A 285,946-nucleotide genomic window follows, 5' to 3' on the forward strand; every position below is an offset into this window, starting at 1 on the left:
AAAATGAAATAATTTGTCTTGTGTTTGAATTCACGAATTCAAACACTGTTTCCAATTATAATTTTGATATTATTACTGGGCAGACCTAGTATCAGCTGCCTGTGTCTCATCAAGATAAGTTTGGTACTTCAAACTTAGCTCACTTTGAGGAGGACTGAAGACACAAATGAGATTGTCAGTACCATGGGTTACAGGCTGTCCTCGAAGCTAAGATGCACTTAAAAAATTCATAGAGTATTGATCCTTACACTGGAGCAAAGTAAAATACCACATATAAAGGCAATATTGATGTATATAGTACTTGAAGTATAATGTTTAAGATACAAGTTCAGGAGACTACATATTGTAGGTACAAGAGGTCTGCTCAGGTCCTAGCTATTACTCATGTGATGCGTATTGTAGCAAACCAGGGGAAACAGGCCAGCCAATCTGGCACAGGGGGCGGGTCCATAGGCTCAGGTGTTGCAGCCACTTGGCACATGGCACTGGTCACACCTGCAGCCCATCAGGTAATCGGGGGAAGGCATTAAGAGAGTCAGCCCAAGGCCACATGGGGGAGAGTGAGGAACAAAGGACCAGAGCAGCATCACTGCTGGAGTTTGTTCTTCAGTAAGGCGATTAGCTGGAAAAAGGACTGACCTCTTGCACTGCCTGAAGGCTGACAGACCCTGGACGGGAAGAATCTTGAGTTAAAGTTTGTCCCGCTACCCTTTTCCTGACTGTTATTAAAGAACACTTTATGTTAAAGCTAACTGTCTCTGAGACTCGTATTTGTATTATCTAGCTCTCAAGTCCACTGGGTTGCTATGGTATGTCATTTTACCTTTGTGCAGCATGGCTTTTTTTAGTTGACAAAGGAAAAACAGAGGAAAGTTGAGGTATAAAGCCGAATAGAACAAAGATTTAGGAATATTGAAGTGGCTCTAGATAACAAAAAACAACTAAGCTTATTCTAAATGGGGACAGATTAGCTGTTTACAGAAATACAAACTGTGTTACTCAGATTTGTTTTCTTTGGTGTTCAAAAAATCCATCAAGCTGGTCATTTCCTTCTGTAATTTCAGGCCAGTGCTCAGCCCTGTTTAGTAATAACAACTAATCATGCAAATGGCATCAAGAGTGCCACTTCTGGTGACATTCTGTGCCCACACATCACAGGCATTTACACAAGTACACACACGCTACACAAAACCAGCACAAGCTTACACTTAAAATACACACTGCGGACAAACATGAAATTTCCATACAGTCGTCGTTAACGGCAATTCCATCATGCAGAACCTGTCGTACTACATGAGTGGTATACAATCAGTGGCAAAAGTAATCCATAAAATAGCCATACACTTGTCCAAGGTGTAATTTCCATTTCAAGATGTGATTGCATGCAGTTGCTGAATGAAGTGATTTAGAATACTGTTTAAATTTCTTTCCTCAATTGATTTTCTTATCACCAGCTGGATGCTGCATAATTTGGAATGTTTTTTCTTGCATCTTAACATATAAGATGCCAAGTTATGGACCGTTTCTATCTAGTATTTAAGGCCGTGTTTGTTTCTCAGTCTCAAAACTGACGTTATTGCTTTTTAATGGCTGAGTAATTGCATGCCTAAAATCTCAATGCTTTAGCTTTGGTCAGAGACATAAGCAACCATAAATTAAAAACAAACAAAAATAGTATATGCAAAATAGATATGAACATAGTGTAAATGCACCCTTGAAATGCTAATATTTTGCAAGTCTCAAGAGTTTCCCTGACAGATACTCAAAAGAATAGTTTGATGTTTATGTAAATCATATCTTGCTGACAGATGTAATGCTGTCTTTGGAAGTGCAAACAAAGAAAAACGGGGAAGGGGAAAGTAAGTACTGAAGAGCACGTCTATTGTTTCGACAGCTTGTGTCCCCAGCATCTGGCATCAAGCAGGAACAGCATGTCAAGATTAATGAAATGTTACTTTTATTGATCTACAGCATGCAGTATATAAATATATACTTCTTTAGAAACTGCAGGCAGTCATGTAGTACCCTGCAGCGAGTGCAAGCTCAGTTTGCAAAGTTTCTGAAGTTTTAGGGCTGAAAACTCAAAAGACAAGGTTTCAGCCATACTGTACCGCAATTTAAAAACAAATGTTCGGTGCAAGGTTTAGGGGATAGATAATCTTAATGTCTTCCTTGCTATATTCTGGAGCTTTAAATTCCAATCAATGAAGTGAAATTAAAGACCATGTGAATGACTTTCAGCGTGAGTCGACTGAGCGGACTTGTTAGTGGGAGCAGGGCACGGTGACAAGAGCGTGGCAGAGACTGCTCTCTCACTCTCCTCTCCCCATTTAATTTTCCAATCCACTTCCTCCACATAGTTAGGAGAAGTGAGTTTTGTTCTGGTTTGATACACCATCTAATGAGAGCTACTAAGAGCTGTTGAAATCATTCCCTAATAACACATTCTGAAGGCTGCGAATAAGGAATATTTTCCCTCCATCTCTCCATTCAGGGCTTAATATATTCTTTCACTCACCTCTGTTCCTTTTTCCTTCCTCCACTGTGTTTCTCCACTTTCATTAACTGTATTTCAGGGAGAAAAAAGATTTGGAACAATCATTTCAATTTGATATGATTTTAATAAGCACAGCATTTTGGTTTTACAGTATGCGGTCACTGGATACACTCCAATAAAACCTAGAAAGAAGTATCTGAAACACCACAAGACCACGGAATGAGATTTTCTACGCAGAGATTCACAGATACAAGTGTTGATGTAAGCATTACTTCTTATCTCACTACGGCCACAGGCTTTACCATGCAACCTTGATTTGATCCGAAATTGGTCACACATCTACCATGAAAATGTGTTAAAATCTTGTTTATCAGGTATACTGTTGACGCATGTGATGCTTTTTACAAATAATTAATTGTTGAACATTATACATAAACAGATGCCCTATTGAACTGTGCAGTACATGACAGCCTAACTTGTCCACAGTTAATCCATTCTACTTGCTTGGCACACTGCAGCTGTAACAAGAACAAGTGACCTGACCTGTGCTGCTATATGCCGTCTGCTTAAAACTCCTCTGTGGTTTAAATGTTATCTGTTCCAAAGATAAGGCGCCCTCCCTTCCACTTCCTTGGGCTGTGGGTATTAGTTACAGCTGAAACACTGGTTGGTATTCCGCCTTTGAATCCTGGAATTGTGTCGGCACCTTGACGTTTGATTGGATTTGCGCAAAATGCATGTATATGCAAATGTGCCAGATATCGGTTCTTGCTCAGGGTGAAATGGGAAACAGTGGTTGCATTCTGACGAGCCTCCTGCATGGACCTTCCCTCTCTTTCTCCTTAGAGAGAAGCATTTGGTGATCTATAAATTCCCAGTAAATCTCAGAGCCTGGGTGCCTTCCCTGACATTTCCCCGCTCCCACATAGCATATTTTTTAGAAGGTAAAATCCATAATCTGTGTCAATGGTATCACACGGTGTATTTGCAGGGGCCCGGTATGCACTAAACTGGCCAAGGACGCAGTGCAGAGGCTCATAGGAGGTAGAAATGTTTGTTCTTACCTCCTCTTACACTCAGGGCCTACACCATACCTCTGCAGAGACAATCCAATAATCTGCAAAAACTAAATTTTATTTATAAAATGACGCAATTACTGTATTGGTCTGCTGAATAGAAATAGTGCAATTATTAATGCCACATAATAATAACAAAGGTAAAAATATGATTTAAATATAGTCAATTATACATGACAATATTTAAAACATGGAGTAATACACTGTAATATTAAGTACATTCCTCCCTTGTCGAGTTGAAGGCACCTTTGCCCAATCCACATCCAGGTTTCAAAATCATTGCATTTCTTTATCTTCTTCTACTCCTTTTCAAAGAACAGAACATCACTAAGGGATAATGGTTTTAATCATGATATAAATCAGTGTACAGGTGTATCTGTATAACATGTCCCTATGCAATGTAACAACTATTTAGCACCTACTTGTGGTTTTTACCTACTTATATTATGCTCATGTATATTTGTTTACAGTGTCTTTGCTGAAATGTATTGTATCTGTATGTACCAAATGATGATGCATTACATCCCTCACTACACATGTACTGTATGCTCCAAAAGGAAAGTATGGTAGTGTAGATAATTTTATGAGTAATTCAGTTGATTATAAATAGAGAGCTGAAATACTTCACCACCAGTGTCCCATTATTCTGTAATGACAGCGCAAAGTCTAAACGTTCTAATCATTTGTGGTATTTGGATTTGGATGCGTTGCTACTTTGACATTCATTCTTGCAGAGAAGAACAGATAATTGTATATGATATCCACTAAAAAGCGATTACACTGCTGTGTCTGCGCATCTATGCATTCTGACAGTGGTAATGATAAGTCTTTCAGCGATCTTTGCAATGAATCGATCTTGACATGATAATTTGCGTCAGTTCTATTTGAGGTGTTTTTGTGAAGGGGGGGGGGGGGGGGTAAAAAAAAAAAAAAATGCATTCAGTGTTCCAGTCTGCCAACACGACATCAGAACAGAACAGGCCTTCCAGGTTTTGTTCATTGTGTCACCAAATTGCACCTGGCAAGTGGAGGGAAAATTGCTTGATTGATGAACAAAGTAATTCTCTACATGTAATTAATACACTACTAATGGCTATCCATTTGTCTTCCATACTGTGCAGTAAAACCAGAAGGAAGGCAGGGAAACATATGAGATGAAAGCTCCAAACTGACCGCCCTGCGATGTGAAAGACTGGGTTTCCTTCGCAAGATTTTGTTACCTAATGGCTTGTCGGGAAACCGTAGGGACAATGTAATGGAGCATGTAATGGATAAAGGACTGTGTTGATGGGCATGTGTTGACTTAACAATATTGATCTGGAGAATTTATATTGATAAATGCAAAAACCTTTTCCAGTGGAACTCTAATGCAGTTTTTGTGATTTACACTATAGAATAGTTCAAAGCTTTGGCATCAACATAAAGTAATAATCTGTGACATGTTCATAAAAACAAATGTGTCTTTTGATACCCGTTATCAGTACATAATATTAGATAACGATGTGAAAGCTTTTACATGTTTTGCTCTAAAGACAAAGGTCTATAGAAGGTGATGCTTTGCATTTCCATCAACAGAAACAACATTTGTTTGGAAGAAACGACAAGAACTGAAAAAAACTGAAGAACAAAGTTACTATAATGGGCAGATATGCCGACGGTTGAGCAGACCAAAAAAAAAGAACACCAGATACATATACTCTTATAAATGGGAAATCAAAGTAAAAAGATGCAACAGTGCCTAACACTGTTTGATTGAAAGGATATCCCCAGGGTGCTTAGTTCAGCAACACCACAACAATGAGCACTTGGCAAGTAAAACAACAAAAAACACTTTTTGGCAAAATCTTTAATTTAAACATTAAAATGCATGGGATTACTCCGTCAATTAAAAGTAGATAGATAAAATGGTCAGACAGATAGATAGATAACAGAGCACCTAATCAAACAACGTGAGCACGGTATGATGGTATAGAGGGAGAGGGAGATAGAGAGGGAGAGGGAGAAAGAAAAGAAAAAGAGGGGAGAGATTGTGATGGATGACACAACATCCAGCATAGTATCATATCTCTGTGGATTAAATGCTCTGGGAAGCTGGCCCCGGAGTGTGCTTGTGCATATCATTAAGCCCCATGAAGAGAAGGAGGGCATGTTGAAGCTGCTGCCAGGCCAAGTGCATGGATAGGCCGCATCTCACAGCTGGTGCTTGCTAGACTCCAAAGGCAACCGTTTTTAAGAAGGATTGGGTTTTATGACTTCTATATTTTTTTACACAGTATTTGAGATGATAAACATTTCATCTGGACGGAGGGAGGAAAATCAAAGCGGCCCTGCAGGACCCAGTGGTTGTGCGTGAGTGACTGAGTGTGTGCGAGGTTTTGCACATGTATGCACATCCTTGTATACCGTTCAGCTTGTGTGCACTCCAAAGTGTATTTACCTGGGTGCGTTGGTGTGTGTGCACTGTGTGCGTCATTCTTCCGGAAGGCAGTTTTAAAAACACACTATGTCAGATATTGGAAGGCTACTGTATAATTTGACGGGTCTGTGCACAGAGGCCGGCCGTGGTATGAGTCATTGATTACACATCAGCTTAGTATGCTGCAGTGCAGACCCCTACATTGGTGGAGAGGCAACCTGAAGCCCCCAATCAATAGCTGCAGGCCTGTGAAGCTTCCTTCAGGTCCGGAGTGAAGGACTCCCCACCTCTCCTCTGGGCCCAGGCCTAACCTTTTCCAAAGAGAGGTGATGAAGAAGCTCATCATTTCTGATGAGGAATTAGTGATCGGTCCAAAAGAAGTGACTATCAGCACCGCTTGAGGAGTCAGAAAGGTCTCAGAGACTGGGAAGTGCCAAACAGTATTCATTAGGGACCTGGAGATTTTCTTGATTTGCTTTGAGCGGCAGACAGCAGGGTTTAACGGCCGGGCTGTGAACCCCAATGATTAAATATATGTGATGCTGTCATTACATTTTTTATGTTGTGAATTGGGAAAGACCGAATATTGCTTTAAGATAATCCAATTGTCTCCTCTTGCAGAGGGGAGAACAAAGCAATATCAAGAATTATTGAAGGTGTTTTTTCAGAGAGACCTATATTCTAATGACAGAACTTTTAACCCAGAAGACGAACACTTGTTCTAAAATCAGAAGCAGTACAGCCTTTCTGAATTCATGTGATACATTTCATGTTTAAGAGATGAATCACTCCAATTGACAGAAACATATTCACAGCTAATTAAAAACGTAATTGCGTGCACTTTAGCCATTTAGAGGAAGATGAATGTGAAATCATTAGGCATCCTCAGAAAACCAGATGTTCATTAAATTATGTCTATACAAATGCCATTGTTCAATAGATTGCCAGAATATATGCTTACAGTGAAATGTAATGCCTTAAAGTGCGTTAATTGATTTAAGCCTGCAAAAATGCCCCACCACTGCAGCACAGCATTAAAAACCAGAACCGGCATGACAGTTAAATGTTATTTTCTCCCTTTCTTTCTGTTGTTCTACAGCTCATCTATTATTAAGGTCCATTTTAGAATTTGAAATGAATTGTGAATGAAAAGGAAGTCTGATTAATCTTAAGAGACTAATCCAGTTGCAAGCAATGTTGCTTTTTAATAAATAATGTCTGTAACCTAGTAATACTTATGAGTGTAATCTGCTTTTGACGCATGGTAATCACAGAAGAGATAAGGCGACATTCCCCTTTGCCTGGCCTCAGACAGAACCATCTCTGGAGAATGCAACAATCATGCCTCAGTCTCTCTCTCTCTCAATTAGCCCCCGCTGTGCAATTCATTGGGTTTGCTGTAACAGTCCCTTAACAATACTTAACCAGGCTAGTCATTTCTCAGTTCTACGAGATGGGGACTGCTTTCTGCATATTTGGGAGACATAATGTACAGTCTAATAGAAGTGATCTAAATCTGATGGCTCTTGTTTATGAATAAGAGATACAAATGTATCCAAATTCATCAAAACTAAAAACGATTTCATTTCTTGTTAAGCCACCTACATATTATTTAGCCCTCTTAGTTCTTGTCAAGTTAAGCTCAAATGTTGGCCACAAGAAACAAAATCTCTGTCTGGACTGCCAAATGGCAGTGACAGGCTGGAAACAAAAATCCTCACAATGTTTCACTCGTATTTCTATTGCTTTTTGATTTTCTGGCTTTTTTCGGATGTAAAAAAAAGTTGGACTAACTTAGTTTGCATAAACTGCGTATTTTTTTCTGTTGTGAGGCCATATCAAAAGGCTCTGCTTTAGTGGAGGGGTAACGGTTGTTTTACTGGTAGACAAAAAGTCTCTGACCTTTCTGATATCATTCTTCTATCCCGCTCATGTACATTTCCTTCTTTTAGATATCCAGTGAATCCCTCCTTTTTGTGTTTTGACAATTATTATGAGTCTTTGTCAGGCGCACAACTCACTGGTTTATGTATCTAATAAAAGCTGTGCTGAGTAATTTCAATTTCTCTAAAGCCACTGCCTCTGCTTTTAACATTAGATAACTCTTCCACTGGCTGTGGATTGGACTAATGGAAAGTGTACTTTTACCTTTCCTTGGAAGGATGGAGGGAGGAAGTGAAAAGTGAAAAAGGGAGGAAGAGAGAGGAAGGAAGAGAGAGTTAGCTATTGAGGATGACAGATGGGTAGACTGCATTTGTAATTGCTGTTGAAACAGCATCTTGTTTATTAAACACAGATTTCTGCATCTTTAGCTTACAGTATGATTAGTCTCAAATGGCAGACAACATATTCCACTTTATAATAGAACAGTTTTCATTACTTTTTTTGTTTTAATAATATCTAAAATGTTTCACAAAGCAGCCAAGTGAAAACTGATTCCTTAGTGATTTTTTACAAACCTGCAATTAATTTTTCTGCGTTGCCACTAGCAACAGCCTAAATGTGTCGCTATCAAAAGGGTCTGCTTTGACACCTTGCTCAAAGCAGCTGCATCTATCTATCAGTAGCTTCTCATGTGGAAACCAGAGGGGGACCTTTTAATAGCATTCACTAGGTGGCAGTCTAGTAACATAAAACCTATTGGCTGATATAAGCCTGCATGCATACATCAAGATACAGAGAGATGAGCCGATAATATGGATTAACAAGATTTGGCTGCTTTTACAGCTTTATCTGAATATATAATTTGATGTTTGGTTCTTTAAAAATAAGTTGTATGCATCAGGAGACCAACTGGCTATGGTAATCAGTTTTTAGATCACTGGGTTTGTCAATGCAATAGTGAGGGATGGAGTCTGGGATGTGGTTGGTGGATGAAGGGGGGGATTGGGTGAGGTGGTCTTTTTACTTTAAGGATCTGTAAATTGTCCAAGCTGTGTTCTTTTCTGTGATACCTACCCGCCTGAAACTGCTGTTCCTACACATCACTGAAGCAATTATAGAGAAGGACTTTGGCAGATCAATGAAATCCCCTTTAGATGAGAGAGCTGTATGGGAGTTTTGATCAATTCCAGATCAATTCCACTGTTTTGCCCAAACCTTGGCCAAATAAAAGTGGGAGTTTTGGTTGAGGAGTAGCACTCGCCGATAATGATAACAACTTCTCTGTCGATGGCTGCCTGTATCTGTTTTCTGACTTGTGTCTGGCTACAGTAAATTGTCTACACTGCTAGGCTTAGCACACACCTGCTGGTCTCCCTCTGTATGTCTCTCCATCTCCCCTCTTTTGAATGTGGAAAAGTGACAGGTGCTTGAATGCAATCTGAGTTGGCAACTCACATCAAAGCTCTCCGTAAATTCTAAAGATGATCTGAAAGTTGTCATTAAAGAGAGTCTGCATGGCTAAATCTGACAAGACTAAGTACTGAGTGTAATTGAGATTGGCGATTGAGTGATAGAATAGCTGTAAATTCTTCTGAAATGCACTCATTGCAATGCATGTCATTGTACAGTATGTTCATTGTCAAAAAATGCTTTCATATTTCTTTATGGATTGTAACGATTCATCCCATTGGTCTTGATTTATGGTCCAACATTTATGTTGTAAGATTAAAAGCTACACTCTGTAACTGTGTTTCTAGGTGGCTCCTAATTGCAGCTGTTTGAAGATGAAAACTTTATCTATTATAACTTCATCACAAAATCTGTAAGATAACATCAGTAAACTACAAACAAGATGTTTATTATTTCACTAGCTGAACTAAAAAGACACAAAAAGGAATAAAAACATCTGGTTAGTCTGTCTTTCTCTGCACAGAGGTGTGGATTCTAAGAAATATTCATAACAGCATCAGAATTTCATCTGGCCAAATATAGGCCGAATCAATGTATTTTCAATTAGCGAGGGATGGAACTGTCTTCTCTAATGCAGCCTCACTTTGTGACGAGCATGATAAAATGGGTGTCTTTTTACATTAGAAAATGCCTCCTGCAGCTTGAAAAATATCGACACCCACTGCAGGACATGTTTTGCCATCTGAAAACTGCTTTGTTAGCTGAGTCTATTTGTTGTATACTTATTTTACTATTCCCATTAGATGTATGTTTTTTCAGCCTTATATTTTAACCCTCTAGTCATGTGAATCTCTGTACTCTTAACAGAGTTAACATAACAAGTGTGAATGATGATTTCATATACTTGAAGTATAAACTCTGCTCTGATCAATGCAGCCACACTAGCTTCGTCTCTTCTCCTGTATACACGGGGAGCACAGGCAATATTTGTAGAGTCAAGCATACTCATCCTGTACTTTGCACCAGAGCAAGTCAGGAGCTGTTAATACATTTCTGTGCTGCTCCAGCTCTCCACAGCTTCATGATAATATATTTCCATCAGTTGAAAACAAGAAAAACACATCTGAGGCCTTTAATAATGTAGACAAGAGAGCCACTTTGCCACACCCGCACAATGCATCCAAAAATTTGTGTCAAATGCATGCATCTTCTGAAATAGCTTGGTAGCCCAAGCAGACTGAAAAATAAATATGTCAAATGTATTGGCGTTCTGTGTGAATAATGGATATTCTAATATATCAGCGTGTAGTATTGTATTGCAAAAGAGCCATATGAAATAAACATCATCTAATTAGACGATGTTCTCGGACGTGGTGCAGCCTCTTTTTGATCAATATGTAATAAGATCTAGTATCAATTAGTGATGGTTGAGGCTAGATTTAGCAGCAGAAAAATAGCAACTCTAAAAGTAAGTAAAATAACAGTAAAAAATTCCTGCAGCAGCAGGAATTAACAAATCACTCAATAATAAAACTACCATTTTGAAAGCAGAATATTGAAATCTTTAGATTTACTGCATCATTATGCAGTGGCTCAGCTATAACCATTCTATTGATCAAAGGAATTATGTCTGCCTGGTTTTCTACAATGCATTTAGACTTTTCCATCTGTAAGAAGACATTTCTGAAAAGTTGACAAAATGCTGGCATAGCAATGCATCCAGTTAATTAAAATAATTGGGTTTATTCACAATTACAGGGCTTTTGCATGCACAATTGTTATTCTTTATTCTATTAAACAGCAATTTCAGCATTTTTTAAAAAGTAAAACACAACACAGTGTCCCTGGATGACACTTGTCATGTGGAATTGGAACGACACTGAAGGAACAGTGTTATTGTACGGGTTATATACACAATCCATTTATTGAAGTCAATACTCTACCTTGTTACTCAAACCGGGAGATTAATCCTGAGTTATATGCACATCTATCAATCCACTCATAACTGCAAGTCAGCTCAGCACAAGGATTTCAAATAGCGAGGGATAGTAAAGGAAGATTGTGATCTGACCTGTTCTGCCGCTGGTGGTGTGGCAGGCAGCCTATCTGTAACACAGGGGCAGTGTGTGTGTGCCTTTGTACCTGTGTGTGTGTTGAGGGAAGCCACTGAAGCAAAGACAGAGCATGCACTTGAATGATTGAGGTTACCCGGGTGACCTCATAAACCAAAACCCATGGCAGTCTCCCAAGGTGAACGCTGAATTATGCCGTCATTAAAGGACAGGCCCAGTTGCCAAGGTTAGTATGTAAAGTATAATCATCTTCCTCCCCTTCTTCCAGTCACTCATTAGTCCCCCTCATGGGCCAACAGAGATTATACCTTGAACTTGCTTGACTATAGCTATCTGCCCGCTGGGAATGGTTCCGCTATGGGCCATTTATATCCCCTCCCACTATCGCCAGCTAGCTTCCTACAATTTTGCAGGTGTAGTGTCTGTATGTGCCTGAGAGAGTCTGAGTGTACTTGTGTGTGCGTCTTCTAGCCCACACTCTGCACACAGATCATTGAGTTTGTCCCATAAAAAATGAGGGGTGATTTGACTTACTGCCGCATTATGTCCCAATTTATAAAAGAACCGCTGGGAAGAAGCCCACTGGCGTTGCAACAATTTGTTAGAATTAGGACCATTTGTTTTGCTTCCCTGGGCACTTGGTGCTGATTCAAATTATTTGCTTCCAAAGTGATCTCAGTACCATTTTAAGTACAAGAGTACTAACAAACATTCCATAAATATGTGTCAAACGACACCTTACAATTGTAAAGGATTATCTGTTGAAGGTAATGGCAATCAAAATACATATTGCAATCAAGTGTGGACACTTTGGGGCGCTTCATCACATTAGTATTCATACAGGTCGGCCAAGTTTAATCACATCCTGGAGTGCAACCAAAGGTTTCGTTTTAGAGGAAATCGTGCTGCTAAAATCAACCTGACCATTCATCACATTAATTTCCTTTTGTTTACCTGACATTGACACTCAGAAACAAGTGCCATTCAAAGTCACAGCAATAGCTATGAAAGAACACTTTGATTTAAATTATTAAGTGTTGTTTTGTCTGGTGGTGACTTTTTTGAATATTCAAAGTTGTAACTATGATACAAGCTGTAATCCTGTTAAATGTTTTAGCAGAAATGTGAACAGACTGTTTATGTTTGCATAAAGTGATAGATAATGTTTATCCACTTTCCCATTTACTCTAGCCAATTGCCTGCTAATGTTGGTATCGGACGCTAAGAGAGGGTATTCATTTCAAAATTGGCAGCGACACTAAGCACACTTCAAGCTACGAGTGCTTCTGGTCGGATGTAGAGCTGCTAAAAAGTAACACATTCTGACTCAATTGATATGTCTCCTTTGAGTTAGTCGTACATTGCCATTCCATTTAGTGATCATCATTTCCGCCGCTTTGTGTGAATGGTTTTTATAACAATAGAGCTTGTGCATCAGGTAACCATTATATTGGAGGTTTATAGCATCAGAGTCTCTGACAGCACATCTCAATCCCCTTAAGAGAATAAAGAACTGCTTTGTTCCTGTAAAGTTGGGGGAGGAAAGAGCATGATCAAGATAACAGAGGTTTTTGCTGGACAATGATAGGGAACTAAAGGGAAGAGAGGGAAATGTGTGCCACACACTCTAAGAATACAAAGCTTCATTATAATAAAGTAGACTTTGTATTGGCAACTAAAGCTTTTTTAGTGTCTTTTTGAAAATACTGTCTTGTGATGTACAGTTCTTTCAAATGGATTAAAGCCAACTGACATGCCCTGTAAGGCAAAGACTAGCCTTTTTATGGTTTCAACATGCTTTGATATACCAGTGTTTGAATGTATTGCATAGTAATAGACAGTATGTGGTACTGAAGAGTGATCCTCAAAATGCAACAGATAACTTGTTCTTTTATCAGCTTTTCTACTTTTATATAATGATAGAAGTAAAACACGTTTGTACTTAAATGATCACTGGCAGGCAGTGGTGGAGGAAGTATTTAGATCCTTTACTTAAATAAAAGTACTAATACCACACTGTACACATATTATGTTATGAGCAAACGTCCTGCATTGAAAATGTCACTTAAGTAAAAGTATGAAAGTGCAATCAGGAAAATATTTCCCTCTGAAATGTGGTGGTGTAAAAGTAGAAAGTGGCATGATAAGAAAAAACTCAAGTAAAGTACTTGTACTTAAAATTTGTACTTAAAGCTGCAGTAGGTAAGATTGTGAAGATCCAGGACTTTGCCAACAAATTTGAACATCGACAACTTCTCAGTCCCTCCCCCCTTTCTGCTGAAGTCCAAACTGTCTCCTAAGCCCCTCCCACACAACGGAGTTTGACAGAACTGCATGTCAGACAACATTTTCAATAACTAAAACACTAACACAACGTTAACTTTACTCACCAACATAACTCACCAACAGTAAAACAATGCTAACTAGCAGGCTACTGTTAGCCATTTCAGCATCATATCAGACTGACCACTGTGCAAACGTTACTATTATCCTCACCAACGTAGCTTTGTGGACTTTTGACTACTAATAACCAAGTGAAAGATAAATCATTCATGGTAATTATGTTACCTGTCGAGAAGAAATGTGGCTACATCTGCATCGTTCTTCAGATCTTTAAAATCCCGGAGCTCACGCCACCTCTGAAAAGCCACTTCACCACCGGAGTTTTGGGAAACTTTTCTGCAGCCTCGTCTTGGAAGGGGAGGGGAGAACGCTCTTATATGCGTGTGCATGCCTGAGCAGTGATTGACAGGCAGATAGACACCCCCTGTGGCCCTTGATTGGAGAAAATCAACCGGGAGCGGTGGAATTTTGCCAATCGCACTACAGGCTGTAGCAGCAAATATGACAGAAAGTTACTTTTATAAGACTTACCTACTGCATCTTTAAAGGAACACGCCGACTTATTGGGAATTTAGCTTATTCACCGTAACCCCAAGAGTAAGACAAGTCGATACATACCCTTCTCATCTCTGTGCGTGCTGTAACGCTGTCTGACGGCTCCAGCTTTAGCTTAGCCCAGCACAGATCCTGTAGGTAACTGGTTCCAACTAGCCTACTGCTCGAATTGAAAAAGTGCCAAATAAGTAACGCCAACATGTTCCTATTTGAGATGTTGTTATTGGTACAAGTACAAGAAAAACGTAACATGAGACACAGCCATCTTCTATCCATAAACAAACCAGGAACTATATTCTCAGAAAGGCTTGCTGCGAGCATATCACTCCGCCCAAGTACTATATTCTTCCGCCTGAGAATATAGTTCCCAGTTTGTTTACGGTTACAAGATGGCTGTGTCTCATGTTACGTTGTTTTTTGTACACGCTGTGACTCTACAAATCACAACGTGTAAATAGGAACATGTTGGCATTATTTTGTCACTTATTCGGAGCAGTAGGATTACTGGAACCATTCACCTGCATGTTCTGTTATGGGCTGATGCTGCTGGAGCCGTCAGACAGCTTTACAGCACGCACGGAGATGAGAAGGGTATGTATCGACTTGTCTTACTCTGGGGGTTACGGTGAATAAGCTAAATTCCCAATAAGTCGGCGTGTTCCTTTAAGTACAGTATCTGTTTTTTAATTTTTTTAACCCTACCCATGATCTTTCCCTAACCCTAACTAAGGGGTTTTACCCTGCAGTCCCGACCCAGAGCTTCAAAAAGTGACAGGTTGGCCAGTGATGATCTGCCACACCTACCCTATCCTCAGCAGAAGCTGGTGGCCCTTGTTATAAACATACGAGTGGATATGGGCAGCAGTAACTCAGTCCAAGTTGGCTTGGGAACCATAGTGACACCAGTTTATGTCCTTGTAAGGACAAAGTATGTAATTTGGACTGGAGAGGTGCCCTTGCGCAAGACACTGAACTCCCCAAATGTTCCGGGGGCGCCGTAGCCTACTATGGCCGACCCTGCGGGATGACCCCTCTGAGTATCTAGTATCTAGCAGGGCTATGTGAAGAAACACGTTTCAGCTGTCTTGTGTGATTTTGCCTGTGTAAAAATGGCCTTGTGTTGATTATCCCAAAAACTTTCTTTCTTCATACAAGCTCCACTGCACTGAACAACACTTGGAGCTCGTAACAGTGCATTAGCACTGTAAGACTCGCACAGAAGTGTCTCACTCACCGCCCTGCCCAAATTTCATAGAACAGATATATCTGATGAATGGACAGAGGAATTAATCACAACTCTCCACACAGGCTGCATTGAACAAGGCTTGATGCATGAACACTTGTTGAGCAATGCACACAAACAGCTGTAGGAAGATCCCATTTTGGTATGCCATCTTCCCGGGACAAGTTATGCAACCTCTCTCTGTCACTGTCCCTGTCATCCTTACGGGTGGGAGGATGAGTGCATTGTGCTGATGCATTCGAGATAAATGTTCTCAGGCAAGAGGGATGGATTCTGTTGAGGCACCACTCTGATCTGCTTTTTTAAATATGCAGTTCAGGTTTACCGAAATGTACACAAATCACTCAATCTCTTTGTTAAGGGCTAAGCAAATAGTTACACCATCTCATTGCCAGTAACTTGAGAAATGTGCCAAATGTGCTTGAAGGGCTCTTTTAAAAGGGTGAAATGCTTCATGACAGACTGAGTTTTTTTATCCAACTCCTTGGAGAGGATCACTAATGCATACACTTTGACTTGAACTGGAATTTAAGAATTTGATTAAAATTCAAATGTATCTTCCTATAATCCTGCCACCAGAAGCTAAATAACTTGCACTGGTTCTCCGTCATAAGACAGCACACAATCAGTATAGCAACACAGTGGACTGACACCAGTTCCTGGAAACTACTTGCAGGTGTTCAACCATTTGGTGGACTATATACAGTAATACTAATAAAGAAACTAAAGCATATTAATGTATACCTTTGTATCCACCCAAAGACACCAACCTGTTATCATCATTGTCAACAACAGTTGACCTTATTGGTAAGCAATTCATGTGTGGCATTTACCTTTAATCAGAGACTGCAAATTAATTGCACATAACAATGCTGCTTACTGTTTGTGGAGAGTCAGTCAGCTAAAAAGCAGGGCCTTCATACGGAATTTAAAATGAAATTCATGTTTGGACACAAGAAACAGAGGAAGAAGTGCTACATTTTAAGGGTTACTCTAGTTGTTGTAGTTGTGTTTCCGGTGATGTCATTGTCTCCTCATCAGCAGGGCTCAGCAGACAGTGTACTGTCATAGCTCAGCTTGTGCGATGCTACTCTTTTGGGCATCGGATGCTCGACTGATGAGGTTTGGTAATGAAGACAGAGTTGTGGGATGTGCTGAACAATCCCCTTAAGCCACCTCCTGATTGGCTCAAAATTTAAGCACGCAGAGATGAGTGGATAGGTCTACCACAGCCTTGTTAGAAGGTGAGAGCAGGAGCCCATTTTACATTAATTAGGCAACCATTACAGTTTACCATGAGGCCCCCAACAAGGTCCTAAATATAAAAAAGGTGGTGATAGACCTTTCAACAATACTTTTGATACATGCAAAGCTGACGTCGACAGAGAGAGGTAATATCTTCTTTCTCTGCATTTGATCTCTCTAAAACTGCTTTCAAAGAACAGCCTCCTGCTTGCATATTTTTTTTCATTATATTTTATTTGCACATATGTTTTAATTTATTTAGTTAATACAACATATTGGTTTCAAACATGTGTTAAATTTTCTTGGCATTTATTTACAGTATATTGAATCTGCACACACTGAATCTGAGTTTTGTGACTGCTCTAGCATTTTTTGTGAGTTTGAAAACATATGCTATTCAGTTCATTTAAGTAGGATTTTAGTACTGTACTAGCTTTTTGTCTAGTACAATACATGCATTAGTCAATGTGCTGTACTGTCAGGTTGAGAGGTACAGAGGAGTCTGTCACAGACACTGACTTATCCAAACATCTAATGACAATTTGTTTATTGACTTGCATATGTTTTTAAACAATAACATTTGATTAATGACCTCATGAGCTGATTTAATTGTTATACCTTTACTCAAGTTGGGAGGTATTTTTGTTTTTGATTATTAAAGTACAGGACATAACAGATAAAAAATAAGTCAATTTGCAAATTGTTGTGTATTTATAAATGTTCTTTTTATTTGTGTATCATGATACACACATTTGTCAGCCAAACTGACACTCTCTCCATACTGCTGTGTCTCAGAGTTCAAGTATTGACCACAAAACGTATTAGAATTAAACATTTTTGCGTTGACTGTTAGCTGACTGATGGCATTATTTTATTAATGATTTAGCAGTGAACTTTGCATTGTGCTGACACCAGAGATGGGATAGCTAAGCTGTGAATTAAGCCTCAAATCCCTTCGATTCCCCCTGGCTGGCAGTCTGCTCATCACCATTACTTATTCACCAGAAATAAAAAAGGGACTTCCAGTGTGGTAGCAGCCTTCTATATACACTATATCCTCCAAGTCCTACCTACCTGTTATAATCCTGCATAATGGAAAAGTGGAATGTCACCTTGTGTGAGAGGCAGCTGATATCTCTCAGCAAGCAGGAAAAAAAAGTCATTTAGCACAAGTGCAGATCACATTTAATTAGATGAGAGGATTTAAATTGCCATGCATCAAACACTGCGGATGACCAAAACGGAAAGAACTTGGGCCATGGGCCAGATTCCATGAGCTCTTCCATAACCCATCAAAATCCCTTGAGCTACGGGGGTCAATAAGTCAGAACACAGCCGCCTTAATTAACGATGACCATAGCTGGGAGGTGCCCAGAATTTCTATGCCTGCCACCTGCATTCTGCAGAAATATGGAAGAACTTTACAAATGAGCAACTTTAGTTACAAAACTGCCATTATTGTTGTATTCAGTGCAAGGCTTAATTTTGAATGTCTGTCTAGGAATGTGCCATTAAAAATCCTCCTGCATGGGCAAGATCATCCACAGGATTATACAGCAGTTACTCATTGTGCAAGATATATATCTCCATAAGGCATCTCAGATAAAATGAGTTTGATGTTTCTAGTTCACTAATGACTCCAGACTAGGTATGGTGGGGTAATTTTTTGATACATGTTAACCTGTCACAGTGGGCGAATATTTTCACCATTTAGCTGGCACCTATTGTTGAGGAGTGATTTCACTTTCATTATGCTTCGCAGGGACATCAATAATAGCCACACAGCTGTCAGAGTCCATTAAGACACATCTACATAAGGATGGGAGCAAATATTCATAGGCATATCAGTTTTCTGGGAAGCGCTTGGTGAGATGGATTGGAATGACACAAAGATGAACCCCCTTTTGAATCCATTGTGAGATGGGAACTGCCACATTGGCTCAAGGTAAAATATCACCCACACGTGTACACACATATTGAACGGCACACACACACTTCACCACACACAGAAACATATTTATATATCTCAGTCATGCGGCTGCGGAAGCTTTGCTTCTAGAGAAGTGTTATTGTCTCAGGGCTTATCTTTCAAATGTGCAATTGTAGACAAATTTTACAGGCTGGACATATGAAGTCACTGATTCTCTGTATATTCGTTTCGATTTTAACTTAACACATTTTGGCAATATTCAAATGAAAGAATGTGAACATAAATGTTTTGCTGGTGAACTTATTCAAATGGAACTCCAAACTGACCAATATATGATTATGAAATAAATAGCATGACTAAATATAGCACCATATATAACTGAACAGTACATTGTAAAAAGTACATTGTAAAAAGTATAAAAACTCAACTGTTATTGGTTTTAAGCAGGATTAGCAACCACCAGCTAGGAAACATCTCTGGAATCATAACACCAAGGTTACTCTGAATGAACGGGCTAGTTGCGGCTGCTAGCTACACTGATATAAAAAGTATTGACAAAATAATTAAATTTACAAGCTTAGCTAGTTAGCTGTCACGATAGGTAGCATCTCCAACCTTGGTGGGCTAAATAAAACATATATTATGTCAGCAGCGGCTAGTTATTCATTTACAGCTCATTATCTACAACAAGAAGTAGGCCTAGCTAGCTAATTCTGATTTTCTTTGGCCTTGCTGCTTTAGCTATCATGTGGTTGCTAGCTAAATGTTGTTAGTGGAATACTGTCATCAAAATTCTTATAAAAGTGACTGTGACAGGGAAAAAATACTAATAGGTCTATGTTTCTGAAAAGAAAAAAAAAACTCATGCAAATGCAACTCAAGAACAAATCAATGTTTTTTCATTAGGAGCATAATGCTTTGTAGAATTAACAACATCTTGACTCATTGTTCTTGATTCACATCTGTAACATACAGAGCAAAACGGTCATACTGAGTTAGCATGACAGTGTTGCCTTGATAGCTCCATAGCCCACAGCAGTCTCTACATAACGAGAACAATGTGCTCAATCGTCTCATGATTACTGCGTATTGCTTTGCATACAGAAGTCCTCAATTGCACTGTAAGCCTTTTGTCTGAGCTCAGCTAAAAAAAAGGAAAAAACAAAAAATGAATGCCCCACTCCAGTATTGCACTGGATCAAATCCCAGATGGAGCAGTATCGTTACAATGACCGAATATCCCAGCCCACATCCAGGTGTCCCTGGAAGCACCAGTATTGACCATCACAACAGTGCCGGAGCAAGAACAAGCTTCCCTGTGGGGCCCAGATGAGTAAGGAGCTGTCAAGCTTGGCTACCCTAAGCGTTAATAGACCCCCTGCCTGCACCTATCTCCAGGTCTACATCTAGCCTCCAGCTGAGTTCTCCAAAGCTTTGGCTGTGGAAACCTAGTTCTATATTCACCTCCATTTCATTCTATCTTTTAAATGAGGAAATGGATAAAGGTACCGCACATAAAATAAGAGTGGATAGCAACATTTAAGCAGCTGAAACAGAATAATTTTATTCTTATTAGAATGGCAAGGAAGTTACACATTTTAAAATATTATGGGTAATGTATTTATTGCAGCATATGGTTGTATTGGTAACACATGTAACACCAATGATTTGGCTCATATATGTTTATAAAATACTCTTATACCTTTATAGTATGTCCACTTGTGTAGCTCTCTACTGACTGCATGAGTTATTTTACATGGTGTTATACATTCACTTGGTCTTAACTGTGTTTAGTTATTTAAAAAAATTATAATGGAGGTAAAATATGTTTGGCCTTCAGCACTGCAACAATACCGTGAACAGTTTGAAGTTGCAATAGCTGAAAACAAAGTGCCTTTCATTTTCAACAGACCCATAATAACACAAGCAAAAACTTAGCTTGAAACATAAAATGATGCCTAGAAATACAACTTGGCAAGGTCAGACAGTTCTCAAAATGTTTGTTGAATTACATACAACAATTCAAGTATTGAATTTTATTTCAAAAGATACTTAGAATAAAAGTATTTTGTGTGGAAAAAAGTATTATGTACAGTAAGCAAGCATGTTGGCCTCATGTATTATTTAGCTGAATCTTTCTCTTGGACATTGTGTGTTATGATTGGGTAAATAGTACAGTACTGTTTTTATTTTTATATAATTGTTTACTGTTCATTCCCCTAATGCTAATGCTAATGTAAACGCAGCATTTCCTAATGCTGTTGCTTAACTTTAAAAGCATTTAACGGATGTAAAATGGGTTGGCTTTTATTGTGTAGCAGTCACAGTAAAAGTGGCAGAGCAAGAGGGAGCAGCCACAGTCATCTGTTAGATCCACACATCCAACTCCTCATCAAGGTAAACAGCTTCTGTTACCTGCTGCAGGTCACTGTGACAGTAACAGGAGAACCATTTGGCAAAATCCAATAAGATAAGAAGTCCTGTTAAACCAAAGTCTACAAATTTGGTGATGGCATTGAGTAGTTTGGTCAGTTTTCGTAATTGGTACTTATTTCATATATGTAATGCTTTCTCAAAGTAGTAACCTGACACCATACAACCAGTGTGATATATTGCCTAAGGGCAGGCCACAAATCATGATATGAGCTTATTACTACAAACAATACAATTTAATCATTACATTTATCTTTCAGTTATTTAGTAGTCATGTTGCTGTTATTATTTTTACAGATTTATTTTGTGGACACTCATACACTTTTCAACTGTGAAAGTTTGCAGTTGTAATACAAGTCACGTCTAGATGGCACTACCATGTTGTAAAGCTAAAAATATATTAACCCCATCTTTTTTCTTTCTCAGAAAAATAGAGAAATGCATGCACACACGTACATAGATACTTCCAAAATTGATGGCCAATTTTCAACAAAACGATGATTCACTCAGTAATCAACAAGAAAAGCTCTGTTGAATGGGACAAAATGATAACCTTCCCTGTTAGGAGTCTTTGTGATTGAGAGTTATGTCACCATGATGTTATATTCTCAGAGGCTGTAGTTTAGCAGCTGGAAAAATAGCATGGAAAAATAGAACATCATAGAACCATCATCAAACACACAATGGATTCATTTCTCAAAAAAATTATGAATAAGAGGATCAATTAATTTCCTCATTTAATCTTTGTCTTAAAGGTACAATATGTAATATTTCTGCATTAAAATGTCTATACCTATTTCATATATTTTGATGAGTTGTGTACTTACATTATCCCAAACGTCCAACAATGTTCAAACCCAGAGAAACATGGGACGCTTTGTTTGTTTGTTTTGTCAAAACACGTGATACACCAGATGATATGTTCGAGAGTAATTGTAATTCATACTATTTCAGAATTATACTCGGTAACAGTAATAAAAAAAAATCTGCTGCACAGCATAATTTTTTCATTGATTACATGCCACTTTGCAACACAGTAATACAGCAGAAAACTTTTTTATTGATATGATATTTCAATATCGATCGATCCAGCTTAACATTACTACAATTTGCTACTTTGACAAATAGACCATGCTATTGATTGGTGGGTAAGGTTATAAGGTTACTGTTAACAGTACTCGGCTAACCCACGATTAAGTTCGCCAGGTAACGTTAGCTCTACGGTATAGATAGACGACTTATCTTATGCTAATTTAGCCAGCTAGCACACCCTGGTGTCTATATATGACTCCCTGGCACTAAGAGACTTCACTAGTACTGAGAGCTGACAACTAGCAGCCAGCCAATATTGTTACAACCTGAACCCAGCCAGCACAAACTCCAGCGCCAGGTGCTAACAGAAAGTTTATCGATCCGTCAGGCATCAGACACCATGCGCCATACGCACAACAACAGCCTACCATAATGTTATGTCCTCCTAACCTTCGGTTGTCTCCTATGCCCCGGAGATTCCACCCAGTCACCCCCACCCGCGGAGGAAGTCTCTCAGTATCGCTTTGGTAACGTTACAACAAACCCCTTTCCCCCCGGTGCTGAAAACATCCAAAAGGTTCCCCGAGTTCTCTCACACTACACCTCTCCTCCGCTCTCTTCACTGGTTACCAGTGGCTGCCTGCATCCGCTTCAAGACACTAGTACTTACATACAGGGCCATGAACGGATCAGCCCCAGCTTACATCCAGGACATGGTCAAACCATATACCCCAACCCGCCCACTTCGCTCTGCATCAGCCAAACTGCTTGCTGCCCCCCCACAGCGAGGGAGAACTAATCACTCAACCAAATCCAGACTGTTCACTGTCCTGGCTCCCAAATGGTGGAATGAGCTCCCCACCGACATCAGGATGGCTGAAAGCCTACACATCTTCCGCCGAAGGCTAAAAACACATCTCTTCCGACTACACCTCGGTTAAAAAAAAAAAAAAAAAAGAAAAAAGAAAACTCTTTAACCTGCACTTTTGTTTCTTTGTAGCTTAGCTTATTTAAAGCTAATGTACTTGCACTTACTACTTGTTGTCTAGAGTTTGGACCTTCTCAGTTGAATGCACTTAATTGTAAGTCGCTTTGGATAAAAGGGTCAGCTAAATGACATGTAATGTAATGTAATGTAAAAAGGTGACACTGACGTGAAATATATTGTGATATAGTGGTTTTAGCTGCTGGCTAATGTTAGCTTGCTTGTTCGCTAACTGGTCAGCTACCAATACAAACTGGATCAAGAAAAACATAATTATGTGGAAACTGCAGCTATTTTATTAGAATGACATGAATAAACATAACGTGAATAAAACTATAATGGGTAAACTTGTCCGTGAACAGATGCATTGGCAAAATTGCTTAACAATGTGCAAGTACTCCCGACCTGTGTAAAAATAACAAAATAGTGAAAAAATTGAATGGGAGGTTGGATGGATACCATCTCCCCCTGCCAGCTTTTATCGGTTTGGTCACTATGATCACTGCTCTAACTCCACTGATGCAAAGGAGTTTGCACCCCACGCACATGGAAAGAAATTCTAAATCCAGTGGTTTATAAACTGCAGTAGCACTCACTTTATCTATATACTAAAATGTCCCTGCGCTCTGTGTATGTCGGCTAAACAAGCTCTAAAACTGAGAATTGCAGAACATAAGACTGGTATTCGCATTAAGAATCTTGAGTATGCAATGGTACATCATGATGTGAATACAAATCATGGCTCGACCTCTACCCTGAAATTCTGGGGTATTGAAAATATTTCCTCATCCCTTAGGGATGGGGACATTGTCAACAAACTGTAACGCAGAGAAAGCTACTGGATTTATACACTGAACACAATTGAGCCATATGGATTAAATGAGGAAATTAAATTATTTTGTTTTCTATGAAGGTTCTGACAAATTAAGCCATCATGTGTTTTATGATTTTTCTATGATGTTCTCAAAGGTTTGATAGTTTCTATGATATTTTTATGGTATATATTTAAATATGCTGTTACAATATGGCATTGGCTGTGACATAAGCAACGTCCAGAACCTGTCTATATTAAGAGAGGCAGCTATTAGCTGGGCACAGGCATTTTTAATGTCTACAGTACTACTGCCTCTTATCATATTGTTGACTACAATGCCGAAATGTTAGTGGCTGCACCTTTAGGTCAGATCTCATCTTTATAGATGCATGTTCTGTTTTCTAGCTGAATGTATACTCCTTTACCACTATGCTATTGAATTTCCCTTTGAAGAAAGCTTTATTTCCCTAAGCCAAGGTCCCACGATAGCTTACTTGACGCATATCTCAGGGTTCATTAGCACCTACAACCCTGTTGTAGTGTCTCGTGGTGAATACCATCACGACTCATTGAGATGGACATGCACAAAAAACACAACTGACAATAGGAAATGTAAAGGGTAAAAAGTTTCCATGGCAACAAAGAGAAAGGCTTTGATACGTCTGGGCATGTAATGATGAAGACAGAGAAAGAGTACATGGAGTTACGTCTCAGTCCTGCACCTAGTCAATAGGGCTGCCATTAAAATGCCTGTTGTGTCATGATGAAAACTTCAAACCTATTGAATCTAAACTTTAACATTACTTGTCCCATCTCTTATATCCAAGTTTATGCTCTTGAGAATGGAGTCTTGTATGTGCTGCAAACACAATGTCTTGCTAAGGCCTTCACCATAGGCCTTATCTGTAGTGTCTGAAATCCATTACTGGACACACAGAGCCTTTGTAGTATTAGAAATAAACATAATTAAAAATACTTCTAAATGAGGTGACTTTAGTGTGTGGCAACATTTCTTTACCTTTCTATAACTTAAATTACACACCTTTTGATATGCTCTATCTTTTTCAAAAATGAATACTAGTGGGCGCCCTGGTAGCTCACCTGGTAGAGCGTGTGCCCCATGTACCAAGGCTTAGTCCTTACAGCAGGTGTCCAGGGTTCAAATCCAACCTGTGGCCCTTTGCTGCATGTCTTTTCCCTCTCTCTCCCCACTTTCCTGTCAGCTGTCCTATCCATTAAAGCAGAGATATTCAACAGGGGATCTGTGACCCCCAGGGAGTCCTCAGAGTTAGTGCAGGGGGGGGGAGCACCAAATTTTGTTAAAAACATAGTTTTTGAAAGTTAATTTTTTTTAAATGAAAATGTCTGAAAATATACATTAATATGAATCCAAAATAATAAAGATAAATTAGCCTATTTGAGAAAAAAACAAAACATTTAATTTACACATTGAAGATAAGCTTAGGCTACTATGGGTAAGGTAGCCACTATAGCCATACAGTCAAGCTTAAGGTTTCACTGTTCTACATGTATGTTTAACACTAAAACAGAATGTATGAATAATATATTAATATCCATTCATTTATATCCATCCAACCCTTAATATGCAACTGAATTTTATACAGTATATGTAGTAGGGGGAACCTACTCCGTTTCTCTTTCAGCTAAGGGGTCGCTGGCCTAAAAACATTTAAGGGCCAAAATGCCCCCCCAAAAATATTACAAAAACAAACAAAGAATAATAGCTGTGTTACCAGATAATTATTGATTTAAAATGTAAGTCATGTTATCTAAAGTAATTTAAATTGTTGATTTGTTTCTTTTTTGGAAAAAGACATGGTATGCCATGCTGAGATGTGAGTGTCTGCTCCGTTTTATAGCCAGCCTGTCAGAATACATTATTAGAAGCCTTATTGGTTCTGTGATTTTCATTTAATCTGCCTCCGAGATGCATTATCGCTCACCCTTTATGATCTCATATTGTTTTATTGAACATGCATTGTGCTTCTCTGGTAGTGCTTGCTTTTATGGCAATGCAGTATATTCCACTCTTTTAAGACGAAATCTTGAATTACTTTAAAAAGTTGGTGCTGAGCAGCACAGAGGGCACAAGTTAAATTTTGAAGATGCTGTGTGGTGAGATGTGGTTTAAGGTCGAAGCAGTATGAGACTACTGTGGTGGAGTTGGATTTATTTATCTGATAAACCAGTGTAGCTTCACAACAAGATCCAAGTGCTTTCCAAAAGCTGTCACCATGGCAGCTCAATAATGACGCTGATAACGTTAGCACTCATTGGTTGTCTTGCTCTGGCTTGAAACATCCTAAGGCAGACACATAAGAAAATTACTTTAAATGACTGATGAGGGTTGATGACATTTCACTGGATGTCATAAATAAACACATTCCAATTTCTGATGATGCCAGTTTTATAAAGAACAAAAGTTAATACGTGAGAGGGCATTCTTAACAATGATTATAGGTTTGTATTTGTAGCATGTCATGCCTACAGCATCATTAAAGTACCTATAATTATGAGTTGTATACCGAAATTAGACACCAAACTGAAAGGACAACAAGATCCAAACAGAGAGATTACCACCTCCCTGTTCCATTTAAGGGTTAGTATAGAAGAATGTAGCCACCTGAATTAATATAAATAATCTTCAGAGAAATATGTTTTTGACAAATTTGATCATTTGACTGCAATTTTCAACTCTGATTGAATATTACTGGGTATATGTTTCCAGCAATTGTTTTAGCTGTTGTAGCATGTACATTTTATTTGATTGTATTCTGGTCTCCTTTTACAACTGCATCTAATTGTCCCTGTAAGTGTCAGCCATGCATTGTGCATTCAACATTTACATTATGTGTAGACCTACAGACTAAGCGGTTTAATCATAAGCTAATTAATTTCCCAACTTCGCACTGGGTCCCACAATACCCATGACAATTTCCACTATAGCCAGCTGTCTCATAGTCATTACTACTTTATACACTTTTATTTTAAATACTGCATGTTTTTGTATCTGGCTGCATATTTGCTGTATCTATTTTTCTTTCTACTGTAACCACTTAGGCTACTCTTTGGCTTTTCCTTGCCTTAGTGTTGTACTGAAATACACGGGTGCAGCTGTAGTTGGAGATTATATGCATTTTATTAAATCAGAATGTATTATTTAATTTGCTTTCCAGTTTGAAAAAAAGGTGGTGTTATCACTAATTTGGAAATGGATCAAAAATGGAACAGCTATCACACCCAACCCTAGATACAGCAGGCAACATCAGAATGGAAATGCCCAGCAAAGGATGGCCATGCATAATTTCTATAAATATAGCGAATGCCTATTCTTCAATATATAGTTGTGTGGCCTTGATACAGTGGTTCAAAACATGTTCTAAGAGGTTTTCTTTGAAGGAGCACACATACTGTACATAATATAAAAGGGGAGCAAAAAAGATATTATTAGCAAGCTCCATGATTTCCACAAGCTTTGGCATGGCAACCAATAAAGCATGGCTAGTTGTGCTTTATGGGAATTATCAGCTCAGTTGGAGCACATCTTTGACCAAATTACTTGGCTGAAACGACACATTATACAACAGCATATTAACCCCAAACTATGAGTTTGCAAAATGTAGGATGCATTATTATCTCCTTTATTATATCAGTAGTGAAAGGTAGGCCTATAGCTTCATTTAACTGAATGTTTAGTGAGATGAGTAAAGATGCTTTGGTGCATTCAGGCAAAAGGGATATTCACCAGATTTTGGGGCATAAAACTGGGATCAATGTAATCTAAAACATCCTGGATTGCATCCATATTACACCTACAACCATATGGTTCTCAAAAAGGTAGTACTGTGAACTATTATTATGCTATATCAGAATCCTCTGTCGACCTTGATATACCTTGTCTAAATGCAAATCTAAGTAATATGCATGTTTCCATTTCAGAGCATCTAAAATACCATACCTTTCTCCGTATAAAATCATCTGTATCTTAATCACTTCTACTAAAGTCTAGAAGAACTACTGAGGTAATGCCATTTTACATCTGTTTCACAGAGACCTCCTGTTAATATTTACTCGATGTCTGTAAGACATATTCATTGCAACTATTTCTCATGCTCAGGAGCTCTAGCCCTGGTACTGCATGTAGGGGAATTCTTCCCAGTGAGAAGAATCATATGGACGTATAAATCAAAAAGTGCATTCTCAACTGATAAAGAGGAAGATAAATAGGCCCAATCCAATAGTGCCTCTGGAACGATCTGTGGGCATGAGGCATTCAAAAGTAGCCCACCCTCTTCCATAAGCCATGAGCAGATAAATGGACTGTTCTCCCATTCCAGGCTGATTGGTGCTGACAAACTATAGATCACCTGTGAGGGAGCAGCACCCTATTTCACCAGGACTTGTCTCACTTTATTCCTTATCCACTGGAATCACTCTACCCAAGACAATAGACAACTTGGGCCTTTTGTCTGACTTTGTGATTCTCTTTTTCACCCTCAGAGCCAGTTTAGTTGTAATAGAAGCCATTTCTTTGTGGAAACAGTAAACACGTATTGTGATCATGAGTTTGAAAATCTCTCCTTAGAGTTATTTCTCGGCATGCAGTTATGCTTTTCTTTGAAGACAGAACTGCAATGTAATCTTTTTTTGGTGACATTCTGCTCTCTACTTACGTCTGCACTTACTTGGAAAAGTAAATTTAGATTGCTTGTTGTTAATGCTTCTGTGTTGATATGAGTGTGCTAATTCTAGTCAATTTAATTTACAGTAATTACCCTCAAGGGACTTTAAGTTTACACTGTGTGTAGCCTTGCTTCAGGTAAAGGAAATACTTCCCCAAAAAGCTCTTTAACAGGGAAAAATGGAAAAAACCTCAAGAAGAGTAACTGAGGAGGGATCCCTCTCCCTGGACAGACATGCAATAGATGTTGGGTGTACAGAACAATACAATTCCAAAATACACAATCCAAATGACAAAAAGTGTACATGGAATGTAATCATATATGAAGAAAGGGGAGTTAAGCAGCTTCCAGGTGTCATCAAACAGCTAGAGCCTCCTCTCCACCATGTACCCTGGCTACACAAACACACAAAAAGCAAAACTGAAGCACATCATGCACACAGAACAGAGAATGTAACAAACACACACACACACACACACACACACACACACACACACACACACACACACACACACACACACACACACACACACACACACACACACACACACACACACACACACACACAGGGAGAGAGAGACAAGAGGAAAGGCTGAATGTTCTGGTGGACAAAGATCCAGATCCAACATGTGGAATGAGGCACTGAGATCCAAGAGAGAGAGTGAGAGAGAGGTCTCAGGACGGGCTCTTCTAATTGGAGAGAAGACTTGTTACACGAGTGAGAAATTCACCACTGATCTCAGCTGGTTTAGGTCTTACATTACTCTTTGTCCGCCTGGGTGATGAAAGCCCTCAGATTAAAAAAAACACCACATGCTGAGATTGTAGCCACATTATGTTCATATACAGTTTATATGAATCCTGCACGTATCATCTGTATGAGAACATATGACAAATGATGAGCCCATGCCCACTGTGACTTTTACTTTGAAAAATAGCCCATTAGCGACAGAAGAAAGTTTACTGAATGTTTCTAGTCATAACAAAGAACAGTTGGTTTAGTTATTATCAGAACAGTTTTATTTGTGAATGATGAAAATTGTCTGTGAACTACAGGCAATGCCGAACTTATCAATTGAATAAATTGCAGGATTTTTATCCTGTTAATATATCCTTCAAACTCATTTTTAATACATATTTTATCGCCTACGGCTAAACTCTGTTTCTTTGATCCTCTGCAAGTCTGTGCATAAAGGATCATAAGGAATTGTGCCATTAGGATTAGGGGAACAGCTTCTTTTATCAATTACATCAAAGTTTCAGATGGTGCCCATTAAATACATGCTCACACAGACACACAAACATACAAATGCACATGCACACCATTTAATTCTCTGGACATCCAAAAGATTGTTGGTAAAAATAAGGACCACATTTTTGTACTCGACTTGACTCAGTGTCTGCATAGTAATCAGCTTGTAAATTTGGGTTGAATCACAAGTCAATCCTCAAAGCATCATGCTTGTTAGACCCATAGGCTTGAGGCTAGGAGCTTGGAAGAAAGCCAGGGGCATTTAAACACAGTCTTCTATCCAAAGAAGGGATGAAAGCTTACTTTTAACTCCTGCTATGCTGCCAGTGTAGAAAGTGCACTGCTGACACTGTTGCTGTGTTCTGTGCAAATATGCTGAAATGTACACCGACCATAGATGACACTAATGATAGTAAGCAGCAGGGAATGTTTTGTTATTACCAAACAGTGCTGAGACTCTGTAATTAGCAACTGAGAATGCAGCTACCTTTTACTTAAAAAATAAGTTTACAACAAAAAGAGCATTTTTTCTGATCAAGACAGAAATATACTTTATTTACAGTACTCCTAGAAATAAACCAGTGGAATTAACACTTAGTTGTAGGACGTAAAAAAGCCCAACCTCTACAATGCCCTTGTGAGACGGTAAATTTTATGATGGAGCCCTCTGTGTTGGGCATTCATTGAATAAAATCCCTCATGACTTGTTATATGGCAGCTAAGAGGAGATGGATGACCCGCTCAAAGCAGATGTTGCAGCCACACACAGGGCCCTCTGAAAACAATGTGATCCTCGAGGACTCACTAAAGCACACACACAGGCAGACACAAACAAAACACGGACTAACACACACTGATCTTAATATATTGCATGGCCCTGCCCCCTGCTAGTACACTTCACAGACACACACACACACACACACACACACACACACACACACACACACACACACACTCCTTTTATATACTTTCATAGCACACAGACACACAAATACAGCCACAGATACACAATGGGATTTTGCTTGCACATAGAAACGCACATCACCAAGCTTTATTTGTTTGCGTTTTATCCTCAGAGCGGCTATAGCAGAGAGGACATCACACAGCGAAGAGCTGTCGATAAAACCCGCTCAGCATGCCCCGTGGTGTTTATTTTAGTATGAAAGGTAAGGTCATACCATGCTACAGACAGCAGGTTCCTATAGAGCAAATACATCCTGAACACTGATATCATATGCAATCGTATAGGATTTATTCTGAATTTGTATTCCATAAAGATTTAATTGATGTGTTGCACTTCAATGTTATTTGTTTTCAAATTAAAAAAAAACATTCAATTCAATTCAATTCAAAACCATGCATGCTCTAAAAACTTAAAAAAAAAACTTAAATCTCTGAGCTTCTTCCTAATAAGGAAGCAACTCATAGGGGACCATTTTTTAAATCCTTTTTTAATAACCCTTTTTCCTTTTAGAAATTCAGATGCTTGCATGTTTTGTAAAGTCACCATTATCATGGGAATAGAAATGGAGCACATGCACACACAGAGCTAAATGTCAACCTGCATCCCTTGGGTAAATGACTCATATGGTGTTAGGAGACTGAAGTAGAAAGGTGTGTAAAAGTCCCAAGTTAAAAGTTGGTGGCCTTTTAAAAAGAGAGCATTTATTTTGTCATATTTCATACATTATAAAACTATCTATCTTAACCTTGGTGTCTAAGCTGCAATTGATTTGAGATTAAGTGTTGTCAGTATAAAGAGAGATGCATGAGCACACATAATGTAAGCCTACAGAAAACTTTTATCTTGCAATCTTAGGTGAAAGTCCATCTGTCCTCAGCAGGAAGGACAATGCTACGAGCTCTATGTGCAAACTTCCCTCATTGTCTCTTTTGTGTGATCTGTAAATGAGAGACAATTTGCATTTGGTGGCATTGGGTAAGGGATTAGGGGACATGATTTATGCTCGAAAGACATTTATCGTTCAAAGCAAATGAGTTTCTTTTCTCAGCGGAACAATGGAGGGCTGCCTGACTCCTCCCTTAATCTTTGTGAACAAAAAAGGCTCACTAAACTGGAACTGAGGGTCCATGTAATTCAGACCCTGATTAAGCCACTTCTCCCTAATTTTACATTAGCCTAGCTTTCTATTCCCCTAGTTATGAGCATTAATCACGGTTACACAAGCCAATCAGAGGTCAAAACAGTCTGATGGGTTACTTTTTTATTGGTTATTGTCAAAACACAGATCCAAAGGATTAAATCAAAGGTCTTTGTTATTGTAATAGTTTCAAAATTCGGAGAAGCCAACATTTTCCCTTTTTCTCCTTGTCCAGAGAGACATTTCTAGACCGTGAGCTAAAGGTGCCTTTCATTTCTCTGAAATAGGCAGCCGCAAAAAAAAAGTACTGTTTACTACTGTCCCTTTTGAAAATGATTTGTTGGAATTGGTCCCTGACATAGCTCCAGGATATTTTGTAGTTAACATCCAAGATCTGAAAATGTTTTTGACCTCCTCCAGCACAGCAGACCTGCACCACAGATATGAAAACACACACTGTAACTCCTGTTTGAACCTCGCTCCAGAAATACCATAGTAGAGTGCTTCTTGTTTAGTGTACATTATGTGTTTTCCACAGTCATCAGAGGTTTGTCCATAATCATGATGAGCCCAAGGGGACGTCAGAGTCAAAGGAGTCAATATGATTGGCATGACTTTCAACCTAGGTGGTGAAATTGGGGGGGGTGGGGGGGTTCTTGGCTGTTAACACATGGTATGGTACTCAGCCAGGGAGATTAATGGTTCTGACTGCATCAGCCCAGTGACTGGGGATCAGAGGATGTAATTGGGTTGGGCCCAAATATGGGCATTCTAGACAGCTGCTCATAGCAGGAGCCAATCACATGCTCCCATCCCTGCCATGCTTCCCAGTTGTTTGCCACCTCAGGTAAAGATACTTCAATCTCTTATGCACTGGAGAAGCTGCTTTGATATTTTGATTACTTTGAAGAGGTTCTTACCAAAAATCAAACATCCATTAATCCAGAGACTTAACAGCTACTCAGAAAAAATAATTACTTTTTAATATCACTCTGAAAACTACTTGCAAAAATAACATATTAAACAATAGACATTGTATTATATTACATGTGTTACGTAACATTGATTTCTTCTTAAATAAGATACAATAAGATACACCTTTATTGTCTCCTATAGGAGAAATTTGTTTTGGGCAGTTAAGAGAACAAAAAACTGTTTAAAACTTCATTTTAAATACAACTACACATATTTTACTGTAACACGGCCACCTAATATCCATTACACACGCTGTATAGAAGCACATTTTTTCCCATGTATCAAAAAGCTGGTTGTCCTGGTGGTCGAGTGGTTTAGGATGCATACCATGTGACTGCAAGGCTTCTGCTCTTCTTCTCTCTCATACTGCAAAATACATGCAACATGGCTTTAAAAAAGCAGATCTGTGACGCATGATCAATTAAAAAGAAAGTAATATATTTCTCAGTTGAGAGATACAGTGTATAGGTACTGTCATGTCTACACATTGTTGATTAGAGGGTTTTTCATGTGTACAAATTTTACCTAACTGTACCTAAACGAAGTAATAATCTTTACTTCAAAACTAGCCAACTTGAAAGGAGCTGGTCCTGCTCTTTTGACATTGTCACGCTCCCCTAATTCCAGCAAAGTCCCCACTCTGATCCCAGCTGTAGCAGGGAAGAAATCATGTAAATTTATTGGTGACATTGAGATGGTTCTTTGCTATTCAAATGAGGCCTGCCTCGTCAGACGCTAAATGGTACCGCGTATTGGCTGGTAGCGGTAACCTCCCTGCAAACAGCTGTGACCCCATGCAGGAAGTCAGACATCCCACTTCCTGTGGCAAGCTGTGCCGCTGGCTCTCTTGGCCGAGGATGGCTTTCTAATTGGTGTCCTCTCACCCCTTTACTCTGAGATGCTCCTGCCTGACAGGTCTTGGCAGCGGGAGGAGATGTCCTTGGGGAGAAAAAAAGTCAGATCTGAGAAAATGCCAGAGTACAACATTTTAGAAAACGTCCCTCAAAGTCTTTTCAGAAAGTAAACTGAGGGGGAGTTTTATTAGATAGAAAGAACAATGAAAGAAATAATCCATGTGAGGCTTTCTTGAGCTACCCAATGTTGATTTATTTGAGACGCTTTGAGAACAATCAGAACTTCTTTAGTGTATTACTTTTGGAGGGTGGCTGCTAGTTTAGGAGATGGCATTCTGTCAATCAAATTGTATCTTTGTATGCGAGGCTGAATAAGTGGGTATATAATGTGAATTTTTCATTTATAAAAACTCATCCAAGGTTTTAGCAAGCTGTACTTTAAAAGAATTTACTGTGAAGTTTTTTTTTCTGGTTTTGGTTGAAAGTGCAGTATTCAGTTGTATCTAAGTAGCCTATATGTTTTTTCCAAGTAAACTCAAAGTCAAAGGTTTAAAAAGTAATTGAAGGGGTTTTATAAACTGTTAACAGGAGAAAAACATACAATATAAATATTTCTTTGATTGGTGATGATCCTATACTGTGACATTATTTCAATACTAATATTTCAAAAGATAAATCTCTGTTATAAGCAAAGGCAACTGGACTTGCTATACATTCTTAATGCCGTTTCGCCTCTCATCCAAAAGGCTTCTTCAGTTCTGACTGACTAATGGGGAGTTCCAGATATTTAACCTCTGGTGGTTGTGTCACCAGAGGATCGGTATTCTTCAAAAGATAAAAAAAAAACACAGTATAGATCTAGAAAATTATATTGAAAATGAGGATTGATGCAATAAGTTCAGAGCCATATTCCCTGCAATATAACATGCACAGTACGCTGAAAATGTTCGTTGCTCTGTAATTGGCTTTTTTTAAATGCATCTAGCCATATGCATCATCAAAGAAACAAATACTACCCACTTAAACACACAGGGGTCACTTTCCCTTATGATTCACACACTGCACTTTTGACTTCAGGTTCAGTTCTGGATCACGCACCCTCCAGCAGTTCTTTGATGATTTCGTTATAATAGGTGTCTAGTGGAGTAAGGAGAAGCATCTGCAGCTAAATGTCAGTAAGATCAAGGGTCTGCCGGTAGATTTTCGACAGAACGAAAGCTGCTGACACCTGTCATCATGCAAGGTGAAGAGGTGGAGATGGTGCAGACCTACAAGTACCGGTGCGTGCACATCAACAAAGCTGGCTAGTCTGACAAAAGAGAGACACTGTGCGAGAGAGGGCAGCGCATACTGCTCCTCTAGGAGACTTATGTGTATGCAACATACTGCTCTTCGTCTTTAATCCAGCAGCTGAGCCCAGGGCATGTGGTTTGGGTCTATACATTTAAGAGTTAGAGACAAAGGTTTAAACACAGGCTGTACTTAAGAAATTGTGAAAAAGGCTGAACATCTCCTGCTGATATTTTGCTTTTACTGCTGTATTTTAAATATTGTGGTACACTGATTCATGCAATTCACTGGAGTTTAAGCTGCTCTAGAGCTGAAACTATCTATTTTGTATCATTTGTCTGTTTACATTAATTTATTTTGCTCTATTTCTGTTAATATTCTTCCCTGAATGTATCCTGTTCTCCTATTCTCTGTTTTCTTTTGTAAGTGTGTCCCTATGCGGTGATTCAATTTCAATCTTATCTTATCTTCCCATTGACAGAACACAATATTTTCAACTCAAATGTCTGCAACCTATATAAAATCAAATTGTATGGGTATAGATACTGCGGTAAGAGTTAATAGAATAGAGGAATTCAGTGTGTGGCACATACAGCATCCCTGATTTTTGATATTGAGTGCACTAGCTCTGCTTTCAGACTTTATCTGATGATGCACAGAGGAAAGAAGCACTATCTATATTGTTAAAGCCAAAGCCTGTGGGCGTCAAACATTGACATGTCAGAATTGGGCTAAATTCAAAGGATTAATTATTTATATGGCCCCGATAAAGTAAAGGCTGTGCATGAGGTCACCAGCAGGCCTCACAAGCAAAGGAGAACTTGACAGGGAGCAGCACACAAGTAGTCTTCCAAACCCTTTTAGGAAGGGGGGGGGGTCGTCATCACTTAAGCAGCTGTTCAAGCAAGCAGGGGAAGTGACCTGCTCAGTAAACCATAAACAAGTGTGAAGTATATGTAAAAAAAAAAAAAAAGCCTTCTGCACTGTACGCTGAGTTAGAATTGGCAAGATAGCGTGCTCACCTTGGGGAGGTGATGAATTGAGATGAGAGAGGCACGCCAAGTCAAACACACTGATGTCACCGCAGATTTAAGAAAGCGTTTGATCACGCTGATGTACCCAGCATCATGACAGGAATCTTTGCCACCACCTATTAGATGACAAGAAAACAATCTTGGGTCAAATGAAACACAATGTTGTTGATTGAGTTGCACTGTGGGTGCGAACAAGTAAAAGAAATTTGTTCTTTTCTCTCAGCTTGATTTAGATAGCAATGAAGCTTAAAGGATTACAGACACATCGAGACAAAAGACTACGACAGGTAACAAACATTTGATCTTACAGTATGTCTACTGAGGAGTAACTCCAGGTAGATATGATAGCTTATGAAAGATTATTTAGGCTGATACAAAGGGGAAAGACACAGAGTTCCAGCTGTTATCCTTATTTGCTGGGACAGTTCAGTCTATATTAGACAACATTTAGATTCCTTACACAACCAGTGAGAGGACAGAAATGTTTATCTGCTCCTCCTAATCTGTAATGTTGCAGGTTGAAGGTTTAAAACTGATAGTATTGAGCTTACTTAGATTAAAAACTTGGTTCAAAAATAGCAGTTGATAAAATCAATCTCCCATTATTTGCTAAGAGGCAAAGATCAAGGCTGTCATTTCTCTGTGTAGCCAGCAGTAAAAGCGATTCCTTTCCAGCCACCGTAGACTTACACAGACGTAGCACCTTCCACTGCCTCATTCACATTACAAGATATAAGTGGGCAATATGTGATGCCATCCCTACCTTGTCTCTCTGGTGCTGCGCAACGATTCTCCCAGGTACGTCAGGCCAAGCTTCTCTAGCGACCTCTAGTGACTCTGTGCCGAGCCCCGCTGTGAGCCGCAAGACGAAAAAGACAATTGTAAATAGGTTTGGCTCACGTTGTTGTTTGTAGCGTCATATTAATAATATTTGTTTCTAGATTGTTTGCCACTGCTGTTTTGTTTTGTGTGGACAATTTCAGAAATTTTTTGGGGGACAATTTGCTTTGTATACATTGTTTGTTGTCGTTCTTTGTGTATATTTTGGTTCCTTCCAAGAGTTTAATTGGTTAGCGTGATGGTAGTTTGTGATTCTGTGGATCCTGTGAACTAAGCATTATTTTCTTTATGTGTTTTATGAGGATCACAGACCAAGTGGCGTGATCATCCGTTCTAGGAGTAGGGGTTCAGTGGTGATTAGGGCCCTTATCTGCACTTCACTGAGCCACAATTGTGTGTGTGTGGGTGTGTGTGTGTGTGTGTGGTTATTATTGCACTTTTAATAATTTCACATTTTATTTTTCAGTTTACAGTGTGTGTGTGTGTGTGTGTGTGTGTGTGTGTGTGTGTGTGGGTGAGTGATCCCTTTCTTTTTTTACCGAGTACTACTTTTCCTCCACTAACAGTCATAAACATTTTTAATGCCATTGCACCATTAAAGGAGCTGAACTCGATATTCAAAATATCAATATAGCAGTAAACAAATATTGTTATGTAAAGATAAAGTGGTTGAAGAGTGAAGTGAAGAATGAAGTCACACTGCCTCTATGTATGGTGTAATGTAAGCTCTTCTGTTCTTTGTTCTCTGTTCTTTGCTCACTCTGCATGTGCATGTGAGTACATGTGGCCTGAAAAAACGTCAGTATTTCACGTATTGGGGAACAGTTTGTGAGAGCCGTGTGGAGGCAATCCTAGCCCGCTTTTCTTTCTCCAGTATTTCAAGTACAGCCCCTTTAATATGTAGCTGATCAGCTGATGTATTTCAAATAAAGTAGGCCTATTCTTTAATAACTTGTATATTGTTTGTCTATAGTGTATTGCCTGTTTAACCCTATTTGTTTTTATATAGTAAACCTTTTACTCTTGGGCGAAACCCTTGCCTCTACCTTTTCTTGACAGCCAACTGTATAACTTATTGAATCTGTGGGGATTAGCTGGTTTGTAGTTGTTTCACTTTAATGTGAAGTTAAAGAGCCATTTTAATCCAAAGGTACTAGCTAAATTAGGCCTTTCCACAGCCTGGCCACACTCGATTAGCTAAGATTGTTTTAGAAACGTTGCCCATGTTAAAAATACTGCTTCAAATGTCACCAATCAAACCTGAGTGGAGTGTTACCATTGTATGCAGCAAAGTCTTTTTCTTAGTGTATGTGTGTTCGTTCACATACTCATACTGTAAACTGAGTTGCTCTTAAGAGAAAGGGTGTATTGAGCCAATTAATCCCTAAAGACAAAAGCAACCTCTTCCAGTCTTGCTAAATCTTTTCCTTTCAAAAACACAGATTGTTATATTTCTATTGTGCATCTCTGTGGCAGTGACAAGGAAACCAATGCTGACCTTCATTTAGACTATAGAATGACAATACCAGAGGGGAATAAGAAAGTGAGGGGGAAAAAGAAAAACGGAAAATCAATAGCTCATTTTCTGCTTTTTTGTATAGGGATTCAGATGTTTGCTGAGATAAAGGTCGACAAGCCTGAGAGATCTCTTGCACCATCTTAACTTGAACAACCCTGAAATTGCTATTGTGTCCATGGCAATTTAAAACTGAGGAATCAGTTTCTGCCCAAGACCCTTTTAATGTGTCTAATGGAAATAAGGCTAAAATGTGTGCATATTTATGTATGAAAAAATAAGGCTAAAATGTGTGCATATTTATGTATGAAAAAATAAGGCATATTATTCCTCTTGTATGTAAGAAAACTGAGCATTAATTCAGAGGCCAGTCAAGTTATACTGTTTATTAATTATCAAAAGATTTCTTTGATTTACAACAGTAATTGGAAGATAATGTGTTAACATTAAGGGTGTGACGAGACACTCAGCTCACGAGACGAGATTTTAAAGAAAACTTCATTGACGAAATATGAAATAGTTTTTTATTAAATCAAAAGTCACTAAATGAAAAACAAGCACTGTGAAAGTTTTTGCCACAAACTCAAATGACGGGCTCCTGTATAACTAACCTCGTCAGACCTAATAATTGCGGAGTGAACTTCAACTTCTAATTAAAGCTGTGTGACCTAACTGAACTAATTTATTTTTAAAATAAAAACTGTATCTGAAGTCTCTTTCCCAAAATTCAGCCATGGTGCAGAATCACAGCAACTAGAGCCAGTCCCACAATGAGCTTTACTTAGTATGTGCCATTTCTGTGTCTGTAGTTATTGAGGAGGAGAGAGAGAAGCGAGGGGGGCGGGGCAAGGTGGAGGGTGGCGGTGTGGCCTTGACCAACTGCTTGTTTGAAAGCCATGATGTCTCTCTCTCATGGGTGGGCCAAATTCTCTGGGCGGGCAAAGCAGAGAAAGGGGAGGTAACCTTGCTCCTTATGACCTCATAAGGAGAAGATTCCAGATCGGCCCATCTGAGCTTTCATTTTCTCAAAGGCAGAGCAGGATACCCAGGGCTCGGTTTACACCTATCGCCATTTCTAGCCACTGGGGGACCATAGGCAGGCTGGGGGGATGCACATTAATGTTTAAAAACCTCATGAAGTGAAATTTTCATGCCATGGGACCTTTAATGACTACATTTTTTTTTCTTTTTTCTTTTTTTTAAACCATAATCAAAGTTTTTCTTGAAGCATGATACACTGCTCAGCCTAAGATATTTATGTTATTTTTCAGGAACGTTTTCTATCGTATCGAGATCTATTCATGGAGAGATAGTTGCTTCACTCAGAGAACCATAGTTACAACGTGTGTTTTCTGGCTGTAGTTGGGACCAGTTGTTTTGTACTTGAATTTGTCATTGTACAATGGATAGAGAGAACTAAAGCTTATTTTACGATTGTTTCACAGTAATTACGTTTTGCCCAAATAATTAACTATCAAACACTCAACAGATGATATTGTGGAGATGCTCTTTCTCTTCTGCATTTCATTCATTGCAGCAGTAAACAAGGAAGTAGCTACTCTAGCATCGATTGATGATCATTTTAAGACGAGGGGAGAACATTTTTCTTGGTTTAGTCTCGCTTTGCCAGACCCTCCTCCAAAGCGCTCTGAAGGAGGGTCTGGCTACTCCACATAGCATTCGGGATGGTAGGAAAACGTGCTCTGGTTTAATGGCTTTTCTTTAAACCAATCAGAATCTTCATGTGCGGCGCTAAGCTCCACATAGAGCCGCTGCAAAATAGTCGTGTGAGAAAAAACTCAGATAGTCCAGCTAGCTGTCTCAATTTACCCTGCAGAGATCTGAGGAGCAGTTAACAATATTCCTTATAAATCCACAGAATTTATAGTTTCAACACAAAGAAAGCAGAAGGAAATGAAAAATACATGCATCCAGCGGAATTTCCTGCAGAACCGGAGCAATCGCGGAAGTGTAACGTCAAAGATATAGACTACTCTTGGTTTAATATCATTAAAAGTAAAGTTAGGCTTTGCTGTCTGCTTCCTGACTATTTTTAAAAAGCGGCACCACACTGAACTGCAGGCTGCATACGTGTGTCTGGGGCGGGGGAGAGAGGGAGAGTGGCGGTACAGGCAGTTTTTTTCCAATTGCAACTCCACTGCCGCTCTGTTAACTTGAAGTCAACTGGGCGGGGGGATCTTCTATGCAAATTTCGAGGTCAAACCCAGACTCTGTTTTGCTGGCTGCTGCTCTGTACTTGTGTACTGATATCGCGAGACAACTTTCACCTCAACGAGAAATCTTGTCACTTTTAATATCGCGTGGGACTCTCGTCACACCTCTACTTACAGTAACATAATCCAATTGTATTATGTTAACACATATGGATCACAGCAGAGAAATATGGATTCAGAGAAAAGCATCCACACAGCTGTTAAGGTGTGTCTAAGCTGTGTAGTATACATTAGATACAAGATACTTGAAGTGAAACACCAAAAACAGCTTGGATGGGAGGACCAACCAGATGTTAAATTCTGATATTATGAATTACGATTGATGAGGGGATGTCTTTGAAGCAAAGCTATTGACTAAATTGGAGCAATTAGCTTGTTTACTGAAATTGTAACAATTATACACACACACACATCTGTCCTGTGATCAGGATGAGAAGAGAATAAAGTTACATACAAGTATAAGTGCATCAGATGTCTGAGAAAGGAAAAAAAATTAAAACTGACAAAACCATAGACAGTGGTCATGTCGTGAAAAAAACTGAATACACTATTCCAAATTTTACAAAAAATTACCAAGAAGCATTCTTCTTCGTTCATCAGACAAAATTCAGTAATATGGATCATTCACTAATGTCAAAATGGATTCCTTCTTCCCAGTTCAGCAGAGCTGTATGTCCCTTACCAGATGTTCCCCGTTGTGCGTTCTGAGAATGGTGTGATTATGTCCACAGGAGACTTCCACATCCATCCTCACTTCCATCATTTCTCCAATTCAAAAGGGGACGGGTGTGAAGTTCACAGCCTCTGGTAATTATGATGTCTTTTCTCAGCAGGAAGGATGTATCGGAATGTGTCAGAAACCTTCAACTCAACCTGTGTCAGGGCTACTTTAGAAAGACAAAAAGTGGACAGTATCTTTCACATGATGACACAAGAGCCATAAACAGTAGACAGTTGAAAAAAAAGGTTCTTCATTGTGAGCTAGCCTCAGTACTAGTGAATCATAAACTTCAGTGTTTGTGATGGAGAATGAGGACCAGTGTGTTGATGTGAAAGAGCTCGTATGATCAGCCAACCCACCCTGTGTACACAAACAAATAAATAAATAAATGACATCATAAACTGCTCTGTTCGCCAGGGTGGGTATTTTAAATTAGATATGTTTGTTTCTTCAACGTTGTACCATGCAGAATTAAACATTACGCCATCAATCAACACAACCAAGAGAGTGTGTATTGAATTATGCCGTGTACTGAATTTTATATTCCATATTTTGTTTTTGTTGAGACTGTGTTGGGGAGGTGTTGATCCATTTTTAGGCCATATTTTATGTGGTTTTCATTTTCTTTAACTTGGATTTTGCAGTTATTGTATATAGTATATATATAAATATGTATTATAGTGGTGTTTATGATAGTGTCCAATTCTGTAATAGCAGGTATGCTTAAATACACCCTCATTGAATTAAATAAACATGACTTAGCGCTTAGTGCCATTTGTGGAAATTACACTTTCAAACGATGAGGCAGGGAATATTCTATATTTTGTTCCCGTCAACAATCCCCTGAAAAGACCCAAACAAACAATACATTATTCTGTCTGTGGCTTTCACCTCTAAACCAAATAATTCCTACTGAAGACATAAGTCTTTAAAAACAAATCACAAATAAATAGTTCCATCAAAAAAAAAGGCTCAGTAATCTCCTGAAGCAGCTTGGCACTGTAGTTTTTAGCCACTGCTACTCAAACAGGATTAAACAGTATATTTGTTGGGACCTATTTTCAGCTGGGTTGCTCTAGTGAGTATTTACCGCAGCAGGACGGTGTATGTAGGACTGACTTAAAGCAACACCAAAGCACTTTTCCTCTTTGGGCCCCCTACAGGTTGGAAGCGGAATTGTTTGCAATGCAATGCATTCAAACTACAGATCCACTACCCGATCTGGCAAACTTGCATAGTGCGGTTATAGCCGATAGAGGGCCGCAAAGCGAATGCAGAAGTGCCGGTCACCCTGTTACGAGTTGATGAACCACTGAAACGATGTTGGAAAAATTATTTTAAGGTAAAAAATAATCTTTGGTGTTGCTTTAAAGGTGCTGTAGGTAGGATTGTGAAGATCCAGGACTTAGCCAAAAAATTTGAACATCAACAACTTCTCAGTCCCTCCCACCTTTCCGCTAAAGCCCAAAACTGTCTCCTAAGCCCCTCCCCCCACAAGGGAGAATGAATGCGTGTGCATGAGCAGTTATTGACATGCAGTTAGACACCCTCCCTGGCCCTGATTGGTGATACTGAACAGGGAGCGGTGGATTTTTGCAAATCGCACTACAGGCTGTAGGTGGTGCCAGAGGAGCTGGATTTTTTTTTATATTACATAATTCATGTAGTTCTACTGGAACATAGGGTCAGTTTCAGCAAATATGACAGAAAATTAGTTTTATAAGACTTAGAGTACATAATGCACCTTTAAAACAAACACAGTGCCCATGTTTATTGTAATGAAGAAACCTGTCACTGCAGTGATATGTTTTTAATAGTTTGTGAACAACAGTTGAGCTCTATGGCACAGATGATTAACATATAAGCTTCGGATAGACAGACTGTTTGTTAATAGCGTCAATTCATTGTTGGTTTTGGTCTTTTTATGGGTTATGTTGGAAAAACAAATATAGAATATCTCCAGCCTTATACCTTAAAAGAGTCCATGAAATATTCTATTGTTCAAATTTCAATTGGTTTTCTATTTTTAAGGTCTTAAGTGGTGAGCGTATGATGAATTGTCATCTTCTCCTATACATCAGCCACTTGTTTGTAGACTTGTCTGTGAATAACACTTGTGGTTAAGCCATGGTCAGTGTGCCAAATCCTGTGCTCTTAAATGTGTTACAAAATGTGCTCAGCTCCAAACTGTAAAGCTGAACACTAATAAAATAATACATGTAAAAATGCATCTCATTCTCAATAATCTCCAAAACGACACCAACTTTGTTTATAAATAATGAATCAGGGATAGGGAAAGGTAATGCAGAAGGCTGGCTGTTAAAGTACCTGTAGCTGTAAAACCACCTGTTGTATGTTATTATTTGTGACATTGATGGCATAAGGAATGGAACCAAATAACAGATGCTTCCATCTAACCAGTCTGCTGGGCTACTAATGAATCACAAAGCCCTTGAATGCTAAGTGGCATTTGAGACGTCCCAGGGTATGCTTGTTTTTTTAAAGCCAGAATGGTTTTCCCAGTGCACCTGCACTATGACAGCTAGATGCCTCTCTTCCAGTGCATGATATGGGCAGCTTGTCAAGTGTTTGGTGGGGATTTTATTCTCTAATGGGGAGATTAAATTGCTAACTGGTTAGAAATGGGTCTAAGCTACAGATGTATACTGTATGTATGGCATATTTGACCAAGATGTAAGTATATTTCTGAAGAGAAAACCTGCCAGGTTGATTTCCTGTCCATAGCGGTGCCCACCTATCAGTGAGAGTGACTAGTGGGGATGCTAGAGATCTTTTATCTGAATACGCAGCATCCTTTTGCCCCCTACAATTGACTTGCACACATCAGCTGTTGTCTGCTGTGATCAATTACCTCAGATGAAAGTGACAAGGCTACTGCACCTTTATAGTGCAGCATTTCCTGCGCAAGCCTCAGCCCAAGGAATGATGGGATGTCTCTGTCAGCAAATCCATCTCTTAAAATTCAGGCCTCTCAGCTGTGACACATGCTCAAACAGCAACAGAGATGTGACTAAAGTATGGAAGAGAGGTGTCAGTTATTGAATGACCCTCATATATTGGTGGAAAAGAATGAGGTGTCAGAACAAAAGTGGTAATAGACTGGAATACATTAAATGATGTGGAGTGTCCATCGGACTGGAACCAATTCTGCCCGTTTCTTTAAAGCTCAGTTGCCCAAGAATCAGCAGCGGAGAGCGGACCTGTGTGTTGTTTAGGGGATTATGTGAGGGTGGGGAAATAGAGTTGAAAAATTGAATGTAAACAAAGCTGTGTGTGCTCAAAACCATCTTTAATTTCATATGTATTTGGGTGTCAAATTGGGAAAAAAATGTTTTGAATTTTTTTATCACAAAGTACATCTACAGCATATTTGTTTCTTATAATATCACAGTGCAGGAAATGATGAAAAAAAATACTTGTAATGATAACATAATAAATGCCTTTTAAACCACATAACTGACATCAATTAAATTAAGTACTTGCAAAATATTTACATGGTTATGTTATTTACCTTTTGAACCTAATTTTGATTAAAATAATAGATTTTTGCTTTGAATACTAATGTGTATGTCATTTGCAACAATTGATAAGCTTGACACTTTAAAGTGTAGATAGTAGGCTTTTATCCATTTGCTGAGCCTTTCAAAAGAAAAACAAATGTCACAGCTTTATTATCCTATCCATTTGCATGCTTATTGCATGTGCACTTAAGCTTCACTGCATCATCATTATGGAAACATAATGCCTCTTGTGACTCTTATTTGTCTAACATTTCAAAAGATTTCAAAGTACATCTATACCCCTCCCCATCACACACACACACACACACAAACCACAACACACACACACACACACACACACACACAACAGACACACACACACACACACACACACACACACACGCACCCTCCTCTCTAGTCTAGTAAATCTCATAGCATCGGCTGTGAAAGCTGCTGGGATCTGCTATTTTGTTCTCTTTGGGATTGCTGCCTCTTCCCACTTGATCCAAACAGTCAGCTTAGGGAGTTTGTGGCACACAGGCGTACAAGTTGCCAAGGAGCTGTCACAGAGATGTCCGCACAAAGGATTTCTGCTGCAGACTAGTGGAGTTTGATATACAGAACAGCACTTTCCCTCGGTATTTGAATGTACATAGCGGTAGGGGGTGATCCAATTGCAGCCCCAGGAAATGCTGAGTTTTATGCCACAAACCCAGTTTAGTAACAAAATGACAGCTTGAGAAATAAATGGGTGTGGATGAAGTACAAGATGCAGCTTGACAATACTGATGACAGGATTTATTTAGCAGAAAACAGTTAATATCTGATGCCATGCAAATAAGAATCAGGCAGAACTAGGAGAAAGCAGTTGGGGGTGATAACATAGTTATCATATATTTTTCAACCTGGCGCTCTAGACAGGGTGATATAAAGTATATAAACAGCAAGAAGACAACAACAGAGTAAGACAGGATTTGAAATACACAGCGAGCGTTGTGAGTCTTGAACTAAAACCAAATCTGTAGTCCTTTTTCTGATCATAACTCAAAAATAATTAGCCTTCTTTCCTTCTGATTATTACTGTAATAATAGCACAGCCCTTGATGGTTGTTGTTTATATTTTTCCTGTCAGTGTGCCCCGATGATTACTGACACACCAGTGTAACTCAGTTTGGACAGGTTTGGTTCAAGTGTTGAAAAACTCCAGAGTGAATCTTCAGCCGCTGTCCATCTAATGGCATCAGAGGCTGGAGCGAGCCCCCGACCACAGACAGCACTCAATCAGTCTGAGCCTTCAAACTGACCTTGCTCTGCAATCATCTAGCTACAGGGGATTAGACAATCACTCAAACCACCTGGAAAGGACTGTTTGTTCACATCCCACAGCCTCCATCATATTACAGATATACATCTTTTTTTTTTTTTTAAAGCCCAGGGATTCATCAATATTGCTTTGATGAGGGAGTTTTTCAATATGTCAATTGTTCGTTTATCTCTAAAATATTTTAGATTGAGGCATGCCTATGCACCCCTAATTGGACATTGTGGCTTGGTTATATTTACTATACAATCAGGATTATGAAGTGCTTTACAGGAGACATGTTGCCTCGACTGCTTTTAGCAATTACAGATACAGAATATCACATTGGCTCATTACTCTACATCTTTTTCTTCTTTAAAGTTGTTTTTTTTTATAATTGTTTGTCTTTGTAATTGCTGCAGTATTCAAAAGCAGTCTTACATTTTGACACTTATTCCCACCAGAGGGAGGGTGTCATGGAAGTGTCCCCCTCCCTGCCTCCCCCCCCAACAGCATCACCATGTTGCTTTGTGACAATTATTCCCTCTTCTCCTCCCAGTGGTTTTCATAGTTTACAGTTAGCTCTACAATTGCAAATGAGACGATCAAAGACTAACCATGACAGTAGATTGCACTGATATTGTTCTGTTTTTTTATTGCCTTTATATTTTTTGATTGGTGTCATTTTTGGCCTTATTTCAATAAATCTACTCAGAAAGTGCAGAATGTAGAGTGTTTTATATAAAAAGTCAGACAAATTATCACCCCTTCAATTTTAATTTAAACATTAATGCTATTTTTTTTTTTCTAAATGCAAATGTTATTCGGAGAGTGAAACAACATTCACGATCACGCTGTGTGTCAAAATGGACATGTGTGTTCCAGTGGAAGCACTAGTAGCGATCAGCATTAAATAAAAAGTGTAGCTGTGCTTTTAATTCAGTCCTTTAATTTGCGGGCTTGCTCACTTGATATAACATTCAGCAAGGCGTTGCTGATTAGCTGAACAGAACCGCATTAGAGCTAAGCACGAAGTGAAGGAGCATCCAGAACAACTGACACGTTTTAGCACTTTGGTATATACATGAAGGATGCAGAAAATATATTCAGCGCTTCCAAAGAAACCAAAAATTGTGTTTTGAATAGTCAGAATTTATTTACTCTAAACTTTTGTTTGTCCAGCAAAGCCATTGCATTGGAACTCTGTGCCCTTGAGAAGGTAAAGTGAACTTAAAACACAATGACAAATGTCAGTACATTATATATATTATGCATACAAATCTGATGCCAGCTGTTTAAAAGTAGCACCTGAGTACCTACTCAATGTCAAGCCTTTGCAAAAACGCAAATAAATGTGATACTCATGTCTTCATGTGGTACAAATAGAAGTTTTTTTTTTTAAATGCATTAACATGGCCATCTTCGTCTATGGTACAATTTCTGGTTTAAACCTGCTGCCCTAACTCAGTGACATCTGACCAAACAGTGAAAGGAAAATGATTATTGCATGAAGTGAGGGAGCCAGCTCAGGAGTGACTTTTCAACTCAAGACACCAAACATCGACTCGGCTCGTTCCTTGACTCACTGCTAAATGTCACTGTGTTACTACAAATGAGAGGGATTTGCTGGCGGTCATTTTCAATCACGCAGCAGCATCTCTCTCATCATCTCAGTAGTGTTCTCTATAATAAAGCCTTGTTTCAGGAGCAAAAAAAGCCCTGTCGCATCCTTGCTTTACGTGATTTTTCCTGCATCCAATTACGGGCCACATTAGGGTAATTTTCTCCCAGCGCTGCATTTGCATTCTGTACGAGACAGGCGACAGGGATGTCAGTCATTAATCATGGCCCAATGAGGGCTGTCAGAGCATTGTCATGCTTGTCAAATGTCTGCTCTCTAAACTCCCTCCAGTTATCAAATCTAGATCTCTGACCCACCTGCAAAGCTTGACAGAGCTGGAGGTGACCTTTTTGAGCAGGTAAAAGCATGGAGGAGGGGGATGTGTGTGGGTTTATCTGTCTCCATGTCCTTCTTCCTCCCGCACTTGCCCCATGTCACTCTCTCTTTGTGCGTGTGTGTGTGTGTGTGTGTGTGTGTGTGTGTGTGTGTGTGTGTGTGTGTGTGTGTGTGTGTGTGTGTATGTGTGTGTATTCTGTTGTCTGAGATCTTAATTAGCTAATCACTGTTTGTTGCTTGTGTTTTCTGGGTTTGCACAGCTGATAAAAACATAATAGCTAACTGAGTTCTAACAGAGGCTGGTGATTGTGTGCGAACATAAAGAAGAACCCAATGATTAGATAGTGCTAAGCAATGCTAATTCAGCTGTGACGATGCAGGAAAACAACAAAAAGCACTGTTTTTTAGAGCCTGGTGGTGACAATAAATCCATGCCTGAAGCGCCAGATGTGAGACAATGAAATGTTTGCACTATTTGAATTGGCTTTATGTCACCTCTTCTTTTTCGGTCACTCCAAATAACACCTTGATGTCCATTATATGCACACATAATTGCTATATTGATTTTCCCTGTTGCTTCTTTCTTTTCATCCCACCGTGCTTTCGCTTGCCATTGTTCAATAGATGTTCTTGAAAGTAAAGGTTGATTGGCTAGAATAATACTGAGTTGGAAAGGGATTAAAGTACCATACCAAAGCTTTTGCCCAATTAATAAAAATCACACATATTTTACGTTATTGCTGTCGACTTTTCAAACCACACTGTGGTATTTTAGATTTTTTTTATTCTGTCTGTTTTTTTCTGTGCATATTACCATTGCATAAACATGTGTTTGCTCAGATGTGAACTTGTTCAATCCAGCACAGTCAGTTTTGTTGTTGTTGCCACAAGTTTATTTTCACAAGTTTATGGGAAAGGAACAAAGAGCAATGGATATGTGGAAGGTAGGAAAAAGATGATAACAAATTCAAAAACACACATGCCTATAAGTTGCAAATAACAATGTAAATATACATGATATGGAATAAACAGGTTAAAATAAGCAGGTATGGGATATATAGCAGATAGACCAGATAAAGAGATAGGTAAGCAAAGTAAACATACAGTGTGGGGTATATTATTACATTCATTATCCATTTAGTAATCTAGCAACAATACAACAACAAATAAAAACCTCTAACCATGGAAATTGATTATATATTCAAACCACAAACACAACACACTCTGCATCAACACTGTTGTTTTGTTTGATCTTCCGGATTTCAAAGAGGAGGTAGAGGCGTCCTACCATCGGAGAGACTCTGACAATAAACTCCATGGAGGAAGAGCTTCAGGGACTTGCTGCCTTAACTGCAGGAAAGCTGCGTGTGTGCTGAACGAGAACAGACTTGTCAGGCACAGTGGCTGCCCTGTGATGCTGTCTTTAGATTCACACAAAGAACTCGCAGTAAAAGCACTTTCTCTGATGTACTTCCTTACTGCGATAGGGCATGGTATGAACTTAGTTTCTCTTTATTACCTATCAGGCAATCCAAAGCTATACATGTTTTATCTTAGTTTTTTACTTAGGCAGGAAAACCCTAAAGGGGAAATATCGAGAGAGTGGTAGTTTTCTTAATGAATTTAAAGTAACAAACATTTGTATACTGATACATTTTTCTTTTCTTTTCTTTTTTTTCTTTGGTGCCCCCATGATTTTTCATCTAGCACCACTATGAGGTTGACAGTGTTGGTTTTGAGTGAAAAGGTTTATCAAATATTGATGGATTGCCATGAAATTTGCTACATATATTCAAGGTTACTTTGGTGATCCTCAGACCTTTCTTGTAGTGCCACAAGTTGGTCAAAATACCAAATACCTACAAAACAAATAGCACTCAAACTATTTAATACTTGACATAAATGCATCAATTAAAACCGAACTGAATGGTTAAATGTTAATTACTCTCGCATTGCTAGACCTATGTCCTGTGGAGTAAGGTCTGGTTACACTTCAGATACATTTTGGGATAGGAGAAAAAAAATGCCCTGGGTTGTTTGCATTTCACTAAACCATTCACAGTCGTCTTGGGCAGCGCTAAGCTCAGGACGTAGAGAAGGTAGCTCTGCAAAATAGCCTGGGGAAGGAACTTGTTTTGGTGGAACATTTGCATCCCGCAAAAGAAAATGCCACATACAATAAAAGATAAAGTAATGTGAGCTATAAATTAGCTGGATACATGGTTAAATGTAATTTGCTCTCACCAGTGTATCGCTGTGTGTATTTCGTCCATAACAATCCCAATCAGTCCCATGTTCCAGTTAGATGGTAAAAATTGTTAACATATTTTTTGTAAATCTTTACAAGCATTCTCCCAAAGAACCAAGCACGCCAGCCTTGTTGCACAATTCAAATATTCTTAGCCATTTTCAGGGTGTAGCTTGCTAGATCGAAGTTTGCTGTTGTTTCCTGAAGCGAAGGGATTTTGAGAACAGCAACACACAGAGAGCACCGGATATCAGGCAATTATCCTGGAAATTTACTTCCGTTGATCCAGACTACAGATACTGTGATCACTGGGAAGGGCAGCGCAGACACATTACAGGAGTGCCTACTTACAGTAGCATCAACAATATCACTAAAATGAAAAAGAAAATATTGCAGTTCACAGTAATATCATTACAAAGTACATAATACGTAAATGGCTATGGCCTTTAGCACTTTGCAAATCTTCTCAAATCAGGCTTTCAGAAGTGTGCCATAAGCATTTTAAAAATAAAGACACACCGCTGCATTGATTTATTTTGCTGTATCGTCTACTGTCTCCTATCAGTAATTGCTGTCTAATGGCAGGGGGAGATTTTCTGGCATGGCTTCGGCTCTCTAATGTCTAAGGGGACAAGGTCAATGTTAATTACCACCAATTACCCAAAATTTTGACTAATCATTTAGGTCTTCTATGATGGCAGTGAAGAGCGCTTTCACTGACCCTCTTTCAAAACCTCCCATAAATACTCAGCTGAGATCATACTGAATGAGGCTATTCAAAGGGCCCAGCCATATGTTTTACATCATTGTCATGGTGCTCAGTCCACTGGGTGACTACTTGTGCCTCTCTAACAGAGACATTGTCAACCTGGAAGAAGTCCTTTTTTTTTTTTTCACATATCACCCAGATTTCTCATCAGGTTCATCTGGTGTTACTTGAGTTCCACATGTTGCTTTGAGGACTAGTTTCCCCGCTGTTTAAGTATTTATGTCTAACAGAGATGTGGAGAACATTTTTTTTGCAAGGCCCCAGGAGTCATTTCTCAAGGTTGAGCAGAGATGGGAAATAAACTCTTCAGGACCTCTGCCCTCTGGTTGTTGAAAGTCACCACAGGAGGATGAATCTGTTGAATGAATCTGGGTCAGTGTATCTTTTGGTCATTCGATTTTCATTTCATAAACAGGTATTAAAAAAACAAAAAACAAATAGTTGTTTGATTTTCGTTTTAAAATACATAATTTTAAATTGAAATACAAGGCGTTTTTTCCTTTTCATGGTCAAAAGGGGATGAGAGCTATTTAAAAATATGCTTTGATATTCATTTTCTATTTCATATAACAAAAAATAAAATCACTCGAAAATAGAAACAAAAAAGGCCTGTTTTTTCATATTCGAAGATCAAAAAGTCCTAAGAAATCCAAGTGGTGGAAAGTATTGAAAAATACTGAAATCAGTAATGCCAGTTTCCCATTGCAGCCTATGTCAAAGAGACACTACAAGTGAATAGGGAACATATTTCAACTAACAGATATCTCCATTAAACTTCCCCAGTTGATTATTTACATTAAGACAATAATCTCTTGTATTACAAGTACTCTGAACGTGTATGTTTAATTATGCAAATGACTGAGGCATTGTCTAATTAATATGTGCTAATTTGCATAAATAATGGTGTTTCAGTATTTTTCAACTTGGATTTGAACTTATACAGTATTGAGGAGACTTTTATGAGTAATAAACATTTGTCAGATTTTCTGTTGCAATTTGTGGGAGATTCACTCCTTTTTTTCTCACTAATTGCTTGTGCTATCTCCACCCACTGAGAGACAACTTCGCCGCGAAAAGAGTCAACCAGCTCAGGAAATAACAGACTTTCAGTTCACGGCTGTAACATTACTGTTACATTAACGTTACAGCGCCAAGGTCTGATCCCAGCAAACTTTCTGTTGAGTTTGCTGATCTGGCAGAGAGTCACAGGCGGTTCAGGATCAGATCATGGGGATCAGACCTCCGGTGGTGGGTCTAATATTAGCTGCTGCCGTTTTCTTCAAGTAGCAGCTAGCTAGCAGCTAGCCATCAGCCCGTTGTGACCATAGGTTGTGACCCGGGTCCCTGTTGCTGACTGACTCTGGTTCGTGTGCGAAGCTAGTGTGACCTGCACTAGCTAACATTAGCTGGGTATCAGATGAATCTGCTGAGCTTGTGTTTTATTCATGGGTGTATTAAGGTTTTATTTCCTTTGGCAGATAGTGATATGGTTTGATGCACTATGCCAGGGATGCTAGCTAGTTGCTTTTAGTCTGAGTATGTAAGATAACCAAACATAATTTAAATATAACGTGCAAATAGGGAAATAAATGTGTAACGTTGTATATAAAATAAAGTCCCCTGAAATGAATAAAAGTAAAACATATGTATTTAGTCCATACAGTCTATGGTCACATCAAGTATCCTCCCATTTCTTGCAGAAAATCCTCTTGCACCCCCACTTCCCTGTGATATGCGCACAGAGATTTCTGCACATGACAGGCCTTTTGTTCGCCATGTCTAAAATCACATCAGAGAAGGAATCCAAAGTCATTTTAGCCTGTGCTGAAAGCAACACTGGTACACTGGTGCTGTTGCTTTGGAAATGACAACATCCGGTCTCAGAATATAAAAAAAACACCATCACATCAAAAACACTTTTTTCATTTCTGTTTTCTAGTGATTTTATTTTTTGTTATGTGAAATAGAAAATGAAAATGAAAGCATATTTAAAATTTCTCTCAACCCTTTTAAACATGAAAATGTATGCCTTGTATTTCAATTTTCAAATCCATTTGTTTTTTGTTTTTTAATACTTGTTTATGAAAGGAAAATTGAATGACCAAAATATACACTGACCAATCTGCCACTGCTACATCTCTCTTTCTCTTTTTGTATTTCCCTTTGTCTATCTATTCTCTTTTACGTAACATTATGTATTTCGTCAACAGTTCTTCTCATGTTCTTCAAAAGATCATTTTTTTATATCAACGGGGTATCAGATATATTTTAACAAAGGTTAAATAGGACATAATATGCATTATGTTTCTGTAGGTAGTAGCAGACAGTAGATTTAAGTTGAATTTGAATATATTTTATTTTTTGTTAAATAGATAGCAGGTAGAATCACCAGGATTTTTTTGACAGACAGCAGAGTTGAGTCCACTATAAAGAAGAGTCAACTTGCACAGCAGGATAATATTGATTCTTAAGCCACCCTGTGACAAGGCCATCTTCTCTCTCCAAAATCTTTTACATTAACTTTACATGAGTCAGTCTATTTTCTGGTCGGTAACATTCTTCTTTGTGTCGGAGCAAATTTAATTTGGTCTTTCAGGGCTTATCACAACCATCTCATTTTCTCTCTCACAAAAAAAGCTACAGTTTCATCCATCTGCTGACCTCATTTTCATGGCCAGGCTGAAATCTTTGAGTAGAATTTTCTGTGTGTGTACACTCAGCCGTCCCTTAGATGTCGTTGGCATGTCTCCGAAGCAATTTTCTCAACTATGAATAATTCACTAGATATTATTCCAAAGGTCATCTTATAGTAATTAGTACCCTGCTGTTGACTAAACAACCTCAGGGTACCTGATGGCCAGTTTAATTACAATTTGAAATGAGTGTACTGTTTGACAATCTCTATATGTTCTCCTGACACTTCAACAGATGACACCTTGAGAACTAAGTAGGCTAACAATAAGTTGGCTTGTTAGCACATGGGGATGGAGGGTGTGTGTGTGTGTGTGTGTGCGTGTGTTTGTGTGTGTGTGAGGGGGGGGCGAGAAAAGAAAAAAGAAACTGAGAGGGCTGTTAGGATCACAACGTCCTTTCTGTTCAAATATGCAGTAATTACTGGAAATGCAGATTGGTGAGGTTGGGTATGCATGTATTTTGACAGTGTGGACATCCTCTGCACTGTCACTGTCTCATTATTAGCCAATTACCATGGAAAAGTAATGGTGATGGTCACAGCCGGCTCTCTTAAGGAGATTGGGGACTGAACATATGCTGAAGATGCGGCAAGATGACACAGTCCAGCAAGCCTTTGGCACGTTACAAGGTACATGACATGGTTCTTTGTGTCGCGCGACTTAGGAGTCAGTGCAGAGATATCCTGTCATGTCTTGTTGTCGTGAACATCAACCCCTGCACCATACTGTAAGGTTGAGGTTTCCTCTGTGAGGGCTTGTATGTATTCATAAGAGAACAGTGGATAAACATCTAGGAAGAAGGGCCTCAGGTAGGACACACTGCCCAGGGGCATTTTCAAAACTATTGCAGAGTTTGCCTTTGAGGCATGAAAGCTCATGGATAGATGGATGGACACATGGGTGATGGATGGGTGGGTTACATGGTTGGATGGATGAATGAATAGATACACAGTACAGGTGTATAACAAACAATGGTAAAAAAAAAAGTTTAAAAAAAACAACTAAAATGCCATGTACAGTACAAAGCTTTCTGTGTCTATAATGTATATGAGGCCAAATGGCCACAGGTGGAGTAGACAGCCTCCAGGTATTAGTGAAGATGCTGAGAGATGACGACGCACAGTAGAGTCTAAAGTAAATCAAAGTTGACATTCTGAGCAGCCACTGCGCATGAATAAATACATACTTTTTTCTACTCCTGGCATAAACTTACATTTACTGCTTGGCCCAAGAACCAAAAAGCTGAAATTAAGGTTTATTGTGTTGTATTGATTTTCCTCTCCAATTTATAGGCTACTTCCTAGAGTCTATGGCGTACACTTTTATGATAATGGCTGGACAGTCTAATGAGTGACGGGAAACTCATTGATTTGTATTGTTTGACCAAATCAAAAATGTAGGAATTGATCGATGAGTGCTCTGCCCTTCCTAAACATAAACCATCCAAGTGCCCTTTAGACTCTAAAGGTGCGACTAGCTACATTTTAAATTGTTTTCATCACATACATTTGAGGTTTATTCACATATAAAATGGAAGAATTTGGCTTCCTCTATAAATGAAAAATCAGCAGTTGAGTTTCATTCTAATTTCATGATAACTGCTACAATGTTTAAAACATTACTGAATTGTCAGGGTGAAAACACAGAGCACGCTAAAATCCCAAGCACCAAGGGTGCTATTGATACCATGGATGGTATAATACCTGTCTGCGATTAACTTAGCAAAGTTAGATGCCATGTTCACATTGTGTGGAATGGAATGTAGTGATGGAATTGATATTAAGTGGATTGCATGACTAACTAGAAAATGCATTTCCTGCAGAAAATGCTTGTGAATGCTGAAAAGGTAAATTGCTAAGGCTAAACTGGATTGCTGGCACAATTGTGTAAGAAGAAGGCGAAGTAGTGAGAATAGTTGGAAAAGTGAGAATGGTTTTAATTAGTACGAATTTATATTGAAAAGGGTCATTGTATAGCATGATGAATAAAGTGATAACAAAGTCATAGTAAAGTGTGTTAAAAAAGCCATTAAAAAGTAATTGTATGTATGGTATGTGGAAAAAAATCATAGTTTAGCATGTCGAAAAAAGTTATAAAAAAAAGTCATATGTCGAAAAAAGTGATATTATAGTATGTTGAAAAAACTCCCAGTATAGAATGTTAAAATTAAGAGTAAGCTGAAAACTCTCCTCTTTGATAAAGCTTATAGTTAGGGAGTGAGCAGTGGCAGCGTTTGCCTAGACTGTCGGGGAAGGGTGTGTAGCTGCAGTCGTGGCGCACCTCTTCCCTATCTCTGCTTCTCCTCATAGTTGTCAGATTTAACTACCAGACCTTTTTAGGCTGGCAGTTTGCCTTGGACTAGCTCTTAGTTATGTTGCTATAGGTTTAGACTGCCAGGGGACTTCCTTTGACACACTGAGCTCCTCTCTCCTCTCTCTTTCCATCTGTCCCAGTAATGCTTGTTACTAAATTAGCTCCGGGGTGTTTATTCCCTGGAGTCCTTATGTTTTCTCGCTTCAAAGTTTTCCTTGGATTGGGGCGTCACCTGGATCCTGGTTGCAGCTGCTGCCGTGGTCGTGCTCGACACCTTGCTACGCCCTGCACTGCTACTACTAATAATTCTAGTCATAGTTCTATTATATTTATTGGTACTATAATTGGCACTGTTCATCATACCAACTGCTATATTTATTATGAATCACATTTCTCCATATCTGTATATATGTCTGTGTCTCTGTATTTCAGTTTCTCTGTGTCCCAACCAGCAGTGTCAGATGGCCGCCCACCAAGAGCGGGTCTTTCCGAGGTTTCTGCCTGTAAAAAAGTTTTTCTTCGCCACTTTCGCACCAAATGCTTGCTTGTGGGAAATTGTTTGGTCTTTGTAAATTATAGTGTAGTCTAGATCTACTCTATCTGTAAGGTGTCATGAGATAACTCCTGTTATGATTTGACACTATAAATTAGATGTAATTACATTTTTTTTGAAAAAAGTCATAGTATAGTATGTTGAAAAAGTAATCGCATAATATGTTGAAGAAAGTGATAAAAAAAGTCATGGTATAGTATGGCAAGAAAGTATTAACAAAGTCATAGTATAGTATGTCAAAAAAAACATTAAAAAGTCATAGTATGGTATGTCGAAAAAAGTAATTAATAAAAGTCTATTGTGTGTTGAAAAAAATTTCATAAAAAAACTGGATCAGAGATCTACAGCAACTACTGGCTGGTTGTCTGTTGGAGCAGTGCTACCCACAGAGCCACTGCGCAACCAGTGAAAACATGCTGAAAACAGTCATAGTATGGAATGTCGAAAAAAAAAGTGATATAAGATATAAAGCGAAAAAAAGTCATAGGGCCCTATCTTGCACTCAGCGCATTTGCCTTTGTACACCGACGCATGTATCATTCCTATTTTGCACCCGACGCACAGCAGACTTTTATATATTAGAGGAGGTGTGTTCCGATGCAAACGTCCCCTGGTACTATTTTGCAGTTTCAGAAAACAATTCCGTCACTGACCAGGAAAAACCTGGTCTAAAGTCAGTGGCGCTAGTCTAAAGTCAGTAGCGCGTTATTCAGATGCTATTTTAGGAGCGCATGCTTGGCCATAATGTAGCGTGTGCACAACGCGCATACACTTCTCTCATCTAAACGGACGCAGCAGTTCCCATTTTTGCAAACCATACATAATTACAAAGAAAAATATTACTGAAAATGCGCTTCAGGTGTTTGGATAGATCAGGAGGCACTTTACAGTACAGTCCTCAAAAAGGCGTTTCATACTTGCGTTTCAGATCGTTAAAATAGGACCCATAGTATAGTATGTCAAAAAGTGATAAAAAGTCATAGGATAGCATGTCAAAAAAAGTGATTAAAAAGTCATAGTATAGTATAATCAAAAAAGGCATAAAAGGTTTAGGATAGCGTCTTGAGAAAAATCATAAAAGTCATAGTATAGTATGTTGAAAGAAATCATAAAAAAGTAAACTATAGTGTGGTCTAGATGTCTATCTGTAAGGTATCCTGAGATAACTTCTGTTGTGATTTGACACTATAAATTAAATTAAATAAAAAAAAAATTATGGTATGTATATTGAAATATGTCAAAAAAGTCAGTATGGTGTGTCGAAAAAAGTCATAAAAGGTTTACTATAGTGTGTTGAGAAAAATCATGAAAGTCATAGTATAGTGTGTTGAAAAAAGTCATAATAGTATGTTAAAAAATGTCATAAAAAAATCATAGTATAGTAAGTCAAAAAAAGTCATAATATAGTGTGTTGAAAAAAGTCATGAAAAAGTCATAGTATATTAAGTCGAAAAATTCAAAAAAAGTCATAAGTATAGTATGTGGAAAAAAGTCATAAACAGTCATAGTATAGTATGACGAAAAGTCTGTACATGCCATAAAATGCACATAAAATCTTGTTTCGATCCATAAACATGGCAATAAATAAAAAAATTAATTAAATGCTTTGTATTCCTGTAAAATAAATAAAAAATAAATGTTTTTATTGTTTCTGTTCCTGTATTTACGTAATTTTGCAGTGGTAGCAAGCAGGCTTTTAACCCAACACAGGTACCTTATGTGTCTAGAACCAACCTAATTCGCTACCAACTCTTGCCTTATTTGACTTCTTCATTTTGGGTGTGAAACCTGAAAACAAACAGACCATAATCAGGTTGAAACCCATGACCATTGGAGCCGTCTAAAGAGCATTATATCACACTGAGCCATCTTATCTGACACTCTCAGCATTATTTCGTAGCATATTTGACTTCTTCATTTTGGGTTTAGACCTTAAAATTCAATGATCCTCACTGGGTTTGAACCCACAACATTTAATATTGAGGCAGATCACCAGGTATTGAACACACTGAGCTATTTACGAAGCTTGAAATTGAGCGGTTGGATGGTGTGTTTATTGTTCAACGTTACTGAGGCTAGAAAATGAAAAAGTATAGTAGTATAGTCATAGTATAGTATGTCGAAAAACATCATAGTATAGTATATCGAAAAAAATATAAAAAAAGTCATAGTGTAGTATGTCGGAAAAAGTGATAAAAAAGTCATAGTATAGTATGTCGAAAAAAGTCATAGTATATGTAGAAAAAAGTCATAGTATAGTATGTCAAAAATATTTTTTTAAAAGTCATAGTAAAGTTTGTTGAAAAAAGTGATAAAAAGTCATAGTATAGTATGAGGAAAGAAGTCATAGTATATGTAGAAAAAAGTCATAGTATAGTATGTCGAAAAAAGTGATAAAAAAGTTTAGTATAGTATGTTGAAAAAAGTCATAGTATAGTATGTCGGCAAAAGTGATAAAAAAAGTCGTAGTGCGTTGAAAAGTCATATGTCGAAAAAACGTCATGAAAAGGGCCAACCCAAACAAAAGTAATAAAAAAGTCATAGTTAATTATGTCGAAAAAAGTCATAGTACAGTATATGTCAAAAAAAGTCATAGTATAGTATGTTGAAAAAAGTTTAAAAAGAGCCATTGTATAGTACGTAGAAAAACAAGTCATAGTATAGTATGTCCAAAAAAGTAATTAAAAGTTTTTGTGTAGTATGTTGAAAAAAGTGATAAAAAAGTTATAGTATAGTATACCAAAAAAGTATTAAAAGTAAATCATAGTATGTCTGGTATGAAAAAGTCATAGTATAGTATGCCGAAAAAGGTGATAAAAAAAGTTGTATAGTATGTCGAAAAAAGTGATAAAAAAGTCTAGTACAGTATGTTGAAAAAAGGCATAGTATAGTAATTCGAAAAAAGTGATAAAAAGTGATAGTATAGTATGTCGAAAATGTCATAGTATAGTACTTCGGAAATAGGGATGGGCGATATAGACGATATGCAATATAAACGATACAAAATTGGCCTACGATAGAGATTTTAATTATATTGCACTATCGCGATAAATCATGTTGATGACGCAATCTACCCGCGAAGTTTAGAGCCACGAGCTGCAATGCGTCATCGTCATCTTGAGTAAACATGACTAAAAGCGAAACAAGGAGCTGGTGAAAAAGACCGGTGCAACATCCATTATTTGGACTTGGTTTGGATTTAAGCCGCTACAACGGAGCTGTGGTCGAGCCGTACCATGGAGCCTTTCACCAGCCTGACCTTTCACTATATAACGGACGACTGGAATCTTGGCAGCCGGTGTTTGCAGACGTTGTACTTCCCCGCTGAACATACAGCCGTGAGTGCGTGTGTGCGTGTGTGCGTGTGTGCAGCGGCGGAGTGGGACCAAAAAATGTACGGGGACGTTTACGGCCCCTGACGTACGGGTTGAGCAGAGGCTGCACCGTTTGACCAGCAGGCAGCGACACCAGGCAGCCGGATGGGAAAGTATTTTCAGTACAGTGTCTGTTCCTTAACTAAACAGACACCAGTTTTTCCTGTTCTCTGCATCTTCTTTCAATGAAGGAATACTTTATAATTCGGATAAAACTTATGGGATAGCTACGATCATCTCATCCTTGGAAGCTGCCATTTGTCTAGACTAATCTCGTTGCGTCACACCTAAACCCGCCTCAAAACCATGCTGATTGGTCGGTCGTTTGGCGAACGGCTCCAAATTTTCTCTATCTCAAGATGCCAGACTGATCTGCGAGGAGAAAACTGGAGGTCGCGAGATTACGGCATTCTCACGAGGCTAATAGTATAGTATGTCGACAAAAGTGATAAAAAAGTCGAAGTATAGCATGTCGAAAAAAGTCATATTATAGAATGTTTAAAAAAAATATATATATATATATATATATATATATCATAATAGTGTGTTGAAAAAAGTCATATGTTGAAAAAAAGTCATGAAAAGGGCCAACCTAAACAAAAGTTATGTTGAAAAAAGTGATAAAAAAGTCATAGTATAGTATGTCCAAAAAAGTGATAATATAGTCTGTAAAAAAAAAAGTGATAAAAAAGTCATGCTATAGTATGTCGAAAGAAAATTGTATAGCATGTCGAAAAAAGTGATAAAAAAAGTCATAGTATAGTATGTCGACAAAAGTGATAAAAAATTGTAGTATACTATGTTGAAAAAAGTGATAAAAAAATCATCGTATAGTATGTCGAAAAAAGTGATAAAAAAGTCATAGTATAGTATAGAATGTCGACAAAAGTAATGTTATAGAATGTTAAAAAAATTGTAGTATAGTGTTTTGAAAAAAGTCATACTGTATGTCGAAAAAAGTTATTAAAAAGTCAAAGTCTGTCGAAAAAAGTCATAATATAGTAAGTTGAAAAAAGTAATAAAAAAATGACATAGTATAGTCTGTCGAAAAAAGTCATAATATAGTATGTCAAAAAAAGTGATAAAAAAGTCATAATATAGTATATCGAAAGAAAATTGTATAGCATGTCGAAAAAAGTGATAAAAAAGTCATAGAATATTATGTAGAAAAAAGCAATAAAAAAGTCATAGTATAGTATGTTGAAAAAAGGGATAAAAAGTCATAGTATAGTATGTCGACAAAAGTGATAAAAAGTTGTAGTATACTATGTTGAAAAAAGGGATAAAAAAGTCATAGTATAGTATGTCGACAAAAGTCATATGATAGAATGTTAAAAAAATTGTAGTATAGTGTTTTGAAAAAAGTCATACTGTATGTCGAAAAAACGTCATGAAAAGGGCCAACCCAAACAAAAGTGATTAAAAAGTCAAAGTATAGTATGTCAAAAAAAGTGATTAAAAAGTCAAAGTATAGTCTGTCGAAAAAAGTGTTTGTGGCCGAAGCTGTTTTCAGTGAAAGAGCTTAAAAAAAACTGCTGGTGAATGTAGTGGAGCACTCAGCTGCCAAAGATCCAGATATTCAGAGAAAAATTATCACTAAGGAGTTGGTGGAGACACAACTCCAAATGAATGCTATAGTCGCTGTGTCCATCAACGGACACCACCATCTTTTGAACATAGCCATACTGAGAAATACAGAGAGAGTTGTGTGCAGCTGATTAGGTTTGTAGCAACTCATTTGGCAATGGCTTGAATGCAACGGACGCTCATTAATATCAAAAAGTTACGCACTAAAGCTTTAAGTGCAACTTCCAGGAAAATTTTAGGTTTCACATTCCACCAACCTCAAGTTTAGCTGATGCCTCTATAGTGGCAGAAAAATAATTTAATGTAATCCAAAAATGATCCCAGTGCGTCATCAGATAGTAAGGAAACATGCTAACTATCTTTTCTGACAACATTGCCAGTATTTTCTCCTTTTGAAATTGCCGTTCCGTGACAGAGTTTCTGTTTTGGCCTGTGTGTTGTTATCAACTGCCAAGTTTGACAGCCAGGCCGGGTTACCAGATATACCTGTAAAAACGTATACCCAGAAGCATCCACAACAATGTTGCTAGACGCTTGTCTCACATAGCCAGACATTGCTTCACAGCACAGCACAGCACAGCACAGCGGAGTAGCTAACGTTAGATGCTGGCTACATTGACAGTCATAAAAGCCCGTGCTCACGCGGAGCTCTGTACCCAACTGACAGGCACACTTTTTCGGCTTAGAAGTACGGTAGGAACCGCTAAAAACACATCAACCCCGCTGTCCTCTCCACTCGACGGACAGACACACTTCCTCGGCTTAGAATTACGGTAGGAACCTCTAAAAACACAACAACCTCGCCGTCCTCTCCACTCGACGGACAGACACACTTCCTCGGCTTAGAAATATGCTGAGAACCGCTAAAAATAACACTACCTTGCCGTCCACTCCACCAGACTGAACACACTTTATTGTCTTAGAATTACGGCAACAATCGCTAAACACACTGCAAACTCACGGTCCTCTCTTCCCGATTTACAGCCCCCCTCTCTTGGCTTAAAATAACTCACTGTTGTCGGCTACGGCCGCTGAACAGGCTGCAAGTTGTGAAAAGCCGTGGCCCGCTTTCCTGGTCCTCCGGTAACGTTAGCTAGCAGTTAGCAGGGTTAGCATGGCAGCGTTAGCCAGGACCAGTCGGGATCACTTTACTGGCTGGTGTCTCAAGTGTTTTTGCGAGTACTCGGGTACTTTAGCTATATAATTCAAAGTAAGTACACAAATGTTGAAATTACATAAAATCCCGTCCCTTGTAGCCGTGATTAATTTGCCTGAAACTAATGCTTACCTGTTCAGGAGGAAATTAGCCAACTCTGCGTCATTTTGGGCTCTAAGCTGTCTCCATCTTTCAAATACATATCCAATATTTACACACGGTTTAGGTTGGGTAGAATCTATCTCCATTGATCCTGTTTGTTTGTTTGCTACTTTCCTGGCTGTCAATGTAGCCAGCATCTAATGTTAGCTACTCCGCTGTGCTGTGAAGTAATGTCTGGCTATGTGAGACAAGTGTCTAGCAACATTGTAGTGGATGCTGCGGTCTCAGCCTGGCAACCTCCGTGAACTTCGAGTCTGGGGAGGAGGGGATGGAGGAGACAACTCTCTCCAGTATTTTCAATTTGTATTGCAGTAACTATTTTAAACCCTAGCTGTCAGTATTACATATTGCACCTTTAAAACAGTAAGTATCTGTCAATTACTTTTATAATGTTTAAAAAATATAATAATAATATTAATATATATTAATATAAAAATAATCCAAAGCATTAACTGCCTAAAAGAGACATATCGTGCAAAAAACCTGCTCAGTCCTTTGTTGGAAGTGTGAAAGTAAAACCCATTGTTGAGCCTACTCCTTGTTATTTTTTGCAGCTCCTTACCATGTTTAATAAGGGTTACATTTTTCTTCTTCTTTTCTCTTCCTATAAATATACAGATATATGTCGTAGGTTGAGTTGTATTACTTTCCAGAAACGATGAAGGTGAAATACCATGTCCAATGTGATTGGTCTTATATCATTAGCTTGTAATTGCCATAATTAGAATACAGTGACAGTATGCTCTCATGTCACATATATCAGTGTTCAGAAAAACCTAATCATATAACAATGTAAAGGACAAACGTGATCCGTGCATACTTTGACTCAATATTTAATGGCTCAAGTAAAATTCAATGACAAGAAAAATCATTTCACCATATGGAAGGTCATTTTTTTCATAGATTTAAATGGGATATCTTACAAAGGCATGACAACACAGACTGTATAGCTTTAACTGACCAAAACAGATTTGCTGGCAAGCATTGAAGCCTTCTCTCAAAGCAAAACTTTACCTGACTCACTGATGACTAATTTACAAGCATATACTTAAGTCTTATATCATATTTTGATACAGTTTTTTTACAAGATACATTTGTGTACATAAAATATTCTGGCAAGGTGCATGCCAGTACACACATATGTGCACACACACACACACACACACACACACACACACACACACACACACACACACACACACACACACACACACACACACACACATACACACACACACACACACACACACTCATACATGCAAGGAGACACATACTCCCTCACAAGATCACCTATAAACACATTCAAACAAACTCTCATCAATATTATGCATATGTAACCATTTACATTACAAGAGAGATTGTCATCTCATCACTTCTTATGTTTTTCCTTTTCCTTTTTATCAACATAGCGAATTTCAGTATTTAGCCTGTAGCTTTTAGTCTTTACTGTATGTGTCTTTCCAGTTTGTAATCAGTATTACTAGTTCTTAGGGGTACTGCTATGTACAGTTTAAAATCCAGTTTACCTGACAGTATAGATAGTTGTGTGTACGTGGAGGCATAGGTGGTATGCACACTTCACAAAGTTTGAATGTGTACACTGTGTAACATTTGTTTTGTTCTATAAGACAGACAAACAGGTAGAGCCGTAAACATCAATACTGACACTGAATCTAATGATGGATGCATGAACTATATAGTCAAGTGTCAAAAAAATGCCTTGTGGAGGTCCAAACAGTTCATGCAAATTATGACACAAGTTGACATGGTTTTCATGACACATATTTTAAATAGAAAAAATTCAGAAAATAAAAAAAATAAACAATGTTCAGTTTTATGTATACTATATTTGCTTTTAGGGCAGAGGGAATTAGAAAAAAAGGAAACTAACAGTGGGAGCAGAATCATGCAAAGTGAAAACCTGTGATCACCCTCCACATTTTGTCTACTTCACTGTGTGTTTTGTGAAAGATGAAAACCTTTGTTGCAGAGCAACTCTATTTACTCAGGGAGCCTCATTCTCCCCAAAAACAAATGCAAATTCATATGGTATGCTCTTTGTTTGAGAAATAGATAAATATATAAAACACCACTACTTTTACTTCTATAAGGGCAAGTGGTAAAACAAAATTGGACTGCAGTAGACAAAAAAAGTCATGTTGGTATCAAAAGCAACATCCTACAGATGTACATTCATGCAGTTATTATACTTTTCCCTTGAAGTTGTCTTTCAATTAATGTAGCTGCTGCAACATTACAATACACAGGAGTTATGTAGGCAGAGTAAGTGAAAACACAGTGAGCATTACAGATAGGTAATATTGTGCTAACTGTACACATGTGATTGGATACATTAATTCAAACAATCACTTTTTTTATTACATTGTGACAGTGTATTATCCCGTAAATATTCCATGGATATTCTCTTCCTCCGTCGTATGAGGAAGGGCACAATTTCATGTGTTATATTTATAAACACTCGAACTGTCTGCACTTCTTATTGTCAATGAATGGGAAAGTTTCTTAAAAACCTAATTGTTATTTTTCAGATTTATTTTTGTTGAAAAAAGATCCAACCAGGAATTTCTTTGCCCTACTTATTCACATAAATGTAAACAGAGACTGAAAATACTTTTTTTGGCAACATTTGGATAAAAAACAAGTGTTGGATTTGCATTTGTTAGATAAAATCCCAATTTTCAGTGACACCATGATGTATGTTTTCTTTGATATGTTCTCCTTTTGATTAAATATGTATTGTTTATACCATTTGATGAAACATGTCTGTACTATAGCAATGAAATGAGATGAAAAGTGATAGAGGAAAAAGAAGTATTAGTAAATGAGCTGAAATTGGATTCCCAAACTGGGACATTTTCATCAAGGGATGTTTATAGGAGAATGTATTTAAGTTGTTTGTTTTGAATTCAATTCATTTGCGTAATTGCCTGAGGTGAAATTGAAATGCCCCTTTTCCGTGTCCTTGACACACTGTTCCTTTAAGTGATCATTTCACTGACGCTCAGATAAATCCTCTTTATAATGATAAGAGTCCTGACCCCAAGTATCAGAGAGAATAGGTGTGGTAGCTAAGAGCATGCAAATACAATTTGCTTCGCGCCTTCCCTCAAGAATGCCACGTTGCATTATAGATTTAGGCCTGTTCCCAATTTGCAAGATGGTACAAGAAAATGAATCACATGAATCATATACCTGATGATGTAGACACCTGGCTTGGATGTTACTGGAAAGAAAAATGGATATCAGCAAAGTCACTTATTGCTGTAGCAATAGATTATACTGCACCCAATCTGTTAGAGCAGCAAGTTAGTCTGAAGTAGTTGTCATCATCAGAACAATTTACGCACACAGGCAATGATGCAGTGCATGTAGGATGAAAGCATGGCAAGGGGCAGCCTGCAGGGAGGTTTTTTCAAATACTGCCAATGCCTATCCCTACGATAACTGCAAAAATAACATTACCATCAATAATTTAGTTAGACTCCGGGCAGTGAAGAAATTCTTGCACCCTGGTCTATTATTCCAGTGTTAACACATAGTAAAAACTGATAATAGAAACTTTGCAGCCAATCTGAGTTGTATTAAAACACACAATAGCAATTAATAGCAAGAAAAAAAAGGTGTTATTAATGATATTATGGGAAGAGAGGGAGTGTTTAAAGCTGCTATTTCTGAGCACTTGTCACATTTTCATTGCCTCTGCACATGCAGAGCATGTTTCTGGCTAGCCAAGAGAACCATTCCAGACCTCCTAACCACAATGATGGTCGCTACTGAGATCACACATCAAAGTAATTAGAATAGAAAATTTCATAATTGGCTCCATAGCTGTTGTTACTGTGTGTGAGTGTTTCTGAGCAGCAAAATATGAGAAATAGAAACAAAGGGTACATTTCCAAAGCACATCTGTCTGCGCCTTTCAAGGCTAAGCTGCTGAGATAAAGATTGAACACTTTCTTAATAGAGTTGGCAGAGATGGAGCAACCACCATATGGAAAACATCTTGGGTATGTGTGTAAGTATTTTTTTTATATATTTTGTGTGGAATGTAGAATGCAAAAGATTACCGGTGTTGTCTACTATTGGCCTAGTTATGCTGTGTAGACTTTTTTTATCCTTCTGCAGTCCCCTGACCAAAATAGACGTCTGAAAAACGTTCAGGCAAAACAAAAGAAACATCTTCCACCACCAAAGGAGTTTGTGCTGCGTGTTATACAGAGCAATACTTCACTAGAACTTCAACAGAAACACCATCAACTCAGAGCTCATGATTAACATTTAGCCCAATTTAGCTCACTCAACACAAAGTACTGTATTTGCAAGTGTTTCTGCGCAGAGAAATAGTCTTTTAGGACACAGTTTCACTAAGCTGGGCCCAAGGGGCTTAAAGCCTACATTGCCCTTTCTTATCACTAAGCAAACATCACCAAACTGAAAGCAAATTATTTTTTTTTGTGATGGAACTACTTTGGTATAGAACTACCTTTATTTATTATATTGTACTGTAGATGGGCCTGCTATGTTAAGCCTTACATTTCCTTCCAAATGCTTTAGCTGTCAGACTGATCCCATGTAATTTTGTCTGAACAACATTATCATGATTGAATCCATTCTCAAATGTCTTTATCAGTAAAACGGAGCTGGTCAAAGTTATTCAAATTATGCATACCTCCACTCGTACGCATACATACTGATCATAAAGTCACTGACAACAAGCCAACTATGGATCGAGTCACATGTATGGCAGGGCGATGAAGATCTGTCTTTTACTCTTTTACAACTGGTGCTCATGTAAGAAAGAGCTGCTGCCCACGCCAGTGGGCGTCTGCTGCCCGGGGGAGGAGAAGCTCGCCAGGGGGATGACCTTGATGGGGTCCTCCTTCTTACTGCAGTGTCTATCCAGGGTGTTGTAGAACTGCGGCCGGTTGATCCCTTTGTCCAGTTCATCTTTTTTGGGCACAGACCTGCCCAGGGTATGGCGCCCATCCATGACCCCCATGCTGACCATGTTAGCTTTGGCTCCCCGGGTGCAGCTCTGCTGGAAGCCAAAAGAGGGCATTGTACCGGTTATGGCGGTGGTGATAGGGGTGGAGGTCGGGCTGTTGTTGCCAGGACCCTGGAACTGGGCCAGGGCTGGGGGCATCCAGCAGCTGTCGGAGTGGCCCAGTATCAGACACTCCTGGGTACAGGTCTCCGAGGCCTCAGCCAAGGCTTTCTGTAAGTTCACTTCAATGGCTGTAAAAAGGGAAAGGAAGAGAGAAAGAAGAAAACAACATTGTTATTCCAACAGGTCAGAACATACAGAGAATGCAAGGAGTTTACCAGGGTGCTGCAAAAGCACTGCATAAACTCATGAATCATAATGTAAGTCGAAGAAAGTTGTCGCCTTATCTGTGGTTGACCCACAAAATGTCAGCCTTTTAACGAAATGAAAGTCAGTGATAAATGTTTCATTTCATCTTGTAATGAGAAAAACACCAGCAGAGCATTTAATTTCCATTGGTATTCCCATGACTCTGTCTGTTTACCTACAATATGCAAGGAATTCCCTGCAGCTTAATTAGAGTTTAGAAAAAATTGTCTCACTCTTTGTGTCTCGGATTGACTTTACTCTGTTAAATATTTAATCAACATCTTAACAAAGCATTGTTTATTTTAATCACTGTCAATGATGCACACCTTATACCTTTCTGATTTTCCAGAATCCCAAATAAATCTGGTCAAATAAGAAAACTCAAACAGGGAGAGCTGGGTTTAATAAAATACCAATATCCCAGAATCCTGCAAGCATCATTAGCATTCAGGTACAATTAATATACATGGTTAATTGTGGCAGCATTTCGGTTGCATGCATGAAAGGGAAGAAAAAAATGAAAAGTGAATGACGATGCGACTGGGCAAGGCTAAGCACTCAAACTATTTTATCTCATTATCCCGGCAATGACATCACATGTGGAATGAGTCTGGGATGAGGCCTCAGCATTGAGCCTCAGCAATAAAGCCTGTCAAGCCAGATAATTAGAATGTAAAACAGTGTGCACCAAGGCAACCAGGAGCCTGCAGTGTTATGTTTCCTAGGCCATGCAAAGAAAAGAGGGGTCCTCATTCAAACATCACAACACTCCTCTAGGCCTCAGCTTCAAGCTGTCATGTAGAAATTATTTATTATATTTGCATAAGTAAGGATGCTATAAATATTTAAGCGGTCTTTCGACCCCCAGTACACAGGGACGACTATTTCCTTCACTCACACAAGTTCTTTGTGTAATTCTATTTCACGAACATCTATAAATCTTCTCGCCACCTTGTTTATTGTTTAATGGCATTCTACAAAATGAAAATTAATATTCTGATTACTCCACGTCAGTGATACCAGTCTGGCCTCCCAAATCTATCTAGATTGTTGTATAACGCTCCAATGCATTCTTTTATTTTTGTAATTTTGTGCAACCGCAGATTGAATAGCACAACGTCAACTTTAATTATGAGGGCAGTGTCTGAAAATGAATCGCCTGGTATTAATTGAGAGGATATATTTGGAGTGCCCACGTGGAGTCAAATCTGTCCTCTCCATATTGAACTGGAGCCTTGGAGCAGGAGTGTATAAATCCCCTGGGCGGTAAATGTGTCACCTTTCAGAGGGTCACTAACTTCATTAAGGCTAAAATGGATGCTGCCTTCTCATTCTCTGAGTTAGCACAATAGGGCCGAGCCAAGTCTCAGCCGTGCCCTGACTCAATGCTTCTCCAAATGTTTTCTGCTGTTGGTAATGCCTTTTCAGAGTACTGTCATTTTTGATGAGATAATGCTAATAGCATGAACTTGTTATTCCACAAGCATGCACTCTGACACACAAATAAATGTTCCTAACAGAAACACACATCCAAAAGTGTGTCCCTGCCAGATTTCCTTCCTCCTCCTTAACTTTAAATGATCAGTGCAGCCAGAGGTGAAGCTGTCTTTAACATAGCATACTTTACAAATGAAAGGGAAGTCTGTGGCTCTGTGACTTCACACAGCTTGAACTCACATCAGTTCTGTGTCAACAGCCTTCAGTGCCTACAAATTCTGTATGCAATATTTCACATCCAGCTTTTCCAAAAGAGATATGGGCCTGTACTATTTTCTATTCCTGTGGGATAGTTGGGATAGGCAGTGGCGGGTTTGGGAGGGTGGGAGCATGGCATAAGTGATGTCGCTGACAGCTCTGGCTGCTTTCGTCAGCTCGAGGTATGCCGCAGCATGCTTGTGATGCCGCTGTCTTTTGTATTCAGGGGAAACAACTGTACCCCGCGGAGCTTTCGGGAGGAATCACACATCACTGATGCCACGGATCCCCTGATGCTGAGACTTCTTTTCTACGTTCCCTTCAAGGAAATTTGAATGGCAGACAAGTGGGGATAATGGCAAACAATTGGATGTAATAGACAGCATGGCTTGGATCAGACCTTCTGTACTGTTCTCATTTGAGATGATTCATCTTCAGTGAGCAGTGGGGATGTGGTTGAAACAAAAGTGTGATACCTGCGTAGTTACTCTGCAGACTATACTGAACATCTAATACTAAGTTCACCTGCAATTACCCTGATTAAATGACTGCTGTTGACTACAGGAATGAAGTGGTATTCAATTCATGTTATGATTCCAAACAGCTTGCACGCTAATTTGACTGCTCTTTCATAAGGTTATCATCCATGGTCTTGTTGTGAATTTGTGGACAACCTGCAGTGCCACGGTCTTAGGTTTTCTAGTTGATCTTCTGGTTATATGCAAGGTCCATGCCAGTGGCAGCCTACAGTAATCTTGTTTTGCAACATCAACACATCCTTTGGCCAGCCACAGATCGAACACCGCTGCGTCACCCCTTCAGCTGACCTTTCATTCATGCGGTCAAACATTACAGCTTGTATAAACATTGGACATGTAAAAGAGAGAGGTAAGAGAATCCTGGATGCCATGCAAAAGATTACAGAAACACGTTTTTTTCTGCACTTAATGAAAATACAGCTGAGAATTTGACTGGACACACTCTGTATTATGTGATTACTTAAACTCTTTTAACTTAGAAATGTAAGAGGGTTGGACACAATAACTTGAATGCTTGCTATCTTTGGCTGCAATCCAATCCAATTTAGTGGCCCCAGACAACTGTGTCAGACTTTTTTCCAGGGTAAAAAGTAACATGAGCACCAGTATCACATAAGCATCTTTCATTCTAATGCAGTCCAGTACACTACCTATGACATGAGCCCACTAAAAGCTGAATAAAAGCCTTTCTGAGCCAGTCTTAACAAAAACTTCCCTCAAAATTGTTTACATATTTTGTATTAGGTTGTAGTATAGTGTAAATATGTTCAACTTATTGTATCCAGCCCCTCTTTAAACACAGTTTGTAACATTTCAACAAGCTGGCATGCAGGTGATTCATTGATAATAATGTCTCTTAAGTGCACCACTGATACTGTAACATCCCAGAAAACAAATCCATGTTCTATTTTAAAACAATTAACACACCAGTGTCTCCACTACAATGTTTTATAACAGAGGTGAATATGTGGCTACACTTGTTGTGTGTGTTTGGCCATTTCTGTTTTGAATATTAATACAGGTTGTAATGCTGAAATAATAAGCAGTAATTAAAATTCCCAGGCCCATGCTGCAGCATGCTAATGGTGAGGTTACTGTACACAGTCGCTAATATAAAGATAATTGGTAAAATTTTGGCATAGAGTATGTAATGTAATGATTTGATTTAGCCATGATAAACAATGCACAGCTCAGTCCCATGAGGTTGTTAAATTTCTACCATACCAGCCAGATCTCTGGAATTTTGACATTTTTTATGTATTATATTTGACCTTATTATTATACTGGTATGCTTTCAATCTCACTTATTTTCTCTAATGGCCATGAAATCCACTAACGCAACTACAAGTTCTGACAGGCAGACACACGCACACAGCTAGGATGCATGTTAACCAGCGTTTCAGTACAATAGCATGAGATATTTAACATGACAGTTGATGATATTTACTGACATGGCTAGTTACATCTTGATGAGCTTCACATCAAGGTCTGCACACATATCACGATTCATCTTATTATTTCAGGATGCACAAACTCATTATTGCTAATTAAAAGGATAATTGCATGCATCTAGGACATTAAATTCCTCAAACAACCATCAGGAAGATGGACTACGCCTCTGACTCATTCTACAGTGTTGATTGGTGTCTTTTCATTTTTTTTTTAAATCCTGAAATGTATATTAAAGGAAAGCTTTATCACGTGTTGCAGACTTATGGCCATATTTAAATCATTTAGGTTGTTTTTTTGTGTCACGATTGCTGTATTATGATTACAAAGGGTCCACGTCTAGCCCATGGCTGCAGTAATGTCCCCATTGTTGAAATCTTGTAAAACATGATTCTTATCATTTTTACCATCATCAATTGGGGCTGAAGGTTTTCATTTTTTTTTTTTTCTTGTCTAAGGTTTTAATACATGGGCTGTCACTATGCAACATAGTTGTTTTCTGCCAACATTCACTGCAAAACTCAAAAGTTGACTTTTTATCTAGTCACAAAACATTCACAAAAGTGCACAAGTTCATACATATTCCTGAATGTAACTTTGCCAAGAAAATAAACCTTTTAATACCCAGCAAAGCATTATCACTAACAACGCTGCCTCTCTCAGTGTGAAATAAAACAGGTGTAATGGTGCCAGAAAAGAGAGAAAAAAAATACGAAAAGGCTTATATTCAACTGTATTTAAACAATGTGCTTTTCATCAAGAGAACCATTATGTGTTCTTGTGTGATAGGAGATGAGACCGAGAGTGAGAGGAAAATAGACACAGATTGTACTTGAGCATGTGTTTCGTGTCTGGAAGGAGACCAAAAGACAGAAACTCAAGAATACGGAAGCTTCTTTCAAACAAATAGAATCACAGTAGAAATAATTGGGTTTGTAAATTACCAAGAATTTATCACTTCAGCCAGCCTTATATCCACTCCAAACGTACAATCTGGATAAGCAAAAGGATGGTCATTAATAATAATAGCGCTATTAAAACCCCTTGGTATTGCACTGAAAAAAGAGATGCCATTACTTTCATCACAGCTCTGGCAATCATTGTTTGAAGGGGAGACTAATGTCTCACTTTCACAGAATTACAAATACAAGACAGCCCTTAAATTCAAGATTCTATTTGAGATATCGCAAAGCTCATGAGAGTCTGCTTTCTGAATGAATGAAAACTATAAGAAATACTTAGAAGTCCTGAATGTACATTATACTTTTGAATATGCAGGCTTGGAGACGTCTGTGACTTCTCTGGAAAAAGCCTTTTGCAATGAGTCTGAAAATCAACTTTCCTCCGCATGTCAGACTCAATGCTATTTGGTTTTCTTTACTTTTATCAGGAGGAGGTACAGTATAATCCCTGGTGAAGGCAATAAGAGTTGTCATTGTCACTACTGACAAGGGCGTGGAGGAGGAAGTAAATATTCCCTTGTACCAATAAAAATTGGCGTGCTGTTTGGAAGGCAGATATCAACTGTGCCGCAGAGGTCAGTGGTGCCATGTAGGAGGCTGACATGTATTAAGATCTATACGGAGAGGTGCCGGGGCAGACAGCTAACTGTAGAATTTTATTAACACGGTTTTATAGAATGTGGAATGGAACAATAGAAATATCTCTATACAGCCTGTCTTCATTTAATATCCATTCTCATCAGCTATCACATGCTCTAAGAACTGCATGCCAGTGAATGGTAATGAGTTACCAATGATAATAGTGTAGTGGATTATTTCCACTGAAACATAAATTCCAAGAGCAATTTGGTGCAGCAGCGATACAAAGTGAGATATAAGAAATGGCAAAGCCCATTGCTCCTGCTTTTTTTGTTTTACTTACTTAAGACAAATAGTGCCAGATGCAATGAATGGCCTTTTTTAAAGGAGACAATGTGACGCAGATAAGAGGGGAGCGGGGTTGTCCATATATACTCTAGACTAATTACATTTGATGCATTTACTGAGACGCCGCTGAACACCGTGAGTCTCTGAGCCACATACGTATTTATCAGCACTTGTGGGACCTATACAGTTCCTCGTCTGTAATCCATCTAGCTGTGTCTACTCTCGACCCCTTTTGCTTTCCTAGTGTTTGACCCATTGTAACTGAAAGTAATTGCAGGCAGAAAACAACATCTAATGATTACTTTATCTGGGAGTCTGAGAGAGAGTGAAAAGTCACAGACAGGTACTTTCAACAAAAGGAGAAGGCCTTTTTGTTCCCGACACACAATTTCAGACAACAAAGAATATTATTGACTTGGCTGAGATTAGAACACCAAAACAAATAACAAAGCACAGAGAGAGGACAAAGTGCACAAAGAGAGAAAGGCTCTCTTGAACAACCCAGTGCCAAGCATTTGCTTCTTTCTTTTTGTTACAATTGATTAAAAGTATGTTGTAGGTTGAAGCAAACCATTTCTTCACTGAGAAGTTACAACAGCTACACAATGTACATACTTTATATAATGTTAATTCCTTTATCTCGAAGTCACCTTTGTTGTCGAAGGGAGAAAAACACCTCAAAATGTTCATATTGCCTCAGCATAAAAAGTTTACGCGAGCCGCAACATCAACAACAGCAATTGTGTGATTTCCATCAGCAGAGAGCACATTTGGGAAAGGTAGAGCACAGAAACAGCTTTCTTCTTGACACTTTACTTTTTCATGTGTGACATTGGTTGATTACATCTCCTTCATTATGTCTGGACTATTATTGGGCCTCCCCACCCAAGGACAAGATGCCGGTGTCACCATCAACACAATCAGGCCTGGCCAAACACTCAGCGTGGGCCAGATAGATGAGAGGTGCAAACACCATAACAATCTGCAATCAGCGCTCATCACCACAATGACACACAGAGGAGGAGGCACAGAGTTTCTATGGGGGTAGAAACACAAGACATGCTCATGTATGAACACACACACACACACACCAGTACTCTTTGTTTGAAATCTCATACAAGAGCAGCCATTCGTTCTCTTCTTTGGGAGTCTGCACTTGTGCAAATGCTGGAAGATACTGTAGGTGCGCTGTCACTGACAAGGAAGCAATACATAAATGCATATTTATAAGATTAAAAAAATGTGAATCCACCTTTAAATTCATTGCACATGGATGAATGTCTGAATATTTCCATATAGTGTAGATATTGTGAGGTCTGGGAAGTGCAAATAAAAAGCGCAGAATGAAAAGGTAGTGAAATTTATTTTAGAGAGATTAAAAAAAGAAAGAAAAATAGGCTGACTAAGTGGGACTCAACAAATCTGTTTGATATTTGCAAGGAGATTGGATTGTTCCAGCAGGAATACTATCTAAACAATCATGATTTTTTAGGAAATGACTTTGATCTAAAAATGTGAATGTCACTCGTAACACTCTTAGCTTTCCTTTTAAAATCAAATTAAAAGCAGTTTCGAAGCATAAGCCAGTCCTCAAAGAAAAAAAACAACCCTGTTGCGTTGGGATCCGATACAACGACTGGATGTTTTCAGATAATAGCTAATAAAAATGAGGCCTTTGCTTCACATGATGGAGGAGAAACGAGAGAGACAAACTGTACACCAGCCACCACCGTGCTACATCCTGTGTCATGTAACGAGCAAATTCATCACACTGACCCATTGCCCCCAATTATTATGGAAAACAAGAATAAATCAAATTAACATTGAAGAAGCTCTGGCAGCCTGTCTGTATAGCCGATGGATTCAGCAGAAGAAGAAAAGAGGGTAATAAACAAGGTGCCACTGCATATGCTATATATCTTGCAGTCATTGATGATTAGCTCTGTTTTCCCTTAGCCATATATTACTGTTATTGCCTCCATGGCCAGGCAGATAGCAAGTGGATACAAAGGCATCGTGAAGCCCATCTTTCAACGGATAACTGGCAGGCTGAAAACCACTCAGCACCAGCGGCGGCAGGATTTCAGTGCATGAGTGATCTGGGCATGGTGGAAATTGTAATCTCTTATATGACAGAGCTCAGAGGAGGACCTGCTGTACTGTTTTTGTTGTGTTTTTTTTTTCTAGGGTGTGTGTTTATTGTACAGTGAAGTGAAATCATTAAATGTAGTCACAGAAAAGTGAGAGTCTCTCTTCAACTGTCAACAGCTCAAGTCCCCGTGTTTTGTCCTACTAGGCAATCCTGAAAATGTGTAATCTATATGAAGTGTCAGTGTCAGGAGCAGACACGCATGCTCTCCCTTTTCTGTTTCCTTTTCTTCCTCCATCTTCAAAATATTATGAGGACAGCTTAGGCATGAATGCAGACTATATACGGTTTTGGTCACAGTCATTAGTGCTGAGCAAACTTATTTGCAATATCAGTATGTAGTGTAGCACGGTGAAGGTTTTAACATGAGGGGCAGACTCTCTGCAGATCCCCCTGTGCATGTACACTTTAAAGGTTTTCCTTTTCCGGAGCGCCACAGACACTCCTCCGGGGACAACTATTAATTTTTCACTGAAACCTCCCCTGAATAATGAATTCTGTCCTATTTATACGCTGTGATAAGTCCATTGAATGTCTAAAAAGGGGTTATCATGAAAAGGGTAAGGCTTTCAGAGAAAGACCTGTTCCTGCATAACATGTTTAATTCATCCGCATCGCCATATTCTTGAAAGCAGGAGAAAAGTCATATGTATCACTGGCAAACATGAAAGCAGACCCAAGCGGCACATTCAATAAATTAAAGCTTTTTTTTGTTTTAGGCCTTTATTATATAGGACAGCTTAAGATGTGAAAGGGGGAATGACATGCAGCAAAGTGCCTCAGGCCTGAGCTGAACCTACGACCGCTGGGACAAGGACGGAGCCTTTGTACATGGGGCGCACACTCTACCAGGTGAGTTATCCAGGTGCCCAGGTAAATCACAGCTTTACTTTTACTGTTTTGATGTTGACTGTCACAATCCTCCACCCAAACACCAACTGTTGAAAGTTCAGATATATGCCTTTTACTCCCCCAGGCCCAGCTGACAGATATACTCTCACTAAAATCACAGAGGTACTCAGTGGCTGGCTTGTGTTAATGTTTATGTCACTACGCACTTTATTTGGGGTGTGTTGAGTGCAGGCATTGTCAACTAACATTCCCAACAGCGAAAGCGACAGAAGCAGACAGACACATGGGTGTGGGGGAGGGGGGGCTGAAACATTAGCAAAAAATATGTTAAGTTTAGTCCATGAATATTGCCATAAAACAGGAACATGTTTCAAAATATGTGAAAAAAAACAAACTGAAATTGATAAAAACATAGCTGTTGCTGTAGTGACTTCAATTTACTCCAGGATATAAAAATTCTAATCCTAATTTTGCTGCTGTTCGTATTAAAACTGAAGGAAATCGTTCATTACAGTTTCAATCTCAGACCAAACAACCATGAGGCTGTCTCATCATAAAAACTGTTCCCCCTACACAAACACAATTAACTGACGTTACAGCCAGTTGTATCACACAGTGCTATTGACACAAATTACCTGCACATAATAAAGACGTGTGGTGATCTTATTCAATACTATAACTCAAGTATTTTTTTATCATGTAAGTACAAATGCAATTATAACTGAATACAATTAGGATTCACTTTGTATTCAGTTCAGTTCTACTTATAAACTGACAAATTGCATACATGGTATTGAATTACTGATAATAAAAAATATTTGGCCATAACAAGTTTCTAAAAAATAATTAGCTTTTTCCTGTTTATTGTATGTATGTCTTAGTTCACTGCCATTGTTTTAGATCTGATCTAAATATATTGTGAGCAATTTTCATCAACCCATTTGGGCTTAAAGCCCTTTTTGTGTGTCTTCAGCACTGCTTTCATTCCTTGGGTGGCAAGTCTAACAGCTCCTCTTTGGTTTCTAAACAGTCTCAACAGGAAGATTTTTTTTATAATAAAATAAAAGGGCAAAAGCAGAAAGTAGGTTCGCTGATTGTACTCTGTCTATGATGATGAAGAAAATGCTCCAGTGGTTACAACAGTCCACAGAGGAGGAGATGGCGAAAATAGCCATGCAACTACTTTGCTCTAGAGACTGCCAGCAACCCATTGACCTCAATGTCTTTTATGCTGTTTAGCCTTGAGCGGTAACTATCAGATATTAACACCCCACTTCTTTGATTTTGTGTGCCTGTCAGGCCCTGAGGACACTTGAATATATTGTTTGTCCTGGGGTGCCATCCTCTTTATGTCAGTTGTTTCATCCTCCAACACGACGAACACCCACAAAGAGGCAAGGTTAGATCACATTTCTTCTGCCACCATCTAGTATCGACTCTAATGTTGACATGTCTTAGTGGAGCCTGGGGTAGGCATGGAGAGACAGGAAGTTCACAAAAAAATAAATAAAAAATAGCCCTTAATGTCACCATGTCCGGGTGTTTGTAGAATTGTGGGAGAAAATTGCCAGAGCTTCCTGGCTCATTACCACCACCACCACCACTCTTAGGATGACATCACTATAGCCAATTTCATCCTGCAGTTTCTTTCAAGCTACTGTGTTTGTGTGTGTGTGTGCACACATGTGTGCAGGTGTGTGAGTGTGTGACGGAGAGAAACAGGCTCGCCCTCCATGTAATTCAGAGTGTGTGAAGGCACCTATACCCATCTCTATGATAATTTCCTATTCACTATGAGCAAAGACAGCAACACTGATACAATTCATTTCCCCTTTATTAACTGGTGCGGAAATGCTGGGCCCGGCAGAAGTGACATCTGAAGTCTTCCAGGGCTGAGAAGTGGCAGAGTTTGTTTTACGGGTGGGAAGAGAAAGCTACTAGTACAGGGTCGATGATTTTTCGGAACCATGCATCCATAATAATGTATTTGCAGAGACAAGAAACATAGTTCCTATGAACGTTTAGTGGCCACTGCATGAGACCCTGGGTCAAAGCAGTTCCAATGATACACTTGCCTTGTCACCTCTCTAAACTTCTGGCAAAGTTTCATGCCTTGTTTGCATTACTTGTTTGAGTTTCATGTGTGACACCCAAAGTCATGTCCAGTCAATCACAATGACATTCAATTCATTCGAATTGATGACTTGCCGCCAGTCAGCCATTTTTATCTCTTTATTTTTCATCATCCTAGACTCTTCCTCTCGCCACTCTGATATTGCTAATTATTTCAAACTATCAGGTAGACAGTTTCAATTTCAATTAAATCTTGTCTTCTCCGCTGACCTTGGGGTGGGGAACAGGGTTGCTCTCTCAGCCCTGAACAGTTTCTCTGGCAGTTACGGGTGCCATTTAAGAAGAAATTTAAACTCAATTTCAGCCTGACTTCAGTTGAATACACGCTGAGTTCACCCTTGTCCAGACAGAAGTGTGCTCAGTATATGTATTCCAGTATCACACTTAATGTGATAATTAAAAGGGGCCCAATTAAAGCTTCAAGGCATAACTGGCTACTCTGATACATCCTCGGGTAGCTGTGAAGGACAGATTTACAACCATATGCAGCATAATCTACCCTTCTAGTATGGGTTATGAATCTCAATGCCCTGATGTTACGATGACATATTGGGTGATGGTAGCGTACAAACACTATGTTTTGCTCACAGTAGTAACACAAGAGTAAATGTAGCCACAAAATCGCTGTCTTGGCAGCTAATGTGTGCACTTCATAATAACGGATCAAAATGATAATAAGTTCTGCACAATGGCTGCCATGCAGGCACATGTAATAGTAGAGGCTGTAGCAAAAGACAGAGGGCACCATGTATGTAAGAAAAACAATTATGTGATATTGACAGCTAGTGCAATCAAAGGCTCCCCTGCCAGACTCAATGAGGTGCCAATCAACTGAGTGTCTCTGCCTCACGTTGCTGCTGCTGCCTTTCATTTTAGAGTCAGAGGAGATTCTGCCGTGGTGAATCATCAGTCAATAGCTCAGAGCTGATGGTTAATGCTGATTGATGACATTCACCCAAACCCCCCTAGACACACACACACACACACACACACACACACACACACACACACACACACACACACACACACACACACACACACACACACACAATAAACAAGAGGAAACAAGAAAGCTAGGTCTGTTTTTCAAATTATTATTATTATTATTATTATATAATTATCATGATTATGATTTGTTGTATAGAAGTTGTAGGAGAAGTAGCAGAAGTGGTAGTAGTTGTAGGAATAGTTAAAGCCTTGTTTTGAGTAGCATTTTTCCAACTAGCTGTAAAGCCTCTGTCACCATGTTTTGAAGGCTTTATTGTTTCGTTGAAACAGGTTGCTTATCAAATGTTACTAAAGGTCGTCCGTGATTGATTCAAGCTATAATTAAAATGATTATTACAATAAATGATAAAGCACCAAATACTTTCGCTTCACTCTCCCCTGAAATAATGTGAGAATTAGAATGTCATTCAAAGCATGGCATTAGCCAACACAATGTACAGGCATCGGAGAACAATTTAGTGCGCGTGTGTAATTAGTGTGATTGTATCAAATGTGACATTTCTATCACCACAATATTCTGTCTTGCTCTCTTCTCTTGCTCTTCCTTCCCATCACCTGTGGTGGTTTGCTCATGACCAGAATAATCTAGTAAAATCGGTCCTCAGCAGCGAAAAAAAAGATAATGTCTGTGAAATATCTTAATGTGAATTTATGTGACACATGGCAATGGTGAGCTGTAAGAGGTACTTTCTAACCCAGAAATGTCAAGCAGGAGGAGGAGCAGTGCAACAAAACATGGGTATGATATTAAATTTGCTAGAAGTGTCACCCCTAGAAATAAAATAAAATAATTATCTTCCTCCTGCGGTCGTTGCCTCTGCTCTCTCTGTCCGTCTCCGTCTCTTGTTATTATCTCTCTTATATATTTTCTTCTTGCAGTTTCTTTTTCTAGATTTCATTCTCTTCTTTAGGGGACAATTTCAGGTGTTCTGCTTTATTATTAAAGCATGCAATGGATCAGGGAAGTTCTTCTGCAGGTTGTCTTTACTATAAGGAAAAGACAGTGGGGTACAGTCTAAAAAACAGACTTTATGTTGGACATCATGGTGATGTTTTCCTATACAGTAGGGTTTGTAGCATTTCTTTTATTATCTCTCTTCCACTCACAACAACCCACACATCCACTTTATTTATTTACAGTGGCTCTCAGGGAGTCAACATATTGAAGTCAGACTGAAGAAAGGCTGGATGTTAACCATCCATCTCTTTGACAAGCAGATTAAACTCATTTTCTAATTTGCAAGCATGTGACCCCAGTGATTTCTATTCATAATTCATTATGGAAATATAATCAGACATCATACCTCACCTTAAGACAATATTGAGATTGTTGAAAAAATTGTACTGCAATGTACGAGGGACCTGTAAACAAACTATCTGCAGTGCTGAAACAATCTCAACAATGTGTTCAGTGCTTAGAGACTGCAAGGAATGCGTCTGACACCCATCCTCATCGTTTCCATTGCTCTTTGATTCATATAGGTCTTTAAAGAGCAAGGTGGGACAATTACCATTTTAAGTGGTTAACATGGCCCAAATGGTATTTTCTTCCATTTCCATCTGAAATATTATTATTATTTTTACTATTAAACATGTTCAGAGCACTTCTGTTTGCCGGGCTATATTGTACATCTTAGTAAACAGACTGAAAACTCCTGAAACCAAGTGGCAAGAGGGGAATAATCATTAAGAAAAACCTTCCTAGAGACACTTTCCATTCAAAAACAATTATCAAGAATTCAAATGCTATAAGGAACACATCACAATGATATTCCATATACGACACTTAACTCCACTTCTCATCCTCGTTCAGTCCGCACTTCACAGAGCACACAACAAAGAATTGTAAACTCTACTGGCAGAAGAAGAAAGGGTATTAATTTTCCAACCTGGAAAGTGTAAACTGAAAATACCTGTGAAGTGGATAATTCTGTCAGGGGGAGACATGTATTTTCCCCTTCCTTGTGTCAACACAACTTCTTTTGAGGTGTGCAGTGATGTCTGTATGGACCTGATAAGTCTCTTATTCTCAGCAAAGAATAATTTGCAAAATGCAGACGGCTGTACACAGACTCTCCACATTGGTAATTAAATCATTCTGCCTTTGATGTGTTCTCAGGTTTTAATGGGAAAATAACAAAATGAAATAGGATGCTGCCTTCCCTCCTTGCGAAAAGAATGATCCATGGATGGTGCATAAATTATTGAAGCTGAAATACTGTAAATAAATTAAATTAACCATAAATAAAACTGCATGACTTCCTACTGAAAGCAAAGTATTGTTTTTCTTTAAAGCTGTCAAGGCACTGGCATGCATGTGGAAGCAGGCATATGTTATTCAGTTATTTGCACCTTGTACCTGTTGCCAAATGCACATAGAGCATATGGCCAGGAAAGAACCAAAAGGTGTGCCTGATACAAATGAAGTGTTGTCTTTCCTTGTCACCTTTACCTTTATTTAAAATTAAAAGGGTGGGAACATTTTTGTACGGTTTCCCCCAAGACATTTGTAGTTTTCAGTCCGACCCAACATTAACATGTATACATGCAAATCAGACTAATCCAGTAAAGCCAATTCAGAATGAAATAGCAAAACATTAGAAGTCGCTGAGTTGACATTGTGTTTTGGAGCCCGATGATTGTGATAATATTCACTAGAATACACCCGTCATCCCGTTCTCCCCTCCTGCAATCTGCCTTTTAATTTAATCAATAAAGTTGAGTTTCTCTCCATAATGAAATTCTCACAAGTTTTCTGAAAGGTCAGGCAATAAAAGGAGATTTTGTTTCAGAATAAAAGAAACTGCCTAATTAGTTTACTCTGCTCAGCATGGGGTTGCTCAACAACAGTCTTGCTGAAAAGTACGACGCCATCCATTTTGTTTAGTCAATAACTTCCAGGGCCACACATATGCTGGGAGTATTACATGGTGACCTTTGCACTAATCAATCCACGAACACTTTGTGTCTAAAGAGTAAGGTCTGCAAATCAGGCGTGGAGAGTGTATTTTCCAAGTAGGGTCAAACTGATAACAGAATACAGCCCCTAAGGTGTTAATGGCAGGCTGATTATCTGAATGGTTGGTGTTTTTCACTCCGACCGCTAATTACTTCCAAGGCTAGTCTTTGAAAAAGCAATTATGAGCTGGGCTAAACTGTACATCTCACTTTAACGCTTCACTGCTTTTATAATTCATTTGGTCTCATTTATAAATATCAGCAATAAGTAGATCAAAAAATAAATAAATCTCAGTTTCCTTTATTTCTTGTACAATGTGCCTCCATCTCCTCATTCCATTCAACGTCAAACGCCTATTGTAGTTCAACTCTGCCGTAATGACATCTGCTTAACACATTCACACCTGTAATCACCCCCTGCAAATAAAGTTAAAGTATTAAAAAAGCTTAGAGGGTCATGGACATACACAACACATTACTTATTTTCTTCACCTATGTACCTGAATGTGATATCTGTATCAGAAAAAATAGAAAATGAGTAATATTGATATTATTTGCTTTTATCCACCAGTAGAGGGCATGTAGTCTCCCTCAGTGTGTCTTTTCAATGTATTGAAAAGTTGTTTAAGACCTCACTAATACTGCAGCTAAGCCCCGTGATGTGCCATTCGGTCTGAGGTACTCTGCAGGGCTCTCTGTTGCAGTGTGTTACTCGCAATACATCCACCAAAAAAAACATATGTAGCATTGCACAAGGGGGAGCAACAGAAATGCCCACTATCAAGAAATGTGCAATGGCTTTCTATAGTGCAAACTTGACAGAAAGTGGATTTTTTTTCTTGTGGTCCTCCTTGAACAGTCAAGTGCACACAAAATGAACAAAAAAAATCAGGTTGCATATTATGTTTTTTATTCTTGGTATATATAAATTCAACTATATTTAATAAATCAAATGTATTTAGTGAGAGCTGCACGTGAGGTCAGATTATTTTAAGATATTTTTGTAGGATTTCGAAGGTGTGAAGCGCCCACTTAAATAACGTGTCATGCTTCTGTCTCGCCACAGATGTCCGAAGACAACTTGACAGCGTGGCCCCACAGACAGGCCCAAGATTAATGATTTGTGACAGCTTCAACTACCCAGGATATGAACAGTCATCCTGCAGCCATTACATAAGTAGAAACAGCTGTTGTTTCAGCAGAGGCTTTGATTTCTTACTGTACCCGTGCCTCATAGAAGCGTGGCAGGAGAGGGGGACCTCCCGTCATATACAAATAGGCTGAACAATATTGTGGAGGCAGCAGGTTTTGTAGAGAGCCAGCAAGTGGCTGCAGCACTGGTTGCAATTTTAAAGAGCAGGATGAAGTGAATCTCTAATGTCCAGTGTTCCTTGTAGCACTAGAATATTGAGACATCAATGAAAACAACTAACTGTATCTATGTAGTTTTGATGGCTTTGGAAGCTCCTGCCAATGCCTGTTGTGTAATTATAATAACCTGAATTATGTTTGGCGGTAATTCTGCAGAACAGACTATGCTGTGATTACCACAGGCATGAATGGAGCTAGATTAAACCCAGTTGGAGAATATAGTGAAGAAACTGCAATTAGATACAACATTATTCGTTTTCTATTTGATTCTGAGAACATTGCCTTGTTCTGCCACAACAGGATTTAGATAGTGCCATTGTGATGAAAGCCTATTTTGAAACCTGGTGAATGTACAGAACATGAAGAACCACTTTGTTTCAACAAGACAAAAGACAGGCTTGGCATGTGTTTTCTGACAATTGCCTTTGCTTGCTATTTTCTAAGTCTTTTCTTCCTAGATCACCCCAAAGAGCCATCCAGAGGGGCTTTGAATAGACGTCCTGGAAACAGTCGAGAGATTGCTTTGTACTAAATTGGTACAAATGCCAGGTTGAATCCTTTTGAATGACCATCTACCTTGGTTTGTTACATCATCACCACTCTATTATTCTGAGCTGTTATTCAGTTGTTGTGATTCGGAAATAGTAACACTATTCATAATTTAAATTTAACAAATATTTAATTTAGCACTTATCAACAACTTCACATCACACAACTGCAACAAAAGGATGACTGACAATTTCTGCCCAATTTTGAATCATTACATGATCACCTCCACACTACCAAAATACATATTATCCAGGAAAGCTACTTCCTGACACATCCTGAAAACAATTAACAATTCACCTTGTGTACAATTCTACATGAGTTGTGCAAGATGTCAGTGTCTGGGTTTGCATGCCTGCATGCACTGTCCTTGCTTAGGATTCAGCAGATGGAACCATGGGATGGAGGTTATCAGCCATCCCATTCCCCTCTGGACTGTAATTCGTTGTCGACAATGTGCTATGGACCCTAAAGGCCTGCCATCTGCTTACTTTCGCTCCTTCCAAAGGTGAGATATTTCAAATCACCACCTGGTTGATGTTTTAGCCACGCGTGCCACCAAGTCATTTCTGCCCATGTACATATTGTGTAAAAATAGAGTGTTTACATGTAAAAAAAAAAAAGACGTCAATAGCTAAAATATAATTAGCTGTATAATTAGCAAAATTTGAAAATTCTCTGTGGTTACAAGGTAATCTTAAAGACCGCGTTAAGGTTTACAGCAAATAATACATCTTTCTTCTTGAGTTTTTATTAAAAATTTAAAACGTAAAAAAGGAAAAATAACTTTTTGTTATACATGTAAATACAAGCCTTAATACCAGTCTAAAAAAACTATTTAACTTTCGATAGTGCAGAACAAAATGACTATTTATATGTTTTTAAACATGCTTTTATATGTTTTGAAGTGGCCATATAAAACATTGTCATTCATGTTCTGCTCTCTGTGGTCACAGACTTACTCAAAGAGGGAACATAATTTTCTAGCTCTGAACAGATCTCTTGTTGCTTATGGATCATCACTGTGTCCAGAGATTGCTTTTTGACAAGCAAGCCACCATTAATACTTAGTCGCACACTGTTGCAAAGTCATTGTGACCAAATTTCTTCTCTTTGTGTGCGTTTGTGAAAGCACATTTGGGGTGTGTGCAGTAGGGTGATGATCTGATCTGAAAATGCTGGATCTTTACACTATATTATGTTTTCCTCAAAAAGTTTCATGATTAATAGTGCAGTCAATTTAGTGAAGATTTTCAAAATGAACCGGTTGGGAATGGATTGCAAAAACACATTTAAAAATGAATATGTACATATTACACTTGTTAATTCAGCTGGTGGGCTAAATGACTACATAAAACGGAAGAAAAAAAAACATTACTGGAATACTACCAGTATATTTCTACATTCTCAAAGGCATTGAAATGTTCAATAATTCTTATTCAGATTTTTAAGTTAACAATACGCACCTTTGTAGCCATGTCCCCTCACATATTTTGGGTTAACTTTACAATTTAAGCAGCTGATTCAAGCAGCCAATTATGAATATGGCTCATTTAGCAAATAATATATGAGGATGTACTGATCACGACTACTGCACATTTACTGCAAAGTTGGGCCATTTCCCAGTGCAATGCCGTGCCATGTTTCTTTTTGCTGAATTAAGCAGAAGTGTAAAATGTGAAGAAAACACAGAAGGTGACTTAACAGATAACTTGCGTCCCATGTGTCTCTTTATGCTTAAATATTGAGCTCTTACTCCACGCTTCCTACCTAACCCTCAATACATCATCAAATTGATCTAGTGAGGAAGATTTAAGTCTGAGCTCAGAGACAGAAATCTCGTTCCAAGGTCAGGAAGTGGGAGGCAAGGTTCATGGGTCACCTGTCTCCTCACACCTGCCCTTGATGTATCCCCAGCCCAACTCCCTGAGGACCGAGGAGATTCCAATTCTGCTGATGAGTTAAACCTGCTTGAGCCACAGAAATCCACAGGATTTCTATCGGCCTTGTCTGCTGCTGTGTAGGACAGCAATCACACTACTTAGCTACATCAATCAATATCCACGCAACATGGACACAGCATGTAGCCGCTGATGTAGCCAATGCATGATGTCCAAAGTTTGCCCAGCGAACCAAAAGTTTATCCCAGAAAAAACTCGTAGCAATTCATCATCAGATGGATTATTCCAAGAAACTTTGACTCTGCATGGGCACATGGATTCCTCAGGAGGCATAATCTCATTACACTAAATCAGTCATTCCCTTGATACATAGATAGGAGAAGTGGTAAACTTCTGGGTTGCTAAGTATAGATGCAGCCCATAGAAGCTGTGGACAGAAGGCATCCTCTGTGTGCTCAGAGAAATATTACGTATTAAATGGAGCGGCAAACTTTCTCTTTTTTGAAATGGGGCATTATGTATGCATGTGGGGATGTTTGTTAAAAACCCTTGTCTGCTGTCAGGCTTCACCTCCTTTCCCCTAAGCTCGGAGAAGGAAACGTAAGCTGTTTACAAATACAGTATGACAGGTTGGATACTGCTAACTTAAGTTTTCATGTCAAAACCTGTCGGTGACATTTAACAAGAAGAAAAAGCACGTCAGATCTAAAATGATTCTAGAGAAAAAGACCAAACCAGCTGACATGTGGTTGAAAATAGCACTTAACCTGGGATGTACTAAAGCACATCTGTTGTAATAAAAAATGCTTAATAGCTTAATTCTATATGTTGATGTGTTGTGATCTGATATCTATATATATATATATATATATATATATATATTGTTTTTTTTTTATGTGGTAATGTAATCCTATAATAAGTCAGTGGTGAAGCAAATCACGTCATTGCATAATAATTATTTATTTGATGAACTACAGTTTCTTTGTATGTGGGCAGGTTGAGTAAATTATACTGTAGGTGTCCTACTGTAGTTCAGTGCCACAACTACTACTGTTTTTTATGTTTCTTGTCCACCTATAGCAGAATGTATACAGGAAAAATATTGAGTTTGGTGAGAATAGGCTTGAGGCTGTTTTGAGTTCAACTGGGAATAGATTTTTTTTCAAGGGCAGTGTGCAATCATGGAGCTGTGTTATTCCCTATGATTGCAAGTCCACTGGCAAAACACACACACAAACCCAACATGTGCACGTAGCCAAACGAAGCTGTGTGAAAATGTGACTCCACAACATCAACAAAATATTCAAAGGGAAGAAGATCAGAGTGAAGAGACATCACACACCCAAGTCCAGGTGATATTACCATTTGTGTGCATCAGGCTGCCCTTTTCTATGGCCCAGCAGTTGCGCCCCTTGAACTGTGGATTTGCCAAGTCTGTTGTCAAGGCAACATGATGGACATATAAAAATAAAAATTAGGAGGCTTTTACAGTTACAAGAACTTCTCAACATGATGCTGCAGCAAAACAGGTCACTGTAAAAGCAACAAAGAACAACTGGAGAAAGGGGACAGAAATCGGGGTTCAATGTGCATTTTCAAAATAAGATGGACAGCAGCTGTCCATGTTTTTGAAAATTAAAATGGATAGGTAGAATTTTGATGCAAAATATGTCATGCAGTGAATATGATTGTGAGGTTGCGTCTTTTTTTTTGTTGGAAAAAACTGTACCTTTTGTGAAAAAGATACATGGGTATACTCTGTCTCACCCATTTATGCAAAACACATCTTTTTATTTTTATTTACTGTGCATGGGGGTGTTTTGTGATTATCTGAGCACAGAACACAGCTACTTTTGGTCATATTAAAGAAGACTGCACTAAAATGTCAACAATCAAATGTTTTGCTGGTCAGATTAATTCGTTTTATTAAGTTACCATTATTCTGATTTTTATGTTCCAAACTTTGTGATTTGTGTGTGTGTGTATATATTTTGCCTGCCTGCAGTGCTTTGGGGGTTTTAGTAATAAAAGGTTAATAACTTCAAAGAGATTAACTCATCAGCAGCGGATAATAATGAAACAATGAGATAACACATTATTTTCTCGTCCTGTTGCAGCCTCTGTATTAGATAGCCGGACAGAATATCTTATGTAATTTGATTATATTTTCTTTCTCTGTTTTTTTTAGTTACATTTGATTAGAAAGAAAAATTCACGGCAAGGGCAGTCCAATGGCTAACAGCCAATGAAGTTAACAGTGGGTTTAGGAAACCATGATTGAGCCTGAGATCAGAGGCTATTGTTCTTCGGTCACTGAAAGCAGCAGTGAAGTCAGGGAGCAAATCAGGCCAGATCATGAACCCAATTGCTGGGAGAAATATTTGTTTTCCACAGTAACTTATGGTAGCAGCCAAGTTTGTTATTCAGGAACTCAGAAAACAACTTATCAGGGCAAAGTATATTAGAGAAAGATACAAATGTGCAGTTGAGACTGTGGGTGGTGAATAGCTTCGAGCTTGTTATAAGGGCCTGGTCAAGTTATGTCGGATTTTAACAGACATTCACAAAGATTGACCTCTCTGGCATTCTGAAGGCCAATAAAGCCTGATTCATCACCCCTTTCGTTTGCAGAGGGCATGCAGAAGGCAGGGAAAAAGCAGCGCTCAGGTATGCAAAAGTGATCCATGATGGAATCTGTCAACTCTCCAAATGGTTCCCTTTCACCCTCTTGCCTTGTGCATTTTATCAGCTGAAGGAGTTGATGACAGAAAGTATACTGAACTATATTGTCTCTCCATACCAATTATTATTTTTTCGTTGGGAAAGGTTTGTGTAAGGACAGAGCTTGATTATCAGTCAAATTTGGGCCTGGCTTGCCCAAGTGGAAGGAACCCTACTTGTCAAAAGTGCTCGGCCTCCTTTTTCGCTGGGAGCATCCCTTTTTGCTTCATATCAGCTGTTCTTTTTTTACCTTCCCTTTGGTAATTACAATTATGTTGGGAAATTCTATTTTGTTGCAAGGCAGCTGACAACCCTTGAGAATGAAAAATACAATTTAATAATTTGCCGCTGCCGACACATCTTCAAGCACAGCAGGATTTGGGGGCAGAAAACAACGGGTGGGCTTTGCAGCATTATGAATGCTATTGGATCATGTTTTGAGTGACAGATAACAAGCTCAGAAGCACAAAGAAGTTTTCCCCAGATAGATGCTTTAAGCTAGTTAACAGACCTGTTTATTCTCATCATTAAAACACATTATCTCCTGAGTGTAAATGTGAAAATAAGATTGACACACTGAATCCATTATCAATAGATTTTAGTTTTGGTTATCAATAGCTAAGCTTTGAATATGTGTTTTAAATATGTATGATCTATTAATCATTCATTCATTCTGTCTTTTACTTTCCAGAGTTTCCCTGCAGATGCTCTGATACATGTATGTATGTATGTATGTATGTATTTATGCATACGTATGTATGTATGTATGTATCTATTGTGAGTATTTATGCTGTTTATAACAAGGACAATCCTCAAAGTAGAGTAGCTTAAGGATTTCTTTATTTTCTTCCTGAAAGTCTTAGTCTACCACTGCATTGCTGTGGTGGAAAATAGAGTTTCGGATTTGGGCATACTGAGTGCAAGGCAGCCTCCTTACATTTTGTTTCCCTCCAGTAGTCCAATTTCATATTGATGAGCTCTGCAGCAATTCAAATTGCATGTCTTCTTTAAACATTTAACTAGTAAAAGAGAGCAATCACACTCTTTGCTCAAATCCTGCCTCTGTTGAAAAATGCAAATGCTAGTGCTGTGAAAGGAAAATCAGAAAGAGGTACCTGAAGAAGCTCAGATTTTCCAGCTGATAACATCAAGCTTCAGTTCTCATGACCTGCACACAGTAGGTTGAAAAAAATGCAACCACTCCACATGATGGATCCTTTGTAGTTCAGCGTCCACCCACGATCAATAGTAATACTGAATTGTAATTTCACCATCTGTTTCAATACAAAATTGTAACTTGCTATCAAGGATTTCCCGTGCTGCATATGCATTGCTCAATGGATGTCAACTGCATGAAACAATAATGTCTGATATTTGCTATGAAGTCCATGGAGAGACCGCTGACACTCGATTAAAGAGAGTCCTCCCTGTGCCCTTGTGAGTTCAGTTCTAGGGCTCTTTTTCTAAACTAAAGTTCATTTGAATTCTTTAAGAAAATGAAAACATACTTCTTTGCATCAGCACTGGATATGATATTGCTATGTTATTCCCTAAATAAAAACAAATCGACTTGGAAATGCATTATTCTGATGACAGTAGACTGTTTTGCTCAGTCCTTGAAATACACAGATATGACAGCAATGTGGTGAGGCTGTGTCAGATGGGGGACAGGCAGACAGACAGACAGATAGATAGATAGATAGATAGATAGATAGATAGATAGATAGATAGATAGATAGATAGATAGATAGATAGATAGATAGATAGATAGATAGATAGATAGATAGATAGATGATAGAATACTTTATTAATACTGCTTTTTGGACAAAATACTTGCTTGGATGGGGGTGAGCAGTACATTTTGCAAAGCATATGAAAGAAAGTAAATTGGTGAAATAGTTAAATTGGTAAGGTCTATTTTTTTCAACCCTAGCTTTTATATTGCTCATTCTGGATGGTCCCAAGGAAGCTGTTTAAAAATGATAATCCAGGAGAGGAAGGGAGATTCTCCACAGACCTGCCTGAAGCCCGCTTTCAACCCTATAAGAAAATATTATGCAGCCTTCCAAAGAAACATAAACTCCTGCCTCAAACTCTTCAGCCTGCATGCCTTCCCCCGGCCTCATCCGCTCTGGCTGAGCGAGTATAACAATGGAAATCCCAGAGCACCTGTCAAATTACTAACTGATAATGAAATGGTTTGTCTGTCAGATTTCTATACAATATAAAGTACATTGTCAAACATTACAGTTGAACATTTTGTTCTGTTTTTAATTTGATGTAGTTGATAATTTTGGACTTAAATCCTCCTGTAATCTTAGTAAACACTACAATGCAACAATAAGGCACCCAAAGGCCCTCTATCCCCTGTTATTGGAACATACTTGATTTAACCCTTGGCTCAACCAGACAAAATGTCCTTCTTTCAATTAGTTTTTACAATGATTAATAAGATCAAAAAAAAATGCCCAAAAGTTGTCCTGTATGTACCTCAAACAAGGTGAAAAATAGAGATCTTAGGTTTCTCACACTACCAAACCAAATCCCAAAACATTGACGAATAGAAGAGGGCTCTGCTTGGCTTCGAGCTATATACGTGACGCTGCCTCGGGCAAACTGTGGGACTCTTCATTATATTTGTCAAACGCTTCATACCGGATCCGAATGCATTGCAGATTTTACTTTTTGATGTTTTTGTGTCTATAAAAAGCATACAGCTCTTTCCTCGTTTTATCATAAATTTTCTTTTTAGCAACAGTGTCTTGTAACACGGTAAAATATGTAGAGATTCAATCAGGTATGAATAGATGTTACGATATGACATCCCTGCCCATCAGGTGGCCTTGTTCACCCAGCATGCATTTCTCTGAAACAAAGGAAAGGCAGTTGAGCTTGTACTGTAAGCTAATGTACTTGAGTTCAAACCTCAAGTACATTAGCTTCTCCAATGAAGGCTTATGTAGATTTTATATTTTGAATGAATGCATTCAAATTGCAATGTATTTGTTTTAAGTTCATTTCAATGGGCATAGACAGCAAGTGCCCCTCCAAACATTGAATGTGGCTAAGGTGCCGTTCAGCTCCATATGCTTAGAGATATGTTGTGGAATTACTGGATCTGTGTGGGCCCTTGGTTTGGTTTAAACTCAGTGATTTGTCAATATCCATCGCGGCTAAAAATCTTCCAGTACATGCAGTGTTCAACAACTCCTTTAAAGATGGTCTCTCTTGTGGCATATATCTCAATTTGTCGGGTGATTTATTTGTTGGCTAACTGAGCTGGTATCACCTAACTCATTCAGGTAGACAGAGTGTGTGTGTGTCTGTTTTTTATGTGAGTCAGAAAGAGAAAGAGAAAGAGAAAGAGAATGAGTTAGAGAAAGAGAGAGAGAGAGAGAGAGAGACAGACAGACTATGCAATACAATCATACTTGGCCTGCATCCACTCACACTGTAATGGGAAAAGCAGCGTGCAGGCATAACTCTCATGAGAAAACAGGGAAAGATGAGAAAATAAGTGGGTCAAGCACTAGGCGTGAGGGGCAGGACTGGCAAAGAGGACCCCACAGAAATCAATGCTTCTCAAGGCTTGCTTTGGTGGGATATCGAACACCAGAAAAGTGTACTGTGGTGGTAAATGACGGGCTAAAAGCTGGAGGTGCCCTATCTGAGTTTGATTATATCATTCCCAAGGCATTCTTCGTCATCAGATCTTGCGAGTTAAGTATCATAATAGTTGTGTATTTTTGCTGTTACAGTAAATGCTACCCAAATTGTCGGCCATTATAACGCTTGTCTCCCATGAGAGAAGAAATGATACATCACCGGTGTTCTGGTGTTAAAGAAGCTAATTGTTCTGTCAATCCCTGCAGCAAATGCAAGCTGGCTTTTAAGGCAACCAAACCAAAGGTATATTACAATAATAGTAGCAAAAAAGAACACTCACAATTAACAATATAATTTTAACTTTTAAGTCAGACCTTTATTTTATGTCAGTTTTACATTCTGATTTGTTATCAAGACCAATTGGCCTAAAGCCTTGACCTTTCAGAGGAAATCTGTTCTTTATTGGTTAAAATGTGATGAATTTGCCATTATGTTAATTATAGTCTATTATATTATTAATCTATTTGAAAATGAATTGGGAAAAGGATCTTAAAATAACAAAGACATTTATTAAGAAGCCTACAACATTTTTTTTTAACCTGGACACTGATTAATCTGACTTTATCTAATATGAAAATATTCTGGTGATCTATTTTACTTTCTATTGCCACTGTATATGTGAAGTAGAAGAAGACAATAATGCTATCAATTTTATATTCATATATTTTGATATTCAGAACATTAACATAGCAGCAAATAACTATTTGCTATGTAAAGATATAGTGGAAAAGGCGTCCTGAGCAGATAATGAAGTCACACTCCCTCTGTGTGTGTTGTAATCCAAGCTTCTCTGTTCTTTGTTTTGATAGCTGGTCCGGCCATGCGTGCATGTTAGTGCATGTGGCCATGAAAAAGCGTAGGTATTTCACATATTGAGGAAGTCTGTGAGAGCTGTGTGGAGGCAATCCCAGTCCGCTGTTTTTTTCTTCAGTATTTTGAATACAGCCCCTTTAATATCTTATTCTCATCCTCACACTCTCAAAATGTATTTTTTTGTGGCTTTTCATTGGTGCAGGACATATATCTAAATCCAACAATGTGCCATAACAGTAACAGTCATTCTATTCTATCTTTCCTAATTAAACCAGTGCTTTTTCCTCACACAAGATATGTCCAAATCACATCATGTGTCCAGATGTATGCAGATGAGACTGTTATATGTGTGTCAGGCAGGACCACCATCTCAAGCTTTCGCACTACAGCTCCATACATAGTAAAGTTAATTAACAAAACAATGTCCATGTGCTGTTTTTGGTTAAGAAGACAACATTTAAAAACTGCAGCAAGTGATATTAATGAACAAATTATACAGGTTTCAGGGTTAAAAATATTTGTCTAATGTTAAATTGTGCACACAGGATCAAAACTGAATTAATGCACATTTAAATTCGTTACAAACTATTCACTCATTTTATTCTGCATATATCTTAATGCTCTCTATTTTCCAAATAACTGTGAAGGTCTGATAATTGCTTTAAATTTGCACACTACACTTGTCTAAATGTTGACGTAACCTGGCTGCTGAGATTCTTAGTGACATGTTAAAACCTTTCTGGGCTTTTGGCTCAATTACCAGAGGCGCTGCTGTGGGAAATTGCAAAGTGCTCTGTCACAAAACCTCCTTTAGAGAGACAGCTTTTTTCTATAAAGGGTATCAACATATGGAATCCCTTACGCACACAACACAAAATTGACCATAATTGGGACCACTTTAAATACAAAATGGAACACTTTCTGAAGAGCAACCAGCCATGATGGAATCATCGGTGACCTCGACTCTGTCCCTGCCTGCTGCATCTCTCTGTCTTTCACTCTTTCTCCAGCCCAATTGCACTCTGAACATTTTCTACATATGTTTTTTCAAAGCCAATCACATCAATCACAATTTAGCTTATGATACAAATATTAAATTGAATATATATAATTGTCAATATATTATATATTAAATTATTATTTTGATTCATGTGCAAGTATATGTGGAATCAGAAGACCACTCAATGGAGTTTCAGTGACTGTCAACCATTCATATACTGTTGACTTAAATTATTTTAAATCATGGCTAATTCAATATTTTCTGCCAGTAGGCACAACATTTAGCCATCAACACAACATTTTAACCAGTGAGCTTCAGCAAAATTTAAGCAAATGAAAAAATGACAGAAATATAATATAACTTTTCCAGAGCCTTCAGGGGACAATCCAACATTTCAATGTCATATCCACTTTATATAGCGTATCAATATGATTTGGTCAGCGCTTTAATGTGATATAAAGCACCATGGGTCAAGTTAAAGGGGGGGTGGTGGGAGGAATCCCATTTACAAATTGTGTCCTCGTTTGTTAGTGCCACAGCACCTCAATTACCCACTGAGCAGGTTTTTATTTATTCATGCAGACAAAGTCACGTATTCATGAGGATTAACCCGAAACTCGCTCCTAGACTGGCAGGCACAGATTGCATATTTTACCATATGAGGAATAGCTGACGCATTTACCCTCAGAAGATTGAGAGAAATCAAAATGAGAGGAGGAATGGCTGTGAGCTTTTGGGTCACTGCATGGTCAGTTTCACTAACTTTATACATTTTCAAGAATATATAAGAAGGTATTACGAATAATACGTGTGCAGAGGACAGTGTTCTTGCTTGGGAGAAGTGAAAGAGCATATGTAACTCTGTTTTATGTTTTTCCCCGTGGAATATGTGCTTTCTATCTGAAACTGCAAAAAACTATTTGAGAGGAAATATTGCCTGAACAAATCCAAATACAACATCCACAGTCACATACAAGCTTAGAAACAAAACAGACAATATATGCACCAATTCCTATAACTTACAAAGTCATACAGTGTTACGCTGAATGGCAACAAAATACATTCCCTTCAGATCAAATGTACTCTCTCCGGAAAATATCAAATCATCCTAATAGCCAAATTTCTCTTCAGAAATTGTTAGGGAAATCCTCTGTCCCCTGTCATATTACCCACATTTATCAGGATGCAGCTTAGCCATTACGTCTGGGGGTTTATCAAATTATCTGCTTGCAGAATGGCCGAAAAGGGACACATTACAACCAGCCAACTTTGTCTGAGCTGCTGCAAAGCAATATTCCGGGATGCTGCAGCAACCAAAAGCAAATTATGGTGAACATAACACAGAGTTCAGTGGAGCGTTAACAGAATGGATGACCCTATCCTGATTTTCTATCTGTTGGGACAGATGTCCCTAAGTCTCTGTGACTCGTGAGGTGGACAGCCCTGTAAGCGATGGCAGATGCTCTAAAGGTAAGACAGATGGGTTTCGCCAGGGTTCTGTGAAAGTATGCACATTTTTCACTATGGAAAAATTAATATTAATCCTTTACAACACTACAATAGTAACTGTAATGCCAAGCTGAAAATTAAGAAAACACAAACTTAACGTCCTCCATGCAGCGATAAACAAGATATATCTTTACAAAAGATTTAAAGTGCTCATATTATGCTCATTTTCAGGTTCATAATTGTATTTAGAGGTTATGTCAGAATAGGTTTACATGGTTTAATTTTCAAAAAACACCATATTTTTGTTGTACTGCACATTGCTTACTACATGCACAACACCCAGATAAGGACTACTACCAAATCAGAAGCAGAGTATGAGGGTGTGCCACGCTAGCAGCTAGGCGAGCATAATAATGTGTGTTACAAAGTGACGCACGTTCGTCACAGAAGTAAAGGCTGGACTACAATAGAGCAGTTTGGGGCAGTTTGTGAGCAATGTTTTCTGTTGGAGATGATAAGGGCCTTTGCCGTGGACTTTGGGCTTTTTCAGTTTGTAAACCTATAACGTGCACAAAAAAGATATATAACACAATAAAGGAAAGGGAAAAAGCTAAAAAGCATAATATGAGCACTTTAAACTGTTATATTCCAGTATATAAAGTATATTTTCAAGGCCTTTTATAGGGAACACAAATCTTTAGACTAACCAGAGGCTAGAACTACTTTGCCTTCTCGACCTTAATGGCAAAATATGTACAGAACACAGCACAGTAAAAAGAGGTATGTTGCTCTGAGCAATAAATGAAAACCATTCAATGCATTTGATGAGCGTGATTGTCTTTCTGTCTGCATTTATCTGCAAAACAAAGTGGTGGACGTGTGGGTGTACAGTATATAAAGTAAATGAGTATCTGCTTAGAGGAAGCAGGCATGTGTCTGTTGTGCATGTGAATATGCATGCACGTATGCCTGTTATATTCAAATGCCAGCAGCTGCTGACAAGTAGCCCAAACCCAGTATTTCACAAACACCATGCCTTCTAATACACTGTGTTATCGAGCTCTCATTGTTGGGTAATTGCCACTGATGGAGAAAAAAAAGAACAATATTTCATTCAACTCAATCTGTGGTAAACTGAAATCAATGAGGCTGAATAGTGTGATTAAAATTTGATCGGATCACTGACTACCAACGATGACAACAAACATGGAACAGAGCTCCTTTTTTTGAACAGACAAAGCCGCTCTGTGGTTTAAATGTTGCTCAGTGTGGCCAGGATAATGGCAGCCTATTGATCTTTTAAATTTCTGAAATTTATCCTGAAAAGCCCAACTTTTTCAGTGCCTTACATTCATTTAAAAAAAGAGAGAGTTACTCTACGCGAGACCTGTTTATTGAGAAAAACTGTGAGACTTTTCTGTTTGAGTTTTGGAACGTTCTCTTGTTGGGCTGCTGTGTTTATGTTTGATCTCTTGCAGCAGGAGAACCACACTGAAGAAGGATCAGCGAGTGGAGGCTTTCAAAGACCCTTAGGTTTTCAATTGTAGTGTTTTGTTCTTCTTAGTTGTACAACGTGGGAGGTTTGTTCAGCTAGATGCAGATCAAGGTGTATGTGTATGCATGTGCTTGTGAATGCCTGTTTTCTCTGTTTTTTTGAAGTCTTTGCTCGCGTTGTGCATCTGTGAAAATAACGGTGATTAATCAAGTAACCAAATAGGATTTTAAAATGTTTTTTATAGAACACAGTAAATATACAGAAGAGAGGAGGAAAGTGGGTCAGGCTATAAGCTTAAACTATGACAAAGTAGGACTTCCTTGCAACCCTTTTTTTTTTATTCGCTACAGATTCATTAAAATGAACAATTAAGGAACAATTAGTGATTATTTTTACATAACACATGTGTGGTCCATTTTGTTTTATACTATAATGTGTACACTGAACTGCATTTATTTTACTTAAGACAAAAATGGTCCCAGATTGACATTTTCTGGTGTTTTTAGCAGCTGCCTCTTCCTTTTACACGTTATCTCTACTTTCTTTCATCTTGAACATTTATTGTTTGTGCTTTTCCTCTCCATTGTATGTTTAGACGTGCATAACAATGAAAGGTTTAAAGATAAACGTTTTAAAAAAGAGCTTTTAGACATACAATTTATTGAGTTCCTTCAGGGACGACTTCAGGCTTGCATTCATAAGACGTTGAGGTGCGAGAGAAGGTTTCGGTTATGGTGTGTTATATGGACCTGTGTTCCCTCAATCATCCTTTATACCACACAAAATACAAGCCAGCATGAGACCATGGCACCTCTGTCTACACCACCATGTGTTGCATTAAGGGTGTATTATAGCATGGACCAGTGAATCCCAGATGCGACAGCAGGGCTGATCATCAATTATTATACCTCAGTGGATCAAAATGAGCATATCCGCTCATTCCAACATCCCCAGAGCTGGCCTGTAGCGGCTGAGCGGCAGCTTAGTGCACCTCCAACCCCCCCGTCCACCATCCCCTCTGCACCTGTAAGCTCAGCGACACCAGCCGGAGCCCTCGCCGAACCAGTGGGACATGCCTCGAGACAACATCTGCCTCCCCTTGGTGACCTGCCGAGTTAAGCCAACTGCAGAATCAAGGGCATGCTCGCAGAGGTCCCTGATTTTATCATAACAGAGACTTTGCTGCCGCTGCTGCCTGTAACTGGCTTCAGGAGACGTTCCAGTCTATTTTCTGCTAACACTGTGAAGTCACTCTGTCTTTCTTTCACTCTATATCACTTTCCCTTTCTCGCCATTCAAACTAAAATGAATCGAGGGATACATTTAAAGAATTCAGATTTGTGTCTGTGACGACATCAGCTGCTTGTTACCAAAAACAGATTCAAAAATGATTTTAGAAACTTTGAGAAAAAAAAGACAAATTGGAAATATGCCAATTCCTTTTGTTAATCCAATTATTGTTGCATACTCACAATCAGTTCTGTGAGGGTTTTGCTCTTGTGAGAGTGCTGAATTAGTCTGCATGAGGGCACCTCCGTATGACAGATGTTTGACACTTGAAATCCAGCGGGACCCCCGGCTAAATGGAATCAGGACAAATCAATGCAATCATGCAGGTGTCTGGGGGATATGGGGACAAAGGGACACAGTCTGTGTGCCTGCTCGCAATAGCTCCTAGCAAGGCTTGAGCACCAGGACTACTTCGTCTTCTGCATGGCATGGCAGAGAGCTGACTGACCTCACGAGTGCTACATTGCCTTGAGGTCCCCACAGATGCCTCACAAAGAGCCCAGGCAGAAGGGCCTCGCGAACCTGACCACGGTAAATGTGATGAATGCCACGGCTCGCTTGCTGAGGAGAGTACACAACAACTGGGTTTCTATATTCAATGTCAAGACCCTCAAAACCCCCTGTCATTTTCTGCCAAACATGTCTGAAAATCTACTCCATCTGAATATATCCCATCTGAAAAACTGCATCCTCTTCCTTCTCTCTTTCTTCATGTGCTCATTCAGCACAACTCCTTCTTCCTTTGCTTGCTACACTCTCACTCCATTTGTCAGAGTTACCAGCCTGTGAGTGGTTTCCAAAGTGATCCATTTGTCCGTGAATACTAATTTATCTACCAGTCAGTGCATACATTGATCAGGTGGGGATAGGGCCCTATACAGTACAGTGGGGAGTAATCCCGTTCATGTGTGTGCATTCAACACCTGGATTAAATCACAGCGGTAACAGATTAAAAACATACTGTAACCTGCATGCTTTATTATGTTCCGACCAATTGAATTAACTGCTGGTAACTTCATCAGAATTCTAGTGTGTGTGTGTGTGTGTGTGTGTGTGTGTGTGTGTGTGTGTGTGTGTACTGTTATGCATGAGATTTATTGCGATTTTATGCCCGTGCTTGTGAAATAAATGATTTCACGTGAAAATGTAGCATTTCTCGTGAATGACACATTTTACTTGAAATATGCTAATACGTGAAATATAGACAGATGGCATTATAGTTGTAGCCGTCTGTCATCATATCATTGATGTCATTGCAGCAATACTGCAGCGATCACTGTAAATTGAATCTAATCAAAACTGCAGTTTATTTCATAGTGATTTCTTATTGAAAAATAAGCCAGAGAGAAGCAGCAATATAATATTACATTGGTCACAGCATGCCGTTCTCCAAGCAAATCTCCCTTGTTTTTGTTCCCCTTTCTCATCTGTCAGCATACTTGTAACATTCATTTTGTTCTGATACATCAATAAACATGCTCTTTTTTTAGGACAATGAAGCTTTAAAATGTCTTTGCCTTACTGCATGTTTCTAGCCTACCATGCTGTTCTGCAGCATATCAGGACAACCCAGGTCAATAACATTAAAGGCTGAGAGAGTTGGAGAAAATACAACCCCCGTGATGCTGTGGTCCGCTCAGCCTTCAGGAGACATATTGATGCACAGTTATTTTGGTCAATAAGTCCTTCTGAGTAGAGGCCATCCTTATCCTTGAGACCAACTGCATGTGAAAAATGAGAAAGGGACGAGACCATGCATTTTAATCTATCTATGGCACGATATCTTAAGGGGGGAGAAGGGATGGGGGAGAGAGGGAGTGTGTGGGGAGAAAAAAAGGAGGGAGACAGATGCACTTCCTCTAACCCCGTCTCAGCCTCGCTAATGCAGTTGTTAACAATAAACCATCCCATCGGTTTTACGTAAATACAACACATCCAAGCCAGAGCATAATGGCTTTATTGAAATACGAAGCAGGCAACCTTTGACCTCATGACAGAATTTATATAACATTAAATCTCAAATTAGGAGATTTTATGTTCCCACATATTCATATATACAGATGATTTTTTTTTGTTTTTGTTTGTTTTTTTCCGTTTGAACGCCAAAGAAAAATCCATCCCCATTTAAAATTTGATGTTTGTTGCCAAGACACTGGAAATGAAATGGGACCTAATGCAATGCTTTGGGTTCAAGTTTAAACTGGGAAGTGGCAAGTGTGCACTTCGTGTACACAGTGTTAGTGTACATAGTAGGGACAGGAGCAGTTAAATTGCAGGGGGAAATGTTAATGTAAACACAAGCTCTAAAACTAAAAACGAAAAGCATTGGGATTTTTTGTAAAATGCTATCTATAACAAACGGCCTTGAATAAAACATGAGCTCATCTATATTTTATATCTTCCCATGTTTTCCTCCTGCTTCTGGGGGGGGAGTAAAAATTTCTGCTCTTTCAGACAGGTATAACCTCAGCTCATCACACTGAAAGGACAGCATGGTTCTTGAGAAATGTTGGGAGGTTTGTGGTGTCCAGATCTGCCATGAGTTTTCTTTAAAGTTTAAAAGTTCCAGTAAGTTAGAAATTATCGGAGGAGCTCTGACTTCACAGGGTTTTTAGCTGCTTGATTTCAACTATATTAAATTAAACAAGGACATTTTTTTGATATATCACCTTTAGGCCACAGACACTGGTAGCATCCAATAAATGGCTTGCCCATTTCTGTTCACATCAGGTGTGTTGTTGTTTTTAATGATTCATGATTAATGTTACTGGGATCATATCAGCTACCAAAGTAGTTCACCTCTCCCGAACCCAGCATTTCACAGGTTTAATATGCAGTCTGAGCCATATTCCAGTTTAGGAATCACAGAGTCAGTGAAATGGAACAAAGTAAATTGCTGGCTGGGGCCTTTGAGCCTCCATCCTTGTTTGAAGTCTCCCTCTATCCCTGCCGAGTTCAGAATACATTGTCCAGAGACATGATCAAACTTGGCAGCTATTGATCCCTTCCCAAACCAGACAGAAGACTTACTGAACATGTTAACAACTTGGGAATGAGTATTTTAATTGAAGAGATCTTTAAAAAGCCCACTCAAGTCACAGTCCTGCTGAATTCATTTGAAGCAGCACCTTTTGGACAGTCAAACATGGTGTAGTCTCGCTTTGCCAGACCCTCTTCCAAAGTGCGCTGAAGGAGGGTCTGGCTACTCCACATAGCATTCGGGGATGGGAGGAAAATGTGCTCTGGTTTAATGGCTTTAAACCAATCAGAATCATCATGGGCGGTGCTAAACTCCACACAGAGCCGCAGCAAAATAGTTGAGAAAACTCAGATTGGACAGATAGTCCAGCTAGCTGTCTCAATTTAACATGCAGAGATCTGAGGAGCAGTCAAAAATAGTCCTCATAAATCCACCGAATATAAAATACATGCATCCGGCGAAATTTCCTGCAGCATCGGAGAAATCCCGGAAGATGAATGCGAAGGATATAGACTAAGCATGGTGTATCCAGCCAACTTTCCTGTTTTTGTCCAAAAAATCTAGCTGAAGTCTAGAGTATTCAATTCATATCTCACCGAGCACGCTAGAGCTTTAACAAATGTTTTAATACAAGAATGAAATAATGCACTAGCAACAGAATTTTATTTCCTATTTTAAAATGTTATCTTATACCCTAAAATAGTTGAATAAAATAACAAAATAAATACAATTTAATTAAAAAGGTTCATTTCTAGACTTTTGGTCACAACCAAAAAAGCAATCCTCTCTTGCACCAAAACTAAGTTTAAAAATAAATACTAAGTATGTGTCACTCATAATGTTTACAGTCAAAACACTGCTTGCTTGTTTCAATTAGTTTGAGTCAGCTTTTAGCACTGTGATAATGTGTTCAACTTCCATTATGTGTTATTTTCTTCTGGTTGTGACATTGAAGCACTTACAGTAGTATGATAAACTTTAAATGCCATGCTCCGATTGTCCCAAAATCTTTTAATATCTTTTTCCGGCTCATCCTGTTGAGATCTGGATGATTGTACCAGAAAGCCCCTGTCTCAACTTCACAGAAGACTTTGGCAGGGCAACAAAGACGGGGCCTAATACTCTGGAAAAGGGGGTTTCTAACATGACACTTCTTAGTCGTTTGAAGGAGGGTGGAGAGAGATTTCTGCGAGCTGAGTTGACTCCACCAGATCAATAGCTTGTCTCTCTCTCTCTCTCTCTCTGAGACAACTGGTGTGGCATTTGAACCAGATACAACAAGGGTTCCCCTCCACCTCACCTCTGAGAACTGAGCACTTCCACCAGATCCCAACCGGTTGAGAAGGATACAGATGAGTCCATCTAAATCCCCTTCTGACTCAGCTTTAGACCCCCGGCGGTCAAAAAAAGGAGAGAGGAAAAAAAAGAATCTAACATCATCTTAAAAGGAAAGGTCCAATCTATGTAGGTTAATACTCACTGTTGCTTCATTTAGCTCTGTTGCAGGCCCACTGGGGCAGCTGTAAAAAGTTCTGGGAGCCAGAAGGCACAAAGGCTTTTATTTATTTATATGAGGGAGAATATATAGCGAGATGCAAACTGGTGCAAATTATGTGAAAAAAAGGAGTTTGAAGAAGTTATCTTGTAGATTGTGGGATAACTGCAGAAAAGGAATAGGCTGCATTACCATTTTATGTGCGGCATGAATTAAATATACACACCGCAGCTGGAATATCTCTGATAACACGACAATTTGTAAGGTCATGATGTGAAATGAAAGAGAAATGCTTCCTCCCATATTTCAACAACCACCAGCGATGTACCCTTAAGCAAGGCACTTCATTCTTAATTACTTTAGTGAAGCTGCTCATTTGTCAGCAGCAGATGACGAGATGGTCTGGCAGGAGGGAAAGGTTGAACTCAGTGTGTAAATGTAGAGAAGGCATTACTACCAAAGAGAATGCCTGCTCAGCAAACTTTACATGAATAAAAGTTGTAAAAAAAATTAAGCCTTACAGTCTTGCAACAGTTCATCATCTTTCTTACCTGTGGTCAGCCAATTATCTGGATCTTGCTACAATGTTGGACTTTAAACTCTCTGAACAAGGGTCCTCTTTTACTTTGCCTTGTCAGCTTAGTCTTTCCCCCTGGTCGCTGATGACATTGTAACACTAATTACAGCTAATTGTTCTATGCTGAATGGATTTAGTCACATTGCAAATTATATGCCATTGGTCAGTGTCACAATGTTTCCACAGAAAAATTCAATGGGGAATGGAAATTTGCACAAATGAATGTAATTAAGAAGCACATTCATTACTTCTAATTGCATATGAGAACCCTCAAAGTGAAACTGGGATTGGACTCATATGAATAATTAATGCAACTAACTGAACTGAACACTATGACGTTGTTGCCGTCACATAATGATGTGCTACTGGTATGTATGACAAAATGTAGTGCTACAGTTTTGCACAGATGTTGGTCCCGCTTAGTCGTAGAGTTCCAATCACAACCAAACAACTTTTTTTTCATGCTTCCTCATGAAATCCCTTTTATTCATGGGCAGATTGTGTCTAGACAGTTGAATTCCATCTTAGCGCAAGCTTGGTATTGGTGGCCAGACATAGAGACTGGGTAAAGTCGGAGGTTTGAGAAGTATTAAAAATTAAAGTGGTCCCTGCACACTAGATCAAGTCAAGTGGCCTTTTCTGAAGACATGGAAAAGGGCAGTTGTAAATCAGTCAACTGGAAACTCCGTCTGAGAGCTATTATGAAAATTGTGGAACTACAGAAATCAAAGAGTTTGGAACATAACCCCGACAAAGTATGAACCCAGCAAGCCTTTAATCAGATTATTTGTCTACTGGCATCAGGCATTATAGAATGTGCTATAAAAGCCTGAGACACAGAATTGCACAAAGAGAAAAATAATTTAAATATCAAACAAAATTATTGAATGAAATCTGTTGTTTGATGAAGCTATTCCCTATTGTAAAAAGTCTATAGATTTATAAAACACTGTGCAGCATGTGTAAAACTATAATCGTATTATACTTCCAGTGTTTAAAAAGGATTGGCTTATTTTAATAGCAGATTTAGATCTTAGACAGACAAGGTGTAAGCTGGTCATTTGAAAGCCATATGCCACAGATTAAGATACGGCACTATACTGTACAGCTTTTTCATGTTTCTTCCAGAGACTAATGCACTGCGTCAAAACTGCCTGTAGTGAGCTGCTTGTAAGTGGGCAAAAGCACAGGGTCTGAAATCCCTCAGCTCCAGCAACAGGAGAAAGAAATAACTATATTACAAATCATCCAGAGAACAAAATTGTGTATTGTTTGAAAATGTGAAGGATTTAGACTCAGGGATTTGCTCCCACTTTGCTGCACTTTGTTTGAGGGCTTAGCTCTGTTCACTGTTCATGACATGATGATTCCCATCATTCAGAAAAAAAACTGTTCAGGACATCATTTATCAACATCAGGCTGTCCAAAATTAATAAATACATACAAATAAAAACACAGGATTACATTTTTGATGTCAACAAACCTTAATTGACCACATATGCAGTCACATCAGAACAAGGCCAAAGATCATTACTATTAAAACACAAGAAGGACACAGTGTCTGAGTGAAGATGGGTCAAGAATGACATTTTCATCAACTGGGTGCTTTTAGTATTTCACTCAAACAGTGCACTTAGTGAATCCAGGAAAAGTCAGTCACTACTGATGACTAGAAGGCAAAGCTCTGTGAAACAGTGCCAAGGATGCCACTGCACTGAGTCACTACATGTATATGAGAGAACAGCAACTGAATCAGTACATCCTTCTTATTCGAGGGAAGAGATGCATCGCATATCATTATGCATTCCCGTTTTTGATGTTTTGATGAAGTGTTGCAATTTGGCCCAAAGGGACAGGTACGATTCATCATGGCTAATTGTTCTGGATGTGTAGTTCTGTAAGAGCCAGTTGTCAGCCGTATGGGGGTTGGACCTAAAAACACTTGCTAATGATATTAATTTGCAGCTTTTATCTATTTGTCGAGACAGAGGAGGAAATATCAAAACCTTTGGAACAATGTGTGACAAAAGAGGCGACAGCACAAAGACTGATGGTGGGTGGTGAAGTAAGCCTGGAGGGGGAAGCAAGAGCCCATAAAATGAACAGCCGCCTAACTCATAAATAATAGAAACATAAAATGTCATATGAACTTTATTTCAAGAGTGGGTGGTCTAATAAAGATGCAGGTTTAAAGAGGAGTTGAGAAATTCATTGTCATAAGAAGGCCACATGGCTTGCCTTTGGCACAGACAATTATTCAGTGCAAGTTGACATTCCGGTCTAAGCTGAAGCACCTTTACGAAACAATACCGTGTTTGACTCCAGAAATTCTCCTTGTACCGCCTTGATGCTGGGTCTTTCAATCTCTCAGCTCTATTTCCTCCTCTTCACTTGGAGTCATTCCATCTCCTCTCCCCTCTTTCCACTTTTCCTTGTTCTTTCTGCTTTACAAATTCAGTCGACATGATAAGAGATTGCTACCGCCATGCCAGCCTGGTGCTCATTGATAAAACCATATCAAATCCATCTTAGACCCCCCTCTGTCACCAACGCACTCATCTCTGAGACGGTCAACATGCACAGGATCCATCCATCTCTTTTTGAACTGAGCAGCACAGTCAGAGTTTATCTTTAAACTTCTGGAAGGAGAAAATGGAGCCAGATGAGTCGAGCAACTTTCATTCTGTCTTCAAATAATGTGCAAGCGTGTGTGTTAAATCAGCGGCATCTAAAAGCAAATGTAAGAACTTTTTTTACTTTAGGTGAGAATATGTGGGGTGTAAAGTGTATTTACTTAAATTATAGGAATATTAAATATGAACTTACTGTATTTATTAGCAGCCTAGAAAGGCAATCAATAAATATCTGAAAGCTGCATGGTTCTACATATATTTCATAATGAATAATATATATTTACGTACACTTAATCAAATCACTTCTTATATGGTGTTCACACAAACACACACTCAAATATATACAGGTATCTTTTTTTGCGGTAACATCAGTATGAATGACATTAACTTTAATATAATTTGGTGTGATACGGTTATAACAGAGCATTACTCAGAGCTTTGTGGTCATAACTATAAATAAAATGACTTTTCTAATATCCAACTACTAATATTAGACTCCAATATCACATTCTCGGTTAGTCTGTTCACACTCTCACTCTGATTTCTAATGCAGCAATTTGTAAAAGTACACATGCATTTACTACATTAGCATGGTTTTCTATCTAAAACTAATCCACTTCAACAAATATTACCCGAGGGAAAGTGGGTAATAAGTGCAGAATTGGAGTAAGTTTGAATGAAGTATGAGATGTTTATGTCACTGAATATTAATGAGATGATGAGCCTCTGTATGTGAATGAATCACATATATGAATCACTTCTGTCACCGTGGTGAATACATTAAAGGGAACAGCTAGGGAAGGAGAGGGTTGATCATTAGATGTATTGTATGTGTTTGTATGTGTGTGTGTGTGTATACGTGCCTGGTGTACAGAGGCATGTGTGTGTGTGTGTGTGTGTGTGTGTGTGTGTGTGTGTGTGTGTGTGTGTGTGTGTGTGTGTGTGTGTGTGTGTGTGTGTGTGTGTGTGTATGTGAGGGAATATAGAAGTCATCTGGTTGTGTGTGGCCAGCTTGCTGTAACTTGCAATATCCTCTGATCAAAAATAGGAAAAATCTCACATGGGACGGACCTTTGCATGTAAATGAACAGAAATCCATCGCCAGGATGTCACCCATCTTGTCTAATGTATAACAAATGCATTCACAATCCCACTCACAGTGACACCCAAGTCCTGGACCTGTCAGTGCAGCTGCTTTGGAGGCAGATGCACCAAGGACTGTTGTCTCACTTACAGCTATGACACAATGGCTATATTGCACGTAGGTGTATGCAATGCAATCTATTTCTACGGTGGCCGAGTATATTTCTACCTGTCCTGGAGATTTTCTCTGCTGGATAGAAGACAAAAAAAAAAACGGACTTGTATTTTCTTTTTTGACAGGTCCCTCCGTGAAATGGCTAAAGCATTTCTAGAAATGATACACACGGGGCATAGTGGGAGTGAAGGTCTGCACCGGTCTGAGTCTCGATCCAGTCTGCAATATATAATGCAGGGTTACCTCCAGAAAATAAAATCTAACACACTGGACTAGAATGTCCAGCTTGAAGTGGAGGATGGATGTGACACGGACAGGGATTGAGGACTCAGAATAGCCTTGTTCATGTTAAGGTGGAGCAAAATCCTTTCAGCAGCATCATTGGCATGCCGCTGGTACACAGGCTTTGGATCTACACAACCACTGGTGGAATAATCCACGGTCCTCTGTGGTGTGTCTAAAGCACCCTTCTTCTCCCCTCAGCCAGTTATTTGAGCAATGATTTTAAAGAAATCTGTTGAATACAGTATGAGGAAGGAGTGGTGCATCCCTGCGTTCAATGGGGCTTTTCATTGAGAACATCATTGGGCAGTAAGCCATGCAGTGACAGGTGTCTTGTGAATTATTTGAAAAAAATCAGCAACACAGTTCCAACTTCAGAGGTAAAATTCCCCTCATGTTGTACAGCTTAGCATTGGACAACATTCATAAAATTCTGCCTTACAAAATGAATTGTCAAAAAAAGATGCACCATTGTGCAAGTTGCACACCTAATATTATTTTTACACTCCCATGACAACAGATTCACTGCTTGTTTTGATCCAAAAAATTTGATTGATTGAATCCAATTTATTTGCATTTCTAATATGACTTAGGTGATTTTTGGTTTTAAGAGTTTATTTCCCTTTCAGCAGTGCAGCCCTGTGTTTCAGTTGTCCTACTCATCTAAAGAACGACCTCCCAAAAACAGCATGTATAGCAAATAACATTTTATATGTTTCTACTAGTTATTTGACAGAAAATGGTATCTTGTTAAATGTTTGCAAGGCTGTGTTTTTTCTATTAGAATCACAGCTGTAATCTCAGTAAAAAAAATGTTACTGTCTAAAAACACAGATGGCCAGATGTAAATTACATTATGGAGAGTCAGCCTCAAAAGTCACACAAAAATGAAAACCATAAAATAACAGATTTGCCTTCTGTGTGAGAGAAATTCAGTACTCACTAGATTCAGGGTCTGAGTTCCCATCTCCCTCAGTGCGGCTGTTCGGTGATGTTTGCTCATAGTACTCCTCCTGGGGGAAGCTGAGGGGAAGAGGCTGGGTGGTGCTGGCCGTGCTGCTAGGCTCCGGGTCTCCCAGCCCGCTGTCACTGCAGCTCTCCTGGGAACCGTCAGGAAGATGGAACGTCACGCGGCGCTGGGTCTGGAACACACCAACAAACAAGAAATGTTCTGTTAGAAACTCCTCTGTACTGTTCAAAATGCCCACAAAGTGTGAAAAAATAAATAAACAGACAACTTTAAAACTAGGAAGTACAGTAGTGTAGTGTGTGTGTGAATTGAATAAAAGTCTGAGAGCCAGTGTCGTCGTCCTGTAGGTCACACCTAAAGACTAAAGTTAATTCCAGACCAAGAGCTCAAGAACGGCTGAAATACCAGTCAGATAAATCATTTAACACTTATTAAGTAACATGTCTTCAAGGGCCCTAAAAATGTGTAGCTACTCTGACACTAAAAACAGTTTTTACTGTAGAATAAAGGGTAACACTTTACAATAAGGTACACAAAAATGTAGGTAGTTACGGAGGAACGAATGAGTTATGAATGGTTAGTTAATGATTATTTACTGATAGACTGTAATTCAAGCACTAATGATTAGTTACTGGTAAACAGACTGGTAGCTACTGTTAAATGAGTGAGTAATGAATGCTTGTCCAATGCAAACTGTTCACAGTGAGGTACAGAATGTCCAGAGGAACAAGGACATTGCTTCTGAAGGACCCATTGTCGTTGAATAAAAATAAAAAGTGCTTGAGCGCCATAGAATTCAAAAATCCTTTCCCCTTCATTGTATTGAGGTAAGGACAGAAATCTCATCGATCTTAAAACCTTGGCACATAAAACCATAACTGTCGTCAGGGCTATATCACAAGGAGAAACTATTTTTTTCTTTTCTTAGGTGGGTGAATTGACGATGTCATCGTCATCGTAAATATTTAAAAACACGTCATATGTTTCCGGGGATGCATGCACCTTGGTACAAAAGAAAGACTCCTTTAAGATTTATTTGATTAGGAAAATGCACATTTATCAACATTTCTGTCAATGCGCTAGCGTTAGCCAGTCGCGGAGGAAACCCAAGCATGGGGAGAAAATACAAACGGGACAACCTGGATTCAAAGACAGAACCTTCTTGCTGCAAGACAGAAGTGTTAACCACTGAGCCACCGTTCTGCCTTTATAGGTATTCGCTCTGTCTTGGCACACCACCACTGACAAAGATTATTAATATCATCATGAGGGGTGACAACAATGCTCGTTTATGGGGGAATGTGTACTGTGAGATGGTATTTACAAGGGAAATCCTTTCCTAATTGCATCAAGTGTTGTTGCTACATGCTCGGCACCGCATCCATCATCTTTACCTGCTTTTACTTGGAAAATATGCCAAAATTGCAGCCTGTCACCAGGGGGATTGTTTGAAACAGTGACCTCATAACCCAAAAATGATTTCTGGCGAAGTTCTAACGAATTACTTTTCGGATAGCCTAATAAACCGACTAAAAAGATTTATAATTGAGACTTCCCGTCCTGATAATAGATGGGATGTTTATTAACAGGTTGAACTATGTCCTAGTTTTCTCTCTCACCCAGTTTAGACCCAAAAGAAGTGGAAATGTGTGTGGAGACGGAGACTTTGATTTGTAAAGTCTTGGGAATCACAGGAGTGTGGGCATTTTCTTCTGAAAGGTGCAGGCCTCTTTGATTTCTCTGGTGGTTTACAGAAGTTCATGTTGTGACCCTTATTTGGAGCTAAAAAAAGTAAAACATCCTGTGTGAGCAGTGATGTCTGCTAACATGTTAGCGATTCCTCCAGAAAACAAACCACACCGTTACAATCATTCATATTGTGAGGCACAGTGTGTAATCTGTAGATACCACTAATTTCCTTTGTTACTTCAGTTTTCTTTACATCTTTTCCTTGGAGTTTGACAAAGAAAAGAATGAGGGGTAAGGAGATCTGACTTAAAATAATACCGGTAAAATTGTCGCAGTGATATATGCTGTAGTTTAAATTCATGTCTTCACATGACTTTCTAAGTATTATTCTGCATCACACATGTATAGGAGCATAAAACACATAAAATATAATTACGCCCTCAGCTTCAGTTAATGCAGTGAATTTTATTCGTCCCATTATTCAAACTGATAAGAGACTTTTTTTAAAGAGCAAATACAACTGGAGCGCAAATTACTATCTTGATTTTCTTCATCGCTGTAGCAACAAGAGCAATATGCGAGACTTGAATTAAAAACATCATTAACACATGCTCCTTTAAGCTCAGGAGCAGGTGATGTCTCTATCACAACATATTGTTTCCTCAGCCACTATAGTGCGTAGATAAAGCACATATTGTTCTTTGATAAGACTAAATAAGGCTTGGAAAATAGGAGAGAAGGAGAGTGAAATAAAGTCTGGCACTAATGAAGGACACACTGCCAAAAACCAAGTGCACAAAAAGCTTCATTTAAAAACTATCAGAGAGGGTTGACTAACTTAAATCCACACAATTAGCACCCTAAAAGCACAACTGAGTGGTTTTCAATGCTGGGATGTTGAAACAGCTAGCCTAATATTCTATTTTGTTTTATTTACTATCTACTAGATTTATCTTGATCCTGAGGCCACAAATTACTGTGTGTATGTGTTTGTGTGGTGGTATGCTTGTAAGTAAAAGAAAGATAAGAAGTAAGAGAAAAAGAGTGGAAAAAGTGCATGCAGTCAAAAAAACTGTTTGCTGTTGTTTGTGTTAGGAAAATAAGAAAGATAATAGTTATGTGCTCATATTCACTGCACTAATTTATGAACCACATATAAATATATGATGCTGGACTCCTTGAAATGAATCTTGGTTTTTACAGCATGTACTGAATTGTGACATCTTCTGCTGCCAAATGTAGTGGTACACTTCTAAGGTTCTGTACATAAGAAAAATGTTTTTTCCCTCTCTTCTTGCGGTTTTATTATTTTTCTAAGACAGATAGGGGACGAATACCTTGTTGGCAAAATCCTATACTTTAGTTCTGTGTGCCATGTTTCCCCACGCTTTCAATAGTCTAAATATCTACTTGTTCTCAAACAGCGTTGGCAGCTGTTTCTCAAATTACTGGAGGATGCACGCAAAAACCAAAGTCCAGGTTCCAGCGAAAGAAAGAGCCCACTTATGGAAGGTTGGCAGCTCTACAAAGAGCATGCTTCCTCTCCACATGATTCTAATTATTGGAAACTTGCTCCAACAATGGCATCCAGAATCTATTACAACAAACAGCTGTCCGTGACAATTAGGACATAATCATTTTGCATAAGGGAGTGTCTTCATTTTTAGACCGCTGTTTATTCAAGTCCATTCAAGTTGGTGCCAGATGTTAAGAAAAGCCTAATTTGATTTCACGATGCACTCAATACTAAGTCGTTTTGAGCTCCAAAATTAATTACAATTAAATACCATTAATGGGTCTTAAATAAATAAAGGTTTTGCTCTCAGTGGGAATGGCTAATGTGAATAAAACATTAATGTTGAAAGACAAACATGACAAACAAAAACAAACATTCGCGGAGGAGTCAAGGTGAGTGTTTTGCTAAGCATTATCACTTATTTAAAGAAGCTGCCAAAAATCCATAAAGCAAAGACAAGCTGCGGTAAGAGATATCAAGACCAAACAAAGCCCGTTCAGCCAGATAAAACACTGCCTTGAGAAGTATGTACACAGAGATAAAACGAACAGGAGAGATGCATGCCAAGTTCTACCATATAACAAGCCAGCCAATCTAAAACCCTCCCTCTGGTAACCACCCAGACAATAGGCAGATGGGGCTGGATTCATGGGTTACCGGATTAGAAGTCCGTAATATTTAGATATAGAGGGAGGAGAGGCCAAGTGGCTGCAACTTTGTTCAAAGCTCTTTGAGTTTTATTATTATATATACTTTGCCCCCCATCTACCACTGTCTAGAAATAGCAAGCAAGTCAGTGCTGCGCAGAAAAGGACTTGGCTGACAACCACCTCACTTTGAGTGATAAACAGGGACCACTTAGGAGTGAATCAGGGGAGATTGGCTCTGCCATTTCAGATAAGGATCAGCTTGCGGGCACACCTAGACCTGCATAAATCTGTTCAGAGGGGATGGTGATTTGTCATGTCGCACATGTCTCATATAGAGAAAAGAAACAAAATAAAATAAACAGCAATGGCAAGGTATTTATCCAAAAAACACTGTCCCATATGTTCCTATTCTTGATAGGATACAAAAATCTGTCTGTGATTTTACTTTGCGTGTGTGTCCTTTCTTTTTGAACATGCTGTTCCAGTGCAGCCTATTATGTGTGAGGTGATATGCTACTGTGTGTGAAATGATGAGTTAGCGGGAACATGCAAGAAGGAGGTGATTGTCGCATGTGGGTTGAGAGATTACTAGATGATTTCTGACAAATCACTTCTTTTTTTTATCAGTTAGTCATATGTCATCAGTCATATGCAGTGATGATCTTTTCCGTGCAATATGAATGAACTATGAAAGTATATGTAATATTCCTCAGTCCTAGCAAAGCAGTGTCACTGAACTGTAATGTTCTTCTGAGCACTAAAGAAATGTAATAATATGTAGAGGGATGTTACCAATATAATGGCTTAGAAATACGTAAGCAACACATTTCTAGCCTACTAGTTGTATTATAAATCCAAATCAAATAATATCAGCAATATTTAAAGCGCCCATATTATGCTAATTTTCAGGTTCATAACTGTATTTTAAGGTTGTACCAGAATAGGTTTACATGGTTTAATTTTCAAAAAACACCATATTTTTGTACTGCACAGCTCTCTCTCACTGCTGCAGATCCTCTTTTCACCTGGTTTCTGTTTTAGCTACAGAGTGAGACCTCTTTTCATCTTCTTCTTCTGTACTATCTTTGATTGCACTCGCACATGCTCAGTAGCTCAGATGTAGAGCATGTCAGCTAGCTAACTCTAGAGACAGTAAAAGAGAGCCTGTTTCTCCAACTTTGGTCAGTTACAAGTCAGGATTAGCTGGGAGACTTCTAAATGAGGGCGCACATGTAAGTAATTCTTTTGTAGATTATGGTGAACTTGTGTGTGTTGTAGCAGTGCTTTGCTATTGAGAACGACGTAGCAAGCTAGCGTTAGCATTAGCGTTAGCATGCTAACGCTAACGCTACGAGCTAACGGTTGTGGTTAGCCAGCTCATTTGGGACTGTGACGTCACAGTCCGAGCCGATTTTGAACAGCTCACCAGGAGACTGAAGGCAGGACACATTCAGAAACCGTATCTCACTCAAAACAGCATGGATGGATTTCTTTCAAAGTTTGTATGTGTGTGGAAGCACCAGAGAGACAAAAGAACACCCCAAATCCCAGAAAAAGTGTTTTTTTCATAATATGGGCACTTTAACAATATTAGATTGCTCCCACACAAGCCATTGTGTGCAGCAACATTCTCTGCTGAAATTGAAAATGTTTGAATAGTTATTGTCTAAAGTGCAGGAGGAACTCTCTGCTCTCATGGACCAAAGACTAGATCAGCTCTGTGCCTGTGTGTAGGCATGAAATGTAAGATAAAGAGAATAACTGAAACATTTAAAAGAAAAGAAAGGGTATGACGGTCACATTTGGATTTAATGTTAATGGAAGTGTGAAATGCCCTTGAGCTGAGTAGAATATTTCACTTAAACAAGCAACAATACAGACAATTAAAAGTAAAGACATTTTCATGTCACTCTTAGCAAAACTTTTTTTAAGATTATTTTTTGGGTATTTTCAGCCTTTATTTTGATAGGATAGCTGAAGACATGAAAGGGGAGAGAGAGGGGGAATGGCAGCAAAGGGCCGCAGATCAGAGTCGAACCCGGGCCCGCTGCGTTGAGGAGTAAACCTCTATATATATGGCCGCCCGCTCTAGCAACTGGGCTATCCGGGCGCCCAAAATACAGTATAATTTAAAGAAGCTGCTCTCCTTAATACAAAAATATGAATGAACACATTTCTGCTATTCCCATAAATACACACGGTTTGATAAGAAAAAGAATCTGGCATCTTAAAAACCTCCCCCACAAATATTTCCATCATATTCATGCAAGAATATGGTTATGACAGTAACAAAGCAATTTTACAGAAAGCTATAAAAAAAATAACAAGTCGAGTCATTAACAAGATGAATAGATAAATCATCGCTGTCGCATAAAAGCCTTGCATCTCTAAAATATTTTATTTATTAGATACATTTTTTTTTTTTTTTTTTTTTAACTGAAACCACCAACTTGTTTCATGACCCTGATGGATTCTTAACGTTTAACCCACAGGACCTTTTAACTGAAGTTAAAACATTAACGTCAAACTGTGGTTTTGATGTTTTTAAATCGCAACAATATGTAGATGTAGATCGGGCAAGAAAGATTATAGTGGACACATGCTTATGTAACTTATGTAAAATATAGTGATGGACCTTATGCTTATGGAAATGCACATTTAAGAAAGAGCAGAGAACATACTTACATTCACAGAGGTTATCTTGCCAAGTTGACAGGCCTCCTGTAAAGACAGAAGAACAGTCATTTCACATCACTGTCAGACTGTAACTCAGGATTTACAATCAAATGGACATTTGAAGCCAACAAAAGAAACTATACTGGGAACTTTTCAGTCTTCTAAAAGTCAGTCAGAGTTCACAATTGACAATCTCATAGATTTTGTGGTAATTTTTTTTTTTTATTGGTATTGAGATTTAGGATACATATTGATTTCTTCCTCAGACGCAGCATTTGTACAGCACATTTCTGTGCTCAGCTGGCACGCCAACAAACTGGGCTGCAGAGTACACACCCTCTCCCCAGAAATGTAAAGAATAGGGCAAACCTGACATCCTGACAACACAAGTCATACAACTGACACTTTGATAAAGACGTTTTCTCTGCATGTCAGGGAGGAAAGTGAACAGAATATCAAATGAAGCATCAAAAATTAACAATAAACAGCGACAAGCTTCTAAATTGGGAACAAAAGACACCCGCAAGCCTGCAAAATAGCATCCTCTCTCTGGGGACTGAGATAACTCACAGAGAGATAAGAGTATTTAATTTTTAATCACCAATTTTGTTTTCTTTGTACTGTGTATAATAATCTGAGTACATGACTAGATTTGCAAAGGAAATAGAAGAAATCTGGCAGTGTGGAGGCACTTAGACAGGGGAGAAGCAGAGAGGACTGCTGGGGTGGAACAGTAAAACAATGAACAGGAAACAAGTTCATGTCAACATATTATCCCGTTCACCAAGGGATGCTGCTACTGACTGAGCGATAGAGCAGCACACCCAAAGCTATTCATCAAAAAAACACAACGAAGCTTCATAGTGGACAAAAATTCAAATGTTAGGGCTCCAAACCTCTGACAAATAACTGCCTGGTAAAACAATTGTAGAGTATATATAAACTTAAGTGAAGGTTGTGTGGAGGCATATTTAAAACTTGTAGGTAACCATTAAATCGTTGCCATGAGGTAGCCTATCTAGTCAATCTAAAGGAATATAAACAATATGTCACCAACAGTTTGTCTCTTCTTCAACAGTTTTAAGATTCAGATTTTCAAATATATTTTTTAGTAATATTGTGGTAATACTTTTTAGCACTTATATCCATCATGGCACTGCTCTGCTCTATGCCAACATCTTGGCATTTTTCAATGTTGTGCTGAAAAACTTTCGTTACTTAGCAACAATAACTTAATGTCATGTCCAACCTCAAACATTTTAGATTAGTTTTTTTTTTTTTTTTAGCAAAATAGCTCTAAAAACCAACAACCTAACCAGTACCCAGCGGCAGACAAAGTTAGCAACCAACTGTTGAAAATAGTGGAGTATTTAGTAGCTAAAAAGCCAGATATTTCCCACAGGAGTTGGAGTAGAGTAAATATTGGACTTGCATTGGCCAAATGGAGAGAAACATGACTCCTAGAGTGACAATGTTGCTTTGCTTTATGTCTGCTTTATGCAGTAATAACTTTATAAGGTAAAAAGTTAATGTTGTGTTTACAGCTTGCTATGCTGCCCCCATTTGGCAAAAACATAAACAAATGCAGGTTTAATGTCTGAAATAGGTGACGTAGAACAATAGTATGACATATGGCACATCAGTGAGGTTAGTTTGAAAGTCAGCTCAGTAAATGTTTTTACATATAATATTAAATCTATGAATTATGATCTCAAACATGCAGTCATTATACTCATTAAGAATAAGAACTTGGGAAAATTACAAAAACACGATGGATTGATACAATTGATGCCGTTTAGATTATTTTGATTTAACATGAAGCATGAACAAGAATGCTATGCACACATTGCATATAGACAGCACACACATATATATATATATATATATATATATATATATATATATATATATATATATACATATACACATATATATATACACACATATATATATATACACACACATATATATATATACATATACATATACACACATATATATATATATATATATATACACACACATATATACACTATGAATGAACACATATGGAATTATGTACTTAACAAAAAAGTGTGAAATAACTGAAAACATGTCTTATATTTTAGATTCCTCAAAGTAGCCACCCTTTGCTTTTTTGATAGTGCTGCAAACCCTTGGTGTTCTCTCAATGAGCTTCATGAGGTAGTCACCTGAAATGGTTTTTCACTTCACAGGTGTGCCTTGTCAGGGTTAATTAGTGGAATTTTTTCCCTTATTAATGGGGTTGGGACCATCAAGTGCAGTCGCAAAAACCATCAAGCGCTACAACGAAACTGGCTCACATGAGGACCGCCACAGGAAAAGAAGACCAAGAGTCACCTCTGCTGCTGAGGATAAGTTCAACCGAGTCACCAGCCTCAGAAATCGCAAGTTAACAGCAGCTCAGATTACCAGGGGCCTCATGTATAAAAGACTGCGCAGCTTTCATACCAGAAGATGGCGTATGGCCAAAATTTGAAAAGTACCTACGCACAGAAATATTCACATGTATAAAACCGGTTGTACGCCAGGTCCTGCGCACCTTTCCTTTATACATCACAATCAACGTGAAATTGAGCGCACATGAATGAGTGACCGACCCCGCCTTGCCTCCTCCCATAAATGAATATGGAAATTACTATAAATGCGCCCCCGACGTCATTGTTTGTCCAATCACAACGGGTTATCCCACTGCAGAAGAAAAAAAAAACTTCACAGACTGAGGTTGAGGTGCTGATCGCGGAGGTAGAGGCAAGAAAAAAATATTCTGTTTGGAGGTTTGTCATCTTGGATAAGCAATAAAAGAAAATGCCCAGAATGGCAAATGGTGACCGGACGGTGAATGCACCAAACCATGGCAGAAATAAAAAAATATATATGTTTAATGTCGAAGTGGAAATCAAGAGAATAGCGGCAGCGCCACACCAGTTACAGAACAACATGCAACTCAGTGTCAGTCCAAATTACGCACAATAAGCAATTTGAACTCACTGATGTAATGCCATTTATTTTATTTATTAAGTGCTAGTACGCTCAGTGAAACTGAGTCCAGCGTGAGGGAGACCCGACTCAGAGGAGGAGAGGTTAGTGAGGCCAGCGTCTCCACGGCAGGTGACAGTGGGCACGGATCCGATGCGCGAGCGTGGATGAAATAATGAAATAGTAAATAGGACTACAGTAACAGAAATATGTGCAGAATTAAGACAGTCAAGACGGCCGAGTGTTTGGTGCACCGGGTACACCTTGTTCACTTTATAGCCTTCAAATCATCCACGGGATCAGTTACGCATCACATGAGTTAGCCCTCCCGACACAGCGTTTGTTCCTGGGGAGATGGATCCGTGCGTCCCACTTCCTGTGCGCCATGGATGTCTGAGCCTCAGCAACTAAAGACTCACAGACACTATTGCATTTTCCGTGCCGATCTTTTTGATGCCAGTAAGATATTTCATCTATGGGAAATACAGAGGATGACTGAAAGTATTTTCTAAGTGGATTTATCATTTATGTCCCATCCTCATGTTTAACAGAGATTAAGTAGCCTGCAAAATTAAACAGTTGTGTGAAAGATGTGAAACAATTTCCACATAATATGATCCAACTTTTATGGAGTATCAGCGGATAAAATTAAGTTTTTTCATAGACAACGTCACAGACGTATGCCAGTAACTGTAGTTGAAACTTTATTTTGTAATGTTGATTGATTTTCGGCACTTTTCAGTTAAAATTCTCCACGTTCCAGAGCCAGAAAAGACTTTGCGGACGGCCCTCACATTCTCACGTCTGCTCAACAGTTGGCATGATGGCCCGCACATTCTCACGTCAAGTTAATTTTTTATACATCACAAAGTGTCCATGAAAACCAGCGTACGCAAGCTTTTCGTGCCTAAGCACACAGAGTTCTAGCAGCAGACACATCTTTAGAACAACTGTTAAGAGGAGACTGCACGAATCAGGCCTTCATGGTCAAGTAGCTGCTAGGAAACCACTGCTAAGGAGAGGCAACAAGCAGAAGAGATTTGTTTGGGCCAAGAAACACAAGGAATGGACATTAGACCAGTGGAAATCTGTGCTTTGGTCTGATGAGTCCAAATTTGAGATCTTTGGTTTCAACCGCTGTGTCTTTGTGCGACGCAGAAAAGGGCAACGGATGGATTCTATCTGCCTGGTTCCCACCGTGAAGCATGGAGGAGGAGGTGTGATGGTGTGGGGGTGCTTTGCTGGTGACACTGTTGGGGATTTATTCAAAATTGAAGGCATACTGAACCAGCATGGCTACCACAGCTTCCTGCAGCGACATGCCATCCCATCCGGTTTGCGTTTAGTTGGACCATCATTTATTTTTCAACAGGACAATGACCCCAAACACACCTCCAGGCTGTGTAAGGGCTATTTGACCAAGAAGGAGAGTGATGGAGTGCTGCGCCAGATGACCTGGCCTCCACAGTCACCGGACCTGAACCCAATCAAGATGGTTTGGGGTGATCTGGACTGCAGAGTGAAGGCAAAAGGGCCAACAAGTGCTAAGCATCTCTGGGAACTCCTTCAAGACTGTTGGAAAACCATTTCAGGTGACTACCTCTTGAAGCTCATCAAGAGAATGCCAAGAGTGTGCAAAGCAGTAATCAGAGCAAAGGGTGGCTACTTTGAGGAATCTAAAATATAAGACGTGTTTTCAGTTATTTCACACGTTTTTGTTAAGTACATAATTCCATGTGTGTTCATTCATAGTTTTGATGCCTTCAGTGAGAATCTACAATGTAAATAGTCATGAAAATAAAGGAAACACATTGAATGAGAAGGTGAGTCCAAACTTTTGGCCTGTACTATATATATGTATGTATATATATATATATATAGGTTATGTCTAAATAGATCTTATAACCTTGTCATAAGCTGGTACGTGTAATTAATACTGTACCTAACACTGCACCAGACTGACATCATGGCTGGAACATAGCATTAACCTCTATACATTAATGAAAAGGATAAGGAAAGTAAAATGTGTCAACTTTATTTCTTAAATTAATGTAATACAAAATAAAACAGATTTTTAGATTTTGTGTTTTTTTGTATATATATATAAAAAATTGTTTTTTCTTCTTCTTTTTTGCATATTTGAACACACTAACATTTTTCAGTTCTGTTTGAGGCCTTACTCATTTGCATCCACTGACTGGTCATTTAAAGCAGGATTTTACTTGAGGCTGCCATCAAGCAGTTGTTTCTTCTCCAAGTAATGTTTTATTCAGCATCTCGTGACACATACTTCAAGTTACAGACCTTACCAACCAATTAAATATATGATAATGTACATGGGGGATCTGAGAAGGTGACCTATGCTTGTCTCATATTTAGATCGGATTGCTGGAAATCATAAATGTTTTTTTTTTTCCTTCTTAGTTTGGATTGGTCAGTGAGCCTCTCTCTGTATGTACTGTGCACCTCTCAAACCAGAGGTTTCAAAACACCCATATGCAAGCCTGGGAGAGTTATGCTTAAGATAAGTGCATTTGTTGGTGAACCACATCAAAGTACAGAGGGATGTCTTAGCGAGCAAAGGCAGTGGAGCGGGAACTGCGTCTTTGATCGCCCCAGGCACTCTGATCATTAAAATATTGGATAAATAATTGATTAAAAACACCAGACCTTATTGTGCTCTGTTTCTGTATCCAAATGAATCCCAATTTTGAGACACAGTGGCTGCCCAATGCATAAATGTATGTAGGTAGGAGTGCAAATTCTGACTACAGTGCAGTCTTTGAGTTCCCCAGATACAGTATGAACTGGAGACAGGTGGAAGTGCTGCAATAGCCCGTCTTATTCAGTGAGGGTCTCTGAGCATGGCAGGTTAGCACAGAGGTAGAAGGACAGGGTTATAATCAAAAGCCATACACAGAAGGAAGGTAAGAGTGCATTCCAGCTGTGCGTAGGTGACTGGAGGGTATTGAATATTACATCTCCGGTGTAAGCCTGCAGTGTGCAAGAGAAAGACAATGAGCCCACTGTGTGCATACCAAGGATATTAAAAAGAGAATTTTCCATCAGCTTTAGTACATACGCTAGTAAATCTCCCTTATTACATTCATGTTTACATTTAGAGTATACAAATAGATCTAAATTAATCAAGATTTGTAACTTAGAACACAAGGCCACAGAGTTATTTATGTATTACTGTGCATGCCTCTAAGTATTAAAGCTAAGCAATATATTTCACAAAACTATTGGGTTGCCAACATAAGCACAGTAAGTAATTTTATTAGTAGTCTTGTGTGTCATTTTAACACAATTCCTGTACAGTGATATAGGAACAATAAAAAACAAACTGTAAGTAATGATGTGGAGGCCACAGGAAACACAGCAAACCCGTTTACTGTAAGGGATTGACCATTTTTGGTGAGCTGTCTCATCTCAGGCTGTTCTCATGAACCATTTTTACATATAGCTACGAAAAGTAATTCACTGTAATCAGTTGGCTTTACAACTATGTATTTCACTATATTATAATCATATAGAAAATAAAACCCAGCATTTAAACCTTTTTATATGTCCTAACTAAATTGGCTGACCTCTTCAATCTGTCAGGAATAGGACAGCACCACAGCACAAAGCTTTGATGAGTTATTTCCATTAGCAATAGGTTCAAACTTTTAAAAAAGGGGTGCCTTAAGACGCCTTGCTACAGTTTTTGAAAAATAATTTTTAAGTGTATGATGTGATAACTCCAAGCTATGAAAGCCTTAAAACACCTCCTCCCTGGGGTCCCCATGCTCCTAATAGTTTAACACTAATGAGATCTGCTGCTCCCATCTCTACAGCCTCCCACATTACAGTATACTTCGTAGTGTAAATACCTTTGAAGGTGGGGAGAAGCACAGAGCTAGGCAAAGAGACAGGAAGCATGCTAGCTAGCCCTGGTCTCCTAAACTGCCAAAGCTCGCCCTTGCGTATTTCACATGTTGTTGACTCTAACTCAGGGGTTCATTGTTGAGGCTCATTTCAGCGTGCTGCTGTTCAATTCAGCTAGTCTCAGTGCATGAAGTCTGTGAAAATAATGGTCAAGCAGGACTTGTCAGGGCTGTTCAGTATACCAGAAATGTCAGGGCAGTGCCACAGTCTGCGACTTCAAGCTGTTTAGAGAGGGTGGGAGAAAGGCATGTGGCCTGCTATCAAGAGCATTATCCCTACGGATGAGATGGTTGTGCCTGAATTTATCAATAGAAGAAAAATGACAGCTTTGTCAGGTGGCCGTGTCACAGTCAAACACACGCAGACATATGCACACATAATACAAATATCCACAGTGGAAAACTTGGACGTGCATGCCATCTGCTCTTGTGTGCAGGCACAAGAGATGTAGATGTCTTAGCCAAGAAACACTGAGCAGAGTTCAAGTTTACATCTCTTATATTTCTGGCAAACGCAGCATGTCTTAGACAGGGTGATAAAAGTGTTGCAAACAAAACACCTCCTCATCAAAAGGGGCTAATAAAGTCTTCAATATACTTAAGTGTAGCCTTAGATAAATAGAATCCCCATTTCCCTCTGCATTGGTGTCCAGTTGTCCAAAGTGTATTGATGTACTTATTGACATTCAATAAAGGGAAACCCTCTCAGCAAACCACACAGAGTGGTGTAAATCCTGTACACGTCTTGAGTGTGCACAAGGAGCAACTTTCCTTTAACACAATTACTAGACAGCAATAATGTCACAGTGTGTTCGAACCAATTTTGATTTACAAGTGGACAACATGTTGCCTTTTCATCAGCTTATTATTATTAAGTGGTCTGTATATGTTAGATTCCCCTGGACAATCCCCCCTCTGGCTTCACTCTTAGCGAGGTATTGATCCTCCCAGTGTACCAGCCCCTCCGGATTTCATTAGGCTAGCTGCTGTTAATTACTCCACACTCTAACCTTTTGCTGTTTCATTTGGACCGACAAATTGGGTGAATTAAAAAAGAGGAGGAAGGAAGAGGAAAAGAGAGAAAGGAAGGAAAAAAGCTCCTCAGCAGCTGTGGTGGTGGACCCCCCTCCCTCTCTGTGGCACTTGTGTCAGAATCCCAAGCGGCATAATAATTAAAAAAGTTCATCAATTTTCTCTTTGCTCATCAAATTATACAGAAGGAGGCTACTCCGGTAATTGTTGCAGAGGATTCATTTATGAAAACCATACCAGCTAGATCTAGTATGGTTGTCTAGGGACTTGGAGTGCCTTTTTAGATGCCTTTTTATTACTTCTTTATGTATTTGTAAAAGTTTTAATCAGCTTTAAGCAGGCTGATCATTTAAACACATTTTATTAATTTATTCATATTTATTTACAAGGATCATGTGACGGACGGACATCACTAACTTTTACATTTCGTTTTACGCCCCTTTACTGACACACCAATTTGTCTTCTTAGGGAAGGTATTATAAGAGTATGATATGACACATAGCTGCGCATTTATAATTAGACTTCAATACCTTATGTCATGAGATTACATGTGCGGTACATGGCATACTTAAATCGCAGGGGAATGTAATTGATTAACCATATGAGACTGGGAACCAGATGATGAGGATGACGCTCTTAATCCATTTTAAATCAATGTAGCCACTTCCTACACAGTGAGGGATTATTGAGAGAAATTACTAGCAGCTGTAATTGCTGATTTACAACACATCAGATAATTTCTTTCTGGCTTGGTGCATCAACCTGTTTAGGCGTACAAGCGAGTCACAAACATTTCACCAGGACTGCTTTAAGTAATTACCTCCTTCAGAATGGGACACTGTTTCAACATAGATACATTTCTAACCAAGCGAGAGACATTTATAGGATCTTCTGGATCCTTAATATGAAAGATGCCCTTTCCTCAAGGTTGAGTACATTCTAGTTGAAAAGATTCTACATGATGCAGAAGGAGCCATTCAGAGTACTCCCTTTGGCTGAGATAATAACTTCATCATAATTAGCTTGTGGTGCTCAGGAGTGTTGAATTGTCGGTTGCAGTGGGATCTGGGCTGATTTATTGCTTGATTTAATTACGTATCAAAATTCAATTAGACATGCTTTCAACCAAATTCAAAGTGAGTTTTGTCAAGCTGTCCCTTGAAATCAGACGTGGCTTGAAGGACATCCTTCATAATGCAGTGACATCTAACTTAATAATTATCACTTAACCAAAAATCACTCATGTGCTAATAGATGAAGATAGAAAAAAAATTGCTAGGCCAGTTTTAGAGAAGAAGTGCTTTTTCACTCTTTCATTACTTGTTTCACATATCAACTGATATCAACAAGCTTCAAATAGTGTGAAACAGACCTTGATTCAGTAGTGATGTGTAGGGTTGCAGGTGTACTTTGTCAAGATTCATGACAAAATGCTCTTTGAGGTCGACTCCGGCTAAGCTTTCTTTACCCACATCACTCACTGCCTGCTCACCCCCTTTTGCTCCAGACTACACTAGGGAAAAAGGGGAGCTGTTTGAAAAAGTGTCACACCAGCCTCCAAGAGCTACATTGATCTTTACTACTATGCAAATTCAGGATGTCATGGTGGCTGTGCTAAGAAGCTAAGGAAGGGAAGGAATATTTCAGCCAGAGTGTCCTTTACCAGTGTTGTAAATACATTCATTGACAATTTTATGAGATACACCTTGGTATTACTCTTCGACCCTCAGAACAGCAACGTCTTTTTTTTTGTTGAGGCATTGATTCCACAAGGTGCCAGAAATGTTCCATAGGGATATGATCTATACCGACTTGACAGCGTAGTTGTTGCAGTTTTTCAGTGGTGCAAATTCTGTGAACATCCTACTTCACCTCATCCCCAAAGTGTTTTATTAGGCTGTGATCTGGGGACTGTGCAGGCCATTGGAGTAAAGTAAAGTAATTTCCTGGAACCATCTTCAGACAATGACACATTATCTTGCGAGAAAATCCCCTCGAATAAAACAGTACACTGTCAATATGAAGGGTTGCACTCTGGTCAGCAACAATGTTGGCTGTATTTATAGAAGCAAATATATCATAAGTACACCAACTACTGGCAGACATAAGGCATTTTCTGCTTTCAGTCAAGCCTCTATTTGGTCCCTATAATATGAAGTAATCATTGCATTGCACATATGAACACCTTGCCCTTCCATACCACCAACACCTTTTACTTTTTGTGTTTATCTTACATACAGTATATGTACAACCATATTGCATTTACTGTTACAATACACAACAACTAAACAGGTACTGTACTTTTTTTCACCATCCCCATGTAATTCTGGCATATTGCTAGCCACTCCATTAGTCATGTTTGGCAGAAATGTGTGTTATATTGTTATGTCAATATAGTTTAAAGAAATGCAGAAGCAATAGTCAATTTGCTCCTGTTGCCATTGGCATTCAAGCTCCCTTGAAGTTGATGTGGGTAACATACTGTACAACATACATCAAACATTCATGTTTCCTGTTCAAAATCGAACACCTGGTAGATAGACACCCATTGGCATGGGTGGATGTATGTCAGAGAATATGCCAGCGACCTATTTTGCAGGGTGGACACATGTTGATGTTCCACAAAACCATAATTGTTTTTCAGATTCACTCCCTCCATTAGATTATCCCACCTACTGAACCTTGACTTGACTTGATTATTCTCTTGTTTGGTGATAGCACGTCAGCTGTAGCTGTCACAATGCATTACAAATTCAGCGTTAAAAAGACCTTTCCTGTTTAGCCATAGCTGGACAGGGCAGAGAAATCAAGTGAAACGACACATTTAAAAGTTTGTTAATGAGCTCTATCCATATTACCTTCTGGTAATGGGTTCAAACTGCCAAACAGGAAGGGGAGCTTCCAGTGTGTTTAGAGGGAACTCAGACCGTACCATTTTGAGAAGAGTACAGAGGGGGGTTTTCATGGTTTCAGGAAATGGTTTTCAGTCATAGATATATGTAAGTAGATGCCGTATTAGCCACTGCTGTTCATGGAGCGTTACGTTAATGCTGCCGCTACATGCCGCGCCTCCTAAGGCGTGCATGTCTATCAAGGCAGGAGGTCTAGCCACAATTAAAATCATAAATTTCCGATTCAAGCGGTTTGCTTTGCTAAAAAGGCCACACATGTATTTATGGTACATGATACTTGATTAAATTAAAAATGTTGGTTTTCATACCAAAATACCTTATCTTGTGTAGATAGTAACATTACGCAGCTTTTAGCCTTAATATAATTTAAACGGGTGAGTTACAAAAGATTTTAACCCCATTCGGTTGTTATGAGGGGTGACATTAGCTATAGAGACCAAAACTGTTTTTGGTACCAGGCTGTAAACATGTTTATTTCTGCTGTAGAGTTGGATTTTTTCAACATGGGGGTCTATGGGGATTGACTCGCCTCAAGTGGCAACTCAAGAAACTGCAGTTCAGCCCCAGAGCTGCTGCTTTAAAACACACATAACAAACATAATTTTCAGCATCTTACTGATATATTACCAATTACTTAAATAAAAAATACTTTAACTGACACAAGCTACCATTAGCTTAATTTAGTATCAGGACAGTCACATAACTTTATGTTAGCTTTAAAGAAGGATTAAGGTTACCTCTTGTGATATTAAATTCAACAAGTGTGTAACAGTAACATCTTGTAAAACACATTTTCATCTCGGAAATGTAATTCCATGTTGCTTAGTTTTGGCTATTCTTTTGCATGAACATCCAAAAGCAGCACAAAAGTCTGTCTTTATGGTTAGATGTCCGCCCAAAGATGGTGACAGGATAGAGGCTTCTCACAAGCCGTATCTATAGTTTTCAGTACCCTATTGTTTTCTCAACCTTATCAACACCAGCCTGAACTGCTTGTTTGGGTTATGTAAACATCATATTAAACATACCCTGGATGAAGATTACTCTGGCCTCCATGTGTAAAACATTCCCCACAACATTGCCTCAGCAACACCCTCTTGCAACAGAAACAAAGATTTGTAAGACAAGTTAAGGTTTCTTCTACTTTTCAGAGATTCAGTTTCAATGATTGTGCGCCTACTGAAGCTTCTACAATATATTATGTCTATTTCAAAGTCCAATTGTCTCCCTCAATGCAGCATTTAACGTAAAGGTGCCCTGCCACACATATTTCATTACTTTGTGGTAATGTCTGAAGTTCTACTATGGACTCTGTAACATTTTTTGTGGAAAAATTGCCTTGGTTACCGTGTTTCAAGCCATTCTAGCGTGGTATAGAAAGCCTGCAGTTAGACTCAGCTCGATTTGTGCCAGTTCTCATTAATAATGAACGAGCTAAGCTGCTTGACTCTGATTGGCTAACAGCTAGCCAATGAGAGCCTAGCTGTCAGCATCCTTTACCCAGCACAACTGGGCGAGCTCATAAATAGTAATGAGCTCAGGCAACACCACGTCACACTGACCAGCTTTTGTAATTGGCCTGATTTCTCCGCTTATTTCTTTTCAGTGGCTAGAGCTGACAGAGGAGGTAGCAGTTCATTTTCACATTCACGACATAACACAAACACATATGGACCTAACATATTTAAAAAAATACAAGTAAAAACGGTTTTGTGTGGCAGGGCACCTTTAAATGAATATAGACACTGTAGACTGTAGATGTTAGTGACACATGTGTTGAGCCTACAGGTTTACCTGGACAAGAAGTAAACCTCTTAACCTCATCTGCTGTCTGCCTGCATAGTGAGTCACAAAGGCTTGACTCACTGTCTGGAGGAGTGAGCTTCATTAATCGGGAGGTGCGTGTAATAAAATGGGCACTAAGTGTACTGTCAAAGAGGAAACATGGTGGGAAAGAGAATAGAAAGCCCCTTCATGTGTCAAAATTTCCAGTTTTATCAAGATTTGCTAGTAACGTGAATTGTTCATCCGTTTGATCTCTCTCCCATTGACACATCTGACAGTCTTCTTCATTGAGACTGGCAGAGGCATTGTCCATAGATTGTGATGTGCAATTACATACTGTATCACAGGCTCGTGTTTGAAGCAAAGAGACAGAATCATTGTTATTCACTGACAAACATGAGGCACAATGATGATACTGATTAATGATTATTCAGAACATTTATGGTAATGATCTCTTGGAAACTGGGAGTTGCTTCTGACTTTAATGTAAAAATACAATTGATAGACAAATGGTTAGCTGTAATAGCATTCTGCTAACTTCATCTATTTTTCCATTCTCCACTATCCCCACAAGCATAAGGATTTCACAAAGAAGCTTGTTAAACATTAACAATTCAAACAGAAAGCAGGAATGAAGTGTGAAGTGTGAAGTGTTGACGGTTCTCACTTCAAAAAGACTGCATTTGTTGCTATGTAATTTGATCACTACAAAGAGATACATTTTTATCGTATAGAGAACCAATTTATTATAGAGAAAACTGCATTATATGTGTGCATCTGGAATATATGTACAACCATATACTGTGGGTTGTAAGTCAAAAACTTCTATCATTGCTGTTATCTGTTTGTCTCAGAATAAAGAAAACCCTCTTTGAAATGTCCAATTAGATAAATACATCACTTATACTATGTTATTCCACTTTACAAACAGCGATCACAATGGCCATTTCTTACCATGACTAAATGAAGGGAATATTTCTCAGCCTACACAAGTTTGTTTATATATTTATATATTTGTTTTATAATTGAAATACTACCAAGCCTAGTCCGACTTATAAATATTGTTGCAATTTTAGCATCATCAACACATTCCTCTTTGTACTTATCCCACCTCATCAATACATTTTGAGAGTTGTGCATGATGTTGTTAAGTGAAAGCGTGTGTGATTGGGAGGTTTTTAATATAGTAAATTTGGTATTATTTGCTCTTTACTTTGGACAAAACAAGTAGAGATTGTGCAGAACACCCAGGCAATGTAATGTTTACTTCTACAAGTAAAATGGTATTAAAAGTTTAAGAACACACAGTAAAACAGGAAAATAGACATGATTGTTAAAAGTAGGCAACTGCATGCACATGAAAAACACAAGTTGCTGCTTAATTTCAGTAACATTCAATGCACAAAAGAACTAGCCTACTTTGACTTTGCTGCAACTGATAACATATTTATAGTCAACATACTCAATATTTAGGGAAGAGACATTACTTCTTCCATCGTATCGGGTGAGACAAATGCCAAGTACATGAATATTTTCTCAGGTAATCCATATGAATGTGAAAACCAAGCAAGACGATTACTTATAGTCTTTGGTAGCAGCAGATCCTTGTCTACATAAGCTCTCTATATCTAAATATTGTTGGCAGCTGTTGGAAGTTACACATTTCTAAACACACAGTAAAAAGGCAGTTAGATTAAATACTGGGTCAGGGCACTGTTTTTCCCTCTATGTTCCTTAATGATGAACAGCATATATTTGATTGAATATTTTTCTTTAACCGACAACTTCTTTCTAATGTGTACTGTACTGTAAACTCTTGAGAGGGAACACAGACAACCCTTCTTGCAAAGCCAGTGGCAAATACTTAGTAAAACATTGATAAAGCACAGAGACAAAGCTCAGGGACACATCCCCATTTGCTCCATGCATATCTTCCTCAAATATGTTGATGTCAGTTTTTTTTCTGGCAGTGCAGTCAGTTAAAATGTGCCATTAATGTAATTCAAAAGCCACTACAGAGATGTCTCTCTTCCCCAGCCTGCCTTACCCAATTGGGGTCCATCACCAAAACAAACTTCTCCTCACTGCCAGGGTAATTTTTCCTTCTCTTCCTCCGCTGAGCACCAGTCATATTAATATCTTTGTAGAAGGCAAATCTGTGCTCCAGGAAGCCAGTCTCATGTGTTTTTTTTCCTAAACCTCTTGCTGTTTCTCTGGCCACAGCCAAGTGCATTAACATATGTTCTCACAGTGCACAGTGCTACTCTGCATTGGTAAATGCCTTATTACAGCAAGACCCGGTCTGTGCTCTTCCACTGAATATCCATAAGTAGTAAAACACAGCCATATCTGCCCACTCAGAACAGTAGGGATGTGTCTCACATGACAGGGGGGCTCCTTAACATTTAGTCAGAGGCCCTCTTTGAACAATTGATATTCCTCCCACTCACAGTAATAGCGGGTGGTAATAATGACAAATAAAGGCAATATTGCTACTGCATGGTACACACTAAGCGTAATAAGGTCATCTGCTGGTTATGTTTTTTTTGCCTCTAATATATATGCCTTTTTAGCATGCAGAGTCAAATTCTCTCAGCATGACTTACATCTCCAAAGACTACGCCAATGTGAAATATGCAAAGGCAGAGTGTGAGAAAAATATCCTGAGCAATGCAGCATGATCTTGCCTAGAGAGCTAACACCCTTGTAATCATTTCCAAACTGCAATTTCCTCTTATTATTCCATTTGTTTTTCTTTTCTGTCTGAAGTGTTACAAGGCATTTTCAGTGATCGTGGAATCTGTGTCACAGTATTAAAGCATAAGAACTGTGTCCTTTACAATAGGTGCAAAATTGGGAGATGACACTCGCAAAACAGTCTTTCGGCAACAATGCACAAACTGCAGCGCACTCAATAAAGCAAACAAAAAAATAATGAGGCACATTGAGTGTAGAGGGATATTTTGACACAACGTGTGTTTGCATTAATTTAACAGACATGTTAGCATGTAGTAGCTATATTAAAAACCTAAATAACCTCTTCACTTCGTAAAACATCGAGGTGAAGACATCCAGGGAAAGTCTTGACATATTAACATAAATTAAAAATGCAGCTTGATAGCATCTACAGTGAAAGTGTTGCTTGTGTGACGACTATAAATTGTGAAATTGGAGAACCAACGACACATTCGGGCTATCTGTGAATGCAGCTTGCTGATGATTATGTTGATTGCTACAAAAATATGGCTTTGGGTAGAATGTGTTTGCAGATATCAACCGGCCATTGGGGTTGTTTCAGTTTGTATGCTTGTGGTCATTGGATCCTTGGGAGTTTTTTTTAAAGATTTATTTTTCATTTCTAATTTGGGCGATCTTTGTTCTGTCTGCCAAAGACACAGTTGTACTGTGTTGATCTGAAGACAGACTCTAAAAGAATGAGTTTCAAACACTACAGAGAACTTGTCTTATTCTTGCACAAAGAACTGAGTGCTGGCATCTATGTCATCCCACAGCACTGCACTGATTTATAATGGTAGGGAGGGGAAAATAAGAGGCCAGGATACATCACTGAAACATGAAGGTATTGAATAATACTAAAATCATTAAAATAAGCTATTTTTTTTTTTAAACCCCACCCGTCAATCTCAAACGTATGATTAATGCTTCATCTATAAATTAAATGTTTAGGAATTTGAAGGTTTTTATTTATATATTTATTTATGCTTTTGGTTATTTATTTTATTCCTGTTTTGACAGGCCAGATCACCTGAAGACACAAGTTTGGTTTGCTTTAACTTCTGACATCTCTTTTTTAGACAATCTAGTTCGAGCTGCACCACTGTGCAAACTAATGAAGCCTCAAAGGCTTTGTTTAAGTCATTAAACATGGAAATCTAACTACACAGGCTTCTTCTAATGGCAAACAATTACATGACAACGACCTGGCCAAGAAAATCAATGCCTGTGAAAACTAATGTAGTTGCATTGTTTATGTTTCAGCCAGAGGCATTTCATGTCTGTCCAAGTATTAGAAATGCTTGACTGGTCACCCACAAACAAGTATGTAAAACATTATATATAATATATATATATATATATATATATATATAAACAATCTCTGTAACCCTGGCATACTGATATAATCTCATCCAACCTAACCAAATAGTTTTGTTGAATAAACCTAACCCAACTGGCTTAACAGTTTTTTCTAATGTACTTCAGCTTGTACTAGGGCTTTGACTCCGAACTTCGTTATTTGAATATCATTCGAATATAAAGAAAAATAATGATATTCGAACGAATATTAGCCAGCCCTTAATATTCGAACCTGTTATGGGCATTATTTTTTGTAAATGCGTTTGCTTGTAAACGTTGTTTTCAGTTCAGATTCCGAGGCTTTTTCACGCATTTCAAAATGTAACTACACGTCGCGGCGACGCACGTCTCTCGGCCGTGGCTCGGTAGCGTTGCATTCCCCCCTAATTCTCAAAGAAGGCAGGCTGGCCCAGGGCCAGGCCAGCTCAGCGGCGTCTTTCTCCCGTCGCGTTCCGCTGTCTCTCCTATCTACACCGGCGCCGCACCCTGTCCCTTCTCCCCTTTCTACCTGCCTGCTCAGTGCTGCTGCACATGAGGAGCGAGCACAGAGGGGAGGGGGGGGCTGCTCCTCAGTCACACAACAGAAAAGAAAGGTGACTGTTTCGGCGGCCACAGGAGAGAAATACGTTGCGTGCTCGCTGGACAATACTGGCGACTCTTTTTTTATTTTACAGAAAGTCGCTGTCTTTTCTACAGAAAGTCGCCACATTTGTCGCTAGTCGCTTTTGTGAAAAAAAGTCGCTAAGTTGGCAACACCGCCCACACACACCGGCTCGACGCACACACCAGCACACGAGTATAAACATCAGACCACTTACGTAGGCTACGGTGAAAGCTCCGAACTTCCTGTCGAAAGCACACTGTTTGTGTTTAGTCCAGGGTCTGACTTAATTTCTTTTTTTAAACTGAAGGCATTTAATGGTCAAAATATTATTAATAAATATTCGAATATATTCGAATATTAATATACAAACGAACTTCGAATATGATTTTTGGGCAAAAGTCAAAGCCCTAGCTTGTACATGAGAAGCAATCGTATTACTGTTCACAACGCTGCAACACTCAGATCTTCTTCTGACTGTCTTCAGTTCAAATATAGGTTCCATCTGTTGGTGGTTCAAACTGTTCTGTCCAGTTCAATACAAAACTAAAGCTTCATAAGCACTGTTGGTGAGGTCAGTAGCTCACCATCCACCATCTTGCAACAGCTGCAACAGTTACATTGCGATTTATTTTGTTCTGTAGCTTTTGCTGCGTTTCCAAAAGCTTGAAAGTAATCATAGCTGATGCCATCATTCTCATGATGGAAATCACTTTCCACCTTCATTCAGTGGATCAAGACAGTGTAAAGCTGCAGAAGACCTTATCTCTTTTTTCCAAAACTAGTTTTGTACTATGCAAATTATATGAAGTTACACAACATATCTTTTTTTTTTAAATCACCATAGTTTAGCTAACTTTAATTTTGTCAAGACAAGAAGGCCACATAAATATGCAAACAACCCCAAGACACAAAAACATGCACCTGGTGAGCCAGAGCAGCAACAGCTAAGCAAGAGATTATGTAGAACAGGCCCTGCCACACTGACCTAAAAAATTTAACTGTAGGTGTATTCACTGAAAGGTGGGTAGCTGACACAGCATCAGTCCATGAGAGAAATGAGACCAACTGTATGTCACATGGATCAACAAAACAACAACCCATAATGAATTGCATTACCTGTACAGGGCGTATATTCCATGAAAGTATTTGCGTATTTAGTTACGTCAGTCAGTTCTACTGTAGTGCATGCATGTTACATATCATTCTCTCATTCACTCACGTGAAATTGCTTGGAGTTTTTGTGGTTAAAGCGTAGAGTTGGTATGGTAAATACTCTAATCACAAGAACAGAGTTTACATCTAATATTCCTCCCACTATTCAACACTACATCAACAGGGGCGAATTGCCTTTCTCCCAAGCCTGTTTAATGAATGAACCAATCACACGTTAATGGCACAATCAACGGAGGAGTGCTCCTTGTTTGGAAACTTTCCCCATTCGAGACGCAGTTTGTGACTATAGAATTGCCTGTTGACATTGTGAAAAAGAATTGAACCCAAAATCTTTGACTTGAAGCAGAATAGATGTTACATGTGTTGGAATAAATACCATTAACTATTCTTTACTTGTATCACAGGATATTAGTATTTCACATGAACAGCATCAATAAAACAAGTAGAGAGCCTGATTTTTACACTGAAATATCTTCTCAATATAGGCATATCAGGGGTTGTTTTTGGTGAATTTTTAAAAATTGTTTTGCATGTTTTTCTTCTCATGGTACAAGTTAACATTATGATTTACATTTTCTTCATTTACATTACATTTGCCATCAATATTTGCACAATTCTTAATGTATTATCTCCCCCTTTGCCCAATTATTATAATGAATGTATGATAATTCAGATCACTGCAGTGGCATTTTATCAATTATAGATTATATAATTTATTTCACACACCATAACTATACGGTTGTTTATCTATTCGTCAGGTTTTACTGTCAGTACTTGGTGCTCTTGATCTTAAGTTTCCACTTTTTCTTTTATTCTTTTATTTCACTGTACCCCCTTTTTATATAATAACTGCACTGTACGTCTTGAGTTCAGATGTATCAGGATGTTTTCTGTCCAATGTTGACATGAGAAAACACCTGCAGCATGTGCACTCACATGATGAAAATCTGAATTTCTGTCCTCCGCTTCAGTGGATTGAATCATGTACTAAGGTATATTTTGTCGCAGCAGGTCAAATGTGATAATGCTGCACTTTAGAAATGAACCTTGGTGCACTTCCTGCAGCTTCTGTGCAGTCGATATGAACACCTCAAGTAGATCTGTAAAAGTCACATTTCTCCTGCCTTAAAAATAGTCCAAATCATTATGGTAGCCTGGGACTCAGTATTATCCGACTAAGATGCTCATACATTAGCAATGTGGGGGACCAGGCAGCCGGACAACAGTCCTGGAGCACTAAAGGACTTCCCATTAATGGGTTGCGGAGCATCGGGAGAGCCCACCCTGAGCAGAGATTTCCATGTGGATGTGGCCTTTGGCACAGGGGTACCTGCCCCCAGCCATCTGCACTGATTTGACAAATGATTCTATATCAAAGGGCTCTGCACTGATTTGGGTGGTAATTGATTGGAAGAGAGGCCCTCAAATCCCTGATTGGTTTAGATGGATGTAGGGGGGAGATATGCTGTGGCAAGGGAGAGGAAAAGACAGCCAGCAAAAGAGAGGGAGAGAGAGAGAGAGAGAGAGAGAGCGAGAGAGAGAGAGAGAGAGAGAGAGAGAGAATGAGAAAACGAGAGAAAGAAAGAGAGATAGTATAGTGCAGGAGATCTGGGAAATATACAGAACTCTGCCTCATTTGCACTTTGAGAGAATTCAGAATGAAATTTTATGCAACACGCAATATGCATGGTGTAGTTTTTGTTACAGAACCACCCATGTCATCCCGGTGTTTCTGTTTCTCTTTCTAATGCAACTGTCGGTATATCCAATTTGTTAGGGTGTCCATGAAAATTGGATTCCACCATTCAAAAGGAGGAATTTGGTTAGAAATGGAATATTACTGATTTGTTCCACATGGAGGTGTGGTCTGATGCAGATATATGAGCATGGAAAGCCGACGGGGAGGCACGGATTATTTATTCCTTTATCAATTTCCCCTGAATTTTTTATGCTATTAACCCTTGTTGTGGAAATCGTGTGACAAGAGAGATAATATCAAACATGGAGGCTAGCGATTGTTAGTGATTCCCCTGAGGATTACCTCAACCTCATAAACCATTATAAGTGCACTGCATGAGAGCACACACAGACATGAATGAATGATATGCTGAATACTTATTATATATATATATATATATATATATATATATATATATATATGCCATGTTATCTGCTTTATGTTAGGGACACATTTGAAGGTTTGAATATGTCACTGAAAAGAACTTTTGAAGCCATAAAACATATTCTTTAATGACATCAAATACAATTTGAAATACAATCTTTCTGTCAAATTACCACTATAAATGTGAATCCATTCCGTATTTATTTATAAAGTAATTCATGTGTGGCCATTAAAACGTTCAAATAGTAAAGCTTGCACAATGTTAGCCATTTTGTGAGTAGCGCTTCAAGTTATCCAACCAGTTATGTATACAGTATGGCATGTTGGATGTTTTGCAGATAAGCCAAGAGACTGCAGAGCCCTGAAAATGCAACTGTGATGCCATGTACACATAGGCCTACCACCTATATTACACGGCAGGCTGGCTGCACTGCATACCTTTTGCCATTTGACACAGACATGTGGTGCTTGCCAGTGACAGATGGTGCACAGTACTGGTCCCAGAGGTCACAAATGACCTTTTGGATTGTCTTTTTCAGTCACAAAGAATTATTTGTTTGACGATGGCCACCAATGCAACCGCGGGCACCCTGATGGAGCTGCTTGTCTTCTGAGATCACATTTACCTCATATGAATTGTGTGTGTGGTGTGTGTGTGTGTGAGACGAGTTGAGTGAGTGAATGTGTGTGTCTGCGAACTTGAATGTGCCAGGACGTGCATGTGGACGTACGTGTTTAGGACGATGCCTCACTAACCACCCAAAGTCAGCTTGATGCCTTTAACTAAGCTTAATTGCTGCATGACTAGCCTCTTGTTTGGGTGCCAGAGGGATTTTCTTTTATTATACAGAATGAATCATCATTAAGATGTGCTTATTCAGTGGCCTTTCCTTGGCTTAAAAACGCTATTGCACACAGGATATCTTTATTTTTTTTAAAGATAATTTTTTGGGGCTTTTCCACCTTTATTTGACAGGACAGCTAGATGAGAAAGGGGAAAGAGAGAGGGGGAAGACATGCAGGAAATCGTCACAGGTCAGATTCAAACCCTGGACCTCTGCGTCAAGGAATAAACCTCCAAGTATATGTGCGTCTGTTCTACCCACTGAGCCAACCCATCGACACAGCACACAGGATATCTTAAAGGAACAGGCCGACTTACTGGGACTTTAGCTTATTCACCGTAACCCCCAGAGTTAGATAAGTCCATACATACCCTTCTCATCTCCGTGCGTGTATCTCCGACGGCCCCACCGGTAGCTTAGCCTAGCATGGATCCTGAAGGTAATCGGTTCCAACTAGCCTACTGCTCCGAATAAGTGACAACATAACCTGTTCCTATTTATATGTTGTGATTTGTAGAGTCACAGCGTGTACAAATAACAAGGTCACATGAGACACAGCCATCTTCTAACCGTATATAAACTGGGAACTATATTCTCAGAAAGGCGAAGCATTGGTACCCTCTGCTCGGGGCTTCTTAGGTGCTGCAGGCATATTACTCCGCCCAAGTAGCAGAAGTAGCACTGCTTGATATACCTTCCCAGTTTATATACGGGCCGAACTGTGTGTGTACGACTACTGTTTTATTGCCTTATTCGCTCACAACTTGTAAATAACATGTTAACGTTATTTTGTCACTTATTGAGACAGTATAGCCGGGACGATACCTTAGGATTGCAGGCTAAGCTGGCATGTTTGGAGGAAGGTACGTTTGTATAGGAATGTGCTATTAGGTTATCATGGCAATCTGCTTGTTAATATTTGCACCCTAGTCGGATCTGACAGGATAAAGTGTGCTTCAAGAAGCAGTGTGTCTGTCTCGCATGTCCATCACTCAATTTCTACATTGTTAGGTGACATTTCACAGGAGAGGTTCTCCTTTTGTGCGGAAAGTAAAACTGTGAAATGGCATCCTGGAGTTGCACGGCTTTAGTTTACCTTAGCAATTTTAGAGCTGGCAGGAACAGGGTGCAGTGCAGGCCCCATACTGTCAGAGGTGCTTGATCCCCACCCCCACCCCTCGCCCTCTCCATCTGTCACCTAACCAGAATGCACTGTTCACATGGACACACAACATTTATTTATGCACGCATGCACACACACACACACACACACACACACACACACACACACACACACACACACACACACACACACACACATTCTTACACACATACAGACACAAACACAATAATATCGGCCAGTACAGTGCCCTCCAATATCAAATAACTCATAACTACATGTGTACTATAGAACATTTTGTCGAACACAGAAATAAACTTAGTAGCTTAGTACTGATATTTCAGAAGTTTCTGTTTACCATCTGTGCTACAAATGTGATTCTACAGTTTATGTACGAGGACATGTATTCATGTGCACATCCCTCTTCACGATTCCTTCCTATCCTGTTGTGCCATAATGGGAAAATGTTATTCATGCTGTAGATTCAGAAGAAAGCCTTATGAAAAACTGACACAATTTTCTGCCGCCTGAAGCCTTGTGTCAGAAATATGATCTTACCCTCACCTCTTACCCTGACTGCGCTACTGTAATGATGCTCTGAGGTGAGCCCACTCATCAATTATTCACAGAATGCAAGATTTTCACTCTTTATCTTATCACCAGATAGAGGAGACCATTTAAGAAAAATCAAGGAGGAAAAAAAGGAGAGAGAGAGAAAAAAAGAAGCAGCAAGCTGCTTGGCGGATGAATAAGAGAGTTTGCGGTGGACAGACAATGCTCTCTATGTGAGTTATAATTGTAGTTTAACAATGTGTGGACCTCTGGGATTTTCAGTATGCAATATATGGCCTTTAGACTAGGATCGCTATGGAAACCAAAGGGCCTGAACGACCTGCAGTGCCCACCCACTCGGACAGCCGTTAATCATCTTCGCTCAGATTCTGGCACTGCAGAATTTGGCCAATGTGTCAAGAAGCAATTATATATACTTAGTGCTCGGGCACCCCATCTCCTCCCTCCCCTGTCTTTCCTCGCTCTCACAGTATTAATATAATCACAGAGCAGTCAGTTTAAAAGCCCTCTGTTCATTTCAGTATCTATCTGGGGGATGCACACAATGCAGATGAAGAGAAGTGTAAAAAGACAGAGGATATTCTATTCTGAGAGCCATTATAATCAGAATATTCTTTTCATATAAATCATATCCAGCCATTTACTCGTTTTACCAGCCTCCTGAGCTGACTGACATACTAAATTAGCCCAGCTGGCCCATTGCATTCGCTGCACATATTGGGTTGGTGCGGATCATGGAGACTAATGTGAGCTGAGTAGAGGGAGATTATATTCCGCTGCTAACAGCTAAAACGTGAATAACACGATCCACAAACCCACGGTGTTCCCCCGTTACATCAGCCCTGATCAGCTGTGTGAAAATGGAAAGAGAGCAAGGGAGAATGAGATGGAAATGTGGCAGACAGAAATAACAGGACATAGACAGACACTGTGTAGAGCTATAGAAAGAGAGGTGTACTCGTATTAAAACTTCTGTAACATACCATCCTATACCAAACTATGTAATTTCTCATTGAGAGCAACGTAAATATAAAAAGTACAGGTCCTAAGTGAAGGACATGCTGTGTTGGTTTGCATTGACAGACTTCCAAACAAAAGTTGATTGCCTTCCCTGTGATTTCCCAATGACAGACACGGGGGGAGGTGTATCATATTTTATTATTATTCACCGAACTACCACCGTCTGTAGCTTTCAATGCCACCAAAGTCCTTTTAGACAGCCAGCTGTGCATTAGCGATGTAGAAGATTGTTAAGCTTTGAATAGTTGATGACAGGCTGTCAGACAGCATCCCTCCATTGCTCTCCTTCTACCAAGGTCCACTCTTGAAACAAGCCACTCTCCTCCATACCGGCCATTCATCCAGAAAAGGACACAGGCATTTTTGGCACATTCGGTGCTAAGTGAACTGAAATTGTGTGAATTTCACTACATAGCACATTATCACATTTGCAAGAGGCATGCATCAGGAGCAGGAACTGAAGGGGAAAGTTACTTCAGTGTGTGGGGACAACTTGAGACCATCAGAGCAAAGTGAAGACTTTGACTGTGCATGTACTGGACTAATTAGCATTGAATAAATCTGCCCTTCTCACCCCATGTTGAATAAATGTTGAATCATGCAGAGAAAGAAGTAGCAGAAACAGAAAAGAGAGGCTTTTTTTTTTTTTTTAAACATTGTCTTTTTACTGATCAAACAGATTAATTTGCAATTATTTTTATTCAGACTATTGTGAGACATTATGGTGAATAGAATATCAAATTTGAAAACACGAGAAGGGTCTTGACATTATATAAAGCTAATTTACAAGATGTAAATAGGCACAAAAACAAAACCTAATAAGAATATTAAATGCTTAACATGTCTGCAATTATTTCAAATAATGTTGTTTGTCCCCTGCCTGAAAGCAAGCTGGAGCTTACCTTATGAGGACAAATGGGGGGCGGTGAGTTAAATGAGATCTCCGGTGTCTGGCTCAGGTTCTACAAGAAAAACACATTATCAGGGACATGTTTTTAGTGGAGGGTATCTCCTAGCAAATTTTCAGAGACAGAAGTTGCAGCTTAATTTCTAGTCCTTTCCATTAGCATGTTTTCAATATATTTTAGAGGGGTTTGGCGACTCTCAATCAACAAGCATGCAGGTCTTTGCCGCCCACTAATCCATGACCACAGCTTTTGTTGACAGTCGTATTTTAAATCTTTATCTTGACAATATCGTCTTATTGCCGTGTGAGTGGGTATAGTGAGTATAGTGATGTATTTTGTTTTGTTTTCCAGTTCCCCCTTCCTTCTATCCCTCCACAAGGATTATAAATCCTTCTTTGTCAGAAGATTTCACTGAACATATGTTCAGACTTTTGCATACACGCCTGAATGCGTTTTTTTAGGTTAAATGATTATCACATTGTTAATACACCAATACATCACTCAGATACAAGAAAACACCATTAAAAAGCAGACACAAGGTAAGTCAACAAGCCAACAACAGATGGTCCCGCTGCTTGTGATTATGCAAAGATCCAAAGTATTTGCATACTCACAATGCCATCATAAAAAAGAAACAAGAAGCCATCTTGAGGCTGACCTCAGTGAGAAATAAAAAGAGAAATGGGTGAGGCAAACCCAGCAGGGAAGTGGTTGAGCTCTGCAAACTTCTTTGGGGATCTATCAAGGGCCTGCCTCCTGGGAAGGCCCTGTTGATTTCCAAGCAGGTGCTTTCAGTTATGCCCTCATATCCAATTATGTGCCTGTGGTATGTCTGATGCTCCCTGACACTATTAATGGCTGCCTTATGGTATCACCAGGACAGATGAGACACTCAACTCTCCAGACTCTTAACATCTATATTTCATTGCAACATAGAAGGAGAACACCTAACTGGCCAAGGCAACTGAGAGAGAAAAATCAGCCAGGCTTTCACTGCAGCATAAACACTGCATCATGAAATATAAATGAATAAATGGGCCTTGCTGGGATGATCGAATTAGTAGACACAATTTTCCCTACAGATTGAGAAGTCTATATAACTATGATATCTTAATTGATGTGACAAATAAACATGAGTTATTTTCTTTGGCGATAAGAGCAATAAATGGAATATGCTTTTGAGTGTGTTGCATGCATGTAGATGATTTTTCCAGTGAGGGAAACAGAATGACCTTGATTCCAGGCAATGATTTACATATTCTGTATTGCTGATTAGATACTGTAGATGACAAACTGAGGACAGTCCAATTAATAATGACATGAACCACAGGTTTTACAATTTGCAGATGATTCTGCCCTATACCACTACTGACGGTTAAACAACTGTAACAATACTGAAGTTAGAAAGCTTGGATAAAACTCACATCAAACATTTCCAATTCAACTCCCAGTCACTCTAGAATAGTTTGAAGTGTTACTAAAAAAGTAAAAGGTCAAAATCTTCTGTGTAATCACTATACAAAATAAGAACCGCAATATGCTAAATGAACTAAGCAGAACATTTTGAGATTTATTCAAAGTCTGTTTAAAATTGCAAGCAAACAACAGCATTTATATCCCATCTTCATCAACCACTTTAATTTGAAAGCACAAATGATGTGGATGAAGCGACATTTACAAATACAAAAATAATGTGCTTAAAACTTTGCTTGGATTCAGTGCTTTATTTCATAAAAAATAAAGGAGCCTGTTAATGCTTGATACCAACCATAGATAATCTAAATCCCTTTCCCTTTCTTGGACACACATACAAACACAAAGCAAGATATCCCCAGGCTATAATCACTGTTTTTTTCCCCCATTACAATCCCCTTTTATTTTTTGAGCAGAGCAAAACAACACTTTTCATTTATGCCATGTTCCTTTGTCACACGGCTCCAGTGTAAGGCACACATGTAAAAGGTAAGTATTAATCATTAATTTTTTATCTGTGCGGAAAGCATGCAGCTATGTGAGCAATAACTCATATTCTTTGTATTGTTTTACAGGAAACACAAATGTGATGATGATCAGGAGATATATCAGGAGATAATTCATGAATGCAAAAGGAATGGAAGGGGGAAAAAAAAACTACTGTAATTTTTCAACTCACCTTTGCTCTGGAACATTTTGCATCTGATAGGGAAACAGTATTGACAAGCCTTGCAACAGAGGGCCTTGGATTACACCATATATTGATGTTCTTGTCTTTTCAGAGCGCTTGGGGTGGTTATTGTAATTTGATGAGGCCCAGAGAGCACACTGCTATGATATACAACAACATTTATTTTCTGAGGAAACGGAAAGATAACTGAAACATGATGTTTCTTTGTCTGATTTCTTGGAGACATGCTAATTTAGCAAGGATCTTTTCTGAGGTTTGTTTTCCTTCAGCATAATTCCTACCCTCACTCGAAAACCATTATAACCTACAAATTGCCCATGTCTTAACTATGTACTGCATAATACATATTTAGGTGAACCTTCAGTGCAATGCAAAATAACCAAGAAGCAACTCAAGCTTGCTTAAAATGAATATTAGTCAAACCTTGCATAACTTCCTCTCTGTTTCTATTTGCCAGATGTAGTAGTAGTCTGGTCACATTCAACAAGCCAACTTCCCTTACAAGCCCCATGAAAAAAACAAGAACACTATTCAGTGCTGAGTGGACAGGGACTTGTGGCACATTTGTGTTTCTAGCCCCATCAGCTCAGCCTCCATTCTCCACACACACAAGCAGGCTTTATACTGTTGTCTTCCCCGGGTCCCTCAAAGGTGCCATGCTACATTTAGTAAACTGCATTTCCAGTGGCTAGTTATTGCGTTTCTAGCTCTGTCTGCCACCCGAACATTGTTTCCCCCCTCTCCCCAATAAAACATAGTTATTTCACTAGGATTAAAGGAGCAATGTAGTTCAAGGATTATCAAATGCCTTTGATCATGTGACTGCCATGTTTTTGATCTGCAGCACACAGCGCCAAATATATTCTCTTTTTCTTGCCTTCAGTCTCAGTCCCTCTCCATGGATTTCCCTTTGCTTGATGGTTCTCTGCAGTGTGAGAAGACCTCTTGACAGGCAGTGAAAGAAGAGGGTGTAACAAGCGTAAAAGACAAGTGCTATACAACATATAGCTGCATTGTGTTGAAGTTTGATTATCACGTTTATAACATGTAAGAAGAATAAGATGCATATTTATTTGAGCATAACAATGTCATCATACAGTTATGAGTGGTCCCCCCCCCTCTTTTTAAGGCAATGACATGTGTTTCGAGAATAAAGCAATAGATTAGGTGTATGTGCCTTTGAAACCAGAAGTAAGGTTTCAACCCCCCCACTGCACCCCCAACTGCACCCCGCTGCTGTTCATTAGCAATTTCTGAGCCTTGGGCTATTTTGCACTGTTTCAATCCCTGCATTATTATTATTATTTAGTGGCTGACTTGGACATGCAATCAAAGGGACACGCAATATGTGCAACACTTGTATTGCAAAGCAATGCCTTTACCATGATGCCCAAACTAAAACCCTGTAATTGTGAGCCAGGGATTCGGTGGCTCGAATTTAGTCAACATACCTCAAAAAATGGACATATCAAAACGATTATTTTGATGTGCCTTCAAGCAACACAACGTTTCAATGTGAACGGCACTTGAACCTTGAGTCATTATGAGGCGTGGTTTCAGGCAAAAAAAGCCCATCAAAAAATGATTGAATATCATTTTAATGGGTAAAAACCCTACAAGGCTTTCATACGTCTACCTGCCATGTTATTGGATAGACAATGTCAGTCAAGCTAAGCAACACAGAAACAACATACAGACAGGCTGACAAGACACAAGTACACTGCCTTCCATCTTCAGCTTGGCATGTTTATCTAGTCTTCCATGTGAGCTTAGTGCAGTTCTGTGCATATGCATACAGAATGATGAAGGTTCAGAAACTAGTGCCTGAAGGAAGCTGCACATATAGCACAAACTCTTTGAAATTGTGCCAGGGTGGGCCTCATTTGCAAAGCAATTTGACAACAAAAGTAAAATACTCACAACTTCAAACCAAATTCTAGAGATGCCAACTGGTACAGCTCTGCAGTTTGCTCTGCAGTTTACTCAGAGAGGGTTACATATGGTGTCTTGTGTGTGTGTATGCTTTTGACATGGCTTATTTGCACCTAGCATTGCACCAGTGCAATGTCATGATTGCTTTGGCAAGGGAAGAGGGCTAATTTACATGGGTGGGAGTTTTACAGGCACACAGGAGCTTGCCTTTGACCAAGGTCCCAAGAAGCCTGCAGAAAAACACTGTAATTACAACCTGCAAAGCTGCTTTGTTGAGAACAAACTTACTCTAAATACAGCAGGACCAAATACTAGTAAATCACTCCAGGAACTCCAGTTATCCAAATGGGCATGACTGAAAAATGTGCTAAAATAGTTTGTATAATGGTTGGAAGTCATTCATTGTGATACACTTAAATCGTATGTAAACTATAGAGGCAATTTTGGATTTGTGATTTCATGTATGCATATATTTTATGCAAAATGTCCAGTATGTTTTATTCTCCTCAGACTGGAATCTAGTGCAACTCCAACATTAATCAATCGGTCACAATCCACTCCATCACCAGTCCTCATTCATTGGATTTTTTTCCTCCGTCCCTGTGATTTTGAACAGTCTCTGGTACCATGGATTGTTTTGACAAGTGCAATATTGCTGTGGATTAACTAGAAGGGGATTTTATTCCATGTGGGTTTATGATAATCTAAAATATGTCAAGGAAGCTTAATATTGTTTTTACTGCCTTTAACAACTGCTACGACTTTGCATTAGGACAGTGAGTGTTCAGAACCCTGATACCTACAGAAAAGGCACAGAGCTGATATTATTTAAATTGAGAGCAATAGAGCTTCTGTGTACCACAATGCATGCAGGGCATATCTGGTGTATCGATTCTGTGCCACAACCATGGAAACTACTCTTTCTGAAGTCAAAGCTCTACCTCAATACTAAACAAACAAAAAACATTTAACATAGCATTTCTTTCCTTGTTGAAATAGTGAATTAAGTAATACATTCTGAATAAATACTTCATCAGTGAGTATTGTATTAGCATGGTATTATACCATACAAGCAATGTGAATTTTTGCTAATTATTTCTGTAATTGTCCTGCGTGAGTTATGTAAATGTCCTGGTGAATAAGGTGAGAGGGCTCCTTGGATTATGTTGTATATAATTACATGTGTTTAGAAATTTGTAAATATTTCAACACTGTCGGTGTCTTAAACATGAGCTAATAGGCAAACACTACAAACTCATCGTTCCTCAGTATAGTTTGGAGAGGAGGAGCAGTTTGATACAAATTAAGGCCACAAGACTAGAGAGTGTGTTGAAAATCTCTCTAATCCAGTAATATTTTGGGTGACTTTCTAAGATAAATACTTTGGCATTGTCTTGATGAGAGAGCTTCGCCGTATTTAAGTGTCTTTGGGATCCGGATCAATCCACATGGCGGGAGTCAGACTTGTACACTTGACCATATAATGTGGCATGCTTGTCACAACCCAAAATGCATTTCTCTCTTCAAAGTATATTTCTTGGCCTGCTCTCGTCACTCACTCCCTCTAACCAATTTGTCATTCTAAGCCGAGCCTCTCTGCTGCCAGCGCCTAGATGATAGCAGTGGGCCTCTCTGATCCAGGCAGCGGCTAGGGAGCAGGCCAAGTGTTACGCGAGCCACACTGGGACACCAAGCAGGCGCTTCTGCCGGCTGATGCACTCCTCCACGGCCGAGAGGAACTGGCTTTGCAGATGCTTTCAATTCGACACAGAGTGAAGCTCATCTACTTTGTGAGGACATTTGCTTTGTGTTTAGTGCACTGCATGTTGTGCTTGTTTGTGTATTTTGTGCGCAAGTGTGCATGAACATACATGTGTGTGTGCGTCAGAAAGATTAAGAGAGGTCTACGTGTGTGTACGCATTTGTGCATGACTGAATATATCTGTGTGCATGCATGAGAGTGTGTGAAGCTTCTTTTTTATATAAAGACACAATTATCCTGAAATGAGGCTGAGCTTTTTTTTCTTTTTTGGTTCGCAATTATAGTATTCACTAAGTTCTGATGACCTACTACTTCTCTGCTGATGTCTTTTAAAAGTCAGTCTAGTCACTATTTTCCTGACCAGAGCAAAAGGCAGCACAACACTTGTCATCACTTCATTACTCCTGTTTTAAACAACCATTAATGCTCCATTCAAATGCTTGGATGCCGCTTTGCTGTTAAGCTTATCAGCAGCAGTCAACCAATTTACTGCTGCAGTTCTTTCTCTAGTCGGGTGAGCAGAGCATTAAGTGTATTCAAAATTACATTAGCTGAGCATTGTTATTGACTGCTTCTCACGGTCAGGCAAAACTTTATTTTCATAAATGAAAATAAATAGCATCTTATCAAGTTAAATTACCCAGTGCATGTGCTATGCATTAGCAAATCCATTCTACTGCCTTTTGAGAAAAGCGATCAGGAATGAAAAATATCTTAGTAGCTTTTGATTTAGGTGATACAAAATATTTGAGGAACAAAAGGATGCAACACTAGTTGCAAGCAAATTTGGCAAACGTATGCTAATCATCGTCTGTTTGTGAAATTACAGAGAAGCCACTGTGTTGTGATGAGCAGTCTACTCTGCTCAAGTGCTCAAAATTGACCTTTCAGACCAATATGTTTTTTTTCTTCTGTTAGAGCCATTTACAACTGTGTTTAGGATTAAACTATGTATGTCTAATGCATTTTCACACAAGTAGACATATTTATCTTTAGCGCATAGACTGTCACCCACTATTCAGCACTCAACAAACATTCTCTGAAAACAGACCCGTTCCTTCGTCTGCATGAGAATTGAACCTTAAGGTTTTTTGGGTGGGCCTTTAAAAAAATTTACCCCTCTCTCACAAAGCAACACCAGCTGTTATCTGTGTCAGATTTATTTGATATGAATGTGTCAGGATCAGTGTTTCCTTGTATGAGCACAGTTAAAATGTGTGTGACTGCTCCTTGAGCACTGATGGCAGAGACATGGGCGATTAAGGCCAGAGCCCCAATCAAACCAGCTGTGTGCCATTCCCTCCATGGCACTGGTTGTGCCAGGCATGTGTTCCACACTACTAGCAGGCAGAGATGCCTCGACCAAACCCCCAGTCTGGGGAGTTAGGCCACACATGAACAGGACATGTAGGCAGATTGGGGTTTAAACTATACAAACATTTTTCAGAGACAGAGCTGGTATGCAAACAGAAATAATCTCATTGGTTGCGTTAAACCTCAGTGGAGAGTTTTATGGCCAAGCAGCAGTAGGCTGATGAAGCCCAGTGCAAAAAGCAGGGAGTAAGACAGTGGATAACTAATATTATGGATTCCTGAGTAAAATAATGCATTTTACCAAAACTCATACAATTAATCCGGGTTAGATTGATACCATTTCTAAAAGTGATAATTTCTGTTCCATTTCTGATCATTCCAGTTAGCTAGCCTTTGCTCTGAAAAATAATATGATTATATAAACCTTAATAAACAGCACATTTAAACACAAATCAAATTAACCAATAGCAAAGAAAAAAATCCATTTTACCATCTCGTATTTAATAAGCATTAGCACTGGATCCATCTTTGTGGTGATGGGTACTTGCGCCGATGAATGAAGACAGAGAATGTCTGCTTTTGTGATTACACTATTTTTATATGACCCTCACTTTTTGAAATGTAATTTTCAAAGAAATATAACATTCTATTCACTGCATAGCTAAACATTGACATCTAACAAAGAATATACTGTAGTTCATACCAGTCTCTTAGGTATTATATTTTCTACAAGCCCAACCAAGACTGAACCTCACATTCCCAGGACCGACTTCCCATTTTGTCAGTGGTGATAAACATTTAGCTACCTCACACATAGTATATCACTAGCTTCCTTCTTTCTTTTTAAAGAAATCACCATACAATTAAACAGTACACACACATACACAAACACATACAACAAATGTGTTTATAATTTACGACAATAAACCAACAAATAGAATATTGTTCTGCAGCTCAACCATGATAAACAAAATACTAAACCTATAACCAAACATGCCACCACATAGGCTACAGTAGCACACTTTTAGATTTTTATAAACAAAAATTGCTGTAGCTGTCTGTTAAAGTGGTGTTTTTAAAACATCCACCCAGGGGTGCCAATGTCAGAAATTGTTTAATTCTATAGACAGTGGTTTTAAACACTTTTTTTTTTTTACTTTTTGGACACCGCCACACGAAAACATCTCCAGTCATTTCATGGTGGGAAGGTGGCAAAGGGGAAGCGGTAGGTGTATGAAGCGGTTAGCACCAATGTAGTCTGGCCCAGCAGATGTACATTGGTGGGATAAAGCCTTACATCCAGCCCTTGTGATTGGTTTAAAGAAATACAAACAAGCCAGAATATTTTTTCCCTTATCCCAGAATAGATAGGTAGTGTAGCCAGACCATACTCCATCGTTGACACAGTGCTGTGGAGATAGATTTGGCAATGCAAGACTACCGCCAAGGTAAACAAACACAGATTTTGCTCTGACGCTCGTAGTTCATGTGCTGAACGTCTGGCGGTAACCGCCTGGCTTTGGCAGGAGACGCGTCTAAAAACGCTTTGATTTATTGGGGAACTCTCTTGCAGGTGTGTGGTTGTCAGGGCGGTTCCCATACAGTGGTGTGAAAGCAGCTTTAGATTCAATATAGCAAAAGTTTTTGGATTAAAATTGGGTGTTTTTAACCATCAGCACGGTCAAACTACAGTACAATATGTCTTAGTATAACACAACTGGGCTATGGAAATCTTGTAAGAGAAGTAAACTCAAACTGCAGTCATTTAGAACGAAATACTGTCTTAAAGACGTGGTCAATAACTACTGTTGCAAGGGGGTCAATCAGTAACCAGTAGCCCTTCAGGCTGCCCTGTCAATCCCTACATGTTTCAACCATTACAACTGGAGTGTTATTATCATGAATGGAGTTGCAAATCTGTTTTTTCTTTCTGTTTCAGGTGGACATACTGTACATGAATTATGCAAATCTACAGTGTTACAAATCTAATAGAAATTGGTTTTGAATAGATGTTCTCGTTCTGCAGTCAAGACCTCAGCGGACCTCCAAAAATTGTGGACTGGCTTCCACCCCGCATCCTCAACACAAACCACTTCCTCTGAATGACATGCCGAACCATCAGTCAGCTATCAAACGAAGGCACTTGCAAGGCCTTCTAAATACCTATTAGAGCTATCGATGGCAGAGGCAGAGGTTATGACCATGGAATGGGGCGGATATTTGTGTCTCTCACTCCGCATTACCAGCATCTTTGGAAAAAGCTTTTATAGATTTGGACAGAGGCGAAGGAAGGCTTTATCAGCACCAACACAGAGAAACACATTAAGGGATCAGAACCCCAAAGGTCAATTGTGGCTCTGTGCAGTGCTTTGTTATGGTGTCCTCTCTGTTTGCACTGAAGCCAAGTGACATGTGAAATATGTAAGTAATGATACCAATTTTGTGTACACTTTTGAAGTTTAAACTTCTCGTTATAAAACACAAAAACTGAATATTGTTCTTTCTATTTAATATACAGTGTGTTAACATTTATACATATTCCTCTTTTCTGAGATACAGGGATATTGCTCTGTATTTGCTGTCCCTTATCATAACAATAGGATAAAAGGTGCTGATGTATACTGTAAAATAAAAAAAGGTGATAGTGGAAACAAAATGTTAGAAAACTTTTTGGTAACCAGCTTGCAACTTCCTGATTTCATTCATCTGCCATCTGTGAACTCATATGTGACACAAAAATATAAAAACTGAGCCCAAACACAGTTTTGTAATTTCAATATCTTCTTTAAAAAACTGTTACTGAAACTGTAGCTGAACTCTGCTGCCACACATCATTCTTTTTCAAACCTCAATTCTATGACATGCTGTCATTAAAACAACACATTGCTCTTATTCAGAGCATATAAAACCTCTCATTTTTTATATTTTCAGGATCTGAACAAAAGACTCTGGCACTGTTGTGATTTATTTATTTTGCAGGGCAACACTCACTGGTTGAGACAAATCCATAATCCCTCTCAAGATAGTAATAATACTAATAATAATGTAATCCTTATTCCCAGATGGAACCATTTTCTAAAAGGACAGTTTTTGGCCCTGCAGAGGTTCTATTCAAGAAGAAGAGCAGTGGGATGTTATTTAAAATACACAGCAATTTAAAAAAGACACACTTCCCAATCCTACTCACCATGCTAATCCTCTCTGATACAGATGTAGCTATTGCAGTGAAAAAACTTTCTCATTTTACTGAATCTATTGTGTATCAGGTTATACAATTGCACTCTTACTCCATCCCCAAGTGTATTTCTTCAGAACAATTTATTCTTTTCAGCTGCCAGTAGGTGCAACTAGTGATCTGACTGCTTGCCATTGAAGAAGCACAAGCTTTTAGTTTAAAAAAAGCAAGTTTACAACATGTTAGGGAAAATGGGAAAAAAATATGGCTGCAACAGCTGCTGCAGTGCTACTGTAGAATAAATGCAGCACAGATGAAAGATGATGAGTGCCTTTTAACTCCTGGACTTCACAAGAGTCTAAGAACACACACATGCGCAGGCGTTGATACAGAGAAACGCATCAACAAATGCAAAATGCAGGCAAACATACGACTGAAGACATGCTGCTTAATGTTTTTCCTTTCTTATGCAAAAGACAACCAATGCGAGGAACAGATGGAATCATTTCTAACCATGAAAATCGTTCATGGCCACAATTAATGATGGTGAATAATCCTAATGAATGCTACACCATGTTCATGATTGCCATCTTGCTATCTGCATACAGGCTGGTGGAAAATGTTAATTGTTGTGATAATCTTTTAAACAGAAATACATATAGATGAGCAAAAGCACATGTATGAGGCATGTCAATATTCCTTTTTTATTACAAGTCTATATTTCATTTATCTATTTAAATTATTTAATGTCTTTCTCTTTCATTTTCTGCCTTTATTTCTGTTTTCTATTTCTTTTTTTGTCTTTCATTCTCCTCTTTCTTTCTTTTTGAAAGGCAGTCTCTCAAAATCCAATACAGTTTCTCTCAGCATGAGGCAGCTTCAAAGCCCTGCTCTGTGTTCAGGCCCGTCGATCCTCTCACCCACCTCCTGGTTGTTTAAGAGAGCAAAAGCACAGCAGTGCAGTTTCTTAAACACACAGATTCAACCCAGCACCAACAGAGGGACCGCTGTTTGGCAAAAGAGCCTCTCTCTGTATCTCTCTCTCTCTCTCTCTCTCGCTCATTCGCTCTCTCTCTCTCGCTCTCTTGCTCTCTCGCTCTCTCTCCGACTATCTCTCCTCACCTTGTACTCTGACACTCTCCCTCCTCTCATTACCCACCCTCCTCCATAGACCTCATTATACCCACATACTCCTCTCTCTCTCTCTCTCTCTCTCCATCCCTCTCTCTCATACAATTTATCTTCCGTTGCCTCTCTCGCACTCACTCCATCTGTCAGTTACCTCACCCTCTCCATTCCTCTACCATCATTTACCTTTTTTCATCCCCGGCTACTTCAGCTGTCCTCGCTCTTCACCTGGCACTCCATCCCAGTATCCCGTGCCTCCCCTCTATCTTTGCTGCAACTCAATCCCTATCGCCACCTCTGCTCTGCCTTTCGCCTCACTCTCGATGTAAAGTGATTGATGCCAAGCCTGGGCTCCGGGCCATCCCTCCTACCACACACGCAGGGACATCACACTGAACCCGGAGGGTATGCTCAGAAAGGGAGTTGAAGTGGACGGTGTCGATTGAAGGATTGGTGAACAAGCAGTGCCCACCCATGTCTGAGGGGAGGCAGGCCTGGGAGGCCCCTTGGTGGGGAGCACGAATTGGTACACTGGAGTGCTCATTATGGCTCTGTAGGGACTGTCCTGCGGGGCATCCACTGTGTGGCTGTGGAGCTCATTACGGCAGGCAGCCACAGAGCTCGAGGCACCCAGAGGCAGCAGGGCTCATTGCAGAGATAAGAAAGGGGAGGGCTGCCCAGATTACCCTTAATCAGAGGCACCTGTAGACAGCGAGTGCCTCCCTCCTCAGTGCCTTCCGTTAAGCCCCAACCCCTCCCAATGTGCACGCACACTCTTCCTTGCTGCTGTAATTATTGCAATTGCTCCACTTGACTGTCATTTCTGAGCACGAAGTTGCACAGCTTGCCTTCTAATGAGAAACCCAAGCTATGATCCAGAGGTGTTATTTATTTATTTAATTATTTATTTAACACAGCATGTATAATGTCAATTATTTAAATGAGTCTGATTTTAGCACGCCATGCTCTGCAAAAGCTCTCCCTACTGTGCGCTATCTGCATTCGACTCACATCATTCTCCATCCACCTTTATGTGGTGGATGGAGAGTTAATTCAGTTTTAATGCAACATGTGCACCAAACTGAAGGGCTATGATTCAAATCGGCTATTATTGAAATTGGAGGCGACACATACTTGGATTACATAAACATCTGCACTATCTAGTAAAATGAAAAGGTAAATGGTTCAGACAGTGCCCAAAACAATACATGAAGTGTGTGTGAATGGATTAGAAACGCCTGGTTCAATATCTTTCAGATGCAATCACAGTTTAGCTGCTTTAAATGAGTTGTATTGGAGCCGAGGTAGTCCGATTTCAGCAGTTTAAACTGACAGAAGGCCAACTACTTCAAATTACATCATTTCAGGTTTTAGGTCAGCAGGAACTATGGAAATCAAATTTTGGAAGTCATCATTTAATTCACCCAGTACATCACTTTTCCACTACCTGTAACCTGATGTGAAACCGGTTCTGCCATACGCTGAGAATAACGCAAACTCCTACCTGCATATTTGCATAATAAGAACTGTTACTGTCAGTTGTTTGGGCAAATGTCTATTTCTGAGGATGACACAACAAACAAGTGGTGACTTTGATGTGAGTTAGAGGGTGGTAGCTAAAGTCTGTTTTAAGTGCTGAGAAGATGTACAGTAGGGATTAATAAAAACAAGAACGATGTGATGTGCATGACTGAACCACTTTTGTTATTCTCTCCTTCCTTGCACACCTCCCTTCAGGTACTGAAACGTTCTTTGAAACCAACTGTCAAGCTGTTGTCTGTGCAGGCAGCATACAAAGAGTTCATCCAAAACCTGCACTTAATTTTTTTTTGAAGTGCTTGAATGGATGTGTGGCTTGGCTTTTCTTATCACACTATTCATGATACGTTCGAGACAACACTAACCAACATTTATCAGTGTTGTCTAATTCTAAACAAACATAATATCAACCACGGGCTCAGTGTGATTAGTTGTATTATGTGTATTATAAAACATCTAGGCCTACAGTACGCCATAATCACACTACAGGGGAAAAGTAAGACTCTGTATTGGAATACTTAAATTGTTATTCCTCTGGCAAATTACATTATTTCATGTCACTTAATGGGTATTAAGAATTATAAAACCAAAAAAGCATAAACATTTAAACTCTTTAGCAGCTCAAACTCCCCACCCACATCCCTCTATCATGTCACCCAGCAGATTCTGCCTCAATTAAATTAACACGCCCACTTATGAACTGGTTTGCTGAATTTATGGTTTCAACGTTTTAATTTTGAGCGATTCATTTTGGCTTTTCATTTTTGTTTCACTGTTGGTGCAGTATTGTGGTTGATAAAGCTCTAACCTACCCTGCATTCTAAATGTAAACAATGCAAAGAAATGGTAATATGATCTTTGGTTAAATAATCACAATAAACAACTATTTGACAAAAGAAGAAAAGTTCATAATCAAATAAATATCAAAAGACTTTTGTCATGGAACATGGCCTCATTATATCAGCTTGATGAGCTGCGACACCTGACAGAAATATGACATGAATAACAAAAAACAAAAGACTTGTGTTGAGAGGCTGATCAGCTCATTCCCTCGGTGCCCAGTCAGAACATGTGCTTCATGGGCTACACAGTAGCTGCACCATGGGGGGAAAAATCAAGTTCAAAGAAGTTGTCGTCTCACAAACTGGAATAAAGTGGTGAAACATTCACAAAACATCCAGTTTACTGTAATACGTGTTTTATCTCCGAGTTTAGTTGATGAAATGGAACCGCCACACATTTTCTTTTGCCTGCAGTGGAAAGGCAAGAGGTGAAACGAAGAAACAAAACGCAAGAAATAGAAAAGAGACTCTTTCAACGAAGAAAGATGTATTTTCAATCTCTGTCATGGTCACATATCAAAATCCCCCAAGTTTTATGAAACCTGCCGCCCCACAAGCCTTCACTCGTACTCCTTTATTCTGTTTGTAGTTATGCAACTCTGAAAACTAAAAGCTAAGGGCTTATGACAGAGTTACTGAAACTAAATTGTCATAAATTTCCGTTACTTACAAGATGATGGATTATATTCATCAGTGTTAGGCCTCTAATCTAATCGGGAGCTGCGCTCATCAAACTCCTCTCAGAGGAGGTGTGCTGATCTGGGATCACTAAATATGTCCTTGTTTTCTTCCATTTTCGGCATGATCTAAAGCTTACACTGATGTTAGAGCAGCATGGGCACTTTGGAAATAATAGTCCTGATCTCATTTGTGCTTTTGATGAAAGAGCTATAAAAGACGTCATCATTGAAACATCTCAACATGATATCCAGATTTGTTACTGCTGAAACAAAATGAGAATTTTGCAATTCAGATAGATAAATAGATAGATAGATAGATAATGTTGTTAATTGTAATACATTTGTTCTGTACTGCAGTAAAATGTCTATGGAATAAATGCAATCTGGTTTTCAGTTTCAACAGAGGTCTGCTATTAGGACACATTTTGGCTTTCCCTCTCCCTGCCCACACATAATAACACACATGAGTTGTTAAGCCTGACATTCTGCATAGACTAGGGCTACGGTCCTCATACCAAATTACACTGGAACGTGAACTGTGGTGGAGTGTATTTCTTTTCTTTGTCTGCCAGTACATTTGTTTTCATTAGATGGGATTGGTCAGCAGTCTAGGCCCTTGTGTCCAGTAATGGAGCGCACAATTGCGGGCCCATTATAGACTCACAGTGAAATAAATGATATATTGATCTTAAATATTTCACAATCTCGTGTCTCTCTGAACAGCTGTTACTGCCAGCACACAAAAATCTTTAGGGAATATTCATTGTACTTCATGCATCTCACTCATTGGGTGTAACACTAGGTACATGCAGTATACTGTATGCAACATTTCTTAAGATATTAAGACCTTGAACGATAATGCAACAGACTTGGTAGAGCGATCACAGCTAATGTAAAGCTGTAATGAAAACAAACTATACGCAGAGGTACGACACTGAGCATTAATGAAATTACAGAACTGGAACTCAGTAGACTTCTCTGTGTATTGTGCAATGAAACAGAACAGGACAGGAAAGCAACTGATGCATGCAAGTCACAGTCACAATTACTATTTCATTAAGGAGCTGCTACCATTGGCAGCCATTCTCTGGCATTGTTGTGGAGAGGCTGGCACGGCACCGGAAGGGGGGTGGGGGATGAGGGTTTGGGGGCGGTGTCAGGAGGGATCTGCGGCGGAAGGGGGAGCGGTGGGTGGGGAGGAAACATGCTTTAATTTGGGTCATCTCCCAGTCTGCACAGGGTCGGGTGACAGAGCCTCCATTTCACCTAATCTAAAAACACATATGTTGTACTGGGCATCCACCTGAATTAATTGACCTAATTATTCCTGATACAAGAAGGAGGGGGAGTTAAATACAGAAAGAAGTTGTGTAAAATGGTATAGCATGTTTGTCCTACAAAAGCTCATTGCAGTGGCATGCATGTATTTAGGGAGATGGAGGCTATACCTGTCAAGATGACCGGTTAGCCCTTAATTGCTTTAAAAGGAGGAAGCACATGCTTCATGATAAAGAGTGGAGTGTGGTTGTTGGGGGAGGGGGGTCATCTTTCTTACCACTACACGCACACACTGAAGCAGACAGGCGCCACGGGTCAAGATGCTGCCTTGATTGCCACATTGAACACACTGAACAGCTCTTATGTTCCTCAATTTTTTATACTCAGCCAAAAGGACGAACAATACCCCCATAAACAACAATAACACGTTGAGAATTCTGAGACAGAGGTAAAAGGTGAAACCTACAACTGGTAGAAATTAACTTTTGCTGTTGTGACACAGTTTAACTGATATCGGAATTTTTTTTTAACCTTATGTCCTACATTAAATCGAAGAACAGGATCTCTCTGAGGCTAAGGATTACAAAGGGCTTGAGGGTGTTTGATATACAAATGTACTGTATATGAAAACATTTCAAAACCACATAAATATGTGTTGTGGTAAAAAAGAGTTGCTACTAAAACGCCAGTGGAAAGACAACAAAAGGCTAAGCAGGGAGCAACTCACTGCACAAATAGCTAGAATTATAGTTCATTACTGTTTATGTCTAAATTGCCTTCAGTTAGCCTGACCACTTTAACCATCACATAACAGTGGCTGATGATGGCTAATTCTGCAGGTGTTATACTGCACTTTATTCATCTCACTTTATGTGTAACTGGTTATGTTAATAGGATTTCAACTCAATTTATTCAAGTGCTGATCAATGGCATGCAATCTCGGCACTTCATGCATTATGTATATTAATGGAACTCACTTGCTTTATAGCTGAATGGCTAAAGGTTAACAGTCCCAATAGGTGGGACTCCCTGAAGACTAATCTGAACTTCAAACACAGCTTTTTCTTTCACTCCACGAGGCAAAAGCGCACAACAACAGAAAAGTTGTTTTTATCACCACTTCTTATGGCTCATTGGGAGAAAGAATGTGATTTATTACCCCACATCCTTTGCTCATATTAATGTGACTATAAATGCCCATAGACATTTTACTCTCTGTAGGAAGTGAGGCAGAAAAAGGAGGAGTTAGAGGTTGGGGAATTAGGAAGAAGGGAACTGGCGTAAGGGAGGGAGCGGGGGAAAGAAGGAGGGTGAAAGAGGAATGTGTAGGTGGGGTAGAAGTGAAATGAGAAGAGGGTGGGATAACAAAAGTGGGATAAAATCACACACCGACAACATAGATAGAAATGTCACAGTCTCCATAATTATGCTACTTTAACTCGCATTTTGATATTGAAAATGAAAGTAATTTCACCAGTGAGATCTAAAGCCTCTCTCTCTGCAGTTTAATATGGAACACATCCAGGCGTCTCTGAGGGTCCTTGTCTCTCTCCACTGCCACTACCTGCTCAATAAAACTGGCATGCTATTCCCACGATGACAGTCCCACTGGACTATGTGAGGACTGTGGGGTAAAAAAACCCTCCAGTCCCTACTAAATCTAGAAGTGGAAGACAGAAGGTGCTAGAGACATATCCTGTGAGGGTCACTTGGCAGTTTTCACCTTATTGTATTCTCAGTCATCAAGATTTGCCTGTGGCTTTTGGAAAATGATGTTGAGCTGCCCATGAGATGACTTTTTCTATTCCTATGGAAACTGTACATTTTTGTCACCTTGGCAAAGCGAAGCAATATGAAGATTTCCGACTATTATGCAGAAAATATTAGCAGTGTAATGAATCAGTAAAGATGTGATCAGTGGTAATTTAGAAGCAATCGAATGATGAAAGATGAAAAAATTAAATTTGGCTTTTTCAGGGCTTAAATGGACAAGTGCTGCAGTGAGTCTCACAGCTGGTCTGCTTGAATATGGATTGCACTGCTGGGACACTTTACACTATTGCTAGGTAAACAGGCATGAATATATGAATCAATTCAAAACAAGTTAATGAGAACAAATCTTGACTCGTGCAATCAGAATTTGGCCGCATTAGCTGCCATTATCATTCTGTCATTGTTTTAGTTTCACATGGATGAAAGTGGATTAATGGTAAGATGTACGATTGCTGAGGGAATAGGGGTATTTGGTGAGGCGAGTGGAGGCTTAAAGCTGTCAGAAAATCACTTAGTCGACAAAAGATTCCAGTCAGAAACATGACGTATAACCTGTAAAGAAGCACTTGCCTTCAACACAGGCTGAGCTGGGGCCAGCCGTTTTAACTGGCGCCATCAGTCTTCTCCAGGTAATGCAATTAGATGCCACTAATATCTTGGGATGCTCTTCAAACTGCAAATGCACTTTTGCTAAATAGCACGCACTGTAATAACTAGTGACAGCACTCAAGGAGCCAGATTGAAAAAGCTTTTGCATGTGATTGGTTCAAGTAATTGCACATACAGAATGCTCCCACTGATATAACTCATGAACTGAAAACAGATGTTATCCAAGACTATGCTAGCTTGTTTGCTTTGTTGCCAAGTAACGCAACTCACCTTGGGTTAAAACACGCATAGTAAATTTGTAAGATGGGCTTGGGCCAGTCCTAAGGTGCAATTGCACTTCTGTGGTCTGTTAGTTGGAGTTCTGCCTATAGATCAAGTCACCAGGTTCACTGCCCAGACCACAGAAAAACAAATCCACTTGGTGGACGCTATTTGGCTCAGGCCTGCAATTAGTGCTCCATTCCAATAAAACAGGGGATCAGGTGTCTTAGAAACCATTTCTTCCACTGCTAGCTCATACATACACATTATATATATACAGTATATATATATTTTTTTTTTACTTTTAACAACATTAAGAAAACTCTAGCTCTCCCAGATCATGTCTATGCTTTGTCATTCAGGTCTAGAATGCAAACCACCTACAGTAGCTCCCAAGTAGCTTAAGGGAAGCTGTGGGGCTGTCAGACCATTGATGGCAATGCTCTCCCTATCTTGTAACAGTCAAAGTTGCCCACACACAAGATGAAGACAGCCACCTTACTTAACACACACAAACACACACATATATACAAGTTCACATAATGTGCATCAGGAAAATGCCTTAGGGCTACAGACATCAGTAGTGCATCATCAAAAGTTCATTGAATCACTGTAGTCTTGGGCTAAATCTCTTAACTTGACGGATTAACTGGAATATGATAGTGACTATGTATCCAGAGAAAGAGAGATAGAGAGACAGACAGGGAAGGAATGGGATCTGCTGCTTGCTCCCACTATTCCCCTCAAGGCAACGTCAGGATAAATCTTCTAAGGGATTATCCCAGCTACACAATGTTCTCTGTTCTGCCCATTGTATGCCTCTTTAAGCACAATTGATAAATTAGTTATTTATATTGTGGATGGATGAAAGTCAAACACTGGATTTTCTTTTGATTCAGCTGGTTTGGGAAGCATTATGAACAATGAGCTGTGTGTGTTCTTCCCGTGACAGATTTCACTGAGTAGACATTCAAGAATCTGTATAAGATTACAAATTGGAGTCAGGAAACTTTAGCATGCCACAAGTTTGTACCTTGCAGATATGGTTTTCAAGTACATAACTGTCAGTTGTGTTTCCAAGCTAAAGAAAGGGCACTCAGCCAGCAGGATTTAGACAATACTATGCAGTTGAAATGCAATGCTTCACTAATTTTAGTTCGCCTGGCAGCTCAATAGGGGCCCAAATCAGTCTTAAATGAGTTACACATGGGATCAGATATCTCTGTGGGAACCTTCCTGCTTTTAATTTAAGGTAAACTAATAGCTTCATTTATTTGTAATTAGAATATCCTGCTTTAAAACTGTATCATGCTATCCACTTTCAACTGGCAGCTCACTCTTCAATAGTTCATGAATTTTAATTCATTTCGGTGGTCAGGCCAATCCCCCAGTTGTATGAAGCGACAGAGAGTTTTAGTCAAATTGAATTACCCTCTGTGTTTCACTGGTCTCACCCCCTACCGTCCTCATTTCCCCTCATCATTCTCCTCCTCCGCCACCCTCCCTTTCATTTTACCCTTCCTATGTTTCCTTATTTTACCCATCCCTTATAACTTCCTTATTTCCCTCCTAGACTGCCTCTAGACAGCAGCAAGTTGTATCTCCGTGTTTTAACTCTAGTTGCCCCTAGCACATGTAAATGACTTTGGTACTTGATGTTTGAAGAGAAAAGATGAAGAAAAAAATCCCTAAGTGCAAAATCAAACAGATACGAGGCAGGAATTTTTACTTTGCTGGGGAATGTGTGTCTTGACATGCACTGCCTTTTATGTTTTCCTTTTTAAAGTAGTCAAGGACAGTTAGTTTGGGAGGCAGTCTAATCCTGAATGTTAGGAATATATTTATGCGTTTCCATTTCTGACATAAAGTCTTTTTTATGAGACATCTTATAGAAGGTGAACAGCCATTGCTATAACTTTCAAACTAAGCCAAGCTGATGCATACAGGTTGGCCATTGTGTTATCACCCAGCCCCATATGTGTGGCTCTGCACTACACACGGAAATAGTCTGGAGTGATCATACATACATAAGCAACCAGCCACAGTCATATAATATAAAAACTGCTAGAGAGGAAATATCTCACATGCCAAGAAGTTGGTTGCTCAGTGCGTTTGAGGCTATACGCCCACATGACCCACATTACATCCGAGTCATTCAAATGACCTCTGAGGTGTTATCTCCAAAAGGCAAACATGGCAGCATTACTGCCCCCTCCTCCTTGCCAAGGATGGCAGAAAATATCTGACTTTGCAAAGATCCAGTCTCGCTGCATCTGCAAATTCACATTTCCAAGGTCAAATGTTGTATCGAGAATATGGGAGATAATGGTGTTACAATAAATTATGAGAATGCATCTCTTACACAGTTCTGGACGAATAAATCGATGGTTGAACAGTCCTCAGTGTTAAAAGGAGGGACAACCTAGCATGTCCTGTGATACAGACAGCAGCAACCTTGGTGAGACTTAGAAAGAGCATCACGAAAAAAAGGGATAAGATTTGGTGGGAGTTAAGGCTAAAGGTAGAGTGAGAATAAGATTAACGTTTAGATTATGAAATCTAGAAGGTTGAGAGGTTAGGGTCGGTCTTGTGATCCCTCTTAAGAATCTGTTCTTAACTTCTGGTGTGGAGCACTTTGTCCTTTCCCGACCTGGATCATCAGCAGTAAACCCATTAGAAAGAGAACACCAGATGACAAATACCCCAGGATTATGCTGAGTATTCATCTGCCACATTTGTGAGTGACAAAGCATTTCCTGCTGGCAGGGAGGGTCAATCTACAGGGTTACCATGCTTGTGGCCAATGGTTACGTTCTGTACACAGCTCAAAATCAACTCTCTTGATCTCATTGACAATGTCTGTCATGTCTTAGGATGGAAAGAATCCATGGACACACCCATCCAGTGAATCCCACAGAGGCTTAATTGACATTGTCTGGGGAGAAGACGCTGGCCTCCATTTCTTCCCAGCATGTGTCTAAGCCCTGAGACAAGCGGTTGAACATTGAGAAGAGGATAAAACTCCATAACTTAACCAGAGAGACTGGACACCCCCGGCAATCTCTTTGTTGTGTCTAAAAATAGTGGGTCCCAACGGTCTCTCTTGGAAAAAGGAGGCACGCTTCATTATTTCATTATATCCCCACTATTCTGATTTACATTCACAGCAGAGGAAGAGTAATTTTTATCTGAGCGTCATGGCTGTGGTGAGTAGCTGTGTACTGATCCCCAGCAGAATAGCAAGACACAAAAACAAGCCAGAGATCCACTCAGTGCATCCCACCCTCAAGAGGCAGACATGATCTCATGTTATCCATGTTTCCCCCGAAGCATTAAGGCACATATGCATCATGTCAATGAGACCTGGACTAGGAAACTCAGCCTTTTCAGTCACCATGTTAAATAATGCATCAAGTAGCAGAATGGAGTTTAATTTGAGGCAAATCCAGGATTCAGTGTTGCATCATCTTTTCTAATGCACTCAGCTTCATTCACTTGATGTTTTATTTGTCCATTTTGCCTGTATGTGATGCATACTTAAGTACTTAGATGTATTTGCATATTCCCTAAGAAACTATGAATAATTCTTCATTCATCTTATTACATTGACTCACATTGCTCTGCATTACTGGGCACTTCCATTGCTAGTTGCCATTGAACTATTTGTGATCTCAGTGACTCTTCCTCTGTGCAGTCAGCATCCATTGTGAGTACATAGCAATATTGGACACATCAGTAGCAGCGTGCTGTGCAGCATTCATCGATTACACTGTATATCATATCGTTGTCCAGTTGAAAACAAATGAGGCCCACTGAAGCGTAAACATGTATGTCTTGTGGCTCATATCTGCAAGCTGGTTGCATCCAGAAAATGATGTGTAGGATGAAATACAGTTGGTTACTTGTGGAGTTCAACTTTGGTTTGTTACCAGAAATCTAAAGACCTTATGTCATGTAAGGAGGGAACCACATATTTTCTTACACCTCCCAGGACAATAGGGTACTAAAAAATCAGGGTTTGTTCTTGTATGTGTATTTAATCATCCTGACACTCCTCCCAAACAAGTTATCAATGGCTAATGTTTGCATGGAGGAGGAATCCCACAAAAGACTACCAAAGGATTTGCAGACGTAGGTCGCTGTGAGTCACCGGGGGGGTCAAACCAATGTGGTGTGCCTGGGTGACCTTAATCATTTCCAGGTTCATCCAGGCTCGGATTTCACTTGTGTGCCTTATTTCAGGTCACTGCCTCAAAGTCAAAGTAGGGCACAGTCATTATCTGAGGGAGCATAACACAATCATCCACACAATACAATAAGGTCGGCACAATTCACTGAAGTGTTGTCCATTACCTCTGGGCTTGAACACGTGTGCTCCGTCACAAGCAGCGCTTGTCTATATGTGTGGAGCATTGGTAATATATGTAGTAAATTTGTCTGTAATACATGTGCAATTTTCCTGGATGTCTGGGTTTCTCTCTTTTGCTGAAAAGAGAGAATGTAACCCCAATCACAGCAAAACACAGGCTGAGAAAATCTGATTTGGAGAGAACATAGTCGAAATTCCAGAGTATAGTCTGTGTACATGGGCTCTTAAAATAGAAAACAAGGTGATTGCAGGCAAATTGGATCGAGGTGTTCTAATCCAACTATTTAACTATTCTAATCACATTGGATTGGCTACAAATTTATTGGAGAGGAAGCCCTTAAACCAAAATGATCGTGAAAGAGGTCAGATTCTTGTTTCATTCGTTTCACTTGTAAAAGATAGAGAACCTGCAATAGGATGAACTGTAAACTAGTTATTAAAGTAAAAGTTATTTAAAAAAAAAGAAGTTACAGTTATAACCAAGACATAACTGCAAAGGGGTGTTAAAAAAAAGTCTCAAGGGGTGTGTGAGAAGCCCCAACTTCCCTCAAAATTCATGGTGCAGCATGACGTGAAGCCATTTTACTTCATAATGACTGTCGGACCAGTCAAGCAACAAAGACCTCTGCAACAAAACAAAACTGTCAAAATGACATGTAATAATCTGTCTGACTGATCTTGGGAATGGGTTGCTGCTCTTTTTGAAGACTGCATGCACATAAATTCTTTATGATCATCAGTGAATATCACACACATTATTTAAGAACACTCTTTAACATATCCCTGATTCCGTTATGCTTTCATGTTTAACACTCTAGCTTTCCACTTTATTGTGGAATATGATCCCAGGCACTATAACTTTATTCTACATTACTACCTACTGTATATTAAAAGCAACATGCTATTCAGTTAAAGGTATTAAAGAAAGCAGAGCTGCTTCTGATGGAGGAAAGAGATTAGGTCAAAACTTTGTTAAAGGCTTAGAGATGTTTGCTTTTGTTTGCTGTACAAGATAATGCTGTGGGTTCGACTCAAACAGCCAATGGTGTCCTAACATTGGTACGGTAGAGATCCAAGCCATTAGAATGAGCTGTACAATGGGTATTACCACTGACTGGTATTAGCTTTTTGTGGTCCACCATCTATTATTGTATTCTCTGCTAATGGCTCTATGCATACCTCCAAGCTGATATGCAACCAGTTTTCACACAAATTTCAAGCGCATGACATGCAGTGGATTTATATTATGAGGAAGCACTTACATAGCACAGCACTGATGTAAAATGTAATTACTGCATTAATCATAGCAAGTATGACACAAAGATATCAAGCTGTGGATGTAGTTCCAATTATACCGTGTAACGTTCGTGGGTCTCATACAAACGGCTTTCAATGTAATCAGATATTCACATTTGACTGTTTCTCAAGCATTCCCTTTGAATCCTTTTGCTTGTCACTGGATGAAGCGAAATAACAGAAAGAAAAATCAGCATGCTTTTGTGTATGTGTGGATTAACTTGCACTGTGTACATGTTTGAGCGAGATGCATTTGGGGCCTCTGCTTGTCTTTTGTGTTTCTGCCCCAGATTGAGCCTGACAGCCATGTACAATATCCTGTTATAAAACACAACTGAACAGACAAAAGGTGAAGGAAAAGCATCAAATGCTTTGGTTAAACAGTCCTTCCATACGTGCAAATCTTTCCACAGTCATCCTACTTATGTCATGGGAAGCTCTAATTAGTTAATGGGCTGATCTCATTAGACACATGCTTTTGTTGCAGGTGTCCAGTCCAAGCTGATAAGATTGCCAGAGGCATAAGGTTAGAGATGTGGGCTTAGAAAACCAATATTAAGGACTTAATAGCTTACTGTATATGCAGTCATGTTTACACACGGCATGTGATCAGAGGTATTACATTGCCATTACTAGAAAGACATGATACTGCATTTTATAGTTGTTAGAGTGAAATTATATGCACACTGAATTTAAATAAGAGTTGTCTTGACATCTGTTGCGATTTCCATTATGGCCAATTCTACTATGAAATAAGAGCAACTGTTCTTTTACTCTGTCTTTCTTTTATACTGTACGACATACAAGAGAAGGGGCTTGCCTCTGTCTGTAGTCAGAAGAGGTCAGCACACTCACTGTTTAGTCCTGAAGTGTTACAGTTACCCTGGAGTAGATTTCCGGGTTCATAGTGTGAATGTCAACACATTGAGGAACAGGCAGCTTCAAACGCGAGTACTTATGGAGATATCACTCATGGGATGTCTTCACGGCTGGATATGGCATGTCCACTGCACCAAAACAGGGGGTGTTCGAAATGCAGTGATTAGTGCAGTGTCCAGTTAATTTTAACAGGGTTTGCAATGGGACTAATCAGGAATTAAGAGCCGGCATTTACTTTAAATCGCCTTCTTTACGCATTCGTTGGGGGATACTGTCAGGATGGAAAAAGGCAATTGTCTGCGGTCTCCTGATTATCCCCTCCAAAAGCCTATAATCTGACTGAAAGTACTTAAAGAGTCAAGCAGCAAAATAAACAACATTGATTATCATCCCACTGTACTGTTTTTTTTTTTTTTTTCACGAGGTGGACCATGCAGATAGGGAGGGGGTTGGAGGCTAAGATTGCGCCATCCCCCGTCAGCGCCATCTGCTTTGGCAAATGTTAAGGCAGGCCAAATACCCCCTGATTCCTCTGTTTAAAACAGATTATCAGCTATTCTAAGGAGGCGGACGAGCATCTTATCATCTCCCAATCTCTTTTACAAAAGCAGAATTCTGTACGAGGATTACCAGGATTAAAGAGGACAAAGACATGGTCCTACTTGGACCATGTCTTAAATTGTTGGCTTTCAGTCTGGCTACCTTCTACAAACTACAACCAAACGTGCACTGTTTGGTTGTAGTTTGTAGAGCTCAAACTTTCAGGAATGCTTGTTTTTGTGATGAATGATTTATGGGTAATGGTTTGCGACACAATACATCAAGTATAGCACCACAGTGTTCAATTGCATTCATTTATGACTGTTGGAACTCAATTAGTTATAGAGCTCAGTTACACTTCAGAAAAGAGCCTCTGCTTTACACAATATTGGCAGCATCACATAGTGTTGAACAATGCCCCACAGTGGGACGTGGCTAGGTTTGAAAACTGCATTTATTAGCCCCAACAGCATGATAGATTGCTGGACAGGTTTTCCACTGTATGCTTCAAAGAGGATAAAATGAGGGCCAGATTTCAATGCAAATAACTTCTATGTAGCTGTAGCTTAGTCGCAGATGTCCACAGAATGCAGATGCACCTGGTAGCTCAAATGGTACATTTTGCCTTCTCTTTACTGTATTTGGCTTTGTGTTCAGAGGGGATTAGTGTTAAATCTGCCTGGGCAAAACTAAGGTTAAAACCTTGTGATTACTTCAAAGAGGGGTGGAGTGAGAGAAACAGGGGGTGTCTCCTAAAGAATGCTTGTAAAGCTCACTTATCCCTACTGTACCGACTGGAACATATATTCAACAAAATAATCAAGCACCGACAAATCCGTGCCAAAGCAACTACATCTCCAAACATTAAGCATGCAAGGACATTATTAATCCCACACGAACGATCAGGGTGGATTTCTCTACCTGGGATATTTTAGGGAAGACAGAGGCACACTAACTGTCTTGCAGGCACACCAGCAAACCATATGCTCCTTGCACACTGTCAGCAACTACTGTTTTAGATCACACTTTTAACAAGGAACAAACAATTGTACAAGCAATCGATGTTCCTCAGATCCCCGCTCCACAGTCACACCTCGTTTAATCAACAGAATTGTTTTCAATGAAAACAATCTCCGGGCTGTGGAGCTACTCAGTGTCTCAGAAAGAGCCACTCGGCAGGCTTCCACACTGATTTGATTGTTGCACACACAAAGGTAGCTAGACACCGCAGCTATGGGGGATGATTGAATTATTCAGTTTGGCAGAGATTTGGCAGCAATTGTGAGGAGTGTTGCCTTGAGTGGAGTGCAACATTAAGACAGCATCTTCTTGTTTCCTGCACCACTGCACATCACATGAATAAATAGCCCCTGCTTAGACAGTCAGTATTGCTCCAGGACAACTTCACATCATACCATGAACATGCCTGCTGCTCTGCTAATTGACCCACACCTCCCCATAGACACACTTAGGATTAAATGATCAATTTAAAATAATCTATCATATATATATTTGAACATTTAAATGAGAGGCATGATTAAGTACAAAACGCCATACTACAGTACAAGTTCCATGTTTAAAGCGACAATATGTAACGTTGTTACCATGAAATAACAGCTTCAAAATAATTTTGATGCTACTCTGACTTTTAATAGGGAGAATGGGGCTTCTGTCATTCCCCCTTCGAGCCCTGAATGCCTGTTCTCGCAGTATGTAACTTTGGCGGGCGGGTACGATCTCACGGGAGAAGTGCCGTTGTTGGCTTTCTGGTTTTTGATCACAAGTAATGTAATCATAACAAATGCATAATTACGACAGCGGTGTATAAATGAATTATACTCTGGAAGTGTAAGGGCGACAAATTGCAATAATATCAAAAGTTCCTCAGTGTTGCTTCAAGGCACCTTTATATATCTAATGTCACCACTTAAAAACACACTGATGTGTTAGGATTTCATGAAGGCATGAGTGGCTGCCAAAATCATTAAATTAATAACTTGTAAAGAGAAAGAAACAAATCCGTACAGCCTTTCAAACACTGATTTCCTATAAGTTTATAGGAAAGTCATAAAATACCCTTAGTGGTGCTCAGATTACTCTCTGCACATTGTTTTTTTAAAAGTTAGCTGAGACAGCGACTGCAGGGATCTTTTATTTTAAACAATCTGTAATCTTGAATTGTCATTCTATACCGTCTGCAGCGGATGACTGTGATCTCAGCGGAGAATGTGAGTGACTTGAAAAATCAATGTAATGTGAAGAAAAAAATCGGTTTTGCCATTTCAATAGCTTCTTTGCAATGTTATCCACACGAATAACGAATAGGTTCTAGTGTTATGTTACATTCATCAGAGGGAAAGAATTGATAACAGGGGTGAGGTACTGATTGCAATGATTGTATTTTCAAGGTTGTGGAAAGTCACTGGGCTTTTACCACTGCACTTTTTTTCACAATGACAACTTTATATGTGGTTTTTGATTCATCTTAGAACGCATTATTCATAACTGACAGACATGTATGCTCGATAACTACAGTGCTTGAAAGGTTTATATTACAGGAAACTGCGGTGTATAACAAGCTTTACTGAAAAAGCCCAATAGCCATACTGTGAATGGTGAAATAAAGAAATCAAAAAAAGGAAAGAATACAATTAATGAAGACCATATGGATAGCCTCACCACCACAGTGCAATGAATTGCTGCGTGTGTCTGTGTAAGCTCCTCTGTGCGGGTCTGTTTATGTTGCTCCATCTGCAGACATATCATTAAATGTAATCAAACTTACTACATATAACTAGCTTCCTGGTCTGTTAGATGAAATTGAATACTGTGTCCTCATAAATCATGAATCAATATGTCAGCAAAGAAACTCTGGAATCACTTTTGTCAGTGACATACTGTAATACAACCACAGGACAACCTTTTAAAAGCCACTTTATAGATGGTAAAAATCGCCGGGAATGCACTTAATGTGAGCTGACCAAAATCCCAAGCGCATGCTGGGACCCGTTAACAACTGCACATTTCTGTGAGAACAAAGGAGCAACAACAAAATGGTCCAAAGACATACCAAAGACATTTTCTGTTATAAACCAGACCGGCAACTTCCCCTAAATCCTTTCTTGCCATCCCTTCTTTCTCACCTTTGACTTTGCACTGCAAAGCAGAAAAAAAATCCATTTATCGCCTACTCTATCTTCATGCACAAATGTTAAGACTCATTAATGCTGTGGCTTTGTTGGATTTTTTTTTTATTAATTTATTTATGGCTCATTTGAAAACATTATATTACCTAATTATGCATAACAAAAAATCAAATTATAATTTATCTAACTCAAAGAGATACAACTACCTTATGATCTACCCGAGCTCTGTGTTTTTTTAAGTAAGAATGAGGCATTTAGCAGGTTTACATTTATCTATTAATAGAAGGCTGACATTTATGCACTCACTATATGAGAATGCTCTACTTGAGTGTGCACCATTTTCTCAAATCACCAAGGATACTTTCCCCGAGGGAACTGATTAGCTCTTTCTCATTTTTAAAATGTGAAGTAACTTTGATAAGCAATTAAACATCTTCTGTTGTCTCTACTCTGGCTTTGTTTAATGCCTTTCAAGTCTGTATTTTTGGATCAAATCCGCATAAACACTGCATAACACAATGTCAGAGTGGCGGTTATTGCACCCTCTAGCATCAATCTTCCTCTAAGATGTGTAAAACCCTGTGTTTGTGTACTACTGTACATCACAAGCAGGGTTATCATTATCAAATGATCATCATCAGCTCTCATGAAGGAGAAAACAAATGTTCCAAAAAAAGCTTTTCTTCTGCTGTTTTGTCTGTGCACTTCAAAGGATGTGCTCCCACCAAATTTCCATAACTTTTTATATGTAATCTGTTCCTAATGAGCGATGTACAGTATATCTAAACCATTTCTTCATCTCATTCTCCTAGTTAAATGCTATATTGTTGCAAAATGTAGAAGAAAGGGAAGTATGGGCAGTTTTTCTAATGCTGAAATTAGCCAATTTACGATGTCCGAACTAACACAGCCACACATACTTCTACAGGCAATAGCCTGTTTGATATATACTATGCTACTGGCTAACTGTATATGAGAAAAACAAATGATTATTCTACAACATGAGTTTTACCTCACTTTAGTCTTACTGTTCTATTTCGTATAGGCATCGCCCTCTAAGAGCTGCCTATACTCATAGAATCTGGAGTTACAATACGTAACTATCATTCTTTTTAAGCAGATGCCGTATAGTGTGCAGAAAACTAAACTGACTGAGGGATGCAGACTAATATTGAATGCTCAAAGCAATGAATAAGAAGAGTCGTCAACATGTGCAATACAATGCAAAAGACTTTAATAAATTTCAGAAGCGTACACATACATAAACAAAACATTTACAGTTTTCTCCACACTGGCAAATCAAAGTCAATTACAAAGATCATGTAAGGTGCATATTGTACTTCACATTGAATACAAGTGAGGTTGTCTGTCTCCCTTACAAGGACAAAAGCTCTCCCCATGTATGAGTATTTTTTTTCTTTTCTCCAAAGATCAGGCAAATCTAATCATTACACAGTGCTAGGATGCTATGTATATTTCATACTGTGGCTCCTACGCAGTAGTGAATACATTTGATACCATAATAACATGAATATACCTCCTTCAATAATAACAACCTGCCTCACAAAGAGGCAACACACATACAATTAAAAGCTTTAAAATAGACATAGTCTGTAGAACCATGACATATTAAGACTGGAACAAAATTAAAAAGGCTTCTGGCCCGTGCAGTAATTTCATTTAACTATATATAGTCCCTCACAAGAGGGGAAACAGTGTCTGGCCAAGTCCATCTGTACATTTCCAATTGAATACACAGGCTATGTCCATTTTAATGACTCTAATTCTATGGTTATACTGTATGTATGTACTGTAGGTGTCTTTTATGCCTTACCTATCAAAGCAGTCTTTAGCTTACCAATAAACAGGACTATTGAACAACAATGCTGCTAACCCATCAAGCCATTTACTGGTGGATACTGTAGAAATTATTCTATTCAGGACATACTCTACCATAATGATTCTATAGGTGTAGAAACAGTAGAAGCAAAATGATGCTCTGAACCAAACGCTTAAGAAGTAGTAAGTGCCGTAAACTGAGGCCTGGATTACCTTTTCATTTTGGTGTTCTATGTTCTTCTCATCAGAAAATTTATTTTGTCAGTGTAAATAGGTGCACAAAGTCAAGTCATTTTGCTTAAGCCACAACTCATTTTAAAGACTGTCTGAGGATTATTATTATTCTTTTGTTTGCCATCTGGAGTCATTTTAACATGGATCTCACAGGTTAAATCACTTCCGAATTGAAAGCGACAGACAAAAGGTCAGGCTAAGTGCTCTTCAAATCTGCCCTACATAAACAGCTTTTGATTTTAACCCCCAGCAGTTAGTCCCTTGTGATTGTGGCTTAGCGTAAAGTATTAAACTTGTACTACTATTCCTCCCACTGTAATAACAGCATGGCACTCGGTAGCACGGTTCTAAAGCACTACAGATGTGGTAGTTGTATTGTGGGGCCATGTGTATTTCTGTAAACTTAGCCATGGTTGTCACTAACAATGCTATCATTGGCATCACAAGTAGGACAGAAAGAGGCGAAAGTTGACAGAAAAGGTACATTGTGATGTGGGCTCAACACTAATGTAAGCCTACAGGTTGTTGATCTTGCAGCATAAATACACTATAAGTCATAAGCTCCATGAGCAAGCCCACATAGAGCAATGTCAAATGATACAAAAATCAGAAAGTAAGAAAATAAAATGGCCACCAGGCAGTTTTGAAAACAAGGCAAAGAATTGGAATCAATAAATATAAACACCATCAACTGTGATAGATATACATACATACATATAAACATACTTTACAGATCTACTGACTGTATTTGACAGCTATTTTACAGAGTGGGTGCTGGAGAGGGACATTTTTTGAGGAGGGTTCAGGGCATACAGTATGGTCCTCAATGACACAGGTAAGTAATAGCATAGGACTCAATAAGCATTTCTAACTTCCAACAGATTCACAGGAGGACCTTTGTCAAGTTTCAGGCAGGCATCATGAAGCGTCTCTCTTTTTCTAAAAAATCCCCAGTTCATTTTCTCTCTCGATTGTATGAAGAGGTGGGGTTTGAGGCTTTCGAGACAGTAAAGTACTTGTTTCACCTCTTCAGCTCTCGCCTTCCTTCTTTCCTCCCTTTGCCCTCTCTCTCTCTTTTCTCTCTTTTTCTCGCTTTAGGTAGTGGGAGCTAGAGATTGATTTTAATCCTGTGGGAGCGAGTTGTACCTGTGCCACAGAGTGTGCCATAGTGTGGTGGTTTCAGTGCCGTCTCCTGAAATATAGAGAGACAGACAGATATAGGGAGATTGTAGTTACAATGTCATCGAGCTCTGAGCAGCCTAAGCTGTACCCTTATCAGTGTGAGGCTACACTGAACACTGAATAAAAAAATCTAAGAAGAGAGTGTATAAGATTTAAAAAAAAAAAAAAAACATTCTTCAAGGCACGGCTGGCAATCAAGTCATTATCTTGTCAGGTTTCCTTGAAGAATGCTACAAGTGTCACAAGCTTGTGCATTTTTCCTGTACTTATCAGAGCATGCAATCTTATCCAATTATCACTCCCAATTTGTCTTTTTGTCTCTCACCACACTAGTGCAGCACTCTTCATTTCCCCTCAAAAAGCCATTTGGATCAATTTAGGCCCACTCTTTCTTTGGGACCCTTGCCAGTGGGTCCTCTGATATGTACAGAATATGACATGTTGCTGTTCCCAAGAAGGTTGCAACACATCTGCCAATATCTGAATCAGGAAGAATCTGACTGGATAGTGCTTACATTGGCAAGGCCCAGTGATGCATAGATGCAATGACTCAACAGAAATTCGAAAAAACAAAAAACAAAAAAAAACAATGATAATAAAATAAAATAAAGCCACAATCAGTCGCAAGGATTTAATACTGGCATCAGATTTGATTAACAAGCCAAGTTAGCCTTTTAAAATCATGGCTTCTAGCCTTGGCTATGCATCCACTATGAGTCAGCACAAGCGCTTTGTCATCAGACCATGGGTGGCTGGTGTGAAAGGCCCATACCTGCACCCACGCAAATAAATGACGGAATGCAATGATTTTGTTCACTGCTGCCCTCGTTATCCAATGCTTCTATTAGATATACATTTTCTTTTAGTAAAGATAATATACGAAATTGCATTATAAATAAGGCATAACTGCAACACTTATAGTCTCGGGTGTATTTAATCAAACTGCAATGTATGAGTAGGTGATACTTCAAAAACACTAACAGTAGGTTCTCTTACGTTGTGATATTCAAAGCAGGTACGTTTGGTTAAGCACTGACCCTATGTGCTCCTTGGGCCCAGAAAGACGGACCAAACAAAAGAATGTATTAGCCTTTTTTATTCCCCTGCATATTCATGGTGATGTCTGAGATCACTCAATAGGGTGGTACTCATTTGATCTGCCTCCGTTAAAGCACATAGTCTCACAAGAGCTCCTCATCACTGGAGGCAGATTGACCTCTAATATCATGGGGTAGGGGTTAAAAGAAAATGATGAGATGCGTAAAAACTGAGAAGAGAGCGGAGGGGCGGGAGGAGGGTTACATTTGCGAATACAGCTCTGGCTGTATAATGAAGCCATATGGTGACACAAATCTGTGGTCTCTGAAGTATTTTTTACAAGCTTTACTCTTTATCAGCTACATCTGTAAAGTCCCTGAAAACATTTTGGTGACCTTCAACCATAATTATCTCCTTCTGCTTGCCCTCCACATCGTTATTCCATGGGTGGGCTTTTTGTCTTTGCTTTATTTTCAGCTGCTTTAGGTGTGTGGAAGGGTGTGGGCCAATGAGAGATCACTGTAAAGACACTAAAGGACCATCTGTCAGTCTGATGAACAAAAAGAAGAAAAAAAACAACCTGCATGTGATCTTTACTTTTGGACTTATGGTATTAGGTTTAGGCTCAAGAGAGACTGCATCGCCGGCGTTGACAGACCAAATGGAGCACACTTAAAATAATCTCTTGAAATTCTAGTGCTCAAATATTCTCTTTTTACCTCCAAAGATTAAAGCAACAACCATGCTTTGTTGAAGACACGCTGTTTTTAAGTGTTCTGCTTTAGACTTTGAAAATAGATTTTCTTTAAAGGAGCACAAAGATGAAATCAAGCAGAGATGAAATTATAATAGATTCAACAAACAGGAAAGCTGGTCATCTATTGTCACATCACTTTGGATCCTGAGAACGTGACTCACCCAAGGATAGTACGTGGCATCACTTATAATCTTAAAGGACGGCTGCCTTTTTTTCTTCTTTTTTATCAGCCTCATTCGAAACCTAATTACGGTGATTTTAATCATACTGTATTACGAGTGATTAACCCTTTAGTGCATTTAATTAACCTTTGCAGCCACTGATTCTCATCAGGCAAAGCTTCATGCTATTTTTTTTCCATGACACAGGCTTTAAATAAGCACACTTAAAACTGGTGGGAAATCTAATGTCTAAAGTGGGAGGCATCACTTGTCAATTGCTCAAGGGGATGGAAAATTTGATGTATTATCAGCTTAACATCACTGAAGATATGGTTGGTGAGTAGAACCAATGAGGACATATTTTTCTTGATAATATATTCAAATTCTAGGAGCATGTGACAACAAAATATGAGATTATACAGATTAAACCTGACCTCTCTTGTAGAGAAATGAATAAATATACAGCACCTAGTAGAAATAAACTGATTCAAACAGAGCCTGAAGATTTTATAGGATGTTTACTAATCATATATTCATTGGTTTTAAATAATTCCGACAAAAATACTCCACTCTGATCAGCAACATAAGTGAAAATCAATTTAAATCCTTGATGCATAAAATTCATGAAGGATAATAATTCAGAATTGTAGAACACACACTGAATATTTCTGCATATTTCAGGGCAGTCAATACCAGTAAGAGGGGAAAATCATCCTGACAACTCGTCTGTGTGTCATGTTAACACATTATGAATTAAATCTTTGGTACCAAGGGCGTGTAGTTGGCTTATGTATAATATACCATGGCAGAGCATAGCTTTTAACCAGGATTTCAAATAAAAGGTAAATGAAGGGAATGACTATCAACTCTGTGTGGGTGTCTTCATAAATTATCCTAAGCACAATACTTCACGGGATCAACAGTCATTTATCAAAACTATGCCATGAGGAATTTAATGCTTGCTAGATGTCACACTTAAGTGTACTGGGAGCAAAAAGAAAAAAAAATGAACCAACAATCTGAAAAATGTGTGCAATATGAGGGTAGACACAAACAAAAGCAAGCACCTCATCAAACAAAATCAATTATTGATGCAATATCATGAAATTGACCCAGAATTGGATGAATGGCAGTTGTGATAATTATGATCAAAACAGTAACACAAAACGAAAGCCAATGCAACCAAGCAACAACCAAACCCTACGAAAAAATAACAAAAACAAACAAAATGAAAAACAAAAAATGAAAATGGTTGAATATGCCAAGAGATTCAACTGGATGTTTGACACTGAGGGGAAATATGGAAACACACTTATCGGTATAAATAAATTGCTACCCCGTGCACAGACTAGTCTGCCTTGATTAGTTCCATTGTGCTGATGATAGCAGGTAAAACATCAACACAAACATACTCTGCCATGTATTAGAGATACAATTTTCTTCAGTGTCTTCTCTAACACAAACTACACATCACAGCAGCAAACCTTTGCTGTGATGCTATTACAGCCTCTACTATGTGAGGTAATTTAAAGAATGTAAAGAATGTGTATCTACATACATGCCGTTTATAACAATAATTGCGGCCATTAAAGTAGAGCATTTATGGCCTAAATGCAACGTCGGCCTGGCAGGCTTTTTATGGACTACTGCTCCCTTGGTGTTTAAGTATATTGGTCTCAAGGCTCTGCGTCACCTTGATCCCTGTGACCCCCTCCCCCCGCCCGAGGAAGTACTCAGTCTTCCCCACAGCGCTCTGCTCTGGCTGTCAGCACTGAGCAAGGCCACCTCTCCTTACCTCTGATTTACATTTATTTCCCTCGCCAGCTTTTATTTATTGGGGCACTTCGCATTTGGCACATATCTCTTACGGAATCATAAGCCCTTTGCTGTACCCTGGCATTCAAATGAGTTCTCTCCCACAAAGCCTCACTGGCAAAGCTAAGACAGCACTTAATTTTTTGAGTAAAGAATCCACAAAAGTGGGACTACTTATCAAGTTGTGTTAGCGCATCAAGAGCACATTTTTTTGTTATGTGCTTTTACCTTCACACTTTTTGCCCAGATGAATACCTGATGAATTGGCAGTATTTCTGCCATATTTATTTTTTGCTTTGCCTTGTTTAAACATGTCATTCAAATATATTAGCAGACAGCATAATTTGCCCTTGACCTCAAATACATCAGTAGAGAGTGCAATCATTGCCGCCTATCCCAGGCTCTCTTAAATCTGGCTACATTGCCACCAAGCACTCGCACTGAAGTTTAAAATAGCTAGCCATCATAATTGCACTGCTGCCATTACTCAAGCTTTTGAATATGAAATTAACCTGCACATGTATTTTTGTAAATGATTATGCAATTACGGTTGCTTATGAAGGAGGGTGAATACATGAATTAATAACAGTCAGAACAGTGAAAGGTTCGCTATGTTAATTGCGACAAATTATGTTTCATTTTTTTGTTTTGTTGCACACTCATTTTTAAGTGCAAATTACATTCATGTAGACATGGTCATGGTCTGTGTGGGAAAACTCCCTGGCTCCATGCTGCCACCCTCCCCCTTTCACATCACCTACCATGGGACAGCAAGGGGAATGTGAGTGGGGACTAGTGTGGGTGGGTTTAAAAAGGAAGTCATGAATTACCTGTCGGGTGGTGATTTGCCCCGCAGTCTTGAATCCCCCCTGACAGCTGCACTCTGAGACACTGTACGGGTCGGAGCTAGTCGATGAGCACTTGGAGAGTGAGTCACAGCCCACCACAAACGTGTTGTCCAAGGGGAGCTCCTGGATCACATGGTGTTTCTTTGGGGCCACTGGAGTCTCCGGTTTAATTTGAAATGTAGGCTGAGGGGACGCAGACTTGTAATGCTTGGCTAAATCTGGGCTGTCAGGTTTGAATGTGGTGGGCGTGGTGGCCCAGTTGTACTTCCCCATGGTTTGCTCCTCTAACTCCACAGGGAGATCCAGTGTACCATTAACATGCTCATGGGTGGGGTCGTCAGGCTTGGATTCATCTATGGTCACAAAGTTCAAGAGGAGGCTCTTGGGGGATCGCTTCTTTCTCTTCTTCTTCTTCTTGATCTGACGGTTGTCTTGGTTGGGTGACACCCACTCGCCACTCTGCTTGCCCTTCTGTACCACCTTGTGTCTGGGTGTCTGTCGGCAGCGCACCAAGGCAGTCACAAATATCACCAAGATGACAGTCATGGTCCCTGCTATGATTGCTATGACAACAATCACATATCCGTTGGCTTGAGGTGTTACCTCACTGTCCCCTATGTTACGATCCAAGGGAGTCTCCATACTTTTTCGCAGCTGCTCTTGGATAAAGGTAGCATTTGACACAGTGTCATTGACAAACAAGTGAATAAGTGCGATAGCATGTAATGACTCTGGCTGGCCTAGATCTTTAACCTTGACTACCAGCCTATGCAGCCCCTGATCAGCTGTCACAATTTTCTCCTGCAGTGTTATGTTACCCGTTGTTTTGTCAATGGCGAAGAGACCTCGAGGGGAGACTCTAGATGTGATGATGATGCTGCTGATAATGCTGTACTGCAGCTCAGCATTCATACCTGTGTCATTGTCAATGGCAAACACTCTGGTGACCACAGCTCCAGGGGTGGTGGTGGTTCTCACTAGGTCATATGAATAATTGGAGGATGGGAGGACGAACACAGGGCGATTGTCATTCACATCGACTACATTGATGGTCACCTTGGCGTAGGAGGAGCTTGGAGGTTGCCCTCCATCAACTGCCTTGACCATAAACGTGTAGGAGCTTTGCTGCTCCCTATCAAAGGTGATATTTGGTTTGATCACACCGGTTTGGGGGTCGATGATGAAATTATCCTTCCCATTCAAAACGGACAAGGTTATAATGGCATTATCTCCCGCATCTGCATCCGTCACTGTGATTAAGCCCACAGTTCCATAGAGAGGCAGGTTCTCAGGCACATAGAAGTTGTACTCAGGGTGTGTGAAAGCTGGGCTGTTGTCATTAAGGTCCTGGACGATTAGCCTGACAGTGACATTGCTCTGCAGGGACGTGGAGCCATTGTCCCTCGCTATGACAGTGAATGAGTACCTCTCCTGCTTCTCTCTGTCCAGTCGCTTGCCAACGGAGAGAATTCCTGACCGTCTGTCTATGTTAAACCCGTCAGGCGCATCAGGGCCAAGAGTATAAATAATCTCAGCATTATGTCCGCTGTCTCCGTCAGTGGCGCTGATTTTTATTAACTGTGTAGAGGGGTCATTGTTCTCCGGTATAGAAAGTTGGATTTCCGGCTGGGGGAAGATGGGTGCATTGTCGTTCTCATCCTTGATTTTAATTAAAACCATAGCTGAAGTGTTCAAAGGAGGCGTTCCCCTATCCGAGGCCACTATCTTAATTGCATATTCTCGAGTCGTCTCATAATCTAGGGGGGCCGCTGTCTCTAGTAAGAATTGATCATTAAAGACAGGCTTCAACCGAAAAGGAACATCATGGTCAGTGTAGCAAGCTACTTTGCCATAAAGATCTGCATCCTTGTCAGTAACAGTGATGAGGGCTATTTTGGTGTTGAGAGGTGCATTCTCAGACAGCAGGACAGTCCCATTAACCAGGTTGATAATGTAGCGAGTGTCTATGGAGGGAACATTGTCATTTACATCTGTTACATTAACAATCACTGTGGCTCTGGAGGGGGTGGAGCTGCCATCACTGGCAAGGATGATGAGTTTGTGAACAGGAGTTACCTCCCTGTCCAGTGGCTGCTTCACAGTGATCAGTCCCGTAGAACTGTCGATGGAAAAGTGACGTTTGGTTGAGGCAGAGATCTGGTTGCTGAAGGCAAAGTGGATCTGTGCGTTGGAACCTAGGTCTGCGTCCGAGGCGTGAAGCTGAGCAACCGATGTCCCCATGGGGGCATTCTCTGGCACTGAGACCTCCAGCTCACTGTCCTTGAAGACGGGACGATTGTCGTTGACATCGGAGATGGTGACTTGGAGGATGGCAGTGCTGGACTTGGGAGGGTTGCCACCATCCTCTACCTTTATCTTCATGACAAATGTGTCCTTTTGCTCACGATCCAGGTTCTGCTGAACAATAAGCTGCGGCCACTTGTCACCTTCAGGAGTCTCTATGATGTCTAAGCCAAACTCGCTGACACTCTGCAAAGACAAGACAACATTTTGAGTTACGTTTATTCATACTCATAATATTCATATGTCAATACCACATGCAACATTTTGCCAACAAAAGTTTTGATTGTTGTTTTGATTTTTTTTTTATAACAAAGAAAGGTACAGATATCTGTAGTGATGTATTATTTACTCTGAAGCATTGTTCCTCTAGTTTTAATTCTTGAATTGTAGATTTGTCAATTGCCGAACAGCTTGTCGAGGTTTTTCTTTAGGTTACTCAGGTTCATTTGTAAACCTTCTTGGGATCAGAGATGAATGTCAAGAGCAAATCAAAACGGCCCAGGACGTTTTTAAACAAGGCAGCTGGTTCTGGGCTCTGCTCTGCTCATCTCAGTTGGGCACCCGTTAATCAAAAGCATTTTTTTAAACATGCTAATTATCAGCTTGTTTTACTTTTTCTCTACCTTTCCTACTTACACTATACTTTATTAGTCCTTTTACAAATGTGCCCATTTATCGTAGTAGTCAAGTCCCTCCATCCCTCCAAGCAGCTACTGCTTGAAGGGATTCATTTACCTCTTTAGCCGCCTCATTCTGTTTTTTCTGCCTTCACTAAAATGAGATTTCACTCTACCTCCCTATCTTGTGTCAAGTTAGAATAGAGCAGGAAGCCTTGGAACATTTCAACTTTATAATGGGAAAGAGAAAGCAGGAAATGGAGACACAACAATGAGCTCCCATTTTAAATACACTGCAAGACCAGATCACCACAGATTAAGAGAAGGGAGTGAAAAACCCTGCATATTAGAAAGGCTTTTTGCACAAGAAGGGCTAAATCTAGGCAAAAGTAAAGCCGGAGGAAAATGAAAACAAATGCATAAGTAATCCCTATGAGAAACCGGAGAAACTGGCACTGGCTGTTAAGAGTAATTGCCTTCCACCTACAAAACTTGCACAAATATTTACAATTTCAAATGGGGTATGGTATGGTTCCATAAATGTTTTCAAATTAGACGAGACAGGAGAGAGAGAGAGACAAGTGACAGAAAAGGAAAGGAAGAGAGAGCAGGGGGAGGAAATAAGAAGAAGATCAAGCCCATGAATGAGCTGCATGCACATTATGAAACAAAGAAGCCCTTTGAAGCTCTTTCAGTCAGAAGCAGTTTCATGGTAAAACAAGAAAAAGCATTCTCTTTAAAGAGATAAGCTTCATGCTGCACATAATGTTGGAAGAGATTACTCTGTCTAGGCACAGCTATCAAATGAGATTAAGATATATACATTCTCCTCGTTCAAGGAAGGAACATTTAAACCAAATTGTGAGCACAAGAATCCTCACTAGGTTTTAAAATCTAGAACCATCCTCATGCCAGCATAGTGTTGTAGCCGACACAAGGAAACGTGCAGCTGCAGCATGTAAATTATTATCTACTCTGAAAAACTGCTTGCAGAGGGAATGTTGTCAACATGTCAGTGATTGACAGAACTACTTAAACCAGCCAACGCTGCAGCAATGATCTTTCAGACCTTATTTTGTGATCCTTCTGGCAACCAAGAGTCATAGGGGTAAGCAGATATGGTATATATTGTAAAATATGTGTTGAAATGTGATAGGTTGGATATTTCAGCCTACATGTTTCAAATGTATTTTATATCTTGTATGTAGGGTACCACACAAGAAGGTTAGTCTGGGGACAACCTTCACACACAAGAATGTGTAGAATCTATTATGAGTTTGGGTACAACTTTCACACAGAGGAATCGGAGCCAGGAATGTGGGAATCTATTAGGAGCATCGGCCATAAAAGGTGTAGTTTAAGAGTAAAACTTGTGTGCTGAAATAGATGTCTCATGCTGTGTAAGCACAAAAAGAGTTTAAAAGGTATTCACTATGATGTACATGTGGTTCATCCTTGGGCAGACGTGTCTGTATGCTCATGGTTGTTCCAGTGTCATGAAAGTTTGTTTACTGTGTGAATAAAGCTGCACTTGATTTGTAATCATCGGACTGATCGTCATCTCTGAGGTCTCCCTACGTCATTTCTGAATCATCACCCGATATCAAAATGTACAGTAGAGAAACTGCCATATGAATGAACTGTGCTGAATCTTTATGCACATTGCAGAACTATTTCTGTCATAACAGAAAGGTCCAAGACAACATTCTGTGGGCTCCATTGCTAAGCAGTACTCCATCCACACAGAGCTCCTCAATCCCCAGTTGTTTGAATAGTTTACAGATTCGGCACAGTAGCTGAGTATCTGCACACTGATATTTGGCAAAGACTGATTTAATAGTAGAATGTTGAGTTAGGATGTGTCAAAGGGAATGCTGTACAATGATTTATGAGCCAGCATTTCCTCTATGCTTTTGTCTTGGTTTCACACAATTTTACAACTGACAAGGCAGCACTCAGCGCATTTCAATAAGTTGAAGGGAGCTATCTCTCAGGCTGTGCATCCTCCTGAATGCAGAATTAGTCTGGTGGATTGTGATAAGATCTAGGACAGGCTAAGAAAAGGCCAAATACTTGCACTTGTCATTGGAAACCATAAGGCTTAGCGAGAAGGACAATGCTCTCTTAATAACTAGGTGTGAACATTATTATGTGCCTCACACTTCCGCCACACATATAATGTACAGGTCCATGTCTTCTTGAACTTTGATGACTTGCCATTCATTCCTCATTAAAGGTCCCTGCAGTGATCAGAGAAGTATCAGGGCACTGTATTTGTGGGATGTGTGCAGTTAACAATCTAATCAGAGTTGGCTAATTCAAATGAAAATCATTGAGGGATACTGACAGAAACAGAGGTGGCTGATGATGAGGGAAGGATGACTCTGAACCCCTTTGTGCAGACAGCGCCTCAGATTATCAGTGGATGCATCTTTCAGTCAAGTTGATAACCTTATTAAAGCTAAGAGGAGACTGAGATTGGGCTGTGAATATATCAGGAGGACTCTAGTCACGGTGATGCCCATGGATAGGGCTAACTGGGAAGAGCTATTCATCACAAGCTATAGCACCTCTTTATAATGCTGATAAAAATTCACCCTCTCCCTGTCTCTCTCTCTCTCTCATTCCTCCCTCATTCTTTCTCTCCATTACTCATCCACTTTTGCCCCTGGCCATGATCTCATGCATATAATTAAGACAAAAGAAGCTGGGAATTGTTTGTCTCTTTTTGTCAACCCCTAGAAGAGGATAATGTGTCAAAATAGGATGCTAATGAAAACTGGAAATGCTTGACAGTGAGCTATCTGCCCAAAAACCCTATTCACTGCCTATAGGCAGCACGCAATACATTAATCAAATTTTTCTTGTTACTTGGGAGTGGAGCTTGAATAAATTTTGCATCTTCAAATGCAAAGTTAGAATCAGTTAAGGAATAAAATTATTCAAGCTCCGACTTGGAGTACCAGCAAAAATACCACTCCAACTCAAACATCTATATTTTCATTTTTATATATTTTATTATGTTTGTATACTTCAGAAATGTTTCAAGGAAAAAGCTAGGTAAATGGCAAAAGGTTAAGTTTAAGAGCCCTCCAGGTTGCCCAACCAAAATACAGACAACCACTCATCCATTTTAAGTGAGGTACACCCCAGCCAGCAGCAGAACATGGATCTACATTAAATGACTTGAACAAGATGCCCACCTTACATGTATCTGAAGATGTTGACTTAGATGCAATTTGGATTGATATAGTGTGTGATGTTGCCGACTCATACATCAATGGAATAAGTAAAGGGGCCTGAGCAAACCCAACAGCAGCATCTTCTTTAGTCTTGAGTATGTATCCGTGTTGGCCTCTTAGTTATCTGGTGAATACGTAAAGTGATCAAATCTGCTTCCATAGGAGGTCTTCCTCCATCCATGCATGTGATTGCTTTCTCTGACCTTGACTATTTCTTAGGACGCCTTCTCTGCAGTTCAGGTGACGTAGCACACCACTGCACTACACTGATGGCCGAGTTTCACTTAAGTGTGATTACCATTACCATTATGTGTGATGCTGGAGCACTGTGTTGGATGAAATTACCCATTGTCCCTCTTAGCTTTGGAAAAGTACAAAGTTAAACTACTATGTTTCTTTCATTTGTTCTTTTGACAATCCAGGCATGCTACATGTGAAGTGGTGGACCATTGAGTGTTGGCTCATTGTGCAACACAATGGTAGCAATTCCTGCACCATGCCATGCACAACACAAGGAAACTGGGCAAACTATCATTCTGAGGGAGCTTCTGAGACAAATCTCACAGGACCATACAAAGATAGTCCATGGGTGGCTTAGTGGGCCAAGAGCTATTCTAGGAAATGCTTGCACATTCTTTCCCCACTAAACCCTTGGCTTTACTGCACTTCTGAAATAAAAGATACCAAAGGTTGAACATGTTTCTGGCTCCTTTAATACTAGTTCCTGTGTTTTACTCCTATGGAACCTGGAACACAAGGAAATTAATCTTGAGTACAATGAGAATATAATGAGCAGAACTGAATCAGGGTCTCAGTGCTGAGGATGCTCTAATAGGAAATTCCTGCAAAAGAGAATACAACCACAGTCTAGGCGAGGGTTTTAGAATGTGTTATATTGTGAAAAGGGCAAAGAAAATGATTGCAGATGATCTTCATAATGAGCAGAACATTTGGTTGGTGATTTTCCAGGCATGAACAATTCAGGACATTGCGCTGGAGAGGCCTTGGCAGTGGGACTCTTTAAAAATGCAAATTGGTATTCAAGGCAGACACGGACAGCAACGATTCTGTTCATTCCAACCCAGTGTTAACTTCATCTGAGACTCCAAGATGGACTTGTCATTCCTGTCTCGCATCATGCCCTCAGAATCCACTAACCCTTCTTTATTTATTATGTTTAGGGTTTCCTCCAGAGTGCTTGCATCTCCCTCTTTAATTACACTTCATTTGTAAGAGCTCATGTCATCTCCAATGTTCATCTATCCACAAAGCATAGAGTGTTGTCTGGACTATAAATTAAGAATGCATGATATTATCCTATATTTCTAGATTAGGCAACAGAGACTATTGCACTGCCATTAAATAAAGCATCAATTAGATGATACCTTTTTTTTCATAGTTCTGCATGAGACACCAGTCCTATTAACATAATATAGTACACATTTCTGAAATCAACTATGTTCAGCACATGTAACATGTTGCTGGAAATTGGACATGCAGTAAATGCTGTGTGTGCACTACTGTATGTTCTCTGATATTACAGTACACGATGAAAACTTCCCCTTCTTTATAGCCTTCTATCATTATGAAATAAACCATATGGAAATAGTAATGGCTGGTATAAAACATTGTAAGCTTCATGACATATTCTACTTTATAAAAAAGTAGGTCATTTTCAACGCATCAAAATTAATTTCCTATATGGATGTAAACTACAGCACTACAGCTCTAGCAATATAGCAAGTTTAGAGGAGAAGCTATAATGCAGAATCTGAATCATATTGCATGAAAACCATATGGGAGGAAAAATCTGCAGAAAGAAAATAGCGTAAGGACTCACTGATTTAAAAAAGTCAACCAATCAGACCTTATGTAGACAGGTGGCATGCTGCAGGCATAGCAGTGTGTCAGAGATCCATTAGTAATATGTGTGCTGAGTAGTGTTGGGCAAGTTACTCAGGAAGTGTTATATGTTACCCTTTAATTATTACTCCTTAAAAAAATAAATTATATTACTTTACTTATTATCAAAAGTAATTAGTCAAGTTACTTGTTATATTACTATATTACTTTTGCGGCCAAATGCTTAACCTGCCAGCTCCTTTAGAGCTCATTCTACTTTATTAGAACAATAATTAACCTTACAGGAGGAGTCAGCAATCAGCCAAACTGTAGAACTGCAAACATTCTGCATTCAGGCTGTTACTGTATGTTATGAAGACTATAGCACATTCAAATAGGCCTATTAAAGTGCTCATATTATGCTCATTTTCAGGTTCATAATTGTATTTAGAGGTTGGACCAGAATAGGTTCATGTGGTTTAATTTTTTTTAATTCAGAAAACACCATATATTTGTTGTACTGCACATTGCTGCAGCCCTCTTTTCACCCTGTGTGTTGAGCTCTCTGTTTTAGCAACAGAGTGAGGCATCTTACTTCTTTATCATCTTTGTTGGGAGTCGCACATGCGCAGTAAGTACTGCTAGCTAGTCAGTTGCAGAGCACGAGGGAGTGCTAGCAGCTAGGCGAGCATTATAACGTGTGTTACAAAGTGCTGCACGTTCGTCACGGAAGTAAAGGCTGGACTACAATAGAGCTGTTTGGAGCAGTTTGTGAACTGTGTTTTCTCTGGAAGATGGTAAGTCCTTTTGGGGTGGAGTTTGGGCTTTTTCACTTTGTAAACCTATAACGTGCACAAAAAGGATATTTAACACAATAAAGGAAAGGGAAAAAGCCAAAAAGCATAATATGAGCACTTTAAGTTTTTTGTCGAGTTTCACATAGGCTTACATTATGAAAAGGACCCGGCGACGCAGATTCCTATCACCATAGTAACTCGCTCTGCCTGCATGCACAAGGCGAGAGAGAAGAGGGACGCTGCTCTGCTCTGCTCACAGTGACATGTTGGATGGCATCAATGTTCCCACTTGGATCAAAGCCTTTATATAATGACAATACTTCCAGCTGTTGAAATTATTCCTCTCTCTGTTGTCCTTCATTCAGATTTTGGCTAGTAGCCGACGTGACGTGACCTGCCCTGGCCCTGACCTGCCATACGCTAAATTATGACAAGTGTAATTGTTTCTCCAAGATATTGTAGATTGCTACAGTGGTCTTTGGTTTATCAAATATAATCGTAAGCCTATTTGTTCTACTAAAAGCTTTTTATTCTATTAAGTCCATAAAGCAACCAGTAACTTGAAGACTGTACCAGTAACATGAAGCTTCAGGCGTGTATCTTTCGCTATCAATATCTTTCACTCATTCACTATTGATCTAAATTAATTTATACAAGATGGCTGAGATGGATGATATTGCAGCAATACAGTAATGGCCTCTATCAGCTTCAGTTAGAAATTCAGCTTCAGGTACTTGGATGTTTTTAATTATTATCTAAATACAGCTGACAAATCAGCAAATATAAAAAAACAAAGATATATAGGAGTCATGATTGGCATGTGCAGAAGTCCTGGGGTTAGACAGACACAATCATCATTCATAAATGAACCAAATGAACATTCAGTATTTAGCTTCATATATATACACAAAACTTTTTTTTTACCAACTGTGATTCAGAAAAAATGTTTTCTTTTATAGATGGGTTTAGAAAATTATGAATACTTCTTTTATCAAAATTAAGATAACTAAGGCCACCCTGTCACACACAAACAAGATACATATTCATTTTCTCTTTCTATGTGAGAGATGAAACAGGAGTGAGCCTCACCTTGACCAGTTCATAATGTTGAATCCCATTGAGCCCTACATCAGGGTCAAATGCTGAGGGCACCGGGTATCGGGTGTTGATGGCTGTGTTCTCCGGGATGGATATGTTTATTACAGTGGACTGGAAAAGGGGTGCGTTGTCATTTACATCCTCGATCAGGAAGCGGATCTTGACCAATCGGAAGATCTCATCCGGCAGCACGGCCACCTCAATCTCATAGTAGCAGCGTTTCTCAGCGAAGACCCCTGAGCACAGCTTCTCCCGGTCGATTCTGTGATTGGTGGTAAAGATCTCCCCCGTGTTGGCCTCCACCCTCACCAAAGGCACGTCACCTGTCTTGTACACAGGCTTGAACTGCAGCGGTGAGGATAGCCTGATGTTGGGGTCCAGGTTGAGGTCCAGGTCCTTGCGCAGGTTCCCGATGCGGATGTTCTCTGGCTGCTCCTCCTTTACCGTGTAGTCCCTCTCCTGGGCCCAGCATAGCAAGACCACACAGGTGAGGAAGACCACCAGCACATGAGCCTGACTTATTAGGTCCATACTCAAGGGTGGATGGGAGCTTCACTTCTACAGCAGCAATTCTGCCACAAGAGAGACAAGATAGAGAGGAAAAAAAAGAAGAGAGAAAGACAGAACACACGTCAGTGCACAAATTACATGGCATTCAAGTTCTGCTGTAATTAGTACTATTTTCCCTCACGAAGAGTTTTCAACTTGACCTATTCATCCTAACTAGTTATGAGCCCACATCCTTCGTAAGTCTTTGAGAGCAAATTAACGGTGGTTTTACACAATTAACCTTTGATGACATCCATTGAGCAAGCGGACACATAAAGGTTAGTAGTTCACGTATTCCATCAATCCATTTCATGGCTGTAATGAACCATTTCATATTTGTATTGAGAAGTATGAAAGCAGTCGATTTCAGTGTCACGACAAAATTGTTTGCCTTGAAAGCTTGTTCTCAAACTATTGTGTATGAAAAAAATGGGATGCAGAAAAAACTTGAACTCATATCTGAGTCAATGTGAGTCAATATGGTGCAGTGGTGTCTTCATAAACTGCACCTCACATCCAGACATCAGCTGATGTGGAGGCAGCAGAACTGAGACTCAAGCATCGGTGCTTCTACGCACACACACACACACACACACACACACACACACACACACACACACAACGAACGCACGCGCGCAGACACGCACGCATGCAAACACACAAACATGCATGCACGCACACAAACACTTGCATTCACGCGCACACACACACACACACACACACACACACACACTTGCAGTGGTACCGCTTGACAGGAGCAATAATGGAAAACCTCATTTGCTCTGAATGTAAACAATTGAGCTCTGAAATATTTCATGAATGCCCATGTGTGTAAACATACACAGTATGATAAGAGCACTGTTTAGAGTATCTGCTGTGGAAGCAGACAACAATGTGAAATTATTTATTGTGGGAGCCGCCATCAGTCAAATTAGTGAAATTTAATCTTAACCTGATGAATGTGTTTTCTGCAACATCAAATTTGAACGGCATTCAGTTTACTGTTTGTGCTGAATGATGCCTATGATAAAACCCCAGAAAATGCGGTGCAGATGGGTTTGCCGTCACTGAACATTATTCATAAATTTTCTTGTGTTGGTTGCCACTTTATTTGATGCTGTTGTTCTACAAAATCTTTAACTGTTTTATATGTGCACATACTAGCCAAAGGGCAAGAACCCCATTTGCCAAAACCCAAGTAGGTCATTGGAAGATGATGGAGTCATACTCTACAATTCCTTCCCTGTCAGTATATGCTAGCATGAAATATTGACGGCTTTCCACCAGTTAATTAGTAGCATATTTGGTAAGTTATTAGGGGAGTTACTCCCTGTGGTTTGCTAGCTCACATTTGGACTTATTCATGTAGATATCTTTAATAAATGAAATTCCATCATTTCCACCAAATTCACACTGGTCTTTAAATGCATGGCTACACAGGCTTTAATTGGCTTTTGACATTACAGTGGTGGTAACGGAGTGTAATTACCAAAGTATATCCATGTTGGGTAGATTTTTTCAGTAGAACAAAATTACATTACTGGTCTTTAGATTGTTTTTAGTCATGACGCGTCAATGCTCAGCTATGTTTACTTCTCATAATAATCCTGGCTCCCCATGTGTATGCCAGCCCAATATATTTAACGACTAATATAATTTCATTGCTCCTATCCCACTGTGTATTTAGATTCACCAACCCCCCTGAATGTTTATCAACTGTATGATTTCCCTCAAGATATTGGTTTGTATTCATAAGGCAGCTGCCTTGAAATCAAATGTCCATTTCCTTCAAAGTATGGCAAAAGTGTATGACAGCCATCACAGAAACGATGTACAGCTAGTGCTGAAAATGCATACATACCCGCAGTAACAAGGGACCACAAATAGGTCTTTGGAGCTGTAATATTTTCTACTTTATGAAATTTCCATCCATTTACATGAGTCCAACAATATCCTGTAGAAAAGGTACGACTACCTAAACTGCACTACAGGGGTCCTCTAAATTGGCAAGGCAACAGTGTTCATAGCCATTGAAGCTCTCTGCCTACAGACAAAGGGGAATTGATTAAAAATAAGAATTTAATTAAGCTGGTTTTGAATCAGCAACAATTGCAAGGCATTAAAGACAGCCTGTAAAGACAGATTTCTTTTCACACATTTTATAAAGCAGTCACATGAGACTCATTAAAGAACAGTTGGACAGAAAAAAACATGGCTGACATTGATCAGTGTGAGGTTTATTCATTCTACACATATAGCACAGGCAGTGTTGTACTGTCATGTCAAAATATTGATGAGATTTATCCCATTAGTAACTGTGACACACTTTACTTTGAAGTGTGCATCTTTCTGAGAGTGAGCACCAATTGCTTTACTGTGATGATCGCCAGGCAGTCCAAGGCTGAGCTCGCACAACGCATAATGAAGTTTAAATTACATCCTTAAATGGGATGTGATTCGGTGAAGTGTAAAAAAAGAGAAAAGATCAAAGCATGATCTAGATTTCCTCTCCCTTGTAAGTGACAATAATGTTCCGCAGGATGAAGTGGTGTAGTATGTTTTTGACTCAGAGTACATGCAGTAGTACAAATGTAGCAACAAAAAGGATACCCCTTGAATTGCTAATGTCATGTTAAGAAACCACATTTTATTACTATAGGAGATCTATATGTATACACTAGATGTATGTAAAGTAAATATATATACAGAGCTTTTATTTCCACGTTAAAGCTAAAATGCTAAAATTATGTTAGATATTTTAAAGGCAAGAGGCACATGTTGCCCTTCAAAACTTTACGGCCAAAACGTGTTTAGTCCTATTATTCTTGTAACTTAATGCAGGTACATTTTTCTTAGCTATGATTTTTCCAACATTTGCATGGCGTTTCACTTGTCACCTCTTTATAAGCCTGTCCATGAGGATATCCTAGGTGAGAGAAGGAATTGTGCTGGAGGGGGAAAAAGTAAGAGGGAGGGAGAATGAAATCCTAGGTGTCAGTCAGAGTGTCTCCTTTGCTTACATTTCACTAGTCTCCTGAAATGCTATTTTGAGCCCCAGACAGCAGGTTGAATCCAGTAGGCAAACTCAAGCCTCCCTCTTGGGAGACACAGAGTGAAGAGGAGCAGGCCAGCCCAGGATCACTTTACACAACAAAGTGATGGACAGGCCTTCCTGGAGTATGCATCAGCTGAAGGTAGCAGTGAGAGGGGAGACATACAGCTTCTGTCACCCTCTACCTTCACACCTAAATATATCCTATAGTGGAAACTTTCAGTGTAGTTAGTCTGAGGTTGGGAACCAAGACATATGGTCCTTTAACTGTCAAAGGCAGGTTTTCACCACTGTTGTATCTATCAATATTGCCTTTGGTTCCAAAGAGATTTTCCAAAGAGGGCATTGGTAGAAGTAATACTTTTGATTGTCTTGGGCTTTTCTCTTTTAACCGCTTTAAGGATCGCTGACAGCCTGACAGACCAGGTTTCTGTCAAGATCAGTCAGTTCTTTTTCAGTCCACATAGCCAGAACAATTCTCTTTACACAGTGGAGGAATAAATGTTGTTTTCTCTTGGGAAACTTCAACAGTGAATATATTATATTAAGTCCTGCTGAAAAGTGAGAAAGTGCGAGAAAATTATGCTCGACATAAACGGCCACATTGACAATGTTAAGAGTAGATTTAATACTGACAAAAGATTGATATTGAAGTTCAAATATAACTGGTATTTGCACATCACACTATCTTGTATCAATGAAACGGGAAATAGATGATATATCAAAATTCTGACACATAATTTGTGGCACAATGTTTGCATAAAGTCTGGCAATGCTGTTAAGCTGCATAACCCAGTGGCTGTTCACATTTCAATCAGTTTCTTAATTCTTAGATAAAGTTGGATTATAAACAGTTGTATTTCTAGGATAATAAAATGGTCGCTAGGTAATATTTTTTACCCTCCTGCATTAGCAAAATGGCGTACTAATTTACAACGTTGTAATCATGGACCTCAAGAGGGCAGTCCAAACATGCAAATGTATTCCTAATGCTAAGTGTGATTTTCCGTTGTAGCTTTAAGTCATCTTTAATGTTAAATTTGACTTTAAAATCCTGTATTTTTAATGAAAATGTGACTAAATTCTTAAAAAAATAGACAAGTAAATAAATTGTCAGAGAAACCATGCAATGAAATGAAACTAAAAAATGAATATAACTTTAGTCTGAAACCATGTATATTATAAATAATTGCTAAAAGTGAATTTTCTATTTAAATAATACTGAAAAAAAACATTAGAAAACATTTTCATATATTTCAATGTGGTCATATTTCAGGTCAAATTTGTGCTGTAGACACTATCATGGATTCTGAAATAGGCAAATTCAATGTGGGTAGTCATATAATATATGATCCTTGATGGGAAGTACACTTCAACTATTACATGGCGAATATTAGAAAGCTATTCAGGAGATCTAAAACTAAAGATGGCCTTAAATGATGGACACACTTAACTGACTGAGTTTTTATACTGTGGAGGCAGAAAGTTTAAAGGAGCGTGATTGAGAACAACCAAACATAGGCCTACACTGTGAGATAAAAACTAAAAGCAAAAACGATATTGATACCTGGGAAGCATCTCTGAGACTACAAGTCAGTTACTCTATGAACTCTTTATAACACATACAGTTTCCTAACACCCAAGTCAATATTTAGCTGAATTTATCAGAGGCATTAAAAACAATTGGAGATATGGTTGTAACACGTACAGTATATCAGGATCAATTGCTCTGTACTACCTACTGGTGAATTTGAAATGTGGATGTGCATGAGCAGATGGTTTTATTGCGATTTTCAAATCAAATGCTTTGCCTGCTTCCATTTACTCACTGGCTCTTCTTTTAATATAAATGCCTCAGCCTACAGCCCAAATATGCTGCTCACCTTGGGAAGGTTCACATTACCATTTGATTTAATTCTCCAGCAAATATTGAGTTCAGTATAGGCCTTATGGGACTCTTAAAAAAAACCCGGCTCAATAATAATCTATTGCATATTGAGCAGGTATACCATATTTGGAACCCAAACAACCAACTGTGGCGGTTAATCTTCAGGGTAACGGGGAATTGCATCGTGACTATTTCAACTATTCGTAATAGAAAACAATGACATATTTATATATTTTTTTTCCTAGAGTCTGAGCGTGAACAGACTGAGAGCCCCTGGCCTGAGGTGATGGTCTGTGACAGTTGAACCGCTTGACCAGGAGCGCGCTGGTACCGCGCACCCACGCACCGAGCTAAGCGGCCAGGCTGCTGAGAAACCTGCACTGACAAGTCTCTGCAGTTGGATGCTCTTAGAAAGTAGGCCTATAGATCTATCTAGCGATCAGTGTTGAGCAAGACTAAATAATGTCCGTAGTCGTGACCAACCGCGCGGTACACATTCGTAATGCGATATATCAGGTTAGATTCTCCACGATGCACCATGTCCGTGGATAATTTCTATTTACATCAGGTGCGCGGGGACGCCTGTTATATCTTTGGAGTAGCTCTAGGAAAACCCACGGAACGTCAAAATGACCCACAATCGCAACTGATTTATCCAAGTGTCTTGTAGACTATCACTACATTTTCACCCAGCTTATGTTGCTCTGAAGTGATTGTAAATATAGCGCAGGTCTTCGCCGGTATTGAGACATCAATTTTATTGTATATGGACCACATAAATTAGACTGTTGGGCGCTCTCCAGCGTCTCTGAATGCGCTCCGGGTACAGACCAGTCATGTGCATACGTAGCCTATGCTCAGAGACCACTTAAGTAAAACACATTTTGATCTCAACAGTAAAGTGATGATTAAGAGCAAAGCTTACCTTTTCCGCTCGAATAGGATGAAAAATCAGCCGTGAGTACCGTCGCGTGGAGACATCACTGGTTTACAAAAAAAGAAGTGCCATGAATTAAACTGAAGTGGGGGAAAGGATCCTCATCAGAAGCGGCAGCAAAACGCAATGCAAGTAGAAAAAAATGTTATCCACTACAAAAACTTATCCATGCGCTAGAAAAGCGGTGGTCCTCATGTGCAGGAGAAAAACAAAATCATGCACAGCAATCAACTTTGTTCGAAAAGGACGCTGTAATTCCTCTTCAGGAGTCTTGGGCTCGCAATCCCACGGCCGGAGATACGCATTGATCCAAGCTTGTTTTACATTAACTTTGTATCCCTAGCCTACGTTTGCCCTGAAATTCCTACTTTTTTTTTTTAACCAGTTTAAAATCGTTGGCACCAAACTTACACGTGTGCGTTAAAGGCTTCTTGACCCGCGCGTAAAACGTCAATCCAAGAGCGCGAAAAAAGGATTTTTGATGAAATACTGAAAGCTTAAACCTTATTTATTTTATAACCACTTGTTTTAACTCATTCGAGGTTGTGCACGCTCCCCAAAAACTCTTGAAGGAGGGATGCAGAGAGCGCATCGCCCCCCAATGGAGTTGGATCAAAGTGTGCCTCAGCGCAGCATCACTTACAGGAGCCGCGATAGGCGGTTCACCGTATCTGTCTGCTAAGCTGTAGATGTCTCAGTAGTATTGTATGAACTCAGTTCCTCAATACTGCCCACCTCTCTCCCTCTCGCTCTCCCTCCGACTGACATCATGGCTGAAGGAGGAGCCAACCGCAGATTTAAGAGCCCCGGCCCGGTCCTCTTAAAGCCGCACTGCGTTGGAGAGATGCTTGCACTGAGATGTAGGTGGATGGCGGGGTTTGTGTGGACCACAGATGCCTTTGCTGTTTGCAGTAGCCACAGTGCTCCAGAAATCCGCCTGAGAGCAAGAGGGGGGCACTGTTCACTTTTATACCGGGCTTTGTTTTTGCTTTTCGTTTCTGCTTTTCATTTCAATTAGGTGTAGGCTACTGTATCATCGGTACCTCTGAATAATGATGAGGTTCAAATTCTTTTTCAGACATTCCCAAGAGTGTCAACAGGCCATTGCAGAGCTCTTATCAGAGATGAGAAAAGAAATTAGTCCCATAATGGGTTTGTTCACAGTTTCCATAGTTTCCATGTATAAAATGGTGTTGAATGATCACAGTTGACGAGTTGAACACTTGAAATGCAAGAAATGATAAAACCTTGAAAATGGAAGCAAATGTCATTATATGAAAATGTAAAAGGTAACTCAAATGCCTCTTTAAAATGATACTGAAGTATCAATCAGATATTCAGTATCAGCAAAGTGCTAAACGTGGTTTAACAGCGTGAAATTTGGACCATAAAACCTATTGAGCTGAAACATCAACAAATGTGCTTGCAGCTGAACAACACAAGGTCAGACATACATCAATGCAACATATCGATTGGTCAAAAATCTCTGATCACAACCCATCAAGCTGTCACTTTTCTGCTGCGGCAAAGCAAATGGGTGTTCCTTTACCAAATACCCTAAAGTAGATTCTAACAGGTGCTTTTATGGGGGTCATAAAGGGTTATGGTCATACAAAGGTCAAATCCTCCCCACCACCATGTTACAACTGATGTTACCCTCATCCTTTTACCATCACCCCATACAAGAAATGGCTGTAACTTAGCATTTTAACAAGTTTAGCCCATGGCAAGGTTTCAAAAAGAGCCTCTTTCACCTGACCAACATTTCCCCCCACATTATTTCATGTCACAACACCCATCCATGAAGACAAGGGGGCAGGGGTAGGGCCAGATGACTGTTTTTCGTTTGGGCCAAATAATTGCAGAACCATCTTTATTTTTCCATTGAGAAAACAATAAATTCAACAATAAATGTTCTTAATTTTACTGTAAGTCTCTTAAGATTTCTTAAGGACTTCTTTGAGGAATCTGAGCAGTATAATCTGTTACAAGGCACATAATTCCTCATGCATGATGCATATGGCTATTTTGATATTTTCAAAAATATTTTTCAGAGGAAACTTTTGCCATTTCTAATGAATTGGGGTAAATAAATCTATTATATGCACTATGTCCGATTGTATAGGATGGATTAGTGGACTGTTATAATTCACCAAACCAAATATGTGTGTGAAACCTGCCTGACACTGGTGGAGATTACTGTTTTAACCTTGATTGATTATTCAATGCTTAGTTTAAACACAAAATCAGGGGACTACTATTGTCTTTTCCCCCTACAAGGATAATGAGCATTAATTAACATGAAATGCTAACTTAAGACATTTATAAACCTTTTGTCTGAACAGTACAACCACAACTGTTGCACACAATGTTAAATCAAAATGGGGCCTGCTAAAAGACTAAATGGCAGAAATGTAGAAAAGCAAAGCCTGCTTTTGTTTTCTAAAGATACTAATCAAATAGACCTTTTTCTCAACATTGCCTTTAATCATGCTTGCTGTTTGGCCTCCCACTGAATCCATGACTTGTCATGCACACATGTACAGTAAAAGAAATAATTGGAAGAAATAGCACACTCACTAATATACCTTATCAGTCCAGCACAGCTGGGCAAGGGGATGGGTGAAGGAAGGGGTTGCAGAGCTAAATTGCAAGGTTGCCGTGTATTAACATACAGCGGTTTTAAGAAAGGATTCTTTGCCCACCATACTCGATTTAATGCCATTCTGTGGTTTTGTATTATCCTCTCAACTTAAACAGCATACGTTGTCCAAAGAGACCACGGTGCAGTAACTGCTGTAAGGTGTGTGTTTATGTTTTTTCTTTTTTATATTTAAGCATATGAGCCTACATTGTTAATGTTGTCTGTCCAGCAGTAAAAAAATGAATGCCACGTAGAATGAGAGCAAACATGTCCCAATAATTTTCTGTAGAAATACAGCAGCCATTTTTGAGGAGTTGGAGACATCCTGACCGTCTGTTTCTTTCTCAAGTATCTCTGGAGAAAGGATTTGAGAAAGATGGAGTGGACAGAGGGAGGACAATTCAATATTTACTTTAGTCTTTTTGGCAAAAGAGGTCGAATTTCAGAGAAACGATGTAGAAACCCAAGATAGAAAAAAAGTTACCCCAAATGAAATAATATTTGAACATTTCAATACAGTATGAATATGCAGCATGACTGGGGTTTTATCCAGAGCAGTGGATAATGAAGAAGAAAAAGCATCCAGCCAAGATGATTACAGTCCGTCATGTCTGAGGTGAAATAGCTAAAAACAGAAAGACAAATCCAGCTGCATCACAGGGTTATCCACATTAGACTATTGCTTGTATTATCAATTATTTATGGGAAGTACCCAAATACGAAAACAAAGAGATTTCTAGTTTTGTTTTAGCTTTTGAAAATCTCTGATTAAGAAGTAAAAATCCTCACTTTGAGAAATCAAATGTATCTACTGTATACGTTGTCTACTTTGTATTCATGTACTGTATACTTTGCAAAAGTAGTTCTCAGCTGCAAATCACATCCTCGGAGTCGGAGAGAAACGTATTTTCAATTGCTCTGTATGTCTGGCACATATTGCAGAATTGACAATAAAGTTGACTTGACTTGACTTGATCCTAGTGACGATTAGATTCAGGGAGAAACCAAAAGGTTCTTGAACTGACCATTAAGTGTAATTTCTTCAGACTGTTTCCCAGAAACAGCGGTTTTGTCAATTAAGTACATATAAAAGACACCTGATTGTGTCACGCCAATGGGTGATGCTATATAGGAACTAAAACCCACACCATGGGCTCTCATGTGATATTGGACTATAAAAATCCTAAATTATCATAGATCTGAAATCATTTTCTTCCAAGTGCGATCACGTTAAAGCAATATTATGTAACTATTTTACCTTAAAAAAGTAGTTACTGCAGGGAGGAGGAGGTTTTCAGGCCCAGGGCAGGAGGGAATGCTGGCGGGCATGGCACCGGTGTCACCGGAGCTGGGCGAGCGGGCAACAGAACAGGGTAGCGTCTACGAACATCACGTCAAGAGGCAAAGGGAACGTTGACGGAGGTAGCTAAGGAGAGTGTGACCGCAAGAGAAAGAAGCTGCCAGACAAGGGTATACATCTCGGACTGGCTTAAAGTCATTGACGAGAGCTTTGTGAAATGAAAGGCTGCAAGACAGACCCTGAGCTGGCCATTTTGCTGATATATATATTTATACCATGGTCTGGGTGAATACTCGATTCTGATTGGCTGCAGGGTATCCATAAAAAAGTGATGTAGGACACCAACTAGAGTTCTGGTGAAACTGACTGTTTACTGTTCTAAATTAATGCGCTACATTAAAACAAAAAGGAAATGTGAATCTGTTAATTTGAACACTGTGTGCTGCTTCAGTGCCTCATCCTCTGAACACACACGCTGTAAGAAGTAAGTTATACTGCCCCTCTTAACTGACTTTGTTTCACAGCGAATAACGTTATCTCACATCCCGTTCGCTGTTCAGGTCGCCGCTTCAGACTGCAGCCAACAGTAACGTTACACAAAATTGTTTGTAAAAGTCGTTGTATTGTTTTGGGGATAATGACATGGCTGGATAGCTAGCTTGTCTTGTTTTTCAACATACTGTCAGGTTATTTTTACTGATTGCCAACTGTACACAATGTGATTGACTATGCATAGCATAGTTAGCTTTCTGGCTTTTAGCTGAGCGGACTATAAATATCTCCCGTTGCTAAAGGCCATTTTACAGTTGTGCATAGGCTCCACGCAGAGCTTTCGCCGTAGCCTACGTAAGTGGTCTGGTGTGTGCTTCGAGCCGGCATGTGTGTCTGTGGGGAGTGGGTGATAAGAGTGACGGCAATTAGCTTTGGAGCGAGTACCAACTCTAGAGTCATAGTGAGAGAAACAAAGTGTCTCCCATGTGTTTTCTGACCAAGGTGGGAAATCTGTAGCAGGAAAAGTTCACCCTCTCCTTGATTTCACGTTGTTTATGGAGAAGGAGAACCAGGAAATGATACCTGACAATGGACACCTCGTCGGGCATTAACACTTACATACACAACCTCGACTAATCATTTATTTTTCATTCTAATTTATATAATAATCCAAGGATTGCACATGATCTTTAAATGTCCTAAGCACAATTTTATTTGTATGAAATACTAAACATCTCCTTGTCTCAATCAACCAATCAGCCTCAAGTCAACATGAAATTCTTATGCTGAGAAAACCACTGTCAATAATATTTTGTCAGATGAAGTTGAAGCATGGCTAAAGCAAGATGAGGCAGAATTATTTACAGCCACAGAACTCTTGAGGCTAATGAAGGGTCTTGCATTGAGTGACGTGTATTTGCAACACACCAATTAGACTTTAGCCAGCACTGTGAACCACCATTATTGTCAGTTGACATGTCCTCCTAACCCAATGTTCCACTGAAAAATGATTATATGTGTATGTGTGTGTGTGTGTGTGTGTGTGTGTGTGTGTGTGTGTGTGTGTGTGTGTGTGTGTGTGTGTGTGTGTGTGAGAGAGGTCCAGGTTATTGTTACACGAGCGCTGATTCAAATGTGTGTTCATGTCTGAAAACTACTAATTGCATATACAAGCATTGTACAGGTCTGGTTGACTTCCGTGTGGTTTTGTCATGTTTGTCCTTGATAGGTGCTAGACTGCTAATTGCTTTTGGCAAACCAACAAGTAAGGGCGCTCTTACAGTATAAGAATATACTTTTGTGTGTTTCTAAGAATGGCCTTAAAACTTTTCATGCTTAGGTTAAATACAAAATCCTGACAGGGTTAGGGTTATTTGGCCAAAAGAAAAAAAAAATAAAGGCAGGATAAGCCTTTCAATGTGAAGTCAGCAATGCCAATTCATAATTTATGAATCACCTATTTACAACACATAATAGGGTCTGTGTGCTAAAACGTGTTCCATGTTGTGTTATAAATAGTCCAAACTGAATGTGATCATTGTATGATGGGTGGACAAGTGTCAGTTAATGACAACATATGTAAATGATTAATGAAACAGTAGCATTGTGTTGTTCTGCTCTGTTTCTTACATCACACATCTGCTTTCTGTAGCGGTGCGGTGCAAGATCAATTTGTAGAGCAAAGGAAGAACAAATGTTTCACCTACTCACTTGTATCTGTCACTTTTTGCTCAAAATAAACAAACATTACAAATGCTCTAAAATACATGAAGAACATCAACAGAAATCAACTTGTCAGTGTTTCCTTTTTAAGATACATGCCTAAATCATAATTCTGCTGTCTTGGAAAAGTTTTTTTTTTTTTTTCTCAAGAAGTAACTGTTAGAACAGCCTTTGTGTGATGTTTGATGAAGGCGATTGTACATGCTGTGGTGATGTTTCCTTCCATCTGTCTACTGTGAAACACAGCCTAGGGCAACACTGTCAGAGGACCAAAATGGATGACATGGCTGTATACTGTACATTTAGCTGAATAAAGTCCCACTCTGTATTCATGTAGATTTGTGCATTCATTCATTTGCACAAAAGTTGGGAAAAAAACTTAAAAAATCCTTAAGAAAAGCTCTTTGGACTGTTTATTTGAATCACTTGCAAATACTATTTTGATCAAAACACTCTTTTACAAAGGTTTCTACATGTCCTTAAAAGTGAAAAGATGAATATGATGAAGTTTTAACCTATTTCATGTTGCCTTGAGAGGTCTTATTTATGAAGAAATGCAACACTTGTTAAACAAAGTGCCTTAAATTGGGATGGGTTTGACAATGCGCTTGCATGGTGAAGGTCACTGAATTGATTTGAAATAAAATTTGATGTGGTAAAGATTTCGATCTTAATGTGAGGTCAGGAAACTAGACTGGCCGTGGTGCCAACAAAAGCAAGTGGAAAACAAACTGCATGGAAGTGAGTTAAGAGTGGGAGGAGGGGTATGAAATCAATCGTCTTTGAATTGGTTTTTTTCCCCTTCATGTTAAACAATTCACGTCGCTGTTTCCTTTTCACATAGAAACGGAGAATCGGACCAATGTCACAGGAACACATGGTAAGATCAATACTCACACATATTTCTCTTTCATTAACAATGTTTTGGGTGTGTGACATGTGAGAAAAAGAATAGTGGTTTCATAATCACTAAGGAGTCATTATTTGGCACTCTTCCTTCCCAGATGGCCGAATGCTTGATGTTCATGTCACGTTGTGTTGCATTTTCCCTGCCCTGAATGGGCTGTGTACACACCCATTGTTTGATGAGTAAAATTGAAGGCAAGCCTTGTAAACTGTGGATGCCCCTTTGCCAAAGACATGGCACTGAAAAGACAATGTGTGCAGACATCTCTTTCGCACTCTTGAGACTTCATGCTCCTTAGCTTGAGGCTTAAGAGAGGAAGCAGACTGTAGGCCTATTATGTGGGGAAAATGGAAAACTTTGATATGCTATAAAGCTTGAAAAAAATAACATTTGACCATATTATAATTACCATGCTAAAGCCACAGATTAGGTGGCACAGAAGATTATGTCTAACTCTTAGTAGTGCCCATCTGTCATAGCCCCCTCTGCCAGCACCACATATAGAAAATATGTTACATTTTCTTTCATTTCATTTTTCATTTCAATTTTTTTATCTGATTATTAGACATTTTTACTATAAATGCTTTCATCAACATCAAACATAACCAATATCAGTCAACTTACAACTACTGAACTCAATCAGCTCATCCATCCATTTAGCCATCTGTTCATCCATTCATGCATCCATTTTGTTGTCCTGGACAGGGTCACAATAGCAACACAGCAAACAATAATTCAGACATTAGTTTCACAAACATTAAACCCTAGCTAACAGATATTGTCCCTCTTCCAGATATTGTCCCTCTTCCCTCGTCCTGGGTCTGTCTTTTTTGGGGGCTTTTCTGCCTTTATTCGATAGGACAGCTAGGTGAGAAAGGGGAGAGCGAGAAGACATGCAGGAAAATGTCATAGGTCGGACTCGAACCCTGGACCTCTGCGTTGAGGCATAAACCTCTCAGTATATGTGCGCCTGCTCTACCCAATGACCGAACCCAGCCACATCCTGGGTCTGTCTTGAGTAAGGATAGTACATGTCTACTCGGATGTTGCAGGACAAACCACCTTTTTCCCTACTGGGGTTGCTGTCCCTACAGTACATGTATACTTTGATTGATATACGTTTGAAAGATTTCAAACATACATTAATGACAGATGACAGTGCCCCAGTGGGCAAAGTGAAGTCCAGTGAGAAGTTAACTGGTCTGCTCAGAACCCTGACCCATACTGAACACCTTTGAGATAAACTGTAACAGGACTGCTAGCCAGACCTTACTGCCCAACATCAGTGATATGCTCTAGTTGCTGAATGGAAGCAACCACCTGAGCCAGGTTCCAAAAGAAGTGTTCCCAGAACAGTGGAGGCTGTTATAGCAGCATATCAATGCCTAAAGTTTTTGAAAGAGTTGTCCAACAATAACATATGTGTACAAAGTTCTGGTGTTCACAAAATGTGCTTGTGGGTCCACATAGTTTTGCCCTTCTAGTGTACTTACATTGACTCTAAGTGCATCATACTCAGCAACAAACTGCTCCAATGCAAATTCCGGTGAATTCAAAAAGACAGCATCGTCTGCAAAAAGCAGACATATTAATTCAAACATTACCAAGACACATACTCTCCAGACCTCAGATGTACTTTGATATTTTGTCCATGAATATCCCACACCGAAGCAGTGAGAAGATTCTTCTCAGAGTCAAACAGCTTGTGAAGAATATCTGGGCAAACTGTAACATTGAATACACAGCTCAAACACTGAATAAGTAAATATAGTGCCAAACTGAATGTTAAACAACAAAGTTATCCATGACGTATTCCTGAAACCAGAACCATATTTTTGTTTTTCCAGCTGTTATGTAGTTATTTGGTGTGCTACAATATCTTGCAATTAAAATGGTATGCTTGTTTTAGACCATGCTGTTCGAGCCTATCAAATGCTTAAATTTGATCATCGGCATGCAGTGTATGTGTGTCATGTAGTAATAGATACTATACAACTATACAAAATATAAATGTGTTTTTATTTTCTTTACCGTTTAATCCTCCCTTTGGAGCTAGAAGCTAGCTCTCCCACTCAAGATGTTTCCTTAAGAAATCTGAAGGTCTGCATGAGTGATACTGTGTATATGTTTGTAGAGGCATATGCAATCTAATGTATAAATGTTACTGATGCAAAGCACAGTTGATAATGGCCCACAAGGTGATTCAATGGTTTCTGCTCCTATTACCACTGTCACACAAGGATGGTAAATTATTGCAAAGTACGGTTAAGGTGGTGTTATCTCAATGGAAGAATCACCCTGCTATGTCTGAGACAGTTCACACAGACGAGATACAGTGCACAGGCTTTTCTTAAAGGGGACTGGGGGAGCAGACAAGCTACGTGACAGCAAAGCAAGTTTAAAGAAGTGTAGATTGACAGGGAGAGTGGTTATGAGGGAATCTGCATGTCTAATCATTAGTCATACCAATTTTATTTGGGTGGGGTGGGAAGGACGGGTGCCATTTTACCTAGGACACAGTTTACTTTAATTGACACTTTTTATTGTTTCATTTGCAAGAATGAAATTGGTAAAGGCATGGTTGCAGAATAGGAGCAGCTAAAATGTGCAGAATGATTATCCAATTAATCTTAAATTCAAGGTGGAGTGTAATGATGGGAGCAAATGTGGCTTCAGTGCTTGCATTTTGATGTAGTGGATAAGTAATCTGTGTTTAACAGGAATAGAGATTGTAAAATGGTCCTAATTGTCCATAAAATTGTCCTTATAAAATCCCATAAAAGACAACATTAAATACACGTGTTCCTCTTATGTGAAGAGTAAACTTATTTACTCTTTCAGATTGTGAAAGAGTCAAACACATTTCTACAATCACTTTGGTAAATACAGTCCAAGGTGAAATGTAACGCAAAGCTATGTGTTATATGTGAAATAATTAATTTCCTCCGGAACACTTTAGTGGCATATGTGAGTCACTGACCAGTGATGTCCACACTAACATAGATAGACACTGTTCACGTGTTGAAATGTTTTCCACTAGCTGTCCACACTAAGTTGCCACAACAATACAAACAAATGTGTGTGTGTGTGTGACAAGTGTGTGTGTGTGTGTGACAAGTGTGTAGCACAAGCTGAAACCACACTTAAGTTAAACTTTGCATGCACCTCAGAATATGCCTGGTTATCGCTTGTAAAACTAGATACTATACTATACTACTATACATATACTATATAATATGTAACAGTCAGTTAAGAGCATGGAAACCCCTTTGCCACACAAACACTGATCTAGGCATATAATTAAAGTGGCCATTTCAAGGGAAACACTGTTCAACGATGGTCAGCCACCTCCACACTCTATATTCAACTAATAGGCAAGCAAATTGTCATGCCTTTGTCAACCTGTGCTGACCTTTCTCCAGTGTTCAAGTCTCATACCAAGGGTGGTTCACCCAAAAATGGCATCTTTCCTTTCTTTGTGCCAGAACAGGGGCATTGTTCACATGCCAGTAGAGCTTTGTGCATATCATCAGCAGTCAGATTTGTTTCCTGCAATCTTTATGGCATGATGTCATGCTAGACGGAGAAGAAAAGCTGCTACACAAAGTTGCTTTTCAAAACGAAAGGGGAAGAAGGTCGCAGAAGACATTAGTTTACCACCAAATCAAAGACTAGTAAGCAGTTGAGATACTTGGCAGACAAAACACATTCTAGCTAAATAAAGAGAAGCAAGAGACGGTTACTGAACAGAGAGCCCTAATGGGATTTAACAGCGTGAACAAAGGTACTCACCACTAGTACTCAGAGGAAAACTTCCAAAGGATAAGAAAAACATAGCCAGAAAAAGTTGCCAAACAAAGCTGAAGCCTATTACAGCATAGGACACACACATTGCCTATGATAAATTCTGTTCTGACTACTGATGGCCGGATATGGGTAGAGATGTCTGTGCTGCAAAAAAGAAAAAAGAAAAACACAGTCTGGAACCGAGTAGCCTGCCTTTGTGAAACAGCCAGTGGGGTGTCGCTCTGCAGTCCGCAGATTCTCCTAGGAAGAATAAAAGCATGTTTGTTTCACAGTGTCTGTGCATGAACACTCTGCCTTGCCTGGCGAAATTTGTCAGAAGAAGAGGGTTCCAACAACAAGGCTGGGTTCACCTGCTCCAGCTCCGTCTGATGGTAGCACGGAGTCGGGGAGACGAGCAGCTCTCACCGGCAATAGAAAGCTACAGGCTACAAGGAATAAAAGGACCTGTAGACTGCCAGCTGCAAGAGCAAAACATATTCTACCAAGGTGGAGGCTTGTCTGATGGAGGAAGGGAGAGCACCCTTCTACCTTCACCCACATATTGTTTCTCTGACAACAGCTTAAGTGTAGGCTGGAGTTGTTGGGACAATAACGTTTTACATGTCAGCATGCCTCTGTAAGTTCCATCAATCCACTTGTATCCTAAAGTAAGGTAAGAGACTGAAGGTAGCATCTTGCAATCCCAACAACCGTGATGGTCCTGGACACCACCCGCAGCAGCAGCTGAGCTCTCCGGCAGATGTCGCAGGCCAGATACGGATCACCTTATCTGGTATTCAAGTCAATGCTTGATATTCCACCAGCCCCGCCACGGTGCATCCCAGAAGCAGCTCTCCGCTCCCCAGGTCTATTTTCACGCGAGCCGTTCAGACAGCTGGGCAAGAAGTAAAACAGCGAGAGTATCCAGTCAATACATAATAGACATCACAGATCTTTTTTATAAGGACAATACCAGAAAAGAGAAGACATGGAGTTTAATTGCAGGAGTGCTTGGAGTGGAAGGTAGATACTAGCTTAATAAACACGCAATTCTTCTGTAAAATACTTGTAGAGACAATAAAATCTGCGAGTCGGGGCAGCAAGACGCTCCGCATCTGTGACGCTCCCGGTGTGGTATGGTGCGTGATAGAGGACGGAACAAAACGGGAACGCAGCCGGAATGCAGAATCGGAGTAAGTCAGCTTAAGGTGGTGTTGCTAATTCAGTTGCTAAATCAGAGAGAGTGCCCATTGTTTCATAATATGCTTCAAGACCACAAGAAAAGACTACCTAATCTTGATTAGCCAAATTATTACTTACAAATTTCAGTACACTGCTCCACAGAGGAGAGTAGTCAGGGCCATTAAGCCTGATAGACGACAAAGCATGGGTGAATTCTTTGTTTGTCTTGCAGTGTTTACCTTCATTCTGGCATTTCTGTGTTTTTGTTATTGACTTTCTGTAAGTTTTACAGAACCTGCATTGTGATAGGCAAAGATGGAAAAAAATATGAGAAAAACATCTTCAATTGGCATATTACATTACATATCATTTAGCTGACGGTTTTATCCAAAGCGACTTACAATTGCCATATATGTCAGAGGTTGCACGCCTCTGGAGCAACTAGGGGTTAAGTGTGTATATATATGTCAAATATCTTTCATTTAAAATATATATGTTTTCCTTGACATTTATTTTTCTTGTAATTTAACTTTGATAACAGTAAATAATGACTTAATGGGTTGGGTTGTAAAATGCTGCCTGCTAACCAAATGGTTATTCTTGAGTTTTGGGAGCTTAGATCAAATCTCTGTTGTATAATGCCAGCTTAGTGCAGAATCAAAGCCAAAACATTGAAAATAATATGTTTTCTAATCTACATTAGTGTGACATGGTCTAATAGCAGGATGGTGACAGACGAGAAGTGGGAGAGGAATGGTAACAGAATGGAGGGAGGGCAGCAGGCCGGATGCCATTGCCAGGGCATTGATGACCAAATGAATAAAATGTGTCCGCACCAGCGGCATTTGCAGATTGTTGTTGCGGTAGACAGCAACTCGCTTCAGGGGCACTGCTGCCATCTGTGTTGCTTTTTTCATAGGAATTTTTGGTATGCATTGTAATAAAGTCTGAGAGCCAACTCCAAGGGTGATCTCTGTATGTAGTGAAATGTGTACCAAACCATAGAATGCAAGCAGAGCAAAAGTATGTTGGAATTCAAAAACACATGCATACGAGGTAGGCACACATTCAAATGAACATCCACAAAAAACCCTGAATAGTACTTACTTTGTGATGGTTAAAATATTTTGTGTAGTTGTTTTTCAATAATATTTTAAATAAGAATTTGACAAAATAATGGAGGCCACAGTCACATTATGGGGACTCCACTCCTATTTGTGTTTACCTCAGTCTGCAGAAGGTAAACCATTGCATTTTAGGGTTAAGACTTGTTTTTTTGGTTAAGGTTGATAAGCATGTAGTGCTTAGGGTTATGGTTAGTATCCAGGAAATGAATGTAAGTCAATCTACCTCAGTGGACCTACTTGGCAAAAAAGTAAGTTTGTGTGTGTGTGTGTGTGTGTGTGTGTGTGTGTGTGTGTGTGTGTGTGTATGTGTGTGTGTGTGTGTGTGTGTGTGTGTGGGCATGCGTGCGTGTGTGTCAGTGTCATCCTATGGTTAGGTTCAACCTCATTTCATGTCAGCTCCAGTATACAGTATAAAGAGTATTCTCTTTTTGAAACTTAACAAATTACTGACACTTCAGTGCAGCGTTTCAGCCTGAAACACAAAAAGATGAACTACATATCACAGGATGAGAAAATATTTTCTTCATTCATGCAAATGATTCACATTTCTTTTACAGTTTTGATACAAATACTTCTCCATTCATGTGACCGTATTTTTGTATTTGTATTTTATTAGTTTATTTGTCAGGGACCATGCACAGTTCAGGCCCTGTACCAGAGTTAGCTATACAGCTAATGTACATCTGTGGTCCCTGGGCGTTTCCGTGATGAGTCTCAACTGCCGAACATGTGACCTGTAACCTTTCATGTGACACTTTGTGTAAGATTACATCCTAGAACTCCAAGTGGGTGAAATTGATGAAGTATTTCAGGTGAGCAATGAAATGTTTTCAAAATTACACAGGATATCCAGTTGCTTTATACCTACTTCTAAATACTGTATTTCATGACCAGCATTAGGGAAAATCATAGGTATATACTGTTTAAATCAGGAACAAAAGCAACTTGTGGTTTTAATTCTTTGTTCTTTTGTCTCCAAAGACCAATTCTAGGGATGGAAAGTGCAGCAATAATAATACATAATTTTGATGTAACCTTTACAAAGTGTAAATGGGGTGCAAACTGTACTGTAATTATCCATCCATCCATTACCTAGACCCAAGTCAATCACATGGCTGGTACTGTAACCACCAAAATATAATTTCTTAGACTGTACATTTGACATTACATATTGAGGTACAGAAACCTCTCATCTAGCAGTATCGACGTGGTGATGGTGCAGTGGTTCTATTTCGTATAGGCTTCGAGAGGGCTACGCCTATACTCATAGAATCTGGAGTTACAATAACGTAACTATCGATATGACACATACCTTTGGTTTAGGAGATCTGGGTTCAGTTCCCACTGCGATACATCAACCAATGTGTCCCTGAGCAAGACGCTTAACCCATAGTTGCTCCAGAGGCGTGTGGCCTCTGACATATATAGCAATTGTAAGTCGCTTTGGATAATAGCGTAAGCTAAATGACATGTATGTAATGTAGTAGTTGTTGCTGTGTGGCAATACACAAAGAATAGAACACATTTATTGCAAAAAGTAAACCCCATATTCACAGATTAATACATTCATAAACCCCACAGCTAATTGCTAAAACCATCATCATTCAAAACATTTGAAAGTGTTTGAATGCCAGTGTTGTCTGCAAGCAACTTAAAGACATGACCATGGCCTCTTCCCACACTGCCAGATGTTGTAGTTAATGAATGCCTCACACAGTGGATTGTACTTCGCAATTAATATTCTTCACTTGAGATAAAAACCTGTATTGTTTCACGCTGTTGTGCACATTTACTCAATTGTTGGACGTATTGTCAATTAGACAAAGCTAAAAATGTGCCCTTGTTAGAGCATATTGTTTTTCTTTAACGTAATAGTCTATTCATGCAAGCAAATACAAATACAGCATTGGATGTGTCTTCCGATTTTCAAACAAATCATCTGTCATGTCATGATGTGTGGACCTTTGAAAAGGAAGTAACGGGAAGCACAAAAGCAAAGAGCATTTAACAGTTGAAGACAACAGCACAAACTCATCCAAATACACTTCCTTGCTGTTAGCAAGAGACTGTCACAATAGATCACACAGTAACTTCCTGTAGAGCTGTCTGTGTCAGTCCATCAGTCACATTAGCAATCTAAGTGGGGCTCAATCAAGTGCAGTCTAGGTGAGTTAGATCCGTCTGTCCTCTGTATGTGTCCATCAGAAACGAAAATGTTGAGTATTCATTTCATATCTGGAGACCCTACAAACTGCAACTGGAAGTGACAGTGAGTGACTCAGCTCTGTTTGGGTGACAGACAAAAGCTGAAAGAGAAACAGCTTTGAAGGTGCACAGAGAAACGATGAAGCAGATATTTAGTGTAAAGTAATTTCTGCGTGACAATGTCATACGAACACTGGGTGCCAACTAGTTAACATAGCATCACTGAACTCATATCTGTTAGCTTATTTTTGATCGGAAGAATGACAGCATTATGTCAGGTTTATGGCAGTCTGCCAATCCATGAATGCCAAGACAACAGCTCTGAGTAAATTCACATTAATCTTCTTGCCAAGAAATAACACACACAAAAAACTAAGAATAATGAAAATGATGGTATCAGTTTTGTCCTGTTTTCATGTTTGGTATGCTGCCATCCCTGTTGTATATTGACTGTTGATGTGTATTACTTGTTTTTGTTTCAACGCGTTGTGCCTGTCAGACCTTATAATGAGGGCAAATATAGAGGCCAGGGCTTATAAACAGAGCCAAGTTTGTGTTACAGAGTGAAATGCTAAATACTGGCTGCCAAAAAGAAGTGATGAACAAATCTTACTGTGAAGTGTAGAATTCATGTGTGACATTATGCTGTCTGTTTATGTTTATGGTTACATGACACTTTTTTTAATATATATAATCAAAGCATACTCTACATCTCCCATTTAAAAGAGAATGTGAGCCTTTTACACATGAAGTTCAGTACTACTACTCGGACTGTGAAAACAGTTGTCTAATGGAGCTTTCCACGATGATGAGATCAGATCTGATCAGGGGTGGCTAATGAAAGACTGTCTTGGTGCACTATGGGAAAATTAAGACCCAGTGTATTTGGAGCTTGACTACAGACAAAAGTAAAAATGCTGATTCAATTTTGACCTTTTTTTTTTTTTTTTGGCTCTTATAAGTCCCCAAACCTTATGGGAGTTGATAATAAAATGCTGATATACCCTTTGGAAATATTTTCAAAATGAATATCCATTCTTTTCACGCACACACAGTATGTTTGAAAAAGAAAAAGTAACATATGATGTCTTCATATCGGCAGAAATACAGTGTTGTTAAGTAACTATCTACTGTGAGAACTTTCTTCCCTGAAGAGCTGCGTGGATGAGACAGACAGATTCCCCTGTTGTCTTGTCTTTGGATTGTTTTCTGTATCATCAAGAAGCAATTCTTAGAGACACCAATTTATTTCACACTGACCCACTGAGAAAGATTTTGTTTGGGAATATCAAAGCTCCAAAGACAAAAATAAAGAATAGTATAAAAAGCACATGACAAAACTCGCCTCACACTCAAACTCTTCAAACATGTGAATAAAATGAAAAATAACAAACAGTTTTATTCTATTTTGAAGCAGACCGCAGACATTTTCACTCAGGCAAAATGGCTTGTATTCAATGTTTATTAACAAGCTCTTGAAGTCCCTCCCTCTACTTTGTCAAAGCAACAATACAATCCCGCTTTAATATTTTTTTTATTTGGGGACTTAAACAATTCTCTTTGAAGTGTCTCTTTTTTTCTCGTTTTTTTCTAAGGATGCAGATTTGGCTTGTAACCATGGCTTTGCTTTTTGTGCCACAAGATTTACATAAAAGCCCGCAGTCTGGAAAGTTTTGAACAGATTCTGGCAAAAAGTAAACTACGGATGAGTGACAAAATGAAAGCCTTAAGGACCGGTGGATGGGTGTGTGTGTGTGTGTGTGGGGGGGGGGTTGGTGGCGAAGGGAAGAGAGAGGGACACTGAAGGGGTTGCTGGGTAGCTGAGCTTTAGCCTGGCTGTGTATGAGAGCAGCAAATCCGACTTGGTTGGTAAACAGAGGCTCCAGGGACTCTTCTTTTGCATGCAGGCTGCTGCGCACTAAATGGAAGCTCTCTGTGATTCTAATAGAGTAAGCTCATAGAAATCACCGTAGAAAATGCCAATAAGGCTGTCAGCCACCACTACAGCACAACACAGACTCTTACTCAAACACATCAGCGCTGAAAAATTATACAAGGCTCAGCATGCACAAAGCAGACAAATATGCATTTATCTGTGAGCCTGCGTGGGTATACACATCCCTTTCTGTAGAATAACTCAGTCTTAGCCTAAACTAAATCATAAGGGCATCATCTCCTTTTAATTCAACCCCCATTGGCTTGGATTGGGATAGTTAAAAGAAAGCGTAGTGCTTTTCAACTGTACACAGCTCGCAAACTCTTTTTGGTTGTGGTTTTCAAAGGTGAATGTCACACATTTTGGAAATTTCCAAACTGCATGTTATTCTTTTGCCTTTGGACAGCTGAGTCCAAAGCTGACTTTCTTTGGAATAAGATTTTTGTAGCCAAATGAAGGTCACATTATGCTTCACAGAGCTAGAATTTTAATTTAATTTTAGTGTGAACTTAGTATGTATGCACGCAGGCAGTGCCCAAAAATCAGCGGGCTACGACTTAACACCCCGGTCACATCACAACTTCAAGGGTTCTGGCTCTGATTTCTAGCTTTAGGAAAGACTGACGCAAGTTCCCAGACATCGACCAAACTGTCCTGGGACACCAAAATAATCTATGAAGATTTAAAAAGTCTAGCATTACCTTTTAATAAGCCTTTTTCCTGATCTATTCTGCTCTGGGCTAATGCTCTGTGTACAGTGCTGTATATGGACAGTCATCTCTGAATGTATAAGAAGATAAGACGACCTCCCCTGAGATCTGTTCTCTCTTCTTTTTCCTTTTCTTGCTGTTCCTTTAGAGTGAGGCACCTGTAATTTGTCTTCATCAACTGTTATGGACATCCTCAGGAACAAAACCTGGACTCCAAAAGTATCAAATCAACAGCACATTTTTCAGAAAATGGCAGATCCAATTTTATACATGTCCCTGAGGCTTCCCTCTAACTGTTGGTGTGCTGATCCTTCACTCATTTGATGCTGCTTCTCGCAGCCTAGGAGGAGCTTTTCAAGATTGTTTCTGTCTCCTGTAACCTGTGAGACGGGACGGCTTCAATTGGAAGAATGCTAACAAGATGTCCCAATGATGTTCAATATAGCACCTTGAAGACATGTAAACCTGCCCGACCAAATTGCAAATAATCTACATGAGACATAAGAGATGGAGTATCGTCTCATTTTGACATCTGGCGAGATAGCGTTGTCACTTAATGTGAGGTGTGGTAGGAGAAAAACGTGGCAAATGTTGATTTTAATCTCCAAAGGACTTAGTACCTTCTCTTTACAACTTCCATTTACTCACTCATGTTAACAAAGTGTCTAAAAGGAGGAGCACTGAACTTAAATCAGAGGTTGCCAGGCTGAGGATTTAGAAGGATCACAGAATAGACCATTATACACTGACTTACCGACCCTAAGTCAGTACATTCACAGTGAACAACTTTTCATTTTGACATTTTCACTCTGCTCAACCACAGTAGCGTTTCATTTGCTGCCGATCCACCTGATGTGTCCCATGAAATATATAATTCAAAGACCTATTTGAGACCTTCAATATCAAACTGAGAGAAATCCTTGTTATTCTGCCATCAATCCTATGCCCACTTTTATGTATTTTTGCGGTGGAGAAATTCTTTAAACTATTGTTTAAAATTCCACATTATATTCAACCTCACCTCACTTTTTATATGTTATAACTGATATACTGTAGGTTGGCAATAAAAATTACATTTCATTTAATTGGACCTTCCAGAAGCCATTAAAAATGTCATATAATTTATGAATAATGAACAAGTGACATGTACAAGGGATTGATTTGGGGTGAAAATATAGGAAATAATAACCATAGTATGAGTAAAAGAACTGGAGCTTTATTTTGGAATGTCTGGACTGCAAAAAAAACGTATGAAATGTGATTTTTGCAAATCAGATCCAAAACACATTTGGAGGTGGTTTGAAATGTTGATATTTACAGATGATTCTCAGTCCCTATGTGTCATAGTCCAGATGCTGTGGCTGCTCAAATCGGCTTTCAAAGTATCTTTTGCATCACTTGTGTAGCCAAGGGTTATGAATTGTGCCTATACTTCATGATCACGTCATCGGCAGTGCAGCTGTACTCCGGTTTTACCTTTCACAATAAAAGCCCAATTCAGTGGCTAATGTGTCAACTCAACAAAATAGCTTAACGTTACCAGCATGGCGACACACAATGACCCCGAGTGATAGAAATGCTAAGCAGATGCTGCTACTACTAGCAGAGCGCTATGGAGGACAACATGGGGGGGAACAACAGTCATGTCAGGACTTGACAGTGCGATTGTTTGGAGGGCGAAATGATGGACCTCCATTTCTCAAGCTTCCACATTGGAAAGCCAAATCACCACAGTAGCTACACTGATGCCTACACTGTTACCACAGAAGCATGCAGATAGGTTATTGAAATCTGGACACACAAATCCCATCTGATCACTTGCAAATAATCTGATTTGAGAAACAGATTGGATTTGCCTGCAGTCTGAATCTAGCACTAGACATGCCGCCTAACTAGATACATATATCATATAACAGTATGTTTTGATTGGGAAACTATATATGAAGGTAACATTCTGGCTATCAAAACTGTAATAGACCTAAATTGTTAACACTTAAAGTAAATTTACATAGCCTAGATGATTATACAAATCATCCAGTGGCTATTATTGTATGTTCCTTAATCAAGGATAGATGATTCTACAGATCTTTTTATTTATTTATGTGTCATTGCTTCATGTCTTGTAAGTAATCAAATGATAACATTAAGAATGTAATCATATATCCTGTGGTTAAGGAGGCTACTGTAACATTTTTCATGTTAGTAGAAATTGATTAGTACTTGCTCAATTGCCTCCCACATTGATATTCTATGTGGAAATATTACAAGTGCATAAACAAATGAGGTTTTCCTCTGACACTAAAATCACATTCCAGCAACTTTGATTGGAATACTTTATGGGTGTGGGCCAAGAGTGGTATCAAACATTATGGATTGGGTCCACTCCTTATACTGCAAACTGTCAGGTTCAAATGATAAAACCAGACTGAAATTGGCCTGCGTGCAAAGGATTGCTGAGGGCAAGGATTATAAAGGTTTTTCAGCCACCACCTTGCCCTCATATTGATTAAGTATAACTAGGAGATTTATCAACACACAATGTTTGACAGGGAGTTCAGTAACACTTTAGAATTAAGTTGCTACTACCAGGGTGGAATAAAAATGCCACCACAGTAGGGATTTAACAACCGGACAATATACATACTGTACATTTAATAATTAATAATAATTTAATAATTTAATACATTTAATACATGGCCTGTTTTAGCTGAGAATTATAGATCAATACAAAACCACCATCTAACATTTATTTTTTTACATTAATTTAAATATATGCCATCCCCTTGCGTTTTTGGTCTATTCTGGGATGACAGTGTCTCAGAAAAACAAGGTGCAGATCCAGTGTCATGCATTAGAATCTTAAAAGTTGGGAGTTATTATTATTGGTGACAAACATTCTACAGGCTATCACACAATTTAGATCTTAGCATGCTTACATCAGATGTATTCTTTCCTTCAGTATTTTGTGTGATAGAAAATACTTAGCATGCGCTGGAAGAAATTCCACTACTCTGATGTACAACTCCACAGATGCTGTGGTACATGTAAAAAATATAATTTAAAGCTATGTGGTTGTGGCTATTAGCTTTAGAAGAGACATGCACATAAGGATAATCAAAATTTCAGTGAGAGTGTTCCCCTTTTAGGAATGTAAGCTTGCATACATGATGAAAATATTCATATGAAACATCTCTTACATGCATTGTGCACATGTTCAAACAGCCAACTGTACTCAAGATTTCATATTTTTTGTTGAGAATTCAAGATACTATGAATAATCTTTTCTATCTTTTGGTGTATCTAAGCCAATACTTATCACTGAGAGAACATTTATACCCCATCTGTTTAACTCAGCAATGTTATCTTTATGGAAAGCAGGCTGTGAGCCTTGCGTTGCCTGGAAGCACATGTGGGATGAGATAGGAGACGGATACAAGAAGATGGGAGACAACACAGTGTGCAGAGCATTGAAGCAAAAAAGCAGCAAGGGAATATGTCAAGAAATCAAAGCCCAGACAAGTTGAAGGAGAGAGGATTCAGATGCACACACATGCACAGTGTTTTTCTCAGACCTGGAGGTGGAAGAGCACAGCTCAAATGAAATTCCACTTAGCTATTTTCAAACTTGGGCCTGCTCTCAATGTAAAATAGTTTTTCACAACACCTTGTTCTGCCTCAAAGTGGGACGGCCAAGTCAACTGACCCACTTGTGTAAACCTGTGTTAACTCTAAAAGGCTTATGTGTGCATGTCCCTCCAAAGACTAAAATAAATCATATCAGAGCCTCAATCATTTTAAACACAAGACACAGTTTAATGATTTTTAGCCATGTCATTTGAACATTTGAACGTGCAGCTTTTCATGATATTAGTTATCGATTTGCATGTTTGTTTGTTTTTTACGTTCACAAAATCCTAAACCTCTTAAACCTCTTTTTTCTATTCAAATAACATCACTGTATATATTTTTCACAAGTGCTCTAATTTTGTTTTTTAAAAAGACCAGATCTGTACTTGGTTCTCTGGTTTGGACAGGATATGGTAGTTTGATGCTTATCTTTAGACATGTTTCTCTCTTAATGAATGGTGTTGGGATAACTATGATGGAGCTGAACCTGTTATCTGTAACCTGATACATATTGTTTGCAGCTACTTCCTCTATTATAAATTAAGCATTTAGTTTAGATTCTCCGGCAAAATTACAAATCATATTCTGATTCCCTCTTTTCACTGGGTCTCCACTAGGGTTGGGTACCGAAACACGGTGCCAATAGGGCACCGGTTAGACGTAAACGGTAGTAATGAGACCGAATAAGAACGAAAATTCCGGTGCCTCATTTCGGTGCCTGACTTTTTTTTTTCTCAGAAGCATCACTGCACAGGACGCCACGTTACGGTTAGCTAGTAGCTGGATTACTCACAATGGTTAAAATGCTGACAGCTAACTTTAAGCGGTGTAAAGTGTGACTGTATTTCCCTATAGAGGATTCCAACACCGGGACGTAACAGTCCGCAGGTGCCGTTGTTGGAAAAACAACACAGACGGTGCGTTTACTTGAAACTCACCAGCCTTGTGGTGCTTTCAAAGTTATTATAAAATACCCTTTTCCCATCTGGTGCTGGTTTTTGTTGTTTACCAGCAATGTACTGGTGAAATAATTGTAAGTTATTGTTATTACATTATTAATCAATCATTTAATTTTGACCATATGGCCATGGCAATAAACAAGCTGTTCTTTAATGTCGCCAACTGTCGTTTTGTGCTCCTTTTTTTATATTTTATATTATATACATAATAAATATATATATTTCGGTTCAGGCACCGGCACCGTTTTGAAAGTATCGTTTTAGCACCGCTAAAACGATACTTTAAAAAAAAAAACGATACCCAACCCTAGTCTCCACCTTTGAGTATTATCACAATATACTCCCAAGCATCGGCTTATAGACGATCACTCTGAGGAAAGAATATTTAAACTCCCTAACCTGTTATGTCTCTTTAGTGTCATTGCAGTAAATGCTGCTTTGCTCCACTTTCCCCCCACTGCCATCAGTGTCAGGCTCGAGGCTATGGCTCCCAATGGGGCTCTTTGCATGATTTCATCAATGGCACTGATGCCAAAGACTTTTGAATTATTTAACACAAACATCTGCATTGTTGTTTACTTGTTTTTTCTTTCCTAATTGAACACTCATCTGCAAGAAATGCATCTTCTCCTAATGTTTTGTTTCCCCTATCTTTTTTAGTTTTTAGTTTGAGTGCGTAGCTTTCCTTTGTATTGATTTTGGACTCATTCTTTGTGGAAAATTCCCCAATGCCAACCGAGGTCTTAGAAATGTTAATTTGATGACAGAGACAACACGTGCATGAAGAGGCAACAACTGATGAGGGGGATCATGAGAACCCTGCTGGACTTCAGACTTCCTTATTTGTGCTTAAGGCCAATGTCTTTGTGCCATTTGATCAATTTATGTTTTGCATTTTATGTATTTGTAAACAGCACAAAAGGCCTTACAGATGCCACGCACTTTAAAATCAACTTTGGTGAACCTATTTGGCTCCATGCACAGGCAACACACTTACACACGTAGGAACACACAGATAAAAACGTTTAACTCTGAACTCATAAAATTTGTTGTTAATGGAAACAAGGTCAACGTTTCAGGGTGTGATTATCAGTAAGCCACGAACAAACTGGTACAAGCAAATTTAGTTATTTTACAAGAGAGCTCATTAACATATTTAGGAAGAGTTATATTGTTTACTTCAGCAGCATCACATCTTGCGTATCACTCCAAATAAATGTTCTTGTTTTCTCATATTTACAGAAAGTAATTAGATGTTGTGACTCCTGAATCAATCATTTATCACTGCTCCTCACCGATACAGTCAAATATCGTTTCTGATGGTTTCACTGATAAACAATAGGGGATGCGAAGGTCAGTGACATTCTGCAGAGAACATCTACAATTAAGAACCACAGACAAGTATTAGAGCTTGCTTAAATTAAAGTTATCTTTGCAATTACTCTGCACTTGCTTATCTCTGATGATATTGGCACATGGCAGCACAGAATAATGATGAGACAGGATGACATTTGGCTATCCTTGTTTTGTCCTTTCCGCACTTCAATAAAAATGTAAACAATGTTTACAGTTTGTCCTTAAAGGCCGAAAACTCCTGACACCACAGTATTATAATTTACAGATGGATGGCAGGGGACAGCATGCCACATTTGATTATTTAATTGTAAGAAAAAAAGACAAAAAAACATTGTGATAAATTGCACTTGTTACAGGACTGATATTTGGCCTTCATGCATCCTTGTGACAGAGCCCGTCAACATCACAATCACATCTCAATCATCATCACATACATGTGTTTTCCTCCTTTAATAATAACTTTCCCCACTACAACTGTTATTGGTTATATAGTTCTTACACTTATGCATCCAACATCCTCTATTTTTTTTACACTTATCCCAATGCTTGAGGTGTATTCCAAACTAAATGTAAAGCGCCATAGTGATGCACAAGGACACCAGTTCAAAGGTTTAGCAGCAAAGGACAATCTATCATGGGACTGCAGAGCACCTGCTGGGACCCAGATGTGCTTTGGCACTTTTTTAGAGGGTGGCTGGTGGAGTGCTCCCTAAGGGACTCAGCATACAGCTGTGACAGTGGCTACAGTGCGTCTGGCTGATCTACCAATCTGAGCCCTTCCCTGCTGGTTTACATACAGATGTGCAGAAGCCAGTCTGGAGCACTCATGCATGTGTCTTAGCTTTATAAATATAATATACATGTAGGAGGATAGAAATCTCAAGAGCACTGCAAATGGAGAGGGTGCATCATCCACACTGCAAGACCGGAGCAGTGTCAGACGCTGAGTAACAGCCTGCTGCTGATAGGTAATTATCTATCCAGCTACAGCAGGCTATACACAGTACAGCTACGATAGTGTAGAAATGATAGCGCTCTGCTGCCACTCATGAACCATTACGCTGCTACTGATGAGTCAGTTTCTTCAGACTTCTATATACATTTGAAACAGCATTTAATTTGTATTTTTTGCATTTAAAGGTATTAACAGGTCCCTTTTAGAAATATGTGTTTGAGATTATGCTGTTAAAGGTTAAGGATTAGCATCTGAACTTTTCAAACAATAGCATCCATTTTTAATAAATAAAATGCTGAAGTGATATACCTTCACATATGTTTGTAGACAATTTTCTGTAAGAGTACAGCAATTTCTTTACACATGCAAGTACACAGGCTAGAGTATTAAATTGTTGTAACCATATGTAGATGTACATACTTTTTATGATTACAGCCAATTCCCACAAAGCACATACAATGCTGTTGCAAATACTACCATGCTACAGGATGTTGTTTATCCTGTTTATTGCAGACAGCATGGGTGTAAGTGAGTCACTGGAGGGGAGGTATTTGCAGAACCTTTGCCAGGTCATAAAATCTAATGTTTGTCTCCAGAAAGACAGAAGCACAGGAGCAGAAAGAGTTTCTCTGAGGAACAATGCCTCGCTGATTCAATTTTTTGCTGGTGGATGGTCACTGTTGCTGCCTACAGTGTCCCATTTAAAAGCAGCTATTGGCTTTCTATAGAGTTTTCAAGCGTTTGGCTGTTTGAGCATGCAGCGTGATGCATCTTTTGCTATTCTTCATGTGCAGCTTTGTGTTGTGTTGGATTTTGTAATGTTTAAACAACAAATTGAAATATGCAATTTAATGTTTTTATCTGATAGCCTTTTACAGGCATCTGCTCCACTCTTTGTTCAATTGGTGATTAAAAAAGGCCTCAAGGGGATGGATTTGTCAAAGGCAAATTAATTGTTCCCTTTGCTGGGTCATTATACAAAATTCTGAATTATAGACTTTTACCAGATGGAAGGTTTGAGTCTGTTGTCTCTTTTTTTGATTTGCACAGGAATGTGATGCTTACAGGTGGGTGTTTTAGACTGTGAGCTGTACTTGACCTTATGATTCAGGGCAGACTGGGAATCAAATGTCAGACCCGTTGTTAACCTGTACAGAAGCTGACCTGAAGACAGCAGAAGAAAAATAAGGCAAGTGCATCCAAATGTACAAACTACAAATCAGATCCGCCAGAGTGACATTTAGTCCCTTCCTGATTGTGGGGAAAAAAGTCAACTCTTGAGAATTTGAAGAAGGATACACAACCTGTCACATGAAGGCAAATGGCCTCGAAGCCTCGAAACAACCAACCAAGTGCTGTCATTTGTCGAGTATCTTGCCAGCAGCGACCCGGAGGCTCAGTCTGTGTAAAACAGACATTTGCCCAGAGGCCTTTTTCTTGTTTTTTCTTTCTTTCTTTTTTTGATTGTTTTTCTTGTAATTTATGTTTTGGAATCTACCACTACCTTCACACCTGGTATCTCAGTGCAGATTCTGAAGGCATCTGCTTTTGTTAGAAACCAGGGCAAGATGAACACAATGAAAGATGACCTCAAATTCTGTGATGCTGAGGACTACGTGTGGTTACAGTTTTCCTGCCTATTGCATTTCGCAAAGGAGTTGAAATGTCTAAAAAAAGAATACAAAAATACACACAAACACACATATTTAAAAGTAGAAGCTGTCCTGCATAATGTATACAACAATAAAAGATTGGAGTCCAAAACTGTTCCTCTGACTATGAGGCCTGTCACATCTTTACTGGCGCCCTACTTATTGTAGCACAAGCTACTTTTATTTCTCTATTAGTGTAAGCCAAACAATAATACATCTGCAAACCAGTTCAGGCAGTACAGTATGAGTACAACGTTGGTTAGGGACTGTTCGTTATTTATTTAAGGGGCCACCAGAGAAGTTTTGGGACCTTTAGTCAAAATAGACATGACCCTCCCCTCGCCAGTAATCATTTTTCTATGACCCTCCAAAACGATTTGGAAAAAAGGAATGACCCTACCCCAACAATTTATCGATACCTTCAGTACTGGTTTGCGCTTGGCAAAGATATACAGATTCCCATTGTTTTTTTACAGCAATGACATATGTGACTAAACCTCTGCTTTCTCATCTGACGCATCACACTCCTCTCTTATGGTGTGGTGGCCATTTCAGTAGATTTACTCACAAAAATAGTTGTGGAAACACAATAAGCATGGAAAGTAAATGCACACTTCCTGCATTACTGCATTACTTCAAATACTAAGTTACTCCTTTAGTAAACTAGTATTTACATGAAATAAAACAATAAAACATTGAGACCATTCAGCAAAGCACTCTGGGTAACATTCAACACACAAACTGGTTGCTATGGACTCGTCACTAGGCTTCCTCCACTTCGCCGTTTAAACAAAGTGGAAAGTAAGTCCAAATCTACACAAAACCCGCAATCAATTAGTAAGCTGACATCAAATATACATGGCATTTAGGAAACCTTTATTGCAACCTTGGCACGGTAAGATGTCCAGACTAGCAACAGTCATTTTCGTTTTTTGCGTCCTGCTGCTCCCATCGTCAGCCAGGAAATATTTTTTTTACTGAAGCAGTATATGAAATCAGATGTATTACCTACCACCATTTAGTTGTTGTTTAAACAATGCAATTACCCGTTCCAGCCACCAGGGGGACCGTGCTCCCCCTGCCCCACAGCAAACTCAAGGGTCAGACCCATCTGGTAGCGGGGGCCGAGACTGAGAGCTACATGAAAAAAATATGCACCAAACAAGCCACTTTGAAAGTTTGCTGTTTCTATGAATACAAAACTTGGGTGACCCCCCCCCCCGCACTAACAAATGTTGGATGACCCTTTCCTCAACAAAGAATAAAAAGACATGACCCTCCCCTATTTTCCTCCGGCGGTCCATTCCATAAATACTGAACGGTCCCTAACATATTATACACTATTTCACAACTGTTTCACAACTACAACCTATGAACTTCATCACATTACATTCTGTAGATTCTTCCCACATTTGCTAGAAGACCTAAGGCCATACATATTTATATATCAGGGCTATAAAAGACGCACATACTGAACAATTAAAAAGTGCTTAGGTGTAGCTGGACTGTCCTCATAACCAAGTGAACCTTCAGGGAAAACAACAGTTGTTACTCCTCTAAATATATAGATCCTAAATGGTATTACTATATAGACTATTTGCACTAAAAGACAGGCATCCCTCAAGAACAGATTTTCAGACTTTAGCGCGATTATCTCTCCTGCTGTTTATGAACACCAAACTTGAATGTCTCCTTTAGAAGTACACTCACCGGGTGCACTTAAAGGGACAGTTAGAATTTTTGAAGTGGGGTTGTATGATATATTATCCATAGTTATTGTATTACCTGCAGTAGATGTCCATCGGCACGCCTCCCAGTTTGGAGAAGCAGGCAGTCCTGGCACTGTGTTATTGCGTGGCTTTTTGTTTTAAAGGGTTACTTTGGATTCACCATTTTACACAATAACACAAACTACAGCTGTAGATCAACAACTCCTGGGATCTGCAAGGTTAAATTACTGTTTTTGTTAAAACAATTAGGGCTGCATGATATGAGGAAAATATCTAATTGCGATTATTTTGATTGATATTGCGATTGCGATATGATTCATAATATTGGAAGGAATGATCATTTTTGAATCATTATTCTCATTTTCATTGAAAAATAATAAAAAATTAAAATAAAAATAAATGTAAATGATAATAGTGTAATTTTTGTGAGGATCTTTACCAAAGACTTTTCTTTAGTCTATAGGCTGGGACGTCTTTGCAGCATCCCAATACTTAATTCAGTATGGTTTGACACATATTTTGCCTTTAACAAAATATTATATTTTGCACCAGTCCTTATTGCGATTTCGATAAAATTGAGGTTAATTGTGCAGCCCTAAAAAGAATTTGGTGGCTTTGAAGACAGCATAGATAGATATGACGGCTTCAGGTCCCCGTCTGAAAATGCTCATCAAATAACAAATAACAAGAATCAATTAATATGAAAAATGAAAAGAATACTGATGTTAACTTTTTTAGGTGGCTAAAATATGTTTTGATGCTCCACAGCACAACATTGCTTATCATCCGTGCTGGTACTTCTGCCTGTATGGCGTCAGGATTATGTCATTTTTCGTGAGCGCGATAGGAAGAGGGAAAGAATGGCTTTATTATCAATGTAGCACAAGATAACACTATAAATAAAGGAATGTATAAGTGTCAGTGAAGACAGAAAAATCCTAAATGATAGCTGTCAATCAAGGTAAACCAAGGAGGCCCGTGGGTGAGATTGCCTTGAAAGTGACCAATCATAGAAGGGCCCGTGCCTCCTTGGTTTCTGCCCCCAAAATGTCAAAAGTCAGTTTCATTCCGGCATGCAGAAATCTACTTCAAGAGCAGAGTTTACCTGCGAGAGCGTGTATGCCCTCCAGAGCTCGCAAAGCAGACAGTCGCGGGTGTGTGGTGGCTGCTCTGTGTGCGTGCTGCTTAGTTTTATACTCGCAGGTGCTATTCTTTCCCTCTCCCAATGTTTTGTTTCACGCTTGCAGCTGCCTGTACAACTCTCGATTGTTGATTGATTTGGTTAAATTGGTACATGAAGATCAATATCTGCGCTTGTGAAATGATATAATTTGCTCCTTAGCATTTATCACACTTGCAAGATATGACATAATCCTGACACCATACTGCCTGCTACAAAAAAATCTATCCCTTTAAAATGATCAATGATCAATCGGTCAGTATCACATTTTCAATCCACTTCATCTATTCGTTTTACAGTTTTCTTGGTAATTTGCTGACTTTGAGTTTTTGTTTTGCGGACAAAATTGTTTATTCTTTTGTTTTTAAGTTATCTTCAGTATCAAGTGCTGTTTTAGAAAATTGCTCAAGTAAAGGGTGCGCTGAAATATCTACTGTAAGTCCATGCTTAATGTTTAACAAGAAAGGGCCAATTACCCTTGAGCATAATTGCAAAGTGTTTTAATTGGATTATCAAACCAAGGTTTGGGGATTATCCATTTTTAATCAGAGCATCTGAAGTTCATTTAATTTAGGTGAAGATAATGCCATAGTTTTTTTCATGTTTCTTTCATTTAAATGCATTAGTCTCACTCTGAAAACCAGCAGTCTGTCATGAATAAAAACAAAACACTATACAGCTATCCATCCACCAAGACTCACATGGTGGTATTTTAACTACATCCTGTTATTCTGAAAAATAATTAAATTGGGACAAATTGACTCTACAGGTTTCACTTAACTTAAAGTGACTGTCACGGTGTTTGTGTGACTGCTTTTCTTTGGGTCATCATAATTAGAAATATGTCCCTTACCTCACTGTGAACCTCAAGCCACCTCACCACTTATTTCTGCCCCGGTGACACATTATCTGGCTGTACGTGCTCACAAGAGCAATTATACCAGCTATGAGGGTGCCTTGGTTTCTGTGACTGGTGTTAATTATGTTTTGTCTTGTACTACCGAAGAGCCATACAGAGCTCAGGTTTTACTGCAGGGTAATCTATTTATTGCTGATTTGTGTTACTATAAGGGCCTACATGAACAATGTGACTGCAGCTTTTCTCCTTATAACAAGAATGCAAGAACCATTTATAAATGTATGTATGGGCATTTGTTTTTAAAGGCGATCACTATTGATGCTCTTTTGTATGTTGAATGGAGCATTTATTTCAATTTTTCTACAAACACTTGGAAGAGAAGCCCAATTGGATAGTGTCCAACAATGAAGAAGATAATAAACAAAGTGGGAATTCTAACATAAGTGGCAGTAGGTTATATAGGAAACCTCTCAGGAAACACTTCTCTTCTGAATCACACCTCAATGTCCCATACGTTCCTTCATTTCCTTTACAGGCTAATTCTTATTCAGAGATATAAACTCCAAGCATGCATGGGGCAGAAGGTGAGGATTCATTCCTCACCTATGCTAACTGGTTGCCAGTCCATCACAGGACTTATACATTGACTGACACATAATGACAATTGGGAGTGCACCTGAGCTGCATGAAAAGAAAAAACAAAAACAAAAAACTACAGCCTTAATAAGAAAAGAGATTGAATTAAAGCTGGGGTCTGAACCAAGGCATTTTAGACCTGTTCCATTTCATTGTTGTGCCACCCTCATGAGCTCAAAAAGAAAAATATTCATAGCTCTTATTTGACTTTAATACTTCTCTACTTTACAGGATAACATTTTGTTACATTTGTTATCAGTTTAGAGGGTTCTGTTCCTTGCACAAATTCCTTGTAATGTTGATAAAATGTTGTGCTATTGTGCTTTCGGTAAATGTGTCAGCTTTACACTCACTGTATAAAATATAAGTAAATGCTAGAGAACGTTGCACCTTGCTCAGATATCAGTAACCGAGTGTATGATACTCAAAAACTGTAACACACGGCAATCTTGTACATGTACTTGTACATCAGAAAAATTATGATGATTTTTGTTAAAACACTAGCAACTAGTTTGCCTCCCTGTTCGCCATCACTATATCTGAAAAAATGGATGCAGGTACTTGAGAAAACAGACCAACAAACTATAAAATAGTAAATGCACACAATGTATGCATTAGCCATACTGTAAAATATGGCAGCTGAGGTCAATGATAACAGCATTGGATGAACTTTTTGGCTCACCCACCAAGAGCTAGTAAACTAGAAAATGATGTGCCAGAAAAACTGGCCAACAAGATTGCGTATTAATTTAATATGTGCATAGTTATCATTAATAATGAAGCCCAATACAAGTCAATGAAACAGGCATTCAAACTGTCTTAGTTCACGGCCAGACTGGCAGCTGACTCATTGAGTTTAATTCCCCTTCAAGATATATTTTAACTGCACTTAGCATTTTGTGTTTTAGACAATTACCAATATTTCACTCATCCTAATCTATTGCCACCCACATTGAATGCCACTACTACATACCTGTAGACAGTGTTGTGCCTGAACGCGTTCATTGAATGATAGTTCATGAACTTGTTCATATTTTGGGCAAACGTGGACTGAACGTACTGTACTGCCTGATGAACGTTACTGTGAACTCGTTCATTCTGGTGTCTGTGAACGGCACGCTCTCTCAGTTTAACTTTGTTCAATAGGGTACCAGATTTCTATAGAGCCTTCCAGGTGAAAACCCAGCTAAAACACACCGTAAACAGGCCTTAATATGTAGCGGAAAAAACACCCAATCTGGCAACACCAGCCACCAGTGTCGCACCGCCACATGCGTCATCACAACAAAAAGCAGCGTGGAGGTAACAAAGCAGCAAGGAAGCGTCATATGATCATTTAAACGAGTTTTATGACGTTTTATAAGATTGGTGAGGATGCGAAAAATCTTAGATTTCTGTGCAAACTTTGCCCACTGGCTTTCAAAAAGAAAATTTGCACTTCAGTCACATCCACAGCAAACCTGAAACGGCACATTGAAATGATTATGAAGATGAAATCTGACGCATAGTTTCAGTGTTGAAACTGATAAAATAATTGCTGTCTGTGGTTCTATATGGCCTGTGGCAATAATTTTGAAAAATAATAGCTCGCAGCAACATATGGAAAAAAAGAACTATGAACTATTTCATTTTTGGAACTGTGAACTTAGTTCAAAATTTTGAAGTATGAACTGAACTGAACTAGTTCATTTAAAAATGTGTGAACTGAACTTTGAACTAGTTCATGTAGAAAGTGAACTTTCCCAACACTGCCTGTAGATACAGCTTTCTGCTGTTTAATAGCCACAAAAATCCTGGAGTACGCAGCTAAGATCGTAGGCGCCGATACCGTGGGTGCTCCGGAGCTCAAGCACCCATGGAAAGAGAGTTCCACCAGTGCCCTGTCAGAAGCAGACAACAACAGGTGGCATTGATTCTTAATTTCCCACTTTTCATCTCCAATCTATCTGTATTTGTGAGAAGTGGCGCTGTCCTGCGTTGAAAGATAGCCTACTTTACGGCTTTATTATCTAGTTAATAGGCGTGTGTGATTGTGTCGGCCGCTGTCCATATCCTAAGGTTCTTAAATGCAAACATTTATTTATTTTATTTTAAACATGAGCTAGCCTGGTCCTACCAGACTCTCGTACATTTCATTTGTACAGAGAGTCTGGCCTCTCTCCATTGACAAGTGTGAACTTCCTTGAAGGCGGGTACTTTGTTGAAGTTTAAAACTATTGGATCTGCCCAGAGCCACTCTGGATCTGCCATAGCCAATCGCTAACGTTTAGTTGTGACGTATGTCATGCGCATGTGCAACAAGAGGGGAGACCGTCAAGGCTTATATTTAGCATTAGCATCGCTAGCGTTAGCCTTAACCAACTACTTCACCACTAACAGAGCGAGCTGGAAAATAAAACTGTCTGGATATTCGTCGGCGTTGCCACAACGGACCGAATGGCTTCGTTCGCATCTTTCTGCGCCGCAACTCTAGCGCACAGCCTCAACGTCATCGTTCTCAGCGACTCCCTCTGTTCGCTGATTGCCAAAAATTTTGATGGAGAAAACCCACCGCGAACCCAGACATAGTACTGAAGGGAAATGAAAATTGAGCGTAAGTACATAGGAGGGCGGAGCCAGGCTACCCATGAGCACCCACGGAGGAAAACATAAATCGGTGCCTATGGCTAAGATGCCAATTTCTTGCATCTGTTTGGAAAAATTAACAAGAAAACGATTTTAAGAGCTTGACACCTATTGTTCTTCTTCAATATTTTATAATGCTTTTCTTTGACTGTGTGATGCTGGATTCTTCTCTTCTTACTAATTGGACTCTCAGTGAGGCAGTGACTGCAGAATCAGGTTTAGAACATCACAATCTTTGATACGATGGCTTAAAGTCCGCTAACTATACAGCTGAAGTGTGCTTTAATAAGGTCTCTTTTAAGACTATTACAAGGAAAATAAGTGTTGATTTTTCTCTTTGTGTTTGAAACAACATACTGATATATGACTAATAGTGAGGCAACAAAAATAAGATGTTGTAAAGTCATATTATATTGAGACAATGTGTCATTTGACTCAGCTGTCAAAAAAAGTTTGGGCATGCCTTAAAAAAAAAGAAGCACAAAAACAATACACCAACAACAAAGCGACACTGTCATCAAAGGCGTAGCATTACAGGCAATCAATTAAATTTCATCAAATATCATACATAAAGTGGGCAGGCATCTTTAAATGTATCACTTTTAGCACTGTCATTATCGTGAACTCATCCAGTTTAATCACAATAAAACAAAAGTGTCTTTGAAGAGTAAACAAGCTGAAGAATAGATCAAATTTATTTTATGTATAAATAACGCGAGAAAAATAGACCTTTAAAGGAAATAAATAAACAATGTTACAAAAACGCAGTACTTTCATCCAGCCTTGTGCAACAGAAAAGCCTGCCATTATACACCAGCAAGAATTCTTCAAATGGATTGAGAAGCCCAACAACTTGCTGCCATTTTAATGGCAAATTTACTCGCAACTTTTCCAACAACCACAGAGAGAAAGAAAAGGACATAAAAGCGAATGCTGCTTTGCTTCACAGCCTGCTGCTCTCGTGGGTTTACCGAGACATACAGTTACTGCTTTTTTTTCAGCTGGAATCTTCTGTGTGGGCCTCCATCATTATAGCTGACATCTGATATGAAACAAGCAAAATGATTTGTACTAGTTTTTGTGTAGTAGAGAATGTAAGATTAAAACCATATTCAGATACGATTGATGACAGGGACCCCGACGTTTGTAATTGCGGTTTGCTGTGAGCAGTGAATACATGATACTGTTTATGGAGATCAGAATGTACTGTTTCATCATATCAGACAGAGAGTCTTTTGTGAAATCTTGTATCTACGGTCTGAATTGGACAATCACCCCACTAAATGCTTTGCTGTCAATATTTCAGGACTAGAAGAGAAAAACAAAGCAAGCGAGAGAATAATGCTGCCAGAGGAATCTAATAATCATTTTATTTTTTATTTTACAAATGCAGTATAGCTGCATTATCGCTTGCCTTAGAATAAACGTTGGTGCCACACCTGACCTAAAAACTAACTTTTCACTAACAAATTAAATTGACGGTAGCATCAGAAACCATGGGAAATATGATCACTGGATCCAGTTATTCTTATAATGCTCAGGATAAAATGTCAATGGGCATTAGCTAATTTCATCAGTGATGCTTTTTATTAAATTCTTTTAAAAGCCATTCTGGTTTCCTTGCCAAAGATGTCATATTAATTTTAGGCTGGGGACCTTGAAAGAAGGATAACCCAATTTGTGCATTAATATGGTAAGTCTGTGGTACATTTCAAGGGAATTAAAAGCACACGCAGCAAAATATTGCCTCCGATACAGAGATACTCAATTGAAAGGTAATGCTTTTAAAGTCCCCGTTATCGAAAGGCATGCCTATTTTATTATAGGGCTTTTATTTCTCCAGAATGGCAATTGAACAATACTATACAATACAATTCTCTTATTTTGGTAATAAAACAATGTGTTTCTTTAGGAAATTGACTCTCCGTGGAGGCTATACTGGGCTGCTGTACATGAAATACTTACCCATGTTTTCTTGTAACACTGTAGATCTCATGACTTCATAATTACAACCTGTTGTTTTGTACTGTGTTATTAGTCCTGGAACTGCGTACATCCCACATGGGTTGACATGTCTGGCCAACACTGCAGAAATGCATAGGCGTCAGCCTTGAGACGCAGCTTATAGAGTCTGAAAAATTTTACATTGCTATAGGTTTCTATAAAGGAAGATAAAATGAAAAACTTATGCTTGTTCCCACTCACTTCCTCAGCGCTTCTGTTTGCATGGTTTCCGTGGTAACAAGTGTAGTGCTTTGCTCGTCCTAATTCCACTGCCTGAGTTTATGCATCAAACAAGCAACGACTTTTACTTTTGACATTATGAAGTTATATAATTCCGTGCAGTATGCTGTTTGATTAAGCAGTTTTGTTTTTAGATTATCTTCCAGCAAACAACCAAACTTGATATGATGACAACTGGTAACATCTTGTGAGCACCACCAACACCAACAGCAGCTGATACAATTATGTAATCACCTCTTTTTAAAGGACTAACCATGCATAAGGTTTACTGTAAGGACCAATTAGATAATGACAAAGTTTATGCTTTGAGTTATTGAAAAAACTATACATGAGCTTATGTGTTCCAGTAGCATTGTCAAATGTCGCAAAACCTACCAGCCTGGCTTGTAGTAAGTATTATAAGTATCTACAAATGTAACTGGGTGGTTTGAGTGCAATATAATCATTACAACAATAGTTTATACTCATCCATCTAGTTCTCAAAATGCACTATACAAAACAGTGAAGTAAGAGCAGATAACATTTACGTGTTCTGTGTATTAGCTTCAGAATAACTTTTACTTTAAAAGTAGAGTGATATTATAATTTCCCCGCAGGCCTGTTCCCATGCTGTGAAACACCAGCCATGTCACTGTCATGTCAGTATACTGCAGGTCACACTGCGTCGATGAATACGAGCTTAAAGGGCATGGACACATCACTGACAAAAGTTGTGATCTGTAAGCCAACACAAAGTCAAGAAAGTGCAGTAAAATATTACAGAAAGCCAGTATGCAGTAGTGTGTCATTGAAAAACTAGCATTGTGCAGGAAGTGTATTCAGCATGGCGGACACACACACAGCAAAGAATTTGTGCCTGGGCATGTGTGAGAATATATGTTGTGTTCCACCAAATTCAGACTACAGTCTAATTAATGCAAAGTAATATTGGCAGACATTTGCCATTTAATCGCACAGAGCACCGACAGGGAAGAGGTCTTCACTTAAAATAGTTGATGACTTTATTGCCACAAGGCAGAAACAATTGCTCGACAGTCAGATTGCGACTTTTAATTTAAAAGAACTGTCAGTAAACAGAAAAGGCTGCGTGATACACCAGTGAAATTATTGACCTTACAGCAGCTGGAGGGTACGAAAAACACGACAAATAGAACAGACAAAAAATGAGTAAAAAAATGTTACTCGTCATTTCCTTGGGTTGAGAAATTAAACAAGGAGGGCAATAAGGAAGCTAGTTTCAACAGAAAGTCTCCAAAGATTTCTTAAATGCCTTCAAGCAATGCATGAGAGTGACTCGTAATATAAATGTGCCTTCATCTTTTTAGCTGCTTTTCATTGTCTGGAGTTATAAAAAGAAGCATTTTATATTAAAATACAGAGCCTGGCAGGTATCCGTGGGAAACCTTTTGATAATTTGTGTGTATGTGATAATATGTAACCTCAAATTGCTTTATTTTCTTCCTTGAATTAATCATTTTTGTGAATCACTTGACATAAATAATCTGTTGTAATATGGATGGATCGCTGCCCAAAATTAAATTAATATTAGCCCCAAGTGGCTCATTGAAATTGTCCCTGACCTGACCAGAACCTTGCTTAAAGGGTAAACGAGTGTTGAAACAACAACCTGTAGCTGATATGAATTTGAGGAAATTACCAAAAAGTGTGAGAGAAAGAACGAAAACCAATAAATGAACAATAGTGATAGGAGGCAGATAAAGGAGGCAGAAGCGCCCTGTATGTTGTTAGAGGATAACGTTTACTTGTGTTTCTATCTGTGTCATACAACTTCTAATCACAAATCTTGTTGGCATTTTGCATGCTCAGATGTTCCCACACTTGCAAAAAAATTTCAATTAATTAGACATTTTACCTCTTTCACTTTGTTATGATTTAATGCACACCAACATACAGATTTAAATGCCTTTACGGCATAGTCTGCACTGTGTGTACAAGTTACAAACAAACATTAGCTGGCAAAGTGGATGCACCCGGAAAAGGTTTTTCTTTTATCTACAAAACACTGTTGCCTCTACTCTGTCACAGGACATTACTACACATAATAAAAACCATTATTGCAGGTGAATGTTTTCTTCTACTAATCTGAGCTAGCATTAGAAATAAAAAAGCTTCCTAAAACATCTTGGCTAACAGATTATGACATCCTGTAAGAACGTAGCAGTGGTTCTTTCCTTTTGGAAAAAAGCTGTATTCGATATCATACAGTGTTTACAACATGTATTGCAATGCAGTGGCCAATGAAACTGTCATGGCTCATGTCCAGAGAAAATCCTCCAAATGAATAATTAGTATTAATAATTAGTGTTATTGATGAGTTATGGGCAAAGCTTTAATATGACAGTTGCATTTTCTTTTATTTTTTATATATATTTTTTATTTCAAGAACAAATGCTGTTGTTTATACAGAGATTGTATCACTCCCCAACCAACCCAGAACAGTCTGCCTTACATGATATTCATTAATAGTAATAGTACAAAATATAATGTAAAAAATAATAATAGTAATAATAATGATACAATATTAAAATAAGATTAAAAAAAATAAGAATAAATAAATAAAAATAATAATAATAAAAAAAGAATATATATGTATATATACATACACATACATACACACATATAAATACACATATATACACACATATACATACACATACACACATACACATACATACATTTTAAAGAAAAGAGAGAAAAGCAGTTGGATACCACAATCAATCGAAGACCACGAGTTTGTCATATAGAGAGGTGTGAGCAACAGGTACCAATGTAAATCCCACTACTCCCCAGGAAGTACCTTTATGGCAGAGAAATAGGATAATAAGGGTTGCCAGACATATGAAAATGTTTGGGAGCGTCTAATTGAATATTTAATCTTTTCCAAATGTAGGTATGACATCAGATCCTGAAGCCAATGCGATGCTTTAGGTGGGTTTGCAGATTTCCAATGTAATAACACCCGCCTGCGAGCCAATAAGGATGCAAAAGCAATAATGTTTAGTTGCCTTCCGAGTCAGATTCGATTCCTCAGCTGGAGCACCAAATATAGCGAATTCAGCACTTGGCTTCAGTTGTACGTTACATAGACAGTTGCATTTTAACTGGAAATTACAAATCCCTCTTCAGGTACAAAATCAAGGTATGGCTGCAATTAAAACCTAATTTTCATTAACGACTAATTTACAGATTTTTTAGAAGAATCGATGAATGGTTTGGTCTTTAAAAGATTGTAAAACATTCAATATTTCCTATTGCAGTTTCCCAGAGCTCAAAATATCCCCAAACTAGGGTGAGTCTCTTATGACTAGCTTCGGCACACAATAATATTTCAGCAAATTCCAGATTGCAAAAGGGTCACAGTCCTTTTTTTTAAACATTAGCCTGTGCACACATTACATTACATTACACAGACATCTAAATTATCACATCCGTGCAAATGCTGATAGACAAAGACTGCAATAAACAATACCAAACAATTTAAAAAAAGATTTTTTTAAATTGCACTGCTGTTATCAAACCAAGCGTACTTAAAGTGATGGTTCGGAGTAATTCACCCTAGGGTCCTTTGCACCATGACCTCGAGCCAAACACCCCCCCAGAAGCTTTTTTCACCTGGGTCTAACATTGGGAGAGTTAGCTAGAGTAGCGTTATCAGCTGAATAGCTTAGCGCAGGGGCTAATGGACCCACGTTTGTATCTTGTAAGTTACCCCACTAATAATGCCCGAAATGATACCAAAACGTCTATAAGTAGTACAAATAGGTTATGCTCTCATAAAACGATGGATTGGAAAGTTTGTAAGTACCCAGAAGCTTATGAACTTGCGCCTGCTCTCTCCAGCTCTCTGTTGCTGCTGCTGCTACATGCAGTTAGATGAGTGCTTAGGGCCGTCTACAAATTACTACCGACGAAAGAGTTACAAAAAAATATTTATTAATTCAATGATTAAATAAGGTAATGTCTCCAAACTTACCTCAATTATTACTTGTCTCCTGCTAGTTGTACTACAGCACTAACTTTAAAAAAAAAGTTTAATTAATAAATATTTTTGTTGCATCTCTTTCGGTCGTTTGTAATTTGTAGACGCGCTTCGCTCTCCGTTACTGCAGCAGCAACAACAGCAGAGAGCAGAAGCCAGCAGGCAAGTGTTATTTACATAAACTTCTGGGTGTACTTACAAACTTTCCAATCCATCGTTTTATGAGTCATAACCTATTTGTATTACTACTAGACGTTGGTATCATTCGGGCATTAATAGTGGGATAATTTTACGAGACTACAAACGCGTTGTTGGTCCGTAACTGGCCTGCACTAAGCTCTATTTCGTGGCTGATAACGCTTGTACTTTCTGGCTAACTCTTGTAGAAGTGATAGGTGAATTACATTCCTAAATCAATTATTAGATCATTATAACAAGTTAAAACAGAGCACATTTAATAATTGCTGCAAATATGCATTCATCAACTGTTTTGATCAATTTTAGTGTTATAACATTGCATGCTTTGTGGCACTAAATTCAAGAGGCTCTTTGTAGGACTGTGATGGTTTCTGCCTACACACACCTGGTTATTGCCTAAAAGTCATATCCAGAATGCTTAATGACCTCGTTTAGATGAGGGGAGGTGAAGGTGCTCTTAGCCTGCCACATTTTCCTAATTGTTTTTTAATTACACCTCAGACTGTATCATCTGCAGTAATTTGAAACAGCAGGTCAGTTTGCAGATAGAGTTAGAAGACATTAATGAAAAATGAGGTGCAGTTCATTCAAATTATTTATACTGAGGATTTAATTTTTTTGAGAACAACATTTTGACTCACTTAGTGATCACACAATTTCAGTAAGTGTAAAGTTTTGACAATTTTCGATTATCCATGTTGGAGCCCAAAATGGTCTGCGTCGATTCTGATGTAATTATCACTGATCATGAACTGTACATTAATATGTTCAAGACGGTTATTGCAGCTCTATTTTACAAAGGCTTCACCCTGCAACAGGCTCCATAGGTTTGCCTGTCGGTCTGGACTGCAGGATGTTTCTGTAAATTCATCAGCTGCAGCACTGGAAAGATATTTGGGGCTGTAGATCTTATGGCATAATGATGATAACACTGAGTAACCCGCCACTCTACAAGCCGTGCTTGCTGGCCATATCCAGCTGTCTCTCCAGAAGATGATGACCTTGAAGTGGGCAGCAAGGCACCCTTCCTCTCCTTTACCCAGTTCAGAGAGTTTCCCGTCACATCAATGCAAAAAGACTTCCCAGTTAATATCTCCGTAACAGCAGGAGCCATGCAGGCACACTGATCTCTGTCCGAACTTGGCCCTATGTTTCTGGGGGTATGTGACTTCAGACAGACTTCAGAAATGTTGGTGTTTCATGCTCCTTTCATGAGCAAGTTTTGGCAGTTGGTCAAGTAAGTGTTGCAGGAGACCTTGCAGCAAAAGCCCCAGCTTGAAATGGTTGTGACTTCAATAGACCGTCAGGCAAATCTGAGAAATTCCAGTCTGGTGTTGGTTATGTAGATTAAGCCGTGGTAGTGTTTGTTGAGCTAACTGATCAGGCAGTAGTTTTTCTGCTTCCCCTGTAGTGGAGAAGAGATGGTAAAATATCTGAATAACATGTATCTCCTTAGCTCCAGCCAGCTGCAACATGACCCTGCTCAATGTATTTCAGCACTGCTTGCAGGTGAGCAGGTAATGCCTTCCCCTGAGCAGAAGATACAATAATTTCATATACAGTACAGTATGTGTGGTCAGCTGAACCTGCTTAGTCCACTGCAGGGGGAAGGGTTGTATGTTCTCAAAAAGACCTGTGGTTGATAAATGATTTGCCTTTTTGAGGGGCTTAAAGCGCCCATATTATACTCATTTTCTATTTTAAGGTTGTACCAGAATAGGTTTACATGGTTTAATTTTCAAAAAACACCATATTTTTGTTGTACTGCACAGCTCTCTCTCACTGCTGTAGATCCTCTTTTCACCTGGTTTCTGTTTTAGCTACAGAGTGAGACCTCTTTTCTTCTTCTTCTTCTGTACTATCTTTGATTGCACTCGCACATGCTCAGTAGCTCAGATGTAGATCATGTCAGCTAGCTAGCTCCATAGAAGTAAAAGACAGGCTGTTTCTCCAACTTCAGTCAGTTACAAGGCAGGATTAGCTGGGAGACTTCTAAATGAGGGCGCACATGTAAGTAGTTCTTTTGTAGATTATGGTGAACTTGTGTGTGTTGTAGCAGTGCTTTGCTATTGAGAACGAGGTACCATGCTAGTGTTAGCATTAGCGTTAGCATGCTAATGCTAACGCTACGAGCTAACGGTTGCGGTTAGCCAGCTCATTTCGGATTGTGACATCACAGTCCGAGCCGATTTTGAACAGCTCACTAGGAGACTGAAGGCAGGACACATTCAGAAACCGTATCTCACTCAAAACAGCATGGATGGATTTTTTTCAAAGTTTGTATGTATGTGGAAGCACCAGAGACACAAAAGAACACCCCAAATACCAGAAAAAGTGTTTTCTTCATAATATGGGCACTTTAACATATTCAAAAACTCACCAAAATTGGCGGTCGCATCAAGTCTGGTGAAAATTTACATAATTTAAGGGAAACACTTAAAATACGTAAATTTTATACGTATAGGCGCACAAAAATGGCTCACAAGCCCCTGCAGTACGTTTTTCATAGACTCACGAAACTTGGTACACATATGTAGCATGTCAAGACATACAAAAAAACGTCATTGGGGCCATACCCTAAACCCAACAGGAAGTCCGCCATTTTGAATTGAAAGTTCGAAATTAGTGCAATTTTGGCCATTTCCACATGTTGTACTTTAACGAACTCCTCCTAGAGATTTCATCCGATCAACTTCAAATTCGGTCGGTGCCATCTTAAGACGTTAAAGATGAAAAGCTATTAAAAGAAAAACTTTTTCGTCATAGGGCATGGCCGTGGCGGGGCAGCCATTTTGTGTGTTTCGCCATCGAAACAGGAAGTGGGTGTAACTTGAGTGTACATTGTCCAATTGGCTCAAAACTTTTCATGATTCATAAGACTCTAACTCTGAGGACATTTACCAGAAAAAATTGACTCTAAGTCATAGTGCCCCTTAGAGGCAACAGGAAGTAGGCCTAAAAGTCAAGGTGCTGTACTTTAAAGAACTCCTCCTAGAGATTTCATCCAGCGGACTTCAAACTTGGTCTGTACCATCTCAACACCTTAAAGATTGAAAAAATTGTCAAACGGGTGGGCGTGGCAGCCATTTTGAGGGTTTAGCGATGAACGAGAAAGTGGCTGTAACTACAGTGTACATTGTCATATCTGCTTGAGATTTCCCACAATCAACAAGGCTCCAGGCCTGAGGACATATACAGGCCAATATTGACTTTTAGTCATAGTGCCCCCCGCTGGCAACTGTCTGCCTTATATGACAAACATCATCCGATTTACATGAAACTTATAATGTGTGGTCTACATGTGATACTGAGCCATCCCCTATACTTTAACCACGTCCACGTACTCAGGCCACGCCCCTTTCATAACATTTGAACCATTTAAGGTAGAGTCTTGTGTGAGGTGTCATTGAACTCAGCAGAGAGTTCCTTCTTCATTGTTGATGGTTTGGCCTGCCCCTATGCTTAAGCCACGCCCCCTTTCATAAATGGTGACCCATTTAAGGTAGAGTCTTGTGTGAGGTATCATTGAACTTAGCAGAGAGTTTGTTTTTTAATGGTGACGGTTTATAACCTATTTGTACTAGTGTAGAAGTTTGGTATCATTTCGGGCATTATTAGTGGGGTCATTTACGAGATACAAAACTGGGTCAATTAGCCCCTGCGCTAAGCTATTCAGCTGATAACGCTACTCTATGCTAACTCTCCCAATGTTCGACCCAGCTGAAAAAAGCTTCTGGGGGGTGTTTGGCTCGAGGTCATGGTGCAAAGGACCCTAGGGTGAAATTACTCCGAACCATCACTTTAATGCATTAGTGGTATCATTAGATGCTGAAAAAGCATTTGATCATATAGAGTGGGATTATTTGTTTACAACTTTAAAGGAGTATGCTTTCAGAGACGGGTTTACTGAATGTGTAAAGTGATATTCTGCACCACAAGCATCAGTTTCTATTATGGGGGTAATGTCTTCTCCTTTCTCTGTAAGTAAAGGTACCAAACAAGGATGCCCTTTATCTCCTTTATTATTTGCATTAGCAATGGAACCTTTGGCGGCGGAGATAATTAGATCTAGCTACTCAGTTGCCAGTATTCAAACTAAAAAACAAATACACAAGATTTCACTGTATGCAGATGATGTTCTTTTATTTTTGAACAATCCCATTTCCTCCATCTCAGATGTTGTCCAGATAAATGAGTTTGGGGTGTTCTCTGGCTATAAAGTCAACTATGGAAAATCATTAGCTTTACCGCTAGGGAACTTGACTTGTTCTGACCTATCGGGTTACATTCCTTTTCAGTTGTCTCCTAATGGGTTTAGATACTTGGTAATTAATATCTGTTGTAATTTTGATGATATGGTAAAAATGAATTTAGACCCAGTGGTGAATGAAATCTTCAAAGATGGAGCCCCATTGTTAATATCATTACTTGGCAGAGTTGCCATCATTAAGATGAATGTCTTACCCAGGCTATTATATCCATTGCAGATGCTACCCAATTATGTTCCAGTTAAGTTTTTTAAATCACTACATAGTTTGATGAGTACATTTATATGGAAGGGCAAGCGCCCAAGATTTAAATTGGAGAAACTGCAGTTACCAAGGGACAAAGGGGGGTTAGCACTGCCGAATACAGTATAATGTATTATCACTGGGCCTCACAAATAATATTACTGAATGGTTAAATAATGATGCTAATTCCACATTTCTGGATTTGGAAAATATTGGATGTTTTGTCAGCTATGCCCTTTATAAATAATGCAATCTCACTACAGGGAATGAAAGATAATTTTTTTGTTAGAAATTCCCTTAAATACATGGAATCAAGTACGTAGACACTTTGGGATTAAAAATCAACTCTCTGTTCTGGCGCCTATTGTTTGCAATCCTGATTTTGAATTGTACTGTTTAGATGTGGGATTTAAAACATTAAACGATGCTGGTATCTTTCAAATACAAGATCTCTTCTCAGATGGGATTCTAAAATCTTTCTCTCAACTCAGAACTGAATTTGAGCTCCCTCAAACACAATTTTTCCGTTATTTACAGCTTAGGAGCTATATTCATTCTATACCAATACATATGAGTGGCTTGAGTATGAATCCGCATGAAAAGATACTATTAAAGGCTTCTTCCTTAAAGAAGAAAGTTTTAAGTTTTATTTACTCTTAAATATTTGTCAACACCCCTACGATCAATAGTAAAACTTCCTGGGGTGAAGATTTTGGATCCCAACTGGATGAGGGGATGTGGAAAAGGATCTTGTTGAATGCAAAGAAAATTACATCAATATACCTCAATATAAGATTATCCACAGACTGCATGTTACCCCTGCTATTCAATGTAAATACGACCCTATGTGCTCATCATTATGTGTGAAATGTAAAAATAGCTATGGCACTTATGGACATCTAATGTGGTCATGTCCAAAAATCTCAAGTTTCTGGCTATCGGTCCAAAACAAGATTAAGAACATTTTTAGGTTTGATATTCCACTAAATCCATACCATTTTGTACTGGGATTGGATGCTAATTGTGATCGTAGGTACAGGTACATTCTTAGAGTTGCTTTGTATGCTGCATGCCTCACAATACTACATAAATGGTTAGACGAAGATCCTCCTAATATTACAATGTGGTATGAAAAATGTATGTCCATCTTGCCATTGGAGAGACTATCACATGTACTAAGAAATACACTTGATGTTTTTTTAAGGGAATGGTCCCCATTAGAATTATACCTAAAAGAAGAATGGTCTAGAGTAATATGTATAGGAGTAGGAATTTGAGTTTGAAAATTTAATTTTGCACTGCAACTGCTAGTTTTATTTTACCTTACTCTTATTTATTTTTCTTTTTTCTTTTCTTTTATCCTTTATGTGACTAACAATTAATTGATAAAAAAAAAAGAAAAAAAGAATGTACCACTCAAAGATGGTAGTGTTTTTAGGTTCCCCTGGGTGTGGTGTGTACCCAGTAACCTTTTTGGCACATTATCCAGTCTGTATTTTTCAGGTTCTAAGATGGAGTCTCAACCACACCTTGTCCTATTTTAGACAACAGTCAAACAAATTCAGGAAATTAACATTGGTGAATATTCTCCTCCTGTTCACTTTCATTCTATGCGAGCGAAAGAGCAAAAACAACATTCACGTCCAGTGGCAAAGCAAATTTGCATCGCTTGGAGTTCAACTTTGGTGCACTTCGACCAGCAAAGTCGCAGCCTCAACCAATAGCAAAGAAGGGTGTGTGGTTGACCCCACTCAGCTGTCATTGGCTGTAGTTTTCTTAGTGAACCAAGATGGAGGAGACATTGTTGCAGTGTCTAACCAGCCAGTATTATATGATAACAACTACATCAACTCAAACGGATTATAAACCAGCAAACTTATGTGTGCGTCACATCCTGCACTGCCCACATTCAGCACGAATCACCTCGACAATAAATGTTCACTCAACTGCATTCACGCATGTGCGACTGTGCCCTGGTGGTTCTTGTTATTGTGAATTTGCCTTGTCGTCACTACAAGGCGAAATGGGAGAGGCCCATTGAGGTGCTGATTGTGTGGATGCTGGTTTGGGGATAACATGGCCATATAAGCAGCGTCAGTGTGTGTTGGTGGGTTAATCCTGATTAGCCAAACAAGTACATGTAAATATGAGTGTGCTCCTCCATAGGAGTCAGTGAGCTGGCTTATAGAGCCTACAAGAGGGTTCTATATGTGCCCATAGAACTGAGGTTACAATCTTAAACTATAGTTACAATAATAGTGGACCTTTTTTAAACTACAAGTAATGGTAAATAAATCAGATGTTTGAAAGCCCACAGAAAGCATGTACACTTATTTCCTTGTATTCCCTCCCCCGTTGCGCTTTCATTATGTGTCAATCTCACAAACTCCACTGAAGTGGAAGCAGTCAATATCGCCCTGCTCTGTACCATGTGAAGGGTGAACTCTAATCGTGGACTGCAATGGGTGCATCGCTCCTCTCAGGGATGGCTCATCTTCCAAATAAAACGCGTTGAAGCAGAAAGAACAAGAACCCAGATTGCTTTTAAAATACTGTACTTGAGAATCTACTTGCTTAATATAAAATGTTTAGGCTCTAAAGCATGACACAATATCTTCACCGTGATTTCAGTTTCATTTGTCATTCTGCCAGGTAAGTGTTTAGTCAAACATTATCCAACAACATTTAAGACTCTTTCATCCCAACAACATATAAAACCCATAATTCTTCACAAGAAGCTTTACAACTTGCAGTCCTGTACAACAAGCCCCTGTAGGCTACCGAACAGTTAATTTGTATGTAAACCCCTCAAGCTGAGCACAGTTTTACCAAGCTACCAGCAAACCAGCTGTTGAGAGATCAATTAGTAGGTTATTTTTATAGTATGGAACTTCATTTTTGATTCAATGTATTTTTAATTATGCATTATTTAAATGCCTTTGATATCATTACATCACTTAGTATTCAGTATAGGGAAACAAAGATGTCAGCAATTGCCTACCCCAATAAGACAGCATACTGTGGCACAGCTACAACCCAAATGGCAAACCCATTAGACTACATTGTTGAATGTAATAACCAAATGATGGTTGCTGCTGGTCGTAATAGTGCCTTAAGTTTATAGCTGTCAGTGATCATCTCCAGCAATGAGCATTACAGGATAAGCCCTCCCCACACCCATCCTCCAGGACCCATAAAGGCCACCCTGCGCTTTTGTTCAGGCAATCAAGATATGCATGGACATTAGTTCCGAAAGCCAAATGGTGCAATTCAACCCTGACCTGCCTTCAGCTTAAAATGAATTGAGACTGAATTATTCTCCCCTAGTTACTTTCCTATGCAGCAGCACCATCATAAAGAGCAGTCGCTCTAATTTCCTTTGACAAATCGTTAAAGAGCCCCGGCACTAATGTGTCAATTCATCTCCCCTCGAGCTACTTTAGTAGAGTACAGTATTCACATACACATGCACACATACTATTTAAACAAAATATGAACTGCAGCACAATATAATGTTTGTTTACACAATATATAAGTAAACTATTTATGTACAGATTTCAATTTTGCTTTTGAAAAACATGAGAGCTTCTTTAAACCCTTAGTCATGTGTGTTGCATGTCACATTATCATTTGTAATATCTGTAAAAAGGCTACCCAAAATTAATGTGCCACCTTAGTTACAGTATAGCCATAAACCATAAACTGTTGATATAACATTCATGTAAAAACAGTTTAGAAATGTAGATATTGTTCTGAGATTTATTGTGACACTCGAACTGAGTGATTTGTTCGGACTATGTGATCAAAATATTCTTTTATTAAATGTGAAGAGTTCTTACCCTTTCATGTTTTCCTCTATTGTAATGTTGGCTCACATTATAAAGAGCAGCACCTGCACATTTGTATTGATCAAATGGAGAGACAGAGAGGGCTACAGCCAGTTGAAAGGTGTCAAAGAAACCTTAATTTTCCCAGACGGCACAGATATACTAAAATGACAGATCCTGCATAGCAGTTAAACAAGGACTGATAATTTCCTTCTGATGCACCCCCTAGTTAATTGTGTGCTTGACAAAACAGGTGCACTTCTGAAACCTTTCAAGGAAAAACATCCCATTGATGGCCTTTAAATTAATTTTCAAATAAGAGCCTGTTACTGTTCTCTAAATGTGTGTCCACAAATAAGGTGGTAATCATCAAAATCCTACCCCAGAAACCTCTTTAATGCTCTGATTTATTTGCTGAAAAAACAAGGCAAAACTTGACAAAATCACATTTTAGTCAATGGTATCTACTCTGAAGTAAACTGCAAACATTAGCATGCTTGCTTGGCTTACTATCTACAATGCTCATTAGTAAGCTCGTAATTTACAAAGGCAAGGGGTATGTCTATGGCTAACTGTAATATACAAATATAGTCATAGTATAAATTAGGTTACAAAAACACCTGCTTCCATGCCATCGCCTCCAGACCTCACACCAAGCTAACATGTCCCAGACCAGTCTTGTCACTAAACACAGAGATCTATTTTGTCAGTCACATCAGCCAAGTTGAGACAAACTACAACATTACTTACATGCTGACTTTTTTCCCCTTTTTTATTCAAAGTATATTTTTCTTTATTTTGCTTAAAAAATATGACATTATGTTAAGGGTCTAATGCTTGATTCGGAGTTCTGCACTGAATCAGTGGTAAATGACAAATGCGGAATGTGCTTTTTTTACAATTAAACTGATTAGGTAAATTGCAGTACTAGCGTGTTTCTGATTCACACATCATGCGTACTGAATGTAAATAATTTAAAGTACTGGAGGGCTCTATCAAGTGTAGTTATTGTAACTGATACCGGCTACATTATACGGCAACATTATATCAAACCTTAACATTTAAGTTTGACATGATTTTAATCCTCCTCTTAAGCACTGTTGTTGGCTGACATGCCAATTGGCCTAGTACGTCCAGTGGTTTTCACACAAACCAATTTCCCTGGTGATGAAAGAGCACTAAGCATAACATAATTTGTTGTTTGTCATGATCATGTCATGTCATGGTTTAGACAAAAAGTAGGTGATTATTAAACCAAGAGTATGATTAAATACATGGTGTGCAATTTCTGGTGTGAAGTTCCTTCGTTCAGTAAAGCAGGCACACACGCATTCCTTGCATGTTGTAAACATGCAGTGGATTTGTGGCATGCCCCAAATCTTTCTTTTTAATTGTGGGGGCGGGAAGAGTGAGCTTCCTTTTGTAGCTGTTCTCAGCCTAATGCCGCTAAGACTATTAAGATCGAACCATGGCAAAGGCTTTGGGAAGTCTTTTGTTAAGTAGATGTTAGTGCATAAGCGATAACAAGATTGAGTTGCTTTCATGGTCCGCAACAAAGTTTTATGATAATCCACCGACGGAGTGGGGGTAATGTGGTGTGGCATCAACAGGAAGGGCTCCAAGCTCATCTTACTTGTTGGTTCAGCTGATTCCAAAATGAAAATCTTACCCCAGTCTTAAACGGAGGGAATAAAAATATAAGCAGGCACAGATGACTCAATTACCTCTAATCCCTTCATTAAAATGTTTTTCACTTTCAGGAATTCCAAACATAAATATGTACAGCCTTCCCTAAAGAGGTTCACCATGAGACGACAAGATGCAAATACAAAATATTGCAATAATATATGAACAGGAGCATAACCTAACCAATGTGGAATGAGTTAGAAAAGGAATGATGAAAAAGTATATTCCAGAATGAAATCAAATCCTTGCTGGATTGTACTGGTTATAATATTAATGAAAGTAAATACAATCCAAAACACAATATATAAAACAAGATAAAAAAAAGTACAACAATACCAGCAGTTAAGAAAAAAACTGTAAGATAAAGAAGAGATTTAGAAAGAGGATACTGAGTTTGCCTGATCCTTATGTTTTACCTGCTGATACTAGATTATATTGCATTGCAGTAGTTAAGTCTGGAGGAGATAAAAACATGGATGGCCTTTTCTAGATCTGCAGATGAAAAGAATTACTTGATCTCTGTTAACCTATCTCAGTTGGTCAAAGCAGGACTGCATCACTTTACTTTAGCATCAAAAGACAACTCTGAGTCAATAATAACACTTAGGTTTATGGGCCTCATTTTTACTATTAATAGATAATGCACCCAGACTAGATGAGAGATCGTTAACACTGCTACTGCTGGGACCAGAAAGGGTAATTATTTCTGATGTGGAGTCATTCAACTGCAGGAAATATGTGGACATACAATTGTTAATTTCAGCTAGGCAACACATTCTCAAAGATACATAGGTGATACCAGACTTTAATGAGACGTTGGGTGTGTTATCCGCAAAGCAATGGAAATTTCTGTCTATGCATGCCCTAGGGATAGTATGTATATAGTAAATAAAAGGGGACCCAGAATAGACCCCTGGGAGATCCACCAAAAGAGAGGAGTATGAGAGGAGAAGACATCTCTAAGCATACCAGAAGGACCTAGCTGACCAACACGTCCGCATACCTGAACAACACACTAACGACTTCCAAAACAACATATATTCACCTTCATTTTAAAGTTGTAAAACAGCCACACAGTTGCCATTTTAAACACATGACCGTGGTGGCAGTTTTAATTACATGGCCGTTCTATTTAAGTTAATGGTTGTAAACATTGTAAAACAGAAGTAGTTAAGTTAAGGCAACAAAAAATGTTACCACAATGATTGGTTAGGGTTAGAAAAAAATCAGGGATTGGCTTGAAATTAGTCACGGACTTAACTACATCAATACAACCTAACTGTCCCGTTCCTGTGCCGCATGTCAGATAAATGTACATCTGACCCAGAGCGTCAAAGAGTGATGCCAATAGCTCCGACCCAGAGCGTCAAAAAGTGACGCCAAGATTTCCGACTAAGCATATGTAAATATGACGCTAAAGGAGACTTTTTGCGTCAATAACAAACCCGCATTTTGACGATATGGGAGTGAGAATGTGTTGACATATTGCTGTAAATAAAAAATGTGAAAAGAAAGAAGCTTTTAATAAATCTTTTTAAAGTGTGTGAATAAATTTAAACCAACCGCCCCTTGACAGAAATCCCAAGTCATTCTATTGGTGTCTAAGTGTAGATGTGTTGAATATTCAGACAAAGCAAGCCCAGACAGGGTTTGTTACAAATTGCATATAGAGATAATCTAATATATAAAACTAATATACAGCTGTTCTTTAGTAAGGTTAATTTTTTCAGTTGGCTATTTCTACTGTCAGTCTTTGGCAAATTGTTCCTTTAACATGCTTCTGACAATACCACTTCGCACAGTTCCTTCTCACAGACGACCTATTCAGAACTCCTTTTTTAAGTACTGGGCATTTGAGACAGCATACTCTTCCAAAAAATTGCATACGTCGCAACAAGGCCTTAGGAATGTTTCAGTGCAGTCTGTATTTGGAAAGTAGCGCATTTTACATACGGTATGTAGCCTATGCTAAGAATGTCTGCAATCTCTACAATGATGGTGATGAATGCAATGTAACGGTAAGTTATAGGTATTTTGAGGTAAATCATGTACTGTACATGTACTGTATACCTAAAGCTACGGTACATTATTTTGACTCAAGGCAGCAAGCTCCCCTCAGTTGGTTAAAAGTTATCATTTATCACTTTGCCAGCACCTGCTAAGTGTCTCTTAGAAAGCCATAACAGGGTCTCAAGAATCAGATGGCAAAAGCCAGCATTTTACAGAAAAAAGAATGAATAAACATTATGATAATCACTTATGGCTTAGACCAAGCTTTGTCTGCAATAAATTTAGCATGCTATTGTTTTATTTTCTTCATTCATTCTACCACTGTTGTTGTTCCATTGCGTTCTGTGTTATCTCACTTTAATATTTGACATTTTTGTAACATTTCTTGAACCTAGCAACAGCTGAGTGTACCAAAGTGCCCACACTGCCACAGAAGATTTGTTTAAAGTCAATTAACATGGTCTATGTTCAGGTTCACAGTCCGTACCAAGCAGGGAGAAAACAGATCAGAGAATTAGGAGGAAGGTGTGACAGCAACAACAGGTTATTACCACATGGAAGCAAGTAAAACAGGAATAGCTTGAACACTCAAACAGCATGCTCACAGGCAACCTGGCAAGCAACACAAAAACTGCCTCTACATATCCACGCAGACACTAATTGGGGATTAAGAGCAGCTGTGAAGGCAGGCGGCAGATCAACACTGATAAGAATGAGCAACAGGTGTGAAGAACGGGGGAAAACACAGAGGTTACCTGGTGGACAGGAGAAGAATGGCCAAGCCATAAAAAAACAGATAGGACAATGAGAAACAGCATGAAGAGAGGAGTGAGGCCAGAAAATTTAGGAGAGGATAGAACAGCTGTGGCCATGACAATTTTATGTTTGGTATAAAATTCTTCCCAATGAAATAGTGGTCTTTGCATTATTTTGAGTAACTAAGACATTGTTTCTAGAAAGACACAATTGCTGTTGAATTTTCCAAATATAAGTTTTCAGTGCGTTGAACAACAGGAAAAAAATGGTTTCACCTCAATTGCATTGGGGTGACAGTAGGAGTCTCTGTGACACATTTCTTATCATCTGGCCAAATAAAACCAGAACTGAAAGCATAGATACCAAGGGAAAGTTATACTGTATGTTTTATTGTGTGTGTTTGCATAATTTGGATGAACTGACCCTTAAAGTCTTCGTTTTGTCGACTATTTTCCTTTGTCCTTGAGTCTTTAACATTTGTTTTGTATGACAAGGCTTTAATAATACCAACATCAAAAAGCTGCTGTATTAAGGTTTTTAATGATTTCAGACCAGTTGGCCTCACTTCTTTCAATATTATTATTTCAAAAACTATGCGAGCAGAGCTTTTAAAAAGAACCAAGCATGCTCTTTACCCCTGTGCACCTTGGTTTTAGATCAAACAGAAGGGTCTAGGATTCCGCATTTGCCCTGCTTTATATATTTATCAGTATACTGTTAACATCTGAAAATAAGACTTTTCATCTGCTTTTAAAACTATTCAGCCTCACATTATAGCTACAAAATTAATTACATATTCTACAGTGGATCTTAATTTTTGTTGATTTGCTGAAGAAAGTTGTATTAGGTCTGTGTGCTAAACAGGTTTATGCATCACTTTGAGGATAATTTAGTTTTTAGCAGTCAACTTTAAGGAAATTAGTTGACTTATTGTCCAATAATCGAAGACTGTGTTGAAAGAGCCAGGCTCCTGAACAGGTATATAAATACTAACTCTAAATTGACTAAAGCAACTATGGAAAAGTATTCATAAAAAGGACAGAATCAGAATCACAGAGTCACAGTGGGTTATTAATAAGAGGGCACAGGGGAAAAAACTGTTCATGTGGCGTGTGATTTTGGTCCTGATGGACCTCAGCCTCCTGCCAGAGGGGAGTGTCTCAAAGAGTTTATGCCCGGGTGGGAGGGGTCAGCCACAATCTTTGCAGCACGCTTCAGAGTCTTGGTGGCGTATAGGTCCTGAAGCGGTGGCCGATTGCAGCTTATCGCCTTCTCTGCAGACCGAATGACATGCTGCAGTCTGCCCTTGTCCTTGGCAGTGGCAGCAGTGTACCAGATGGTGATGGAGGAAGTGAGGATGGACTCAATGATGGCTGTGTAGAAGTGCACCATCTTTGTCTTTGGCAGGTTGAATTTCTTCAGCTGCCACAGGAAGTACATCCTCTGTTGTGCTTTATTGGTGATGGAGCTGATGTTCAGCTCCCACTTGAGATCCTGGGAGGTGATAGTTCCCAGGAAGCGGAAAGACACCACAGTGTCAATTGTGGAGCCACAGAGGGTGATGGGGCAGGTGGGGCTGAATTCTTCCTGAAGTCCACAACCATCTCCACTGTCTTTAGAGCGTTGACCTCTGGGTTGTTGAGATTGCACCAGGTCACCAGGTGGTCAGCCTCCCACGGCGTACTCATCCCCACCAGAGATGAGTCCAATGAGGGAGGTGTCGTCCGCAAACTTCAGAAGCTTGACCGACTGGTGACTGGAGGTGCAACTCTTGGTGTACAGGGAAAAGAGCAGGGGGGAAAGAACACAGCCCTGAGGGGATCTGGTGCTGATGAGTCTGTGAGTCAGAGACGTGTTCCCCCAGCTTCACATGATGCTTCCTGTCAGACAGGAAGTCAGTGATCCACCTACAGGTGGAGTCAGGCACACCAAGCTGGGAGAGCTTCTCTTGAAGCAGAGCTCGGATTATGGTATTGAAGGTAGAACTGAAGTCCACAAACAGGATCCTGGCGTAGGTTCCTGTGGAGTCCAGGTGCCGGAGGATGTACAGCATCACCACCTGATGGTAAATGTGTCATTTGATCCCCTAAGATTACATCTTAGGTTGAATACTCAACTTAAGTGATAAAACTTGTATTCAGAATACATACATGGGGTCTTAGCACCACTCTGCAGTAAAAAGCCTGATTTCCCACTGACTCTGGATGGATTACTACTGTACGTCTGGTTCAGGTTTTGTTGGTGCAGACTGTGTCACTACAGACAATTAAATTTAAGTTAGGTAGTATATTCAATCTCAGTGTGCCAAAAACGTTTATTTATAATTTAGTAAGTAATACAATATAGGAAATCTATTGTTTAGTATCATATATATATAATTTTATTTGTTTGTCTTCTTGCTTGTGTATTCTCTATGCACTCTATCTATGTGACCTCAACTTATCTTGCGGTGTGAAGTGATCCGCAAGAAGATGTGACACATTTCCAGGAGGTAAGACTTTCCCAAAACAGGTATTGGTTAAGTTACTACCCTCCGGACAATATGGATATATAATTTGCTAGGGAATGTTGATTAAACACTGAATAATAGATCAACATGATGCATTATGATGACAATGTATAAAATCAGGTACTTTACTGTACTTTCTTCAGCAGTGCTTTTTATTTTTTTTTAAGAAGAAAAATTGGACCGAGAACCAAAGTACACACACAGAGCAGATCCTGTTGACAAGCTTTGGAAAGTTGTCAAAACACTAAGTTAAGTAATGTTGCATTCACTCCATGCACACTGGACCAAGGGAAATCTGATTCGGTCCACTGGTGAGATTGATCCACAGCCGGAGTTTGTTCTCCTGCACACAACACTGAAATTCCTCCAGGTTATAGACTGGGGCCGGCCAAAGCTAGATTCACTTCCCCAAGCCATGAAAACTCTCTATCCCCAAGTCCTAATTGGCTTTTGTGATTGGCTTGTTAGATAGCCAGGGTCCTATCCCTGAAATTCCTCCTTAAGTGTGGGGGGCTATTCATTTTCACAGTGAGCCACTGAGCCTTAACAAGAAGTCCGGTCCTGCAGGGAGGCCGCTATGATCCTCCTGAGGGCAATCAGTAGACTTTCTCACCTCCTGTGTCTTAGATAGGGACTCCCTCAGGTGATGACCAAGGCCAGGGATCAAGGAGTGTGTCAATATCACACTCTTACTCTTAAATACAAGTTCATTCCTCACCCCCAGTCCATCCTACTAATTAAACCTGATGCTCAGGAAGAAGCCTGACTTCAGCAGTTATATTACCCACAGTAATAATCACGGCCAATGCAGAGCTACCAAACAGAGTTTAGAGAACCAATCTTTTTTTTTTTTTAAGCTTCAGAATCATTGTTTGTACACCTATGACGAGTAATTCACTGCATTTAACAATGCATCCATGGGGACACAGCTGTATTATTAAGAGCAAAAATGCAATTAATAATATTGACAGTGTGGCATCTTATCTTTCTTAATATCCTGTTTAAAACATCTTCTCCTTATTGATTGTGTAATTGACTTTTTAAAATGCAATATTAGGAGGCATCTCACAGTAACAAGCAATGTGGCTTTTAATGACATAGAATTGATTTACCAAGATGCCATACAGATCTTCACAGATAAATGTTATAACTCAAGAACTTTATCAAGGCAGTTAATTCGCCAGACACATTATTGGTCTGCTGGTGTGAAGCTGAGGATTCCATAATAATTTGTATTACGATAGTAGTATGACAGACATCTTCTCCAGAGAGGTGAAGTGAACTTGGAGCCCTTCTACTCTGTCCGTTGTACAGTTGCCATGAACTTTTTTTTTACAGAAGACTTGTTTCTAATTAACTTCATCTCAATAACAATAATTGCTTTCAGTGCGCAAAAGTAATTTCCTAGCAATCCAGACAGAAGAGCATGTGAATGGAGGTTGTTCAGCGTGCATATTTCTAAATGCTGTTTTTCTCTAAGTTTGGAACAAATTAATCCCCCTACATAAGCACTGTCAGTGGCCCAAGACTACTCATGGACTTTGTGTCTATGCATCGAATGTTTTGGAAAATTGTTCCTCGTTCATAACAATGGCAATTCACTTTGTTTTTGTATTGGAAAACCCTTTTGTGCTCCGGGGGTAATTGCCTCAAATAGCAGGTTGTTCCAGACCAGAGAGAGATGACTAAACACAAGTTATATGTAGCGAGGCTGGGGTAAATTAAGATCAGGAGTCTTGGCTGCTGCTAAATTTAAATTTCTAATACATGGATTGGAATTTGATTCACAACACACAAGAAACAAAAAAGCAAAAAAAATGTTTCTGGAATCTGATTGAATGTTAGTTAATTCAGAATTTTAAAAAAGGCAACTGAAATTGTAAAATATTTTATATGAATGTCCCCATTCTCTTAATGCCTGTTGTCTAAAGACACACACACCACGCATGCAGAAGGAGAGTGGGCAAACTTTACAAGAAAGGAAGATGTATAGGCGGCTAGACAGATATATACTGCAAATAGACTCGTTTTCACAATTAAGATTTAATAAATTCCTAAATTAATTAATTAAATTTTTTTTTACAATTCTCTCATTTCTTCTCGCTCCAGCTGCATGTTTTAAGAGGGACTGTTGATCATTAGCACTTTCTCTTACATTGTGCTGTCTCTGGCATCACTCCCTGCTCTGTCATTGGCACACTCTCCCAACTTGTGTTTTAAATTGTAGGAGGCAAAGAATGGAGCTGTGTGGGGCTTGTTTGTTAACGACACAACACCCTCATGAGTTTCTGCTGGCAGCATGCCTAACCACCAGAACTGTGGCGCACTACACTGGAAAACTGGAAGTGAACCCACTCTCATTTTAAACGTTACATATTTATTTAGTCATTTACCCAGCAGTCATTAGGGCTATGTGTGCAGTTTTTTTCCTGCAATCTACTCACACTAATTATATCAAATTTGCTCTTTGGGTTTTAATTTGTTTACATTAGATGGTATAAATAAGGCCTTTCCTCCAATGGCTTCACAGATGATTGAAGTGCAGCTGCACTGGGTTTATGGCTCGACCAGGATGTCCCACACCACCAACTCAGTTATTAGTTACTAGTCCTTTGATTGGACTTATGCTGCAGCTTTACAAACACTGGCTTGCAAAGTACAGTACAAAACAGTTTATTCTTGTATGATGGACAATTTGAATTACGCTATAACAGATAACTAACAAACATACCACACACACATGCATACCACACAGAGCCGTTGCTATCCCACGCATCCACACACCCACCCAACATGTAAATAGATACTGATGATGGACATCTGGGCATTTACATCATGACCAGAGACAATCAGAAAAAGGAAGAACGCAGAGAAAAGAGCATCAAGGGGAGCTCACTCCAAAACTCATTTAGCCCACAGATTTCACTTTCACTGTTCACTCTTCTTTGCATTTAATAAAATGTCCTCATTTCTACCTCAGATTGACCTAAAATGAAAGTAAGACATTTTCACATACTGTCTCTTTCTCGGTTTCCACAGCACTCAGACATTAAAGATGCACGGATTTCAGCTGGCGGTTGCTGGAGACTTCCACAGAGTCTATTATAAACTTAGTTCAATATTTCACATGAGACTGGCATCAGATGGACACCATACAACTGTGTGGAGTGAAGTTGATAGGCTTGGCTTTATATTGCTCCCGGGTACTGCCTAAATAATACATGAAAGCTCTTAAGGTGGCCAAAGACACAGACTCATAAACTTTTAATAATAAGCACAATGATAGCATATTACTCTTATGGGATGCTGGAATTATACTTTAATGATTAGGTCTTAGTCTTGTACTGAAACCTTACGCTGAGTGTGAGGCTTTCAGGGAAGCAGGTTCTGCCTACAGAACACTCAAGCAGAGAACGGATGAGTCTTGTCATGCATATACTACACAACTTTATTGTGCATTGCCAGAGACAACATAAAGACTGTGATTCATCTGTTTATTACGAGTGTTAATACACAGTGTGAGCGAGTGTTTTCACTCTCATAAAGATGAATCAAGCCAGAGACAAAATGCATCAAATTATCAAGATACTGCCAAGGGTATTCATGTTTGTACAAGGTTTAGCAGTGGGGGTGGAAAACAGTTGTAGGTTGTCAGAAACCTTTGAGGATGAATAAATATGATGAAGGGCCTTAATTATGTGATTGCTGGCTTGGAAACTATATCACTGAAAATAGACAAGAGCTCGGCAGGGAGAGAGGGAACTCCCACACCCTTCACAGAGGGAGAATGACAGGTACTTTCTACCGGGTGTTTGAATGGTGCGTTTCTGCATTAGCTACAAACACACATCTATGCACACTTAACTGGGTAGAGCTCAACTGAAAGAAGTGTTTTGGATTAATCTTAGGCAACGTGTTAAGAAGATTCCAGTTGGACGACTGCTTACATCTCAGATAGGAGCTCATTGTTGCTACTGCTGTTCCACTGCTACATTTACATTGAAAGTCAGTAAGCTGGTCTTGGTCATAACGCAGTATAACTCATACTTTGAGTATGAAAACCTGGTTAAGATGTTCATCTCTCCCTGATAAACTGCTTACTGTGACATGAACAGTCTTATTCCTTCCACTTTGTTTGTTGTTGTCTTTGTAAAATCAGATTCGCACAGCACTATGGGTACAGTTTAATGTCAACAAAAACATTGCAACAGCAATTCTTACTTTTACTATTGGGATTATAAATGTAATATAAGGACTAAGCTCCTGCTCAAAGAGTCTGGTTTGGAGCTGAACCTTTTCATAAATTTCTGCTGAGGTGTTGTATCCATATAGGGAGCACCTCAGGTAGAAATTACTATTATTAATTGGTTAATTTATAGCAACAGTGCACTCCATCACTGGATATCAAAGGCACATGTGTGTAATTAAACTTGAATAAGACTCCAAAGTGTGGCCAATAGCCGATTCTGTGCATGCAAATGTATCCCAGGGTGGCGTGACTGTGTGATTTAGTAATAACAATAGCCAGTAATCATTCATTTGGCAAGAGTATAACATATTCAGCCATTCCACTGCATGGAGATGCTATACTGGTCGCTAACAATTCTATGTTACACGGACAAACATCACAAGGCACAAACTGATTAGACATAATTTTTTTCTGGCAGGTGATTGTCTTTCTAATAATACTAATGTTGTTTAGCACCTGATGAGATAATGGCTGAAAATCACTTGTGGGGGCATTTTTCAGATGAAACAAATATGCCATAAAGTATGTTCACGCAGAGTTGACTTAACAGGGAGTCCCCTATTGATTATTTTTCCCTACAGCTCTTTCACACTCTAATCAGACTAACAAAACAACGGGACAGGTGCTCCTTGAAGATACTGGCAGCACCATTAAGTATTTAACAACAATGGTGCACCGCAGAGGATGTATTCCTATTCTAGGGTAACCTACTTATCACCACAGTATGAATGCAAATGCCAATGTTTATTACGGTGCGCCTGCATGTTTAAAACATTAGTCGCATTTCACACGTCTGTTCCCAGCATATGTCTCAATTTTTTTTGTATGCCTACTATCATCTTATGGTTTCCTTGTCTGTCCGCATCACCCAGCATATTTAGCCTGTGCAATGCAAACACTGTAGGATACATATTTGTGCGTGTTTATTTCTTGGAGAAACCGCTTCAGATCTGCAGATCATTCCATCTCCATGCACCACAAAAGATGAAGGTTGTCTTTAAAGTTAGAGCCAGTGTGTGCAGTTGTCACATTGTTCAAATGTGTAACCTCGCTCTCTGTGGTCCCACAGCAGCGTGAGCCCTCCTCACATGGAACAAGCTCTATTGCCCTTGTTTTGTTGGACCACAATACCCAAGGGTAAGAGTTTGGTCTGGCCCAGTTGACTGTCAATGATGCTGTTTTGTCTCTACCAAGCCTGAGGAGGAAGTATAATTGAGAAATCAGCAGGGCCCTCTCCTCCTCCTCAAAGTCATTTGCTTACATACTGTGTTCCCACACCAATCATCAGCTTAGTGGCTTAGCTGTATTTGTACTTGAAGATTGTATGGATGTTGCCGTCAGCCGTCTTATCCTGGCAGCGGCTGTGAAGGAGAGTAGAAACTTTCGCTTTGGCATGCACGTAACATTGATCCATTTGTTTTATGATTCTCTCAATGAAATTCTGTGATTACAATCACTTGCAATACAACAACGGTATCTGTGGGTGAATGACTTAAATAAAAGTTTTCACCAGAGTAAGTTTTGTTCATGATTCTGAAAGAGCGATGACAAAAAAAACATTTACTTACCAATCCAGCATTTAATTTCACCGTGATTAGAGAAAGATGGATTCATTGGGGATAAACCATGGTTAACCATCTGTCAGAGAGCAGTCCTTTTCACCTGCCCTTAGGCCTAAAAAAATACATGATGGGATGACAAATAGATGGAAAACATTATTAACGGCATATGGAGTAGATATTTAAAGCGCCGGACGATTAATTGTACAGTGCTTTTGGAAAGTTTATCCTTAGCTATAAAGCCTAATCCTAGCTATCATCCTTTTCATATACTATGGTATCAAAGTTGACTTCTTACAAAGTCATTTTAATGTTATTATTTTATCATGTTTGGATGCAAAGGTGCTATTACATCACTGAGAGGCCGTTTCTTTCCTTTTTCTTTATATCTCCATATTTTAAATGATCCCTCCCTGCTGTATTGTCACACTGTGAAAGGCTACAATCAAATTCAAGATACACTGAGGAAAATGCTGAGGTCTAGGATTTTCCACAGATTACTGTGTCATCATTTTTGGGGGTTATGGTGAGGAGTCAAGCCCTTGGAGATGTGACCATTATCCTCTTTTTAAGGCGAGCAAATTGTCTTGTGAAGTGGCAAGGCCTTGCCTGGCCTGTCTGGGTGTGAATAAATTCTGAAATTGTTGTACATTATTCCTCAAGTAATCTCCGAGCCAAAGATAATATACCTTGCGGCTTCTGAAGAATAATGTCTACAGAAATACATAATACATCACCAAAACACCACCTACTGTATATTTCTTTTCTCTTAGATGCAAGTACTGCAGCATATCATAAGAACTACCCTTTGAAAATGAAATGAATAAAATGAATTTCTTTCTATTATAAACCGCCAATATGAATGATATCCCTTTAATAACCGTCAGACGTACTCCCAAGTGAAACATGACTCCTCTGTCAAGACTTTATATGCTGACATTAGAGGAACCTATGTGAATTAATAAAAGAGACCTACTGTAATATCATGGTAGCTCATACTATGAGAGATGACTAATTAAAATTAGCAAAGGGAATTAATGTTTTGTGTCAGCAGTTGATGAATAAGTATCAAAGACTGGCATGTCTAATTGTCACTACCCTATGTGTCTAACCCATCCAGCAAGCTTGCACAGGTGCAGCACTTGCAGATCTTGCTAATGTGAAAAACACCCCAAACATCCACCCTGACCTCCTCCATAAGGCTATGTTCACACTTGGCGTCCAATTTTAAGCTGCCAGTGTCTGTTTTACATTACAATCCTATGGAGTAAACCATGTTTTCAAAAAACAGTCCTTCCAGAAAAACGCAGAGTTTTTTTGTTATTGTTGCGGGCAAAAATCCTTGATTATGCGGCATGTTTTCTTAAAAAATGCAATGGAATATGCGGGATATTTATGGAATTTTATGCTATGAAATTGCGGGAACTTGCAAAAAATGAAGGAACTTGCAAAAATTGCGGGAAATTGCAAAAACTGCGGTTTGATGAAAAAGAGAAGAAAAAGTGATTCCCCCAACACCCTGCTTTTTTAAAACTTAATTTCCAAAAATAGTTTACAGATATTCAGTCATTGCAATAAGTAAACAAATAAGATACAAAAATATATACAAATAATATAATATTAAAATAAAAATAAAAGTAATAGTCTAAACAGAGGGAAATAAAAGATATAAAAGAGACAGACTTTCAAAAATCGTTAATAAAAGATAGCAGGAGCACTTAAAGCACCCATATTATGCTCATTTTCAGGTTCATAACTGTATTTTAAGGTTGTACCGGACTAGGTTTACATGGTTTAATTTGAAAAAAACACCATATTTTTGTTGTACTGCACAGCTCTCTCTCACTGCTGCAGAACCTCTTTTCACCTGGTTTCTGTTTAGCTACAGAGTGAGACCTCTTTTCTTTTTCTGTAATATCTTTGATTGCACTCGCACATGCTCAGTAGCTCAGATGTAGATCATGTCAGCTAGCTTGGTCCATAGACAGTAAAAGAGAGCCTGTTTCTCCAACTTTGGTCAGTTACAAGGCAGGATTAGCTGGGAGACTTCTAAATGAGGGCACACATGTAAGTAGTTCTTTTGTAGATTATGGTGAACTTGTGTGTGTTGTAGCAGTGCTTTGCTATTGAGAACGAGGTAGCATGCTAGCGTTAGCATTAGCATGCTAACGCTACGAGCTAACGGTTGTGGTTAGCCAGCTCGTTTCGGATTGTAACGTCACAATCCGGGCTGATTTTGAACAGCTCACCAGGAGACTGAAGGCAGGTGGCGGAAGGCAGTTTTTTTTTGTATAGTTCTTTAAAAATAAAAAGGAAACTTGTTTTGGGGAGAATTAAACTACTCTGGGCTGAGATTTCCTATTAACTTTACCAAAAAAGCTCAGGGTGCTGCAAATGTTGGTATTATATGAAAATGGCTGGTGGATTTAATTAATCAAATTTGAACATATGTGTCAGTGTGTCATCTTTACATTGTTAGTTAATTTCCTAACCTGGCCTGGGACACACATTCATACGGTTTGATAAAGTACTGACTTTAACTTATCATTGCACATACAATAACGAGCGTAGCTGTCCTCAATTTAGGTCATCGTGTCGTCTCATCTCCTTTTTTCCTGTATCCACCGTGTGTGTTGTGTGTGTGTGTGTGTGTGTCTGTGTGTGTGCAAGCATCAGTCGCGGGGGGAACGGAACAGCAGCCCCACCCGCTGCAGAGACCCGACAGCCAGGATTGAAACGGCAGCAACTTCAGCGACTCTTAAATCGTTACAGTTCCTAACCTGATGTTACATTGTTACATTGATGTTAAAATGTATACAGGTTGGCAGGACGGTCTGAAATGTTTTGCACGGTCTTTCGCTGTACTTTTTGTTGGTAAATATGAGATGTTCGAGTCACACGCACGTCTCGACTTCTTATCACAAACAAGGAAATTATCAACCCGTTCTCACTCCCGCTTGGCTCTCAGAGTGCCCGTGGGACTGCTGTGATTGGTTGAAGTCGTGGGAAACTTAAAGCGCCCACATTATGCTCATTTTCAGGTTCATAACTGTATTTTAAGGTTGTACCAGAATAGGTTTACATGGTTTAATTTTCAAAAAACACCATATTTTTGTTGCTACTGCACAGCTCTCTCTCACTGCTGCAGATCCTCTTTTCACCTGGTTTCTGTTTTAGCTACAGAGTGAGACCTCTATTCATCTTCTTCTTCTGTACTATCTTTGATTGCACTCGCACATGCTCAGTAGCTCAGATGTAGATCATGTCAGCTAGCTAACTCTAGAGACAGTAAAAGAAAGCCTGTTTCTCCAACTTTGTTCAGTTACAAAGCAAGATTAGCTGGGAGACTTATAAATGAGGGCACACATGTAAGTAGTTCTTTTGTAGATTATGGTGAACTTGTGTGTGTTGTAGCAGTGCTTTGCTATTGAGAACGACGTAGCATGCTAGCGTTAGCATTAGCGTTAGCATGCTAATGCTAACGGTTAGCATGCTAACGAGCTAACGGTTGTGGTTAGCCAGCTCATTTCGGACTGTGACGTCACAGTCCGAGACGATTTTGAACAGCTCACCAGGAGACTGAAGGCAGTACACATTCAGAAACTGTATCTCACTCAAAACAGCATGGATGGATTTTTTTCAAAGTTTGTATGTGTGTGGAAGCACCAGAGACACAAAAGAACACCCCAAATCCCAGAAAAAGTGATTTTTTCATAATATGGGCACTTTAAGGTTATTGGTCAAATTTGCGGACAAGTTGCGGTGAGTGGTCAAAATTGCGAGTCGCACCAAATTCGTGGTGATTGGTTGAATTTGCGTGAATTGGCGCAATCGCGAAATCCTGGAGGGACTGAGAAGCACCTTAGTCAACTTTTTCTGGTCAAAAAAGACGCCAAGTGTAAACATAGCCTAACAAGTTCTACAGGTTTTATGCCATGTAACAACATACTTCCGCCACCTTTAAACAGTCATTATGCTCACAACTGCAACTGCATTTTAAGCATGGGAACTAACAAGCCATGCTGTTGTTTTAATTAAACTAACTTTTACAAAACATTTCACCGCTGTAATGCCCTGCCATGAAGATGATATTAAGCTGAACTAGTTTGCTAATTAGATGGTCAAGCTAATTATTACATCCATTACGAAATATTTCTGTCAACAGTGCTATCCTCACATAACACACAGGCAGAGCAAGGCAGAGTGTGGAAGTTCCAAGGATTCTTTTTGTGAGTTCTGTGTTAACAGAGGCCACCATGACAACAGTGCACCATGGTGATGACTCTTATTAAAATGAATTGAATTTATTTGTATTGATCTAAATTTCATTTATTGGCTTTCCATTACATTTGAAAATACAATTGAATGAGTTATTGCGACGTGCACAATATATTTTGCAACTGTCCTTGGAACCTTTCCATGCAATAACTCTTATACTGTCTCTCCCACTGGCGGATGAGTACAAATGTATGTCCATGCATAGTTTACAGTAGATGAACTGAACTACAATACATTTTGAATTTAAGTCCAAACCATAATGTTTTCAAACAAAGTAAGTATTTCTTATGCTGAATTACAGAGAGAAAAAAATACTGCGTGCAAGGCATCTAGACTTAGATATTTGATACAATTATTTGATAATAAATACATTTAGAAGCACGGCATTGCTTCAAAAAATCCTTGGAACAAGTGGAAAAAGAATTATTATTTTTTATATAACTTTTAAGTCATCTATGGAAACACATGAGGGAACACTGAATATTAAATTTTATTATGGGAACATTATTACTATCAGCTATTGATGATAATGATAAACTTGAACATATATAGTTTTAACAAGCATTAAAAGCAGTTGATTTAAGTTTCCTTTACTGACAAAGCAGCACAGCTTTTTCCGCTGCCCTTTTGTAAATCTCTAGATTTCTTGTTGCGTATATTCGTGTGGAAGAGAGGAACACCCGCAGCATGCAGGTAAATAGCTATAGAAAGAGGACTGCTGATGGAGCATTGACTTTAATCCTCAGGCGTTAACACACTAATCTTCCCATCTGAAAGGTTTGAAACATGGCAGCAGTGTTTCCTGAAGTTAAAAGACAGTAGCTTAGGGCACCGAACAACCAAGGTGGTTGTACATAAAAAAGGCAACAGTAAAGGTGCTTTGCTTTACAGATTCTTGGGGTAGGTGATATAAGTAGCCTGAGTAGCCTAAGGCTTTGGTGGCTGTGAAGATTTAACTTGATATTATCCACCTTTCAGTCTGAGCTCTCTTAGGCTATTCATTTTATGAAAAGCAAACATAAAAGGTAAAAACTATTACTATTTCTAATACATGTTCTATATTATATTAGAACTATTAACTAATGCACAAAAGCAATTGTATTGACAAATAGGAGCACAGTTTTTTTTGGCATATCAAAATTATCCTTCTTTGTTAGCTGTGTTGATACCTGAATACACTTAAATGTGTAAAAAGTATTAATCCAAAATGTTGTTTTTTTCAGTAATTAGTTATATTTGGGCAACATCCTACTTGCACATTCCATGTCAAGGTTAGATCAAAAACATCCATGAGTCACATCATGCTTTTCAGACACAGAGCAGAAGCAATGTCTCTTTTTATCTTCTCTTTCACTTAATCTTCAGGGCTTCAGTTGAATGTACTGCTGTTTGCGTCTGCCTAATATAAAGCAGCTCTTCACAATAAGTGACAACTGATGCGTCATAGCAAAAACACACAAAAAAGTTTTGACCGATGTACACGTGTTTATTTATTCACAATTTGATCGGTTTGCAGCATATAAACAAGGGGCTTGCAGTTCCCCATGCAGAAGTAACTTCATGGTAATGTGGTGGATACTGCGTTGTATCATCTCTTGGTGCAAATATACCTCTCCAATGAAATACACATACCTTGCAATCTTGTAGATTTGATCAACTGATTCATTATGTATTCAACTTTTTTTGATCACATGGTGGTGGTGGGCCAACGCAATGTTCTATGCCTGCTAGTTATCAGTTGCCATGGAGCTGCGTTACTTTAACCTCCATGGGATGCTAAAAGGTCCAACTTGACCAACTGCCACTTTGCTCGTTTGAAAGCCATGATGTCTCTCATGGGCGGGCCAAATTCTCTGGGCGGGCAAAGCAGAGAAAGGGGAGGTAAACTTGCTCCTTATGAACTCATAAGGAGCATGCCATGGGACCTTTAAATGCTCTTATCAACATAGAAGCGTACCAATATGCTTGCGTTATGCAAAAGGTTTATTACTGCAACAAGCCAAAAGGTTGATGAGTGGCAAATGAGTGGCATTAAAAGGAATTTGCGTTAACTCTTTATTATCACGTTTATTTTGACAGCCCTAGTATAGACAAATGTTTTTGACATCTTACAGCACATTTCTTTCAGATAAATAATAACTAGGGCATAAATGGACAAAGTGACATTTTCAGTTTGAAAAGTTCATATCAATTCAAACACTGAATAAAATAAAATTACCCAGTGCAATTTTCTTTGAAATTTTGGACAATCACCATAGCATAACAACTACTTTTTTTTTTTTTTACCATTTACTCTGGTCCTCTTCCTGGCATCATATATCCAAATTAATCTGACTCCATTTGCTTTTTAATTACTCTGGGAGAAAGCTGAATTTTCTTCAATCCAGCTGTGAATCATAATGTCTGCAGTAGAGCTTCGAGATTAGAAATCCTGCTCGTCAGCTGTTCTCTGGCCCCCTTTCTCCTGGACTCAACAATAAAAGAAACTTCTTTTTCTGTTTTCAAAAATGTTCACAGAGGCACTCCGGAGGTGGAGGCTTGCCATTTAGCACATTTGGTGTGTGTAGCTCGCCCATTAAGAGGTAACTTTTTCAATTGCACAAAGAACAGCTTTTCACACACATCATGTCTTTTCAACTTACTTGTCTATATTTATATTTATTCCACTTAAACATGTTCCCTATTCCCCACTGACTGAAAATGCGCATTGAAATCTCCTTCAACCAGGAGCTCTTCAGAGATTCTTTGATATTTTGATACCTTAAAAAATATTACTCACTGAGGGTGGTACAAAAAGCAATTACTTCCAGCCCCACTTGAACTACTGATAGTCTGCGGATGCATACTTGAACCTACAGTATATATTTGTGTCAATTAGACACAACAGTTGTTATTGTACAGCACAAAATTCAGTTGAACTTTTATAAATCCGAGAATCACTTTCTGTTGAAAAAAAATAAAAAATCTTTTCTTTGAGAGAGTATCTGTAATCAGCTTTCTACACTTCTGTTAGCTGTGAACCGAGCATGAACCATACAGAGTAACTCACAAGAATAAATAATAACCCTCAAATTATCCCAAACTCGATTAGAAACAAAACAACACAAAACACCAGGCGTACACTCCCACAAGTCATTCACCCATTCAATGAGAAATAATAGAAAATATCGTCAGACAAAAAAAAAAAAATGAATATATAGCAGGAATACATTTTTGCCTTGCATTATTTACTCCGGGTTCACCTTGGCAGCTTGCTGTACAAGATTAAAAGAATAATTTCAAAACTGTAAATAATCTGTGCAGGCACATATCACATCCTCTGAAGTGCAGTGAATTATTTATTGTAATCTGGCAATGCAAGGTTGTTTATCACATATTAATGTGATACATCAGGGGAGTAATTCTCCTCTGGCACACCACAAGCACTTTCACTCACTCGCCATCAGGGTACATACTCTATCTATGAGGATTCATGAGGCTGTAATCTGAGTGGGAGCTAATCTACACCTGCAGCACCCTGTCAGGGACCGATGCTGATTATTTGCAAAGACTTGTCTGACTACGTACAGATAAATTGCTCAGGTGTTGATATTCCCAATACAGACTTTGAAGCTAAGTTGTACAGAGAAGAATGTGCCCTTTGTGCATTGTTCTTGATTTTCTAAGCAGTAATGAGTGAGTATTGCCTGTACCAAAACAATGAGGTACATGACGATGCAGCATGGAGACATTTTAAGTGTGGATTTATAAAGTGATGCTACTCATGCATGGAAGCCTCAAAATTATGTTGGCTGGGGCTATGCACTTACAGTATATACAGTATGTTCTGTCTCAGTATGCTGAGATGGGCTGATACACACTGTATACAAATCAACACATATTGTTACTTACTATTGTAAGTGATTACTCTCTTACTCTTACTACAAAAACTATTTGTGTATGGAATTGTTTCAAACACCAGAGAGTGGCATTATGGTTTCATTTTAAAAAGCTTCCAGCTGGAAGTATTGATAAAACCAACACATTTTTGCTGATGTTAGCAACGATGCTACTGCTGAGACAGGGTCAACAAGCTGTGGGGGCCCCCCCCGCCCCCGGCCCCCCCCCACCCCCCGCTATGGGGGGGGCCCCACCCCGCAGGCCCATCAACATTCATACAGTTCAGGACCGGGGTCTTCAAGACATCATCCAGATCGCCACAGGTGACCCATCATATCTGCTACCTTCAAGGGGAACTATAAACACCGGACTTTCAGTCAGGTTCGCGCCCCGCGTGTGGCGTTTTGTTTCCCCGTCTCCGGCGTGTGTTTCCCGGCTTTTTTAGCATGTTTATCAACACCGTTCGGCTGCCATTGACCTACATTACGTGTGAATTTTCGCCGTAGCGAGTAGTATGAAAGACGTAAGTCTGTGGAGAGAGATTGGTTGGGGTGGTGGATGGTAAAACACAGGACTTTCACCCAGGAGAGCTGGGATCGCGTGTGGCGTTTGTCAACCTTTTTTTTTTGTAAATTTTTTTTTTTCCCCAATGTTTCTTTCCTAAACCCAACCATTTATTGTTTTCCTAAGCGTGTGACGTTGGTCACTGATATCGGGTGATGATTCAGAAATGATGTAGGGAGACCTCAGAGATGACGACCAGTCCGATGATTACAAATCAAGTGCAGCTTTATTCAAACAGTGAACAAACTTTCATGACACTGGGACAACCATGAGCATACAGACACGTCTGCCCAAGGATGAACCACATGTACATCATAGTGAATACCTTTTAAACTCTTTTTGTGCTTACACAGCATGAGACATCTATTTCAGTGCACAAGTTTTACTCTCAAACTACACCTTTTATGGCCGATGCTCCTAATAGATTCCCACATTCCTGGCTCCGATTCCTCTGTGTGAAAGTTGTACCCAAACTCATAATAGATTCACACATTCTAAGCTAGGCTTCACTATGAGACCATATCATCTTAAACTGACTGGTCTCTAGAAACTCCTTAGAATATATAAGATACATTCAAACATTTGCATGCACACATACCAAACCTATCAGTCACTGTTGTGTTTTTGTCGTTTTTTGTTACTAAAGCCTTTCACAATGTTCTTTTCCTAAACCCAAAATTTTGTATATACATATACATATATATACACACACACACACACACACACACACACACACACATAGAGGTATATATATACCTTTGGCCTGTACTGTGTGTGTATATATATATATATATATATATACACACAGTACAGGCCAAAGGTTTGGACACACCTTCTCATTCAATGAGTTTCCTTTATTTTCATGACTATTTACATTGTAGATTCTCACTGAAGGCATCAAAACTATGAATGAACACATGGAATTATGGAATGTATGTAAAGCAGAGGTGGGTAGAGTAGCCAAAAATTGTACTCAAGTAAAAGTACTCTTACTTCAGAATAATATGACTCAAGTAAAAGTAACAAGTAGTCATCCAAATAATTACTTAGTAAGAGTAAAAAAGTACTTGGTGAAAAAACTACTCAAGTACTGAGTAACTGTTGAGTAACGTCTAATTTATTTTTTAACACAAGCATTCAATCAGATGGACAAAATTACTAAATAATCATCTTTAGGCAAATTATAGCTCATCCAATCAATAAAATAAATTAAAAATTAATTAATTACAAAATAGCTTAAATTAAAATAATCCAGGTAAATTCAAGTACTTAAAAAATAAAATCAATAAAATAATAATACATAAAAAATAAATAAGCACAAGTAACACAAATTTCCAAACCTTTATACTTTTTTACCAGGCTCTGCAGGCAGAACTAGAACAAGGTAATGTAGCTGCTGTTTGGCACTTTTACTAATGTAAAAATGCTTTCATTATGAGGCCAGAGGCCTGTACTACGAAGCAAGATTTGGGGTTAAGAGGTAACTTCAGGTTCAACCCAGGGTTTTCTGTATCACGAAGGTGGATCACTTGATACCGGGTTCAATCGCCGTGGTAACTTATGCTGAACGCCTAACCTGGTAGGGAGCAGGTTGGAGATCAGAGATCAACCGGTGTAAAAGCACCGCCTACTGACCAATCAATACTCGATTGATAACGGCGTCACAGTTCTTATAGAAGATCAGGCGGAGCTCGGTGCGCAGAGAGAGAGAGAGAGAGAGACAGAGAGAGAGAGAGAGAGAGAGAGAGAGAGAGAGAGAGGGAGAGAGAGAGGGGTGCGCTCATACAAAAACCATTTAGAGACAGACAACTAAAGCAACGACAGTTTATGGAAAGGACAAGTGTAATTATGGTCAGATCTTGTGCCTGACTGATAGGGAAGTGATATTGATAAGTGTTGTGATTTACGCATCTACAGTGTCGCCTATTTTTTTTTTGCCAGCTGTCCTGTCTTAGGAAGCAGCGTCTGTATTGCATTTTGCCTGTAAAACCGTGTCTGTGTTCTTCATATTTATGTAGAATTATAGTTTGCTCTTCTTATGTAAAATATGTGGCTATTGGTCATGTTGTGCAAACATTGCCTCTTTTATGTGAACGTGCGCATCTCTAGATTGGGAAACCCTGGGTTGATTGAACTAGTTGATAACCACCGTCTCGTTTATGCGGGACCGCGGTTATTAGCGTAGGTGAAGCCGGGTAACTGAAATAAACCCAGGTCATGTTGATCTCGATTGGTAGTACAGGCGGTTGATTCTGACATTTTTGTTTGGCTACGACTGTAAAGCTGACCCGTCCGTTCTCTTAATACACCCATGGTCCGGTCCCGCCGCTGAGATTGAGTACGGTCACGTGACGAGACTGCACAACTACGTTTGATTGGTGAAACACAGTCACGTGGTAGAGCCTTTAGCGGAAGTCTCTCTCTCTGTCAAAATAAAACATTAAAATGAGGACGTACGTGGGCGTACGCGGGGGGATAAAAACAATGACGCGTAGAATACCAAAGAGGTAAAAAGAAAAGTAACAAGCTCATTGTAGCCTAATGTAGCGGACTAAGAGTACAGTTTCTTCTTCACAAATCTACTCAAGTAAAAGTAAAAAGTATAGTGATTTAAAACTACTCCTAGAAGTATAATTTTTTCAAAAACTTACTCAAGTAAATGTGACGGAGCAAATGTAACTCATTACTACCCACCTCTGATGTAAAGTGTGAAATAACTGAAAACATGTCTTATATTTTAGATTCCTCAAAGTAGCCACCCTTTGCTTTTTTGATAGTGCTGCAAACCCTTGGTGTTCTCTCAATGACCTTCATGAGGTAGTCACCTGAAATGGTTTTCACTTCACAGGTGTGCCCTGTCAGGGTTAATTAGTGGAATTTTTTCCCTTATTAATGGGGTTGGGACCATCAGTTGTTGATACACAGCCGACAGCCCTATTGGACAACTGTTAGAATTCATATTATGGCAAGAACCAAGTAAAGCTAAGTAAAGAGAAACGAGTGGCCATCATTACTTTAACAAATGAAGGTCAGCCAGTCCGGAAAATTGCGAAAACTTTGAATGTGTCCCCAAGTGCAGTCGCAAAAACCATCAAGCGCTACAACGAAACTGGCTCACATGAGGACCGCCCCAGGAAAAGAAGACCAAGAGTCACCTCTGCTGCTGAGGATAAGTTCATCCGAGTCACCAGCCTCAGAAATCGCAAGTTAACAGCAGCTCAGATTAGAGACCAGATGAATGCCACACAGAGTTCTAGCAGCAGACACATCTCTAGGACAACTGTTAAGAGGAGACTGCGCGAATCAGGCCTTCATGGTCAAGTAGCTGCTAGGAAACCACTGCTAAGGAGAGGCAACAAGCAGAAGAGATTTGTTTGGGCCAAGAAACACAAGGAATGGACATTAGACCAGTGGAAATCTGTGCTTTGGTCTGATGAGTCCAAATTTGAGATCTTTGGTTCCAACCGCTGTGTCTTTGTGCGACGCAGAAAAGGTGAACGATATGGATTCTACCTGCCTGGTTCCCACCGTGAAGCATGGAGGAGGAGGTGTGATGGTGTGGGGCTGCCTTGCTGGTGACACTGTTGGGGATTTATTCAAAATTGAAGGCATACTGAACCAGCATGGCTACCACAGCATCCTGCAGCGACATGCCATCCCACCCGGTTTGCGTTTAGCTGGACCATCATTTATTTTTCAACAGGATAATGACCCCAAACACACCTCCAGGCTGTGTAAGGGCTATTTGACCAAGAAGGAGAGTGATGGAGTGCTGCGCCAGATGACCTGGCCTCCACAGTCACCGGACCTGAACCCAATCAAGATGGTTTGGGGTGAGCTGGACTGCAGAGTGAAGGCAAAAGGGCCAACAAGTGCTAAGCATCTCTGGGAACTCCTTCAAGACTGTTGGAAAACCATTTCAGGTGACTACCTCTTGAAGCTCATCAAGAGAATGCCAAGAGTGTGCAAAGCAGTAATCAGAGCAAAGGGTGGCTACTTTGAGGAATCTAAAATATAAGACATGTTTTCAGTTATTTCACACTTTTTTGTTAAGTACATAATTCCACATGTGTTCATTCATAGTTTTGATGCCTTCAGTGAGAATCTACAATGTAAATAGTCATGAAAATGAAGGAAACCCATTGAATGAGAAGGTGTGTCCAAACTTTTGGCCTGTACTGTACATACGGAGGCCCTGGAAGTTTGACACACTACAAATTAAGGAAACACATGCAAATACACAATACACATGCGCAGCATTTACGAAAAAACATAACGTTGTCAAGTGTAAAAACACAAACAAAGAGAAACATACTGCAAAAACACCTTGGGCACATTATTTGTTGTCATGGTTTCTGGGTTATCAATGTTGCAATCAGAATGTTTAATTATGTCCAAATGTTTTCCGTTAAGTGAATGAAATTGTTTTAAAATTAATTTCCATTTGTGTTCTGTGTAACTTGCAGCATTTCTGTATTTTGTTGTCTGTATTTGTGTTTTGTCTATTGGCATGTTTTCTTAATTTGCAATGCATTGAGCTCTTAGAGCCACCTCAGTTTGTACAAACTGGTGGTGACAAAAAACTTAATTTCCTGCTGGCTGGTCCTCACTCTGTGGGCAGACAATATGTCACAAGTTGCACAAGACCCATGGCTATAAGGGAATGAGAGATTGCCTTTAGGCTCATTAGGAACAACAGCTGGTTGGGTAATGAAGAGGAAACCGTGTGTCAAGAGGTTCCCTATACTTCCCAAGTGATGCATTTCCAGAGTATGCAATCGAAAAGAAAGATTAATGTTGATGCATCATCACTTTACCGCACTTAAATGACTCTGAGAGTAGACTAGTCTCTGTTGTTGGATGTTATAATAAAAAGTACAGCACATATTGTTAAGATAATGCAGCTGTAGTGTATTCACTAGTATATGAGTAAATGTTAATGTAGTGGTTAGGATATTAATATCCATTACGGATGAAAAGCTTATTTTGCAGTTGCTTTATAAAACATTTAAGGGATAGTCGGATATTTTCTTGGCTTAGATGAGAATATCGACACTACTCTCATGTCTGTACAGTAAATCTGTAGCTGGAGTCAACAGCCAGCAAGCTTAGCTTAGCACAAGTATTGGAAATAGGGCTAAACAGTTAGCCTCACTATGTCCAACGGTAACAAAACCAGCATACCAGCACCTCTAAAGCTCACTATTTTACATGTTTTATCTTGTTTGTTTAACAATTAGTTTTTTTTAGGGGAGGGCAGGAGCAATAACTTCTTGAAATGTCTACTGGTTGGCATTGCAATGCTAAACTAAGCTAACCAGCTGCTGGCTCCAGATAGACACTTACCAGACAAGAGCGTGGTATTTATCTTCTTATCTAACCTTCAGTAATCAAGCGAACAGCAATATTTCTTAACACAGCAAGTTATTTGGGGATTACACACTTTTTGTAATAAAACTACAATATGCTTTCCATTTTGATTATGTACAATGTGTTTCCACCACTTGATTTATAAATGGTACACACTTAGAAGATCATTAATTTCCATTCATATTCCATCTTGCCCTCTTCACAGTGTCATCTTGTTAGGAAATAACCTCCACATCTTGTCAAAAGGGTTTCACAGGGATGCTAGCCAATGTTGTCTTCAGTACTTCCCACAGTAGCATCAAGTTGACTGGAAGGAGATCTCTACTCCAAATGTTCAATCTCATCCAGCAGATGCTCAATTGGATTGAAATCTTGTGACTGGGCAGTCTATTGCAGTAAGCTGACTTTACTGTCATGTTCATGGTGCATTTCCTAATTTCACAATTCATGTGGCATGGGGTATTACCTTGCTGAAAAAAAACTTTCCACAGCAGTGCTTCTATGTGGTTAGGGATGCACCTGATTGGCAATAGCACTCTGCTATCCTGTGGCATTGAACCATTACTTCTCTTTTATCAAGGGTCCAAATATGTGCCACAGAGAAAAAAGACCACACATCACTGTGCCACAGCCTGATGTGTGGCATGATTGATGCATGTACTCATGTGGATTTTCCTCCATACCAGTCTTTTCATCAGTCTGGAACAGCAGGGACAAGGATTCATCTGTATTTCCAATCATCGAGTAGAGTGTTTTTGTCTCTTAGTCCGCTGAAATCACAGCAACCTTTTCAGCTGAAAGAAGTTGAACTCTGCAAGGTCACTTGCTGCATTGCGTCATTGAGTTATATGCTTTTGTCAAAGTATATTCTTTTTTTCTAGAAAGCCAACTTAAATGTTGCTTAATATGGTAGGTATGTTGTTTATTGACTACAGTTAATAAATTATATCCTTAAATATCCATGCAAATATAAAGACATTGCATTGATGGTTTACAGTATGTGGCACAAGGTAAAACTGTTACACTTTTACAAGGGACAGGTGGCAATCTGTGTTCACCCGGCACTATTTATGTCACAAATGCAGCTATCAAATACAAAATTAATTATATTATTCTTACCGCTGTCTTTGATTCATGTGCCAGTTGGAATTTGCTGCCAAATATCAAAATGATTGCTGGAATGGTAAACCATACCACACTGTTGCAAAAAAAGCAGCACTATTCACATTGCATGGATGAATTCTGGGTGCAGGTTGACAAGGATATCTATCAGCGGGATATATGATATAGCAGAATGGAATCTTACAATGTGAGAAGCAGAAGGCAACCGAAATTTTACAGACCAATTCACATTGATGCATTTGCTAAAAAAATGTCTAAGTGAGTCACAGTATGAGAAATAATGAAGATTGGCAGAATAGGTCAGTGTCATTCTGGGTGATTACAGTAAAGAGGATGATTAATACCATACTTTCCTATGTGGCTCTTATTCATTGTTGAAAAATACTTATCTTTTCCCATTCTTCTGTGACAAGAATTCAGACATGCCAGTCAACAAAGTGGCTCCCAGTTGTTAGTCTTCAGGCTGACTTCCTTTATGATCAGCATGATACCATTAAGTACTTTGCATCTTTCCACTTTAATAGGCAAAAAGGGTTACTCTGCTTGTGAACATTGCTAAATCGTGAATAAAAATAAAATTCATCAACACCTTTTCTGTGAGTGTTTGTGTGTAGTATTTAAATAAGACATGCACAAGCTGTCATCTCCTCCTTTGTCCCATCAGCCTCACGTTAGATAAACAAAAGGCTTGTCAAGGTTGAGATGTCAGATGTGATGGGATTTTAGAAACATCCGGGCACCCTTGAAGTTTATGTGTCAGGATGTATCACACATTTTCAACAGATAAGAATCAACTGTATTGAAATAAATTGTATACCATTCGGCTCGCTGTACAGTATGTAGACCATTGTCATACGACTCAGCAGAGCTCAGGAAAGAGGGTACAGGGTAAATGAAGGGCAGATCTATGAGCATCATAGCAGGGACTTGTCATGTTTTCCTTAGTTTGACGGATGTGCTGCCACTTTCAAATTGTCCCATAATGTGGGACTAAATCGCTCCAAGATTACATCATTCTCACTTTGGAAATTGAAGCTCTGTAAAGTACTGTATGCAGTGCGCTGACAAGCCTACTCCGTCTAACATCCAACGTGGCCACAGTATATCTACTACTTCATGCTGCACAAATTACTGAAAAGTGTCTTTTTTCATGTCACCTGGAATTATGTAATGTATATGGATTTGGATTTTCAAATTGTGACACTGTAAAGCATTAAATGATATTAAGGTACATGTGGTAATTGGTTCTCTGTCAGTAATAAATTATGTGTTCATGTATGGGCGGCCTGGCAGGTACAAATGTCTATACTAACCTTTCTCAGCGGCTGTGGCCGTTGGGTCTGCTATTGAATTTATAATTAACTTGTGAGGAAATGTGGGCATTTTTCTATTAAAAGAGACATTGTGTCAATTACAATCCATGCAGAGATATTCACTGAACTTCCTGTTGGAAGAAAGGTCAATAGCTGTGTGTAATGAGTAATTGACTCAAGGCAGAGAGCAGCTTAGGCTCAGACTGTGGTTCTGATCATGTAGCAGAATGTGATTTATTTCCATATCATTTTCTCTCTCATTTTCTAACATGTTATAGAAAATCAGGCCTGATTGAAGTGCCACTGTTGGGGCCAATTCATCACCAGAAAAATGACTTAAATTGAGCTTAAATGGGCTGAATGATGAAAAGAACATGGGTTTTTGAATATGAGAAATGGCACAGGCAGGGACTAATGACCTGCTAGGCTGAATATCAGACTTAAACAATGGGCTCGTGTTTGTGGTCCGCTGATGATGGAACACAGAGCTAACAAGCACACAAGAGTGAATAGTTTTCAAAGGTTTGACATATTGTGGAAGGTGTTTATATGCCAAACTAAATTACACATAACATTTTGTTTCTTTATTTGCTAAATTAAATAGGAAAGAATGGGAAAGTACTCAGATTTCCTTCAAAGTTCTACATTCACTTCCATACTATGGTATACCTGATGCAATAAAACTAAATCAATAATTTTTCTTCAATATACGTGCACTCATTTGCAAGTCAAATATTGATAGCAGAGCATTGTTTCTTGTGTCACAGTTGGCCAAATATCTCCCTGTATATACGTCTGTACATCAAAAAGTACCATAAACTTCCAAAAGCAACAAAGCATTCCAAAAGCATTCAAATGCACACGTGAATTTACAACTGAATTCATAAGCTGAAGGATGCTTTAGATTTGGCTTTTATTTTGCCGAGGTTTACATCAGGAAAGTCAAAAAAAAAAAAAAAAAAGGAAGGAATGATAGTTGAACAAGAAAAATAATTCACAAGAGGGCACAGAAATAAATAATGTAACGGGTGGTGAGATTGTTTTATGGAAACTTGGCGTCCGGCTGCTAGTCAAGCTGATTGAATATTTATAGAAATGTATGACTAATGACAGAGACAATGCAGTACACACAAAAAGTGTGATGATGGCTTTTGGGCATATGAGGCATGAGAGAATTATGTTTGTAGGGGATGCATGCACACACAATCACACAACCAAACATGCACAAAAAGCATGCACTTTAAACACACCCTGGTGACACTTACAGTCTTTTATGGGTTTTAAACTTGATAACAAGGATATAAATGAACCTGTCCAAAACAAAATTATTACCTAGTGAAAAGTTTCAAACTTCTATAAGTGTAAGATGTTGCCTCGAGGCAAGATCATTCACTTTGGCTCACAAGTCCCCCGGATAACATGAAAAGAGTGAGGGGGGAAATTCAGCCCCATGCATTTCTAGAGGAAAATGAAAGATTTGGCAGTTTTTCATCAACTGGCCAAGGAGTTCCCATGATGCCGAACCAATATCACACAGACATCACAAAGTCACACACTGAGGCCATGAGCTTAGATGTTCCTCTCCCCGCCGAAGGCAAGATATGTAAACATATTTGGCAGCGTTAATCTTGACAACTGTTTAACATGGATGTATTAGGTCTCTATGATGTTGAGCCTACACAGTTGAAAACCCCATGTATAATTCTCTGTGAAGTGCAAACATTAAAACTCTAAATGCTTCTGACAGATCCCAGCAGGTAAAAGTTTGGAGAGCTTTGGGATATGGATTTTAGCTGCTTCATTGAAAGTGGTGGAACATTTCCAGACTGTTTCATAACGCAGATATTTCCACCTCCATCAAAGTCCTCTTCATACAGAACCAGCACAACCCTCTGCTATTCTAAAATCATCAATGAAATACATGATCGTGAGCTTTCTATCAATGAATATCAACCCTCTTCATTATTAAGACTAGTGCAAAATTCATGAGTCGTGGATTTTAAATGTGATATAGATTTAACACGTTATTATTTAATCCATGATATACTGGCAAAATATTATTAATGGTATCATTAATCAAATGTCATACAGTGATTTGATTCTATGCAACACTTTATAATGTGTGGTGCTGGAAATGTGACCTATATAACATTTCTTTATAACACTAGCAATAAGAAAACGAATGATAATGAATTTATCAAATTTAATCAGGACTTACATTACATTACTTAGACTTGTGACTCATAATATCTGCTGCTCAGATCTCATAGTTGGGCTTTTGTGGCAGGTTTTCAACAGGAATGGCCATTCTAACCCGTAGAACCACAACAGAAGCTGAATTTCAAAGGATTTTGTGGTGTGGGAGTATTAAAATTGAGAAAATGTGTGTGTGTGTGTGTGGGATGGAAGGGTCATCTATGGGTGGCTTAGGGGTCCAGGTCTTACACTTTCAAAGGAATATGAGATCTGAGGGGCCTAAAATATAATTGTGTCTGTAATCATTTTGAATATTTTCAAACCATTTTGATGAGATTGGTTCTTGGAAGCCATTGTCACCGTTGTGTCGATAAAACTCAGTGTCGCTGTACCTTACTGAGATTTTGTCACAGAAAATTACATTTTGCTTTAGATGGAATCTTACATGTCAAAGAATATAAAGTAGAGAACCAAAGCTGTCTGTTACTTTGAACTATAGAGTCCCTGGGTCACACACAGCCAGGGGTTTAGCACAAAGACACTCCTATCCTAAAATGCATTTCATGAAAAGCAAGGGAATAGAAAAATGAAATTGAGTGAGGAGTGATGGAGAATACATTACTTTTGTAGACTGCCCAACTGTCCACTTAACTTTTTCATCAAGAGGTGTTTTCTCCAGCCGCTGTTCATTTGTAATGTCAGTCAGCGGCCTCACAATCCTCCTCACAGATGTAACACTTGTCAGCAGCAAATGTCATGACAGTCCGGCTGACCTAAGATGTCAAATCACCGCCTTTCACAAGGGCTTTAAAATGCCATCACGTGATCAAATGGAGTGAACCTACCACAAACAAGTGGAGGTATTTTCATAAATTATGATACCTGAAAGACTTTTCATATAAGGTTTTTCTGTCACATGAAAGAATGCACCATGAAAACAGGATAACCCTGAAAAACTCACTAAAAGCAACCAGCAGTTAGAAAACATGAAAATCACTTCAGCGAGTATCCTGCCTCTGCAATACCAGACTATTTTAAAATAGCTTTTCATGGTATGTAATGCTGCTCTGAGAGTGACTCTGATCACTGAAATGACTTTAAAATCAATACATCCGTGTACACTAAGAGCTCAAAAGGCAGATGCAGCCTGCACTCTTCCTCTCGAACATGCAAAAACACTTTGAGTTCCTTGCACTCGCAAGGCACAAGGTGATTTTTCATGGAGTTTTTGATCTTTGCTGCCACTTTCTGCTGTGCGTTTCAATGGAAACACTAAATGACCGTAATGATGCACAAGAATGTAGAGGTAGGTGTTTGACATTCCTCCAGAAGCACCCGTCTCCTCTACAGAGCCATCTACGCTGTATCAGTGAAGCCTCATTAGAGCCGGAATCCAACTGTAGAAAGGGAATTTTTGCAACATTAACTTCAACATTGCCAATCCAGTAAATAATATTCTAGTTATGGCCCTGATCTCCTGCTACAAAGAGAGAGAGAGAGAGAGAGTGAGAGGGAGAGAGAGAGAGAGAGAGAGAGAGAGAGAGAGAGAGAGAGAGAGAGAGAGAGACAGGAACGGGTTACTAAAAACGGGATCTCACATATGTGTTTTGCTTGAAGCTTGTTTTTGGTAATTTGAGAGGCAATTTAAGATAAGTGTACATCAAGATACAATGACACTGAAATTGCCTTTTAGGTTGAGTTGTGTAACATTTCTGCATGATAGAGAAAATTGTGATCTGTGACCTAAAATACTGTATGTGACTGCAATGGATGAATAATTCCAGCAATCTTTTTGGGGCACTCTGTCTTAATTCTAACATATCAGTGAAAATTTATTAAAGAAAAATGTTGGAAAAATATTTTGCTTCTCTTCCAAGTTATAAAACACAGACATTATTCAGCTTGCAGTCATACCCAGTGTCAAGTGTTTTTTTCTCAAATAAATTCACCATCACACAGATTAATTTTGCATGAATGAATGCAGCAATAGCAGGTTGTTAAGAAAGAATGTATTAAAAACAAATGGATATTTAAGGACAAAATAATGTGTGTGCCTATATCGCTTGTACAGAAAATTAGCGTCAAATCATTATGTGACTCTTGGCTGTAGTGGATATAATTTTAATATGGTTGATAGTGCTTATTCAGTACTCATTTTGTAAATGCAGTGTACAGTAATTGTTGTCTTTTTGTTAATGTAAGATCGTAACTGGTATTGGCTTGCAGTTACTATAACAGAAATGTGGTAATAATGTACTGTAACTAAATGCTTATAACATTAACTAAAACATCTGCAGTTTTTTTCTCTCTCTGTCTCTCTGATGGACACCAGCTGTGATTCTGTTATCTCTAGTGTTAGTGCAACAGACCATGCTTGTTTTTTGGAGGGTGTTGGAGCTGGTCAGTCCAGCAATATCAAAGTAGCACCATCAAGGTGTTTTGCTCTGCACTTCAAAAAAAGTTACCTGTACAGTGCAATATACATAATTTTAACCATAATGTTTTAAAAAGACATTATGTTTCACACATTACCACTATGAGGTGTTTCACTAAACAAACTAGGCTGTACCTTCTTTATTTAACGTAGGCACACATGCAGTTATTTTGCAAGGTTATTTCATCGTATAAATAGCAAATGCACCTGCGCCCATCTTTGCGCCCATGGGCGTGCCAGTCTTACAGGGAGGTGTGTCCAGGTGAATTCTTGGCGTATTGTTATCTTGAGGCAGGTGAAAGTGATCGCGCCATTGACCAACAAAAAGCTGGTCTAAAGTCAATAGCGCAGCATTTCATTGTAATTTTAACAGCGCATTAGTAAAATGCGCCTATGCTCGTGCACACACTATGGTTGTTACATACACAGGGTACAGCAGCACACAAACACGGAAAAGATTAAAAATAACTAAACGCACCTGCGCCAGGCTACGCCATGCGCTTAGATGATTAAAATAGTCAATAATCAATAGTTGATTGTGACCTGTTCTGTAATGCAGGGGTCAGCACCTTCCAGGCATTGTTGAGGAGTCTCATCTACAAATTCATTTGTCGCCTGAACGTCTCCCAAAATAGCTTTGTTATGCTATTAGTAAATCCTAGGTTTAGTGCCATACGATACCAATCTTCACTATGGAAACACTGGTATAAGTGTCTATTATAGAAATGTGGTATTGTTGTTTCTTCTGGATTTTATTTCTTTGTATATGTTTTTATTTGTTTTTAAGGTATGTTGTATGTCCGATGTCTTTGTCTCTTGAATGGACCTTGAGTCTGGAATAAAAACGTTGATTGAATACAATAATCAATAAAATCTCATAAAGTCAATAAAAGGCACCAAAAATTTAATTGTGAAGTAACTGCATATTAATATAATGTTTGTGCATACATGCAATGAGACACATATTTTGCATGGTGTGTTGTGGATATTGACAGGGCCTGGACATATTGATGACTAGTGTCACTTAGCTCATACTGGGTTATGGGTGATTTCACACATCTGGGTGTCCAGTGGCCCACTGTGCTCTCAAAAGACCTCAAATACCACTGTACTTCTACTTTACTACTACTACAGTTGTTGTTGTTGTTGCTATATAGTACTACTAATAATGAATGAGCACAGCAGTTCATTTATTTGTCTCAAAAAGGTGGCTTTACCGTAAAGTTATCATAGAGACAAGGTCAATGGGTTTTCTAATGAGTTTTTAATTTCAGCAGTCAACAATTTCTCAATATACATGCTGTGCTCTTATTTTAACCTTGTCTGAATCAATAATGTAGAGAGGCAATTATAGATATTATTTCAAGACATCCTGCAACCAGACAGCAAATCCATGGGTCAGTTGTCAAAATACAGTGGGCTAAGGAATTACTTCCTGGGACCAAATACAGGCAAGTAAGCCACGTCTGTTGCGAGCATGCCTGGACCTAAAAGCTTAAAATAGAGCCAGAAGTTATTTAGTTTATCTTCCAAAAGGTGCCCTCCTGTCTCTGCCTTTTAGTCTCTGTTTGTCTCTCCCTCTTTTTTCTTTCTATCTATCCTTCGATCTATGTGCTGAGTTGGCTAAAGTGGAGTTAACGAGGATAAGTGGACCACACACGGGCAAAATTGTTCAATAAAGAAAGCTAGAGCAGATGTTAATGATTATGGATTTAGAAGGATAGGGTAGAATACATAAGCAATCCTCACCTGGATTTACAGCTTCACTATGTACCTTTACTTTCACTGAGAAAGTTTGAAAAACAGAGAGAAAAAAAAAAGATTTAATTCACTGTTTTAAAATATATTCAGAAAATGGACTAACTGTATATCATCAAACAGTTTACGAGTTTAGAGTTTCTCTTACCTCTTACGGTGAGCTTCATAGCATTTTCTGTTGTGCTATAAGAAAATGTTCCAAACAATTCACAACTTTCATCACTTTATGTTTGGTGACATTTTTTTTTCTTCTCCAATCTCAGTGCCAACACATTATAGAATACTATCAGTTCCACTACCTTGCCTCATATTAATTTTTCCCCTGGTTGGTTTTATATCCTTTCTCTCACCCCTAACTCTTAACTCTCCCACATTAAGGCTGCATACCAATCATTCCAGTTTTAATACCCCACTGAGATTAGAAGGTACAATATTATGGGAGACATCCACAGTACTGTAGTACAATGGCCAGCAAAGTATCCAAACATGCATAGTAGTTTATAATAGGGAAAAAGATTGTAATATATATATCTTATCACTTGAAAAATTGAGTAATCGTGCAATGTTAGACTACAGTTTAGTGAGCCTTAAAATGCCATTAAAGGCAAAACTTGCAGATGAAAGCATAAATTATGGAACTGTATGTCCAATGCCACATTGCAAAGTTTATACTTAAGGGGGTGGGGCACAAGAATCAGAAAGGTCCAACCTTTCTGCAGTTGAGCTACCCATTAAGTAACAAAACAGGTCATTGATTTTACAGCTTTTTCCAGGGATTTTATGGGACATAAGTGACTCTCATAAGATTTCACTATGCATCATTAAATCAGATATGAAGATGATCCCCCAAACATTTTCCCCTCTGTAATGACAATGAGCAAAGTCCTTAACATTGCCCCCAAAGATGTGCAGGGTATAGCTGAAAGGTCTACTCAAGGTCAGTGCGGTGTTTTCTATTCCTGAGCAACGGCCACTGTGCATCAAGCTCACTAGTGTATCATTACTGGAATGAAGCTAAAGCTGACTACATTAATGGCTGTATTATAATAATTGTTTCTTTTTCAGTGTTAAACAACTAAATGTGGTAATTCAGCCACAGTTAGTCCAGTGAAGAATGGGACACACGTGCTACACCCTTTTCAACATTAATTTCATAATACATGAAAAGGCTTTTAAAGCCTCGCATAACTTAATGGATGACCTTCTTATGAGACAGTTGCAGTGAAGTGCAAAATTGTTGCTTGATCCCAAAGAGTGCTGGTAGACATGCAAATGGTGCCATCTGTCCACTTTGAAATTAATATCGTAATATGGGGACAAAATCTGACTTTACAATATTGATGAGATTGCCCTATTTTCATCATCATGATTTCAGAATGATTTTAACTACATATGATGACATACTAATTTAACCTATTAGGCTGCAAGTCTGCATGACAAACCAGTGACAGGAATGTGGAAAAAAGTAAACTTGTATTTTTTTTTTTAGTACAACCACATGTACTCTACATTTGATATAAATAACTTTAGTTCATTTTGCTCTCCCTGCAACAGTACATTTAAAAGAAAATAGAGCTGACTTTAAAATATTTGTTCTGCTCCTCTCTCATCTTTTAGACCATCAAGTGATAGTTCTGAAACTGGGGCAGATGATGCAACTGTATCACATGAGCCGTTTGCAAGGGAAATGTATCTAACTTACTGTACCAGTGTGTGCACAGAGACAGATATGGGTTGATTGCTGGATTTGTTAGAGGACATTTACAGTAATGAGGTGAAACATTGCATGAAAGCCACACTGAAGGCAGATAAACAAGTGAGACTCCTCAACCCCTGTGATCTCTACATTTGCTGACAGTGGAAGCTTGGATATCTCTTTCAAGGTTATTTTATTCTCTGTCATCTTTCCACTTTCCAAGGAAAGCTACAACCTTCAGGGTGCCATTCAAGTCCCACTACCATTTTACATGCAAATATGCACATTTTGTAAATCATTTAGACATAAGGCAAATATTTAGCAGAACACAGAACATAATGAATATAATTTTGTTTTATTCTAATACTGTCAATATTGTAAATGTTACTGCATTTCCGAAAGTTTGATAGTGAGAGTATTTTTCCCAACCTTTGACTACATTTGCTTAATTAAATTTATCAAAAGCAAATATTCTAAATATTACAAAGTATCCCTAGTAAAGAATTGGATAGGTATATTAAGCCATGGTTGTGTAAATTCAAGCTTTTGTTTAATTTTCATTTTATGGACTTTACTTAGTGGAACGTTCTTTTATTGGCTTGCCTGTTGGCTTAAATGGATTTCGATTGAAGCAAGTGCCAGAGTAGTCTCCCTTTGCCAGACCCTCCTCCAAAGCGCACTGAAGGAGGGTCTGGCTACTCCGCATAGCATTCGGGGATGGGAGGAAAACATGCTCTGGTTTAATGGCATTTCTTTAAACCAATCAGAATCATCATGGGCAGTGCTAAACTCCGCACAGAGCCGCTGCAAGAGAAAACTCAGATTGGACAGATAGTCTAGCTAGCGGTCTCAATTTACCATGCAGAGATATGTGGAGCAGTCAACAATAGTCCTCATAAATCCACCGAATTTAAAATCCCAACACAAAGAAAGCTGAAGGAAATGGAAAATACATGTATCCGGCAGAATTTCCTGCAGCAGCGGAGCAATCCCGGAAGTGGAATGCGAAGGATATAGACTAGTGCCAGAGTGACTTTACATTTAAGGTTCCCTGTGGAGTTTTTGACCACTGTTGGTGCAGTAAAGGAATGTTTTCATGAGCGGGTAGAGCACTGTTTTGACAAGCAATGTTTTGGGCTCGACCACAGGGACGCCTGATGTATTTCTGCTGACAAAAAGAGCAGCACAAGTGGATTGTTCATTATTTATAATGCTTTAATTGCTAGAAGTTTATATAATTGTAATAAAAGCCTAAAACACATCAACAGTGAACAGCATTGTTTATATAAACCTAAACCAAATTTTGGTGCAATATAGCTCAAAATGAATACAGTTATTTAGGAAAAAAAGGTTGGTTGATGTACAGCACACCAGCCTAGAGCTGGCTCATTCTGTCCCGCCTTGTGTTCAGTATAAGCACACGTTGTGTTTTTTGTATGAACTGGGATTGAGAATAGGTTCATCTCTGCAAGTCAAAAGAGTATACCACAATGTCTCTAAGTGTTGTAAAAGTATTACACATATGTATGATATAACCACACAGATCCAAACTCTTAGAGAGGTGCCAAAATAATCTAAGATGTTGAAGAAACAAATGGCACCCCAATTATGGAACGACCAGGCTGCCATGATGATTGGATCTTTTGCACGATAAGTCAATTTTGCAGGTTGTGACGGACATGAAATATGCAAATCTATTGAAAATTTGCAGGAAATTGGTTTTAAATGGCCAAAATGTCTCTGGGACCCTGATAATCCCCTTCTATATGCTATGAACTTTTTTGACCTCATTAAAATTTTGTTTCATGACACACATGGGGGGGTGACAGAGGTAGGCATGAAAATGGATATGAAAACAAGCTCAAACAAGCAACTGGAATCATCTTTGCAGCAGGCGGGGATAAAATTGCATTTGTAAATAGGCTGTGTATGTGATGAAGTCTTTGCCCAGATACTGAGTGTGACCCGGAGGGGACATAAATGAGATGAGGAAATATTGTCTGGCTCACTGTGCCTTACAACTGCTTGTTACAATAACAGAAACAAGCAGACTAAAAGTAAAGAACGCAATAGTAAAGTCATTTTAGCCTGACACATACTTGATTGTTTACATGTATCAAGACTACAGTCAATGAAAATGATAAAAACAGACACTGTAATAGAAATATAGAATTTATTATGTATTTTTATTTTAAAACATATCATAAAACTGATATTTTTCTGGCAAATATAAATGGATCAACACATTTAACTATATATATTACATTTCTAGCCATGTTAACTTTCCAAATCACTGCCTCCTTTGTTGTTGAGTTGGACAGCACACACAGCTAAAGCCTTTATCCCAGTAAAAATGCTTGGTTATCTACTCGTGGTCTATTCATTATTTCCCTGCTTTTGTCAATTACTTTGATTTGGGCCTGTGCTTGATGAGGTGCTCTCTTGTCCAAAGGGATTACATGTCTGGCTGGTGTTGCAAGTGGCCACACTGGTGTGGGAGTGGCAGCGCAGTTATTCACTGTAACTGGGAGATAGCATCTAAATGTTTGTCAGATCCATTGCCCACTGTTTAAGGCTGCAATTACTTATATTCTGTCAGGATTGTCACTTCAGATGGGGAACTGCATCAGCTCACTGTTGTCCCCTGAAGCAGAATGAGTACAGGAGGCTGTGTTCTTCTCAAAGATACAGCTTCACTCTTGGGGACTCTGGGTAATGTATCTCAGAGCTGGATTTGTTAAAAATTAAAGTGAAAGGTTTATGATTTTGTCCATTAAATGCTGAAGATGAGTTCATGGTTTTTCTTCTTTAAGACAGCAAGCACTGGAGAACAGACGAATAGAAACAAAGACTTGGAATAGGCTGTTTCCTTGATTCAAATGGATGTCTGTTTCTGCACATACTGTAGAGTAACATTTGTCTTAGCAATGCATTATCACTCCCAGCTCAGCACATGTGGTTGCCTTGGCGAACTCTTTTAATGCTTTGGGCACCCGTCTGTGTCATTTTTCAAGGTGCAGGGCATGGTTAGGTTTAGGCAACAAAAGTACTTTAGGTTTAGGAAAAGATTGGGGTTTTGGTTGAAATAATTATGTTTGTTAGGTAACTTAACTTACGTATGTTATGTATATAATGTAAGTTCAAATAACTTAACGTTAACATTTGGTTTTACACCGGACAGGAACAGTGGTCTCCTGGATGAAAGTCCTGTGTTTGTTTGACCCATCCATCCCTTTTTTTTACTTCAAAACAAATGTCCTCCCACACGGATAATTACATAAGCTGCCTTCAATCAAAATGTTGACAGCAGTAGCGGTTCACTTAAATAAGTTAGCATTTATCTTTTTCACAAACACTCTCTAGCTAGTCAGCTCACTTGAATAAATGCTTGACCTGCTATATCCTATCACTAATGCAACAATGTACAATATTCATCCTTGTAATTTGTTTATATATTTTGAAGTGAATGGCTTAACACAGGGAAAGTACTGCTAGTCACAGTACTTTCCCAATGAGTTGACTTAAAGGAAATAGTAGTATGGGCATAATATTTTTCTGTTCTAAATGAACAAACCACGGTCTAAACATTTTTGCATTGCTATGTTCTTTAGGTAGTTGTGTAGAAAGTTACAGAAAAAAAAAATAGACATGAAATGATGGTACGCTTATATTTGAACTTAATTTTTGTATATTTTTGTAAAGTTCAAAACAGGTTAGTTTATGAAATAGCAAATAAATTGAATTAATGATGGTACAGTGCTAAATATTACATACTTGATGAACTTTTTTCAATTTATTTTCAGCATTTTAGCATAATATAACATCATCCAATGATCAACCTGATGTAATGTGGCAGATGTAAAAAACAAGGCACTTTTTTGGTCCTGATATATTGAATTTTCACATACGTAACCTTGGTGACTCATACCTGGACCGAGATGTTTTTTGTTTTTTTCAGTTCTTGCAGCTCTTTGAACAGAGATATTTCAGAATACATGATAGAACAACTCTATCTGGGTTTATTCATTCAATGATCTCAGTTATTTGGAGATTTTTTTTGTTTTCTCATTCATTCTTCATGAAAAGAAAAATCTATATTTTTTTAAAAAGGAGTGATGAATGAGAATCATGTCCACAGCAGGCTTACTTTATGCATGTAATAGCCTTTGGCCATTTATACAGCTTTTACTTGCCAGTCTATGTGCTTGCATGGCAACTGTAAATTAACTTAGTCTGCTCGGTTGTCATCAAAAGTATGTTTAGAGCCCACTCATAAAAATGATTTATCTTCAGAGCCAGCATAGAAATCTATGGCAGTAAACTAATAATATTGAACTTTTTTTTTTTAACGAAAGAGAAAGAGAGATGATAAGAGAGAAATAGGGAGACAGAACTTTAGTAATCCCTGTGGGGAAATAGTCAGTTTGGTAACAAAAGACAGGAAGGTAAAATAAAATATAAACACCAAAATAGACAGCTAAAAATGTCAACATTTCAAATAAAGTGTATAAATGAAACACATTGTAAACGATTCATTAGCATCTTCTTAATCTACATGAAGATGTCACCTGTCAATATCGTTTTTAGATATTATTTGTTTAACATGTAGTCTGTGCTGTATATACTGCATAATACATATATGTGCGTATAAATGCAGCTTGGTGAATTAGAAAGAGAAAAGAAAACAACCATGTAAATTAGATTTATATGAGGTTAAATTAGATCTGCAAAACTATGAATCATGAACCTTTTCATAACAATCATGTTTACTGTTTATCAGGATGAATATGTGATAACACAGCTAATACATGTGATTTCAGATCGTTCAGAGTTTCTGACCAACAGGTGAAGGCTCCAAACTTAACATCATACACTCTTACAACTTTGTTATAATATACAACAATCACATCGCTTTGACCTAAATCAAACCAGATATAATGGTCGCTTAATAGGTTGTATGGCTGTGGTTGTATTCTCTGCAAAGCAATTTTTTTAACCAAACCTGCAAAGAAGCAGGTGCACTTAAAAAACAATGTATGCCTACTGAAACGTCTTCTAATTCCAGACATTTGTTAATAAATAGACAAAGTAGAAATTCAAAGATGTATAGACTTAAAAGGATAAATGGAAGAAAAAAAAAATTGAATAGGTTTTAGATGGTGTCCAACAGGTGTGACAGAATCATCAGCCTTTCACAAAATGATGTACTGCAACCCGAGTTCTATTTTAAACCGGCTCACCCTCTTCAGCACTGCCTCATAAGATAGAGCAAATGTCTCAACAATCACAGATCTTTGTACCGCATAGACATGTGAAGGGGCAGAAGGTCCCCTCACTGTTCAATCTGCAGTTTGCATCACACCGCTACTGGTGCCATGGTGGTACATATAGGCTGGTAGAGAGATACATAAATATAGCTGCCCTCTGGAATCTGCAGCTACTTCACTGAGAGTTGAAAGTAAGTTAGTGTGGCACCAAAAATGCACAGATCATACAGATTATATGAACCAGAGATGAGGCCACCCTTGACTGGTATCAATGTTGCATTGCGCTTTTGGTTGCTAGATGAAAATTGCATGCGGGTGGGGTTGCAGCGCTTCACAGGAAAAGAGTCATCCTGATTGACTGTGTGAGTACAGAAGGTAGCCAAGCATATAGAGTGCATAGCGTGCATGAAACATAGAAATGGACAGTGTGCTCCCCTATATTTATACTGCAAAGTGCCCCATTTGACTTTCGGCCAAAGCTTCCCTTTCTCTATTCATGTTGAAGTGCATACTAATACTGTACCTCAGTCTTCGGTAAGTCATATGATACTGAAATGCAGATTATCTCTGTGGGAACAGAATACACACAGTACGCATGTGCACAACAAGGCAGTAGAAGGGCTCTCTCTGAGCCCTCCTTGCTCCACTGAGCTGAGTCCAATTTGCCCTTCTTTGAATATTTGCTGTGGGAATGCAGCTGGTGCTGGTGGTCTCCCCCCACCTATATGGAGAGGTGAGTAGGCCTACACCTTTGATTGGCAGTAGCAATGCCTGAACTGCGACTGAAATCTCCAGCCTTCGAACCCACCTG

General features: G+C 39.0%; 1 protein-coding gene and 1 long non-coding RNA gene across 4 annotated transcripts; both read right to left on the reverse strand.

The window, feature by feature from the left end:
* Positions 1 to 33,541: 33,541 nt before the first annotated feature.
* On the reverse strand, positions 33,542 to 36,995 carry LOC120567355. The gene is made up of 3 exons (XR_005640545.1): positions 36,909 to 36,995; positions 36,134 to 36,261; positions 33,542 to 33,906 (listed from the first exon to the last, which is right to left on the reverse strand). It is a non-coding gene; the product is annotated as an uncharacterized LOC120567355 (long non-coding RNA).
* A 26,910-nt stretch (positions 36,996 to 63,905) lies between these two features.
* Positions 63,906 to 194,887, reverse strand: pcdh11 (protocadherin 11). 3 transcript variants are annotated; one of them, XM_039813571.1, is made up of 7 exons: positions 194,108 to 194,887; positions 187,685 to 188,265; positions 177,776 to 180,283; positions 141,227 to 141,286; positions 116,123 to 116,158; positions 109,556 to 109,754; positions 63,906 to 68,345 (listed from the first exon to the last, which is right to left on the reverse strand). In XM_039813571.1, the coding sequence occupies exons 2-7, from the start codon at positions 188,222 to 188,224 to the stop codon at positions 67,885 to 67,887; spliced, it is 3,804 nt and encodes a 1,267-aa protein (XP_039669505.1). In that variant the 5' UTR covers positions 188,225 to 188,265; positions 194,108 to 194,887; the 3' UTR covers positions 63,906 to 67,884. The 3 variants fall into 3 exon arrangements, with proteins under 3 accessions (XP_039669505.1, XP_039669506.1, XP_039669507.1); XM_039813572.1 differs by lacking the exon at positions 141,227 to 141,286; XM_039813573.1 differs by lacking the exons at positions 63,906 to 68,345; positions 109,556 to 109,754; positions 116,123 to 116,158; positions 141,227 to 141,286 and adding an exon at positions 172,947 to 173,184 and having other exon boundaries at positions 194,108 to 194,884.
* Positions 194,888 to 285,946: the final 91,059 nt, after the last annotated feature.

This window comes from Perca fluviatilis, chromosome 10, assembly GCF_010015445.1.
Source record: "Perca fluviatilis chromosome 10, GENO_Pfluv_1.0, whole genome shotgun sequence".
NCBI classification, from domain to species: Eukaryota; Metazoa; Chordata; class Actinopteri; order Perciformes; family Percidae; genus Perca; species Perca fluviatilis.

Excerpts from the sequence above, each read along its gene's own strand:
- pcdh11 (XM_039813571.1), bottom strand. The coding sequence starts at position 188,224 with ATGGACCTAATAAGTCAGGCTCATGTGCTGGTGGTCTTCCTCACCTGT. Across the intron at positions 180,284-187,684 it reads AACATTATGAACTGGTCAAG|AGTGTCAGCGAGTTTGGCTT; the intron begins GTGAGGCTCACT and ends TTGTCTTTGCAG. Across the intron at positions 116,159-141,226 it reads CCCCCATTTGTCCTCATAAG|GAGGCCTGTCAACTTGGCAA; the intron begins GTAAGCTCCAGC and ends CTGTCTTTACAG.